This window comes from Pygocentrus nattereri, chromosome 22 (assembly GCF_015220715.1).
Source record: "Pygocentrus nattereri isolate fPygNat1 chromosome 22, fPygNat1.pri, whole genome shotgun sequence".
In the NCBI taxonomy this organism is placed as follows: domain Eukaryota; kingdom Metazoa; phylum Chordata; class Actinopteri; order Characiformes; family Serrasalmidae; genus Pygocentrus; species Pygocentrus nattereri.
In genome coordinates, this window is record NC_051232.1 from 4872292 (window position 1) to 5160649 (window position 288358).

Sequence of the window (288358 nt, forward strand, 5' to 3'; positions counted from 1 at the left end):
GTACAGATGGTTAGATGGACCATTATATGTTTCTATAGATGTTTTGTGGATGTACACCTTTGGATAGATGGTTGGATGTATGACAAATGATTGGATGGATGGATAGATAGATATTTGCATATATGGCTGGTGAACCACTAGATGTTTGTATAGATGATTGGATGGATATTTTGATAGAGAGTTACATACATGGTGCTTGCTGATATTAATTTCACATTTAGCGGTGATCTTGTATTTTGAACAGCCAAAACATAACATTAAACCTAATTTTTACCATAATCTCACTGAAAATAAACTGATATCAGGAATCATCTGGGGCAACTTACAAAAACTGCCTCATATTTAACATAAACTCAAGTAAGAGGGCAAAAAATGTCCTCATATCCATTTTTGACCCTCTTTGCCTCTTGTTATGCTTTGTTATATAATGAATGAGGGTAGTCTGTCAGTGTGCTGTGAGTTGTTTAAATACAGCTTTGAGTGAATGAATGCCTGATAGCCTCTCCCTGAGGGGTCTGTATGGCCTATGCTGGGAGCTGCAGCTAATCCTGCGCTATGCAGCTATAGATTACTGCATCTCTATGAGGAGCAGCAGATTAGGCCTGTAAGTGCCAAAGCTCCTGCCGGGGCTTTAAATAGAGACTCAACATTGTGCTGCAGCTGAAACCAACCAACCACACACACACACACACACACACACACAGCTGAGGACATTACAGCTTAGATACACGCTAATTCTGCCACCAATCATCTTCCACTATTTTGCAGGAAATGAAGCAGGAGATGGGAGTTTTTTGTCGTTCTCTTTCTGGGCAATGAAAAACACGGATACTTAGAACAGTGACATCTGCTTCTTTAGCACTGGAGCTAGGAGGCTAATGTAGTTAACAAGAAGAGGAAGTTTGAAGACCCCTCTTAGGACCCATTTTTGGACCCCAGAATGGAGCACAGAATGAAGCTCTTAGAAAAGTAACGTCCAGAATGAAGTTCTGATAAAATTAATATCCAGAATGAAGTTCTAATAAAATTAATATACAGAATAAAGTTCTAATAAAATTAATATCCAGAATGAAGTTCTAATAAATTAATATCCAGAATAAAGTTCTAATAAAATGAATATCCAGAATAAAGTTGTAATAAAATTTATATTCAGAATGAAGTTTTAATAAAATTAATATCCAGAATGAAGTAATAATAAAAATTAATATCTGGAATAACGTTGTAATAAAATTTGAATCCAGAATGAATTTATAATAAAATTAATATCCAGAATGAATTTATAATAAAATTAATATCAGAAAGAAGTTTGAATTAAATTTATATCCAGAATAAAGTTCTAATAAAATGAATATCCAGAATAAAGTTCTAATAAAACTAATATCCAGAATGAAGTTCTAATGACATTAATATACAGAATAAATCTTTATAAAATGAACAGCTAGGATAAATTTCTTATAAAATTAATATCCATAATATTTTTTATCCAAATTAACATCAAGAATGAAGTGCTAATAAAATTAATATCCAGAAGGAAATTCTAATAAAATGAATATTGAGACTGTCTCATATTTCAAAAGTGGTGCTCAAATCTCAACTCAGAAAACTTTAGAAAAATGATTGGAAATCGTTAAATTCAAAATTTCAATATTTTGGCATGGATAAACTGTATCATATCTAAAATATTGAATGAAGTATCTAAATGTACACTTTTCTATCTATATTAGCATATTTACAACAGCACTGTACATAAGTTACTGAACAAAACAACGAACATTATTAATACAGCCAAGTAAGAATTGATTCCAGATGTTTGAATTGTGGTGTATGTGGGAACCTGTTGGACGTCCACAGGAGGGGGGAGAAATAATCCAGTATGAATGTATGATTTTATCAAACTGTCTGTATTTGTTGCACCTAAAGTCTATAATCCTGATCAGAGTTCAGCTCTCAAAGACCATCTGGGGTTTAAAGCTACTGCTAAAGCCTCAGAACAATGTGTTACGACATACACAGCTTTATGTCCTAACTATGACAAGTCCAGGAGACTAACATAACAGAACTGACCAATACTTTTACTGAATTATTGATGACTTTCATTCCAAAATGCTCTGTATCCATTTGTTAGGAGTATTGTTTTTTAAAAGAATAACAGCTTATGTAACATGTAAAACTCATTTTCTGTAATAAAGGTGGTACTAATCATAATATAGCACTGATATTGGCTCAGTGTCAACACTGATATGATGCGTTTTGTCAAATGATGCATTTTGACACTTTCTTTTCACTGCTTGAAATTGGCAGCTGCCCTTTACAGCTTTTCATAATGAATAAATCAATAGAAATGACCTGAATTACTTCTTAATGTGCACAGGTATATAACTTTAATTGTTCAATTTCTGTACATTTTGTACAGTCGTATGTTCAGATAACAGGCTTTTTTGTTGATTTTCTAAGTGAAATTGTTTGAGTAATTTATTGTTTCGGACTTATTTACAAAGTAAAATGTTGGAGTGACTTTGCTTTAAAGAGTGATTATATTACAGAGTGATGTTGCACAGTGAGTGTTACACAGTGACTGCGGCAGGATGAATAAAAGTGATTGTTAATGAATGAGTGATGTTACAGCGGTTGTTGTAGAGTGACTGTGTTACAGTGGTTGTTAAAGAGTGATTGTGTTGTAGTGTGATTGTGTTACAGAGTGATCGTGGTACAGTGGTTGTTAAAGAGTGATTGTGTTACAATGGTTGTTAAAGAGTGATTGTGTTACAGAGTGATCATGTTACAGTAGTTGTAGTGTGATTGTGTTACAGAGAGATCGTGTTACAGTGGTTGTTGTAGTGCGGTTGTGTTACAGAGTGATCATGTTATATTGGCTGTTGTAGAGTGACTGTTGTAGTGTGATTGTGTTACCATCGTTTTTGTCGTGTAATTGTGTTACAGAGTGATTGTTTTACAAGTAATTTTGTTACAGGGTGCTTGTGTTGCAGTGATTATTATAGTGATTATTTTAGAGTTATTGTTACAGAGTGACTGTGTTACAGTAGTTGTTTAAGAGTGTGTTATCGAGTGATCGTGTTACAGTGGTTGTTGTAGTGCGGTTGTGTTACAGAGTGATCGTGTTACAGTGGTTGTTGTAGTGCGGTTGTGTTACAGAGTGATCATGTTACAGTGGTTGTTAAAGAGTGGTTGTGTTAAAGAGTGATCGTGTTACAGTGGTTGTTGTAGAGTGATTGTGTTACAGAGTGATCATGTTACAGTGGTTGTTGTAAAGTGATTGTGTTACAGAGTGATCATGTTATATTGGCTGTTGTAGAGCGACTGTGTTGTAGTGTGATTGTGTTACCATGGTTTTTGTCGTGTAATTGTGTTACAGAGTGACTGTTTTACAAGTAATTTTGTTACAGGGTGATTGTGTTGCAGTGATTATTATAGTGATATTGTTATCGAGTGATTGTGTTACAGTGGTTGTTAAAGAGTGGTTGTGTTACAGAGTGATCATGTTACAGTGGTTGTTGTAGAGTGATTGTGAGAGTGACTGTCACAGAGTAATTGTATTACAGAGTGATTGTTTTACAAAGTCATTTTGTTACAGGGTGATTGTTACAGAATGACTGTGTTACGGTGGTGGTTGTTAAAGAGTGATTGTGTCACAGTGATTATTATGGTCATAATGTTAGAATGATTGTTACAGTGATTGCTACTGTTACAGTGTGAATGTTACGGAGTGACTGTAACATTTATTATGTCACAGTGATTGTTACAGAGTGATTGTTTTGCAGGGCTAGAGATTGAGTAATCCAGCATAAGGTGACATGTCCTGGGTGGGACGGGCATGTGGTGCTAACCAAACGCTGATACAGCGATCATTCCTGTTCCTGCAGACAGACGTGCAGGCAGGTAGAAATAAAGAGAGCGAAGTGTTCCACCAGAGAGGAGTGGATGTCATGCTGTGTCCAGGAGATGAGATTTAATCCTATTTTAATCGTGGTGGGATTAAGGATACACAGCGGTTCCTAATCCGCCTAGATTACCCGTGCTGCTTCCCGAGGCGGGAGGGGGTTGTGTAATCAAGTGCACTTAAGGTGATTTACTTCCCAAGGTTTCATTCCCATCAAAGCCCCAGGGTGGATAGAGACGCGAAACTTAGTTAGAAACTAAAACGGTTGGGGGGTCGGGGGGGTTTCTGGGCGGGGTTTGTGCCTGTGCATTTAATTCCTGAGAAAAATAACCAGGAATATCAGGACCAACAAAATGACCCTGATTTTGTAAAAGCTTCATGTTACTAATTTTTATATACATACTTACATATACATGCAATCCATATGGAAGATAATTTGACTACATATACACTGGTCAGTCATAACATGATGACCACCTCCTCGTTTCTACGGTCACTGTCCATCTTATCAGCTCCACTTACTGTATAGCTGGTCTTTGTAGTTCTACAGTTACAGACTGTAGTCCATCTGTTTCTCTGATACTCTGTTACCCTGTTCTTCAGTGGTCACAGTGGACACAGTGTTTAAAAACTCCAGCAGCACTGCTGTGTCTGATCCACTCGTACCAGCACAACACACACTCACACACCACCACCACATCAGTGTGACTGCAGTGATGAGAATGATCCACCACCCAAACAGTACCTGCTCTGTGAGGGTCCATGGGGGTCCTGACCACTGAAGAACAGGGTAACAGAGTATCAGAGAAACAGATGGACTACAGTCTGTAACTGTAGAACTACAAAGACCAGCTATACAGTAAGTGGAGCTGATAAGATGGACAGTAAGTGTAGAAACGAGGAGGTGGTCATGATGTTACGCCTGATTGGTATAAATAAGCACAGTGTAATAAGAAGGCCTTGGCCTTCCGAGTCAGTGGCTGTATTGGCCACTGAATTCACCTTTGGTTGCACAGTAGCTGTCAGTTCACTCTGTGCAATGGCAGACTTCCATTCCCTGAGACACCTTTGAATAGACCTCGGTTCTTCCCTCCACTCATTTTCAATCTGCCTGAGGAGCGCCATCTACTGGCCTTTCCAAAGTTACACAAAAAAGGCACTTTCTAGCAAACTCCTCAAAATACTCTGCAGTCAGGCCAGTTACACTTACAATGAGTATTATATTAAGACTTTAATAATAAGGTAACATTAGCTAACCTTTATACTGGGTGTTTTTTTCTGACTTGCTGAAGTGACTGGGTTGGTCAGACAACTTTTCCTTAAAAAAAGTGATCTTGGCAGAAATCCTAGACCCCGAGGTCAGAGTTTTGTCTGTCATTTTTTAATCAAATGCACATCATAATAAAATACTGCCTCTTCCACAAACACAGATGTGGTATACGGAGTTGTATGGCTTTTAATTCAGGGTCCGTTATTTATCCTAATAGCAAAGCACTTGTAAAAGCACACTAAACGTACAGTAACTGCTTCTAATGGGTTGTTGGACAAATAATCAGAGGTGGATGAAGTCCACAAACCCTGTACTCCAGTTAAAGTAGAGGCACCCAAGGTAAAATATTCCTCCAGTAAAAGTAGAAGTTCCTCCCTTTAGACCTCCACTTGAGTAAAAGTACTAAAGTATTTACCTTCAAATGTATTTAAGTATAAAGTAAAAGTACTAAAAGAGTAATTCTGGCTCTGATGTCCTGTTATCATTTTTATAACCAGACTGGCTTCATGAACTCATTTCAGGTGAAAGTCCTCCAGCGTCTCTCTTGGTAAACCAGTCTTTTAATAGAACGTCATTAATTAGTGACGCTGACGTCTATTAAAATGATCAGAAGCACAAAACACTGAAGGTAAACAGTTTCCATCAGGGAGAACCGAGTGGCTCTGAAATCACTTTTTACACACAAGCAAAGTTTCAGTTTCAGATTTATTTACAACTTAGTTCCAAGTTTAAGTTGAATAAAAACTGGCTTTAAACTCAGGATCACAGATGAGCTCCTTTACTATGTTGATCTGTAGGCGTCTGTTCATAAACATAAACCAGCCCAAACTCATTTACTATAAAATGAACTGGTGTTTGTAGAAATTCAGAAAAAAGCCGCGTCAGTCTCGACTGCATATGTGGACATATTTCTATATTGAGCTCTATTTACACAAAGTTAGGTTAGTTCATCATTTATGTTGAACAGACTCTCCCAAAGTTTTACGCTGCTGCGCTGACGTTGAACCGCGTGCTGCACTGGGTCGGTATGACCAACAGGTCAAAACCAGCTCTAAACAAAGTGACCGCTGGGCCCTGATTGGTGCTCTGGCTTTGCGCTTCTTTCGTTTTGACATGTTACGTTTTTATACACACAGAAACCAAAAGGAGCGACAGATTTCTCAGAATGTAGGAGGAAAAAGTCGGATATTAGACTCTGAAATGTAGTGGAGTGAAAGGAGAAAGACTGAAGGAGAAACTTCAGTACAGATACACCAAAAATACTAAAGTACAGAAACTAATTACATTTACTCAGTTACTCAGTTACCACCACTGTCCACCACTGCAAATCAACAGAAGGTAGTGTCCACTGCTACAGCACACAGAGCTGATAAATATAGAGGGAAATGACAATAAGAAAAATTGAGATAAAGAAATTAAGTGACATGACAATGCGGACAGGGTTGGTCAGCACTAATGCATAGACCATATCTATCCATATACTGTTAGAAACATGGTTCTTCAAGGGTTCTTCGGTAAAGAAAACTCTTCTAAATAGAACCATGGACACTCAAAGAACAGAACCTTTTCCAAAAAGGTCCTATCTAGAACCAAAAAGGGTTCTGTTATGATATCAGCCATTTTCTGTATTAAAGAACCCTTGAAGAACCATTTGTTTGATGCAGTAAATCAGTGGCTTTAATGGAAAGCATTCCCAACATTTCTGAGATGAAAAATATTGTTAAGTAAAAAACAATCATAGTTCACATTTAATTCCTGCCGTCATCTCCAGCTCCTTCTGCGAGAGCTTCTCCACGATTCCGGCTCCAAAAGCATCGCCTAGAATGTTGACGGCTGTTCGGCACCGATCACTGTCGGAAAAGAGGGAGGAGCTTCTGTATTTGCACATGTCATGATGGTCTTTTTTAGAACAATGACTTTGTTAAGAGCAAGGTAGGTCACTAATGCTAGCCCCCTCAGTGGTCACCAACCTCATTTATTTTTTTTAAGTGTACCATAATGGAAACTAGAATGGCGAGAGTCGATAGTGATGAGTTTCAGAAATATTACTTGGTATAAAAGTCCCTAAGGCAATAACAGCTAGTTTTGTAGCTGACGCTGCTATTATTAACATGTATGCACCAACATCCCATTTACTGTCCACTCCATCACACATTAAGGTTATGCCCTTGCCCACTCTTCATTCAGGGGACAGTAGTTACATACATAAAAGTCACTTACAGCACCCAATCCACTATGAGGAGCAGGGTGACGTCGTTTATAGGAAGCCCCACGGCGGACAGGACGATGATCATGGAGACCATCCCGGCGTTGGGCACTCCTGCTGCTCCTGTACTGGCTGCTGTCGCTGTTATGCTGTGACACAGCAGCAGGACATATACAGATCACGTGTTAGGACCAGGGTTTGCACAGACTAGTCAAATAGTCGACTTTCCAGCTCAGTGATGTTTTAAGCTTGATGTCGACGAGTCCTGGATTGTGTAATCATTAAACACCAAACATGGACTCAAAGACGACAACAGGTGAGGAGCCTGGTGATTTCATGGCCCACATGACCAGTTTCCTGAAGGCTGGCGATGTGATCCAGGGCACATCGCGCTCTACTGACTTGTGGAGTTTGACTTCGCTCAAATATTTTCCTGCCAGTCTACAGTGCTTCAAACATCTCATACTGAATATCATTGTCTTCTGCTTCACGTCGTGCTCTACTGTAGAGTTGATGTGAAAATGCTCATTTATTTACTTCATCAGTCCACAGAACCCGTTTCCGAAAGTTTTATCTGGATATAGTGACCACTGGTGGCTCCGGGGCCCTTGCCAAGTTCAAAGGCAGCTGTCCTAGGCTCTGACAACAGCTGTCAAAACCGAGCATCACGAGTTGTGGACAGCCGGTGGCCACATGGCTACAGGGCTGGAGTCCCAAACACCGCACGCCCAGCCGCCAATGAGTTCACCACACGCGCTGGCTCACCTCGGCGGAGCCGGCTCCATAAGAAGCGACATCAGAAGATCAGCCGGTGAGTGGCTTCCATTCCAGCGGCGGTGCCTGAACTTATATCTCTTGTTTTCTTTTCTTTTATTCCCCCTCTCTCTCTCGACTTTCCTAAGGGACTAAACCTGCTGGGCTCCCTGGGCGACTTGCCTGAGACCTGAACCGTCGTTCCCTGCAGCGTTAAAGGGAGAGCCGACACACATTTAAAGTGACTGAATGCCCTTCTTGGAAAGATTTCAGTTTTAAGAACTTTAGATGTTGCCCCAAATAAGTTTCCTACTGATGATTCTTCCACGGAGATCGCGTTTTGTGAAAGCAGTGCTGCGCAGTGTAACCACCACTCATCTGGAGGAAGGTTTACCTGACAAGTCCTTTGTCATGTGGGGGTTTTGCTTTGCCTTTTTTGGCAAGGATATGAGCAGTTCTATGTAAGAGTTTCCAGATCCTGTCTTGTCTTCAACAGTTCCCCTTACCTGCCACTTTCTTCATATTTCGGACTGTGGAAATTGTATGCTTTAAGCGTTTCATACATTTTTATAGACTTGTCCTGCTTTGTAGGCATCATCTAGCTTACTTTTTAGATCCTTGGTCAGCTGCTTGGAGGAGCCCTTGGTTGCGGAGTGTTTAAACAAAGTGCGACGAGTCAGAGAATTTGTTATGCTGACAATTTCTAATACATAATGACCTGCCTAACCAGTACATCAGAGTCAATTAAGACCAAGCGAGTCAAATTTTGAGACTCAACCAACTTTTGCACATGCCACTATTACTACTGTATTAGTAACCATGTACTAACATTTGCAGGAAAACAAAATAATTAGCCAATGAGATGTTTTCACTTTACGGATTTGGTCTGGCACTGGATGGTGGTATTATACAGTCACCTCAGCTTATCTGTTAGATGTTACTGAGAAATCAAAAGTCATTTTACCATATAGTGGTGATCTGGCCAAAGTCAAGCGCATAGTTGTTGATCTGGGCGATAAAGACGGCGGCCACAGCCTCGTAGAGAGCAGCTCCATCCATGTTGATGGTGGCTCCGATGGGCAGCATGAAGCGAGTGATGCGCTTATCGATGCGATTGTTGTGCTCTGCACAGTGTAAAGTTACCGGTAGCGTAGCTGAGCTGAGGGACAGACATGAAGGAGAACATGATGGTACTGAGTTACTGTGAGGTATACACTGATCAGGCGTAACATCATGACCCCCTCTTTGTTTCTATGGTCATTGTCCATTTTATCAGCTCCTCTTACTGTATAGGTGATACTTTTTTTTTTATCCCACAAATGGGGAAATTCCACCTCTGCATTTAACCCATCTGTGAAGTGAAACACCACATACACTCTAGTGAATACACACACACACACACTAGGGGGCACTTGCCCAGAGCGGTGGGCAGCCCTATCCACGGCACCCAGGGAGCTGTTGGGGGTTAGGTGTCTTGCTCAAGGACACCTCAGTCATGGAGTGTCGGCACTGGGGATTGAACCGGCAACCTTCTGGCCACAGGGCCAGTTCCCTAACCTCCAGTCCATGACTGCACATATAGCTGCACTTTGTAGTTCTACATTTACAGACTGTAGTCCATCTGTTTCTCTGATACTCTGTTACCGCCTTTTACACTGTTCTTCAGTGGTCAGGGCCCCCATGGACCCTCACAGAGCAGGTACTATTTGGTTGGTGGATCATTCTCAGCACTGCAGTAACACTGACGTAGAGGTGGTGTGTTAGTGTTGCGCTGGTGCAAGTGGATCAGACACAGCAGTGCTGCTGGAGGTTTTAAACACCTCAGTGTCGCTGCTGGACTGAGAATAGTCCACCAACCAAAAATATCCAGCCAACAGCGTCCTGTGACCACTGATGAAGGACAAGAGACTTGGACTGAAGGATGACCAACACAAACTGTGCAGCAGCAGATGAGCTGTCATCTCTGACTTTGCATCTACAAGGTGGACTGACAAGGGAGGAGTGTCTAATAGAGCGGACACAGTGTTTAAACACTGCAGCAGCACTGCTGTGTCTGATCCACTCGCACCAGCACAACACACACTAACCCACAACCACTATGTCGGTGGTATTGCAGTGCTGAGAATGATCCACCACCCAAACAGTACCTGCTCTGTGAGGGTCCATGGGGGTCCTGACCACTGAAGAACAGGCTAACAGAGTATCAGAGAAACAGATGGACTACAGTCTGTAACTGTAGAACTACAGAGTGCAGCTATACAGTAAGTGGAGCTGATAAGATGGACAAAGAGCGTAGAAACAAGGAGGTGGTCATGATGTTACGCCTGATTGGTGTGTGTGTCACATGCAAGATGCAATAGTCAATGTAACTGGTCCACATCAATGTCAGCTAAAAGCATTTAAAATCAGTACCTGGATGAGATCATCAGTGCAGTCAGCAGAGCGTGAGCCATCCCCCAGGCAAACTTATACGGGTTCCTCCTGACCACCAGCACATACAGCAAAGGCAGCACCACCATGGAGTGAATCACCAAACTGCTTGAACAATCACAGACGTGTGAAACAGATCTACTACTACAATCATCAATCAAGGAGGTTGTTTCACTGTATTCAGAACTGACCAAGTCATTGCAGATAATTTTTTTTGAGTGATATGGTCTCAATCATAGCCTGAACCAAATTCACATTATTTAATCAAATTAAGGGAAAACTTGTACTGGAATGATAAAATGGCTAACCAGGACTAATAGAATCTAACCAGGACTTGTATTTTACATTTTTAATTTTGTTAAGGTAATTTTGTGACGGTCCCTAACTCGGAAATGAAGGCTGGAGCTTAATCTTTTCTTTGCCAAATAAAAGATGATAAAAGTCCAGTTTAGTAAGTGCTGTGATTGCAGCACACTGCTGTCTTATACAGTCCACAAATTGCGATTAATGCAGTACAAAAGAGCGGAATTGTGAATTTCGCACCATTTTACCACCCAAGACCATTTTGTCCGACGCCGCTTTTCTAAAATCTCACGTTAGTTAGAGGACGCCCTAAAATGTGCATATGGTTGAAGGTTTTTGTACTGACATTGATATCTGCTTACCTCAACAGCACACAGTTACTGCAACCATCACCGAGGGCTGTTACTGGAATGGAAGCTAATAGCCACAAGCTTAGCACAGTGCTAACCTTGGCTAAGTGACTACACTTACAATAAAACTGTAAATTTGAATTGCTTGCCAAACTATTCCTTTACTTTTCAGACGAAAGAAGAACTGATGTTAGATACTGTGGCTAAAACAGTCCTGGAACTTAAATGTGGGAAAGGTTTCCTTCAGAAAAAGCAAATAACTCACCCAACTAGCACTGTTAGCATATAGAGGCCCAGCTTTCTGAAGATGTTCCAGTCCTCAACCTCAATGATTTTTGATGCTATCAGAAATAAAATTCCGACTGGCATGTAGCTACAACAGAAACACAAGCATAAACATCTTTGCCTGAAGGCAACACTTCTAAATATCTTCAATTATTTTTTTTGTTTTTTTGGTTTTTGCACCAGAGCTACAAGACTAATGGAGCTGACAAGTAACGGACGCTTATACCAGCCAAACCATCCATAAAGACAGACTAAAGTACATCAATACAGCTAAAACAACAGTATTAGCAATTATCACCTGAATTATCTCTCACCTTTTGAACATTATTTGGCTACATTTGGCGTTAGAGGGAAAATTGTGTTTGTTAAATCCTTACAACATCATAATCTGCACAATCTTCATTGTAGCTTCATTTAAGGCTTTGAAGAGCTCTAGAAGCAGCCGTCCCTGCTTCCCAGTTTTAGCGATGGACAGACCAAAGAGAATGGAGAACACAATGATGCCCAGCACGTTAATGCTGTCCGAGTATGAGGCCACCAGTTTATAGTCCTTCATAGAGACCTACAAACATGAAGCATAAACCTTCATAAAATCCTTACATCCATGCTGTGCCTAATGAAAATCTGTAGCAGTTCATGACTTAATTTCACATTATTTTGTGTCTGAAAGCTCACACTGTACTTGTGTAGTTTATTTTGTATTTGTGGATGAAAGGCAAGACCAGGAAGACCAAAAAAAAATCTCAGATAGAGCTGCTTGCTTGCTAAACAGAATGGCAAAGCAAAACCCCCACATTACAGTAAAGGACCTGTGGGAAGTTTTAGCTGATGCAGGAGTGGTGGTGCACTGCTCTGGTGTGCAGTATTGCTTGCACAAACATGATCTGCATGGAAGATTCATCATAAGAAAATCTGTGACATCACCACAAAAGTTAATGTCTGAAGGACGTAGTATAACATCAGCCAGAGGCACCTTTGAAACAAGGGGTGAAGTAAACATGGAACTTTTCAGCCACAATCATCAATGGTATGTCTGGAGAACGGAAGGGGCAGCATTTGATGAAGGGAGCAGCGTGCCAACTGTGAAGCAGCGGGGTGGATCTATTAAGCTTTGGGGTCGTGTGGCATCCAGTGGCTTGGGAAACACTGCACAAATAGATAAATGAATGGAATCCACTAAGCATCAGAGCATTTTGGAAGCCAATGCGACACCTTCAAAGTAACTGAAGCTGAGAATATGCTTTTACAACAGGACACATCAGATCTGCCGGAGTCGTTAGCCACACTCTGTAAATGTTTACATTCCCTGTTTATGTACAAACGGATAGAACAAAACTAATTCCATTTACCTGCTTTTTTTTTTTATTTTTTCCCGAGTATAAAATCACCCATATGTCCGGCTGGACACTGAAGGACGACTGACTGCCGAGCCCTCCTGCTACCCACTTCAGACCAGCTGCCCACGCCCCAGCTACCACCACCTACCTTAGATGAGCTGCCCACCCTACGCTGATGTTCTCATAGACTCCTAGTTATTCCTAATATCAATATTACTGCTGTTAATATTAGTAGTATAATCACTTGTAGGTAGTTTGACCAGAGGAGGATGGGTCCCCCCTGGTGAGCCTGGTTCCTCCCAAGGTTTCTTCCTCAGCTCTTAGGGAGGTTCTCCTTGCCACTGTTGCCCCCGACTTGCCCACTGGGGGGTTTCTGTACATTCTTACAGTCCTGTTGAAACTTTGTCTTTTCTGAAATTCTGTAAAGCTGCTTTGTGACAACATCCGTTGTAAAAAGCGCTATACAAATAAATTTGATTTGATTTGATGATTTGACAGTGAGCAAAAACATACCTAACAATCCATGTACTGCTTCAAGAAATATGATCTTGAAATAGAACTACTTCTTTAAGCAGGACATAGAAAAAGAAAAGAAGCTTTTGGAATGGCCCTCGCAGTACCTCGAGATCTAAAACCGGCTGTGCATGCAAGAACACTGTTACACAAACTCAGTTACACAACAAAAAGTCCTAAATCTATTTTACCTAAACAGTGTTGTAAGTGTACTGCAGCAGCAATGCATATATTACAGTCATTATAGAAGCCCAGGTTAATATTCTAGCTGATAAGAATGAGCATATAAGAATTAACAACTCACATTCTGGGATGCGTTCACCGCTGGAAGGATGAGTGCTTCACGTTTTGACTTGTACTGTCGACACACATGAAACATCTGCTATATTACAATTATTTAGCTTATACAGTAGAAGGGGGGGAGGGGCACAAAGTAATGTGGGGGAAAATGTAGCATGGATATTTTATATAGTTGAACAAGTTCAAGTTCAACATGCTTCTTTTCCCCTTCATGTATTACTGCAGCAACGTCATCTGTGTATTTTGACAGCAGTCAGATAGACGATCTTTCACCCTGAAGACTTAGTATCAGTATCAGTGTTTTTACTACTAAGTTGTGTTTATTCACTGATCAGGATCAGTTTTTAAACACTGCGTCCACTCACTGTCCACTCTATTAGACACTCCTACCTCGTCAGTCCACCTTGTAGATGTAAAGTCAGAGACGACAGCTCATCTGCTGCTGCACAGTTTGTGTTGGCCACAGGACGCTGTTGGCTGGAAACTTTTGGTTCTCAGTCCAGCAGTGACACTGAGGTGTTTAAAAACTCCAGCAGCTCTGCTGTGTCTGATCCACTCAGACCAGCGCAACACACACTAACACCACCACCACGTCAGTGGTACTGCAGTGTTGAGAATGGCCCACCACCCAAACAGTACCTGCTCTGTGAGGGTCCATGGGGGTCCTGACCACTGAAGAACAGGCTAACAGAGTATCAGAGAAACAGATGGACTACAGTCTGTAACTGTAGAACTACAGAGTGCAGCTATACAGTAAGTGGAGCTGATAAGATGGACAAAGAGCGTAGAAACAAGGAGGTGGTCATGATGTTACGCCTGATTGGTGTGTGTGTCACATGCAAGATGCAATAGTCAATGTAACTGGTCCACATCAATGTTTTTCATTGTTTTACTAGACTTTTTAGCAAATGTTACAACCAGCCCCTCACTTTAAGCATGCCTATGGGACAAGTTGTAACATTTGCCTGTTGAGTAGAGTCATGTAGGTTGTTTGCTTAAAAGACTGTTAATGTTGCTCAAATATTTAAAATCATTTTCAGCAGAAATGCATTAGATTTTGCCACAGTCCAAAACAAAGCACAAATACATGACTGGCTGAATAATTGTATTCACTGTCCAATCATTAATTGTGGTCATACAGACAGTTGTATTATATTCTATGCATTTTGCTGAAATTGGCCCAGATCACAAAAAAAAACAATCTTTAAAAATGAACTCAAATACATTTTTTATACATTGCAAATTTGAACAGTCAGCAATACAGAACTAAAACCAGAATGCAAATAATAAGTAATCACACGGTGGCTGTACAAGGCATGAGATTATTAAGTGATATAATTTAACGGTCATATTCACCTGCTGAAAACAGGCCTGAACCAGATTATCTGGAAACATATTTCTGCCAGACGAAGCATAAAAACAGGTTCAAAAATGAAATATTTGTAAGGAATTAAACATTGAAAAAAGTGTTATATCACAGCTGTCCGAACAAAACCCATTTTTGTCGTTTTCAGTTTTTGACATAATTTGAAAATACCTGTTGCTCTTTACACTGTGAGTAAATTTCATGATGAATGGACCAAAAGAAATGACCCAAAATGACTTGGAAAGAAGTCTGGTTCCATTGACTTACATTAAAAGTAAAGCAGCTTTTTTCCTTCTCCTGTAAAGTTCCCGTTTTTGAGATACGAGGTTTTATTCCAACAACAGCGATATGTAGCTGTTGTCTTGCCTCTTGTAGCTGTGATTGGTCAAAAGTTAAGCTGATGTGATCACCTGATCAGGTCCAACATGGCATCCACTGTGGACACTTTGCCTGATGTTCCAGCCAAGTCCACATTGGTGGAGTGTGAGGGTTCTCCGGGTTTGATAGTCACCACTAGAACCACTCCTGAAACAGCGCGTTGGAAACGGGTCAGATTCAATGATAAACTAAGGGGAAAAAATTAAAGTGACAGAGTTTGCATTTCTCAGACTGGAATTCCCTGAAGCTAAGCAGCTGAAACAGTTCCCCCTCACCCCACTGTAGTCAAACGACCAACAAACGTTCAGCCTCCATAGATCTGCGAAATGTGTTGAGCTGCAGGTTATTCTGAGGGTCTGCAAAGTTACCCAATATAGTGGCCATGATGGTGGTGCTGAGGTAGTAGAGAACCGCTCTGAGACCGATTCTGCCCGAGGCTTCTGACTGTAAAGCTGCAACACCTACAACAACAACAACAGCACTTACACACATCTATAGCAACCACACAGTATTCAGCATTTAATAATATAATAATAATCATAATAAGTGACCCTTATTAGTCCCACAACAGGGGAATTTCACCTCCACATTTAACCCATCCGTTCAGTGAAACACCACATACACACTAGTGAAGACGCACACTAGGGGCAGTGAGCACACTTGCCCGGAGAGGTGGGCAGCCCTATCTGCAGTGCCTGGGGAGCAGTTGGGGGTTAGGTGTATTGCTCAAGGGCACCTCAGTCAAGCACTGTCAGCTCAGGGGATTGAAACAGAGACCTTCTGGTCGCAAGGCTGGTTTCCTAACCTCCAGCAATTAGCTGTTGTCATCACTGAAAAGATATGCTTTTAAAAGGCAAATGATGAACTCTCTGCTCCTCCAGGTGAGGATAAAGTCACCAAAAGTAGTACATGGTCAATGGTGCACCAGAACAACTACAATTGTGCGCCGATTGCTAGTTGTACAATAACCACTTTGTAACTACACTACTGAAGTAATGTTAACTAGCTAAGCACTGTTACGGTTCCATCCTGCTCAATAAAGAGAACCAAGCACTCTTACATGAAGACCAAGTGCATCAGAATGCAAGCTAATCTGTTCATTGCTATTTTTTGCTATTCAAATTATAAATAGGTGGAATACACATCGATCAGACCTAACATCATGACCACCTCCTTGTTTCTCCACTCACTGTCCACTTTATCAGCTCCACTTACTGTATAGCTGCACTCTGTAGTTCTACAGTTACAGACTGTAGTCCATCTGTTTCTCTGATACTCTGTTACCCTGTTCTTCAGTGGTCAGGACCCCCATGGACCCTCACAGAGCAGGTACTATTTGGGTGGTGGATCATTCTCAGCACTGCAGTAACACTGATGTGGTGGTGGTTGGTTGTGTGTGTTGTGCTGGTACGAGTGGATCAGACACATCAGTATTGCTGCTGAACTGAGAATAGTCCACCAACCAAAAATATCCAGCCAGCAGCTATTTGTGACCACTGATGAAGGACTAGAGGATGGTCTACACAAACTGTGCAGCAGCAGATGAGCTGTTGTCTCTGACTTTACATCTACAAGGTGGACCGACAAGGTAGGAGTGTCTAATAGAGTGGACAGTGAGTGGACCCAGTGTTTAAAAACTCCAGCAGCACTGCTGTGTCTGATCCACTCAGACCAGCGTAACACACACCAACACCACCACCACGTCAGTGTTACTGCAGTGCTGAGAATGACCCATCACCCAAAATGCACTTTTCTAGATATAAAATTGGATTTTTACATTGTAAACTAAGCAATAAACAGTCGCTCTCTTCAGGACTGGAGTTTGACCCTCCTGCTCTAGAGGCACTCCTCGTGACCATCTGGCACCGTTATAGGTTGTGTATAATGATTACTGCTTTAAATGGCACTACAGTGGAAAAATAATTAACTTAGTGTACTATGGACTTCCTCTGAGTAGAACTGTCTGATTCTGCAGTTCGTTGTTTTTTTCTCATCCCGAAAGTCTGATACATGATGAGAAATGACCTGAGACTCGTTCGGCTGACCTGTGATGATACTGGAGAAGACCAGAGGCAGAACGACCATCTTTAACATTTGCATCAGAATCTCTCCTGGAAAACTGAAATAATATCGGTCCAGTCTGGAAAGAGAGCCATATTCCCTCACCAGCACACCAACACCTACCCCTGCGGGGGGTAAAAACATGTGAAAGGGAAAATAAAGACTAAAAAGTTTTAAAAATGTGGAAAACATATTTTTAAAAACTGAAGGAAAAAAGATTTTTATAAAAATTGAAAGAGAAAGGATGAAAAATAAGACGAAAGAAAACATTTAATTTGTAAAAAGGAAAAACTCAAATTGTGAAGGAAACTATATTATAAAATTGAGCAACACAAATAGACAGAAAAAAAGAATAAACTGTAGAAGGCCAAGAGTGAGGGAGAGAGAGAAGTGGAAGAGTGTAAATGACGTTCTTACCCAGCAGAGCAGATAACATGGTGGTGAAGAGCAGGCCGTGCCTCTTTACACATGGCTTTAATCGCTGTTCCATTTTCAGACAATTTCTTCTGCTTTAAAGGAATTAAACCAGATTCCCATGACTTACCTGCCAGCGATGCATGTATGCTTTGTGTTATTTCTGTTTCTATCTCTCACCTTTCACTCTACTGTACTACTCCACAGGCGCTGCGATGAACTAATGAGGACTGCACTCTTCTGTCCGTCAATACTAGTCACTGGTGCTGGCTGAGGGGCGGGTCTAGGCAAATGAAAGGATTTATGTGAAGGGAGTTGTGTGTGGGGACATTTAGTGTGCTTCTCACACACACTGTCATACTCTCTCACGCTCACTATCAAACCTCTCACACACACTGTCATACTCTCTCACTATAAACCTCTCACACACACTGTCATACTCTCTCACACTCACTATCAAACCTCTCACACACACTGTCATACTCGCTCACGCTCAGTATCAAACCTCTCACACACACTGTCATACTCTCTCACGCTCACTATCAAACCTCTCACACACACTGTCATACTCTCTCACGCTCACTATCAAACCTCTCACACACACTGTCATACTCTCTCACGCTCACTATCAAACCTTTCACACACACTGTCATACTCTCTCACACTCACTATCAAACCTCTCACACACACTGTCATACTCTCTCACGCTCACTATCATACCTCTCACACACACTGTCATACTCTCTCACGCTCACTATCAAACCTCTCACACACTGTCATACTCTCTCACACTCACTATAAACCTCTCACACACACTGTCATACTCTCTCACACTCACTATCAAACCTCTCACACACACTGTCATACTCTCTCACGCTCACTATCAAACCTCTTACACACACTGTCATACTCTCTCACGCTCACTATCAAACCTCTCACACACACTGTCATACTCTCTCACACTCACTATCAAACCTCTCACACACACTGTCATACTCTCTCACGCTCACTATCAAACCTCTCTCACGCTCACTATCAAACCTCTCACACACACTGTCATACTCTCTCACGCTCACTATCAAAACCACTCACACACACTGTCATACTCTCTCACACTCACTATCAAACCTCTCACACACAGTCATACTCTCTCACACTCACTATCAAACCTCTAACACACTGTCATCCTCTCTCATGCTCACTATCAAACCTCTCGCACACACTGTCATACTCTCTCACGCTCACTATCAAACCTCTCACACACTCACTATCAAACCTCTCACACACACTGTCATACTCTCTCACACTCACTATTAAACCTCTCACACACACTGTCATACTCTCTCACGCTCACTATCAAACCTCTCACACACACTGTCATACTCTCTCACACTCACTATCAAACCTCTCACACACACTGTCATACTCTCTCACACTCACTATCAAACCTCTCACACACACTATCATACTCTCTCACGCTCACTATCAAACCTCTCACACACACTGTCATACTCTCTCACGCTCACTATCAAACCTCTCACACACACTGTCATACTCTCTCACGCTCACTATCAAACCTCTCACACACACTGTCATACTCTCTCACGCTCACTATCAAACCTCTTACACACACTGTCATACTCTCTCACGCTCACTATCAAACCTCTCACACACACTGTCATACTCTCTCACGCTCACTATCAAACCTCTCACACACACTGTCATACTCTCTCACGCTCACTATCAAACCTCTCACACACACTGTCATACTCTCTCACGCTCACTATCAAACCTTTCACACACACTGTCATACTCTCTCACACTCACTATCAAACCTCTCACACACACTGTCATACTCTCTCACGCTCACTATCAAACCTCTCACACACACTGTCATACTCTCTCACGCTCACTATCAAACCTCTCACACACACTGTCATACTCTCTCACGCTCACTATCAAACCTCTCACACACACTGTCATACTCTCTCACGCTCACTATCAAACCTCTCACACACACTGTCATACTCTCTCACACTCACTATCAAACCTCTCACACACACTGTCATACTCTCTCACGCTCACTATCAAACCTCTTACACACACTGTCATACTCTCTCACGCTCACTATCAAACCTCTCACACACACTGTCATACTCTCTCACACTCACTATCAAACCTCTCACACACACTGTCATACTCTCTCACGCTCACTATCAAACCTCTCTCACGCTCACTATCAAACCTCTCACACACACTGTCATACTCTCTCACGCTCACTATCAAACCTCTTACACACACTGTCATACTCTCTCACGCTCACTATCAAACCTCTCACACACACTGTCATACTCTCTCACACTCACTATCAAACCTCACACACACTGTCATACTCTCTCACGCTCACTATCAAACCTCTCTCACGCTCACTATCAAACCTCTTACACACACTGTCATACTCTCTCACGCTCACTATCAAAACCACTCACACACACTGTCATACTCTCTCACACTCACTATCAAACCTCTCACACACAGTCATACTCTCTCACACTCACTATCAAACCTCTAACACACTGTCATCCTCTCTCATGCTCACTATCAAACCTCTCGCACACTCACTATCAAACCTCTCACACACACTGTCATACTCTCTCACACTCACTATTAAACCTCTCACACACACTGTCATACTCTCTCACGCTCACTATCAAACCTCTCACACACACTGTCATACTCTCTCACGCTCAGTATCAAACCTCTTACACACTCTGTCATACTCTCTCACGCTCACTATCAAACCTCTCACACACTGTCATACTCTCTCACGCTCACTATCAAACCTCTTACACACTCTGTCATACTCTCTCACGCTCACTATCAAACCTCTCACACACACTGTCATACTCTCTCACGCTCACTATCAAACCTCTCACACACACTGTCATACTCTCTCACACTCACTATCAAACCTCTCACACACACTGTCATACTCTCTCACACTCACTATCAAACCTCTCACACACAGTCATACTCTCTCACGCTCACTATCAAACCTCTCACACACACTGTCATACTCTCTCACACTCACTATCAAACCTCTCACACACACTGTCATACTCTCTCACACTCACTATCAAACCTCTCACACACACTGTCATACTCTCTCACACTCACTATCAAACCTCTCACACACACTGTCATACTCTCTCACGCTCACTATCAAACCTCTCACACACACTGTCATACTCTCTCACGCTCACTATCAAACCTCTCACACACACTGTCATACTCTCTCACGCTCACTATCAAACCTCTCACACACACTGTCATACTCTCTCACACTCACTATCAAACCTCTCACACACACTGTCATACTCTCTCACACTCACTATCAAACCTCTCACACACACTGTCATACTCTCTCACACTCACTATCAAACCTTTCACACACAGTCATACTCTCTCACACTCACTATCAAACCTCTCACACACACTGTCATACTCTCTCACACTCACTATCAAACCTCTCACACACACTGTCATACTCTCTCACGCTCACTATCAAACCTCTCACACACACTGTCATACTCTCTCACGCTCACTATCAAACCTCTCACACACACTGTCATACTCTCTCACGCTCACTATCAAACCTCTCACACACACTGTCATACTCTCTCACGCTCACTATCAAACCTCTCAAACACACTGTCATACTCTCTCACGCTCAGTATCAAACCTCTTACACACACTGTCATACTCTCTCACGCTCACTATCAAACCTCTCACACACACTGTCATACTCTCTCACGCTCACTATCAAACCTCTCACACTCACTGTCATACTCTCTCACGCTCACTATCAAACCTCTTACACACACTGTCATACTCTCTCACGCTCACTATCAAACCTCTCACACACACTGTCATACTCTCTCACGCTCACTATCAAACCTCTCACACACACTGTCATACTCTCTCACACTCACTATCAAACCTCTCACACACACTATCATACTCTCTCACACTCACTATCAAACCTCTCACACACACTGTCATACTCTCTCACGCTCACTATCAAACTTCTCACACACATTGTCATACTCTCTCACACTCACTATCAAACCTCTCACACACTCACTATCAAACCTCTCACACACACTGTCATACTCTCTCACACTCACTATCAAACCTCTCACACACACTGTCATACTCTCTCACGCTCAGTATCAAACCTCTTACACACTCTGTCATACTCTCTCACGCTCACTATCAAACCTCTCACACACACTGTCATACTCTCTCACGCTCACTATCAAACCTCTCACACACACTGTCATACTCTCACACTCACTATCAAACCTCTCACACACACTGTCATACTCTCTCACACTCACTATCAAACCTCTCACACACACTGTCATACTCTCTCACACTCACTATCAAACCTTTCACACACAGTCATACTCTCTCACACTCACTATCAAACCTCTCACACACACTGTCATACTCTCTCACACTCACTATCAAACCTCTCACACACACTGTCATACTCTCTCACGCTCACTATCAAACCTCTCACACACACTGTCATACTCTCTCACGCTCACTATCAAACCTCTCACACACACTGTCATACTCTCTCACGCTCACTATCAAACCTCTCACACACACTGTCATACTCTCTCACACTCACTATCAAACCTCTCACACACACTGTCATACTCTCTCACGCTCACTATCAAACCTCTCACACACACTGTCATACTCTCTCACGCTCACTATCAAACCTCTTACACACACTGTCATACTCTCTCACGCTCACTATCAAACCTCTTACACACACTGTCATACTCTCTCACGCTCACTATCAAACCTCTCACACTCACTGTCATACTCTCTCACGCTCACTATCAAACCTCTTACACACACTGTCATACTCTCTCACGCTCACTATCAAACCTCTCACACACACTGTCATACTCTCTCACGCTCACTATCAAACCTCTCACACACACTGTCATACTCTCTCACACTCACTATCAAACCTCTCACACACACTGTCATACTCTCTCACGCTCACTATCAAACTTCTCACACACATTGTCATACTCTCTCACACTCACTATCAAACCTCTCACACACACTGTCATACTCTCTCACACTCACTATCAAACCTCTCACACACACTGTCATACTCTCTCACACTCACTATCAAACCTCTCACACACACTGTCATACTCTCTCACGCTCACTATCAAACCTCTCAAACACACTGTCATACTCTCTCACGCTCAGTATCAAACCTCTTACACACACCGTCATACTCTCTCACGCTCACTATCAAACCTCTTACACACACTGTCATACTCTCTCACGCTCACTATCAAACCTCTCACACACACTGTCATACTCTCTCATGCTCAGTATCAAACCTCTTACACACACTGCCATACTCTCTCACGCTCACTATCAAACCTCTTACACACACTGTCATACTCTCTCACGCTCACTATCAAACCTCTCACACACACTGTCATACTCTCTCACGCTCACTATCAAACCTCTTACACACACTGTCATACTCTCTCACGCTCACTATCAAACCTCTCACACACACTGTCATACTCTCTCACGCTCACTATCAAACCTCTCACACACACTGTCATACTCTCTCACGCTCACTATCAAACCTCTCACACACACTGTCATACTCTCTCACGCTCACTATCAAACCTCTCACACACACTGTCATACTCTCTCACACTCAGTATCAAACCTCTCACACACACTGTCATACTCTCTCACGCTCACTATCAAACCTCTCACACACACTGTCATACTCTCTCACACTCACTATAAACCTCTCACACACACTGTCATACTCTCTCACACTCACTATCAAACCTCACACACACTGTCATACTCTCTCATGCTCACTATCAAACCTCTCACACACACTGTCATACTCTCTCACGCTCACATTCAAACCTCTCACACACACTGTCATACTCTCTCACACTCACTATCAAACCTCTCACACACTCGTATGTCAATGCCTATACATAAATGATAGTTATTTTATTGTTTATTCACATCATGGAAGGGGCGAGTGCACCAGCTGTATTTTTGCTGAGAATCAGATTCAGTCAGGCAGGTTAAGATCGGTGTTTTGGTGTCTTTTCTTTGGCACCATCCTCAGTCCACCTTTGCTGTTGGTTGGGGCTTCCAAGTAAGTATTCATCCTCAAGCAATGTTTAGTTGAATTTTCTCTCACCCTGTGTATTATCAATTCCAAGCAATTGAAAGCCCACCTTACCATTGTTCTCGCTCTTTCTTTGTAAATACTATTCTTGTTTCATGCACATTTGCAACTGGTGTGGACGAAACCAGTCCTGCGTGTTCGTTGATGCAAAATAAATGAGACGAGTAGATCAGACTGAAGTGAAACAAACGGTTTTATTACAGAATTCTGGAGAGGTTACAAACAGAGAACATGCATCATGTATCTCCCAAGTAAGCTCTGACCCCTTCTCATCTGACTCCCTTTTTATAGTCGCATGACCGCTCCTTCCTTACCCCAGATATCAGTAGTGTGTGTGTTAGGCCATCTCACTAATCCACATCATAAAAGTTTAGGATGCGCTCAGACGTGAGTGCATCTGCAAGGTCAGCTTAAGGTATTCCCTGTGTTTACCAACTCCCCCCGTTTTCCAGACAATGGCTCTGCTTATCTGACCAGATGAACCACATGTGTGGTGTGCTAATCCCAGGGTCTACTACTATTAGCTTCGAGGTATTTCCTGTTATCTAACGTCCTTGTGTATTCCAACATTAGTCAGCACACAGCCTTATGTGCTGACTCTTAGCTCTTAGAATTGTACAATATAACCATTAAGCTTTCAATGCTAAACATAATACATCTTAAAAGAGTAATATGAACAATACTAAGGCTAATAATTCCACAATTCCCCCTTTTGACCTTTCACCCGAAAGGTCAACATTCAGACATAGCATCGTAACCTCTATCTGTTGAGTTCTGACCTGCGCAGTGAATGACAAATCAAATATCCATGCTGTGGAGCTGCCTAAGGTGTAGTCTAATTGTATTCCCCCATATCTACTAATACAACGGTCTTTGTTCGTAGTTGATCGTCTATACACCTCATATTCCCCCCTTCGTGGCTATACATGGCCTCAAAAAACAAAAGATGAACATGAGTGCGACAACACATATAACACATTACATTTGCTTAACAACTGGACATTGTCTGGAGTGTGAGAGTGAAAAAACCTGTCAGGCAGCCAACTTTCCTGAAATATCCATCAAAAAATTTGGACAGGAAAAATTCTCTCACGGTTCTCCTGCCACAAGCAACCTCCTTTATGGAACTCCAGTCCAACGTTAAAAGAAAAATTCAATATGTATGAAGGTGACTTAAGCAAATACATATGGAACCCCAAAAATAAACAAATTAAAATAATGTTCGTTAGCGGGCTAGTCGACCTATCGGACCCGATAACAAACCTAAAACCCATTCCCCTAACTCGTGAAAAGAAAATAAAACACATCTGAGGTCCCAACGTACTCAAGCAAAGACATATAAACACATCAATGTATCAGACTGAAACTCTTCCACATGTCGACTCCCCAAATGGTGTTGATGGTGTTGGGTGTAGACCTTCTTATTCAGAGTCTCTCAGTCCATTTTTATCGTCCATCCATGAAGGTGTGCACCCCTTCAACGCATCCCGATTTCCAAACACTAAACCTCCCCCCTTTCTTTCTAAAAGGGAAAGAAAACAACAGCGAGTCCTTGGGAAAAACAACAGACACATCATATGCGAATCACAACTCCATAAGATAATGCCAGATCCACTAAGAATGAATATAAAATGATTAACTATTCAAAAAGAATATTCTTCCACCAGTTCACCTTCTTCCACCTCATCCTCGTCTTCATCATTAATGTTAATGGGAGTGCTGCTACCCAATTTAAACCTGTCTGCTGACAGATTTTGGCAATGCGATTTTTCAAACTAGCATTCATTTTTTTCACAAATCCCTTGACTTTATGGATGGTAAACTGCTCCAAGACGTTGTCTAATCCCCAATTTTGCAAAATCATTCTTACTATCTTATCCACAAACTCTTTCCCATTTTCTAAGGAGATCTGGAAGTCCCTATCTACCTATGACTTCTTTACACAAAATTTAGGTACTGATAAAGCTACTACCACTAATAAATATCTTTTCCCTTCAACTGGTTTTATGATGCCAACAAAAATCCACAACAACTCATGCATAGGACCCCTTGGAGTCGGAATGTGACCAGGAGGAACTATCATACCCTTCCGAACATTATTTCTCCAACAGATTGTGCACCTACCTCTGACATAATCAATCTACTCAAGTAAGTATGGTGCCCAAAACCCATACGCCTTTGTGATTTTACTTCTAACTTCCCCTCTTGCAAGATAAGCTAACCCATGTGCTTCATCAGAGCATGCAACAGCTGGAGGTATCAATGATAGCTGAGATAGTTAGAGCTGAACCTGACTCAGCTATTGTTGTGATGATAGCTGATTTAGCAGAGACTGACTCTATTTGACCAAAGCCTGCTTCTTCTCCTTCTTCTTGTCATCCCCACCTGGTTGGCTATATGATCTGTATTCACACCTTTTGCCATACTTCCAAGGCCAACCACCTCTGCCAGTTTGCTCCTCACTGGTGGGGGCAACCTCTTCTGTATTTTGGCTCGTAAAATGGACTGTTCCATTTGATTCAAATCCGGATCATTTCCTGTAACATTTCTCCACACTTGAAGGGCTCTTGAAACATAAGCTCTCGGGTTTTCTTTCAGTCCGAGTGGCTCAATCAGAATATTATCAGGATGCGCATTTGTCGGAAATGTATCACTCAATGCTCTCTACATTCGTCCTCAAACTGCAGAAAACAGCTCTGGATCATTCTCAGCAGTCCCCACATATCAATTTAGTCCAGCTTTCTGTAGAATCTCGTCCATAGCTGGAACCCCTAGGAGATTAGCTAAAAGTCTCCTGATACCTCCTATGGCAGGCTGTGTTCCCACCATAAACTCTTCCGCACAACCTCAACCGGAGTAATTACATTTGACACCTTAGTTTGCTTTTTGTCTTTTTTAACAGTTCCCTTATTAACCCTTTTTGTTAATTACAAATTTCTTTATTCATCAATAAATGAACACACACTGAAGATTTATAAACAGTGCTAGCTAGAATTAAATGCCCTTACATCTAAATACTAATTTCTAAGTTTGTGAAAGAGTTTGTGGATAAAACAGTAGCCTCTTAGTCACCCACATATGTCTTCAATGGAGCTCAGTTTAGGTAATGCACTGGTTCTCTGCCCACAGTCATCTGGCTCTCTCCTGCTCATTCAAACAAAAGTGAATATGACACAACAAAGAGTTAATCGCAATCCATTCTTTTAACAATGCACACATTTATACACTTATCTGTCAGCACAGTGGTTATTTACTTCCTCAACTATTCTGTCCTTTCTTGGGAGCTCATCTCATTTATATATATTTTATCGACGTCTCTGAAAAGAGGTTCATAGATTTTACTGAACTCTTAGATGTCCACGATATAATCAAAAGTCCTCTTTTGTCTCCCAAAGAAGACTCATTGTTGTTTATAACCATATAAAGGTAAAACAAAACATAGGACTCCTCATCTATACGACTTTTCCTCCTCACATTAATAATATTCAAATTTTATAAACATTACTCACTTTAACTAGTGATTCTAAGTTTAATTGTCCTCCATATAAGAGACTCATAAATCTATTTATTTATTTATTTTAATTTTTCAGCAAAGTCCCCTACAAAGGCTCCTTAAGTTTTAACTATATAAAGCAAATATCATTCCTTGTCAATCCTCAACTCTCATAAAGTTACTCTATAGACACACAGCAGGTCAGAGAACATAAACGCTTCACCCCCAGAAAGAGAAGAGGGAGGGGTGGCGCTCAGACACACACACAGACCCAAATCTGCGCACACACGTCTTACTCAGAAAAGGAGGGGCTGACACACAGACGAAGTCCAGCTTCGTGTACACACACACACACACACACACAGAACGAGCTCAGCATTTTCCTTAAAGTCGACTCATTCATACATTACTATAGCATGCTTTTGCCACCATTCACTTTTCTTTATTAACTTTATCCACCAAATTCCCTGGGGCCGGGGTGTTCATCAAAAATTTTATCAAGCCAAATCCGACTATTTCTCAAAGCCAATTTTCACACAGTGGCTAATCTACAGATATCTTAACATTTAAGAAGCTATAGGCCTAGTACTTGTTCTACCCATGCCAAGGCGTTACTTATTAAGTGAGTACCATTATCTGAGTGAATTCTTTTGGGAAACACGTGTTGGGGAATCCAGTGATTGATCAACATTTTACAGACTGATTTGCTACCTTTCCTCATAGTGGGGAACGCTTCCACCCAATCCAAAAATACGTCCACGAACATTAACAGATACCTGTACTTCCTGACTGTCTGAATCATATCTGTATAATCTATCTGAATATGTTCCTCCAGGCCATTGGGCTTAGGGAATTTTCCTACCCCTGGTTTGCAAGTTTTTTGCCACATTATTTACATTACATACTTTACATTCTTTTACATGTGTGGCTATCATAGCGGTTAGAAATGGATGCCACCATCCTTTCAAGTTTTCCCTCATCTGTACCTTTCCTACTTGTGCCAACCCGTGAGCTTCTCCCAGCCCTGCTTTTACCAAAGTCCATTGGGACCTTCCCAGACTAATTCAATCTTTCTACCACCTTTATCCAGCCAAATAGTCTTTTCTTCTGGGCTAGCCTGGTCCTGCACTTGCCTGAGCTTTTCTCCTGTCGGAATTGGTTCCCATGGTTCTCCTTCCTTCAACACCATCTGCCAACTTCGTTCTTTTATAACCTGCTGCTTCCTTTGCTGCCTTGTCTGCTGCCTCATTACCTCTTTCCACCAATGAGTCCCCTTTCTGATGTCCCTTGCACTTTATGATGGCAACCTGTTTTGGTAGTTGTATCGCTTTCTCTAGTGCTAAGAACTCTTCCTTGTGTTTTACGGGTTTGCCCGCACTGGTGAGATAACCTGTCTCCTTTCATGGTGTAGTCTGGTCTAGCAAGGTCAGCCGCATGCACTAGTTCCTGCTTTAGTTCAATGAACGCCTGCTGTAGCTCAGGTGTCCATGTCAAAATGCCTGGCGTTAGGTTATCATAGGAGGGTGGGGATACTTGGGGATACTTACCATTCTATCCAGGTTGCCATTATATGTGCACTTCAACCTTCTGACCTTAGCTATTTCCTGTTCTGCATCTGATAACCTCTTCCTTGCTTTTCCCTTCTTAAACATTCCTGCCTTTTCATGTTCTGCCTTAGCCTCGTCTAATTCCTTTATTGCTCTAGCTGTAAAATCATTTAACGCCTGTCCCAAGGAAATCTGGTCATGGGGAGACAGTTCTTTATCCAACATCCATTTTCTCAACAGTTTCTCTGTTTCTGCCTTCACTTTTTCGGGTCTATCTCTAAGTCATAAACCGCTTTAGCCAAAATGATTATCTGTCTCTCCAATGTTTTCCATTGCCAATTCCCCACTCCAACTGTATTATCCAATTTTTTTCTAAATCTCTTTTACTGTATTCAGCCATGTTGATCAAAAACTGGTACTCACCAAGACGTCTTCGAAGTTTTACTTGCTCAACTCACAATGCTCAGTTGTCACCGTTAGGTTTGCTGCATGTGAAGAACTTCAAACTTATCACGAATGGGCGCTTTAGAGGACCACCCTCAGGGACTCCAACCCGGTACTTAAGAGGACCACCCTCAGGGACTCCAACCCGGTACTTTAGAGGACTCAAACCTCAAGGACTCCAACCTGATACTTTTAGAGGACTTGAACCTCAGGGTCTCCAACCTGGTACTTTAGAGGACTTGAACCTCAGGGACTCCAACCCTGTTTTAGGGAGAGCCAATCCCAGGGACTTTCAACCCAGTCCTTATCCCATTCACTCGTCAGATGACGGGAGGGGTTCACCAATTCCCGGCAAAAAACCACAGACCCAATACCTTATTAATCACTCAGTATATTTTTACTTTATGTTTGTTCCAATTCAGTCCTTTAAATTTAATCACCTGATCCAACCTCTTTTACCCATCCATAATTTAGCAGTTGTCAATATGCAGAATTTATTTAAATAGGTTTCTGCCAACCTGAGTAAATGGCGCGCCTGTGATGAGTAATGGAGGAGAAAGATCAAGCTTGTTTTTCCAATGGTCTCCTTTGCATCACGTCGGGGTCATCAAATTGTGGACGAAACCAGTCCTGCGTGTTCGTTGATGCAAAATAAATGAGACGAGTAGATCAGACTGAAGTGAAACAAACGGTTTTATTACAGAATTCTGGAGAGGTTACAAACAGAGAACATGCATCATGTATCTCCCAAGTAAGCTCTGACCCCTTCTCATCTGACTCCCTTTTTACAGTCGCATGACCGCTCCTTCCTTACCCCAGATATCAGTAGTGTGTGTGTTAGGCCATCTCACTAATCCACATCATAAAAGTTTAGGATGCGCTCAGACGTGAGTGCATCTGCAAGGTCAGCTTAAGGTATTCCCTGTGTTTACCAACTCCCCCCGTTTTCCAGACAATGGCTCTGCTTATCTGACCAGATGAACCACATGTGTGGTGTGCTAATCCCAGGGTCTACTACTATTAGCTTCGAGGTATTTCCTGTTATCTAACGTCCTTGTGTATTCCAACATTAGTCAGCACACAGCCTTATGTGCTGACTCTTAGCTCTTAGAATTGTACAATATAACCATTAAGCTTTCAATGCTAAACATAATACATCTTAAAAGAGTAATATGAACAATACTAAGGCTAATAATTCCACACTGGGAAGTAAAGAAAAACATTGACTGAAATTGCAACTACTGTTGTTTGTATCCTTCCCTTCCTTTTTCACGTTACCTCCTCTCTACGCCTAATTACATCTGAGGAATGGAACACTATGTGTACGTATGACAGTGCTGACCACTCAGATCGCTCTTTAAAATAAAACACTAACCAGAGTGTTTCATAATGCGGTCACATAAATAAACCCATATGAATAAGCATCATTCACTGCAGGAATTATCCCAAATTTTACTTGCTGACCTTACTTTGAGAGTCTTATACATTTAGCAAAGACTAGTCATTAGCAGTAACACTGGGGCACTAATGGACCTGCCTTTGCACTAAATTACATACCCATTACCCAGTTTGCAGTTGCCTTAACTCCCTGCCTGCTCCCTTTGCTTACAGTCCTCAGGCTAACGGCTCAGTCGCTGCAAGCCAACTAATAAAGATCATTTCATTGATTCAACAATTCAACAAATGTGCAACAATGCACGCGACTCTGTCAGCCAGTCTTTTAGGTATATAGACAGACGCTAAAGGTACTTTCAGCCTAAAAACAGCAAGTTTTTAAAGAAGAAGTAGTATATAGTTGCCAAGGGTGGTGAGTGATGCTAAACCCTTTATTTCAGAGCTGAGTGTAAAAATGAACTCGAGCTTGATGTTAATCAGCTCCCCCTACTGGTGTTTTCATAGCATTTGCTACGTGATGCTACACGACGCTTCCGGCCTTTACAGCATCCCCTCCCACACACATTTCAGCAGTAATATTTTACTATTAACTCAGTCTATTAACTCACTTTTAGTTTATGATCGCCAATCCCTATTGGATATTGGATCTGTAGCTGGAAATAGTGGGCAAGGAGACCATAACTGGAGCTCTCCCCGTGCCCCCTTTTAGGCAAGCATACCTGCTCACCTGCGGCGGGAACCAGGTGACTCCTCCCACGGAGGAGTCGGTTTAGACGGCGAGGAAAACGTGCGGGCCTGCTGGTGAAATTAAAAGTGCATGTAACAGCTAACCCTGGATCCCGGTCACATAATGTGGGAACGGACTGCGACTTTACGCACCACTCAACATCTAACTGGCACTTCCCTAGTCCTGCGTTTGTCTGGCTCAAATCCCTTGTGGACTCGGTAGTGGAACGGATTCCTGTTGTTTTTTCTCCCCGGCGTCGTGGGAGAGGGGTGAACCCGCAAAATGTTCGCCCCCTGGGCTGGGTACCCCGGGCGGCTGTCCCTCTGACCCTGACTCCCACAAGGACAGTGAAGAGTATCAGGCTTGATAAAATGTTATATATGATATTGATATGATATTGGGCTTTAATATACATCTAGCTGTTTGCTGTCTGAAAGTACTATCAGAAGGCTCCATATGTTTCAATAGAGCTCTGGCTGAAATAGGCTCTGTGTGTGTCGATGGAGCCTGAGCGAGGGGGCCCTAGTTTCAGGTCCGAGGAGAGAGTTGGGCCTCTCTGTCTTTCTAGAAGCTGAGGCCATAATAACAAAACCCAGATGTAAGCCATACCATAAGATCTTGTCACGTGCTAATGCATGGATTTTGCGTTATGTGTGTGCGTAAATTTTGCTTTAAAAAGCTGAAGCATCTTGGACTTTGGAGAGATTCCACATTGGCTACTGGGCCTCTGCAACAACGGCTTTTAGCGCTATCTTTAATTTGAAATAAAGTTGTTCATGTTTAAATCCAGATAGTGTCTACAGAGCTTTCGTCATCCCACCTGAGAATAAACAACAATAGCCCTCGTAAATGCCAGATCTGTCAGTAACAAGACCTTCATTGTTAATGACTTTTTTACCACACATACACTGCATTTGATGTGTGTAACTGAGACCTGGACCAATGCTGGTGAGCTGAGTGTTTTTAGTGACTTACTGCCTGGACGCAGGGGTGGCCTAGCAAGTATTTTTAGAGACAATCTCAGCTGTAGAAAGTTGTCAGCAGCGTCCTACTGTAGCTTTGAACTGCTGCTGTTTGAACTGGACTGTTCCCACTCAATTGCCTGCGCCATAATTTACCGCCCCCCGAAATACAACAAGGATTTTATAAATGACTTTTCGGACTTTCTGGCTGATTTTATGCTCAAGCATGACAGGGTTTTAATTATGGGAGATTTTAATATTCATGTGTGTTGTCCGGATAAGCCTTTGGCTAAAGAATTCCTGGATCTGGTGGACTCTTTTAATCTTGTACAGTCAGTAAGGGGCCCTACTCATGAACAGGGGCATACTCTTGATCTTGCCTTATCTTTTGGTGTCCCTGTTGACAATCTTGAACTGCATGATGCCGTGTTCTCAGATCACAATCCTATCATGTTTGAAACATCCTGGGTTAGTACTGTTGCTCCCTCTATAAGGGGTCGGTACACTCGTATGTTACATACGAATACTGCTGAACATTTTCTTGCTGCTTTTAATACTGTAGAATACTGTAATGCACCTTTTGAATGCTGTGATACCAATAACCTACTGGCAGCCTTCTAGTCTACCTGAGGTAATCTGTTAGACTCTATAGCTCCGTTTAAATTCATTCCTTCTAAGCCTAAAAACGAGCCATGGCTCAACACCACTACTCATGCGGTCAGGCAAGAATGTAGAAAAGCAGAACGGAAATGGAAAAAGGATAAGCTACAGGTATCCTATGAAGTACTTAAGGAAAGCTGGTGTAAGTACCAAAAGACAGTGAAAGCTGAAAAAGTCTCATATTTTTCCACCATTGTCAAGAAGAACAGCCTGAACATTAAAAACCCTGCATACCTCAAATCCTCTGTAAACATTTGGGAAACATTTTCACAGTTTTTCACTGAGAAAATCACAAACTTAAGATCTGCTATTAAATGTCCCTCCTTTGCTCCCCCTATCTTAGTGACTTGTCCTACTGTCTTTGAGCAGTTTGAGCCTATCACCTTCTTGGAATTGAAAGGAATTATTGGCCAATTGAAAACGACTTCCTGCCTTTTAGATGCTTTGGATTCTTGATTTTTTAAGGATGTCTTTGACACGATAGGGCCTGAGGTTGTAGCCATCATTAATAGTAGCCTAAGCACGGCAACAGTTCCCACCTATTTGAAAAGGGCATTGATCCATCCAATCATCAAAAAGTCTAGCAAACTGCCAAGGACAGCAGCTATGTTTGTTGCAAAATCTGCTTAGAGCAGAGTTGGAGCAGAGTTAACCCTTTCATCCACCTTCACTGTCCCTCTGATCTGCTCATTTCTAATCTAAATTGACATTGACAAATAGAGATTTTGTCGTCTACAGGTTGTCAAAGCTGAGAAGCACTTTTAACGTGTTTCTCTTGTTGATCTCATACAGTACAGACAGAAACCAGGCTTAGTCAGTCATGCTGCTATTTTTTGGATGGAACGTTTTATTTGCCTATAAGTTTTTTTTGTGTGAACCTAAAACCATGATACATGCCGACACGTGGGCACACTGTACCGCTGCATCCCTAATGTACAATATATGGCCAAAGGCAAAGGTATATGGATACCCCTCCTAAAGGCCTCAGCATACTTCTTGGGGAGACGATGTTCACCTGGCTTCAGCGAACAATAAGACGGAAGAACAATAATTGCGAAAAAAAACAAACAACCGCAGATGTAGCACAGAGGCTTAACTCGCCGTGTCGCATGTAAAAGTCTCCTTGCATTACTCAAGAGAGTTTGAAACTGCCTCTGGAAGCAGCATCACTGGGCACTTGGTTTTAAAAATGGTTTTAATGGCTGAGTACATCAAAACAGGTCTAAGATCCCTATGCTCAATGCCAAGTGTCGGCTGAAGCGGTGTAAAGCGCCGCCACTAGACGAAGAGGCATTGGAAACATTTAGTCTGTAGTGATGAATCAAGTGTTCCTTTTTGGCAGTCTGATTAACAAATCTGTGTTTTTCCTGATAACAGGAGGACACTACGTATTTGAATGCACAGTACCAAGAGTACAGTTTGGTGGAGGAGGGTTTGGGCTCAGGCCCTTTAGTTCCAGTGAAGGGTAATGTTAATGCTTGTGCTACTATTGCTGCCAGAGGCTGAATCCTTTGAATACAGTTAATATTTGCATTGTCAAAGAAGGCATTGGAAACAGAACACATGCTTACAAAAACATATCAAACTTTATTGTGTACAACACCACCATCCCAGTTAAAGATGGTAAACAGTTTGTCAAATACAATACTGTAAAAAGACGTATAATAATCAAACAAAATCACACCAACAACATCAACACACAAAAGTAGTTAGTACTATTTAAGAGAAAAAACCCTGTTTAGAAGTGTTAATAGTGCCAAATGAGGAATCTGATCTGTGGTTTCATATGTCAATCAGATTTCTTCATTCTGATTGGCTGTATAGTGAATAGAAGCTTCAAGTTCAGTCATTTACAGCAGCAGTAAAAAGTTTGGCCATGCCCACTCACAAGGTATAATTAGAAGTAGAAAAGTAAAGTTTGTGAGCAAACTGTAAATTGGCTTAGCGGAAATGGCTAAAAAAAAACAAAAAGCTAAAATAGATTGTTTTTCAACTGTATTGCTTATACTGCGTATATGTGTTTCTTGGTTATGTTAAGCTGAAATTGTTGTTCACATTGTTCGGTAGTGTAAAGTGGTTTTCCAGGTGGTTGCAAAGTAGTTGGTTTCAGTGATATTCTTGGTAATTTATGTGTTTCTGGGTTATTTTAAGCTGAAATTGTTGTTGACATTGTTCGGTAGTGTAAACTGGTTTTCCAGGTGGTTGCGATGTAGTTGGTTTCAGTGATATTCTGGCCAGTTGATAGGTTGTTGCTTAGCAGCTGCTATGGTATTGCAGTTGGTTGCTAGGGCGTTGATAGGTGGTACATCGTAGCTAAGTTGGTGTTAGGCCATGATGTTATCCCAGGTGATTCCTTAGATAGTGTGTTTGTAGTGTTGATGAGCGTTTGTAGTGCGTATTTAATTCATTATTGAATAGTACCTGTACTATTACTGTGTATAAGTGCGTCTGTGTATGTGTATGTAATGTGTAATAACTGTAACTGCTCTGTAATTACTTTACTGCATTAGTGCGTGTATATATATATATATATATATATATATATATATATCAGAATCTGTTGATCATGTCCATGAGGGTGAGTTGTCCAATGGAACATCATATCATAAGCATATCCTTTAGGCATAAGTCGTACAATCCTGCAAAGTTTGTAGGTTCTAGCTCAAATAATAACTTAATTATTCCAAATTTCCCCATGGCGAAATTAATTAAGTTTATCTATCTATGTAAGTGTAAAGACAACAAAATTAAGAAAAAACACATTAACGTCCTACATTCCTACACAAATTATGCATTTAAACATAAATGAGCAGATAACGTCTTTAAGATTATGAAACACACACATTCGAGCAGGTGGGCCCAACCTTTTAACTGCTACTGTAAACCGACAGCACAAATACGCCTTCGGTCACAACGTGAGAAATGAATATTCATCTGTATCGACACATCCTGGCCAACGAACGTGGGAATTAGCTTGTCCTGTAAGCCAAGTGCCGCTGGACGATTATGACCACAGAAGCATGAAGAGCCAGAGCGCAGGTGTTTAAACACGAGGAGCCGAAAAAGTTAAAAATAAAACGAAAAAACAAAAAGTGCCACAGTCACAAAATATATCAGTCGACTGTTTCGGCTTGCTTGATAAACCCTGCTGCGCTAATGTTACATCTTTTTGTTATAAGAACAAAACCTTGCATTAAAAAACAAAAGAAAAAAAAAAAAAAAAAAAAGAGTTACAAGGTTTTGGTCTGACAAAGTTTGCAGAAAATGAAGAAAATTTCAAATTAAAATGGCAAATTAAAGTCTAAATTGATCCTACAGTACAAACTACAGGACATTTCTGTAAAGCTAATTTCACAGAAATGTTGAAATTTTGAAAGAAACAACAGTTTCACCAACATTTAAGCTAATAATTTATGTCATCATCCTTTCTAATATGAGATCATAGAACGTCATAATTTTGGCGGGAAGTCATCGAAAAAGTACAAATCACTAAACTAAAGACATTCAAGAACAATGTAGTCGGGGAATCATCTGAACTATTAAGCCACAGTCACACTACAGACGCGTTTACAAGAGAGATCAGGAAATAACTCTTCTGTGTTGGTGCAGCTAAAAATAATAGTAGCTATACTGTCTGTACTTCTGCATTTGCTTGCCAGTACTTTCTAGCTACATGAGCTACATTATGCTATGCCATGTGGTTGCTAAGGTGTTGCTAGGCTGATTTCTGTGCTATTCCAGGTGGTTGCTAAGGTGTTGCATGGTCAAAGCTATGCTAGCTCAATGTGGTTTCTAAAGTTCTGCTAGGCCATCGCTGTGCTTAGCTGGTGGATGCTAAGGTTCTGCTATCATACCTGTATGATGGTGATGTAAGGGGAGTTTGGCTGACTGTGGTGTTGAGCTATTAAGCCACAGTCACACTAGAGACGTGTTTACAGATGTCTGTTTTGGTGCAGGATGCAATTTCGCCATGAATTTAGCAGCAATTGGGGCAGTCATGGGCTGGAGGTTAGGGAACCAGCCTCGTGACCGGAAGGTCGCCGGTTCGATCCCCAGAGCCGACAGCACATGACTGAGGTGTCCTTGAGCAAGACACCTAACCCCCAACTGCTCCCCGGGCGCTGCGAATTGGGCTGCCCACTGCTCCGGGCAAGTGTGATCACTGCCCCCTAGTGTGTGTGTGCTCACTAGAGTGTATGTGGTGTTTCACTTCACGGATGGGTTAAATGCAGAGGTGAAATTTCCCTGTTGTGGGACTAATAAGGGTCAATTAATCTTAATCTTAATGAATTCAGCTGTGGCTAGAAGGTGAAAATGAGGAAAGTGTCTGAACTGGTTGCTAGCCTAGCTAAGTCGCTACGTTAAGACAGACACACCATTTTAATCCAGAAAGACAGCACATTTATAATAAACTGTATTTACAGCATTTATATAAACTGTTATGCTAATAAGCTGCTAAAATGAACTCTTCCTCCATTTTGGATCTTCAGAGCTGTTACAGGATGTTTTGCAAGCAAAACTTCACCACTAGCATTAGCATTGTTTTGCTAGTATGACTGAGCCTTGTTCAAATGATTAACAGCTACAATGTTCTTGAGAAGCTCATTCCAGAACCTCAGTTCAGCTGTTGGGAAGGAAAGTTGTCGTCCCCGCTGTCGGCGCTCAAAACGTAGATTAACAGCTTAATGTAAATATATTCGACATGTCTGAGTTATTAATCGATAATTAAGACAGAAATACAGTTTTTATGAGCATTTCTCCCCCCAAAAAAACTGACCACACATCCCATGAGGTGCCATCGACACACAGCTTTTGAAGCACAACTGTATTTTAGCCTTCATACTACATGGCTCAGCAAAATGTTCTGTTATTACATTGTATTTGTAGCTAATGTTGTTTTGTGGTCACACACTGACTGTTTTGCTAAAGGTCTTAATTGCAAAAAATTTTCCTTTGGAAAAATGAATGGAGATTTGATGTTTTGAACGCTGCCAGCAGATGGCACACTTGACCTTCCCACTGGTTTTCCACCAGCCCAGCTGCTTCGTGGGTGCGTTTCTGGAATTTTGCCTTTATTTACATACGTCCAAGCAGCATTCAGTAACACCTGTGTGCATTAAAAGCAAAACTATGCAGGCTATGTGTTCAAAAACGTTTGGATTTAATTACGCTAATTAAATGAGCTAACTTAAGTGCAAAGTGCTCTCAGCTGGAGAAGGATACAAATTAGCATTGCATTCCAACGTATCTTTCAAATCCATTTAACATTCAAAGCAGAATTCGACCGACTGATATTCAGAACGGAGTCTGAACAGTTACATTGCGGTCAATTTAAAATCCATTTTGTCCATACTGATATACTTACCGTCGTTCACGACAAAAAAAAAAAAAAAAAAGAACATTATAATTCAACACTTTAGGAAAGTCGAATGTTATTCCAGTACGCATGCGGTGCCTTTATCTTCTCGACCGGAAACGAGGTGTGTTTCTACACAACTGATTTAATAGGCAATGTCTGACACCACCTAACTTCTGTTCACAAAAAAAGCAGTGCTTACAAATGACTTCATATGTACACTTCACATCTTGATGAAAGCGACGTCTCGAGAACTTCATAGAAAGAGAAGCAGAAGCATGATTGTTGTGAGAGACGGTGAGATGATGGGCCTGAAGCCCCGCTCTGAAACTGTATTAACAGCACCATGGATGAGTATATCTGCAGGACTCCCAGGTTAGCTATAGTATATATAGTATAGTATAATTTGAGTTAGCTGAACAGACTAATCCTGAGCAACTCCATGCTGGCTTAATCAGCACCACTTAGCATACTAACTTGGCTAGCACACGTCATAGTATTCATGAAGACCAGCAGGGCTTTGCTGCATTGTTGTTGTTGGAAGGCCTCTGTTGGCCCACCAGTTGAAGTGATTCCAGACCAGATCTTTAAAGGAACCGTTTAGCGTAACATCTAATTTACAGTTTCCCTCCTTACTGCAAATGCAGTTAGTCAGCCAAGACAAGTTTGCTTATGTGCTTTCTGGCTCAGTATGACATGTGGATATCTATAAAACTGGACAAAGTATGTCATCTAGCTAAAAATAATAGTAACTGTGCTGTCTGTACTTTTGCTAAGCTTGCCAGGACTTACGAGTTACATTATGCTATTCGATGTGGTTGCTAGGGTGTTGCTAGGCTGTTTTCTATGCTATTCCAGGTGGTTGCTAAGGTGTGGCTCGACCAGAGCTATGCCATCTCATGTGGTTTCTAAGGTTTTGCTAGGCCATTGCTGTTCTAAGCTTGTGTTTGCTAAGGTTCTGCTAGGCCATTGCTGTTCTAAGCTGGTGGTTGCTAAGGTTCTGCTAGGCCATTGCTGTTCTAAGCTTGTGTTTGCTATGGTTTTGCTAGGCCATTGCTGTTCTAAGCTGGTGGTTGCTAAGGTTCTTCTAGGCCATTGCTGTTCTAAGCTGGTGGTTGCTAAGGTTTTGCTAGGCCATTGCTGTTCTAAGCTGGTGGTTGCTAAGGTTTTGCTATCATACTTGTATGATGGTGATGTAAGGGGAGTTCGGCTGACTGCGGTGGCTTAATAGGTGTTAAGTGGAACGATTCAGTTTCAGGATGTTGAGCATTCCTCCATTCATTCCTATGGAAAAAACACTCAAACGATGTCTGAACACTGGAAGCCAAAACAGTTAAAAAGCACAAGCAACCTACTGAGGTAATGGAAACGTATTAGCATTGTAGAAAACCTTGATGAGTTGCTGAGTAATCTCAAACAGACCTGCTTTCTGACACTGTATGACGAGTTGATACATATCAAAGTGGACAAAAGTGAGTCATTTAGCTAAAAACAACAGCTTCATCTTGTCTGTACTTTTCCTATTACTTGTTAGCCACTTTAGCATCAGAGCTCCGGTGCTAAAATGAATGAGCAAACATGTCTTGTCTGTGCACATTTGAGTTACAGGGGGGGACTGTATAAATGAGATTTTTGTCAAATACTTCGAAAGAAGGCAGTTTTCTCGAGTTCTACAAAACATGGTGCGGCTCTTCATGGGGAATACTGTAACTACAGTGACATCCGGTGGACACTGGGTGTACTGCAGCCTTTCAACAAGTCTATATAACAAGAACACGAGACGACTATTTCTCTATCCAAGGCTCTGAGCCCAAATTTTAAAAAGTGACAAAATCTCCGGATATTCGCTGTCGTCATGGTAACACTTTTAACCATTTTAAGGGGGGGGGGGGACGATGAAAGTATGAAAATTGAGCTCCTCGTTGGTTGCTAGGATACCGAGATGAGGCTGTGTCAGCCGTGTTGCCAGGCGACGGGGAGTTGAGTGGGTTCAGCTCATCAGGTGAACAGACTGAAAGGATTTCAGATGGAATTCAGATGAGATTCAGGAAAAGAAAACAAATACGCTTTACTGTCATTTGGTAATAAAGCAGAAACAAAGGCTGTTTCTGTACTGTTTTCACAGGCCATCACTGACCTGTACTCACCATGTTTCGCATCTTACGTGTTGTTTTTCTAGCAAATTAGTTTAGTTAAAAAAGTTTAAGCCACACAAGCAATAATTCACACACACACACAGATCAGACAAATCGTTCTGACGTAAGTGGAGCTGATAAGATGGACAATGAGCAGGGAAACAAGAAGGGGGGTCATGACGTTACGCCTGATCTGTGTGTGTTTATTCTTTTAATATTGAGTATCCTCCACTCACTCCCATGAAAAAGTGTTTTTCTGTATGAACACTGCAAGTCAAACTGCTTAAATGCAGCACAAGCACAACCTGCTGGGTTATCGGCTCTTTGATTGTGCGATTGTGTTGCTCTTGGCTTTTTATCCCTCCATCACCCACCTCTTCATTTCTATTTGTTTTAGGATCTCAGGTAATGTAGGTGCGACGTCTGAGTCATGAGCCAAAGGCCCAATCCCATTTCACCCCTCGCCCCTACCCCTGAGCCCTTAGCCCTCTGTTCTGCACGTTCACATCTAAGGTCAGGGTGTCCCAGTTGTTGTTGAGATAGCGGGATAGGACGATGACATGACCCTCCAAATGGAGGTTTTTCAGAGACTCCAGACTGAGTGTTATGAGAAAAAAAGAAAAACCGGCAAGACGGCTGAACAAGAGACCAAAGAAACACAAAAATGTGAGAATTTTCTCTGTTAAAAAATTTATATAACCACTGTTTTATCTTAGTTTAATGTGGTTTCAGTGTATTTTGGTTGTTTTCTTCATAACAAGCATAAAAAATCACTGGTAGCATGCTAATATCTTGGTAGCTAGCTACCTAACCTTCCTGTTCCACCTGAAGCACCAGAATGTAAACACTGCACCATTTAAGGTGGAACGGGAAAATTTAAACAAGAATCTGGTGAATATCTGACTTCAGCTTCATATCACTGAAGAATTAGGGGGGGGGGGGGGGGGGGGGGGGATAGTAAATAATTGTCCCCTCTTTGAAGGCTTATGATCCCTAAATGTAACTAAAGTCCAGCAGTGAGGAGGTGAACTTTCCCCTCCTCTGCTGTCACTGCAGACGGGCAGGGTCGCCCACAGAGCGGCGCTAGTAGCTGTTAATGAAATGATGCTCTTTTTAATAGAGGGTCTCATTTCAGAGGGAAGATCTCAACCACTGCCCTGTAACTCAGTTCCATGGGGTCAGGGTGACACTCGAAAACAAGGAGTACGGGTAAAAAGAAGAAATGGGATTGAGCCAAAGTAATTACTATGAATTAAAAGCTATAATGAAACTCCACATCTCGTCAGTTCTTACCAGCTCTCTCTCACGGCCTCGATGTCGCTCAGCAGATTCTGAGCCAAACAAATCCCAAAAATCTGAAACCGGAAAGAAAAACATTTGCCTTTATATCCTTTACATTTTTGTCCATTTCTGACATCAAAACAAACAGAAATTCAGACTCAAACCTGTCGATAAAGAACACATGCGTAGTGAATTACACATCACAGTAAATAGTAATGCAAAGTAAACAGCGTAATCCAGTCACCTGCAGCAGTGCGATTCCTATGAAAATCCCGGCTACCACTGTAAGATGCTCCTGCAGCCACTTCTCAAACTGCGGCACACAGCCTTTAGTGTAAATGAACGTCTTCTGCTCCAACTCCTGCACGCAAAAACACAAACACACCAAGTAATCGGTCATCAAAGGCCTCTGGATCCTCCTAATGCTGACCATACACCAGAAGAACTTTGAGAAGACTCTGAAAGACGTGGGCTGGAGGTTAGGGATCTGGCCCTGTGACCGGAAGGTTGCCGGTTCGATCCCCAGAGCCGACAGCCCATGACTGAGGTGTCCTTGAGCAAGACACCTAACCCCCTCCTGCTCCCCGGGTGCCGTGGGTAGCGCTGCCCACCGCTCCGGGCAAGTGTTCTCACTGCCCCCTAGTGTGTGTGTATTCACTAGTGTGTATGTAGTGTTTCACTTCATGGATGGGTTAAATGCGGGGGTGGAATTTCCCCGGTTGTGGGACTTAAAAAAGTATCAAAGAAAAGACTTTCGAAAGACTAAAGACTGACACCCTCTCACATCTAAAGACAGAGCCACAGACTATGATTTTGCATTTTTGACTGGGGTCCCTTTGATCTTGCAGGGTCCCTGTTTGCAGGACTGCAACTAGAGCTCTGAGTTTATTTCCCCATCATGCACCTGGTGGAGGTTTACAAGCAGATAAACCCTTTCCTTCCACTATGTAGTGATACAGATGGGAAAATATGTTGACTGGACATGTAAAGATGTGGGGCTCAGCCCAGTTCACTCTAGTACTGTATACTCTGGCAGATCATCGCCCAGAATATTTTTAATTAACCCGTAAAATGTGCAGATCCTTTATTATTATTATTATTATTTACCATAAAGATTTACACATGCTCAAGGACGCTGTGCAGTCAAAGAGCATCAACACATTACACATCAACATAGTAAACAAGAGGACAATACAGCTGGTCTTCAACAGAGATTTAAATCAAGATAGAGAAGTTGCATCCCAAACAGACTGGGGGAGAGTATTCCGTAATTTGGGAACAAATACATAAATAATCGACCACCCATCAAAGTCAATTTAAACCTTGGAACATAGAGAACGCCTAGATTTTGTGATCTCAAAGATCAGGATGGGACATATACACTATATTTCCAAAAGTTTTCACTCACCCACCCAAATCATTGAATTCAGGTGTTCCAGTCACTTCCATGGCCACAGGTGTATAAAGCCGAGCCCCTCGGCCTGCAGACTGCTTCTACAGACATTAGTGAAAGAATGGGTCGCTCTCAGGAGCTCAGTGAATTCCAGCGTGGTACCGTGATCGGACGCCACCTGTGCAGCAAGTCCAGTCGTGAAATTTCCTCACTACTAAATATTCCACAGTCAACTGTCAGTGGGATTATAACAAAGTGGAAGTGATTGGGAACGACAGCAACTCAGCCAGGAAGTGGTCGGCCACGTAAAATGACAGTGGGGTCAGCGGATGCTGAGGGGCATAGTGCGCAGAGGTCGCCGACTTTCTGCAGAGTCAATCACTACAGACCTCCAAACTTCATGTGGCCTTCAGATCAGCTCAAGAACAGCGTAGAGAGCTTCATGGAATGGGTTTTCATGGCCGAGCAACTGCATCCAAGCCTTACATCACCAAGCGCAATGCAAAGCGTGGAATGCAGTGGTGTAAAGCGCCGCCACTGGACTCTAGAGCAGTGGAGACGAGTTCCCTGGAGTGACCAATCACACTTCTCCATCTGGAAATCCAATGGATGAGTCTGGGTTTGGCGGTTTGTCTTGCTTGTCTGACTGCAAAGTTTGGTGGAGGAGGGATCATGGTGTGGGGTTCTTTTTCAGGAGTTGGGCTCAGCCCCTTAGTTTCAGTGAAAGGAACTCTTAAAGCTTCAGCACCAAGAGATTTTGGACAATTTCACACTCCCAACTTTGTGGGAACAGTTTGGGGACGGCTCCTTCCTGCTCCAACATGACTGCACACCAGTGCACAAAGCAGGTCCATAAAGACGTGGATGAGCCAGTTTGGTGTGGAAGAACTTGACTGGCCTGCACAGAGTCCTGACCTCAACCCCTTAGAACACCTTTGGGATGAATTAGAGCGGAGACTGTGAGCCAGGCCTTCTCGTCCAACATCAGTGTCTGACCTCACAAATGTTCTTCTGGAAGAACGGTCAAAAATTCCCATAATCACACTCCTAACCCTTGTGGAAAGGCTTCCCAGAAGAGTTGAAGCTGTTATAGCTGCAAAGCGTCGGCCGACATCATATTAAACCCTATGGATTAAGAATGGGGGCGAATACTTTTGGCAATATAGTGTAAATGAAGAAGCTCTGCCAAGTACTGAGGAGCCAGACCATGCAATGTAATGGGCAATCAGGGTAGACTCTGAAGGACAGGGGTGATGTGGTCATCACATCCTAGCAGCGGCATTGGTCCCACTTAATATTAAGTGTCTCTAATAACTGTGTAGTTACACATGAATACCATATGCAACAACAGTGTAACTACTGATGATTTAGTCAGTGTTAAAGAGGTACAGCCTATGTAATGCTATGTTTGCTTAAGGTAATTACACAAGTGTATCTTCTGCAAGTGCGTTGCATTTCCCCCAAAGCAATGTCTATATTACCACTCTATTACACAGTACCTACATATTAACTACACAGGAACTGTCCCCTTACTTTAAAGTGTAACTTTAACACTGCACTACAGCAAAGTTCCTGTGTAGAGGACACACGTGTAATTAAATACGGTGGACTTCTGCAATCCATCTGTAACAGTGCCTCAGTCATTAATAGTTACATTGTTGTTGCATATGTTGTTCACATGTAACTACACAGTTATTACAGACACTCCATATAAAGTGGGACTGCAGCATTTTGAAGATACTGTAACCTAGTCAGGGTTTTGACAGAGAGGCCAGAGAAATGAACACTGCAGTAGTCCAGCCGTGATGTCACTAACACACGCACAAGTGTTTCTAGATCGGCTTGGCTGAGAAGCGGCCGGAGGTGAGAAACATTGCGAAGAATGAACAATGCTCATCAAAACATGCAGTGATTCAGCGTCGCTGACTGGGTGTTATGAACCACAGACACCATAAGAAATGTTTTAAATCCATCGATTCTTTAATAAAGCCATTCTTAAAGGCTTCGCTGTTACACTGCCTGGACATGAAACATTAAAACAGATACTTTACCTTTTTAAAGTTAACCTGATTCCTGTTTTAAAGAGGAGCAGATGTGCCTTCTTTTTCTAGAGATTTCAGGCTCTCACGCATGCATTTTCCTTGTTCTCTCGCGCACTCTCTCTCTCTCGCTCTCTCTCTCTCTCTCACTCGCACGCTCTCTCTCTCGCGCTCTCCCTCTCTCTCTCTCGCTCTCTTGCGCTCTCGCTCGCGCTCTCTCTCTCTCTCTCTCTCTCTCGTGCTCTCTCTCTCGTGCTCTCTCTCTCTCTCTCGCGTGCTCTCTCTCTCTCTCGCTCTCTCTCGCTCTCTCTCTCTCTCGCGCTCGCACGCTCTCTCTCTCGCGCTCTCCCTCTCTCTCTCTCGCTCTCTTGCGCTCTCGCTCGCGCTCTCTCTCTCTCGCTCGCGCGCTCGCTCTCTCTCTCTCTCGTGCTCTCTCTCTCTCTCTCTCTCTCTCTCGTGCTCTCTCTCTCTCTCTCTCTCGTGCTCTCTCTCTCTCTCGCGTGCTCTCTCTCTCTCTCTCTCTCGCTCTCTCTCTCTCTCTCTCGTGCTCTCTCTCTCTCTCTCTCTCGTGCTCTCTCTCTCTCTCGCGTGCTCTCTCTCTCTCTCGCGTGCTCTCTCTCTCTCTCTCTCTCGCGTGCTCTCTCTCTCTCTCGCTCGCACGCTCTCCCTCTCTCTCTCTCGCTCTCTTGCGCTCTCGCTCGCGCTCTCTCTCTCGCTCGCGCGCTCGCTCTCTCTCTCTCTCTCTCTCGTGCTCTCTCTCTCTCTCTCTCGTGCTCTCTCTCTCTCTCTCTCTCGTGCTCTCTCTCTCTCTCGCGTGCTCTCTCTCTCTCTCTCGCGTGCTCTCTCTCTCTCTCTCGCGTGCTCTCTCTCTCTCTCTCGCGTGCTCTCTCTCTCTCTCTCGCGTGCTCTCTCTCTCTCTCTCCCTCTCGCTCCCATTCGCCCCTGGCACATCACTATTTGCCTAGACATAAAACTTACAATAATATTAAACACGATTAATTTTGTCGTAGCGTCAAGATGAGAAAAAGCCTGATTTAGGAAGGCCATCCTGACCGCCCTCTAGCAAGCCTCATGATTTTATTCAGACGCTTCAAATTTGTCTCCGATAGTGAAATCGCTTGAAAAGTCGTTTGGTGTAAGGCCGGCATGGATTATGGGTCAACAACAAAAGCTCTAAATATCGAACACCTCTAGAGGGCGGCAGTGAGTAATGTGTGTTTACTTGAGCAAGAGTTCGTTGTGTTTTTCAATTCTCTTGCAGTTGAGGCAAAAAAACTGAGAAACAATAGCGATGCTCACATTACAAGCCTCGTTGCTCAAATCCGATCTCTCTGACTTGACGGTTCACACTCGTTTAGGGAAGTGACTCAAACTAACGAGCAGAACGAGCTTCGCTGAGAAGATCATTAACTCTGATCAGCTCTCAGCTTCATTATTAGAGCCAGACGGAGGAGAAAAAGGGGAGATGAGCTGCTTTTCCACCGTTTACAGGCTTGAACGCTGAACGACGGCACAGCGCAGTGGAATAAAAGCACACGAATTCCGATCTGAGCGTCACATTAAGGTCACATGGCCACGAATCGGATACGCATCCGATCTAGGACCACATATGACAGTGATTTGATAAGATCAGATTTGCGTTCACACAACCCTGAAAACCACTTGATCTGATTCACATTAGGGCAAAAAATCGGATTTGAGCCTGGTAATGTGAACGTAGCCATGGTTAATTTTTCATGACCATCCTTCATGCCTTGGAATTAAACAGGTTGTTTTTGTTTCTGTGTCTTTAAGACTGATGTATGTAAATGAGCTCTGTTTTGATTGGCTGTGCCTGTCTGACCTGAAACACTCCTTTATAACTTAAGTGTGAGTGTGGGGGGCCTACAGTGCTATAGGCTGGATAGACAGATTGGTTTAGGTCACATTAGGGCAAAAAATCGGATTTGTGCCACTTCAGCCTGGTAATGTGAACGCAGCCCATCAGACTTATAGAACTCTTTACTCTTCAAGGTGAGGATAAAATCCCCTCCCACTATTACATCACCGCTAATATCGCCAGAAAGGAAAACAGCACACGATGGCTACTTTGAAAAACTTGCTGACACTGTCCCTTTACTGACCAGTCAAAAATGAACAGATATGGTTTTGGGAAGATGATACAAGGCTATGTTGTGCTTGATTGGGCGATAAGGTCAGTGCAGATGGTCTAATATGGAAGATGTTTCCTAAATGTTTTAGTGTTTTTTTTAGCAGAACGATCTAGATGGAAGAACGACAGAAGACAAAGTAATATTTGATATATTTCTGTTGTACTCACAACTTTAGCTCTGATGTCATAACCACACTGAGTATTAATCACGTCCTCCTGCGGAGAAAGAGAGAAAAGTCAGAAAGAAACGCCAACACTATCAGAAAAGAACGACTTTAATGTCTGCTATAGGGCAGCACTGCTGTGTCTGATCCACTCAGACCAGCGCAACGCACACCAACACACCACCACCACCACCACGTCAGTGTTACTGCAGTGCTGAGAATGATCCACCACCCAAATAGTACCTGCTCTGCGAGGGTCCATGGGGGTCCTGTTTGGCTGTTTCTTTTGGTCCATTCATAATGTAATTTATGCGCAATGTAAAGGGCAAATTAAGCCCAACGCTGATCAGGATGATGAAGATAAAATAGTGGAATAAATCTGAATAAATCTTTTTTCTTTGAGGACCTCACATCACCCTGCATCTATTCGTCCACTAAAAACCTGTTTTATTGCTCAAGTACATTTCATGTAATAACTTTCAGTGAAGGAGCTTTAAGTGGTGGACATCTGGTTCCTATCACCACCACTGTGAACAACTTTGACCTTCTACAGAACAGAGCATTTCACCGAACCACTCTGAACCATTTGAATGGTTTTTAATTATGGCGAATTTTTAAAATTCCCCTTTTTCCCTCCTAATTTCCCCTCCTACATTTTAAACCTCTGGCCTCGTACGGGTTAATGTTCGGCCACATTCTGTTGCTATAAGTGAAAAACAACCTTGGGTGTTGCTTTAAGTGTTTGTCTTGAGTCTGTCACAGACAGGAAGCCGCTGCACCATCCTGTTTACAGTCTCGGGGTCTGTGGAGGGGTGGCGTTCTGAGGTGGGCATATAAGCGGTGGTAGTGTGTGGTGTCTGAACTCACAGCAGGGTCTTTTGTGCAGCAGGAAAACGGCACTCCACATTTCTCCCGGCTCAGGTTGGTTTCGGTGCAGTTGAAGTAGATGTTCAGATTCCAGTCCTCCGGCCCAAACGCTCCACAGCATTCCCACTGCACACACACACCCATCATGTCAGTACCTACATATAATACACACCAATCAGGCATAACAGCTGAGGTGTTTTTAAACAACCGAAAATATCCAGCCAGCAGCGTCCTGTGGGCAGCGTCCTGTGACCACTGATGAAGGACGACCAACACAAGCTGTGCAGCAGCAGATGAGCTGTCGTCTCTGACGTTACATCTAAAAGGTGGACCGACGAGGTAGGAGTGTCTAATAGAGTGGACAGTGAGTGGACACAGTGTTTAAAACCTCCAGCAGCACTGCTGTGTCTGATCCACTCGTACCAGCACAACATACTTTAACACGCCACCCCCACGTCAGTGTTACTGCAGCGCTGAGAATGACCCACCACCCAAACAGTACCTGCTCTGTGAGGGTCCATGCGGGTCCTGACCACTGAAGAACAGGGTAACAGAGTATCAGAGAAACAGATGGACCACAGTCTGTAACTGTAGAACTACAGAGTGCAGCTATACAGTAAGTGGAGCTGATAAGATGGACAGTGAGTGTAGAAACGAGGAGGTGGTCAGAACGTTACGCCTGATCGGTGTATAAAAATATTTCCACGTAATAATATTTTACTTATTCTTACGAATTCCTGCGTGAAGTCGATGAGGTTCTGCAGGTCGATGTCGTCCCTGTAGGCTCTGATGTTGTTGTTGATGAAGAATTTAAGCTGATCTTTGATCCAGTCTTTAAAGACGAATGCCAGAACTCCAGTGGTCAGCTCCAGGAAAAATATAATCCCCAGGAACACGGAAAACTGGACAGAGCGGGAAGAGGACAGAGGAAGACATTAGGTGTGAAGCTGTGATTTGTGTTTTATGGCACTATTGAGTACGCCGGTCATTTTTCTCCTAGTGTCCAAACTGTGGAACGGCTTCCAGAAGGATTCTGAGCGCAATTCATTCTCTATTGTGAGTCTCCTGTTACGGAGCAATGGGACGAATTTTAACCACTTAGTTACCCACATATGGAATATCAATGATCAACCTAATTCACAATTCATACATTTTATAACATAAAATATTAATAATTCACTTAACTGCATAAAAACTCATGACGGTCATGAATAACAACTAATTGTCTTCACCCTATTTTAAATTATTATCTTGCCAAAGCTGGAATACCATAGGAATGACCTAGCCACACCTTGGCAACCCTTTTTTATAATACGGCAACACTTTAGCAGCCACCTGGGATAACATAGTAACGATAGAACAACTCCTTTGCAACTATATGGAATTCTGCAGCAGTGGCCTACCAACAGCCTATCAACTACTTGGTAAAACACAGCACCACCTTAGCAACCACCTGAGACTTCACAGCAATAACCTGGCAACACTTTAGCAACTGCTTGGGATAACATAGCAATGACATGCCAACACCTTAGCTACCACCAAGAGTTTCATAGTGAAGATGTAGCAACCATTTCAGGTAACATAGTAATGGCACAGCAGCACCCTAGCAACCACTCACTTGTGATTCTGTAAAAATGGCCTAGCAACATCTTAGCAACCATGTGGCATAACTTACCAAACACTTTAGCAACCACCTGGGATTTCATAGCAATAACCTAGCAACCACTTAGGACAATATAGCAATGACATAGCAACACTTGAGCAACCACTTGACATTTCATGGCAGTGGCCTACCAACGTCTTAGCAATCACTTGCTACAACAAAGCAACCACCTGGGATATCACAGCAACAGCCTAGCGACATCTTTGCCACCAACATAGCAACACCCTAGCAACTACCTGGGATTTCATAGCAATGGCCTAGCATCACCTTAGCAATCACTTGGGATAACATGGCAAACAATATACCAACAGCTCAGCAACCATTTGGGATTCCACAGCAATGGCCTAGTGTTTGGTTCCTCTGTTCTGGGCTGCCTGTTTTAGTGGCCCCTAAACTAAAACGAACTTGTCAATGAACAAACTACTGCAAAGTATGTTAAAAAAAAAGGTCAAATAATTCCATTTGTCCAGACCTTTTATTGTCTATTATAAACTGGCCAGCAAAATAATATAAAATAAGCAGTGCATGACTAAGAGCTTCATAAACATAGTTTTATATCATTTAAATCCTTGAAATATTGATTTTTTTGCAATTCTCCATTTCAACTCTCAGCCCTGTCCGCTTGCAATTCCTTTGCACTCCACTAGGGGGACACACTCCACAGTTTCAATATCTTTGAAGCTACTGAAAACACAAGGATTTGTAGTTGTAGGTGATTGCACACTAAACGTAAACAGGGCTTTGTTTACTACATTCCATTTCTGATAATAAGTCCCTCTGAATCTTAGACACTGCAGCTTTAAACACTGATATTACTACAAAACCACACTAATAACTCATGAGTCTCCTGAGAGTTAAGGAGCTGCACTTCTCTGGCTTTGTGCTCGCTGACCGCCAGAAAACACGGCCCACCCTGATGACATCACTGACTGTAAGCAGATGTTAGTGAAAGTGAACGAAGCCACTGCATCTCTCTCTCTCTCTCTCTCTCTCTGTCTGTTTTCGGTGAGTGAGCGAGAGAGAGACTCTTTTATTCAACTTATGAGAGACTGAGAGAGAAAAACCAGAGAGTGGAAAAGTTCACAGTCCAGTCCGAACCTGATTCAACTCCTCTGGGCGGTGGATTTTGGCTTTAAAGGGGAATTCCACCACAGTGGCGGTAATAGGAACCAGACGTCCACCCCTAAGAGCTCCCTCACAAAAAGTTATTACGTGAACAGTTGTTAATACACCACCTGATGTCTGAGACACAGTTATATAATAGATTTGAGAAGATTTTGGCCTTTCATGGTCAAAGACACAAGCGAGTTCACTGGTGGTTTTGGATAGGAACCACTTCAGCAACCACCTGGGGTTTCACGGCAATAACCAACACCGTAGCAATCACTTTGGATAACATAGCAACGACATTCCAACACCTTAGCCACCACTTGAGATTCCATGGCAATGGCCTAGCAACATCTTAGTAATCACTTGGTATAACAAAGCAACATCTTAGCAACCACTTGGGATATCACCGCTATAACCTAGAAACACCCCAGCAACACCTTAGCAACCACTTGGGATATCATAGCTATAACCTAGAAACACCCCCGCAACACCTTAGCAACCACTTGGGATATCATAGCTATAACCTAGAAACACCCCAGCAACACATTAGCAACCACTTGGGATATCATAGATATAACCTAGAAACACCCCGGCAACACCTTAGCAACCACTTGGGATATCATAGATATAACCTAGAAACACCCCGGCAACACCTTAGCATCCACTTGGGATATCATAGCTATAACCTAGAAACACCCGAGCAACACCTTAGCAACCACTTGGGATATCACAGCTATAACCTAGAAACACCCCAGCAACACCTTAGCAACCACTTGGGATATCATAGCTATAACCTAGAAACACCCCGGCAACACCTTAGCAACCACTTGGGATATCATAGCTATAACCTAGAAACACCCCGGCAACACCTTAGCAACCACTTGGGATATCATAGCTATAACCTAGAAACACCCCAGCAACACCTTAGCAACCACTTGGGATATCATAGCTATAACCTAGAAACACCCCGGCAACACCTTAGCAACCACTTGGGATATCATAGCTATAACCTAGAAACACCCCAGCAACACCTTAGCAACCACTTGGAATTCCATAGCAATGACCTACCAACACCAGATCGGATACAGAATGTTAAAAAAATCATAATTGTAAAATTGGCTTGTTTCAGCATTTAGACAAAGTTTAAATGTAAGAACTGAACTTTAAATTATTATTTTAAATACTTAAAATGTTTAATGCAAGCAGTCATGACAAGCGTGAGTTTTCCAAAAATCAGACTCACAAACTTGAGCAGGAAGGAGTTTTCCCGCAGCGCTCCGATGCAGCCGGCAAAACCCAAAACAAACATCACCCCACCGACCACCAGGAACAACCACACCGGATCAAATCCCCCCAGATCAGTGATGGAGGAGATGTTAGAGAGAACTCCCTGAGAAAGAGACACAGAGAGAGAGAATGGAGAGAGAGAGAAAGAGAGTGAGATAGAAAGAGAGTGAGAGAGAAAGAGGGAGGAATAGTGCAAGTTACTGCATTGTACGTGGTAATTTCAAGTCACGTAAATGTACCATTTGTGAGTGATGGTGAGTGATGGTGAGCGAAAGTGAGTGATGTTTAGCGATGGTGAGCGAATGTGAGAGATGGATAGTGATGGTGAATGAAAGTGAGTGATGGTGAGCGATGGTGAGCGAAAGTGAGTGATGGTTAGCGATGGTGAGTGAATGTGAGAGATGGATAGCGATGGTGAGTGAAAGTGAGTGATGGTTAGAGATGGTGAGCGAAAGTGAGTGATGGTTAGCGATGGTGAGCGAATGTGAGAGATGGATAGTGATGGTGAGCGAAAGTGAGTGATGGTTAGCGATGGTGAGCGAAAGTGAGTGATGGTTAGTGATGGTGAGCGAAAGTGAGTGATGGTTAGTGATCGTTAGCGAAAGTGAGTGAATGTGAGAGATGGATAGCGATGGTGAGTGAAAGTGAGTGATGGTGAGCGAAAGTGAGTGATGGTTAGCGATGGTGAACGAATGTGAGAGATGGTTAGCGATGGTGAGCGAAAGTGAGAGAAGGATAGCGATGGTGAGCGAATGTGAGAGATGGTTAGCGATGGTGAACTAATGTGAGAGATGGATAGTGATGGTGAGCGAAAGTGAGAGATGGTTGGCGATGGTGAGCGAAAGTGAGTGATCGTTAGCGATGGTGAGCGAATGTGAGAGATGGTTAGCGATGGTGAGCGAAAGTGAGAGAAGGATAGCGATGGTGAGCGAATGTGAGAGATGGTTAGCGATGGTGAACAAATGTGAGAGATGGATAGTGATGGTGAGCGAAAGTGAGAGATGGTTGGCGATGGTGAGCGAAAGTGAGTGATCGTTAGCGATGGTGAGCGAATGTGAGAGATGGTTAGCGAAAGTGAGCGAAAGTGAGAGAAGGATAGCGATGGTGAGCGAATGTGAGAGATGGTTAGCGATGGTGAGCGAATGTGAGAGATGGTTAGCGATGGTGAACGAATGTGAGAGATGGTTAGCGATGGTGAGCGAAAGTGAGAGAAGGATAGCGATGGTGAGCGAATGTGAGAGATGGTTAGCGATGGTGAGCGAATGTGAGAGATGGTTAGCGATGGTGAGCGAAAGTGAGAGAAGGATAGCGATGGTGAGCGAATGTGAGAGATGGATAGCGATGTTGAGTGAAAGTAAGTGATGGTGAGCGAAAGTGAGTGATGGTGAGCGAAAGTGAGTGATGGTGAGCGAAAGTGAGTGATGGTGAGCGAAAGTGAGTGATGGTGAGTGACGGTGAGCGAATGTGAGAGATGGGTAGCGATGTTGAGCGAAAGTAAGTGATGGTTAGCGATAGTGAGCGAAAATGAGAGATGGTTGGCGATGGAGAGCGAATGTGAGAGACGGTGATTGATGCTGAGTGATGGTGAGCAATGGTGAGCGTGTTCACCCACCTTCTCGCTCCAGGCCCATAAAGCCACGGAGAGGAATGCCACCCCCAGCAGCTGAGGAGCAGAACACAATCAGATCAGCCCAGTTACATTTACAAACAGCAGCACCGACTCCGTCTTAACACCTAAACAGAGGCACTATCAGCTCATATAACACCACACAATCTTTCCCAATCTTTACCCAAACGATTTGCACTGTTTACCACGTAATCACTGTGTTATAATACTAAGGATGTACTCAAAATCAGAGTTTAAGAGGTTAAACATATTACTACTTCCACAACTACTACTACTAACTATTATTATTATTGTTGTTTTTGTTGAAAATGGCAGAGTAATTTAAAGCATTTTGGACTTTAAATTATTTACAACCATTTATTTTTGCAATTCATCTGATGTAAAACAGCACGTAAAGCACCACATTGTCAGCAGAATAAACACAAATCAACACAAAGGCAAGAAGAATATTTTTCAATTTTGAGTAAGAGATGATACGAAGAACAGAGCTTATTTCCAGATCTCCTCAAACAGATTTAACTCCCATAACAGCACACTTTACGTAGCGTAACGAAGTAGGTAACGGACGATAACTTCGAACAACACCAAGCTTCCTTGAGGAGAAGTCTGGAAATTCTCAAACAAACACAATGGAACATGCAGAATCCCTACTTACTGTATTAATGTGGTGTTTTTATTCTAATGTTAGTGTTTTTTTTCTGAGCACATAAAAGATTAGTACTGTATTACTCCTTTATTTAACCCCTTAAATGCCCGGGGTTAGGGTCCGGCCCACTTAGTACTTATCACTCACTTCTAAGCCTGAGATTTTAGGGGTTAATTACATTATATTAATTTCTATATTTTAATATATTAATTTTTTAAGCATCTATGAGTTTTTTTGTATCAAGTAACATAATAATAATAATAATAATAATGTTAACTATGTATTTATACATACTTAAAGGATAACTCCGTTAATTTTTTGTAAAGAAATCTGTGCCTTTACAATCAACCACTCCACACCAGACCACTCTCCACTCTGAATGACTCTTTAAATCCCAACAATAAAAAGAAAACAGGTGGAAATCCCCTTTCACTCCAGTGCTTGGACCCCTGCGAATCGCCGACAGGATTCAGCTCAGTAGTGTCACCGATCTGACAGATATCTGCGCTCAGAGCTCGAAGCCAACGGCGCTCCGGTCACTAAAACAGAAGTAATGGGACTGAAACGCGTGGCTAAAGTAGTGATTTAAATCCGGGGTTAAAACAGCCGCGGCTTGCCAGCCTAATGCTCGCCTTTTCCCCGTTCCACCTTAATAGCTGCAGCAGTTACATGCTGGCGCCTCAGACGCCACAATATAACAGCTGCACCATTTAAGGTGGAACGGAACATTTCGAACAAGAAGCCGTGTCCTCACCCAGAAGATGATGTTGAAGCCGAAGATGAAGTATTTGATGCAGCAGCCCACTTCGTGGACGTTGAAGTGTTTTCCCGACATAGCGTCGGTGTTATTGTCGGCGTTGTAAAGCGATTCTTCAGCCGCCGATTCGACTCGGAGCGCGGATCATCGCCTGCCCATCGCCGCCCTGAGCCTCGACATCCACACAGGCCCGGATCTCTCTGTACGTGCCGCCGAAGGTGATAAAACGCGCGGTTGGTGGAGGGGACGAAGCCCGGCGGCGGCTCAGGTCCGAATAACGGAGCGGCGCTCCCTGGAAAAACGGACTTTTGTGACGGCGGAGCCCACTTCCGGTCAATTTAATCTCCCAAACGCACTTTCTTCAAAATAAAAGTTGGGTTGGTTGTTTCAGGAGGCAGAAAACAGCGGTTAACGTTACTTAAAGCAAATCACTCGCCTTCACATTTCACGTTCATTTAACTCCACACAATAAGGATTATTATTATTATTGCTCTTTTGACTTGCTATTAGACAGTCTGTGATATTTATTTATTTATTATTATTATTTTTTATAATTTTTAAATTTATACCCTCACATCATTTTCTACAGAGTGTGGTGAAAGTTGATAAAAATGAGGATTAGCCAGCCGTTCCACATAAAAACCGTGTGGGTTCACCGGCGGTTTTGGATAGTAAATGAAATTTGTATTTGTGTTGAGGACACGGGGACGCCTGGTTCCTATCACCACCACTGTAAAGAAATCTAGAGTAGCTACAATCAACCATTTCACACCACCCCCCTTTGAATGACCCTGTTTACATGTCAAAGCCTAAACCGCGCGGAAACAATTCAGAGACGTCCAGAGACAGAAAGCACAAAGCTTGCGTAGGACTTTTAACATGCCACAGAGTGAAGCGGAAGTTGCGTGTGTTGCATGCAGACTTCCTCCGTTCGGTGTGGCGGTTGGACGAGGAGGAGAGCGCCGCTCCGTTTCTCTCATTTTCTCTCCTTTTTCCGCGCTTCGCTCCGTTTTTCTGCTCGGTGGTTTTGTGTTGGGCTTCTACTCTCTACTCCGGGCGGGTTTACGGGAGAATCCGAGCTGAGATGTCCGCGGAAGAGGCGGAGAAACCGGCGGTGCAAGAGCCGAGCAGCGCGGGGGACGAGGAGGAGGAATGGCTGTACGGAGGTCAGTTCGCTGTCTGATAATATACATAAATACGGCGATAGGAGGAGGAGCGGCTGTACGGAGGTCAGGTCGCTGTCTGATAATATACATAAATACGCCGATAGGAGGAGGAGCGGCTGTACGGAGGTCAGTTCGCTGTCTGATAATATACATAAATACGGCGATAGGAGGAGGAGCGGCCGTACGGAGGTCAGTTCGCTGTCTCATAATATACATAAATACGGCGATAGGAGGAGGAGCGGCCGTACGGAGGTCAGTTCGCTGTCTGATAATATACATAAATACGCCGATAGGAGGAGGAGCGGCCGTACGGAGGTCAGTTCGCTGTCTGATAATATACATAAATACGGCGATAGGAGGAGGAGCGGCTGTACGGAGGTCAGTTCGCTGTCTGATAATATACATAAATACGGCGATAGGAGGAGGAGCGGCTGTACGGAGGTCAGGTCGCTGTCTGATAATATACATAAATACGCCGATAGGAGGAGGAGCGGCCGTACGGAGGTCAGTTCGCTGTCTGATAATATACATAAATACGGCGATAGGAGGAGGAGCGGCTGTACGGAGGTCAGTTCGCTGTCTGATAATATACATAAATACGGCGATAGGAGGAGGAGCGGCTGTACGGAGGTCAGTTCGCTGTCTGATAATATACATAAATACGCCGATAGGAGGAGGAGCGGCTGTACGGAGGTCAGTTCGCTGTCTGATAATATACATAAATACGGCGATAGGAGGAGGAGCGGCTGTACGGAGGTCAGGTCGCTGTCTGATAATATACATAAATACGCCGATAGGAGGAGGAGCGGCCGTACGGAGGTCAGTTCGCTGTCTGATAATATACATAAATACGCAGATAGGAGGAGGAGCGGCCGTACGGAGGTCAGTTCGCTGTCTGATGATATACATAAATACGCCGATAGGAGGAGGAGCGGCCGTACGGAGGTCAGTTCGCTGTCTGATGATATACATAAATACGCCGATAGGAGGAGGAGCGGCCGTACGGAGGTCAGTTCGCTGTCTGATGATATACATAAATACGGCGATAGGAGGAGGAGCGGCCGTACGGAGGTCAGTTCGCTGTCTGATAATATACATAAATACGCCGATAGGAGGAGGAGCGGCCGTACGGAGGTCAGTTCGCTGTCTGATAATATACATAAATACGGCGATAGGAGGAGGGGCGGCCGTACGGAGGTCAGTTCGCTGTCTGATAATATACATAAATACGGCGATAGGAGGAGGAGCGGCTGTACGGAGGTCAGTTCGCTGTCTGATAATATACATAAATACGGCGATAGGAGGAGGAGCGGCTGTACGGAGGTCAGTTCGCTGTCTGATAATATACATAAATACCCCGATAGGAGGAGGGGCGGCTGTACGGAGGTCAGGTCGCTGTCTGATAATATACATAAATACCCCGATAGGAGGAGGAGCGGCTGTACGGAGGTCAGGTCGCTGTCTGATAATATACATAAATACCCCGATAGGAGGAGGGGCGGCTGTACGGAGGTCAGTTCGCTGTCTGATAATATACATAAATACCCCGATAGGAGGAGGAGCGGCTGTACGGAGGTCAGTTCGCTGTCTGATAATATACATAAATACCCCGATAGGAGGAGGAGCGGCCGTACGGAGGTCAGTTCGCTGTCTGATAATATACATAAATACGCCGATAGGAGGAGGAGCGGCCGTACGGAGGTCAGGTCGCTGTCTGATAATATACATAAATACGCCGATAGGAGGAGGAGCGGCCGTACGGAGGTCAGTTCGCTGTCTGATAATATACATAAATACGCAGATAGGAGGAGGAGCGGCCGTACGGAGGTCAGTTCGCTGTCTGATAATATACATAAATACGCCGATAGGAGGAGGAGCGGCCGTACGGAGGTCAGTTCGCTGTCTGATAATATACATAAATACGCCGATAGGAGGAGGAGCGGCCGTACGGAGGTCAGTTCGCTGTCTGATAATATACATAAATACGGCGATAGGAGGAGGAGCGGCCGTACGGAGGTCAGTTCGCTGTCTGATAATATACATAAATACGCCGATAGGAGGAGGAGCGGCCGTACGGAGGTCAGTTCGCTGTCTGATAATATACATAAATACGCCGATAGGAGGAGGAGCGGCCGTACGGAGGTCAGTTCGCTGTCTGATAATATACATAAATACGCAGATAGGAGGAGGAGCGGCCGTACGGAGGTCAGTTCGCTGTCTGATAATATACATAAATACGCCGATAGGAGGAGGAGCGGCCGTACGGAGGTCAGTTCGCTGTCTGATAATATACATAAATACGCCGATAGGAGGAGGAGCGGCCGTACGGAGGTCAGTTCGCTGTCTGATAATATACATAAATACGCCGATAGGAGGAGGAGCGGCCGTACGGAGGTCAGTTCGCTGTCTGATAATATACATAAATACGCCGATAGGAGGAGGAGCGGCCGTACGGAGGTCAGTTCGCTGTCTGATAATATACATAAATACGCCGATAGGAGGAGGAGCGGCCGTACGGAGGTCAGTTCGCTGTCTGATAATATACATAAATACGCCGATAGGAGGAGGAGCGGCTGTACGGAGGTCAGGTCGCTGTCTGATAATATACATAAATACCCCGATAGGAGGAGGGGCGGCTGTACGGAGGTCAGGTCGCTGTCTGATAATATACATAAATACCCCGATAGGAGGAGGAGCGGCCGTACGGAGGTCAGTTCGCTGTCTGATAATATACATAAATACGCCGATAGGAGGAGGAGCGGCCGTACGGAGGTCAGGTCGCTGTCTGATTATATACATAAATACGCCGATAGGAGGAGGGGCGGCCGTACGGAGGTCAGTTCGCTGTCTGATAATATACATAAATACGCCGATAGGAGGAGGAGCGGCCGTACGGAGGTCAGTTCGCTGTCTCATAATATACATAAATACGCCGATAGGAGGAGGAGCGGCTGTACGGAGGTCAGTTCGCTGTCTGATAATATACATAAATACGGCGATAGGAGGAGGAGCGGCTGTACGGCGGTCAGTTCGCTGTCTGATAATATACATAAATACGGCGATAGGAGGAGGAGCGGCTGTACGGAGGTCAGTTCGCTGTCTCATAATATACATAAATACGCCGATAGGAGGAGGAGCGGCTGTACGGAGGTCAGTTCGCTGTCTGATAATATACATAAATACGGCGAAAGGAGGAGGAGCGGCTGTACGGCGGTCAGTTCGCTGTCTGATAATATACATAAATACGGCGATAGGAGGAGGAGCGGCTGTACGGAGGTCAGTTCGCTGTCTGATAATATACATAAATACGGCGATAGGAGGAGGAGCGGCTGTACGGAGGTCAGTTCGCTGTCTGATAATATTCATAAATACGCCGATAGGAGGAGGAGCGGCTGTACGGAGGTCAGTTCGCTGTCTGATAATATACATAAATACCCCGATAGGAGGAGGAGCGGCTGTACGGCGGTCAGTTCGCTGTCTGATAATATACATAAATACCCCGATAGGAGGAGGAGCGGCTGTACGGAGGTCAGTTCGCTGTCTGATAATATACATAAATACGCGGATAGGAGGAGGAGCGGCTGTACGGAGGTCAGTTCGCTGTCTGATAATATACATAAATACGCGGATAGGAGGAGGAGCGGCTGTACGGAGGTCAGTTCGCTGTCTGATAATATACATAAATACGCCGATAGGAGGAGGAGCGGCTGTACGGAGGTCAGTTCGCTGTCTGATAATATACATAAATACGCCGATAGGAGGAGGAGCGGCTGTACGGAGGTCAGTTCGCTGTCTGATAATATACATAAATACCCCGATAGGAGGAGGAGCGGCTGTACGGAGGTCAGTTCGCTGTCTGATAATATACATAAATACGCCGATAGGAGGAGGAGCGGCTGTACGGAGGTCAGTTCGCTGTCTGATAATATACATAAATACGCCGATAGGAGGAGGAGCGGCTGTACGGAGGTCAGTTCGCTGTCTGATAATATACATAAATACCCCGATAGGAGGAGGAGCGGCTGTACGGAGGTCAGTTCGCTGTCTGATAATATACATAAATACCCCGATAGGAGGAGGAGCGGCTGTACGGAGGTCAGTTCGCTGTCTGATAATATACATAAATACGCCGATAGGAGGAGGAGCGGCTGTACGGAGTTCAGTTCAAAGTGTAAACAAAAGAAGTAAATATTTACATTTATACTGATTAACACTGCTTATTTTACCTGCTGGCTGTAACTGGATTGTTTCCTTTGAAATGTGAACAGGAACAAAATTCCAGAATCTGCTTTCTTTGTCATCACATTCCTATGAGTTCATGTGAATTTGTGCAAATGTAGTTTGAAGTGTTTTTCACGTGAACGATGGACAATTGAACGATCGAGAAGCGAAGAGTCTGATTTTTCTTTTAATTCTAGTGCAGACCCATAAATTAAGTTTTAAATTTTAAATTTGAATCCAAATCTCATTTACGCCCCTGTCAGACTGTAATTGTGCTGCCTGAACAGTGAACCAATAAAAACGAAAACACAGAATCAGATTTTTACCCCAATTTGTCCAAACCACATATTCATGCATTCACATTGAATTCGAATCAAATCTGATTTTTTTTTGTGTGTGAAACTGGAATTGGGTTGACTTTTATAAAGAACGGGCTCAGAATCCGGATTTTTAACTTCCAGTTCAGACCCATATATTAATGTGCGTCTTTCGTTTGTGATTTGAAATTTGATTCCAAATCTGGTTTATTTCCATTTCAGGTTTTGATCGTTGTGTGTGAACAGACACAGAATCCGATTTTTCTTTGCCCCTTGACCATTTAATTATGCAGAAATTTTGGGAGTTCTGCTTTAATCAGCGACTTGCCGGTTTACCTTTACATGCTTTCTGTGTTGTTTCTCTTTGTGCAGATGAAGGGGAAACCAAAGAAAATGAGGAGGAGGAGGAGGAGGCCAAACTGACAGCAGCCATCAGGTGAGCAAGTCACTTCTAATAAATATCACAACACATCAGGCATAATGAACGACCGGGCGAAGTAAAGGGGCTTTCATGGAAGAGCTTGGACTGTGTTTTAGTTCTGAAGGTTCGCGCTTGGTTACTGGCTGATCGTTCGCTGTGAGTGCGGGTGAACGCTGGCCAGTCGTGATTGAAAACCTCTGTTTGGGTGTCATGTCGTCTTATGTGGAATGTCTGGGCACTTAACAATGGCCAGTAACTAACACCAGAAGTAGGAGTGGGTGATGTGACAAACAAATGATCATACCAAAGAAAAATACCCTTAGGCCCAAATCCCAAATCCCATCTCACCCCTCGCCCAAACCACTGACCCTTAGCCCCCCCCCGAAAGCATATGATGCCCTAAATGTATCTAAAGCCCAGCAGTGAGGAGCTGAACTTTACCCCTCCTCTGCTGTCACTGCAGACGGGCAGGATTTCAACCACTACCACTACTAGGGGCAGTCGTGGGCTGGAGGTTAGGGAACCAGCCCTGTGACCGGAAGGTCGCCGGTTCGATCCAACTGCTCCCACATAGGGCTGCCCACCACTCACTGCCCCTTAGTGTGTGTGCTCACTGGTGTGTGTGTGATGAATGGGTTAATTGTGGAGGTCAGATTTCCCCACTGTGGGACTAATGAGGGTCTCTTAATCTTAATCTTACCCCTTGTAACGACCACTGGGTTAGGATTTCACTGGAAAACATGGGGTAGTGGTAAAAAGTAGAAAGTGAGTTGGGCTGTAGTGACACATGCATTCAATGTTTTTTAATTGAACTTGTGTTTTCTATGGGTTAAATTTATGGTTTATTTAATTTTACTATTTGTCTGTAAATAATTTATTGGCAGCCAGTATGTCGTACAACACTAGTCTTCCTCTTTATATTTGAAAAGGCAGATTTGGAAGCCTAAGTTGAGTCTAACTGCTCGGTCCAGTTCATGCTGTAACTGGTGTAGTTTGATTGTTTGGTTAAACTGATCTCCCTGCTTTTCTCCTCAGCGCCCCAGCTGCGCCTCCTGTTACTGAGGAGGTCCCCGCTGGCAATGGAGTGGCCACAAAGGTAAAAGCAGATCTAGTGTTACGATGAATTTAAGTCCTGTGCGATATATTGATTCCCTGATAATGTGGGTAAATACTGAGGGCTCACAGATTTATTGGTATCAGTGTAAGAAACAGGCACCTGTGCTTTTCAGCCAAGTTAAGGCAGGAAAACGTTTTTAAAATTTTTTTAGTTAAAATTAGTGAAGAGTTTAATGTGTCGTTACTCACTGGAAGCTGATTTAGAACTTTGGCAACCAAAGCTGTGACAGAGTTGAGTGCTGTGGCTCAGAATCTGCCAATAGGGAAACAGCACGGCTCAGAATCCAGAAATATGAGAGTGCTGTGGCTCGGAATCCACCAACAGTGAAATGGCTTCACTTGAAATCCACCAATATGGGAGCACTGTTGCTCCAAATCCACCAGTATGGGGACAGCATAGCTCAGGATCCACCTATAGGGGAACAGCATAGCTCAGGATCCACCTATAGGGGAACAGCATGGCGCAGGATCCCCCTGTAGGGGAACAGCACGGCGCAGGATCCCCCTGTAGAGGAACAGCACGGCGCAGGATCCCCCTGTAGGGGAACAGCACGGCGCAGGATCCCCCTGTAGGGGAACAGCACGGCGCAGGATCCCCCTGTAGGGGAACAGCACGGCGCAGGATCCCCCTGTAGGGGAACAGCACGGCGCAGGATCCCCCTGTAGGGGAACAGCACGGCGCAGGATCCCCCTGTAGGGGAACAGCACGGCGCAGGATCCCCCTGTAGGGGAACAGCACGGCGCAGGATCCCCCTGTAGGGGAACAGCACGGCGCAGGATCCCCCTGTAGGGGAACAGCACGGCGCAGGATCCCCCTGTAGGGGAACAGCACGGCGCAGGATCCCCCTGTAGGGGAACAGCACAGCGCAGGATCCCCCTGTAGGGGAACAGCACGGCGCAGGATCCACCTGTAGGGGAACAGCATGGCGCAGGATCCCCCTGTAGGGGAACAGCACGGCGCAGGATCCCCCTGTAGGGGAACAGCACGGCGCAGGATCCCCCTGTAGGGGAACAGCACGGCGCAGGATCCACCTGTAGGGGAACAGCACGGCGCAGGATCCCCCTGTAGGGGAACAGCACGGCGCAGGATCCCCCTGTAGGGGAACAGCATGGCGCAGGATCCACCTGTAGGGGAACAGCATGGCGCAGGATCCACCTGTAGGGGAACAGCATAGCGCAGGATCCCCCTGTAGGGGAACAGCATAGCGCAGGATCCACCTGTAGGGGAACAGCATGGCGCAGGATCCCCCTGTAGGGGAACAGCACAGCGCAGGATCCCCCTGTAGGGGAACAGCATGGCGCAGGATCCACCTGTAGGGGAACAGCATAGCGCAGGATCCCCCTGTAGGGGAACAGCACGGCGCAGGATCCACCTGTAGGGGAACAGCATGGCGCAGGATCCACCTGTAGGGGAACAGCACGGCGCAGGATCCACCTGTAGGGGAAGAGCACGGCGCAGGATCCACCTGTAGGGGAACAGCATGGCTTGGAATCCACCCGTAGGGAAGCAGTGCGACTCGGAATCAAACAATAGGCAAATGGTGTGGTTCGTAATCTGATAGTCAGGAATCGGGGGCGACTCCTAATCCACCAGTAGGGGGTCAGCGTTGAAAGCACAGATTAAGTGGGCGGAGCTGAATGTGGTCATTTTCCCGCTTTGCTTGCTGATGATAACGGTTGCCATGTAATCTGACTGCAGCGCGTGTAAACATGCATGATCTCACACAGTACGAGAGAATTTTACTGAGGTCTTATAGGGATCATCTCCCACAGTCTCTGATACAGTAAACTGCTGTTATTCCATAATTACGGAGGGCTTTACGCTCACACGGAATCCATCTGTTAAACAGATTCTTACTGCAGGCTTAGCTTCAGCACATCTAGGAAAACTGAAACACTGTTCCTGCAGAATGTGACGGCGCTGTGTTTTACAGGAAGATGCCCCTGGAGAGGATGAGGACAGCGAGAGCGACAGCGACGATGACGACGATGATGTCCGCGTTACCATCGGTGATATTAAGACGGGCGCGCCGCAGTACACGTGAGTGTGATGAGTTACTGCAGGGAGCCCTTCATAACAGGAGTCCTCATCTAGTTTGAGAGACCCGGGCTTGTTTTAACGGACCAGTATCAGCCACATTAGTCCTGACTCAGTTCGGATCGTTCGTTAAGCCGCTTTTACCACATCACCCATTAACAAATACATGTTTTTAGTGTGTCGCTCTTTACCTTCATTCCAGCTTCCCTTCTTCTCAGGAGACTCACTTTCAGTTCCTCAAAGAATCTGCAGACACACCTCCAGAGTTCAGTGTTAGAAGTTTTAGGTTGAGGATTTTCTGAAGTGGTCAAACACATTCTGTGGTTTTTGAGGCCTGGACTCTGGGGTGGCCAATAGGGGAAAGCTGGAAGTGCTGAGTTAAAACACTCCCGATTGGGAGGGGAGCTAAAAAATTGGATCAGGAAAACCCCACTGAGGAGAATTGGCCACCAGATAAATGACGTACCCTTCGCTTTGTTGAAGTCACATTGCTGTTTTTAATGATGTTGCTCTGCGTGAGTGTAATGTGATGTAAACTTGTGCCGTGCTGTGTTTTTCAGGACGTACGGGGCAACACCGGTTAATCTGAACATCAAGACTGGCACCAGCAGGCCTTATGGAGCAGGTACAGACAGCGACTCAGAGTCAGACTCTGTCATCATTAAATCATAGAGTTTAAAGTTTAGATGAATCATGTTGGCCGTGGGCTTTACGCGTAGATGAAATGCCAACGCTTTGATCAAATCCCCTTAATTAGATAAGGAATGTGATAGGAAAAGTGAATCTGTTTTCAAAAACTCTTTACATCCAAAGTTGTTAAATCGATACGCAGCTTTGTGGAAGTAAACTCTACACAAACGGCATGATATAAATCTGTAAATTAGACTGTTCAGGTCTGTTATAAAGCCCTGAAGATCTGCTTCGTTATGGAAGTTATGAGTGGATGTGTTGAGTACATTTGCATTGTTATTGTTGGGAATGCGTTAATTAGGATGTTAAGGATGTTGACGTATTTGTTGGTTGTGTGTTTGTGCGATTTAGTGGGAACAAAGGTGAAAGGTGTGGATCTGGACGCTCCGGGAAACATTAACGGCGTCCCTGTGCTGGAGGTGGACATGGAGTCCTTTGAGGAAAAACCCTGGAGAAAACCTGGTCAGTTTGTTTGTTTGTATTTATTTATTTATGAAATGTTCCTCACTTTTCACAAAACATTCTGTACCAGTTTGACGTCCACTTCCCAGTTTATAAGATCCATATGTGGTCCATGTATCGCAAGTTCACCCATTCAGCAGTGTAGCCCCGCCCACTCACACCGAGGTTATATGGAGTGTTTCAGCCCGGGCTGCTTTTGGAACGAGGCACGGCCAATCAGAGCAGAGCTCATTCAGTTTTAAGGACGCAGTAACAAAAGCAGCCTGTTTAGTTGTGAGGGATGAAGACAGGCTGGAAAAAAACGGTCACATAGAAACGAATGATGATATTTTAGATATAATAAAATACAAGAAATATGCAGGATATGGGTTCTTTAATCTCAGATCCAGCCCTGGTCATTACATGTGACTAGTATCTGACCTCAGTCAATCATTTAACCTTTATGTGAACTTGGAGTACATTGAGACCCACATTCAGAGTGCAGGCCAACTTTATACAAATACAAAAAAAAACAAAACACTGAAGAGTAAATATACAGTAGTGATAGTAAAAGTAATGATGGTATAGCAACGAAAATAAAATAGGCCAAAAAAAATTGTCTTATAAAAATAAGAATTAGCAAATATTAAGACAAATCAAGAAAGGTGAATAAGACTATTAAGCAGATTAGTAATAAAAAAACTCAGTAATAAGTTATAAGAGTAATAAGAGTAGGGCAAGAAGATAAAATACATATTACTAAAACAATAATGGGAATGATAAAGTAGTAAAATAATAAGTGAAATAAATGGCAATAAACATGAATCAACTGAAAAAAACTAAAGTGATATTTTATTTACAGCCTCACAAAAGTGAGTTCACCCCTCACATTTCAGCAAATATTTTATTCTATCTTTTCATGGGACGACTCTATAGAAACAAAACTTGGCTAAAAATGAAAGTGGTCAGTGTGCAGCTTGTATAGCAGTGCAGATTTACTGACCTCTGACAAGAACTCAACACACAGCCATTAATGTCTAAATAGCTGGCAGCACAAGTGAGTCCACCTCACAGTGAACAGGTCCAAATTGTGCCCAATTGTGTCACCGTCCCTTCCTGGTGTCATGTGACTCGTTAGAGTTGCAGGGTTCCAGGTGTGAATGGAGAGCAGGGCTGTTAAATTTGCCGTTTTGGGTACAATTCGCTCCTACTGGCCACTGGATATTCAACATGGCACTTCATGGTAAAGAATCTCTGATAATGTGAGAAATAGAATTGCTTTACACAAAGACGCCTAGGCTATAAGAAGATTGCCAGCACCCTGAGCTATAGCACGGTGGCCACGGTCATACAGCGGTTTTCCAGGACGGGTTCCACTCGAAACAGGCCTCGCCAGGGTCAACCAAAGAAGCTGAGTCCACATGTTCAGCGTCATGTCCAGAGGTTGGCTTCAAAAAATTGACACATGAGTGCTGCCAGGATTGCTGCAGAGGTTGAAGAAGTGGGAGGTCAGTCTGTTAGCGTTCAGACCGTACACTGACTACCTTAACTTATATCCAAGTTTCATTTCTATAGTCGTCCCATCAAAAGATAGAATAAAATATTTGCAGACATGTGAGGGGTGATCTATATATTGTGTGTGTGTGTGTGTGTGTGTGTGTGTGTGTGTGTATATATATAAAATAAAATGCTGCACTTCTTATTCACTACTCACTCTCTCCTGTTGGTGTTCAGGCGCTGACCTGTCAGACTACTTTAACTACGGCTTTAACGAGGAGACGTGGAAGGCCTACTGTGAAAAACAGAAGCGGCAGCGCATGGGCATCGACCTCAACATCAGCTCCACCACCAGCAAGATCTCCGTGAGACCTGCTGAACCTTCTGACTACTGACTAACCAGATGTTTCCTATTAGTGTGATCTATAGAAACAGCTACAAAAAAATACACCGATCAGGCGTAACATCATGACCACCTCCTCGTTTCTACGCTCACCGTCCATCTTATCAGCTCCACTTACTGTATAGCTGCACTCTGTAGTTCTACAGTTACAGACTGTAGTCCATCTGTTTCTCTGATACTCTGTTACCCTGTTCTTCAGTGGTCAGGACCCCCATGGACCCTCACAGAGCAGGTACTATTTCGTTGGCGGACTGTTGTCAGTCCAGCAGCGACACTGAGGTGTTTAAAACTCCAGCAGCACTACTGTGACTGATCCACTCAGACTCAGTGTTGCTGAGGGTCCATGGGGGTCCTGACCACTGTGCACCTGTGCACAAAGTGCACCTATACAGTAAGTGGAGCTGATAAAATGGACAGTGAGCACAGAAATGAGGATGTAATGTTATGCCTGATGTGTGTGTTCATAAGAACGTACACGGAGATTTGAACGCAATCAGCTTCGATCCGTCAAATCAAGGGCCCGCCTACTAGCGCCTCATTTGCATATCATTTACATGAAGCAGGCCCTAATTCATGCTGATATGTCAGTAGGGAGCCAATAAAACGACAGCATTCAGCAGCTCATTAATCGATGGCTGTGCTTGTAGGCGGCGCTTGAGGTGGACCAGGGAGCGCGCAGCGCCCTCTGCTGGCCAAACTCAGAAGTGTTAAAATGATGACAGCTGAAAAAAAAAACAGCTTTTTTCAGGTTGTTAAACTATTATGCTGTAAATTCCATGCAGTCCTACTAGAGGTTAGCTTGCTCATACAGATACGCCGAAGATGAAACTCACAAACAGCGAAATCATGGGTTAAGTTCACGTGCGCTCATTTTTGATGACCGCTTTGGTGAGAAAGGGACGTTATCTTGGATTTATGTGTTTTTTTTTATTCATGTACGTGTGTACAGTGTGTGTTTCTGTGTCTCTCAGGTTCAGCAGGGCAGGACAGGTAACGATAAAGAAGTCTCTGTTGCTGCTCACGTCACTAAACCTGACTTCACCTCCCCTCCCAGCATCTACAAGACCGCCCTCAACCCGGCCAGGTACGCCCACCCCCACCCACGGAACACGCGCCCCAACGGGTTCTCGCGGCCCGAGAACAGTGGCTCGGTTCTCCTGTAGGCGGACGGTTTAAGGAACAGTTTATCAGCGAATCAGATTGGCAGGGATTTACATCAGACATGGACAGAAGTACTGAAAACAAGTTGAGATCATTTATTTAAATCCAAGTTTGGAGTCTGTACACTTTTATAGCGCTGTCTGCAGAGCTGGGCGATACGTTAGTACCTCAAGAAGTCGTCATGATGCAAAATATGTAACGATGTTTCTTTTTCTTACATCCGCTTATTTGGAGCAGACAAAGTAGTGCGACGATTTAAAAACTGCCATCATGTAAAATGATCAGTACAGTGATCAGTACTTTCCGTTCCACACACTGCGCTGCACTAAATCCACTGACACAGGCCTGTTATCAGTGTTTCAGACGTGCAGGTGGGACTCTTCGCGCTGACGATGCCCAGAATACACTGTGATATAGTTCCTCACAGTAACGATGCTTAGATCCTGCTGTGATTCGGCTCCTTTCACCGCAGAAAACAAAAGAATAACGGTTCTATAGAGCACCAGAAAGGTTCTTCTGCTGTTATGATTTTAAGTGCGTATTTAACAGAGGAACCCCTTTTTGGTGCTTTATAGAACGCAGCACGTTTTCCTCAGTCTGAGGAACCAGGTCACTTTGCAAGGAGCCATTTAAGCATGAAATGGTTCTATGTAGAACCCATGGTTCTATATAGAACCATTCTCTTTACAAAAGAACCACACTCTTTTTTTTTTTTTAAGAGTGTGATGCTACTTCTACTGCCACCACTAGTACTACTACTACTAATAATAATAACAGTGAAAATGTTATTATTATTATTATTATTATTAATATTAATAATAATAAAAACATATCAACCATTTTTGGATGGTCAGTTATTTTGTTTTCTATGTTATTTTGTGTAGTCTTTTCCATTAAAAAGCTACACTATGCTTTATGTTCATTTTAGTGATGTCTTTATTTTAAGTACAAGGCAACAAACAAAGCCAAACCTTGTTTACGTGTGTTTTTAATAAAAAAAAAAAAAACACATGTAAACATCTCTTCATCTTTAGTTTTGATTTTTGGATGAACTGCCCCTTTAATGTCACTAACGGGTCCTCACAAGTGTGGTATTGTAAGTATGTATATGTGTGTGTGTGTGTGTGTGTTGTGAGAGAGGAGGCGGTAACTCTTCTCTGCCTGTCTCCCCTTACTCATGCCCTCATAGGATATCCCCTCCGCAGTGGGTGGGGCCAGCCATTCAAGACACGCCCTATTATACGTAAGTGGGTGTGGACACGGGCCTGGCCAAAGACTTCAATTAATCCACTGAAAGGTTTCTTTTACTTTTAAAGGGCCCAAATCATGGAAAACTGACCTTTTGTAGTTCTACAGTTACAGACTGTAGTCCATCTGTTTCTCTGCATACCTTTTACCCTCTTCTTCAGTGGTCAGGACCCCCATGGACCCTCACAGAGCAGGTACTATTTGGGTGGGGGATCATTCTCAGCACTGCAGTAACGCTGACAGTGTGTTAGTGTGTGTTGTGCTGGTCTGAGTGGATCAGACACAGCAGTGCTGCCGGAGTGTTTAAACACCTCAGTGTCACTGCTGGACTGAGAATAGTCCACCAACCAAAAATATCCAGCCAACAGCGTCCTGTGACCACTGATGAAGGACTAGAGGACGACTAACACAAACTGTGCAGCAGCAGATGAGCTGTCGTCTCTGACTTTACATCTACAAGGTGGACTGACAAGGTAAGGAGTGTCTAATAGAGTGGACAGTGAGTGGACACAGTGTTTAAACACTCCAGCAGCACTGCTGTGTCTGATCCACTCGCACCTGCGCAACACAGACTAACACACCACCACCACCACGTCAGTGTTACTGCAGTGCTGAGAATGATCCCCCACCCAAATAGTACCTGCTCTGTGAGGGTCCATGGGGGTCCTGACCACTGAAGAAGAGGGTAACAGAGTATCAGAGAAACAGATGGACTACAGTCTGAAACTGTAGAACTACAAAGACCAGCTATACAGTAAGTGGAGTTGATAAAGTGGACAGTGAGCGCAGAAACAATGAGGTGGTCATGATGTTATGACTGATCGGTGTGTATCCACCTATTCAGTCCATAGCAGTTCAACCACATTCACCTCTGCTTTGAGAATGAGGCGCAGTACAGTACAGCCAATCAGAACAGAGCTTGTTTACATATAGCCGTAAGCGAAGGTTTGGGCGCCTCGCGAACACATCCTCTGCACATAAACGCTCATTTTAATGCACGATTTCTGTTTATTTGGTCAGTTTAACAAATAAAGAAAACAAGAAAACGTCTGTGTGTTAAACTCGGCGTAAATAAACAGTAATTGTGCACTGAAGTGTGACGGATCAGCATAAAAACATGAACCTGTGACCTTCTTGACCCTCTACTGCACATATTATGAGAGCAATTAAAAAAACGTCCATCAAATGGTCCTTGGTTAATTTTTTTGGATTAAATTCAAGAACATTAAAAATAATAATAATAATAGTGTATGCAGGGATCCTTTTGGAGTATGTTGCCTTGAGGCAACACTGTGTGACATTGGGAAGAAACGACAGAGCCGTGGCCCCTGAAGTGGTCAGGCCTGGCCTGGCTGGCTGAATCCGTTCTACTGGCGCTCTGTGTTGCTTCTAGGCAACAAACATATTTCAGCAAATTCTCATAACAAAAAAAATGGATCCTCAGTGTTTAAAAAGAGGTTTAAAAGTGCCAAGTAAGAGAGAGTTTGACCGCATACCTGCTTTTTATTGACTCTCTCAAACTCTTCCCTTTATTGTTTACCCTAATATTGCCTATAAATGTGATTAATGTTATTGTAAAGTGAGTAAAGTGAGCTTGTTGCCCTGAGGCAACATCGTGCAATAGAGGGTTAAAGAAACGGTGACAAAAAAAGCCCTATTTATTTATTTATTTATTTATTTATTTATTTATTTAGGTGCATAACCTCGCATCCTAGTTGGACCTGAGGGACCAAAAAAATGAGAAAAACAGCAGGATATGGGCCCTTTAATGCTTTTTGTTTGTTCATGACTATTCGTCTAAAATCACAGATGGCGATTTTTATTATATTTTATTATTTATATTTTGATCTAAAGCTTTTTATTTTGTTTTGGTGCATAAATCTGATGTTTTTTCTACAAAATGTTTTATTTATTTATTGTTTTTATTTATTCATAATTTCTATAACACCTTTTTGGGTTCATTTTGATTTCTGTACGTTTGTGTGTGGATGTGTTTCGCTTTCTACTCGACAAGTAAACAAGTGATTCTGCGCGTTTTGTGTTTTGCAGGAAGTCCAGTGGGACCATCGACGTGATCGGTGGACAAACGGCCACCATCAGCCGAGTGGAAGGGCGACGCCGACACAACCTGGAGGGAAACAACATCCAGGTAAAACGAACACAAAGCTCGGTTTAGCATCTAAACTATCCAAACTGGCCCCTGCCGGTCATCAGACCACTAAAGAGCTGTATCTGGGGTTTTGCAGTGTTTGTGCAAAAGTTTGAGCGCCCCGGTCAAGAGATGGTCAGACCCATCTGTTTCTCTGATACTCTGTTACCCCCTTTTGCCCTGTTCTTTGGTGGTCAGGACCCCCATGGACCCTCACAGAGCAGGTACTATTTGGGTGGTGGGTCATTCTCAGCACTGGAGTGTTTAAACACTGTGTCCACTCAGTGTCCATTCTATTAGACACTCCTACCTCGTCAGTCCTTGTAGATGTGAAGTCAGAGACGACAGCTCATCTGCTGCTGCACAGTTTGTGTTGGTCATCCTCACAGTCGTTTGAGTGGGCGTGTCAGTAGTGTAAGCCCCGCCCCCTCGCTCTGATAGGCTGCTCTCAGGTGCGTCGTTCAGTCCCTGGCTGGTGTAGTTGAGTGGACACTCCGTGCAGCTCTGCAGCCTCTGTTTACAGTCGTTAATGATTCTGATTGATGCTGTGCTGATCGTTACACTGTTGCTATGACGATGATCGACTTCTCTCTCTCTCTCTCTCTCTGTCGTCCAGGTGATCTCAGAACACTCGTCTACAGAGGCTGAACCCATGCCCGCCAAAATGCCCGCCTTCTTCCCCCCGGGACCCCTGCCTCCAAACATGCCTCCCCCACCCTTCCTGCCCCCGCCGCCGGTCAGCCAGGCTCCGCCGCTCATCCCTCCGCCAAGTCAGTGTGTCTCTCTCTCTCTCTCTCTCTCTCTCTCTCTCTCTCTCTCTCTCTCTCTCTCTCTCTCTCTCTCTCTCTCTCTCTCTCTATCTACCTTTTTTCTTTTTTTTCTTTCTGTTCGTTTCCCGCTTTTCTCTCTTGCCCTCATTTTTTCTTCCATTTTTTTCCCCTCCTTTTCTCTCCCTCTCCCTCTCCCTCTCCCCCTCTCTCTCTCTCTCTCTCTCTCTCTCTCTCTCTCTCTCTCTCTCTCTCTCTCTCTCTCTCTCTCTCTCTCTCCCCCCCCTTTTCTCTATATCTGTCTCTCTCACATCTTACATACATCTGTTTCTGTGCTGATGGATATCTTTTGTTTATGACTGAGCTGATTGTGTTTCTCTGTGTCTGATGTTGTTCACAGGGCTGCCCATCACTGTTCCTCCTCCTGGTACGTTCTGTCGTCAGATAAACTCTTTATAGAAACTCTATACTCTGTGTAAAAATGATCAAAGATATAAAAGCTTTTTTAAATGTTTTGTGTTGCAGGTTTCCCTCCACCTCCTGGCGCTCCGCCCCCTTCCCTCATCCCAACCACAGACAAGTAAGATCACAGCCAATCAGCTTTCAGGTTCTCACTGTGTGGGAGGGGCCACCTTATTGAAGTCAGTTTGACTGTTTCAGTGGGATGCGTTGGGGAGATGAAAGGGCTAAAGGAGCTCAACAGTTACTGTTTTACTGATAACTGAACATTAAAACCTGCTATAATCTGAGCAGTTAGTCGGAGTGAAACTCCTGTACTGTTTACACAGTGCTGGGCAAAAGTTTGTGCACCCCTGGTGAAATCATTTTCACGTTTGTAAGTGTAAACGCGTCACTACACCCTCCACGGAGAGCACGCTCACGCACGTTAGTACCCAATCACTGTTAATTTCTACAAACATCACAAAGACAATAACAAACCATAAACTGGCCTGTGCAGAAGTTAAGTTTAGGGTTAATGTGCTACATTGTTGTATGTCATTGTTTTCCTTTTGGGCCACTTATGATGTAAAGGCCTGTGTACCAAAAACAGACGTAAGCTACGTTCACATTACAGGCCTCGTTGCTCAAATCCGATCTCTCTGACTCGATGGTTCAGACTCGTTTAGGTCAGTGACTCAAATCGGTTATTAATGTGATCCGGCCTGAACTGACCCTCATGAGCTCCTCCTGCTCAGTGACGTCACGTGACTGAATCACTGCATCATCAGCACAAACTAACGAGCAGAACGAGCTTCGCTGAGAAGATCATTAACTCTGATCAGCCCTCAGCTTCGTTATTAGAGCCAGACGGAGGAGAAAAAGGTGAGATGAGCTGCTTTTCCACCGTTTACAGGCTTTAACGTCTGTTCAGCGCTGTTGCCATGGTAACGCTGAGTGATGGTCACGCGCAGTGGAAAAAAAGCACAAAAGCAATTCAGGTCTCATGGCCACGAATCGGCTATGTATCCGATCTAGGACCACATATGAAAGTGGCTCAGGTCGGATTTGAAAAGATCAGATTTGAAAAATCGGATTTGAGCCTGGTAATGTGAACGTAGCCATGGTTAATTTTTCATGACCATCCTTCAAGCCTTGGAATTAAACAGGTTGTTTTTGTTTCTGTGTCTTTAAGACTGATGTATGTAAATGAGCTCTGTTTTGATTGGCTGTGCCTGTCTGACCTGAAACACTCCTTTATAACTTAAGTGTGAGTGTGGGGGGCCTATAGTGCTATAGGCTGGATAGACAGATTGGTTTAGGTTTATAGACGGTACATTTTTAAAACCTTTGCAGTGTTTACATCGAACTTAACAGCCTGTTTAATTCTTAGGGTTTGAAAATGGTCATAATCACCATTTATGGTACATAAAACTGAAAAATAAAATACGGGGAAAATGTAGCATATGGGCTCTTTAGAGGGGCTTTGTTTGAGCTCCAGAATAACGTAGTGCTCTCTTGGGCGGCTGTTACAGCAGGTTTCTGTGATTTTGATTTGACTTCACTGTTTCGTTCTGCAGCAGTGGGCACCCTGGAGGATATGACTGCCGTCCGGTCGCCCCGTACCCTTTCCCACCAGGTCAGTGCGAGACTTGATTCAGTACTCCTACAGTCAGGTCCAATCCCATTTACCCCTACCCCTTGTTTTTGAGTGTCACCCTAACCCCTTGTAACTCAGTGACACATGAAAAAGGGTAAAAAGAAAAAATAGTGGTTGAAATCTTGCCCTACGAGATGGGACAAACAAAAAAAACAAACAAACGCTTCATTAACGGCTACCAGCGCTGCTCTGTAGGCGACCCGGCCCGTCTTCAGTGACAGCAGAGGAGGGTAAAGTTCAGCTCCTCACTGCTGGGCTTTAGGTACTTTTAGGGATCATAAGCCTTCAAAGAGGGGCAATTATTTTTTTATCACCCCCCTAATTCTTCAGTGATATGAAGCTGAAGTCAGATATTCACCAGATTCTTGTTCGAATTTTCCCGTTCCACCTTAAATGAAGCAGCAGCGGCATTCTGGCGCTTCAGGCATCAGAACTGCTGGACTATTTAAGGTGGAACTGGAAAGTTTGCTAGCTAGCTACCAAGACATTAGCATGATATTAGTGTTTTTTTATGCTTGTTATGAACAAAACGACCAAAATACACTGAACCAGCATTAAACTAAGAGAAAACAGCGGTTATTGTGACTTCTTAACTGAGAAAATTCTCATAGTTATGGGTTTCTTTGGTCTCTTCATCCATCTTGCCAACTTTTCTTTTTTTCCCCTCATAACTCTCCTCAAAAACCTCCATTTGAAGGGCCATGTAGCCGTAACACTTCGCCCTACCCCTCTGTCTCAACAACAACTGGGACATCCTACCCCTAGACGTGAATGCTAAGTGGTAGGGGCAAGGGGGTGAGATGGGATTGGGCCTTTGAACAGCTCAGCTGGGTTTTGTCCAGCAGATGGTGCCTTGGGGTATTTATGGGTTTGGAATAGTTCTGCCGAGACGTTGTGCGTCCAGGTTCTGCATCTGCAGTTACGAGGCGAACATCTCTAATAAACACGAAGTCAATAGTCACCCAAACTTTTCATTAAAGTGGAACGGTCTGATTTAGGAGACAGTATGACGTACTGTGAGCTATGAAAACAGTCCTGGTAGCTTTTTCAGATAACAGTGGTAACACACACACACACACACACACACACACACACACACACACACACACACACACACACCTCTGGACACCACAGAATGTAAGAAGCCTGTGGTACATTTAGTGTCATACTCAGCTGAAGAGTGCCTGTGTGTTACTATGTTTTATTTAGTGTGGTTTCATTATGTTTTTATTTATGTATCTGTTTATATATTTATTTTGTTTTCAGGTGGTTACCCCCCACCCCTGCAGGGTCCTGTGAACAGCTGGTCCGGGATGATGGATAACTCTAAGCAGTGGGATTATTACCCCCGCCGAGAGAAGGAGAGAGACAAGGAGAGGGAGAGAGAGAGGCCGAGAGAGCGAGCCCACGACAGAGAGAGGGAGAGAGAGAGAGAGCGAGAGCACACCCCCAGTTCCATGGCATACAACAGGTCAGCTCTGAGCTCTAAAAACCGCAACGACATTTCAGAAACTTTTTCACTATTTCTACTTTTCAGTTTTTGACATAATTTGAAAATGCATGTTGTCTTTTACATTGTGTGTGAATTTCATGAATAACAAACCAAAAGAAATTGATCAAAATGATTTGGCAAAAATTCTGATTCCATTGACTTGCATTAAAAGTAAAGTAGGTTTTTTTTTTTTACTTCTCCTGTGAAGTTATCTGTGTGTGTGTGTGTGTGTGTAGCTGTAGCTGTTTTGAGCTTAAAGAAAACGTCTCAATAAGAACAACAAAGAGGCTTCTGAACTTTTTTCACTGTTCAGGCCGCGCAGTGTCCTCAAAACTAAGGCTACGTTCACATTACCAGGCTGAAGTGGCTCAAATCCGATTTTTTTGCTCTAATGTGAATCAGATCTGGTGTTTTCAGGGCTGTGTGAACGCAAATCTGATCTTTTCAAATCCGACCTGAGCCACTTTCATATGTGGTCCTAGATCGGGTACATAGCCGATTCGTGGCCATGAGACCTGAATTCGTGTGCTTTTATTCCACTGCGCGTGACCATCACTCAGCGTTACCATGGCAACAGCGCCGGACAGAAGTTAAAGCCTGTAAACGGTGGAAAAGCAGCTCATCTCACCTTTTCCTCCTTCGTCTCTCTCTCTAATAATGAAGCTGAGAGCTGATCAGAGTTAATGATCTTCTCAGCGAAGCTCGTTCTGCTTGTTACTTTGTGCTGATGATGCAGTGATTCAGTCACGTGACGTTACTGAGTAGGAGGAGCTCATGAGGGTCATTTCAGGAGCCGGTTCGTCACATTAATAACCGATTTGAGTAGCTTCCCTAAAGGAGCGTGAACCATCGAGTCAGAGAGATCGGATTTGGGCAAAAAATTTGAGCGGCGAGGTCGGTAGCGTGAACGTAGCTTTAGATTTGATATTTAAACATCTCACCAGATAAACATTTTGTCCACCCCTCCAGTGATGAAGAGCGCTACCGTTACCGTGACTACGGCGACCGAGGGTACGACAGGCACCGTGAGCGCTCGAGCCGAGAGAAGGAGGAGAGACACCGAGAGAGAAGACACCGAGAGAAGGAGGAGGGCCGGCACAAGTCGTCGCGCAGGTAACTTACAGGCTATCTAGAGAAGCGATTCAGAGATTGTATCTCTTTATAATGGAAAACTACATTTTCCTCGCCTTGTTATTTCAGCAGTTTTGCCCCCACTGACTTCAGAGCAGAGCTCATTTGCATATGTCAGTTTCAAAAGCACAGTAGCAGAAACAGCCTGTCTACGTGTAGAAATGAACTGGTTTTGGGACAAGAAGCCACTTAAATGTTAAGACTGGACCTTAAAGTTGGAAATAAAAATGAAACAGAAAGTAAATGTCCAAGAGTGAATCTAAGAGTGGGACGAAGATCTTTGTGCTTTTGTCTTCTCACACCATCTCAATCATCCCTTCTCTCTCCCTCCCTCTCTCAGCAGTAGCAGAAGGAGGCACGACAGCGAAGAAGGTGACGGCCATCGCAGACACAAACACAAGAAGTCCAAGAGGAGCAAAGAAGGCAAGGAGCCAAGCGAGGAGCGAGCAGCTGACCAGGAGAACCAAGAGGCCATGGAGTAACTGCCCTGACCGAGAGGTTATTTCACAAAGCAGGATTTACCGGGTTTACTGGAATAGCTGGATATCTTTAGCCGAAAGTGAGGACTGTCCAAAAGGAACGTCCCTTTACTCCCGTTGGATAGGCTTGAGTTCTGGTTTAAAGGGATGTTCCAGGACTCTCCAACCTAATCACCATCTGCTGAAGCTGGTTAGTTCCATTAGCGGCCGTTTTTTAGGCCTTTCGTTGTAATTAAAAAAGAACAGCCAGACAGAAAAGACAGTTGCTTCATTGACTGCCCATTGATTTCCATTAGAAGAGCGTTTCAAATCAAGGTGTTTAGTTCTTTTACTGTTAAATGTCGTAATTAATCACAAGCTACAGATGCAGCAGATGGAGATTAGGGCAAAAAAATACCGGAGGCCTCCGAGTTTTCTGGCTAATTTTCGATTCCAGCTTTGTGAAATATCCCAGGAGAAGCAGGAGTGGAGAACCATGGTGTAAATGCTGTCCTCCAAGCGCTGGGGGTCAGCAGGATCATGCTCGCAGTAACCTAACCAGATCATCTGTAGTGTCTCTGAATCGCAGCAGTTTTGTCATCTTTTTTGTTTTAGTTTTGTCCTTTTTTGTTTTTCTAAGTACCATGTAGATGTTGACTTGTTGGATTAAAAAAAAAAAGGCATTTGGTAATTTCGGTAACGGCTATTGTGTGGTTTTTATCCAGCAACATTCGGATCAGAACAAATTCCAAAGCATATTTGGACCTGGTTAGCCTTGCTTTTTCAGACAAGGTCATGATATAAAGGTACAAAAATATATAGCCCCAATGTGGTCGTCAGTCAAGACACTGGACCCACAAGGCTAATGTAGCTAGTAAGTAGTGTAAGCCGATCAGTTAGCATGGTGCTAAGTGCAGGCCTAAGTCATCACACACTTGCCTCAAACCGTGTGGAGTTCATTGATCTCTAATAGATCTAATGAACTTGATTGTGGTTTCTGACTAAGGCTCACTTCTCTATAAACATGAAACAAATATGCGTATCTAAACTCAGACGCTAACAAGCCGTCGTGAAGCCTGTGTGTCCACACTCAGGTAATCTTAATAGGTTTTAAGCCAAATTCAGCAACAAGACATGTTTGGGGTCTGAAGTTGGCTTCATTAGTACTGAACTGCTACAGTGCAAACGCAGCAAACGATAGGAGAAACCTTGTGGGCTGGAGCAGCGAGTACAGACCCCAGATAAACACCCCGAGATGCCACGTTGCCTGCTGTGGTGATGCGTCTGTACGTCCGCCATATTGCAGAGGTCAAGATCTGCTTGTGAACGAATTTACTTGTATTGAGAGGCGAAGAGTCTCAGGATTAAATCGGCCACTGTTTCCTTACTCATCCTCAGGCATGGATTAATCTAGTCTTCACAGATGGCTCTCGGTAGATTTCTTTAATAACCGGTTGTGCTAATTAGCCGTCCGGACCAGCAGGACGGTATTCGGTCTGCACCTGACGTTAAAATCCGAGTTTAGTGCCAGCAGAAACACAATCTCACACACCTCAGCAAATCCATCAACGTGTGAATCACTTCTCATCTTCACACGCAGAAATATTAGAAGATAACGTTGGCTTCCTGTTCACCATCCATCCATCCATCCATCCATCCATCCATCCATCTCCTAAGCCGCTTATCCCTCAGGGTCACGGGTGGGTGCTGGAGTCTATCCCAGCGGTCATCGGGTGGAAGGCAGGACACACTCTGGACAGGTTGCCAGTCCATCGCAGGGCAGTGTTCACCAGCATCTTATTTGAATTTTCCCATTCCACTTTAAATCTTGTTCCAGTTTTCCCCGCCGTTCCACCTTAAATGGTGCAGCGGTCGCTTTCTGGGGCCGTTTAAGGTGGAACGGGAGAATGCGAACGAGAAGCTGGCAAAGCTGACCTCAGGTTCATGCAAGAAGGTGCTAACGTTTATGATGAATATCTACACGGATTAAGGAATGATATAACTTGCCTCCGCAAACTGTCATTGTAATAAATAAGTACGAAGTTAAGATCCCCTGAATAGACCATCAAATGAAATAAGCTTAATATAAAACCAGAGGAAAAACAGTCACATCAACAGGTTCTCCGGGCCTCATTGACCACATGGCCGTATCTGCACGTAAACATCACACAAACATGAGTGTGGATCGCTGCGTTCCCTCCGTTATATAATCCTATTCTGCTTTCTGAGAGTAATATTCTTGAAACTGTGTAACTTTGGGAAGTATTTTTCTTAAACGGCCGCTCTGTAACGTGTGATGTTTATGTGCAGATATGGCCGTGTGGTCAATGAGGCCCAGAGAACCTGTTGATGTGACTGTTTTTCTGCTTTTAGTCTATTCGGGGGATCTTAACTTTTTATTTACTATCCAGAACCACCAGAGAACCCACACAAGTCTTCTGAGTTTTTAAATTGAGTGTTGATGATGCTAAAATCTGAAATAGTCCCCAAAGAAAACCTATTTGGCCTCACAACGCAGTGCATGTCCCTCCACCAGGAATATATTTTAAGCCATCTAATCAAGTCCGTTCGAGGTTAATGAGCAACAGGCAGTTTGAGGAGAGTGTGTGATGGTTTATGTACGCAGTTAGCACCATGCTAATTTGCTAACTGGTAAGCTTCCATTACCAGTTACCTCCATTAGCCCAGTTAGTCCGACCGTTCAGGGTCCGAGGCTGAAGCGCATTCATGGGTTTCTACACTGGATGTTTAACTCAAACCCTGATTTTACTGTTAAAACCGTAACAGAGCTCCAAGAACTGCTGTACATTCGGGGAAAGAGACGCATCTGCTGGTCGTGCTCAGGACATTATGAATAGGCATTTCTTCTTTCACATGGAAATTAATGGGTTAAAATGAATTTTAAGGGGATTATTAATTCTGTGAGAAACAGTCATTCAGAGGGGTTTGGTGTGAAATGGTTGACCCTTTACAGTGGTGGTGATGGGAACCAGGGATCACCATGGCTACAACACAGATATTGGCAATTTACTTACTATCCAAAACCAGCAGTGAACCTACACTACGCTTACTATCTGCTGCACAGTTTGTGCTGGTCATCCTCTAGTCCTTCATCAGTGGTCACAGGATGCTGCCCAGCTGGATATTTTTGGTTGGTGGACTATTCTCAGAGGGGGACAGTCGTGAGCTGGAGGTTGGGGAGCTGGGCCTGTGACCAGAAGGTTGCCGGTTCGATCCCGACAGTCCATGACTGAGGTGTCCTTGAGCAAGACACCTAACCCCCAACTGCTCCCCGGGCGCCGTGGATAGGGCTGCCCACCGCTCCGGGCAAGTGTGCTCACCGCCCCCTAGTGTGTATGTGGAAGTGTGTGAAGTGTGTTTCACTTCACGGACGGGTTAAATTGGGATTGAAAAAGTATCACTTCACTTCAGCAGCGACACTGAGGTGTTTAAAAACTCCAGCAGCACTGCCGTGTCTGATCCACTCGTACCAGCACAACACACTGCAGTGCTAAGAATGATCCACCACCCAAACAGTACCTGCTCTGTGAGGGCCCATGGGGGGGTCCTGCCCACTGAAGAACAGGGTAACAGAGTATCAGAGAAACAGATGGACTACAGTCTGTAACTGTAGAACTACAGAGTGCAGCTATACAGTAAGTGGAGCTGATAAAATATCAATGCTATGCCTGATGGGTGTTTAATATAATGAACAAGGTGAAAGTACTTGCCTCATTTCATGATCAGCTTCACACGTAGGCAGGTTTATGGGTATTTTATTACTGTACATACACAGTACTTAAATACTCTTTAAGGAAATAAAATTAAAAAAGAAGGATGGCCAGGTCCTGGGTACAGACGGACGCAAAGAAAGGTGGGTTCAGCATTTGAGACTTTACAACATAAGGAATATTTCTCACACACACGCCAACATGTACGGTCTTGATCCGGTGTTTTAGCGCCACGTGGTACACTTTTAAACCAGAACCCTGACTTAGCGGAACAAATGTGCTCAGCGTGAGGTAAACACTTAAAAGCCATCTTTCTCCAAGGGTTCTTTAGCAAAAGGGAATGGTTTCTGCAAAGAACCGTTCAAGCAAGATATGCTTCTAAATAAAACTCATGGTTCTACCATCCCCTTTACTAAAAAAACCCTTGAAGAACCACCGCTAATTTAGGCGTGTAGCTGAGGTGGCGTCAGTAGTTTTACCTCAACCAGTTAGCTCACATGCTAATTCACCCAACACATGTGCTGGACTCATTAACTCAGAGCGATGTGTTCTTTTAAAAGGATAACAGAGCAGTTTGCTTAGATTGTGCCTTCAGGCCAGAGGTGGTCATCAGCCAGGACATGTTTAGTTGTCTGAAGTTTGCTTCTCCGGTTTTAGCACTGGAGCTATGAGGCCAGCGGAGCTAACAAGTAGTGGAAGCGGTCAGGCGATTAGCTTGGCGCTAACCGCACGACTGAATCGCCACACTCTGGTTTTAAACCATGTTCAGTATCTCTATTAGACTGACGTGGTCTCTGACACCATACGACATACTTTTAGCTATAAACACAGACAAACGTATACTAGCATGGTTAAAAACCCTATCGAGTAAAGCTAGTATTGAATTTTGTCCATATTTCTTGCTACTGAAACACTGCAGTTCCCCTTTGGGATCAGTACAGTCTGTCTGTCTGTCTGTTATCTATAAAGAAAGACAGACAGACAGACAGAAAGACAGACAGACAGTGTATTATTGCATTTTAGGGTCACTGTTAATAAAAATAGTCTTTGCGAATAAAAGTTGTAATATTTCAAGAATAAAGTCGTAATATTTAGAGAAATAAAGTCGTAGAATTCCGACATTAAAGTGGCGTTAATGCCTGGAAAGGTCTCAATATTATGGCCAAAGGCTTGGCGAAGGGAAGCAGCGCCGCCTGGTGTTAAATGAGGGGCGGTGAGTTGATGGAGCTGCACTTTCATATCGACTCCTCCATAAAGAAACACTCAGCCTCCCCGTCTCTCCTGCTCATCAGCACCAGCCTGGTATTAGTGTGAGAACCGGCTGAAACGGCTGAGCAGGAAACTGTTTATCTAGAATAAAGAGCCAGACGGACTCGGAGGAACCTGACTGGCTGTCTGTGCTGAAGGATAATCTCAGGCAGGGTGGTCTACACGGCTGTCGGGGGCTTCATCTCCCCCCTTTCAAAGAGGGGATGAAGTTTCACAGACAGTGAGGATGAAGATCAAAATGAGACAGAGAGAGACGGGAGTGAGTGGAACTCACCGGCGCCAGGACAGCAACCGAGACCCCAACGTGTTATAGCAGCCCCCTACAGATAGCCCCCCTACAGATAGCCCCCTTTATCCTCCTAACATTACGACCTTTTTCTCAAAGTCTATTGTTTTTATTTTTATTAACAGTGGCCCTAAACCACCGCCGTAGTATTACACCGTGTCGGAAACCACACGATCAATCCTAGAAGACGTTACTTCATAATCTGACACGGTCCCAGGCCAACAGGTGCAGTTAGCACCAGGCTAACTGGTCAACTTCTAGTACTTGTTAGCTACACCAGCCTCGTATCTCCAGTGATAAAAACCCATTTCTGTTCTGGAGATGAAGGAATGTTTCTGAAGTATGAATCGATCTGATAACACTGGGCTTCTTCCGCCAACCGTTCTTAAGAAGAAATTTCTTCTTAACCCCACTCAGGCAGCTTTCAGGAACATTCTGTCATTCGCCGGTCTTTTGTCGGTCTTTTCTCATTTGGCATTTGTTCTTAAGCTGCTAAACAGACTTCGTAGACTTTTCAGGCAAGCAGACGGACTTTTTCTTAGGACCTTCCTCAAGAACAAATAACAAATTTAAGACACTGGTTAGTGAGGCCCGCTGCCTGTTTCGTTATAACGTTACACAGAACCTTAAAATGAGACTCAAATACGAACTCACGCTTCATAATTTTCAGAATGAATCCGTCCAAAAGATAGTAAGCTAGCTACTTTCGCAAGTGGCCTACGAGCTCTGGACGATTTAAAATTTGGTTCCCTCTTGAGTGACGGAAACTACGTCCAAGCGTTCCCTCCAGCCACGAAAAAAAATACAGATTTTTAATTATTAGGTAAACCTGTAATGACTGAAGATACATTTACCCTAATATCAGAGCTTGTGAACTGCCTGAACGTTAATTAGGCCAATCAGAAGCAACCAAACATCACAACCACGACTAACTGGTCTGGTGTGTTCAGGCTTCAAAACAACAAGCCTGGACTTCAATTTAGAGAAAACAACCCCAACTTACGTCACGGTGGCAATATCGATCAGAACGATCACATATCGTTCAGCCTGTACTGTACCAAACAGGCCGCAGGTCAGATATCATCGTATAGAAGTAATTCTTTTATTATTAAATCCTTTCTATGCGATGAAAGTAGAGACACACTAACAATAAGCTGTAAAGCATTTCTTAGCAACCCGTGCTCAGGTGAGGGATACAGTAGTTATGGGAAAAACACAGCTGGAGCACTTCTACACCAAACGGCGTTACTGCTGTATTGTTGAACAGCACAGTTTAAGGTGAACGTCTGATTTAATCATCTGGCTAACTGGTGCGCTTCCAGTACTGAATAGCTACATTAGCCTTGTAGCGCCAGCGCTAAAACGAAAGACGGAAACTTCAGACACCTGAACGTGGCTCAGATGATCGGCTACGTTTGACATAGATGAGGACATTAAGACTTTTTGCCAAGTTATAATTTTAAGGAGGACCGAATGAATAAACGCGGTCACACTTAGCCAAAAGAAAGAGACCAGGGTGAACAAGAACATCAACAAAAATCTTAAAATATATAAAACAAAGTGTAGAAATAAACCACATCTTCGCATTTCATCTCATTCTGTCTCCTCACACTAACACTAGACCCACAGACACAGTCGGAGGCAGGAAGGAAAACTGGTGTATCCGTTGGGAAAAAAATGAAGTCATCTTTGAAAAGTGACCGATCCGCTCGGCTCGCAAACCAAAATGACGGGTTTTTTCTCTCCATTCAAGGACGGACAAATACAACCACTCGCACACGAAATCAAGTCAGAAAACATCACCTGCTCGTTATTTACCACCAAGCAGCTAAACGAGGCTAAAAAATTACCATAAAAAAGGACGAAAAAACAAAAAAACAAAAACACAAAATCATTCTTGCGCTGCATTGCTGAAACCCAGCCGCGACTCCCAGGAAAGTCTTTCGAGTCTGAAACGTGTTCGTTTAAATCAGACTTGGATGAGATTTCAGCTCTTCGGGCCGGTGCAGCCAGTGTGATTGTCTCTCTCAGGGTTTGCTCTGTGGGCAGGTTTATCATGGGATGATGCTGCAATCCTTCGTTCTTCCGCTCATAAAAGGAATTCCACCAATTTTTTCACAACTTTCTGCATAACCCATTAGTGAAGACGTAAAAAGAGTCATCCAGAGCGGTTTGGTGTCAAATGCTCCGTTTTAGAGAAACTTTTCCGAGTCAGAATCGATCACAGTGGTGGTGATGGGAACCAGACGTCCGCCTCTAAAAGCTGCCTAACAGAAAGCTACCACATGAAATGGTTTTGATTAGTTATGAAAGCACAGCCTGATGACGGAGACACTGTTTCACAAAAGTTTCAAGAAGATTGTGGCTTAAAATATATTCCTGGTGGAGGGACATGCACTGCGTTGTGAGGCCAAATAGGTTTTCTTTGGGGACTATTTCACATTTTAGCATCATTCAATTTAATCACTCAATTTAAAAACTCAGAAGACTTGTGTGGGTTCTCTGGTGGTTCTGGACAGTAAATATCTATATCTGTGTCGTAGTCATGGTGACCCCCCGGGTCCCATCACCACCAGTGTAAAGACATCTGAACCATTTCACACCAAACTGCTCTGAATGACTCTGTTTACTTCTTTTAATGAATTAATTATGTAGAATATTTGAAAAATCGGTGGTTTTAAGGTCCAACATAAAGAAAAAGGCATGAAATTAATTTGACCTATTTTCCCCTCTTAGCCCAAATGTAGTCAATCAGCCAAGAAATGTCTGGTCATGCCTGGACATGTCTGGTCATGCCTGGACATACCTGGTCATGCCTGGACATGTCTGGAGACTTCAGGATTAAACTGCTACGAAGCTAAACACGCTACGGGCAGTGAGCTACTAGCAATCTGCAAACTGCACACAGATCAATTTCATTCCAAAAAACATTTGCTTATAAGGATTCGGACCCTTATCTATGAAAACGGACCAACATTCAAGTTGCCGCTACTACTGTTTTTAGCATGGCGCTAACCGCACAGATTGGTTTTACTGGCCTCAAAGTGTGTGGAGATGTTCAGTATCTCTAACAGACTTGATTATGTGGATTCTGACACTGTAAGACATGCTGTTCTCTATAAACACGGACTGATGTATGTTAGCATAGCTAAAAACATTAACAACCACCTGGAATCCTTTTACTCGTAGTCTGTGTAACAGTGAGTCATGCAGTGTCAAGAATCACTTAATTAAGTCTACATGAATTTAATGAACCCCACACGTGTTGGTTTAGTCAGAGAACTTGCAGAGGGGAGAATTCCCACTCTGCAATGTCTTCTGGGTTTTCTAAACGCTAGAGGGCGCTCCAGAGTGAGTCCAAAATGAATGGGTTGATATGTAGCATCTGAGCAAAACCATAGTTTAAAAATCCTTACAGTGCAACCATTTTCTGAACACTGAATATCATAAAACATTTTAACACGGCTGTTATATTTTTAAGAGCTTTTAAACTGGACGTCTCATGGCATCTGTGAGAGTGAACAGCCAATGAGCTGCTCCGCTCGCCAGTCAATCATCACTCTCTAGCAGTAAAGCCCGCCTCCTGCTGCCCAAAACTGTAGATAAAAGGAAATAGGTAAGTGAGTTTTCTTTGCTTTTTTAGTGAAATACATCCTTCGACTGCCTAAAATTAAAAAACGTTCTAGGCGAGTGATTAGAAACTATTTTAGCTTTTAATTTTTACATTTACATTTATGGCATTTGGCTGCCAAATAGCCGTTGAGTGCCATTTACTCCCATTCATTCGCTCCCGGGCGCCCTCTGCTGATTTTTATATAACAGGAGAAATAGGAAGTGGCCAGGCTCCTCATAAACCGGCTCTGGTTTGGTTAAGATGCTAAGCCTCGTAGCTCCGATGCTGAAGTAAAGAAGCTGTGTTCAGACTACATTTGTGCTAAGGGGGGTAAATCTGATTGTTTGCCAAACTATTCCTTTAAAAAGGCGGCTAGCAGACGAGCCTTGTGCTGTGGAATAACTCCGCTTGGTTGGCTCCTCGCTAGCTGCTCCACTGGTGTCCAAATGCAGCTTGTGGTCATCGTGCCGTTGTGAATGAAGGTGCAGGTCAGAAGGTCGGGGGGGGGGTCCAGTTTTGGGGGGTGTTGAGATGTATGTGTGTGGGCTCCTCAGAGCTTCATGTGAGCCACAGTTACAGTTTCTCAATGCATTTGAAAAACATAAACGTTGGTTCTGTGGTCCGTGAGGGTGCGTGGAGGTCGTAAACAACGCCCAGCTTTGTTCAGAGCACTGACCGTGTGATAAGTAGCATATATAATATATATAAGGAGGAGAGTCTGTAGTCCAGGTGAGGGGTAAGAGGGCACATGGAGACCGTGACAGTACCAGAGAAAGGCACCATAAGGCAGAGAAGAGCCGCTGCAGCTGCTAGTCTGGCCTGAAGATGGGGATTTTGGGTAGAAACTCTATTAAGATCACCTGCACACATAAGAAACAAGAGAGAACCAGTGAAAACAAGATACTGAGGTTACGATCCAAAGATCTCCGAGAACCACAGAAGCACTTTCCTCGTGGTATCCAGGTTCTGACACTTAATTGCAATGTAGGTAATTAATTTGATTCTTCAGCTTTTGAAGGATAATGTCCATAAAATGAGAGGAATCATAAATAAATAGGTCTAAAAGCTATAAAACTAAAAAGTGAAATATATTAGCAAACTAAAAAAAGACCAAAAAATTGAATAAATCATAAACAAACAGACGGACAAAAAACACTAAGCTACAATAAATACTGAACAGATCAGTTAGAAAAAAATTAATCGATAAAAAGACCATAAAACCAAAGCAATACTATATAAAAAATGTAGGCTGAAAAACGAAATGACTCCATAAAAACGATATAAAACGTGAATAAATAGGTTTAAATTCTAACAAAAAGCAAAAATGTAATTAATAATTTTTATTACATTTTATTACATTGTCGTTTTTGTTTTGTTAGAATTTAAACCTATATATATATATATATATATATATATATATATATATATATATATATATATATATATATATATATAAAATATAGCACATAAATATATATGCTATTTATTTTGTTATTAGTTATAAAATTTAAAAGAAATAGCATGAGTAGGTCAAAAAAACAGAACAAAAAAAACCTTAAAACTAAAAACATAATAAACTAGCTCACCAAAACAAAATAAAATAACTAAAAATGCAAAATAAATAAATAAATAAAAAATAATGATAAAAAAAAAGAAAAAAAAAAGAACTACACAGTAATTTCATGGATTAAAATAAATAAATAAATAAATAAATCCAGTGCGAAGAGTGGGTGTGTACTTACGTATTCCATCATGTTGTTGGTTTCACACTTCCTTTTGCTCAGCCTCCAATGCAAACACAGCTGAAAACAGAGACGGGTCAGCGAGGCTGAACACGACAGGGTGAGAAAGAAATGACTCGGCGCTGGACGCAAATCACGCAGCCACGCTTACCTTGTGATACAGTCGACTGTTCTCCCACTCCAGCAGCTTCTCTATGGATCTGCGCGTCTGAGAGACAAAGAGGGAGGAATGAACATGCGGACTCCGGACTGCCAGGTTATTAGATGCTCCCTACCTGGCATCCACACTCGCTGGCCACTTTATTAGAAACACCTCTATAGGTGTGCAATTAGACCCTGTACCCCGTTCATCACTGGAAAGGGACCAACACTGTCCAGATGATATTCGGGTGGTGGATCACTCTCAGCACAGCGGTGACTGTCGTCTTGCAGGGCCAAGCATCGTGTTACTGGGGACAGCTTTAACTTACAGAGATGGACGTGGTGGACGCTAAGAGAGCCTGGTCATTGTGTTAGTTTGTAATGAGGTATTTATAAATATATATATATATACACACCAATAAGGCATAACATTATGATCATATCTGGATCAGGACCTTCAGTACAGCACGTACCCGCTTCCAAGGAACACCATTTAAACTTAAGCTACTTAAAACATAGAGATAGAACTAAGGCCCAGTCCCATTTCTCCCCTCATCCCTACCACAGCGCCTTCGCGTCTATGGGTAGGGTGTCCTGATTGTTGCTGAAATAGAGTAGGACGAAGTTTTGGGGCTATGAGAAAAAAAGAAAAACCGGCCAGAGACCAAAGAAACACACAAATATAAGAATTTTCTGTTTAAAAATTACGATAACCTGTTTTATTTGAATTTAATGTTGTTTTAATGTATTTTGGTCGTTTTCTTCACAGCAAGCATGAAAAAAAAAATCGCTAATAGCGTGCTAATGTTTCGGAAGCTAGCTTGCTAACTTCCCCGTTCCACCTTAAATACACCAGCAATTCTGAAGCCTGAAGCACTAGACCGTAACTGCTGCACCATTTAAGGTGGAACCGGAAAATTCAAACGGGAATCTGGTGAGTATCTGACTTCAGCTTCACATCACTGAAGAATTAGGGGGGGTGATGATAAATAACTGCCCCCCGTCTTTGAAGGTGTGTGATGCCCTAAATGTAACTAAAGCCCAGCAGTGAGGAGCTGAACTTTCCCCTCCTCTGCTGTCCCTGCAGACGGGCAGGGTGGCCTACAGAGCAGTGCTGGTAGCTGTTAATGAAGTGATGCCGTTCCAAGGGGTTAGGGTGACACTCAAAAACAAGGGGTAGGGAGAGATTTCCACCACTCCAGCCGACCCTTGGCATTGCACATAGTGGTCTTAGGCTTGTGTCCAGCTACTGGGTCATCCTACAGAAATGTCTGTTTTTGTGGAGCGTTTACAGATATATTACACTTCAAAAACATGTTCCGGTTACAATTTACCTAAATTTTATTTTAACAATTAAAAATGTTAACGTTAGGTGAAAACCTAACCTTTCTGTCAATTTAACTGCAATAATCTATACATGACTATGGAATATATGGTTTAAATAACAAATAAATATTTAAAAATATTTAATGAAAGCTCCCCAGGAGTCGTGTCACTGGTGTCACTGCGTAACAAGAAATCTCTTATTTTGAAATGAAAGTCACACCGATGACATCACTCGGCTTCCTTTGCCCGGTTTTCTGAGGATCTGTGAAGAAAAGCTCACGGTGAGTCCACTGTGTGTCTTTCAGCTCTCACAGATTTTCTCATTCAGCTCCTGATCTCATATGAAGCTTTTAGCTGACGTCACTGGTGTGACCGACTTTATTCTGAGGTCACTGTGATAAAACAGAATCCAAACGGATTAAATTCCATATTTTAGTGGATGTTCCGTGATTGACATGTGGTCTGATGCCTCTGCAGCAGGTATTCTGTAAAATGCATTCTTCATTAAAACGTCTCTGGTGTTAGTTTTATTATGTGTGACACCGATGACTCGCGGTAACACCAGTGACTCCTATGGAGAGATGGAATATTAGCTGATATTGTATTCAGAGCCAGTTTGCCACTTGGTGGCTGAGCTGTTGTTGCTCCTAGTCACTTCCATTCTAAACTGACCAGCAAAGGTGGCATCAAATCACTGGGCTCTTCAGTACGACCCATTCGCCTGCCAGCGTTCGTCTATGGAGATTGTGTGAATACTGTGCCGGTCAGCGGGGTCACTCACCCGTTTGCTGAGGCAGATTACAGGCCACAGGCTGAACCCCAGCGTGCAGCAGCAGCACAGACAGCCGCACAGCAGCCACCGCACGTTTACAGGCAAAGTCTTCCTCAGGCAGCCGTTCACTCGGTTTATGCTGGCTTTAAACTCCTCTGGTGCTACCTGACCAGGAGAGCAGACACACACACACGTTAATCGTCCGGCTCAATAACCGGCGTGAACGAGGGGCTGATTCTGAGTCAGCATCACCAGGCCAGGAAAAAAATCAACACTCTGATCCACTGGTTTTTCAACCTGTCTGCATAATTGAGAGGCTAAGCTCATACAAACCGACCAGGCATAACATCATGACCTCCTCCTCGTTTCTACACTCACTGTCCAGTTTATCAGCTCCACTTACTGTATAGCTGCACTCTGTAGTTCTACAGTTACAGACTGTAGTCCATCTGTTTCTCTGATACTCTGTTACCCTGTTCTTCAGTGGTCAGGACACCCATGGACCCTCACAGAGTGTCCACTCTATTAGACACTCCTACCTGGTCAGTCCACCTTGTAGATGTAAAGTCAGAGACGACAGCTCATCTGCTGCTGCACAGTTGGTGTTGGTCATCCTCTAGTCCTTCATCAGTGGTCACAGGACGCTGTTGACTGGATGTTTTTGGTTGGTGGACTTTTCTCAGTCCAGCAGAGACACTGAGGTGTTTAAAAACTCCAGCAGCACTGCTGTGTCTGATCCACTCAGGCCAGCACAACACACACTAACACACCACCACTACGTCAGTGTCACTGCAGTGCTGAGAATGATCCACCACCCAAGTAGTACCTACTCTGTGAGGGTCCATGGGGATCCTGACCACTGAAGAACAGGGTAAAAGGGGGCTGAGAAAGTATCAGAGAAACAGATGGACTACAGTCTGTAACTGAGCGTAGAAACGAGGAGGTGGTCATGATGTGACGCCTGATCGATGTACATTGCTTTATATTTAATGTTGCAATATTGCCTTGAAACGTGACTAAAACGGTAAAGCGGTGGACTCACCTTTCCCGTAAGTGCTGAGGGAAATTCCGACTCAAATTTATTGCTGAGTCCAAACCTGGGGGTTGATGAAACACAAAGCGCAGTCAACACTTGACCTCCTTTTTATCAGCCTCACTCACTCATTTATCAGTCTTTTATCACGGTGTTGTGGTCTCACTACCTCTGCTACAGCTTTTTTCCTCACCACCTGCGTCACACACTTTCATATCACTGTTGTCAGAAGAAAACCTTGTATCTCCCAAACTGGTAACTTTACAGGAGGAGGAAAAAAACCTACTTTACTTTTACTGTAAGTCAATGGAACCAGACGTCTTTCCAAGCCGTTTTGGGCCGTTTCTTTTGGTCCATTCATCATGAAATTCACACACGATGTAAAGGAGAACAGGCATTTCAAGATCACGTCAAAAACCGAAAGACTTCCAAAAAGCTGCTCTAATAAAAGTGTTTTAGATCAAGAACGACTTGATCTTTAGCTAGTGATGTGATTTGAATGGAGGAAACATCATTTACAGCTTTAAAATCCAACACAGAACAGCATGAAACTGGCTCTGGCCACTGGCTCAAAACATAATTATAAAATCCTGCTTCATTAAAGATCTGCAGATCAACAGCTGATGACATCAGCTGGCATAATTAAATAATTAAGGTGTAAACGAAGTCATTCAGAGCGGTTTGGTGTGAAACGCTCCGTTCTAGAGCCAGAGCTGTTGAGAGGAACCAGGCATCCACCTCTAAAAGCTCCTTCACAGAATGCATTTACGTGAAATGGGTATGAATTCACTGCCTGATGTCTGAGACACGAGTTTTGAGCCTTAAATATTCGGTTGATCCATTTACTTTTAATCTGTTCGTGGTGGAGGGGCACACGCAAGGTGTTGTGAGGCAAAACGGTCCTTGAGAAAACCGTCATATTTCAGGTTTTCCACTATTTTTCCATCGTCAGCGTTCCATCTGAAAAAAATCTCACGTGAAGGTTCACGGGTGGGTTTGGCTAGTAAATAAAGTGGCCATATATGTTGTAGACATGGCGACCCCTGGTTCCCATCACCACCACTCAATCATTCAATAACGCAGATATTCCTGAAAGGGTAGAACTGCCTTCGGACCCCAGTGTTGACCCCTTTTTCAAACCGTTGGCTGAAACTGATAAACATTAACCAAGGAATCGGTAATAACTCATTATCCAAATCAAGATTTTACACAAAGTGGGTGTCAAAGCAGGATCGTCTTCATTAAATCGCTAATTTAAGCCAAAGCTTAACCCGGTCCCATAAGAGAAGACGCCGAGGGCGTTCCTACTAGGCATTCCTCAGTTTGGGCTTAAAGGATCATGTCAGTGAGGTGGAGAGTGGAGAGTAAAGGCTGGTAAGTCAGGCTTAAATGATCCAGCACACTATAGTAAGTACATTGCGACTGATATGCTTTCCTTCATTGCCGGTCTTAGATGGTCAGTATGGTGGCCAAACCATTTTTAGCCTGATAAAAAGAACCTTGCAGTTAATTCTGCTAGACTACAGTAAGCTCAACGGCCTTAAAACTAGCACTAAAACCTTAAAACCAGTTTTACTAGGCAAAACTAAGCCCATCCAGTCACCAGCCTGCAGCCACTGCCATTCCTAAGAGGTCACTAAGGTGCTGGGTGGATAAGGGTCTGACAGCATGACATGCACCGCCAGCCTATCGATGATGTCAGTGCCGCTCTGCCACGACTGGTCAGTTGATCAGTTTTATGGGGGGGGGGAGCAAAAAACGAACTGCTGGGCTACAGGAGTCACACTGAATGTATATTCAGAGGTTGGTTAGTGTAGTGGGTAACACCTCTGCCTTTCTACACTGTAGACTGGGGTTCAATCCCCACCTGGGTAAACACCCTACACTATACCAATAAGGGTCCTTGGGCAAGACTCCTAACACCACCTTCACCTGCCTGTGTGAACTGATCCAACTGTAAGTCGCTCTGGATAAGAGCGTCAGCCAAATGCCATAAATGTAAATGTATATTAACGTATCCATACTGATAATAAGGCTGTTAAATATGGAAACTTTCCAAACAAAACCTGCCATGACGATCAGACACGAATGTCGGGTTTATTCTCAGAAAAAAACCCAAAAGGCTACTGGAACTCAAGCCATGCTGAAGATGATCAGAACCAGTTATCAAAAAAATTGAATATGGATTAAAATAGAACTTATTAAGGATTCTAGGAGGTTGTGACGATGTACAGTCAACATTGTACCGATTACTTCAACGTCGTCACAGCCTCCTAGAAAGTTGTCAGACAACTGTCGTAACTTTCTGAGGAATTCCATTTCAACGCTGTGACATTGTAGAGAGCACCGAGCAGACGGCGCTGCGGGCACCGAAACAGGACGCTGTGTTTGCACAGCAACCTGATGGTTTTGCTTCCTAACAGGAATTGACTTGATGGTTGCCACTAAAGGCCATTAGGAAACGATCAAACGTATGTGGCATCAGTCCCAAAAAAACGGCTGACTAAACGATCAGAGTCCTTTACACTGTGATATCAACCCATCAGGAAATCAACCATCAGCGACTGCTGAAAACCACCAGGAACCAACAGACACTTTTAATGTCCACGTAACGCCACCCCAGCTGAGAGCGCATGTCCACGTAACGTCCCCGCGGCTGAGAGCCCAATGGGCGAGTGAGGTGGTGAGTGGACTTCACAAAGATCCAAAAAGCTAAAAAACTAACAGAAGAACTTTAATATCAATTCCACTAGGAAACACTAAGCTCAACAGTTCATCCACTCACCAGTCTTCTGCTTCATCAGCAACACTATGAGACTCCTACCATCCCTAACAGGTCACTGAGATGGTGAGTGGACTGTATGAAGATCTCAGAGGGTTAAAACTAACAGAATGACCTTAAACGTAGACTGTATGAAGATCCAAAACCAATTCTAGCACTAAAAACTATCAGAAGAACCTTAAAATCGATTCTGTTACAGAACAAAAGGCTCGACATTTTACCCACGTCCCAGTCGTCTACTTCAGATCAACCTTTTGGGACTCCTACCATCCCTAACAGGTCACTGAGGTGGTGAGTGGACTGTATGAAGACCCCAGAGGATTAAAACTAACAGATAGACCTTAAACTTGGACTGTATGAAGATCCAAAAGCCTTAAAACTAGCACTAAAACCAGTTTTACTAGACAAAACTAAGCCCATCCAGTCACCAACCTGCAGGTTCAGCACCAACATTATGGGACTCCTACCATCCATAACAGGTCACTAAGGTGCTGGGTGGACTGGATGTAGACCCTCAAGGCTTCAAACTAATAGAACGTCGTTAAAATCAATAATATTACATAAAAAATAAGCCAAATCGTCTCAGTAGCCTCTCTGCTGTCTGGCCTCCTGCCCTTCCTCAGGCGTCAGTGAGATGGAGAGTGGACTGTCTGGTAAAGGCTGGTAAGTCACCTTCTTATTCGCCCGCTTTTCTCCGTTCCACCTTAAATGGAGCAGCAGTCCCATTCTGGCACCTCATCATCATCCTTATCGGAACGTAACTGCTGCACCATTTAAGGTGGAACGGAAAAGCTCGAACAAGAAGCTGGCCGTTAAGATGGTCCAGTGGGCTGCTGGTAAGTGCGTTAAAGGTGGTCTTACACTGTGACCCGGCCCGATCCCCGAACCAGCACCGGCTCCGGGGCGTATCTGAGCAGCTGCTCCTCCGCGGCCCTCTGCTCGTCCTCCTCCTCTTCGTCCTCCTCCTCTTCCTCCTCGTAGATCTCATCAAAGTCCTCCATCATGACCCGCCTCGGCCTCCGGAGAGCCGGAGGAGACTCTCTACCCCGCTCAGGCTCCGGTACCGGCGCCGGTTTATCGATTATCGACGTTTTATTCCCGATTTCGTGATTATTATTGACGAGCCGAGCCACAACAACATCAACATCCGCCTCAGCTCTCGCCACTTATCGCGAGGTTTCGAGGCGAGAGCGTGACGTCGCAGCTTCTCGGGTCTGAACTTTATTTTTTTTATTTTATTATTATTATTATTTTTAATATTTATTAACTCCAAGTTACACAATGACTGGGCAAAATTATTATCATCAAAAATATGAAAAAAAATATTATATATATTTCCGCGTGCTTAAAGCGTTCGACGGCTTGGCGTTCTATCGTTCTGTTAAAGGGCAATTCCACCGATTTTTAAAATTCTTTAACTCTTTGTTCAATGAGCTGTTACCGACTCCTCTGCTAATGTTTGTTCGTTTCAGCCAATGGTTTAGGAAAAGGGGTCAACACCGGGCAGTTCTACCATTTCAGGAATATCTGGGAATCTGAATGGTTGAGCTGGGAACAGAGTCATTGGGAGTGGTTTGGTGTGAGGGGGCTGATTGTAGAGACTCTACAGTGGTGGTGATGGGAACCAGGGGTCACCATGTCTACAGCACAAACATAGGCATTTGATTTACTATCCAGAACCACTAGTGAATGAATATATGGAAGGAAGATGACGGTTAAACAGTGGAGAATCTAAAAAAAAGGTCTGTTTCGCCTCATAACGCCCTGTTTGTGCCCACCCTCCATGCAAGGATTTTAAGGCCAAATCTTCTTAAAACGTTTGTAAATCAGACATCAAGACCATTTCATGTAGTAACTTTCTGTGAGGGAGCTTTTGGAGGTGGACGTCTGGTTCCTATCACCACCACTGTGAACGGTTTTGCCTCGAGAACGGAGCGTTTCACACCAAATCACTCCGAATGACTTCGTTTACATCTTAACTATGTAATTATGCGGATATTTTCTAGACTTCGTCAGTTGTTGAGCTGCAGCACAGTGGATCTTTTAAGAGGCAGGGTTTTATAATCAGTCTTTGAGCCTGCAGGGTGAGTCCAGGCCTGTGGCCAGTTTCAAGCTCTTCTGGACCTTCCTATTCTTGGGTATCGCTGCCGTAAGCACTACCCTGACCAATCACAAGGCTCTTGCTCCAGTTTCAGAGTCAGAGAAACTGACTCTAAAGGTAACTCAGCAGAACCAAAAGCCAGCGAGCTAGACCACCTGTCTGTAGCGACCTGTGGCCCACTCATTCGTTTATCGACACGCCAACACTGTTTGTCCATCTGGTCCTTCATTTAAATATTGTTTTGTCCGTCCATCTTCACGTCTGTTTGTCCAGTTAGTGTCGGAATAAGCCGAGTAATGATTTGAGCACTGGACGAGCGACAGACACGCAGATAAACGTACCGAGATGCCACGTTGTCTGTTGTTCTCTACCTGAGGCGATACGGCTGTGCGTCCGCCATGTTGGGGAGGTCAAGATCCACTCACTTGTATTGAGAGACGATGCGTCTCAGGATTCATTCGGCCACAATTTCCTTATTACTAAACCGATTTTCACCAAATTTGTTTATTTATAATCATCAGACACACCTTAATCTAGGCTGCACGGATCTGCGCTCGGTAGCTTTTATTTCTTTATTAACCGATCGTGCTAATTAGCCGTCCGGACCAGGCCAGTTAAAACCTCATCGGCTTCCTAGTCGCCAGCTTCTTGCACCATTTAAGATGGAATGGGAAAATTCGCACAAGATGCTCGCTGATGCACTATTTAAGGTGGAACGGGTTGACAAATAAGTAGCTGACGTCTTTGTGTAAGAAGGTGCCAACGTCAATCCATCATGAATGTCTACACGGCTTAAGGAATGCTATAACTTACCCAGCTATGAAGCTTTAACCATCATTGTAAAGAAATAACCACATCAGGTCAAGACCCCCTGATAGACTGTTAAATGAAATAAGCTTAATATAAAACCAGAGGAAACACAGCCACATCAACAGGTTCCCTTATTTTTTATCAACGCTTTGCTGGATGTTTAATACAACACTCGAGTTTAGTTCCAGACAAACATTTTTAAGACGTCCTCTGTGCTCGCGGAGACTTTAATAGGAGACTTACTTTCAGGGGATCAGTTCAGTGCTAGCTCGCTAGGTAGACTGTTCACTGGTTGCATAATGAAAGGGAAAGCTCATCACACTCAACATGGTGTATGTTCGCCGAGAAAGTCCTGGCCTTCACGAGAAAGAGCCAATCAGCTTGGAGGGTCGGCGATATTGCGCTGCTAGCGGGAAAAGACACCCTGATTGTGGACATCTGGCCAGAACAAGCCGAAGACCGCCATGGCAGCAGGGAGAGAGGCGCTAATTGGTAAATAGTTGTTATTGTGTAGTTAAAAGATGTAGATATGGGTTACTTATGCACTGCTGTACTGGCTTGTGGGTAATTGGGGTAATGTTGGTAATTCCAGAGGTCCAGAAAGTAAAAATCCTTCCCAGGATTTTGTTCCAACAGGCTGGCTTCTCTAGTTAGATCACACTACCAGCAGAGCTGTCCAGCCTGTTGGAACAAAATCCTGGGAAGGATTTTTACTTTCTGGACCTGAATTTGACACCTCTGGAATTACCGTCAGGGTGAAGTGCTGAACAGCGGGTCTTCCCAACAGCACGGTTAATTAAAGCGCTACGTTTCCTGTGTCTTATTTTATGCCAACGCCACAATATGAGTATTCAACTGAAGCTTCGCATAGTAGATTCAGCAGCTTTTGTTTATTTTAACCATAAATATGCAAACATTTCACATTTATTACAGAGCAGTCTCGATATTTAGCCATTCAGCAGCAGCGTTTTCAGACTTCACTCCTCCCACGTATCTCCATATTTGTTTTTCTTCACTGCACAGAGAGAAGAACAAAGATCAAACTTCAGAAACCTAAAATCTGTTCTAAACGGTGTTCAGTACAACCTTATAACTTGACTTACACCGATTTAAAGTTAGACATACAGTGAAATGCAGAACTGATGGTGGCGATGAGGAAACTGATACCCGTGATGAATTCCAACAAATAAATGCCAATCACCACCGGAGAACCTACACGAGTCTTCTGAATTTTAAAGGGATTGTTGATGTTGGTAAAATAGTAGAAAATCTGAAAAAATAAGTTTTCTCTTGGGACTATTTTGCCTCACAACACCCTGCACATATCCCTCCTTCATGAATGGATATTTAAAACCAAATCTTCTTAAAACTTCTGTAAAAGTGTCTCAGACATCAGGCAGTGAATTCATTACCAGTGCATGTAGGAACTTTCTGTGAGGGAGCTTTTGGAGGTGGACGTCTGGTTCCTATCACCACCACTGTGAACAGCTCTGACTTGGTCAGTTCCTCTAGGAGTGTCTCACACCAAACTACTGTGACCGACTCTGTTTACATCTCAACCACTTATTTATGGAGGAATTACGAAATATCAGCTGCACATGTCTGGGGTGAAGTGGAGGGATTAGAGATTACCCTTTGACTGAGGATAGCTGTGCTGTGCTGAGTGTATATTCTGGCTGTCAGACTGGAACGAACTCTCAGAGCGACGCTGTTCCTCATTCAGCTCGGACTGACCAGAACCGAACCTGAACAACAACAAAGAACAACACGTTACCAGCTGTTGATCGGCTGATTATTGTCACAGGGCTGTACAACATGGGCAGACACTAGACTACATTCCCGATTTCCGCAAAATGCAAAAGTTTGGCCACCCCGGATGAAATTCCACGCTTTTGTTTAAGAAGTTTATTTAACTGCAGGAACTATTCATTTCGGTAGTGACAACTTTTACAGTTATAAACAGATTTTTTGACTTCGGGACACATTTACTTCAAAACAACGGGATCTAACTGCTTACCATGTGGCCATGAGAGACGGGGATGCAGTCTTACATCCTGCTCTAAAATGCAGGGGCGTGGCTAAAACAAGGCCCCGCCTACAGACTAAAACTCTGTTTGGGAAGTGACATGAACATGTGGGACAGAATTTTTTTTAAAATTAAACTCATGGTAAATCTAAGTCTTAAAACTTAATTTTAAAAGAGCTCAAAAGATCTTTAAAAAACCAAAAAATTTAAAGCCGCACTATGTAAGACGCTTCAGGGCCCAAATCTGATTTTTTTCCTCATATGTGACACAGAAGTGTGTCTGTGTGTCAGTGTGAACAGCACAAATGCACTGAATCTGACACTTTCAATTCCGATTTGAGATGCTTTCATATGTGGTACTGAAATCCAATCCGTAATTGACCTGCGGCAATGCGACTCAATCTGAACAGCCAGATCGGATTTCATGCGGTTTTTACGTCAATCCGGTTCGACATTCATTATAATTTTTGCGCTACTGAGACTCAAACATCTGAGGTGATATTTCTGTACAAAAATGAGAAGAGACTTACTGCAACCGCTTTGCGTTTGAAGAGGTTGCGAAAGAAATAGACGAATGCGGCCGCAGGAGAGCGAGGCTGCAGCGTCAAAGAACAGCCAAAAGCCTGAAAGTTTAAAGTTTACAGAATCCGAGGACACGAACCAAAGAAGTGACCACACCATTTTTACGGCTTGAACACATTCTGGGTGATGAGCCCAGCTGTCAGCCAACGAAGCTTCATGATGGCTCCTGTGATGCTGGCGAGGATGAAGCTGATCCTCCGGGAGCGACTGCCGTTTGTTGGCAGTTGTGATTGTTTACCTCTGGACGAACCACGTGAAGCATCGTCCTTTTAGAAGCTGATCTGTTCAGACTGATGTCGCATACAGACCACATTTAAAAGATAATGTGAACAGCTAAAACAAAGAAAAAAACGCATTTGGTGAGAAAATCAGATTTGGGCCACTTTTACCAAGAGCATGGAAATCTGTTCAAGTAGACCCCAAAAAAAAGTTATCAATGCTGAAAATGAGCATAATAGGTCCCCTTTAAACTGTTGGAAGAAAACCTCATATCTCTGTTTTTGCTGTTTTTGACATAATTCAAAAATACTTGTTGCCCTTTACATTGTATGTGAATCGCACGATGAATGGACTGAAAGAAATGACCTAAAATGACTTGGGAAAAAAGTGGTTCTGGTTCCACTGACTGTAAAGCTACCATTTTGGAGATACAAGGTTCTCCTTCCGACCACGCTCTTCACTCTGTTTGTGTATGTGTGCTCACGGTGGACGATGTCCTGCTCTCTGCCGGAGCGCTTCTCCTAACCGCGAATTCTCCAATCGCTTAAACTTCTCCTGGCAGGTCTTCATGTAGGAGAGCTTCCCTGCGAAGTAGCCACAAGCACCAGCGACTACACAGCGACACACACTTTCAGCACCAAACAAAGCACTAACATGATAATAAACACCACGACACTACAACTCACAGAGGACCTTCGGCACTGATCCAAACCGCGGCGACGCTGTCAGGGTTCCTGCAACGAACGAACGCACAACAGAATCCCGGTTTACATTTCTATTTGCGTTCCAGTGAACATAACGCAGCCGTTTGTTTGCTGAGAGATGATGTGAACAGTACATGGAGGAGAGCTGACCTCTGGAGACGAGGAACTGTGTGAGAGCCATGCTGGAGACGGAGATGGGCACCGCTGAGGGAGAGAGCGATTTCAGTCAGCTGTTCTTCTTAAATTCAGTTAAACAAACAAACATGTTTCTATAATAAAAACCTGTACACATGATAAACAGAACACAGATCTAACCAGAAAATGAATGTTTGTGAAGCTAATAAAGCTCCAAATGGTAAAGCAGTTGCAGAAACATGGTGACTAAGTTTATGGTATTCCAGGTGGTTGTTAGGTTGTCAGGTGTTGCGATGTGGTCACTATGGCAGCCACAGTGATTACTAAGGCAGTTGCTATGCAGTGGTGGACAGTAACAGAGTAAATGTAATTGGCTGCTGTACTTAAGTCGTTTTTTTCATGCATCTTTATGCAAAATTTTTCAAAGTCAAAACAAAATGGCGTGGCCATTGCTATACTATCCCAGGTGGTTGCTAATGTATTAATGTATTACCAGGCCATTGTTAAACTATCCCAGGTGGTTGCTAATGTATTACCAGGCCATTGCTATACTAATAATAATTAATAACAGTCCTACCCATATGCAAAGGAAGTATATATCAAAATGTGATTTTTAAATATGTAAATTATGACCATATATGCTTGGCACATACGTAGACATTAAAAATGTTGGCACTACTGCACGAGTAGTAAACTTTTATTAACTAAAACATCCGTAAAGAAATGGTGTAGAAACGCTACTACACATTAATTATTGTTTACATTTACTAATAAGCTTTAATGTTATTAACTCACATCTGTACCAGAAGCTCTCCTGATTACACTCCTTAAAAACCCTCCTCTCCTCCTCTGTGGGGATGTAGTCCATCCCCAGGGGACCCTAAACATGAGGACAGTAGACATTCCTGTGAGAAAACGACGCTGGAACCGGCTTTTTGTTCCATTTCTTTCCGTTCCACCTTAAATGGTGCAGACGTTGCAGCGCCAGAACGTCAACAGCTGCACCATTTAAGGTGGAACGGAAACTCTGACCCCCAGCCCACACTGACCTTCCCGCTAGCTGACGGTAGCTGCGCGGACGTGTGATCTGTCTGCTCTGCCGGGAGCGGGGTGGTCTCTCCGGGGTGGTCCGACCCTGTAAAGCCCGATAAAGACGAGCGGTCCATTTTCAAACCCTCGACTTTTTCCCTCAACGCCGAACGCCGCTTCTTTCTGCGGCGCTGTTCAAGGTGACAAGTGTGCGGCTTACTGCCACCCTGTGGTCGGACAGCGCTACGACAGGATGAAGTGCCTATTTTACACCACAAGGTGGCAGCAAAGCTAAGCTTAAAGGATCATAAGGGGTTCTCCGTGTCTCAGGCAGTGGGCCTGAAATTACACTGAATGAAAGATATAATTAGTAATTAGGACGATAAAATAATTAGCAGTCCTTACTATAAACGGTGTGGCTTTCCTACTCACCGACTATGTGATGATAATTAGATTTTTATGAATAAAAAAACACTAAGATTGTTCACATGTGACATCTTGTTGCCATGGTCAAATGCATCAAATGCATATGTGCTTATATAGTCACAAACAGAAATAATCCAAAGGTACTTCTGTAATTTCCCTTTGGGGTAAATTAAGTCTTATCGCACCTTATATTTTTATACAAACTGCTGTTATAATTTAATATTGTTTTTTTGTGACTAAATGTTAGACATGGTAATAAGAAATATGTAAGAACTAAGTCTGTACTAAGTACTGTATGTAGTAATTAGTATTAAGAAGGGTTCAGAATCCATAACGTATATTGCTGTTTGACCGAACCGTAACTTTACAGGAGAAGGACAAAACCTTCTTCACTTTCAATGCAAGTCAATGGAACCAGACGTGTGTTCGGGTAATTCTGGGCCGTTTCTTTTGCTCCATTCATCATGAAATTTTAATAGGATGTAAAGAGCAACGGGCCTTTTCGAATTATGGCAAAAACTGAAAATCATTCTATCTCATTATATCGACACCTAATGACATAATTAATGAGTTATTTAATAGCTGAAGTGAAAATGTTGCACAAGCTGCACATTTTTGGACATTTCTGTTGACCTAAACGTTTCAGTACACACAAAATATAAGAAACTTCCAAACAGCATAAGAAAAATGATGAGTGGACCCCAGAAGTAACATTATGGACATTGAAAAAGAGCACAATAGGTCACCTTTAACACGTCCTCTACGGAGAACACTCTTAAATATGGCATTTTGAGCTTGTTTTGACCTGTTGGACATATCGACCCAGTGCCACTGTTCATAAAAATAAAAATTGTGGAAAAAGGTCGTAATATTAGGAGGATAAAGTGGGCTATCTGTAGGGGGGCTATCTGTAGGGGGGGCTATCTGTAGGGGGCTGCTATAACACGTTGGGGTCTCGGTGGCTGTCCTGGCGCCGGAGTTCCACTCACTCCCGTCTCCACTAATAGCAACATTCCACTAATGTCAAGGCACAACTTTAAAATATTAGAAATAAATATAACATAAAATGTGCCGTTACTTTTGCACAGGCCACATTTTATTTTTTTTCCCCTAATATGTCAAATTCAGTAAATAAACAGTGACGGTGTGTAAAAAAAAGTATTTTCTCTGTAAAGGATGTTTTAACTTATTTTAAATCAACATTTGTGAGAAATTCAACACAATTTGACGGGGACGTCAAAACTTTTGCACACGAAATAGTGAACAGGTCTGGAACGAAGCGTTATCTCTTCACTGCAGTGTATGATAGTGCACTGTGTTTAATGGCCAGGGTCCGCCGGCGGGCCCGCAGTTTTCTTATGCACTTCTGTATAAGTCAAGGCAATGTAAAGACACGTTCGGTGAATTAAATTTGCTTCTCCAGTTTTACAGTGGTGCTAAGAAATTCTATAAAAATAAATGTGTGAACAAAATTTAGACCTTAATTGTCCCCAACTGCCGTTTTCAGCTGTGCCTTGTACTTCTGGATGAGACTTTTGTTGTACTTTATCTCTGCTGTCGGAACAAATCCTCGTATCTTTAAGGTAATTTTACAGAAGAAGGAAAAACGCTCTTAACTTTAAACGTAATTACATGGAGGAATATATTTTTACAAGTCATTTTGGGCAGTTTCTGATGGTCTGTTTATCATGAAATTTTGACACAACATAAAAGGAAACTGCCTTTTCCAAACTAGTCCGGAAAATGAAAAATGGAGATACGAGGTTTTGTCCCGATATGTATTGTCACGATTGGCCCCTCCCCGTCCATTCCATGTGCTTTTTGTTTTGATCCCAGTCCGGCCCCTTGTTTGGTTACTCTGCCCAATTTGTTCCCCATGTGTCTCCACCTGTGTCTTGTGATCCCTAGTTAGCCCTCATGTATTTAAGCCCTGTGTTTTCCCCTGTGTGTTTCCAGGTCTTTGTTTTCGTTAGATGTTTGGCTGGTGTTTGTTGTTTATGTTTGTTTGGCTTGTTCTGTACAATTTTGGATATTGGTGTTCTTAGTCATGTCTGTCCGTCCTACGCCTGGTATTGATTATTGGAACCTGGACTGGCTTAACCACGACCCTGGATTTGCCCATAATAAAAGTCGCTAATCTCAGCACATGCGTCAACCTCCTCGCTCCCCGGCGTTACATGCATGCAGTTAGCACACCGCAAATTGGTGTACATAAGCTTCCATTACTTATTACTAAATTTCCTTAGGGATCAATAAAGTATCTATCTATCTATCTATCTATCTATCTATCTATCTATCTATCTATCTATCTATCTATCTATCTATCTATCTATCTTCATACTGTAGCTCTAGTGCAAAACTAAGGAAGCAAACTTTAGACATCAAATATGTCTTGGCGGATTGGCCACATTTGGGAAAAGGTGGTAAATTGTGTAGATTAGATTTTTTGTGTATGTATAATGCTGTTTTATCACCTTCTGTTCGTGCAATAATGTCTTTCTGTTTCCTTGTGCAATAGTCAAAGTTGCTCTGTCTGATCAGTGAATCACCGACAAAGATTGAAGCACCATGTATTCCCTTCTGGATCTTCACCAACCTGAAGGCAATGTGATGGAAAGTCCTCAGGATGTCCACAATTTGTCAAACACGCAACCAGAACCGGCTCTAGATTTTCTGCACTTTGACACTTTGGCGCTTTTATTATGTAAAGTCAACAAAAGCTGCACCAAACTGGAACCCTTCAATACCATCTCGGTGGCTTGGACCCTCACACAGTATGGGTGACATTCTATGTTGAGTTATCCACAGTTCTCTTGGCCTCATATGCCCTGTTTCGATTGGTCAGGGCTGGTCGTGTGGCGCCGGTGTACGTGATCAACCTCTTCGCATCCGATTTGATCCAGATCACAGTTATGTTATGCATCGCAAAACATCGTGCTACCTGCTGGTGGCCTGGTCACTCTGGTACCGCTGCAGGCGAAACATCCACCATTCCCTGCTGGAGTCTGGAGGTGTGTGGGTGTCTGTAGGTGTCTTCCTTATCCTGCAGTCCCAGTTTGCTCATGATCAGGTCACCTTCTTCAAGAGCCCCAAGACTGGATCTAGTCTGGTGGCCGTGGCCTTGTGTAGATTCTTCTGCTGGCCACAGGCCATCCTGTTACTGCTGCCTGTTCCTCTGCTCCTCGGGATCCTGATGGGCACTTGGAGAGTCCTGCATTGCTCAGCATCTGTCTCTGCGAGAGAATGAAATAAGGTTCTTTTTTAGAATTCTAGAAGCTCCTTCATATAGTACACCAGGGTTCCCATGATGGCCGTATTACAGAAACATCCTAACTTTGAAATTTTATCTTTTTAATCACCTTGTTGATGATCGTGGTGAATAACGAGTAGATAGAGCTGAACTTATGTCTGTTTATTAGGAGGACTAATGTGGACTTTAATGCTAAAGTGTTTGGAAATGGAAACTGAAACTGTAGAGTGGCGGTGCTCTGATAAACAGCAGGTGGCGCTCTCACAATATTCATAATCTCCAGTTTATCACTCCTTACGTTTGTTTTGACCTTTTCTTTTACATCAGTAACAGTAGCTGTAACTTACATTTTTTACATTTTTTATTACATGTTTGCTTTTTAGTTGTGTGCAGATGATCGGTTGCTAGATAACAGATATGACAGTGACTTGTCGATTCGATCGAGTAGCTTAAGGTTTTCTAACTTCAGATAAGATGCTGTAAAATAAAATTCTTAAACTTTATCTTGACCTGTCAGATCTTAACGCAGGAGATAAAAACAAAGTTTCCGTAAAATGGTCCCTGGGAAATAATGAGAAGTGCTTGATGGAAGCCTTCTAGAACCATTCCTGATGACCTCTGCTGCAGAGCTCTCTTTTGAAGTGACATTCTCAGATCCAGCCCCTGTCCTGCACAGTGTAAAGTATCCCATGCCCCCAAGAAACCTCAGCAGACTTCTCGGGGAAGTATTGCATGACTTACGGGTTCTTTGCATGATGAAATGGTTCTTCTTACTTGGAGAGCCCTATTTCGCTCAGCGTCTGTCTCTGCAAGTGAACGTAATAAGTCTCCTTTTTTAGATTTCTAGTAGCTCTCTCATATAGTAGACCTGTGATGACCATATTACAGAAACATCCTAACTCTGAAATTTTATCTCTTTAATCACCATGACGATGATCGTGGTGAATAATGAGGAGCCAGAGCTGAACATGTGTCTGTTTATTAGGAGGAAAAATGTTCAACTAAAACATTTGGGAAGTGGAAACCGAAACCGTGAAGCGGCGATTTGCTCTGAAAGGGTATCAGGCCTGAAAATACACTCTAATATAGCACTTGTAACACTCAGGCAAGGCAATACCACATGTAAACATTACATCTACCACAGAAATTGTGTATATAATCCAGTACTTTCATCCATTAGTTTACCAACTCACTTTAAAAAGTAAAAAAAATGATTTTACGCGGGTCACAATTATTTGTAGTTTGCTAATATTTTACGAAAATATTTACTCAATATTTATTGTATAAGCCGGTTTGCACTTTCATTAATGTGTGTTTTGTGTCTGGATAGTATCTGGATCATGTGTGCCCGGATTCCGATTACACTAAAATGCATCCTCATTTTGACCAGATGAGATCTGTTTTTATTTTACCCATGTAAAAAACACGTCAATACATATGTCATTTCTGTTTCACTTCTGTTTACTCTTTTCCCCGTTATGAGTGGGCAAGCTCGGCCTGGACGCTCTCGTTGGCCTGGAGTGTGGGAAGCCTCGAAAGCATATACTGTTTACACTTGTGTTAATCATGATCAAGATCTTGTCTCTGGTGATTTAATCATAATCCTCTCACAGTGCATCCTGGGGGTGTTTACACCTGGCATTTAATGTTAATGCAAGGAGTAAACAGTCTCTATGGCTGCTTGGCCTATAGTGACTACTACAACTACCGCCACCTAGTGGTGAAGAAATATTGTAGTTATAAATAGTTTCATTCCAAAATCTTCTTAACAGCCAGTGCGCCAAAAGTATTAATACACACTATGAATAGATCCATTCATTTGGATTGAAGTCCCTGTAGCTACTGAAAAATAAGAATTTTATTTATGAGAAGGTCATATATATTTAGATGAACTAAACACAACATAAACAGTTCATGTTTATCGTGCCACATAATGTTCATTCATTAGTTAATGCTCAGTAATTTAATCTTATGGTTGTTATTATATGACTCATTAATTTGTTCGTGATTAGCGGCTCATTACTTTCTGATTAATTACTGCCTTAATTACTATCAAATCATGTGTCCTTACACCCCAACAGATGGTTCTTCAAAGGTCCTTCAGAAAAGCGAATGGTTCTATTCAAAACCATGAGTTCTGGAGAAAACCACTTTGTGCTTAAAGGGTTCTGGAGTGGTGAAATGGTTCTTCAGATCGATGGAGAATGTGTTATACATGGTTCTATATTTGAAAATGGTTCCATGTGACACCAAAAACAAGTTCTTCTGTTGCAACAAGCTTGATGTCATAACAATAGCAGAACATTGGAGAGTTCAAGCTTTTGCGCAATAGCAGAACCCTTTTTGTACATATTAGCAAAACCGTTTTGTGCTATATAGAACCATTAGTAACGCATTCTCCATCAATCTGAAGAACCATTTCATCATGCAATGAACCATTTGAGCATGCAAGTGACTCTATTTAGATCGCATAGTTCTAAATCAAACCATTCCTGTTACTAAAGGACCCTTGAAGAATCTTTTTTAAGACTCTACTATAAAGTACCATTTCCAGTTACTTTAAGCTCAATGAATTTGGTTTAACTCTTTCACAGCTGTTCTGCAAGGCTAATGAGGTTTTTCTTCAGCAAGGTTTGTCGCTCAGAGAAGGAACCCTTGGAAGTCTTTCATTGAGTAAAGTGTTGGATCAAGAACATCATCAATTCCAGTTAAGGAGCCTTTGTTTGATAGACACTGTACCGGTCTGTAGTGGTGAAGAATGAGCTGAGCCATAAGGCGAAACTCTCCGTTTACTGTTCGGTCTACATCCCGACCCTCACCTATGGTCATGAGCTGTGGGTAATGACCAAAAGAACGAGATCACGAATACAAGCTTTCTTCACAGGGTGGTGGGCTACACTCTATTCAATAGGGTGAGGAGCTCGATCATCCGGGAGGAGCTCAGAGTAGAGCCGCTACTCCTCTGCATTGAGAGGAGCCAGCTAAGGAAGTTGCGGGGGACAGGGTCACCTGGGATTCTCTGCTCTCCCAACTGCTACCGCAACCCTATCTGGACGAAGCGGTTAAGGACAGCGATGATGATGATGTTTGATAGTGCATGCGTTCTTAACCCCAGTCCTGGCCCAGTCCTATGCACATTTTTGTGCCGTGTCTCATCAAACACACTTGATTAACTTGTTAATTAATTAACACCAACAATGTCCAGGGCTCATCAGCAGGCCCAGAGGTTTATTGCACACTTCTACAACCTAAGAAGAACTGCCAGTTGCACTGAAGTCTTTGTAGTTACTGAATAATAGGCCTTCATGTGTGAAAAGCCAGGGATATTAAGGGTTAAGAAGTGCCTTGTTGGATGGCTCAGGCGTTTGCAGAATGGAAAACACAAAAATGAGCAGAGCAGAGAGTTGCCAGGACTGGGATGTGGACTCCTAGGGAGGACAGGTAAAAAGTCAAGCGTCATTTTGAAATTGACACTGAACCTGTGTTTGTATGTGCGTTTGAAAGATTCTTGTCCTGCTGGTTCTGGGGAACTACACGCTGCTGTTTCTGCCCAGCATTGTGGTGCTTCTGTACTACAACTCCCAGCCAAGAGGCAGATTCCCAGCTTCCAGCAAGTGGATCGAATACGACACCGCTGTGCTGATGGACGCTGTGGCCCTCGCTCTCCTCTACATCAGCCCTCTAGTGGACACCCTGCTCTACATCTTCCTTCGCCAGCGGAACTCCAGGGATGCCTTCAGCTGCCTGGCCAAGTCCTGCTCATGCATGTCTTGCATGATGTGATTACTAGACAATGAGAAATGAGTGCTAGAACTGTATTAGCCCTGTTATGATCACACCCCCTTCATGTTTGGGTGAAAAGGCACTAGGTGGCGACAAAGAGTGGGGTCTAATTGCAGAGGTACTCTGACCAGGCATAACATCATGACCACCTCATTGTTTCTATGCTCATTGTCCAGTTTATCAGCTCCACTTACTGTACAGCTGCACTTTGTAGTTCTACAGTTACAGACTGTAGTCCATCTGTTTCTCTGATACTCTGTTACCCTGTTCTTCAGTGGTCAGTGTCTAATAGAGTGGACAATGAGTGGACAGTGTTTAAAATCTCCAGCAACACTGCTGTGTCTGATCCGCTCAGACCAGCACAACACATACTTACACACCACCACCATGTCAGTGTTACTGCAGTGCTGAGAATGATCCACCACCCAAATAGCACCTGCTCTTTTTAATTAAACATAATTTATCCTTTCCACCCCATTACAATGTTGTCATTTCTCTCCATCTATTGTGTTGGAAGACCTTGGGGGCTCGTCCAGGATATAAATATGGGGACCTCATGCAAATGAAGTGAGAATCATAAATGCACCTTTTTCTGCCACCTACTGTACTAGAATAACACTACAGGGACCCGAACAAGATGAGGGGGCTCATGAAATTCTTTAAATGTAGTTAAATTCAAAGCCCTGACTTAATGTGCCATATCCAGCTAATTAATATCGGTTTACTATTGGATTGTTTTCAATTATTACTATAGTCCTTTTATATTTGCAGATGTTAGCTTTTGACCTCCATCCTTGACATTTCTCATATTTTCTTTATTTTCCTAAATACTATATATAAACCCTCTCTAAAACTGGTTCTGATTAAAACTTTTGGACTGTTAGTGAGTTTATGTTTAAACCAATAAAGATAATATCTAAGTTTTTTCTTTTCTTTTCTTTCTATCTATCTTTTTCTATTAATATCTAATGTTTCTAATTAAAGTGCATGTTCTAGGCCTCATATGTTCATGTCCTTGCTAATTCCATATGACAGATTGTTTGTTGTTTTTCATTAAACTTCCTGCACATTTAAATATTTACAATCTTATCCATTTAGGCAGCTGGTTTATGGAAAAAAGAAATGTTTACTGTCAACTAGTGTGACCGACGTGAGCAGTATGTGTGTGTGTGTCTGATGTTGGAGTGGTTGACGTTAAACGTTAATTGATGCGTTCACTCAGAGTCCTTATACAATGCACAGTGCCAACAGTAAAGTTTGGTGGAGGAGGGATAATGGGCCGAGGTGGTTTTTCAGGGTTTGGGCCTCTTAGTTCCAGTGAAGGGTGATGTTAATACTGCAGCACACGAAGACATATTATGAAATAATTCTACACTCCCAACTTTGTGGCCACAGTTTGGGAAAGAGCCTTACCTGCTCCAGCATGACTGAACCCCTGTGTACAAAGCGAGCTCCATAAAGACAGGGTGTGATGAGTTTGGTCTGGAGGAACTCCAGTGGCCTGAACAGAGTCCTGACCTCAACCCCACTGTTCACCTTTAGGATGAACTGGAACGTTGATTGTGAACCAGCACCTCAGTGTCTGACCTCACAAATGCTGCTCTCACTGAATGGGCCCAAATTCCCACAAACACACTCCGAAATCTTGTGGAAAGCTTCCCAGAAGTGTGGAGAATGTTGTAGCCATGAACAGGGAACCAACTCCATATTGATGCCCAAGATGTTGGGATGGTGTCCACATTCTTTTGGCCATATAGTATGTTTTTTTCCAAACAGGAAATGGAAACACCACTGAGGTTTCCATGGAAATACAATCAATACACTTTATTTTTTCCATATGTTTTAATGACCTGTACTGTAGTACGAGGACACTGTGTGTCATGTGATCAGGAGAACTGATCGGTGTCCTAGATTCACACACACACACACACACACACACACACACACACACACACACACACACACACACACACACATGCACACACACACACAGACACTCACACACACAGACACAAGGCTTTTTGTGAATTCAGTCTAGTTGGTTCTCAGGAGCTCGTACTAGTTTTACTACTCTAAAAAGTTTGAAAGTAATTATGTAACAAAACAACAATGCAATATCAGATGTTTGTGTGTTCAGTATTGTGTGTGCGGATGTATCTGTGTGTTTGCCCTGTGATGGACTGGTGATCCGTCCAGGTTGTGTCCTGAAAGCTGGAATAGGCAGTAAATTTGCAGAAACATCTCCAAAGTTCTGTCTCAGAAGCTGGTTGATCGTTTTCTGAAGCAACCAAACCCATTCAGAGTCCAAACCCAGGTCTGGACTCTGGGGTGGTCAGTCCATCGTTCAGCTTCTTTGTTTGATGTGTCCGTCTCCTTTTCTCAGTGAGGTTCTTCTTGATCAGCTACACATCCTTTCAGACCCATAGTGCTGAGTGGTCTTCTCACAGTGGAAGGATGGACAGAAACACCTGTGGATCTGAAGCAGCTTGATTTTCTCTCCTCAACGATAAAAGCTTTGAGTGCTGTTTGTCTGATGGGGGCAGCTTTGTTGTTGAGCAGGTCTTTCAGGTGGTTGTAAGGAGGCCCATTTTCTGTGCAGTTTGAATCAGTTTCTGAGATTTAGTTTTGGTGAATTCCTGCTTTTTCCTTAAGTGAGTGGAATATTTTATATCTAATATATATAAAATAAATCACTTGTACTCAGTAAATGGTGACAATGGAAGAAATGAAGGATGGCCTTTGATGTTTGAACAATACAGTTTATTAAACTCAGTGAATAAACAGTAAGTGTGCGTTATATTACAGATGTGTGTTCTCTGTCGATGTTTTGTTGAAAACATGGCATTTCACGAAACCGTTACTGTATATGATCAGATTGTCCAGGACATTTTCCTGGCTCCTTCTCTGTCCCCTTCTGTAGTAGCCGTTAATCAATGTACTTTTAACACATTTAGCTCCACCCCCTGCTCTTCACCACTGGTGTTGTCAGCACTAGTGAGGGGAAATCCTCACTGAGCAGCTATAAAACACACTCACACTCACACAAGCGAGTTCAGCGACACTTTCTGATTCACCTGACCAGGTGTGTGTCCACCCCGACAGGTGAGTGTGGACATATAATCCACCTCCACATAAGTGTGCATTATTGTACTTTAACTGGACGGTTTAAACTGAGAACAGGCACACACAGCTGGAGGAAGACTGAATATCACGGGATTCCATTCTCTCTCATTTTCGGGGACCCCCCACTTTTGGACGCAATTCAGTGACGTTCCCACCTGGCGTGGGTCAGCAGGAGTGGACACGGACCAGCCAATGAAGGTAAGCACTACCAGGCAACACATACCTAGCACACTCTGCTGAGCTTAAAAAGGAATTCTAGTGAATTTTTCCCAACTTTCTGCTTAATTAAATAGTTAAGATATGAGCAAAGTCACGCAGAGTGGTTTCATGTGAAAATCTAATTATCATCACTTTAGAAAGCTATTAAGAATGCTCTTTTTTCATGTATTACTGCTTTCATTTTTGGAGAAAGCTCTTTTTTATTGTATTATCACTTTTAATTTTTGGAGAAAGCTGTTTTTTGTTGTATTATCGCTTTATTTTTTGGAGAAAGCTCTTTTTTTATTGTATTATTGGTTTAATTTTTGGAGAAAGCTCTTTTTTGTTGTATTATTGCTTTAGTATTTGGAGAAAGATCTTTTTTGTTGTATTTTTGCTTTAGTTTTTGGAGAAAGCTCTTTTTTTATTGTATTATTGGTTTAATTTTTGGAGAAAGCTCTTTTTTTGTTGTATTATCACTTTTTTTTTGGAGAAAGCTCTTTTCTTTGCTGTATTATCACTTTAATTTTTGGAGAAAGCTCTTTTTTGTTGTATTATCACTTAAATTTTTGGAGAAAGCTCTTTTTTTATTGTATTATTGGTTTAATTTTTGGAGAAAGCTCTTTTTTGTTGTATTATCACTTAAATTTTTGGAGAATGCTCTTTTTTGTTGTATTATCACTTAAATTTTTGGAGAAAGCTTTTTTTTTGTTGTATTATCACTTAAATTTTTTGGAGAAATGTCTTTTTTGTTGTATTATTGCTTTAGTTTTTGGAGAAAGCTAATTTTTTGTTGTATTATTGCTTTAATTTTTGGAGAAAGCTCATTTTTTGTTGTATTATTGCTTTCATTTTTGGAGAAAGCTCTTTTTTGTTGTATTACTGCTTTCATTTTTGGAGAAAGCTCTTTTTTATTGTATTATCACTTTTCATTTTTGGAGAAAGCTGTTTTTTTGCTGTATTACCGCTTTAATTTTTGGAAAAAGCTCTTTTTTTATTGTATTATTGGTTTAATTTTTGGAGAAAGCTCTTTTTTGTTGTATTATCACTTTTAATTTTTGGAGAAATCTCTTTTTTTGTTGTATTATTGCTTTAATTTTTGGAGAAAGCTCTTTTTTGTTGTATTATCGCATAAATTTTTGGAGAAAGCTCATTTTTTGTTGTATTATTGCTTTAATTTTTGGAGAAAGCTGTTTTTTGTTGTATTATCGCTTACATTTTTGGAGAAAGCTGTTTTTTGTTGTATTATCGCTTTATTTTTTGGAGAAAGCTCTTTTTTAATTGTATTATTGGTTTAATTTTTGGAGAAAGCTCTTTTTTGTTGTATTTTTGCTTTATGTTTTGGAGAAAACTCTTTTTTTATTGTATTATTGGTTAAATTTTTGGAGAAAGCTCTTTTTTTGCTGTATTATCGCTTTATTTTTTGGAGAAAGCTCTTTTTGTTGTATTATTGCTTTAATTTTTGGAGGAAGCTCTTTTTTTTGCTGTATTATTGGTTTAGTTTTTGTAGAAAGCTTATTTTTTGCTGTATTATTGGTTTAGTTTTTGTAGAAAGCTTATTTTTTGCTGTATTATCGCTTTACTTTTTGGAGAAAGCTCTTTTTTATTGTATTATTGGTTTAGTTTTTGTAGAAAACTTATTTTTTGTTGTATTATTCCTTTATTTTTTTGAGAAAGCTTTTTTTATTGTATTATTGGTTTAATTTTTGGAGAAAGCTGAATTTTCTTGTATTATCACTTTAGTTGTTGTATTATAGCTTTATTTTGTTACATTATCATGTTACTCATTAGACAAAGCTGTTCTTTATTATAATTGTTAGAGTAAATGCTGAGAGGCCGTGCTCTTCCAGAATGAATACGGAAAAAGTCAGATGGAAAAATCCTGGCACTGACCACACGCTGTACTACAGACTGATCAATACTGAACCATGTGAGTGAGCAATAGAGCTGGTGGGCATGTGGGTTTTTCTGATCCATGTGCTGCTATTTCTGAGGTAAATTTAGGTGACTGTCGACAAAAGCTTTACTTTTGCTTAAGCCATTATTATAACTGCCATCCAGAAAGGGATATTTTAGAAAGAAAAAGTAATATTTTAAAGTTCTTCATTTGTCAGAAGAAGACAAACAGGAGAAAACTTGAGTTACTGAGAAAATGGGTCTCCTAACAACCACCTGGACGACCTAGAAGACACCAAAACTGCCCCATCAGATAAACAGCTCTTAAAGCTTTCATCTTTGAGAGAGAGGAGAAAATCAAGCTGCTTCAGATCTGAAAACATCCACAGGCGTTTCTGTCCATCCATTCATTGTGAGAAGATGACTCAGCGCTATGGGTCTGAAAGGATGTGTAGCTGTCAAGAAGAACCTCACTGAGAAAAGGAGACAAACAAGAACATCTACAGGAGTGGAGATATCTTTGGAAGTATGTTGCAGTAAAAGACATGACGCTCATGCACAGAACGTACTTAAACTTTCCAATAGGGCACGTAATCGGATACAGACGTTTACATGGCTATTAGTCTTCTATTTAATGGATTATTTACAGGATTACCCACCTCATTCAATTGGATAGAAATTGTATTCTGAATGGCCTCAATCGGACTAGACGATTCCAATTGCGGTGTTTCATGGACATATTCTATTCTAATTAAGCTATTAGTTCAATTATTAGTCTGTATGTAAACGTGGTTACTGAATGTGTTTGGGAAGAGAAGTGAGAAGCACCAAGTTCAGCTAACTTCTAAGACTGAGCTTTGGAGGTGCTGCAGATTTTTTCAGAAAGTCTGACAAAAGTGAAAACAGTTAAATATTCTTCTAGAGTGCTAAAACAAGCAAATGCTTTAATTAATTAAGCTATGGAGTGACTGACGTTTTGAGGGCTGGTCGTGCCTCCGCCTTCCAATTTAATGCCTCATTAATGCTTCCATTTCCTATAACAAAGTCTTTTTTATCCCACCACCACCCCATCTCCTCATTGTTCCTCAGTCCTATGTCAGTCCTACCTCAGTTCATATGGGGGGTTCGGCCTCCAATCTCTAAGTAGAAGCCTCCCAGGTCTCCAGCTTAAGCTCTCAGGGTTCCATCAATCAGTTTTCCAGTCCAAACTCACAAATTTTGGCTTTGGTTATAAAATGTTCTTTGGCTCTTTGGATCTTTGGATCTTTGTCTTACACTAATGACAACACTGCGAAAAGCTGTAATAGCTAATAAATCAGACCAGAGCGTGAGTTTAAGTGAAAGTGAACGTACATTGATGTGTTTGTGTTTGCAGAAGATGGCACCTCGACCAGACTTCGAGGAAAACTCACTGGGCCAGCAGACAGATGGACTCGATGGTACGTTCAATGTGCATATTGCTGCTGTCGGAACAATTTTTCATGCTTTTCTTTTTTCTTTTTTTTTTTACATAATTTGAAAACGCCTGTTACCCTTTACATTGTTTGTAAATTTCAGGATGAATGAACTAAAAGAAACGACCCAAAATCAGACAAAACTCTGATTCCATTGACTTACATTAGACGTGAAGTGTGATTTTTCCTTCTACTGTAAAGTTACCATTTTGGCAGTGATGGACAAAGTGCACAAACCATGTACTTGAGTTAAAGTCGAGACCCCCAAGGTGAAATATTACTCCAGTAAAAGTAGAAGTTCCTCCCTTTAGACCTCCACTTGAGTAAAAGTACTAAAGTATTTACCTTCAAATGTACTTAAGTATAAAGTAAAAGTACTAAAAGAGTAATTCTGGCTCTGATGTCCTGTTATCATTTTTATAACCAGACTGGCTTCATGAACTCATTTCAGGTGAAGATCCTCCAGCGTCTCTCTTGGTAAACCAGTCTTTTAATAGAACGTCATTAATTAGTGACGCTGACGTCTATTAAAATGATCAGAAGCACAAAACACTGAAGGTAAACAGTTTCCATCAGGGAGAACCGAGTGGCTCTGAAATCACTTTTTACACACAAGCAAAGTTTCAGTTTCAGATTTATTTACAACTTAGTTCCAAGTTTAAGTTGAATACAAACTGGCTTTAAACTCAGGATCACAGATGAGCTCCTTTACTATGTTGATCTGTAGGCGTCTGTTCATAAACATAAACCAGCCCAAACTCATTTACTATAAAATGAACTGGTGTTTGTAGAAATTCAGAAAAAAGCCGCGTCAGTCTCGACTGCATATGTGGACATATTTCTATATTGAGCTCTATTTACACAAAGTTAGGTTAGTTCATCATTTATGTTGAACAGACTCTCCCAAAGTTTTACGCTGCTGCGCTGACGTTGAACCGCGTGCTGCACTGGGTCGGTATGACCAACAGGTCAAAACCAGCTCTAAACAAAGTGACCGCTGGGCCCTGATTGGTGCTCTGGCTTTGCGCTTCTTTCGTTTTGACATGTTACGTTTTTATACACACAGAAACCAAAAGGAACGACAGATTTCTCAAAATGTAGCGGAGGGAAAGGAAAAAGTCGCCCAGAACGGAAAAACTTCAGTACAGATACACCAAAAATACTAAAGTACAGAAACTAATTACATTTACTCAGTTACTGTCCACCAGTGGTTTTTGGAGATACATGGTTTTGTTATGACAGTGATATGTAGGTTTCATTATGAATATCTAGCAATAAGAGCATCTTTATATATACATTATGCAATATCTAATATACCATTTGGATAAAGTTTTAAAGTTTTGACCAACACAGCTGGCTGGACATCCCATTGGGCATCAATACAGAGTTCACATAGCTTATTGTGACAGTGGAGGCTCTCAGCTCTTCACTATGCTGCTTACTGCTTGTGGCTTTATCCATAGTTCTCCCAATCCAACACATTCAGCTAACGGTACTGAAAGTATCACTTTAGAAGCCATGTAAAATCTGTATTTGAAGTAGAGGGCTGCAAGTGAGGATTCTAACAGAGTAACAGACAAACATGTTGCAGCTGGGCTTCAGCCTGCTCTACTGAAAATGGGTCGAAGAGTCAAACTAGGAAAATGTGTCAAATAGTGGCCATAAAAGTTTTATTATTAATATTATTGATAATTTTATGCAGTATTATTATACCTACATTGACTCTCTCTCTCTCTCTCTCTCTCTGTATCTCAGTTCAGAATCAGAAGACGGTCTGCATGGCTCCTGCTGTTTCTACTGTAGTTCTGATCCAGCCTGGACCTGAAAGGGAGGAGGACCCCTGGGACCTGCCAGAGCTTCAGGACACTGGGGTTAAATGGGCAGGTATTATAGATACCACTACAAACACACTACAGCACAAAAGAATGAGAAAGAACACTGCTTCTATAAAATTTTCAAAACATACTTTTAGTCTTGAATACATTTTTGAGTTGTCCATCCAGTTTAATGAAAGCAGTTTGTCCTAAAATATTCCATCGGTGCTGTACTCTTTACATCGTGTCCTAACAGCAAGTGAGTGCTCATCCGTAGCCTCAAAGCCTGCACCGGAAACGTGACACGTCGAAGTAAGGGTCAGGGGGAAAACTGAATACAAACCCAGCTACTTTGTGCAAAACGTTGTCAACTATAAAACTTCTCCAATTTAAACATTTCAGCAAGATATTTACAGACAGACATTCAGAGTCCTTTAAACTTCAGCAACACTTTAGCCTCAAAATCCTCATCAGCGACTCTGGCTCCGTTTGGGGCGAATCAGGCCTGAACGATCTCTCCACGGCTGCAGAGCTGCTGCGGCTCCACAGCAGATGTTTAGGTAAAATAACATCTGCTATGAAATCGTTCTAACAGTTTTCACAATAAATGGCCTTGAACACTGGAGTTAATGAATAACTGCTAACTCACCCTTTAACTCTGAAGACTGACGCACAGACCATCAGGCAGACAGCAACGCAGGTAACGAGAAGGCAAAGAGAGAGAAAGACGAACATCGATAATCTGGAGATTTGACTGGAGACTGACTTATTTGCATTTATAATCACTCCAGCTGGTTTCCTGATACGTTAAAACTCGCGAAGCTGAAGTCGAAAATGGAGAAAAGTCGAGCGTTGAGAGACATTTTACAAGAAACCTGGGGGAAAGATTCCTGACTGAGATGCGAGAAAAGCGGCTATAGCTGAGCTAAAGCTCAAAGCAAAGCAAAGTAAGAGTTTTCATTTATATTATATTTTTGCCCTGAACTAGTACATTAACACACACTGACACATGCTTACAGGCAAGATGGTAAAACGGACATAAAGTGTTGTGGCTCTCAAGGTGGTTTCATTTTTGTTGAAAGGGCAAAACGGCTCTTCTTAACATTCCGGTTGCGACCCCTGAGCTAAGCCTACTAGTAAGGGGTGATCGGCGAGTGACCGTTTGCTCGAACTGTCCACGGCTCAGGTAGGTTTGCACAGTCGCCAGTAACCCGGTTATGGTTTCGAGTTTTTTTGCCTGAAGCCTGTTGCGAAATTTTATAGCTGTTACATCTCATAATACTGTAGCGGCTACAGAATTTGCAGTTAGCTACAAAAAGTAGTGAGCTTCTTAACTACACCCCCCATTCCTGATAACGGGTGTGTTTTGGTTTTGTCATAATTGTGTCAGGACACAGCGGCTATTAAACATCGAACGCGTGAATAAAAAGACCCAAAAGTGGAGTGTGAAATACTCAGGCACGATGCTTTCCTGCAGCGGATCTATACGCACTGGATTCGGCGCAATTTATTGGAATTTCGCTGTTTTATTCCGCACAGTGAACAAAACCGTACAAACAGGCAGAAAGTCTTCAAGTGAGAAAAAAGACGTCGTCGCAAAACTTCGTTGGGCAAACAGTGACGTCTGGTGGGCTACTTTCCATTCTGGAAAAGCAAAAGGAGAACTAGGAGTTTCACGCCCTCATTCAGGAGCTGAAACTTGCTCTGAATGTTCATGCTGCTTTCCAGTTTGAGCTGCTTTTCACAGTTTTGCCAAAACGTTCCAGTTCAAATGTGTCAAAAACACTGCAAACCAGCCCACAGCCTCATTAAACACACCGTTCATCTCATCAGCTAATGAGCAAGGCCTTCATGAACTGAATTCAGAGATGAATAGTAGTTTTACTTTCGATACTTAAGTACATTTGAAAGTAAATACTTTAGTACTTTTACTCAAGTGGAGGTCTGAAGGGAGGAACTTCTACTTTTACTGGAGGAATATTTTATTTTTGCTTCTGCAGTGTATATAACTGTCCAATGTAATCATCCTTAACAAATGTTTGTAATACACTCATCTCTCTCTCTCTCTCTCTCTCTCTCTCAGATTTAGACACTAAAGGGAAGGTACTGAGGGTTTTCATTTCAGTCCTAAAGCTGGTGACGCTGTTGGGATTGCTGTATCTCTTTGTTTGCTCCCTTGACATCCTCAGCTCAGCGTTTCAGCTTGTAGGAGGTAAAAATCGCACAATAACTGGTCACTTTTTATGTATTCACACTCTACTCATGTTCTTTTACAGCTACTGTGCCAGCTTTAACTGAGAAAGGAAAACTTTAATGTCAGCATGAGTTGATGAAATATACATTCATGTTCTACAGTTTCTCATTAGGCTGAATGAATAACCGACTAAATGTAGGTATTGTGATATAAACCGAGTCCGTTCTACAGTTTCTCATTAGACTGAATGAATAACCGACTCTAAATGTAGGTATTGTGATATAAACCAAGTCTGTTCTACAGTTTCTCATTAGACTGAATGAATAACCGACTCTAAATGTAGGTATTGTGATATAAACTGAGTCTGTTCTACAGTTTCTCATTAGGCTGAATGAATAACCGACTCTAAATGTAGGTATTGTGATATAAACCGAGTCTGTTCTACAGTTTCTCGTTAGGCTGAATGAATAACCGACTCTAAATGTAGGTATTGTGATATAAACCGAGTCTTTTCTACAGTTTCTCATTAGGCTGAATGAATAACCGACTCTAAATGTTGGTATTGTGATATAAACAGAGTCTGTTCTACAGTTTCTCATTAGGCTGAATGAATAACCGACTCTAAATGTAGGTATTGTGATATAAACCGAGTCTTTTCTACAGTTTCTCATTAGGCTGAATGAATAACCGACTCTAAATGTAGGTATTGTGATATAAACCGAGTCTGTTCTACAGTTTCTCATTAGGCTGAATGAATAACCGACTCTAAATGTAGGTATTGTGATATAAACAGAGTCTGTTCTACAGTTTCTCATTAGGCTGAATGAATAACTGACTCTAAATGTAGGTATTGTGATATAAACCGAGTCTGTTCTACAGTTTCTCATTAGGCTGAATGAATAACCGACTCTAAATGTAGGTATTGTGATATAAACCGAGTCTGTTCTACAGTTTCTCATTAGACTGAATGAATAACCGGCTCTAAATGTAGGTATTGTGATATAAACCGAGTCTGTTCTACAGTTTCTCATTAGGCTGAATGAATAACTGACTCTAAATGTAGGTATTGTGATATAAACCGAGTCTTTTCTACACTTTCTCATTAGGCTGAATGAATAACTGACTCTAAATGTAGGTATTGTGATATAAACCGAGTCTGTTCTACACTTTCTCATTAGGCTGAATGAATAACTGACTCTAAATGTAGGTATTGTGATATAAACCGAGTCTTTTCTACAGTTTCTCATTAGGCTGAATGAATAACCGACTCTAAATGTAGGTATTGTGATATAAACCGAGTCTGTTCTACAGTTTCTCATTAGGCTGAATGAATAACCGACTCTAAATGTAGGTATTGTGATATAAACCGAGTCTGTTCTACAGTTTCTCATTAGGCTGAATGAATAACCGACTCTAAATGTAGGTATTGTGATATAAACCGAGTCCGTTCTACAGTTTCTCTTTAGGCTGAATGAATAACCGGCTCTAAATGTAGGTATTGTGATATAAACCGAGTCTGTTCTACAGTTTCTCGTTAGGCTGAATGAATAACCGACTCTAAATGTAGGTATTGTGATATAAACCGAGTCCGTTCTACAGTTTCTCGTTAGGCTGAATGAATAACCGGCTCTAAATGTAGGTATTGTGGTATAAACCGAGTCCGTTCAACAGTTTCTCGTTAGGCTGAATGAATAACCGGCTCTAAATGTAGGTATTGTGATATAAACTGAGTCCGTTCTACAGTTTCTCGTTAGGCTGAATGAATAACCGACTCTAAATGTAGGTATTGTGATATAAACCGAGTCCGTTCTACAGTTTCTCGTTAGGCTGAATGAATAACCGACTCTAAATGTAGGTATTGTGGTATAAACCGAGTCCGTTCAACAGTTTCTCGTTAGGCTGAATGAATAACCGACTCTAAATGTAGGTATTGTGATACAAACCGAGTCTGTTCTACAGTTTCTCATTAGGCTGAATGAATAACCGGCTCTAAATGTAGGTATTGTGATATAAACCGAGTCTGTTCTACAGTTTCTCATTAGGCTGAATGAATAACCGACTCTAAATGTAGGTATTGTGGTATAAACCGAGTCCGTTCAACAGTTTCTCGTTAGGCTGAATGAATAACCGACTCTAAATGTAGGTATTGTGATATAAACCGAGTCTGTTCTACAGTTTCTCGTTAGGCTGAATGAATAACCGACTCTAAATGTAGGTATTGTGATATAAACCGAGTCTGATCTACAGTTTCTCATTAGGCTGAATGAATAACCGACTCTAAATGTAGGTATTGTGATATAAACCGAGTCTGTTCTACAGTTTCTCATTAGACTGAATGAATAACCGGCTCTAAATGTAGGTATTGTGATATAAACCGAGTCCGTTCTACAGTTTCTCGTTAGGCTGAATGAATAACCGGCTCTAAATGTAGGTATTGTGATATAAACCGAGTCTGTTCTACAGTTTCTCATTAGGCTGAATGAATAACCGGCTCTAAATGTAGGTATTGTGATATAAACTGAGTCCGTTCTACAGTTTCTCATTAGGCTGAATGAATAACCGACTCTAAATGTAGGTATTGTGATATAAACCGAGTCCGTTCTACAGTTTCTCATTAGGCTGAATGAATAACCGACTCTAAATGTAGGTATTGTGATATAAACCGAGTCCGTTCTACAGTTTCTCATTAGGCTGAATGAATAACCGACTCTAAATGTAGGTATTGTGATATAAACTGAGTCCGTTCTACAGTTTCTCATTAGGCTGAATGAATAACCGACTCTAAATGTAGGTATTGTGATATAAACCGAGTCCGTTCTACAGTTTCTCATTAGGCTGAATGAATAACCGACTCTAAATGTAGGTATTGTGATATAAACCGAGTCCGTTCTACAGTTTCTCATTAGGCTGAATGAATCACCGACTCTAAATGTAGGTATTGTGATATAAACCGAGTCTGTTCTACAGTTTCTCATTAGGCTGAATGAATAACTGACTCTAAATGTAGGTATTGTGATATAAACCGAGTCCGTTCTACAGTTTCTCATTAGGCTGAATGAATAACTGACTCTAAATGTAGGTATTGTGATATAAACCGAGTCCGTTCTACAGTTTCTCATTAGGCTGAATGAATAACTGACTCTAAATGTAGGTATTGTGATATAAACCGAGTCTGTTCTACAGTTTCTCATTAGGCTGAATGAATAACTGACTCTAAATGTAGGTATTGTGATATAAACCGAGTCCGTTCTACAGTTTCTCATTAGGCTGAATGAATAACTGACTCTAAATGTAGGTATTGTGATATAAACCGAGTCCGTTCTACAGTTTCTCATTAGGCTGAATGAATAACTGACTCTAAATGTAGGTATTGTGATATAAACTGAGTCATGTTTTTTTTTTTTTTTTAAGGTAAGGCAGCTGGAGATATTTTCCAGGAGAATGACGTGTTATCTAACCCATTGGCTGGACTGGTCATTGGAGTTTTGGTCACTCTGCTGGTCCAAAGCTCCAGCACATCCTCTTCTATAGTGGTCAGCATGGTCTCCTCTGGATGTACGTATAAACCATATGAGAATAACAAAATGTTGACAACAAAATTTCCAATCTCAAAAACAGTAGCTTTACAGAACGTTGGGATTGTTTGACTAAAGACGTCATTTTTGGCCATTTATGATGGTTCACTTCTCATGAAATCTTTCTACAGTGTAAAGCACAGCTGGTATTTTTCAAACCGTCTTAGATATTAAATCATGATGAAAATGAAGATACAAAGTTTTTATCCCAAGTGCAACAATATGTGGTCAGATTTAAGCACATCAAATAAAAAATTTCAGCTTAAAATATTAGAATTTTAATTTAAGCTTCAAAGTTTCAAATGTGATAAATCAGGGGTGTAAATCTCTTTTTGATGCACTTTGATTCTCAGTCCATTGTGATATTTCAGATTTCACAATTCAAGTTGTTTTGATTAATCAGAAACAGATTCAGTGCCTTATGAAATCTTCAACGTCCGCAGGATTTGACTCAACTCCATTTGATTCTTTAGGAAACGAATCAGGGCTCCACAGAATCTTAAATGTCATTCTTTAGGGAACAATTCCATCCATAATGATGTTGAAATCTCAGATTCCACCACAGTTGGAAATATACACAAAACATTTTGGAATTTTTGCTTGGATTTGTAATTTTGTCCGGAAATTAGCACCTGTTTTATGTATCTATTAGAATGTTATTATAATAATGTTATTATTATAGATTATAATAGATCAAAGATGATATATTTTACTATTCTAAACTGCACGTTGCCACATTCAGACTGAGACTGTCATTTTTGTGAACTGATTCCAGTGATATTTTAAATGCGTCTGAAAATGACTACAGACATTATGGGTGATGATGATGATGATGATCACCTCTTCCTCCCACAGTGCTCCAGGTGCCCACAGCGGTCCCCATCATCATGGGCACCAACATTGGAACATCGGTCACGAACACAGTGGTGGCCATGACGCAGGCAGGAGACCGGAGCAAGTTCCGCAGGTCAGACCTCAAACTCACAGTGGACAGTCTTTATCCCGCTGCCCATATGGAGGAGAAATACATGGGCGTGTCTTGTTTTTAAATGTGATACATTAAAAATATTTTCCTTCATGACTGGTCACCGGCAATATTAGCATGTTTTGTGTTTTGGTTGGGCGGCTAAACCAGTAATTGACCAGTGCTAGACGTGGTCTGTGCTGTATTTTTAGCATGGTGCTAACAAAATACTGTAGTCTATCAATGTAAAAGTGTAGTCGACCAGCAGAGACATGACTGGCTTTGTTGTCAGCACTGCAGCTGGGTCGTTCTACAGAAACGTCCACTCTTCTTTCTCTCTATAGGAGTCACTGGTGTTACCGATCGTCATCGGTGTTACACATTAGAAAAGTAACACCAGAGACGTTTTTAATGAAGAATGCATTTTACAGAATACCTGCTGCAGAGCATCAAACCACATGTCAATCATTGAAAATCCACTAAAATATGCCATTTAATCCATTTGGATACTGTTTTATCACAGTGACCTCAGAATAAAGTCGGTCACACCAGTGACGTCAGCTAAAAGCTTCATATGAGATCATGAGCTGAATGAGGAAATCTCTGAGAACTGAAAGACGCAGTGGACTCACCATGAGCTTTTCTTCATAGGTCCTCAGAAAACGGGTAAAAGGAAGTCGAGCGACGTCAGTGGTGTGACTGTCATTTCAAAACAAGAGATTTTTTTGTTAGGCGGTAACACCAGTGACACGACTCCTGGGGGCAATTTTCATGATTTTGTAATATTTATTTGACTTTTGTTTTTTAAATGTCATTTAAATCACATATTTCACAGTCAAGTATTGGTTATTGCAGTTAAAATTGCAGAAAAACACGTTTTTTTTGTCTTAAAAATATGGCCTCGGCCTTCACACACGACTGTGGGGCTGAGCTCTTCTGTGGTGCTTGGAATTCTGTATGATTGATTTAAAAACCAATGTTGCTGAATTGGGACTCAGTCAGGTTCAATTGTTAAAATAACTAAGCGTAATACGTCTGCAAAGGCAGTAAATCATCATACACGTGCCTCAAACGACGCAGAGCTGTTCAGGAACCTCTAATAGACTCGATCATGGGGTTTCTGACACTGTACGACATGCTGTTATCAATAAGCATGGGCTAAAGTAGGCTAGCATAGCTAATAACAACAGCAGTCGCCTCGAAGCCTCAATTTTGCTCACACTTTTATAGAATAACACCTATACTGTGTCACACAGGATCAAACAGCACACGGTCCAGTCTATTAGCAATTACTACACAGCTCCACACAGTGTGGGATGATTTAGCCATGCAGTTAGCACCATGCTAACTGGCTAATTACTTTTTAGCTGCATTAGCCTTGTAGCCCCAGTGCTAAAACTAACCAAACGTGTCTTGACAGGGGGTCAAACTGTGTACCTTAGTTTTTATGCCAAACTATCAAGCTACACATTTATTCACAGAGTCCAACAGCAGGTGAACTACAGCTTATGGCAGGCCACATGTTTTAGCGTAACAGCCCTCCGGTTCTCACTTCAGGGCATTTGCCGGAGCCACGGTGCACGACTTCTTCAACTGGCTGTCCGTGTTGGTGCTGTTGCCATTGGAGGTTGCTACGGGATACCTGTACCGCCTCACCGAGGTCATAGTGAGAACCTTCAACATACAGACCGGAGAGAACGCCCCGGTACTGCTCAACGTCATCACTGACCCGCTCACGCACTCCATCATAGAGGTGGGTATGTGTGTATGTATAGCAACGAGTCGCATAGTTGCTAAATAATTGTGTAATTATGCCGGTGGCGTGTTGGTGTGTGTTGCGCTGGTCTGAGTGGATCAGACACAGCAGTGCTGCTGGAGTTTTTAAACATCTTAGTGTTGCTGCTGGACTGAGAATCGTCCACCAGCCAAAAACATCCAGCCAACAGTGTCCTGTGGCCACTGATGAAGGACTAGAGGATGACCAACACAAACTGTGCAGCAGCAGATGAGCTGTCGTCTCTGACTTTCCATCTACAAGGTGGAGTCAAAGAGTGTCTAATAGAGTGGACAGTGAGTGGACACAGTGTTTAAACACTCCAGCAGCACTGCTGTGTCTGATCCACTCAGACCAGCACAACACACACTAACACGAAAGCATTCATTAAAATGCTATTTTATAAAAGATTCCCAATGCAAAGTGTGTATGTTATGTGTCTCTGATGCAGTTGGATGAGTCAGTCATCAGCGGCATCGCTACTGGAGACCCAGAAGCCAAGAACAAAAGTCTCATCAGAACATGGTGTTCAACTTCAACAAACACGGTAACTGGAATAAACCTAAAGAAATTACATAACGTCCTGGTTAAACCGCTTTTAAACACAAGCTACCTCCTCAAACGCACATGTTGCTGATTGTGTTTGGAGTCCAATGTTTGCTTCCCTTGTTTTGCACTGAAGCTGTGAGGCTAATGTAGCTAACAGTTCATGGAAGCAGTTAGCATGGTGCTAACAGCAGGCCTAAATCATCTCACTCTCGCCTCAAACTGTGTGTTCTGAGTTGTTCAGTGACGTCTTATAGACCTGATTGTGTTTTCCGGCACTGCATGATCCACTGTTATCTGTATTATACTGTATGATACACCGGACACACCCAGATAACAAGAGGATAGCTGGCCACAGCAGGCCAACTGATGGCAGCCCACTTGTGGTAGAAGCACCATGTAGGTGTTTCTAATAAAGTGGCCAGTTAATAGTAGCGCAAAGTAGGTGTTTCTAATAAAGTGGCCACTTAATAGTAGCACAAAGTAGGTGTTTCTAATAAAGTGGCCAGTGAGTGGAAGCACAAAGTAGGTGTTTCTAATAAAGTGGCCAGTGAGCAGAAGCACAAGGTAGGTGTTTCTAATAAAGTGGCCAGTCAGTAGTAGCGCAAGGTAGGTGTTTCTAATAAAGTGGCCAGTCAGTAGTAGCACAAAGTAGGTGTTTCTAATAAAGTGGCCAGTGAGCAGAAGCACAAAGTAGGTGTTTCTAATAAAGTGGCCAGTGAGCAGAAGCACAAGGTAGGTGTTTCTAATAAAGTGGCCAGTGAGTAGAAGCACAAGGCAGGTGTTTCTAATAAAGTGGCCAGTCAGTAGAAGCACAAGATAAGTGGCCATGTTAAGCGGAGTATTAGGCACTTGTAGTCATTCTTTCTTTCTTTCTTTCTTTCTTTCTTTCTTTCTTTCTTCTTTGTAAATGAGTTTATTAAACAATTTTATAATAATGTCATGAATAAAGCTGGTTACACAGCTGTAACCAGTATAGCAACAACATTTTCAACAAGACCGTTTTAAATTAGGCCCAGTCTTTTTTTTTTCTCTCTGTTTTTTGTGATGCTCGTCTTCTTTTATTTTCCAAAATAAAAGTCTGTGTGCATTTAAAATCTGTTTGAGGAGATTAATAATTAGTTAGGTCTTGTATCTGGGTGGTTTTAGGGTGGTCCACCAGTGGCGTAAACCAGTGGACCAATACATGCATGCTATCTGGATAAGCCTTCGAGATGGATTGAACGCTGCTAAAGGCTTGAAGCTTCCTTTACTTGTTAGCTGCACTAGCTTCGAAGCTTCAGAGAAAAACTGAGAAAACAAACTTCAGACACCAAATATTTTGACAGATAGTGAGGTTTACACTTAAGGTGGGAAGTAAGAAGGGATGGGATACATTTTTAATTAAACTTTAAACGAATTAAACTTCATTTTTAATCACTTTAAACGAATAAATCTCTGGTTTTTCTAACTGTGTCACGTCACTTTCCAGACTCTACAGAACGTGACAGTGGTAAACTGCACCAGCGCCCCCTGTTGGGAGTTGAAGAACGTGTCCGAAACAATCAACATCCATAAATGTGAGTCTGGCTGCTCATGTATTATGGCTGAAATGACTATATGCTCATATAGCTGACACCAGTAAAGCCAAGAGGTGTAGATTTTGAGACCGCTGTCTTCTTTCCTCCTCTCTCTGTGGATCCAGGTCATCATATCTTTGTGAACGCGAACCTGCCGGACATAGCGGTGGGGCTAATCCTGCTTGCCCTGTCCCTGTTTGTGCTGTGTGCCTGCCTCATCTGCATCGTCAAACTCCTCAACTCCATGTTGAAGGGTCAGGTGGCTGCTGTCATCAAGAAGATCATCAACACAGGTCAGATTCTAACAAAGGCATTGGAAATGAGCGTAGCGTGACTTTGGAAATGGAAGAAGTGTTGCCATGGAGACGAGAATCATGTAACCATGGAAATAGAGCATAACCATTAGAAATGCGTGTACCTTTACGATTGGAAATAAGTGTTACATTACTGTAGAAATCAATGCAGCATAACCATGTTAACGGGTGCAGTGTAACTATAGAAATCAGTGTAGTGTAACTATGGAATGAGTGTTGCATTACTATAGAAATCAGTGTAGTGTAACTATGGAATAAGTGTTGCATTACTATAGAAATCAGTGTATTGTAACCGTTAAAATTTGGTGCTCTGTAACTCTGGAAATTGGTGCGGTGGCATCATGGAAATGGGTGTAATGTAACCATAGAAATGGGTGTAGTGTTACAGTGGACATGGGTGTAGCATAGCCATAGAACCGAACGTATTGTACCCATGAAATTGGGTGTAGCATAACCATGCAAATAAGTCACCATGAAGTAAAAGTAAAGTAAAAGTAAATTAACCATGAAACCGGGTGTAGTTTTACCTTGGCAAGACAGCCAGTATATCCATGTGTAGTCTGACTATGAAAATGGGTGTAGCATTACTATGGAAATGGTTGTACTGCAGATATGAGGAACGGTTATAGGTCATATAGCTTTATCCACGTTTGTAATTATGCTAACGTAACGACAGGAATACAGTTCTATTTCTAACATCTAGAGTGGAAAGGCACTGTTCACAGTTTTACCCACAACCCCTTGGACACTTCAACAAATTGGCTTGTGTTTGTAATATAACCATTAACTGATACCAAACTCGTTAAAATGTCATTTGCTTTCGGATGCAGATTTTCCCTTTCCACTTGGATTTGTGACCGGATACCTGGCCATCATGGTGGGAGCAGCAATGACCTTCATTGTCCAGAGCAGCTCAGTCTTCACCTCAGCTATTACACCTCTAGTAGGTCAGTGTCGCAAAGACATAAACATGCCCATATGTTCATTCTTACATACAAATACACTTACACTCACTGGTCACTTTATCAGAAAGCCCCGATTTATAGCTCCTCTATACAGATGGACAATTACAAACTGTAGAGTTTTACTGCTTTAACACCAACATTTCTGCTTAGGTACAACACTTGCAAGTGTTTTTGCACCCACTGTGAATTTTCCACGTATTTCTTGATCTTGTAGGTGTAAATACGTTAACGCAGCCCCTACACAGACACACTTCTGCACTTCGGAAAGAAACAAAAGATTAAATTTGGTCAGTGCAAACGTTATGGCACATTTTATATTTTATGTAATATTTGTCTACTAATTTTTTAACCTCATAAATGTCCAGGGTCCATTGGCCAGCCCAGAGTTTTATTACACACACCGATCAGTCATAACATCAGGACCTCCTCCTCGTTTCTGCGCTCACTGTCCATCTTATCAGCTCCATTTACTGTATAGCTGGTCTTTGTAGTTCTACAGTTACAGACTGTAGTCCATCTGTTTCTCTGATACTCTGTTACCCTGTTCTTCAGTGGTCAGGACCCCCAGGGACCCTCACAGAGCAGGTACTATTTGGGTGGTGGGTCATTCTCAGCACTGCAGCAACACTGATGTGGTGGTGGGTGTGTTAGTGTGTGTTGCGCTGGTCTGAGTGGATCAGACACAGCAGAGCTGCTGGAGTTTTTAAGCACTGTGTCCACTCACTGGCCACTCTATTAGACACTCCTACCTTGTCAGTCCACCTCGTAGATGTGAAGTCAGAGACGTCAGCTCATCTGCTGCTGCACAGTTTGTGTTGGTCATCCTCTAGTCCATCATCAGTGGTCACAGGACGCTGTTGGACTATTCTCAGTCCAGCAGGGAGGTGTTTAAAAACTCCAGCAGCACTGCTGTGTCTGATCCACTCAGACCAGCACAACACACACTAACACACCCCCACCACCACGTCAGTGTTACTGCAGTGCTGAGAATGACCCACCACCCAAATAGTACCTGCTCTGTGAGGGTCCATGGGGGTCCTGACCACTGAAGAACAGTGTAACAGAGTATCAGAGAAACAGATGGACTACAGTCTGTAACTGTAGAACTACAGAGTGCAGCTATACAGTAAGTGGAGCTGATAAGATGGACAGTGAGCGCTGAAACGAGGAGGTGGTCATGATGTTATGCCTGATCGGTGTAAATAACCAATTTAAATAAGAATATTTTAAATAGTTTGCATTGAAGTTCCTGTAGTTACTGAAAAACAAACCTTAGTGTGTAAAACGTCTGGGATTTTAAAGGGTTAAACTCAGCAAATAAATAGAAATTGTGCACCAAACTTTTTACCGAAAAATACCGAATTTCAATTATTTTATTTAAGCTGGTTAATTGTAGAGGATATTATTTGGGTGCTCAAACTTTTGCAAATGACTTTATTTTTATTACTATTATCTTATCTGTTTCATAGTTGATAGGCAGTTGACAGAGATACCTTTGGAACAGAACATGTGGTTTATTGGTTTTGCAGTGTTTGATAAAGTTAATGAGGCATAAAGCCTATTAGGCTAACTGTATTAACTTATATCCAAATATCTTACATTTCCATAAGCTTAGAGTTCAGATCATAATATAAAACAGGTAAATTGGAGAGTTAAAATCTCTTAAAAAGTTTTTGTTTTAAAATATAAACAGACAAATAGGCCGTTTTTATGTTCTTTACATTTTTGTGAAAGTTAAATATTTGCAAGTTATGACTTAAGTGTTTAATAGTTAAAACCCCTAAATTTAAAACCAGCTAATTTTAATATTTTAGGTATATTACATTGGATACAGTTACTTCAAACCACTTAAAAGCCTTTTAAGTTGATTCAAACACGTCATTTAAAAGTAGTTGGATTTCTAAGACATATTATAGTCACGTAGAAGTGATTTTAATTTAAATTTACCTGTTATGATCACTTAATGTTTTAAGTTCATTTGACCATAAGTTACTTAAGAATGTTTTAAGTTGATCCGAACATTATAGTCACTTAAAGTTGTTTTAAATTTGATTTGAACATGCTATAATCATTGAATGGTGTTTTTAGTAGATATGAACTAAATTTAAAACCAGCTAATTTTACTATTTTAGCTGTATTAATTTGGATACAGTTATTTCAAACCACTTAAGTTGATTCAAACACACATGATTTAAAAGTATTTGAATTTTTAGGACATATAGTCACTTAGAAGTGGTTTTATTAAAATGGACATGTTATAGTCACTTAGTGTTTTAAGTTCATTTGACCATGAATCACTTAAGAATGTTTAAAGTTAATCTGAACTTTATCATTGTTTAAGTATGCTTTTTAAGTTGATTATAGCATATTATAGTCTCTTAAAGATTTTGCTTAAGTTGATGTGAACTTTATAGTCACTTAAAGGAGTTTTGAAGTTGATTTAAAGGTGCTATAGTCACTTAATGGTGTTTAAAGGAGATATGAACATATTAAAGTTACTTGAAAGTTTTTAATTACGTTTTTAAGTTAAAAGTAATTTAAAAGAACTGAAATTAGACATAAAGTGTTTGCATTGAGCTCGTATACTACTTTTAGACATGCTAATGTAGGAAATCTTTTGATCTTTTGTTTTTTTTATTTCAGTATTACAAAAATGTATAAGGTATTATATATTATGCGTATGTGCAGGTATTGGGGTCATAAGCATTGAAAGAGCTTATCCGCTCTCTCTGGGCTCTAACATTGGAACGACCACCACAGCCATACTGGCGGCTCTGGCCAGTCCAGGAGAAACACTGACCAATTCACTGCAGGTGAGACGTACAGACACATTGAGACTCCCACTATGTGGTTTCCAACACCACCAGAAACCAACAAAACCTTTTAATGGTTTCTGTGATTTTTTTATTTCAGCAGGCTAAACCTGGACTCAAGTATGTTTACATGGCTAAAATTGCTAGTATAAGTCATCTTAAGGCCCATATTTTCTCTGTGCTTTTGTGCATTTTTAAAGATTAAGGTAAAGCTTTACACCCATCAGGCGTAACATCTTGACCACCTCCTTGTTTCTGCGCTCACTGCCCATCTTATCAGCTCCACTTACTGTATAGCTGCACTCTGTAGTTCTACAGTTACAGACTGTAGTCCACCTTGTAGATGTAAAGTCAGAGACGACAGCTCATCTGCTGCTGCACAGTTTGTGTTGGTCGTCCTCTAGTCCTTCATCAGTGGTCACAGGACGCTGCCCACAGGACACTGCTGGCTAGATATTTTTGGTTGGTGGACTATTCTCAGCCCAGCAGTGACACTGAGGTGTTTAAAAACTCCAGCAGCACTGCTGTGTCTGATCCACTCAGACCAGCACAACACACACTGACACACCACCACCACGTCAGTGTCACTGCAGTGCTGAGAATGGTCCTGTATAGCACCTGCTCTGTGAGGGTCCATGGGGGTCCTGACCACTGAAGAACAGGGTAACAGAGCATCAGAGAAACAGATGGACTACAGTCTGTAACTGTAGAACTAGTGCAGCTATACAGTAAGTGGAGCTGATAAGATGGACAATTGGCTGCTTTTGGAGTAAAGGGCGGGGGGTAAAACTAAAACTGAATGAATTTGATTTGACGTTGTTTTAAATGACTAGTTTGATGCTTTTCATGATTTTTTGCTGTCTTTGTTCTCTCCAGATCGCTCTGGTTCATCTGTTCTTCAACGTGTCGGGCATCGTGCTGTGGTATGTGCTGCCGTTCATGCGAGTCCCCATCATGCTGGCCAAAGCGCTGGGCAACGTCACGGCTCGTTACCGCTGGTTCGCCATCTTCTACATCATCTTCTGCTTTTTCTTCATCCCTCTGCTGGTGTTCGGCCTGTCACTGGCCGGCCTGCCCGCGCTGCTGGGCGTCCTCGTGCCGGTGGCGCTGTTGCTGCTATTTGTGATCATCATTAACTTGATGCAGTCGCGCTGGCCTCAGCACCTTCCCAACCGTCTCCAGAGCTGGGACTTCCTCCCACTTTGGGCTCATTCCCTGGAGCCCTGGGACAGGATGGTTACCGCGGCAACTGCCCGCTGCTGCTGCTGCTGCAAGTGCTGCCAAGTCATCGCCCCCGGCGACGAGGAGGCGGGGCCAGTGGAGAAGAAGGACGGCGTGGAAATGTGCAACACTCCAGTTTTAGCCAATGGCGGCGAAGGGAAAGAGAGAGCCCCGCCCACTCCAGTGATCCTTAAAGTGACAGCGTTATAGACTCTGTATAAGCATGCATTTACAATATAGTTATTACACATTTATAACACATCCATATCAACCTCAAAAAATGATGAAGGAGGAGCTGGAGAGTGTCAGTGGACTCCAGAACGAGAGCGAAAATGCAATGTTTATGAATGTTATTTTGTAATTTATATATATATTTTTTCTTTTTTTTACCTTATTCTTGTTCTTACATTGCACAGTTTTGCCATTTACCCCAAATGTAGTTGTTCAGCCAAAGCAAGACGTCTGCTTCTTTAGTTTTACCACTGGAGATACAAGTGTGAGCGTCACTATTGCTGCTACTGATTTTAGCTAAGAAGTAATAGAGGCTTATTCCCCACCAGTTAACATGGCGTTTTGAGTTGAGTGTGTTGTAATTTATGTATACTATAAAGCTTCCATCAGTTGTTAGCTACATTAGCCTCATAGTTCCAGTGTTACAACTAGAGAAGTAAACTTCAGACACCATTTGACTGTATTTAGGCTATTGGGGAAACTGTGTAAAAGTGCTTTAAATTTAACGGTGTAAAGGTAATGTTGCTAATGAATATTCGATACGTATGCTAATTGGTGCCTACTAGCACGCATTAGCAACATTAGCACATGAACGTACATACTTACACACATGACTTGTACACCGCCATGATTTAAAGGGAGAGGTTTTGTAGTGTTATTGTACTATGGCTGGAGAATTTTAACGTTACATCAGAAAGACGCTAATTTATAGATGAAAAGCTACACTTTTTACATCCTCAAGCAATGTGCATTTCTTCTCTTTTCACCTAAAGACATTTTCTTTGTTGTGTTATCGTATTTAATTCACTTTCACCACTATGGCCTCGATCACACACATCCACACATTTTTTAAAAGCATTCTAGCCCTGTAGGGGGCGATAGCACCTCATGAAATTTGATGCAAATCTCAGCAAGAAGAACACTGCAAGCACTCTGCGCAAAATACAGAGCTACAGCCACAGATCTGTAGTTGTGACAGCAGCAAGTTACAACCTCGGTAGACCATCACACAGAGAGTCTGATTACTGCCAGAAAATAAAAGCTCAAAAAGGTTCTGAGTTCTTCTAGCTTTTCGCTCCATTTGAATTATGGAGGTAGGACTTTTTTCTCTCAACGATCATCAAGCCACAAATATATTTCAAATTACTGAAGTATTTCTGATTCATGCAGTTGAGGTGATGCATCAAGTGATGCCTTCACATTGTGGTTTAATGAAAAAAGCAATGCTAAGTTGGTAATAGACATGCTATCAATCACCCCTAAACCTCTGAGCAATAAATGAAAATGGCAAGAAGCATGAAGCAAAGCGTTTTCAAAAACCTCAGTTTCAGTGAACAGCGTGAGCAGATAAAAAATAAAAAAGAGATTACAGGTGTGGACGGGGCCTTATAGATTGTTATAATAGCGCATATGTTGGATTCAAAAGTGTGATAGCAGGAAATCTGTGTTGCTCATTAAATTTTGTTTCTTTTAAAGAGTGTACTACAATCAAACACTGAGTGGTGCAAAAGACACCTGTCTCTTTATAATTTATAGTTTTTTATGGTCATGTGTGAAAGCCTATATAATAATTGTGTGTTTAATGACACTTAATGACTTAGTTATTTAAGAACACTGTGAAAAAATTGGTACTAAGAATTAAACTTTCCTACTTATTATTAAATAAGCGTCTGTGCTTTCTTAACATTTTGAGCATTGGTATTATTCAATTCCGATTACTTTGATTTTACATATTCACTTAAGATATTCCACATGGTATGCAGAAACCTTTCATTACATCATAAGTAAGTTAGGACTGAACTGATTTTTGTACTGTATTTTTCGTGGCCTTATGGTGCCCTTACAGAAGATTAAGAAGCGTTTGTAACTTTAATGTACTTTCATTCAGTTGTGCTTGATGACCTCTATTTGTCAATTAGTTTAGAAACTAATTTTGTTTTCATTCTAGTAAAGGATTGTGGGACTTTATCCACCATGAATATTTGCATGTTGGAAAATATGTATGAAAACGAGCCCATTATCCCTCCTCCACCAAACTTTACTGTTGGCGTTATGCATTCCAGTAGGTGGCGTTCTCCATCATCTGCCAAACCCAGATTCGTCCATCAGACTGCCAGGCAGTGAAGCATGATTATCAATCTAGAGAACATGTTTTCAGTGCTCCACAGTCCAATGGTGGCTTTATACACAACTCTAACCGACGCTTAGCATTGCTCACATGTTGAAGTCCGAGTCGAGTCCAAGTCGAAGTCCGAGTCATTGGTGTTTAAGTCAAAGTCAAGTTGCAAGTTGTTCATGCTTTTCTTGAGTCGAGTCTCAAGTCATCAAATTTGTGACTCGAGGACCCACAAATTGTGATATCCACTGTATTATCTTAATTACATTGTTTCAATACTGAAGACGGGCCGGGTCGCCTACAGAGCAGTGCTTGTAGCTGTTAATGAAGTGATGCTCTTTTTCTTTTTTTTTTTTTAATTTGAGGGTCCCATTTTGTAGGGCAAGATTTCAACCACTACCCCTTATAACTCAGTTCCAAAGGGGTTAGGTTGACACTCGAAAACAAGGGGTAGGGGTAAAAAGAAGAAATGGGATTGGGCCTTTGTGACTTGCTCCCACCTTTGGCGCATAGTGATCTTAGACTTCTTTGCAGCTGCTCGGCTATGGAAACCCATTTTCTGAAGCTCCCAATACACAGTTCCTGTGCTAACATTGCTTCCAGAGCGAGTTTGGAACTCAACAGAGGAGAGATGATTTTTCATCACTTCCGTTTCACTATTATAGCACTTGCAGTTGACTGGGGAAGAAATAGCAGGACACAAACTGACTTGTGGCAAAGGTGGTGTCTTACGACAGGGCCACGTATAAAGTCACTGAGCTCTTAGGGCGACCTCTACTTCTGCCTGTCTTTCTCTATGAAGACTGATTGGGTTGATTTCATACACCTGTCAACGGGTGTCAATGGGTACTGAAACCCCTGAATTCTTCTTATTATTAGGGTGTCCACATACTTTTGGCCATGTAGTGTATATGGCATTCTTAAATAGGCCTCTGCCTTACAAGTTCCATTACTTGGAAACAGTGTTATGAATAGAATCAACATTTAGTTCAAGACATCTTGGGTCGCACAATGCTGTCTATTTCATTATGAGTACTGACATAAGCTGTTCATGTATACTGAGCTATTGTTTTATAACGTTATTCAATGCTTATGTATGTGTCATACAGTCTATATGTAGGTTGCATTCAAATAAAGCATCATATGAAGGCAGAAGTCTCTGAACTGGTCAATTATGCAATAATTGTGAGAAAGCAAATGTGTAATGAATCCATCAGTGAACATATCTGTTTAAATGTAACAGGGAGTTACTCCGTATAAGCTGACATGTCCCAGTGTTAGGTTCCCGGGTGGTGTCGCGAGGCCACCATAGATGCATCTGCAAAACCAATAAAGCAATTCAGAAGCTCATCAGCATGCTGTGAAAACATTTCGGGCTGCACTTCAAACTCGCTGACCGCAGAAACACTCCTATTCTCAGTATCAGTGGGGTGCGTTAGGTCATTGCCATTGACTAGCACATTGATTACCAATCACATGTTCAACTGCCAACCCAAACATGTGATCTTCTTTAGGGTGGGTGGGAGGCTTGAGGGGGCAGGATCAATGTTTTCTGTATTTATGTTGTTCCGTATCTTTTGAAAGGCATATACATTCCCTGTACAGTCGTGTGCAAAAGTTTTAGGTCAAATGCTGAGAACCCACTCCTGCACATATTGATGCACGACTGCTGTTTATCTGCTACACCTTTAAGATTAGAACCTAGGATTAGCATTAGGATTAAAACCTGATGGTTTCGCTTTCTAATGGGAATCAGCTTATTGGTTGCCATTAGAGAACACTCATTTTTTGTAGAACACATTTAGATCCCATTATGAACCTATCAAATGCATTCCCAAAACACCTGTTAAACCATTAGAATCCATTACATTGTGATATCAACCTTTTAATAATGTATTTTTTTTTCATCAGAGAGGATGGAAACAAAATGAAATGTAAAAAAGTGGCTTGTACAAACATTATAGCACATTTAATACTTCATGTTTCGGAAATTCTTGTGTTAAAAAATTGCAAAAAAAAGGCCATTTTTAGCCAACAAAACAAAATTTGACCCGGGGTGCCCAAACTTTTGCACATGGCGACACATCCTACATTTTATTCACCAGGTGCTCATGTCTTAATAAAAAAAGTGGACTACTTGTAGATTTGTGGTCAGATCACCTCTAATCATGGTCGAGGTAATAAACTGTGCAGCTTGTTAAAGCAATTTTGAGGGCTGTAAATCTCTCATAATCTCATGACCATTCGATTCAGTTATGATTTTTTTGGAGATGATTCAGTATGTTATGATATCCCAGGTTTTACTTTTCCATCTGATTCAACCACAAATAAATGCTTAAGTGCTCTGCGATCAAGTTCATGTACTGCACTGTGCATGTTTTTGGATTTGGAGACCTCTCTGGTGGAAAAGTGTAACTGCATGCAAGAACATTTTGTAATGTGGGTTTTTCTTTGGACCCCTTCCCCGAGTGGATGAATCTGACGATTGATAGAGATTTCAAAGAGAATTCAGTCAGAGCTGGGTCTGACTGCTCAGACTGCTATCTGAACACACAACAGTGGAACTGTTTAAGGATGAAATGCATTGTCAAAATCTCAAATTTCACCATGATTTAATTTGATTTATTTACAATTATGTAAGAATATTTACAGGTTACTCACTGGGCCAGTGGGGTCACTGCCAAGGAGTCTCTGACTACCAGGAGCCTCAGACCATACAGCTTTAAGCAGCCCAAAGACTGGGGATGTAAAAATGAATGAATGAAGAGTTTCATGCATTATCAAATTCGTCTCATTATAAAAATGATAAGAAATTGAAATCATGAAGTAAGCAATTAGCTATTACATATTAATTGAGCAGAAATAGCTTTGCTTATATTCATTTTATTTTAGAGATTTAACGTCTCTAAAGGCATAATTTACGAAACAGTTCCCCACAATTCAGTTTGATTTGAGTATTTTTGGTAAATATAGAATTATTTATCAAATAGACTAGACACTAACATAGCTTGCAGTACTAAGCTCTTTTGACAGTTTAATGAAACTCAACAATACAGTGATAATGACAGATGAAATCAGTCTTATCGTTATTGTCAAATCTTTGTCAAAATTTGTTTAGAAACAAAATGGTTAAATTCTAAATAAAAACTGTCCAGTCAGGATTGTTTGCCCCATGGTATGTAGCTAGAGATAGCCAAGCGAACTGTCCCATTGGTTAGACTTCAGGAGTTCAACTGAAGGCCTTACATGTTACATTAACTACCAAGATAATAAAAGAATTAACCAACCACCTTTACTTTTGGGTTCAGTTTCATGATAAAAAAGATTACTCTATTTCAGAGGTTACTAATATGCAGACAGCGGTCCGAGTGCGGACCCAGCCACTGTCCTATGCAGACCTGGACCTACCATCAATGTATAACTATGGATAATCATTTAATTTCGACTGGGTGGTCCTATTTTAATCGGCGTAACTTTTCTAGCCTGTACTCACAGACCAATCACATGCGTTGTAAATATCACATGTGATGCAACTCAGCCAATCAGATCTGCGCATTACGAGGAGCACCGTGACTCGAGTGAGTGATGCACACACAGGGGACGGATGAGGAGAGAAACAGCAGTCAGAGAAGAAAGTGAGTGAAGTTATTTTACATGACGTGCTCTAAAAAGAGAAAACTGACAATAAATGTACTTGAAATATGACCAAACTGGACTTGATGGATGATTTGACATTCAGTTGTTGACTGTAAAAGATACTCATATACCTACTAGGCTACTTCAGTGAACAGTATATGGCACTGAATTATAATGCAAGTTAGACATCATGATGTTCCAGGCCTTTGCTTGAGGAACTTTTCTCTAACTGGACCTTAAATAAAAAACCCTGCACTAGTTCTTCTGGAAGTTCTAGACAATGTCACTGATTGTGAACAAGAGCCATAATCTAGCCAGGTTTCTAACCAGATTGTGGTTAATAGAAAACAGTGGAAGCAGCTCTATACCAGAACACTTCACTGAAAGAGTCACTGTAAAACTGATACACATAAGCTCAAATATATGTTAACATGGTCACACTTTATTTGGATGGTCCCCTGTAGATGCTCTATAGCTACTTAACAAACTTTCTGGTGGTCCTCAGTTGATTATCAACATTATGGTTAAGGTTAGGGTTGGGAGTAGATGTAGGGTTTGCCTTGACGTTAAGGTGAGGGTTAGGTTTAGGGTCAGGGATAGATTTAATAAACTCTTTCACACTGAACTTAGTTGAAGGTTATTGAAAGGCAGACGGAGCGTTTACAAAGCATCTATAATGAACCATCGAAGTTACACTCAACTTCCAGTTCAGTGGCATTTAATGACCATTCAGCTGAATGTAAGTTAAATATATACTGAGCACAAAGAATCTACAGTGGGCCGTCTAAATAGAGTGTCACTGTTTATTGTAAAACGTAAGCCAGCCTTAACTTAGCACTAACATAGTATTAGAAATCGCTCAGGGACTCTAGTAGAAATCAGCATCATGATAGAGGCCCAAAGTGACATTTGTGGCCCAAAGTGAAGGCCTAGCTCGATTAGTCACTGTGCGTTTTGTATGATTCCACACTAAAAATGCACTGGACACGAAGAAAACAGGCTGTCTGGCTTAAACTGAACCAATCCAGTTAATAATTGTGCTCTGCTGCCCTTCCTGTTGGTCTTTATCAGTCATGCATGCCTTGCTATTCTGTACAAGTCCAGCATCGATCATCCATGCAATCTTTACAACCACAGTAGAGTACATGGACTTGGATGAGGCCCAGTTATCCGTTATCACCCTGTTTATGACACCCCGCTTATTAAAATACATACTGTACAGGAAGGGGGGGGGGATGGTGGCGGTCAGAAAAAGTGAGAAAGACTACAGGATTAGTGATAACAGATGAAAGGAGCACAAAAAAGCTACATTCTGAACAAAAGGGCAGGAAAAAAGGGCAGCCAAAAGCGTCTTGCTGACTAATTAATAATTACTATATCTTTACGATGGTCTTCTTTATCTCTGGTTAAAATGTGCCATAGCTGTGATTACATAACGATTTTACCCTCTGGAACAGACCGTCAATGGTATAGTAGTCAATTAATGCTTATCATGTGCTAATATCACAGCTATTAACTGCATACAGGGCAGGCTAGGTTGGAGTGATTAACTGCAAGCTGTAAAATTGTTTACGGATAAGGAACTACCAAAAAGCCTAAACAGTAGGATTTGATACCTTAATTAAACTGGCTTAAAAAGCCTTACTTACTTACTGTTTTTGTTTCCTTCTTATTAGAGTTCTACTACAGCTTTCAAGCTAGAACCATAAACCTGAGTAGGTTGCTTGTGCTTTTTTGACAGATTTGGTGAATGTACAGAGTTTGTTTAAACACACAAATAAATAATTGGGGGAAGGCCCAACGTCCACTCATATAATATATAGGGTTAATACTTCTTATTCCTCTTCACTCAGCCAAACTCATCTTATGTCACCACAAGTATGACAACAGCTCTTAGTAACCACCTGGGTAACCCTGCAATGACTTAGCTATACCTTAGCAACCACCTAGGATAGCACAGCCACTGCTTATCTACAACTTAGCAACTGTCACGATTGGCCCCTCCCAGTCCTGACCATGTGCTTTTGTTTACATTTTCATCCATGTGCGTTTGTTTTGATTCAGTCCAGCCCCCTTGAGGGAACACGAGCGTCTCGTCGGTCCCGTAGGAAGGCGAAGGACCATCACGCCTTCGGTTTGGACGACGAGAACTCAGGTGAGCGCCTTGGGTCTGCCCATCTTGAGCAACGCTGCAGGGAGGAGCGACCTGCAGCACAAGACGTGGTCAGACAGAAGGAACCTGCAGAAAACCCATACTATGGTACTCGGCTCGTTCGCAAGCGCCACTGCGAGCTGCCCATAGCTCGAGTGAGCCTTGGGAGCGGCCGAGTGGGTTCTGTTTCTGTTTGTTCCTCTGGGTTGGAGCAGCTGTCCCAAGCCTCCGGACCCCGCCGCCAGTCGCTGCCCCCGTGGACGTCACCGCAGGCCCGCCTGCCCCCGTGGACATCGTTGCAAGCTCGCCTGCCTCCGTGGACATTGGAGTTCCTTTGTTCCCACCTGTCCCACCTTTGCCTGGGTCTGTGGCTCCCCGTGGGCCTCCTGTTCCTCCTGTGTCTGCTTCTCTGTCCTGAGTTATTCTGTCCCTTCGTTTTTGCCCTCCTCTGTTCCTGGTGTGGTTTTGTTCCCTTCTGTTGTGTCTGTGTCTGTTCCCCTTCCTGTTGTGGTTCCTGTTCCCTTTTGTTTCTGTCCCAGTTTCTGTCTGTGTGTCAGTTTCTGTGCCTGTGTCCGTCTTGGTCCCTGTTCCCCTCTCATTTGCATGGTCTGTCTTGCGTTCCTGTTTTCCTTGTCCTGTTGCGCCTCCAGTCGTCTCTTGTTTGCCGTCGTTTTGTGTTGTGCCTCCTCGTCCTCCCTCTGTGTTTCGTGCTCGTTCTGTTCGTGTTTCGTCTGTTCCTGTATCTGGTACTGTGTCTCCCGTTTCTGTGTCTGTTCCTGCTCCGGTTGCTGTTCCGTGTTCTCCATCTGTGTCTGCTCCTGTTCTGCGTTCTTGTGTCTCTGTTCCTGTTTCGGCTTCTGTTCCTGTGCCTGTTCCCGTTTCTACCCCTGCTTCCGTGCCCATTCCTGCTTCTGTGGCTTTGGCTTCCACCCCCGTTCCTGCTCCTGTTGCTTCTGCTTCTGTGCCCGTTGTTCCTGTCCCTGCTTGTGTGTCTGTGCATGTTCCGTCCTCCGTTCCGTGTGTCCCAGCTCCTGTCCCTGTTCGGTCCTGTCCTTGGTGTCTATTTGGTTTTGTTCTGAAAAAAATTAAAAATCAGATCTAAAACATGGGGCAGGTGCACTGCTGCGAGTCACTCTATAGAGCCTGAATTGATCATCTGAGGCGTAACAAGCATAAATACCTCTAGATGACTCATTGGACTCATTTTCAAATTTAATATCAGATTTTAAGAAAACAGAGATGCTTGCTGGTCATCACTCACGGTGATAGAGGTTTTTACGGCTTGCATTTTTCTGACTCGTACTTTACCTGCTTGTGTTTTCACACCTCACACTTTGATCTTACCCGCTTTGATTATCAGTTCAGGCTCATGTCCTGTTGATAGAGTCCTGCGTGTGGTAACACTGAGGTTAGGGTTCGGGCACAGAAAGGCTGGCCAACTCAGTACTACTGTATCCTCATTGACACAGAACTGCAGAGTACAGTGAAAAGCTGGTCAGATAACATAACATCATGACCACCTCCTTGTTTCTGCGCTCACTGTCCATCTTATCAGCTCCACTTACTGTATAGCTGCACTCTGTAGTTCTACAGTTACAGACTGTAGTCCATCTGTTTCTCTGATACTCCGTTACCCTGTTCTTCAGTGGTCAGGACCCCCATGGACCCTCACAGAGCAGGTACTATTTGGGTGGTGGATCATTCTCAGCACTGCAGTAACACTGATGTGGTGGTGGTGTGTAACTGTGTTGTGCTGGTCTGAGTGGATCAGACATAGCAGTGCTGTTGGAGTGTTTAAATATCTCAGTGTCACTGCTGGATAGCCCACCAACCAAAAACATCCAGCCAACAGTGTCCTATGACAACTGATGAAGGACTAGAGGACGACCAACACAAGCTGTGCAGCAGCAGATGAGCTGTCGTCTCTGACTTTACATCTACAAGGTGGACCGATGAGGTAGGAGTGTCTAATAGAGTGGACAGTGAGTGGACACAGTGCTTAAACACTCCAGCAGCTCTGCTGTCACTGATCCACTCAGACCAGCACAACACACACTAACACACCACCACCATGTCAGTGTTACTGCAGTGCTGAGAATGACCCACCACCCAAACAGTACCTGCTCCAACAGTACCCTGCACCCATGGGGGTCCTGACCACTGAAGAACAGGGTAACAGAGTATCAGAGAAACTGATGGACTACAGTCTGTAACTGTAGAACTACAAAGACCAGCTATACAGTAAGTGAAGCTGATAAGATGGAGAAATGGTGTGAAAAATTAATTAATTGTACTTATTGGCTGTTTTGGCTGGAAATCAAATAAATTAACTTCAATAAATCCTTGACTTTTACACAGTATTGAATGTGTAAGTATGACTCGCCTACGCAGTGTATTATAGCACAAACTTCATCTTCCGCTGTGTTGTGTAAAGTGGACAAAGCCTAAAGCCCTTGTCCTTTTATCTACTCTTATCTGCCTCTCTTCTTTCATCTCACATCCGCAGTCTTAGTCACTGATGACGCTTTGTTCACCTGATATCTGTTCCAGATGTTTTGAAACCTGTGAGGAAGCTCCTCCTTTGACCCCTGTCCATTTTACCTTACATTACTTTTAATATTCGTTGGTAACAAAGACTTCTTAGCTTCCTTTGTGTTTCAAGGTCCATGATCATAGGTCAATGGAATTCGTCCTGAAAGTTTTACACTGAGGCTACATTAATTGCACAGAAGCCTTAGCGACTAATCAGAGGCATGCCTAGCAATATCTGTTCAAGATGTACCTCAACCAATGGGCGCGGGCCCCAAGTGGGCCACGTAATACTGCTAGAGGGGCCGCTGGCATTCAATTTTTATTACATTTTGGTTTTTTAAAGCGAAATGTCATGAGACTGTGTGGTGTGCACCGCCGCGAGAGCCGACAGGGAGTTGGGGCCCGAGCTTCCGGACGAGGCCTGGCGAGGACACATAGGTCCCAGGCTCCGACTCGTCGTTATTGAATTCAGAACCATTAGCCTACTGTGTTCTGCACTGTGGAATTAGACCTCTGCATTCAACACATCTGTGCAGTAAAATCCCCAAATACATGCACACTAGTGAACACACTTGGGGGCAGTGAGCACACTTGCCCGGAGCAGTGGGCAGCCCTATCCACAGCAAGCAATTGGGGGTTAGGTGCCTTCCTTAAGGGCACTTTAGTCATGGACTGTCAGCCAAGTGGATCGAACCAGCATCACAGGGCTGGTTCCCTGACCTCCAGCCCACGACTGCCCCAAACCAAAACCCCTCTGTAGTCAGCAGTTACTGCCCACATGTAGCTTGTCCAGATCAAACATGAGGCAAATGAATGTGGCCTCACTGTGAGACCGAAGGCGCCGTCCTAGGAGGCGGGGCTCGGGAGTCACAGCCCCCCGACCTTCACTTGCGGTATTCCTCTCCACTCCGTCCTCGTTGGGCTTCGTCCCGCTCAGAGCTCGGGCCCCACCTTCCTGCTGGCCCGGGGCCCGGCAGACGGGCTCATGCCACAAGTGTTTATACATTTGACCAAAACAACTTATTTTTAATTTAAATCTCAATGCTGTATTAATTATTTGCAAAATAAAATAAAAAATATCTAAATATTAAGGCCAAGTTCAGAGATTTGCCTCTTTGCAAAATGCATCACTAACACTAGATATGATGTTAGCTATGTCTATTTTTCCTATTTTTGATTGTACAGAATTCGTCCATCATGAATAACTGGCTACAATCAGAGAATTCCTGGACTTGTTGGTGTTTATTGTGTTGGGTGTTTATACAGTAAAGTGAATTTCGATACGGTGCCTCAATTTTCTTGCATTTAAAAATAACTGAGCCTGGTTAAATCTTCTCATGGGCCGTAAAAGCTTTTGTGGTCAGTTGTGTGGTCCATGAGCTGCAAAAGGTTCAGAACCCCAGATCTAATGAACTGGCAAATATGGTGTGGGGAGCTGTTGGCCTGCTGGCAAAGCTCGCTCTCTTCTACCGTCTAGCAGGCATTCTCAGAGCTTTTTTTCGTAAAAAAAATGGAGCGAAAACATTTTGTAAAAATACAGAGATGTGCTGTTCTCTTAATGACGGTGACGTTGAATATTTGATATATTTTTTTCAATATTTAATAAAATCACACAAAAAAAGTCCTTTTCCTCACGGCTTTCCTCGAAAAACGAAACAAAACAAAGAAACAAACAGAAAATGGAAAAGTCCGTAAAAAAGCAGTACATAGACGGATGGTTAGTAACCTGTAATAATCCAGCACCGTGCTAATCGCTGCCTGGTCTTTTTGAACAGCTGGTTCTTGTTTCCACAAACCTTTGATCTTTCGGTACCGTACAGTTTGACTGTATGGAGCCCAGGCTTGAGCCCAGGCCAATGTAACAAAGGTTAACGTGACAGAATTAATGCTAATAAATGCTAATAAACACTAATAAATAAGTGGCCTATCACACGCAGGCCTACTTTCATTTGCTATCTCAACATGAATTAAACGATTGGGCTGTTAATCAGTTCCATCAGAGAGATAAAGCCATTATTGGCGTTGGATAAACAAAGAATATGCACATCAAATTTTAAACTATCATCTACTGCAAAGGTACTATCTACGTAAAAATGATTAACTATGCTACAGCTAGCTTTAAAAAGCAATTAACACTTGATTTTTCCTAGGCAATAGACCTCTTACAGTACAATGGCCTGACCGCGATGAACTTCAGAGTTGGACTGCTGTTGGACTGTAGCCTTTTAGGCCAAAGATTATTCAGTTGATTTAGTTTAAATTGCCTTACGGACTTGATAACAAGCTGAATCAGGTGTACTAGTGCGGGAAAAGCACTACTAAATGTACTGTTCGTTTTAAGATATTGAGTTTTTCGTATGTCGTTTTTTTGGTTTCCATGCTGAAGAAAAAGACCACCATGAACTCCATGCTGGTCTAAGCTGGTTTAAGCCAGTTTATGCTGTTCTGGTTCTGGTTCTGCTGCTTAACCAGCATGGTGATACCTACTGACCATCATACCAGCGTCCAAAACACAGCATATCGCCACTGCCTATAGACAAACAAGTGTTTCTAAAATAAGTTTACAGGCCATCCATCCATCCATCCATCCATCCATTATCTTCCGCTTGTCCGGGGTTCGGGTCGCGCGAAGTTTACAGGCAAAGGTAAAAAATCTTTCCTGTCTATGTAAGTTAGTGTAAAGAGATTTTATTCCATGCAATTTTGGAGCATTTCTATTGGTCCAATCATCAGGAAATGTGTATGGAAAGGCCACTTGTTGTGCTCAAATGATGTAGAAAGGTAAAAACCGATGCAGCTTTGCGTTCATGATTATCCACTCGACTGTATTATGCTGATTATTACGCCCATTTTCAACGGGCAGCTGGTCTCAGTTCAAGATTCCTTGAATATTATTCCTTGTCTATTAAAGCCGACGCCCACCTTGTTTGTTTTAAATGGTTCAGCACAGTTACAGTTCTCCTGTACAACATCCGAGGATCCGACCCTTCCTCACCCGAGAGGCCTCCCAGGTGCTAGTGCAGTCTCTGGTCATCTCAAGGCTTGACTACTGCAACTCGCTCTTGGCTGGTCTTCCCATGCAGGCCATCAAGCCTTTCACACCAAACCAGTTTGAATAACTCTGTTTACATTTAAACCACTGAATTATGCAGAAATAAAAAAAAACAGTGAAATTCTGTTTTAACTCACTTTAGATATCCACGAATATCAATGGAAACAAGAATATTACTGCAGTAGTGGCCAATGCTTGTGCTATAGTAGCGTATTATTAAGCAACAGCACCATCTGGTGGCGCCAGAAAGGTTTACAGTCTGGACACTGTAGCATTCAAGCTACAGAAAGGGAAATAGCTAGATAAATGTATGGCGCCCTACGGAGCCCCGCTGGTGACATCCTGTATAAACAAAAATAATGTGTGGCCACGACTTAGTAAGGTGTGGGAATTAGATGATTAAGTCACGGCCACAACTTAGTAAAGCATGGGACTAACTAAGTCATGGCCACGCATTAGGATCTTGCTCCCACGCGTTAAAAAGTCATGGCCATGTTATTTTTATTCATACAGGATGTCACCAGCGGGGCTCCATGGAGTCCTGATGTGATATGGTGATCATTTTTAATAAGGTGTCGCCACAAATTTCTACACTGTGTCCATTACTATATTATACTGATTATTATTATACTGATTATACTACCATATTAATATAGTAGCAAACCCACTAGTGGCCGTGGAGGCGCCAGTACAATATACCACATATACATATACACTATATTTCCAAAAGTATTCAGTCATCCGCCTTCACTCGCATAAGAACTAGAGTGACATCCCAGCCTTAATCCATAGGGTTTAATATGATGTCGGCCCACCCTTTGCAGCTATAACAGCTTCAGCTCTTCTGGGAAGGCTTTCCACAAGGGTTAGGAGTGTTTATGGGAATTTTTGACCGTTCTTCCAGAAGCACATTTGTGAGGTCAGACACTGATGTTGGACGAGAAGGCCTGGCTCACAGTCTCCGCTCTAATTCATCCCAAAGGGGTTCTATCAGGTTGAGGTCAGGACTCTGTGCAGGCCAGTCAAGTTCTTCCACACCAAACTGGCTCATCCGTGTCTTTATGGACCTGCTTTGTGCACTGGTGCGCGGTCATGTTGGAGCAGGAAGGGGCCGTCCCCAAACTGTTCCCACAAAGTTGGGAGCATGAAATTGTCCAAAATCTCTTGGTGCTGAAGCTTTAAGAGTTCCTTTCACTGGAACTAAGGGGCCGAGCCCAACTCCCGAAAAACACCCCCACACCATGATCCCCCCTCCACCAAACTTTTTACGTGGCCGACCACTTCGTGGCTGAGTTGCTGTCGTTCCCAATCCCTTCCACTTTGTTATAATCCCACTGACAGGTGAGTGTGGAATATTTAGTAGTGAGGAAATGTAACGACTGGACTTGCTGCACAGGTGGTGTCTGATCATGGTACCATGCTGGAACTCACTGAGCTCCTGAGAGCGACCCATTCTTTCACTAATGTCTGTAGAAGCAGTCTGCAGGCCTAGGGGCTCGGCTTTATACACCTGTGGCCGTGGTATTGACTGGAACACCTGAACTCAGTGATTTGGATGGGTGAGTGAAAACTTATAGTGTACATCCAACTAGACTGAGGCCAATCAATGAACAATGCGAATCGCACGCCACTTCTCTGAGTCCTCCTCTTTACCGCGAGGGTCTGACAGTCACTCGGCTTGTTTGTCGTGTGACCCGCCTGCGGCGTTTTCTCACGCTGAGCTTCACCAAATCTCGCGATATGTCCAGACTCGGCTCTTTGCCTTCGCCACCTCTCGCGTGTTTTGAGAACTTTCCCACGCCTGCTGCTGCCCTCCCTCCTTCTCCTCATCTTTCTTCCCTCCTTCTCACTCCTCCTCCTCACACCTCATAAACCGGCTCTTCTCACCCTCCTCTTCCCTTCATACCCCCCGTTTTTTTCCTCCGTTCCCACTCTGTTGTTCTGCGGTCTGTAAATGGGAAGGGGGGAAGTCTCGCGATACTTGGACTTTATTAGAGAGTTTGTGGAAGATGGCGCCTGTTGTGACAGGGTAAGCGATGAAATTAACAACGATGGAAGGAAAAATGGCTCGAAAGTTTGGCTTTACGCGCTCTAGTTCTGTTGAGAGGACTTGATAATCCCCACCCCTGTCGCCTAAAGTGTAGAATCTCCCCCCGAGCCGGAGATATTAGCGCTTTTTGTGCGGTTTAGCCCCGTTCTTTTATTCAGTTAGCCAGCGTTAGCCAACTTTTAGCACACACTCGCACTAAAACCGCGAGCTTTGGCTAAAACGAGCGCGTCGCGGTGAATATAACGGTCGTTTTTCGTGTCTGCGAGCTTCGTAAATGTTTTACGCGCGTCTGAAATGAGAGTCTAAGTTGGCCGCGAGTGTTTTTTTTTACACGCTGTTCGGTGTCAGTAGCGTCAGCTTCTGAGTCGCCAGTGTCCTGTTCCAATTGTCCCGTTCCACCTTAAATGGTGCAGCAGTTACGTTGTGGCGCTGGAGGCTCCGGGATGTAACCGATGCGCTATTTAAGGTGGAACGGCACAATTCGGAGAAGAAACCAACTTTCAGCCTCGTTTGTTTTCAGCAGAGATAAACTCGAGTTCAGCCTTGTTTACAACTCGTGGAAGATCCCAGCAGCCTTTAAAACTCAGTTTAGCTGTTGGGGAAGCCTCGTCGTGGGTTTTGTTCACAGTGAATATTTGAGAAAAAAAAGATTGGCTTTATTTGTTTACCGTTTTCTGTGTTTTAGTCCGAGTTGACAAAGTTTCAGACTTGAAGGGCAACTCCACATACTTTTCAAAATTTCCTGACGTCTTAAATGGTTGATTGTAGAGTCAGATTTCCTTACAGTGGGGGTGATGGAAACCAGGGGTCGCCATGACTACAGCACAAATACAGACGTTGTGGTTGGTATCCAGCACCACCAGTGGACCTACACGTGTCTGGGGTTTTTGTATGGAAAGTCTATGGTAAAATAGTGGATAATCTGATATATACGTTCATATAAAATTGGGGGACTATTTTGCCTCACAGCACCCTGTGTGTTATGTATGAATCCGACGTGAATGGAGTTTGAAGCCAGAGTCTCAAAACTATCCTAAAACATTGTCTCAGACATCAGGCAGTGAATTCGTGACCATTTCATGTAATCATTTGATCTCTGAGGGAGATTTTAGAGGTGGATGTCCGGTTCCTATCACCACCACTGAGAACAGTCCGACTGGAGCGGCGCATTTTACGGCAAACCACTCTGAACGACTTGCATCTTAAGGATTTAATTATGTCTAAATTTTGAAAAATCGGTGGTGTTCACCTTTACGTTGTGTTTGTGCATTTTGCAGGAAATTCGGCGAGCTTCCTCAGCCAAAGCGTCTCACCAGGTAACTGCTGGGCTTCTTTTCTCCCTCTCTCTCTCTCTCTCTCTCTCTCTCTCTCTCTCTCTCTCTCTCTCTCTCTCTCTCTCTCCACATTAACATGCATGATGCGCTTGGTCCTGTTGACCTACACTATACCAATAAGGGTCCTTGGGCAAGACTCCTAACACCACCTTGGCCTACCTGTGTAAAACGATCAAATTGTAAGTCGCTCTGGATAAGAGCATCAGCCAAATGCTGTAAATGTAAATGTAAATGACTTTCCTGCTTTGTATGATCTTCATTCTTCTTTTCTCTTCAGGGAGGCGATGCGTAACTACTTGAAAGAGAGAGGAGATCAGACGGTGCTCATACTGCATGCAAAAGTCGCACAGAAGTCATACGGCAATGAAAAGAGGTGAGAATTAACTGGGAGAGCCTATAAGTTGGAGCGCTCGGTCTTTCAGGCCTGTGTTTTGTGGTTCTATGAGACATGGTGTCCTATCTGTAGCATCACTGATGTGTTTTATTCGTTCGCGCCCCAGACGAACTGTACAGACTAACGTGGGGTAAAATGGCCGCGTGGGTGTTTCATGTGGACTGTGCTTTTGGTCACCAGCAGCACTGCTGTGTCTGATCCGCTCAGACCAGCACAACACATACTAACACATCACCACCACCACGTCAGTGTTACTGCAGTGCTGAGAATGACCCACCACCCAAACAGTACCAGCTCTGTGAGGGTCCATGGGGGTCCTGATCCCTGAAGAACAGGGTAACAGAGTATCAGAGAAACAGATGGACTACAGTCTGTAACTGTAGAACTACAGAGTGCAGCTGTACAGTAAGTGGAGCTGATAAGATGGACAGTGAGTGGTCATGAGGTTGTGCCTGATCAGTGTGTGTATATTAACTGTATGAATGCGCGCGTCTCGTTACTAAAATAGTTACTTATGATGATTTTACAACTTGTCACTCAGTGTCCAGTGTAAAACGCGTCCTTTCAGTCACTGTGCACCTAAATTGCAAAACGGCCTGTTTTAACCTTTTTATTCTCCAGGGAATATTTAGGTTTTTCCATCTGAATTTACTGCTGAAAGCAGTTTGCATCATTTTCTAAAAGTAATGTTTCCAGAGCAGATCACTGAAGAGACGCCGTCTGTTTATAGTTTACAGCCCAGATTTGGGGAAAAACGGTCGACTTTCAGTAGAAAAACAAACTGAGTTCAGCTTCTTTTATTATAAGGGTTTAAAATGACATCACCGTCTATTAGACTGGAGAGAAGAGCTACAGCCTCACACGACGCCCAGCTTCTGAACGGAGCTTATTGAATATGAACGTTATGAAGTGCGTTTTGGAGCCACCGGTGGTCTTGAGGAGTCAAAGAGGTTAAACGCTTTGATCCTTATTCTTATACTGAAAGTAGTTCTTGAGGCACAGCCAATCAGAACGGAGCTTATTTACATCAGGTGTCGACCTGAGGAGGATGGGTTCCCCTTTTGAGCTTTGGGGTCTCAAGGTTTTTTCCTCGTGCTCTTAGGGAGTTTTTCCTTGCTGCTGTTGCCATTGGCAACGCTCATGGGGGCCAGACCTGGATTTTTCTGTACAGCCAGACTTTGACTTGACTTAAAGGCTCAGTAAGAGACAGAGAGGTTGGAAAATGGCCATGCAAAAACGAATTATGACGCTTTTGGTACATAAAACCACACACACTGTGGGCCTGTAAACATGGTGCACACTGATTTGTTTGCGTCCAGGTTCTTCTGCCCGCCGCCGTGCGTGTACCTGATGGGCTGTGGCTGGAAGAAGAAGAAGGAGCAGATGGAGCGGGAGGGCTGTTCAGAGCAGGAAGCTCAGCCCTGCGCCTTCATCGGCATCGGAAACAGCGAGCAAGAGATGCAGCAGCTCAACCTGGAAGGGAAGGTAAATCGGAAACACGCACCTTTTACCCCAAACGTGGTTAACCAGCCAAGACGTTTGGTGTCCGACGTTTGCTTCTGTAGTTGGAGCACTGGATCTACGATGCAAGTGTGGCTAACAAGCACTGGAAGATCTGAGGTGCTGTTAATTTAAAAATAAGAGGTGCGGTTGTTTGTGCTTCAGACGTTGCTTACAGATAACAGGATGTTAGAGTGTCAGAAACCACACTTTGAGATGACTTAAGAGGAATTCCACTCATTTTGCCCAACTTCTGCGTAACTCGGTGGTTGTAAACAGATTAGTTCAGTCTGGTTTGGTGTGAAGTGGTGGATTTCTAGAGACTCGGATTTCTTGACAGTGGTGGTGATGAGAACCGGGGTCACCATGACTACAACACTAATATAGCCACATTACTTCCAATCCCAAACCACCAGTGAACCGTTATATAAAATATAAATAAATAAATGAAAAAATAAAGTTACTGTTAAATTTAAGCCAAAGTCTTCTCAAAGCCGTCATCAAACACCACGTCAGGCAGTGAATTCATAACCATTTCATGTAAGGGAGCTTTAAGGTAGACGTCTGGTTCCTATCACCATCACTGTGAAGCATTCTGATGCAGCATTTCTTACAAACCCACTCTGAACGACTTTATTCACATCTCAACCGTTTGATTGTGCGGAGGTATTGAGAAATCGATGGAATTTGCCTTTAACAGCTCTACTTCAAACGATCATCGAACAGTTTAATTAAATTTGTCACTTGTCTTTTCTGAGTCTCTTGTTTCTCCTCTCCCTGCAGAACTTCTGCACGGCGAAAACGTTGTACATATCGGACTCGGATAAGCGGAAGCACTTCATGCTGTCCGTGAAGATGTTCTACGGGAACAGCGCAGAGATCGGAGTCTTCCTCAGCAAGCGCATCAAGGTCATCTCCAAACCCTCCAAAAAGAAGCAGTCCCTGAAGAACGCCGACCGTGAGTGAACTAAATCTGCTTACTGCACGTCTCAACCAATCAGCTCGCGTGGCTGGAACTAACTGTTGAATAATAAGTGATGTGGGTAGTTTTTAACCTGCGTGATGCTCTGTGTGTACGGACGAGGTTTGAGGCAGTTTCGTCGGAGTTTGTGATCCAGAACTTACATCAGTCTCTCTCTCTCTCTCTCTCTCTCTCTCTCTCTCTCTCTCTCTCTCTCTCTCTCTCTCTCAGTGTGTATAGCGTCGGGGACTAAAGTGGCTCTCTTTAACCGGTTGCGCTCTCAGACGGTCAGTACACGGTATCTCCACGTGGAGGGAGGAAACTTCCATGCCAGCTCGCAGCAGTGGGGAGCTTTTTACATACATCTGCGTGAGTAACACGTGTAGTACTGAGTTGCGAAAGTCAATTATTTGATTTTTCAGTCAAAACAGCCATTAAAGTTACTCTTTTTTTAGGAAATATTTCTCAGGAGACGTAAGATATAATAAAACATATCATTTGCTTCCATAATAACGATTACAAGCTATAGAGAAAATGGCACTCCTAGCAACCACCTGGAAGACTTGGTAGACACCAAAACTGAGAAAATCAAGCTCCGATTTTGGTTCAGATCTGAAAACATCCACAGGTGTTTCTGTCCATCCTTCCACTGTGAGAAGACCACTCAGTGCTGTGGGTCTGAAATCTTAAGAACTTTATCTTGTGATGACAACATTATAGGCTGAGGGGAAAATGTTAATTAATTAGCATCGCTTAAAACGAAAACCTTTTTTTGTTCTCTCTAGTGGACGATGATGAATCGGAGGGGGAGGAGTTCACGGTGAGGGACGGCTACATTCACTACGGTCAGACCGTCAAACTGGTGTGTTCAGTCACGGGCATGGCTCTGCCACGACTGGTGAGTCTGTTCACTTTTCAGATTAAACAAATGTAGATACTGAGTACTGCATAGTAGAACCTGCAGGAGTTATAGAGAAATTAATGTGGAGTAAGTTACACCGATCAGTCATAACATCATGACCACCTTGTTTCTCCACTCACTGTCCATCTTATCAGCTCCACTTACTGTATAGCTGGTCTTTGTAGTTCTACAGTTACAGACTGTAGTCCATCTGTTTCTCTGATACTCTGTTACCCTGTTCTTCAGTGGTCAGGACCCCCATGGACCCTCACAGAGCAGGTACTATTTGGGTGGTGGATCATTCTCAGTACTGCAGTAACACTGACGTGGTGGTGGTGTGTTAGTGTGTGTTGTGCTGGTGCGAGTGGATCAGACACAGCAGTGCTGCTGGAGTTTTTAAACACTCCGTCCACTCACTGTCCACTCTAGACACTCCTACTTCGTCGGTCCACCTTGTAGATGTAAAGTCAGAGACGACAGCTCATCTGCTGCTGCACAGTTTGTGTTGGTCATCCTCTAGTCCTTCATCGCTGCCCACAGGACGCTGCCCACAGGACGCTGCCCACAGGACGCTGCCCACAGGACGCTGCCCACAGGACGCTGCCCACAGGACGCTGCCCACAGGACGCTGCCCACAGGACGCTGCCAGCTGGATATTTCTAGTTCTCAGTCCAGCAGCGACACAGATGTTTAAACACTCCAGCAGCACTGCTGTGTCTGATCCCCTCGTACCAGCAAAACACACACCAACACACCACCACCACGTCTGTGTTACTGCAGTGCTGAGAATGACCCACCACCCAAATAGTACCTGCTCTGTGAGGCTCCATGGGGGTCCTGACCACTGAAGAACAGGGTAACAGAGTATCAGAGAAACAGATGGACTACAGTCTGTAACTGTAGAACTAGTGCAGCTATACAGTAAGTGGAGCTGATAAGATGGACAGTGAGCGTAGAAACGAGGAGGTGGTCATGATGTTACGCCTGATCGGTGTATTTGTGCTTGCTGTTTCATGTTTATTTTCATGTATACTAATAATGTATAGTAGTTATTGGATATTCAATAGAATATATTGGATAACTTGCTCTAGTTAATGACTTTTTTTGCGGTTTGTAGGTAATCCGTAAGGTGGATAAGCAGACGGCTCTGATGGACGCAGATGATCCTGTGTCTCAGCTTCATAAGTGTGCGTTTTATCTGAAGGATACGGAGCGCATGTACCTGTGTCTGTCTCAGGAACGCATCATTCAGTTTCAGGTCAGTCTCACTCACTCATGTTTCGCATGGTAGGTGGGTAAAGTGGGCTGAGATTGAAGTGCCACATGTTGATGAGCCTTTCTTGTTTAGACATTCGTGGAATATCAGAAGTGTATTGCAGGAGGAATAAAGAATGTGCGGTGGGAAATGGAAAACCTGGGGTGGAGTGATTTACGGAAAGCTTTGACTGAGGAACAGAAATAGAAAACAGGGAGTTGAGCAGTGAAGCAGAATGATTACAGAGCCCTTTGACTGGGAAAGAAGAGAGAACTAGGACTCGCTGCACAGTCCGCTGTAAGCCTCGCGTTTTGAAGTACAGACTGAGCCATGAAACTGCTGCAATATCAAGTTCAGCTCGGGTTTATTTTTTTGACAGATCAATATTAATGTTGTTTTGTTCCAGCCAATCTGTAAAGCATCTTGCAGCCCATTTTGTTTGAATGATATTGGGTATTTCTGGCTGATTCCAGGCTGTTCACATTTACAACATTTGGCTGACGCTCTTACTCAGAGCGACTTACAATTGGATCACTTTACACAGGAAGGTGAAGGCGGTGTTAGGAGTCTTGCCCAAGGACTCTTATTGGTATAGTGTAGGGTGTTTATCCAGGTGGGGTTTGAACCCCAGTCTACAGTGTAGAAGGCAAAGATGTTACCCACTACACTAACCAACCACTGTTTAGCTGTTTCTTCTGTAATAGCTGCCAACTGAAAAGCTGCTCAGTGGTCATAACAGTTTGGGAATTTAGTGTTTCATCTTCACAGGTCAACCAAATCGACTGTCGGTCAAATGTGATCTTGAAAGTGTCCGTATCTGTTTGTGGCATAGTAAGGAGTTAAACCGTTGAAATGGCTTGAGCGTCTCCTACAGCTGTCATAGTCGTTGCTTAGGAACAGCATCTCAGCAGAGTGATGCAGTGTTTGAGAAAAGCCTGTGTCCTTATGGTGAAATAAGGTGGTTAGAATGCTTCTCAACCAATCAGCTTGCGTGGCTGGAATTGACTGTTGTATATACCACAGTAACTAGTTTGAATCATGCTGTCCCACAGGGGCGTCAGACTGGGTTCCTTCCAGCCCGCAGCTCTACAGAGCAACGCGTTTTTCACTCTAGTTGAATCTTGTTTAATGTGTGAGCGATGAGCTGTGGAGGAACGTTTCTGCTGTTACTGGACCCGGTGAGCCTCTGTTTGCTCTGGCCGGGTCAGTAAGACGATGTTTTCTGTGTTTGAAACGCACACAGGCCACTCCCTGCCCCAAAGAGACGAACAAAGAGATGATCAATGACGGAGCATCGTGGACCATAATCAGCACAGATAAAGCGGAGTATACTTTCTATGAGGGAATGGGCCCCGTCACACTACCTGTCACACCCGTGCCTGTTGTGGAGAGCCTACAGGTGATATGCACACAAGCAGATATGCACTGAACCTCTTCATATCGCTGTCATTAGAAGAAAACCTCAAATCTCCATTTTTGACGTTTTTCAGTTTTTGACATAATTTGAAAAATACCTGCGCTTCTGTATTTTTTTTTTGTTTAAATTTCATGATGAATGGACCAAAAACAGTGACCCCAAAAATCTCTGGCTCCATTGACTTACATTAAAAGTAAAGTAGGTTTTTTCCTTTTCCTGTATATTTACCACAAGGTTATGTTAGATGAGCATGTTTTCTTTGTCTGTGAAGACCACCCATACCCCCCCCCCCCCAACAAGATAGTTCAACCAAAAGCTCAACTTTGGGCCACTGATTTTATCCCCTTGTTGGTCTGTCACCGCTCACTGGCCCTTAGACTTTTCAGGTGTTTAAACCTCCTTTGGACCAAAAGATTCAATATGTGCTTTTAACAAACACTTTATATAAGCCAAAGGTGTTCTTCCCAAAGGTGTTCTTCCCAAAGGTGTTCTTCCCAAAGGTGTTCTTCCCAAAGCTCACACAGTCTGGGCCAGATGAACGCATGAATCGTAATCGCACATTTCCAGCAGTTTCTGTTCGACAAAGTCACAATAAAAATAGCATTTGCTCTTTAATGGACTAGACCACCATTTCAAGTAGTAAATACAGAGTCGTTTATAAACAGTGTTTCATTTGGAGGCAGAGGCAGTACCTGACCAGCTGCCACGTTCGTTTTTTGTTTATGACCAGATAAAAAAAAAAGAACTTTCTCCTAAGTGACCAACTGAAAGACGTTCAAGTGTGGTGAGCTAGAACAACTGAGGATGCTAGGGCTGGAAAATCTGTGCTAATGTCTGTCTTTATTTACTTATTTATTATTTTTCATTCACACTTTCTTTAAATATTTAACCTCTTATTCTCTGGGGTATATTTTGGTTTATCCATCTGACTTTACCTGAGCAAATCGTAAGGAAAATTATTCAGTAACTGCATGAAATAAATGGGCATTTTTATTTTATGTATTTATTTTTTTGATAAAAGCCCCTCAAATGAACAGAAAGTGTTTTATGATCTCCACACATCACTATATGCTTACGATTTACTGCTAAAGTCCAAAAATCTCAGACACACTTTGTGTTATTCTATAAAAGTGATGTTTCCAGATCAGATCACTGAAGAGACGCCGTCTGTTTATAGTTTAGAGCCCAGATTTGGGGAAAAACGGGTCGACTTTCAGTAGAAAAACAAAGTTCAGCTTCTTCAATTATAAGGGTTTAAAATGACATCACCGTCTATTAGACTGGAGAGAAGAGCTACAGCCTCACACGACGCCCAGCTTCTGAACGGAGCTTATGGAATAGGAACGTTATGAAGATCATGACTAAGTGCGGTTTGGAACCACCGCTGGTTCCAAGGAGTTGAAGAGGTTAAACAAGGCAGTGATTGATCTGCTCACTGATTGATGAACTAAAACGATTGACAGTTGTGATTATATCAGGCTAATCAGTGGTGGTTCTCGTTGTGTTTTGTAGCTGAACGGAGGGGGTGATGTGGCCATGCTGGAGCTGACCGGGCAGAACTTCACTCCTAGCCTCAGAGTATGGTTTGGAGACGTGGAGGCGGACACCATGTACAGGTGAGCCAGTCACACGGCTCATTACTGCTGGTCACCTGATGTTGCTGTATGATGCGATTGTGTGGTTCAAGGTCCATTTTCAAGGCCAGCTGTTGTTCAGCTTGGAACAGTTGCTGTTTCAGTATTTTAAATCCACTCTGCCCTTTACTCTTTAGACGAGGAGGGAGAAGTCTAGCCATTCACTCTTTCGCTCTCAGCTGCTTGAACCAGCGGGGTAGTTAGTCAACTCCAATTAACTGAAACTAATGTACTAAATAAACTACATATGCAGCGCATTTGAGATATAACTGAACAAACCACTTTATATATATTTCAGTTGAATTTTATTTTCCCTCATTGTGATTTGGAGTAAAAGCTTGATTTCATTGTCCCATGGTCACTGCTGTGGGGATTTCGATGTGTGTTTGGGGTCATTATCTTGCTGAAAGGTCCATCCACAGATTTGGGGTTACAGTCCTGATACTTGGTCGAATTCATTTAGCCCTTGGACCACTACAAGCACGTGTGCTTCTTGCCAAATTTTCAGAAGTTCCATGCTTTTCAAACATGATGTCATATTCCATGTTAGGACCAGATGGAGCCACACTTCTTTGAAAAATGTAGTTCAGAATTCTTATTTTTAATCCACCTTTCACTGACCTTTACAGCTATATGGGTTTTCTGGTAAGTGACCCTAACCGCAGTGTTTCGTTTCCACTTTAAAGTAAAATGGACTTTCTTGTGGGTTTTTGTTAAAAGGGAAGCCGTTTCTCCAAACATTTAAGGATCATGGGATGCCAGTAATTCTTGAGTTGGCTTTATATTCCGTTGTGTATCTGTGTGTCCGGGATAGTGTTCTGATGCCTGATGGAAACAAAGGGTTTATTCTGGTGTAATATGCAAATATGTATATGTGCAGTATCTGAACGACGACCAGCTTTGCTTCAGAAACGGTCACAGAGTGAATTCGAAGAAAACTCATTTACATACATTTGCTTATTCAGCCTGCAGCGGTGTAGCCCCGCCCCTTATGTTAAAGTTATAAGGGGTGTTTCTGCCTGGACTGCTGTTTCAATGAGGCCCGACCCCAAGCAGAGCTCATGCCGAGCTTAAAGGGACAGTAATTAAAGATGCCGGTTTATTTCTAAGGGACAAAGAGAGGTCATAAAACAGGTTATGGGAATTTTTAAATGTTAAAGTGGTTTCAAAAAATAAACTACAGTAAAATGTCGGAAATTTAATACAATAATGAATCTGTGATCCGTGTAGGTGCGGAGAGAGCGTTCTGTGCGTGGTTCCGGATATCTCGGCGTTCCGTGAGGGCTGGCGTTGGGTCCGGCAGCCGGTGCAGGTTCCGGTCACTCTGGTGCGAAACGATGGTATCATTTACTCCACCGCACTCACCTTCACTTACACGCCCGAGCCGGGGCCCCGCCCACACTGCAGCGCCGCGGGGGCCATCCTGAGGGGCAACAGCACCTCCTCAATCTCTCCATCCTCCTCCTCCTCGTCATCTTCCTCATCTTCCTCAGCGTCCAGCCTCCTCCTACAGTCCAGAGTGGACGGCCCGGCCGGTTACCAGGCGGCCGGTGGCGTGTCTTCGTCATCCTCTTCCTCCTCGGCCATGTCCGTGTCCTAACCTGTGCGAGTGGAAAACGCCACGTTTTGGATCCTCCGATGAAAAACTTGTAGGAAAAGGACAACCGTGAGAAAAAGGAGGGGAAAAAACCGAAACAAAAACAAAAACTCAAGACCTGAATCGGCTCTTAAATCTCTTCCTCGTCTTCGAAACCAGCAGGGCTCCTTCTGTGAATCCTCAGCAGCGCAGCGGCCAAAACGCGACGGATACAGAATTACCCGCCGCCTTTTTCCTCTGTAAGTACGGCTGCGGCTCCGTTTTCTATCAAAAGGGCTCGATGCTCTGGTGCGCCAGGCATGGAAGAGAAGCTATCATAGTAATATAGTTTTCAAGGACCAAGGAATATTATTATTATTGTTATTATTATTGTTATTATTTTTATTGATATATAATTTTATAAGCTTTAGCTAAGGTACATTTTTCACCTTTTTTTGGTTTTATAACATATAGTAAACTTTTGTTACCAAATAGTTTTGTATATTTCTTGTGAGCGTATTTTGTGCTCAGAAGTAAAAGGTCCAGGCCTTTTGTTTTTTTTTTTTTTTTTTTTTAACGCTTGAACTCTGTCATAGCTGCCTTTTAATCCTCCAGGCAACTGCCTTAAATCTTCTGGACTTGTACCAGACTCTGTTTGTTTGTTTATGGGTTTTGTTTTTGTTTTTTTTTGTAATCCTGTTTTTATGTCTTGTATATTTGTCCTTTTTTTGTTTTTTTCCAAATGGAAGTGTAATATTGTGTGGTTATTCTTTGGGGTTTGGGGAGATGGTGGCTTTTCCTGTCTTTGTCATATGAAGTCTTTAACACAAAAGCTTTAACTGACACCTGTTTTGCCTAATGAGTGACCTTCTAACTGGTCCAAAACTGCCACCATCACTCTGTCCATCTTTTTATTATTTTATTTTTTTTTTTAATTTAAGAAACAGACTGCAAAGTTTGATCTTGCCAATATAACAGTACCAGAAACGCACTTGGACTGACTTCCCCCAAAAGTGATCCCAAGTTTATCTAGTCAAAATGACTACAAATCCTGATGCTGACAGTGGTTATCATTTGCTTTCAGAAATATTTGTCATATAAATGCTGCCATAATGCAGTACACATGCCTTGAAGCTGCAGGACACAGTTCTCCAAAGATTTTCACTTTTTTTTTTTTTCTTCTTCTCTTTAAAAGTCCCCCTCTTTCTCCTCGAAATGTAGTCAATTGGCCACGACACATTTATTGTCTGACGTTTGTTTTTTTTTTTGTTTTCTTTCCCTTCAGTTTTTGCGTGAGGTTAATGTTGCTATCAACAGATCAGTTACGGATGGGCAGTATAGCAAAAGTAAATCATTGACTTATCAACTTTGGAGCCTTGAGTAACGGCTGATACCGATACTCAGAACTTGGTACCTACTAACCTGCCAACGTTGAAAACGTCAAGTCTCCCAAACGCGTCATTGAATCCGTGAGTGTCTGACGATGATGACGTTGAAACAGTATCGGCCGATACCGACACTGAAACCTTGTATCAGCCGAGACCTATTTTGAATTGTTTTGGTTTTCCCCAGATTTCTCCCCAGTTTAGTCTTCTCCAGTTCCACCCACTAGTCAACCAATCACACGATACCACCAACACGAGGCTTCCTCCGAGACAGGAAGCCAGACGCTGCATCTTTTCAAACTGCCGCTCACGCAGTGTCATTGGGCAGCCGAACGCGCTCGGAGGAAAGCGCCAACCGCCAGATCTGTTACGTCAGCTAACATCGCGTTGAGTGATGGGGGGGCGAAGGGGGGGCCCCATCTGCCCACCCAGAGAGAGCGAGGCCAGTGCTCTCTAGGACTCCTGGCCGCGGACGGCTGTGGCATCACCAGGGATTGAAGTCGCGATCTCCCGATGGGGACGACAGTTGTGACACTCGGGAGCCCCACCCTCCTTGACTTTTCAACTACTTTACAGTGAGCTGTTGTTAGTTAAAGCACTTAAGTTGAGCATCTGAACGTACGTTACATTAGCCATGTTGTTCCAGTGCAAAATGACAGAAGCAAAGTTCAGACAACAAGTCTTAATTTGAAGATGTTCGGGAAGCTTAGAGCTGCTCTGGCCCTGAAGGCCATCGATACCCCTCTGCCAGTCCACCCGTTTGTCTAAAACAGAGACCTAAAGAACTGAAAACAGCAGCTGTAAACCACTGCAATGGAAAAGTGGTAAATGTTAGATATAAACACTACAGTTTTGTTTTTTTTCCCCAGAGGGAAAACTACAATCCCTGGACTTGGAGTTAAAAAGTAGGAAAGCAGAAAATTGCCAACAAGAATATAAAGTAGTGCAAGGCTTGTATTTGCGAAATATTTTGGAGCTTCTGTGACCATCATTGCGCATGGCAGGGGTGGAAAAATATTGATGCATCATGATATTTTGGATGTGAGAATAGTATCGCTACACAGAAACCCAAGTTTGGATATATATTATTTAAATATTGCTTTTTGTAAGTATGTGTTGCGCCCATGGTTTAGAATAATAGGTCGCCAAAATGCAGTTCCGTCTTCATCCACACGGTGCCACCGTTTCTTTCTGTGGAGATTCGGTCAGTTATGAGTAGATAGATAGTGTAGCGTATAACGCGGTCACCCTGCACACAGGAGGACCTCAAGTATATGTACTTTAAGTTTAGCCATCTCGACTGAATCTCTTAATGCCTCAAGTATGGTGATAATATCGGGCCTTTAACGATTCTCACCCTTGATAAACAGGAGATGTGGCAAACACGGTTAACGGATTTGGCTTTTTATCGCTTAGAAATACTCTTAAGATGTAGACGACGGGGGTTGTGTTGAAACCGGTGTTTGACATCTACTGCTTGGTCTATCATTCAACATTTGTCCTTTTTTTTATTTTTAAAACTGTTTTTGTTTGTATGGTTTTGACCCAACTACATATGCATTGTCCTGTGTTTTTTTTTTTTTTTTTTTTTTTTTTTTTTTTTTTTTTTTCTTTCTTTTGGTTTGTGAAATTGTAGGCTGGTTTGGTTTGATATCTGTAATTATGCTTTATCTGTATGAATTATGTGCTAGATGCTTCCACCAAGACACGAGTCACATATGCCTTCCAGCACCTCCAGCTTGGACGCAAATTGTTCTGACGTGGTTGAGGGGTTCTTCTGTGCCTCTCCTCCTCCTCCTTCTCTGAAGAATCTGAATCCTGTGTCCAACCAACGCACTGATCGGTTCACATGGTTCATGTATTTGCCTGGATTCACCTAAGAGTAGTTCTCTGATTTAATGAAATGCACCCCGTTTTTCCTTTCTTAGTCCAAATGTCCAAATTTCCCAAAATTCGTTTTGCGCTGGAGCTACGAAGCTAAGAAATCATGGAAGCTTACATACTCAAAGCATTGGTCAGTGATCTCTGATGGACCTGATTGTGGTTTCTGACACCTGTCGTCTATAAACAATAGAGAGTGCAGACAGTTCATTGATGGTATTGGTCATTTTTATTGATATCGCTGCGTCCTACAGTGCCAGAAACCACATGTTGAAGTCTACTAGAGATTCCAGAAGAAACTCCACACGCGTTGAGCTAGAAAATAGGTGGAAAAACATGGAGAGTTAAAGGCAGTATTGTTAGCAACAAGCAACAAACAATGTATTTACTTTCTCACAGCTTTATGAACTTTATGGCCAGTGGTATAGATTTCACCTGTTATTACATTTGCATGTTGATTAGCTTAAGATCAGGGTCATTCATCTGTAGTGAACTGGTTCTTTACTACGGTTGATGGTGTTAGCAGCCATGCCAATCCCACCTTCGTCTAAAAGAGTTTCTTTAGGGGGCAGTCGTGGGCTGGAGGTGAGGGAACCATCCCCGTGACTGGAAGGTTAACGGTTCAATCCCCTTGGCTGACAGTCCATGACTGAGGTGCCCTTGAGCAAGACACCTAACCCCAACTGCTCCCCGGGCACTGTGGATAGGGCTGCCCACCGCTCCGGGCAAGTGTGCTCACTGCCCCCCCCCACTGAGTGTGTTCACTAGTGTGTATGTGGGTGTTTAACTGCACGGATGGGTTAAACGGAGGTCTAATTCCTCTGCGTGGCTAATGGTTCTGAATTCAGTTCAATCGGACTGTTCTGACCTTCCGAGTACGAATTCCCAGCTAAAGGAGTGGTGTTTTGGGATTTTTCCCAGTTGAAGGTGGGACATTCGTCAAACGCAGGATGAGGCAGTGCCAATTGTTTGTTACCACGTTAGCCTCGTAGCTCTGGCCTAAAACTAAGGAAGCGAATTTCAGACTCCAAACATGTCTCGACTGATTTTCCCACCACAATCCCAAGTGTGGTCGACGTTGGTTTGGTTTCTTTTCCTGAAACCGCCGCTTTAAGTTCACCCTCAGCCGCTGAAGAACAGTTTGCGCCGGCTGAAGCGAAGCGAACCCTTTGTGCCTATAAGGAAACCGAACCACAACGACTCCACTGCTGTGTCAAACTTTGAGGTCAACGTTTGAAGGTCAGGACCTTTTCAAGGACATTTTCAGTGTTATTTTCCTCCAGCTGTGTTTTTAAAATAGTCTTCCGGAGTATTCTACAGAGGCCTTCGCTCGAGTCTGATGTCAAAGGCTGTAACTGTGCTAATATCTCGCTTCTGTTCTCTTAAAACAAGCTAGTTGCCTTTTCATCTGTGCCACTTTACCTGCTTTAAGAAGCAAAAAAAGGAGTGTATCAATGAACTGTTATTGTCTGTCTGTTGAAAAAGAGGGAATAGTTGCAAAAAAAATAGTTTTTTTTTTTAAATGCCTAGTTTAGTGTGTGTTTGTTTTTTTTTTGGCCAAACCCTTGCCACCTAATTTGGGGCCCATGTGTGTCAAACGTCTCAGAACTGATGTTTTTTGGCGCTTCTTATCTCCTAATGAGCACATCACATGGACAGAGTGCAGGAATCATTCAACCACACGTGCTAATGCGGTCAGTGAAAGCTGGGTTAGCGTGACTTGCGATTTGAGTAACGTTAACGTGACTTCACTTCCGCTAACTGTTGGCCATCTTGGTAGGATTGAGATGACCAGGCTCATTTGTGGCGACGAGGTTCCTGTCATCATTAGCCTGCGTTCTTATGACCCTAACGATGAACGGAAGCCAGTCGCCAACACTTCGCGTGGCGAATTAGCGACTGCTCACTTTCTTTCGTAGGTGGTGAAATTAGCACGATTCAGGTGGCGTCACGCTACTTCCTTTCCCTCCAGTGTCGGCATGTGTGGTAACGTTGCTAGTAGTGAATAGAAGCCAGGAGTCACCAGTTCACATGATGCCACTGGGATGATGTTTGTCAGGGACTCTTCGTTTATTTGGTTGTTGGCCACGTTAGCATGACTGACGGGACGATGCCAGCTTTCATGCATTGCGAGCTTCCATGCTAGCGTTCCTAAGGAAGAATAGAAGCTAGTAGTCGCCAGTTAGCCATTGGAGTGATGCCAATTGGTGACCCTTCACTTTCGTAGTTGATGAACATGGTTCCAGATGCCATTCCATGTAGCTTCCCTGCATTGTTGGCATGCGTTGTAATGGTGCTGACAGTGAGCGGAAGCTGCTAATCTATGTAAATATGCTTATTGGTGATTCAGAATTAGCCAGATTAGCATGATTCATTGACTGTTAGCTCACTTGCTAATGTTAAGCTAACATGTAGTCAGTGTTATTATCGGTACCCCTCCCCTTTCATTCATTATAGGTGATACTAGCTTTATTAGAAAGACATTGTGGTGATTGATGACCACTGGCTTCTAGTAAATGTTGGCTTACATGCTAATGTTCCTCGAGGTCATGTTTATAGACGATTGCCTTCATTCACAGGTAGCGAGGTTAGCATGATTGAGTGATTCCTTTAAGCAGAGCTGTTTGATGGATATGGGCTCTGGCTTCCAGTCGGGACGATATTGGTGCTGTCTAACACTTCATGGGCCAGTGTATCTGTTGCTTTGGGAATGGATCACTAAAATACTGTAATAGATGCAACGAATGTCTCAACTTGCTTTCATGCTGTTGACGGTTCCTTGTGTTTTCTAAGAGAATAGCAGTCTGAGCTCTTAGACAATTTGTTCATCCACAGATGCTCTTTCTTAGCTTCTGTTGTTTCACACTGGTTAAAAACAAACTCAGTTAAAAACTAAACTACATTTAGAGTCGGTTATTCATTCAGCCTAATGAGAAACTGTAGAACAGACTCGGTTTATATCACAATACCTACATTTAGAGCCGGTTATTCATTCAGCCTAATGAGAAACTGTAGAACGGACTCGGTTTATATCACAATACCTACATTTAGAGTCGGTTATTCATTCAGCCTAATGAGAAACTGTAGAACAGACTCGGTTTATATCACAATACCTACATTTAGAGCCGGTTATTCATTCAGTCTAATGAGAAACTGTAGAACAGACTCTGTTTATATCACAATACCTACATTTAGAGTCGGTTATTCATTCAGCCTAATGAGAAACTGTAGAACGGACTCGGTTTATATCACAATACCTACATTTAGAGTCGGTTATTCATTCAGCCTAATGAGAAACTGTAGAACAGACTCGGTTTATATCACAATACCTACATTTAGAGTCGGTTATTCATTCAGTCTAATGAGAAACTGTAGAACAGACTCGGTTTATATCACAATACCTACATTTAGAGCCGGTTATTCATTCAGCCTAATGAGAAACTGTAGACCAAGCTCAGCAGAAGCTGTTAGCCCTGCGCTCTATTGCTGATATATTAAGAGCAGGCGGCATGGCCGGTTAGGTCAGTTGGTTAGAGCGTGGTGCTAATAACGCCAAGGTCGCGGGTTCGATCCCCGTACGGGCCAGTGGGAATTTTTAGGAATTTACCATGTTAATAAAAAGAAATGCAGATTCCAAAGGTTGAGTCTGTACATTTGTGTTTGTAAGAAGAAGGTAAGATATTTTATGAATTCATTTTGTAATTGTTAGAATTTTTCTTCTTCTATTGTTTTTCTCCTAAATTATCATGCAGACCAAACATGAAATACAACCAATATGTAGTTGTCTTTCCCACTTAGGTGAGCGAGTGAGCCCAGCCTTATTGGCCTGTTGGTCGCGCTGTAGTTATTATATAAGTGTTATACATTTTGGGCCAAAATTCCTGAGCTTTATGCCATAGAGACAAGTTTCTTTTTCCCTTGGCTACAAAGTGTAAGCTCTGCAAAAAACAAAGAGCCATGTAGCTCCCTCTTGTGTTTTTTTTTTTTTTTTTTTTTTTCCGCAGAGTTGTCCGTTTTGTCCCTTGTCTGTACAAAACATTGCCTAAAAAAAACATGAACCGAGGCTTAAGAGTTTTGCTGTGATTGCATTACTTAGTAAAAACAAAAAAAAAGAGAAAGCATCGCAACCACAGCAGTAGCTTTGAGTAAGCTTGAGGCTTTTGTTTAACAAGAAGCAATTTATAAGCTGTAAATATTACATCTACAGCAAAAACTAGAAAACTGTTCAAAGAACTAGCAGACCACACCAAGAACTGCTGAACCGTACCAAAAACTAGCAGACCACACTCAGAACTTCCAAACCGTACCAAAAACTAGCAGACCACACCAAGAGCTTCTGAACCGTACCAAAAACTAGCAGACCACACCAAGAGCTTCCGAACCGTACCAAAAACTAGCAGACCACACCAAGAGCTGCCGAACCGTACCACAAACTAGCAGACCACACCAAGAGCTTCCAAACCGTACCAAAAACTAGCAGACCACACCAAGAGCTTCCGAACCGTACCAAAAACTAGCAGACCACACCAAGAGCTGCCGAACCGTACCACAAACTAGCAGACCACACCAAGAGCTTCCGAACCGTACCAAAAACTAGCAGACCACACCAAGAGCTTCCGAACCGTACCAAAAACTAGCAGACCACACCAAGAGCTTCCGAACCGTACCAAAAACTAGCAGACCACACCAAGAGCTTCCGAACCGTACCAAAAACTAGCAGACCACACCAAGAGCTTCCGAACCGTACCAAAAACTAGCAGACCACACCAAGAGCTTCCGAACCGTACCAAAAACTAGCAGACCACAACAAGAGCTTCCGAACCGTACCAAAAACTAGCAGACCAGCTTCTACGTATTATTAGCTTCCATGCCAGTGTTCCTAATGCTGAATGGAACCAGTCACAAAAGCTACTAAGGTCCATTTGATTACTGATTAGGAATATTTATTCAAAATCTCTCACACCACACAAAAAGTAGCAGACCACACCAGAGGGGTACCAAAGTGCACAAAACCTGCAAAACGTCACTAAATACTATCAAACCTCACAAACTTTAATGAAACGCCAACATCTAGCAAACCACAGCAGAAACTGCCAAACCATACCAATATCTACAAAAGCATTTCAAAACCTACCAAACCACACAAACAACCTACAAAACTTCAAACAATATCAAAACAAAATCTCACCAGAAACTAGAAAATCACCATGAGTGAAGCAAACAGTGTCAAAAACCAAACCGTCACACCAAGTCCTGCCAAACTACCAAAAGAACCCTAAAACACTAAACTTTTATATCGAATGTTGTGGAATTGTGTGACTGAAGTGTCCAGGCACCACCCCAAAATCGTGGTGGAGTAAAACACATGCACAGCTTTAACTAAAAACCACCTTGACCACTCATTATGAAACTTTGCAGGCGTGTACCCTAGAGGAGTCAAGCGCAGTGCTTCAGTTCTGACGCAGCTGGAGCACTAGTGGGCGCTATAACATGCAGCAAAATGTTACGTGACAAAAGATTGTCTGAAATTGTGTGTCCTGCTGCTGTTTGATGCCCTGGCTCAGGTTCAGTGAGCCTACCATCATATGGAAATGAGCGTGGCTGCCATCAGCCAATCAGATTTCAGCAGGAATTACACAGGCTTTGCTAATCATCACAGAGCTCGATCTGTATCTCCAGGTAAGGAGACACTACTAAAGTTAGAAGTTTAGCAGCTGTCTGCCGCTGTGGGGGGCTATGCATGTTTACAAACACTAAAACAAGCAAATTTCTCATGCATCTTTAACATATGAGGGTCATTCTACAGAAAGGTCAGTTTTTGTGTCCCTACTGTTTACAGATATATTACAATTCAAAAACATGTTACTTTTCCAATTTATTTAAATTTAAAAATAAAACTGTCATTTTAACAATTAAACCTTCTTGAGTCTCAATTTAGCAATATTGGTTTTTAAATCTATCCTATAGAATTCCAAGCACCAAAGAAGAGCTCGTCCTCACAGTCGCGTGTGAAGGCTGAAGCCTTGTCTTGAAGAAAAAACACATTTTTCTGCAATTTTAACCACAATAATCTATACATGAATTAAATGAAACAAAAGCCAAATAAATATGGTATAATATATAATAAAAGTAGATGTCCCCAGGAGTCGTGTCACTGGCGTCACTGCGTAAGAAAAAATCTCTTATTTTGAAATGTCACACCGATGATGTCACTCGACCTCCTTTGACCTGTTTTCTGAGGATCTGTGAAGAAAAGCTCGTGGTGAGTTCACTGCGTCTTTCAGCTCTCAGAGATTTTCTCATTCAGCTCCTGATTTCATATGAAGCTTTTAGCTGACGTCACTGGTGCGACCCACTTTATTCTGAGGTAATTGTGAAAAAGTAGAATCCAAATGGATTAAATTGCATGTTTTAGTGGAGATTCCAAGACAGATGATGTGGTTTGATGCTCAGTAGAAGGTATTTTTGTAAAATGTGTTGTTCATTAAAAATGCCTCTGGTGTTACCTTCATTATGTGTGACACCAATGAGGATCGGTAACACCAGTGACTCCTGTGGACGGATAGAAAAGTGGACATTTCTGTAGAACGACCCAGCTTCAAAAAAAAAAAAAAAAAAAAAAAAAAAAAAAAAAAATATATATATATATATATATATATATATATATATATATATATATATATATATATATATATATATATATATATGTATGTATATGTGTGTGTGTGTGTGTGTATATATGTATATGTGTATATATATATATATATATATATATATATATATATATATATATATATATATATATATATATATATGTGTATATATATATGTGTATATATATATGTGTATATATATATGTGTATATATATGTATATATATATATATATATATATATATATATGTGTGTGTGTGTGTGTGTGTGTGTGTGTGTGTGTGTGTGTATATATATAGCAGCTCAATTCCAAGCCTGTTGTTGCACGCACAAACCAAAAATAAATACATTTTACTTCAACGTTTAAAAGTAATCTGCAGCCAAATTGACAGTCAGGTTATGAAGTTGTTTACACTCAGTTTTATAGACTTAGGAGGCAAATTTAACATATTATAAAACTACCATTACCAGCAAATAGTCTAAAAAATGGTTTGAAGGTTACCAAATTAGTTGGTCAATAAGTAAAACAAAAACATTTTTTCCAAATACTGCAGAATATTTAGTTTTACTGCAGCATTTCTAATTTATTTGCTGCCTCATTAGCAGATTGGTTGATCTAGCTAAGAACATTAGGGTCATTCTACAGAAACGTCCACTTTTCTGTCTCTCCACTGTATTTACACTATTAACACTGTTTCCACAAGTTTTCACTCACCATAATCATTGAATTCAGGTGTTCCAGTCACTTCTGTGGCCACGGGTGTATAAAGCCGAGCCCCTAGGCCTGCAGACTGCTTCTACAGACATTAGTGAAAGAATGGGTCGCTCTCAGGAGCTCAGTGAATTCCAGCGTGGTACCGTGATCGGACGCCACCTGTGCAGCAAGTCCAGTCGTGAAATTTCCTCACTACTAAATATTCCACAGTCAACTGTCAGTGGGATTATAACAAAGTGGAAGCGATTGGGAACGACAGCAACTCAGCCATGAAGTGTACGGCCACGTAAAATGACAGAACGGTCAGCGGATGCTGAGGGGCATAGTGCGCAGAGGTCACCAACTTTCTGCAGAGTCAATCACTACAGACCTCCAAACTTCATGTGGCCTTCAGAACAGCTCAAGAACAGCGTAGAGAGCTTCATGGAATGGGATTCCATGGCCGAGCAGCTGCATCCAAGCCTTACATCACCAAGTGCAATGCAAAGCGTGGAATGCAGTGGTGTAAAGCGCCGCCACTGGACACTAGAGCAGTGGAGACATGTTCTCTGGAGTGACCAATCACACTTCTCTGTCTGGAAATCTGATGGATGAGTCTGGGTTTGGTGGTTGCCAGGAGACGGTACTTGTCTGACTGCATTGTGTCGAGTGTAAAGTTTGGTGGAGGGGGGATCATGGTGTGGGGTTGTTTTTCAGGAGTTGGGCTCGGCCCCTTAGTTCCAGTGAAAGGAACTCTTAAAGCTTCAGCACCAAGAGATTTTGGACAATTTTATCATTCCCAACTTTGTGGGAACAGTTTGGGGACGGCCCCTTCCTGCTTCAACATGACTGCACACCAGTGCACAAAGCAGGTCCATAAAGACACGGATGAGCCAGTTTGTTGTGGAAGAACTTGACTGGCCTGCACAGAGTCCTGACCTCAACCCCATAGAACACCTTTGGGATGAATTAGAGCGGAGACTGTGAGCCAGGCCTTCTCGTCCAACATCAGCGTCTGACCTCACAAATGTGCTTCTGGAAGAACGGCCAAAAATTCCCATAAACACTCCTAACCCTTGTGGAAAGCCTTCCCAGAAGAGCTGAAGCTGTTATAGCTGCAAAGGGTGGGCCGACATCATATTAAACCCAATGGGTTAAGAATGGGATGTCACTCAGCACTGCTGTGTCTGATCCAGCACAACACACACTAACACACAACCACATCAGTGTTACTGCAGTGCTGAGAATGATCCACCACCCAAACAGTACCTTCTCTGTGAGGGTCCATGGGGGTCCTGACCACTGAAGAACAGGGTAACAGAGTATCAGAGAAACAGATGGACTACAGTCTGTAACTGTAGAACTACAAAGACCAGCTATACAGTAAGTGGAGCTGATAAAGTGGACAGTGACCGTAGAAACGAGGAGGATGTTATGCCTGACTGGTGTAAATGAAATGTGTATCAGAACAACAGTAATTCTGTTCTTCATTCCAATTAAATATTAAAGCAGTTGTGGGTTAAAATGGAAGAAAAAACATTTTATTAAAACTTTCATTATTTCTTTAATATAACGGCTTTCTGGTAGCTGTAGTTAAATACTGCCCCGCCCCCCAACTTACGTCATTATAACACTTAACCAGCATTTCAGGCAGAATCAGAACACACAGATTAAGAGAAACAGGACTGATTGGCTGAAAGCGAGGTGGGTGGAGCCGCTGGTCAGCTGGTGCTGAGTGTCCGTGCCCTCTAGACAGCTGACGGTCAGAATAAACAAACACTCAGACTCCATCAGCAACATCAAAGACGGACACCTCTCAGGTCATTGTGCTCAGAGGGCCAATGGTCAACATTCAAACCCAGTGTTGTGGTTGTAGGTCAGATGAGGTGCTGGAGGCGTAACTCAAAACTCTCTCTCTCTCTCTCTCTTATTTATTTATATATATATATATATAAATAAATAATATATATATATATATTAAATGTATGATGCGTATGGGACATTAATATTACACATACATCTTTACATTGGTATAATACATAGGGAACATATTACACTACACGTATTTGCATGTATGTAATAAATATGGGGACCTTGAGTCCTGACACTGCATAAAACACTGTGTGTGTGTGTGTCTTAGGCACGCAGCTGGTCATTGCTGGTTGATTTATTCTAACAGGTTTAAAACGGCTCTGCTTTATCGAGGAAGCCTTCCAACGCACTACAGTCTTCTTTACTTGGGTCCCCGCGGACGCAGAGGGGGCGGCACGGTTATCTTTAGCCCTTGTTCTCACACACACACACACACTCAGCGTCCACTGCAGTTTACACTCACAGCCATGAGGAAGCAGATGGACGCTGGAGCTCAGGCACAGAGATCTGAAGGGAAATCACTTTTCACTGCAAACTCCTGAGCAACGCCTGGAGGTGTTTACTTCACCCCTCACTGGGCAGTAAACAGCAGGAATACTGGACGTTCTGCTCCCAGCCTGTTACCAACTTTTCCTAACACTTCAGCGAGAGTGGAGATTTATGGAGTTTTGCTCTGGATGAACATTTTTACCCGATTCTGAAAATCCTTTTTCAACTTTGACAAATTTACGCCAAATCTTTTTGTTTTTCTTTTGAAGATGCAACCTGATTCCAGTGCTTGGTGGATTACGTTAGACCATTTAGTACCAACACATTTTGCTCTGGAAGGTTATTTTTGGTAAAAAATTCATTTATCAATTATTTTGCCAAAACTTAAATTTTTTTTAAACGATTTTATTTTCACTGGATTAGGTTTTTTTCTGTTTGGATCACTTAGATGTAAATTTTTGTAAATTTTTTGTTAACAAACAGGACCGGACAGTTGCAAAGTTTGTTCTGGACGAAAATTTTTAGGTGAGGAAACCAAACTTTCTTCTGTTCACAACTTTTAAAAGCTCTTTTCTGTGGCTCTTGAGTACAATGCATGATGGATAAAATTGAAATTTTGTTTTGGAAGTACGTTTTGGTGAGTACTCGGGCATTCCTGGCTTCCTCATGATTTTTACTTTTTTTTTTTGTGGAAATTCACATTTTTTTTATGGATTATTTTTGTCTATTTTCTATTTTCCTGCTCTCAAATCATTATTTGCATTTATTTAAAAATTCAATTTACATTCTACAACAGAATTATATAAAATTTTGCAATAACACGAGATCAGGATTTTTTTTCTCTGGGAAAATAATTTTAGTTGAGGAGTAAAATAAATTCTATTGTTTTGTTTTTTTTTTTTCAAATTGTACTTTACACATTTCCCTGAAGCTTTTTGGGTGCTAACAGCAAACCCTCCCTCCCCTCACCAACCTCCAATTATAGCTTGGCACCAATCAGCGCTTTAAAAGCATCACAAAGTAGCTTTGGTGTAAATCAGCAACTAAACAATAAAGAATTGAAAGGTGTGATAAACTGCAGCAAAAGTCCTTATAAAAGTTTAAAAAGACCAGAATGAAATAAAAATTTAATAAAACAAATCCAGGAACACTTAAAATGGGTTCATGAAACTGTATTTTAATTAAAAGCAAATGTTTTTACCCAGATGCAAAAACCATTAGAGTAACCAAATTGTAAACATTACAATTTTTTGTGTCTTTTTGTAAATAATACAGCAGTACACTCTGCACTTAACGTACATTAAACTCAGTACATTCATTCAAACGTAAGATCATGTGGTAAATAAATGTTGAAGTTAAATAAGTGTTAAATTTTCTACGGTCGAATTTCAAGCTGTTCTAAATTTCTAAACCGCTGTTTCCTGTTCTTGCGGTTGAACAGCCACCTGGACTCAAATTTGTTTTTTTTACAAAGGCATTTGATCGTCTTCACAATTACTGTAAAACAAGTCCTCCCTGCGTTTACAGCTGTATGCAAACGTTTGGGCAGCCAAATGACAGTTTTGTTAGTATTTTAAGTTAAAAGAAGTGAACAATTTTTTATTTGATCTGTTTCGTTTTCTTTTGATTCTAAATAAATATTGATGATTTCTTGTATAACTATGTTTTGTCACCTGTCTTTAAAGCACATGAAAAGTGCAATATAAATAAAGAAATATTATTGTTGTTATAATTATTATCATTTGTTATGATTATTTAATATAAGAGACCCTTATTAGTCCCACAATGGGGAAATTTCACCTCCGCATTTAACCCATCTGGGCAGTGAAACACCACACACACACTAGGGGGCAGTGAGCACACTTGCCCAGAGCGGTGGGCAGCCCTATCCGCAGCGCCCAGGGAGCAGTTGGGGGTTAGGTGTCTTGCTCAAGGACACCTCAGTCATGGACTGTCGGCCCTGGGGATCGAACCGGTGGCCTTCCGGTCACGAGGCTGGATCCCTAACCTCCAGCCCACGACTGCCCCATTTTTGTTATTATTATTATTAACAACAACAAACTTTTCTGCCAAGTGTAATAACAATTTTCTTCAAATGTTACTTTGGATGCGATTAATCGAACAAATAGTGATGGTACTCTTGCGTGGTTATGTAACGTATATAACTTACAGCTTGAAAACACTTTTTGTAATAATTTTTTATTCTTGTTTTTGGAATTTTCACCCACTTATTCTTACAGAACGCTTCTAGTTCTGTGACAGTTTTGCATACACAGCATGTTTAAGATCTACCCACAGATTTTCAATGACGTTCATTTCAGGTTATTCTAGAAGCTCCAGATTGTCTTGAAGTAGTTCACGGTGAATTTTAAGGTATGTTTTGGATCGTTGTCCTGATGTAGAAGCCTTTTGACTGGCTGTGTCATGCTTGCTTCCAAAATGTGTTGATATTTAGTGGAACTCATTCCTCCATCTGCGCGTGCGGTCTTTCCTGAGCCACTGTCTGCCACACAACCCCAAAGTATACTCAATCTATCCCCATGCTAAACAGTCGACACGGTGTTTCTTTCATCAGATGCTGTTGCTTTTTTTTCCTCTTTATCATACCTTTTCTTACTGTGATCGCATGTCATGAATATCTGAATAGTGACACTTGGAATGACTATCTTCTACAACAGAGGTGTAAATGGTGCGCAGATCAGGCTTAAGATCAAGGTCCCTGATACTGGTCCAAAGAAAATATGCCTTTCAGATAAGACTATCATGTTCCTAACATGTACAAATGTTTTCTGGCTCACAGACTCACCCGGGACTCACCATGCTGGTCTTTTGTGCCACGGTTTTGCTGGCACTGTTTGGACCAATGAGAGGCGACTATTCCAGTGATGAGCCGCAGCCTGTTGGGATAAAGAAGGAACCGAGTCAAGCTACAATAGGCAAGAGTCTCCAACACTAGCAAGAATAACACAAAACTGCATAGGAAATTATGTAATGTTAGCAAAAGGCACCGAGAAGTGTTTTCATGACGCTTTATTACAATAGTGGAACCTATTTTTGATGCTATATAGAACCATTTGTGCATGGCAAGTTCTCCATAATGGAGAAGAACCACTCAACCATGCAAAGAGCCATTAAAATTGAACCTACACTGCTTTGAATTGTCATAGTTTTATATGTAGCTATTGCCTTTACAGATAGAACCCTTGAAGGACCCCTCTTTGTTTAGGAAGTACTTATGGATTGCTACCAAAGTGGTCTATACTGCTCTAAAAAGCTTCTATGGCTTGGAACAATAGCAGAACCTGTTCTCGTAGGTTCTATAGCAAAGAGGCCTTGGTACAGTATCATCACCATTTTATGAAGGTTTAGTGACAAGAGCAGAATCCTTTTGGCTTGTTACAAACCCATTTACAATAGGTTCTCCTTCATGGAGAAAACCAAGTAAACAACCATTCAAATGAGCTTAAAATGGTTTCAAATGGTTCTTTAAAGCTGCCTTGGTTCTATTCATAACCACTGCCTTTACTACAGAACCCTTGAAAAACCTTTTGAGGAGGTTAGTAAAAAGGGTCCCATGCAGTTCATTGAAAAGGCCCAATGCTTTTAAAAGGTTCTTGAATTAATTTTAAATGGGTCTAAAAAACAACGGTTCTAGATGGTCCACATTTTGGGGGCCCCTGAGGACCACGGCTTTAGAGGAAACAGGTTCTGCTTTATGGAGAAAAGGCATTTAAGCTTTCAGATGATTCTTTGGGTTTTCTTGGTTCTCTACATAACCATTATGTTTACTAATGAACCCTTGAGGAACCTTGCTTCAGCATTTTTCAACACGTTGATGTTTGAAGCTTAAAAAGCAGGGGCAGTCGTGGGCTGGAGGTTAGGGAACCAGCCCTGTGACTGGAAGGTCGCCGGTTCAATCCCCTTGGCTGACAGTCCATGACTGAAGTGCCCTTGAGCAAGGCACCTAACCCCCAATTGCTCCCTGGGCTCTGTAGATAGGGCTGCCCACTGCTCACTGCCCCCTAGTGTGTGTGTGTGTGTGTGTGTGTGTGTGTGTGTGTGTGTGTGTGTGTGTGTGTGTGTGTGTGTGTGTGTGTTTCACTACACAGATGGGTTAAATGCGGAGGTCTAATTTCACAGTGACTAATGGTTGTAAATTCTAATTCTAAAGCAATAGTTTGGTGCAGTGCTTTCCTTGTCCAAAGCTATGAGGCTAATAGTCCTAAAAACTAAGGGGAAATTATCCCCCCTCAGTTACCATGCCTAAATCATGAGCTGGAGGTGTTCAGTCACCATTAGTAGACCTTTAATAGAAGTTTATGTGGTTTCTGACACTGTGTACCTCTCTGTTTTTATATATATATATATATATATATAAATATGACTAAACTTTGTTAGAATTGCTAAAAACAGAGGTTTAGTCCATGTTTATAGATAACAGTGTGTCATAGTGTCAGAAACCATGTAATCAAGTCTATTAGAGATCGCTGAACATCTCTACAAGGTTTGAGTTGGGTATGTGCAGTTAGCACAGTGCTAATTCTGTGACTAATATTTTCCATTACTTGTTAGCTACATTAGCCTCATAGCTGCAGTCCAACACTAAAGAGCCAAAGTTCAGACACCAACCATGTCCTGCTGATCCACTACATTTGGAGGTAGGGTGGTCGTGGTGATGGGCGGATCATTTTAAGCTGTGTTAGCAACTTTGGCAGTTCAATGACCCCTGTGTGTGACCTTTGACCCCAGATGCGTGCCTGCAGGTGACTCCTCCGTGTGTGACGGAGGCGGACCGCTTCAGCCTGGAGGCTCTGTGCCACATCCACCGTGAGATGGACGATGACCAGGATGGAGGGATCGAGGTGGAGGAGAGTGTGGAGGTAACCAAAGGAGAGAGAGAGATACTACATAGCTTTGCAGTCTCCGTAGACAAGCACTGGCAGTAGAATGGCCTGTGATGAAGAGCTCAGTGATTTTAAACACGGCACTGTCATAGGAGGGTGAGTCAGTTTTTGATATGTCTGCCCTGCTACAGCTGCCCTAGACAAATGTAAGTTCTGTGATTGTGAAATGGAAGTGCCAAGAAACAACAGCTCAGCGATGGAGCGGTAGACCACACAAACGCATGGGGTGGAGCCTGAGCATTGAAGTGCATGACATGTACATATTGACTGTCATCTTTTAATAACATAACAAAACTGAGCTGAACCTGATATTGGGTCAGTTTTATGGCTCAGTCTGATATAGTCCAACTCTGAAGATCAGACACATTTGGCGAATGGTGTTGGGTTCCAGGTTGTTTAGCTGTTCTTCTGTCACAGCTGCCGACTGAAAAGCTGCTCAGTGGTGACGACAGTTTGGGAATTTAGTGTAAGGAGCTGGAGAACGAACTGCCGGCTGAGCAGCGAGTGGGCGGAGCTCGTTACTCTGACGTAGCGACAAGCTTCCTCGTTAAGGAGCTGTAATTAGGAGGGAGGAACTGAACATTAAAACATATTAAACGCCGCGTGTCACATCACAGCTGTGATGATCCATGGCCACCAAATCACAGCCGTGATGTTATTTTGTGATAACACTCCATCTCATGCTCTATTGCTTAATTGTTTTTACGATGTTAGTAGTAGTTGCTTTAGTTTGTAGTGAAAGATATAACAGACAAAAGGCTAATAAACATCGGCTGAGATTCATTTAAATAAGTGTATATATTATATAGTTAAAATTCATATTTGGAAAAAAAGAAATGACACACTCCAGGAATTTCAACCGGCCCCCCTTGGCGAAGATCACCTGTCTAGTGTCTCCATGTTATTTGGGTTTGAGACACCCACTGTAAAGTATGAAGTAGCAGTCTAGCGTGAACTCCACACATGAACCGACAAACCAGAACAAATTTTTCATAATCCTAAACCCCGTTGGAGCTGGAATACTTCCATCCTGGAAGTGAATCCAAATCTACAGTATCTGTTTTTCTTTCCAAGTCTGCTGAGGGATAGTTCCAGAGTGAATTACCTTCTGTAACTGGCTGAACTCCGAGCTCTCCCAGAACAGCAGTCCTGTTCAAATCAACATCCCAGTGATGTTAACAAAACGGGCTAATAGAAAACGCTGCCTCCACTTTTCCTTTTTCCGTTTTTTTTGTGACCTGAAGGCTAACAGCAAAATTGGAGCGTTCGTTAATCCACATCTTAATGACAAAACTACTTAAAAGCCACTTTTCCTTGTTGCACCGCGTTGTTCCTGCAGGAATGTAATTTCACTCCGCTGTGTACTTGTGCATAGACGGAATGACAGTAAAAGCCTCTTGACTTGACTTGATAATGTTGGTGATGGCTGAATTTCAAAGGGAAGGAAAATGTATCTTGAATATCTCAAGTTTCTCTCAGGTTGCAGAGTATTTTCTGTCCTGTTGGGGCATTTTCTAAGTTTCACGTTCATCATTCGCCAAAAAACATAGCTATGATTATGCAGCGTGGTTTTGGATTGCCGCTGATAACAGGCATCCAGTGTCACCTTTTGGGGTTCAAAGTTGCCAGCAACTGTTGATGTGAATGTCCATACTTGAGGTCATTTTGGGGAAAGTTCACAGATCCCGTACAAAACAGCTGGTCAAACCATGCTCAGATTACATTACCGGATTTCCTCTGCTAAAACTAGCCCTATAGGAGCTGCTAATCCAGCTCCAATAGGGCTTTACAAACATTTGGATATAGAGATTTATGCTGAAATGCTTTTAAATTAGTTTCTAAAGTCCTAAAGACCAGGAGCTGGATTAGTTTTACCTGATGAGGTGCCATAATTTGAGTGATTATCAACAAGATTTAAGATTTTAAGTTAAAATCACTCTAGAAAGCCATTAAGTACAAAGATCTCAGGTGGTTCCTCTTGAAGCTGCTCAGGAGACAAATTGAGTGTGAAAACTGCATCAGGGTAAAGAGGACATACTGAAGAATCTAAACCACTTCATCACAGGTTTTGGACTTGGTTTTGGTCGCCTCCTGTGTGTTGTTTCGTAGTTCTGATGTCTTCACTGTTGTTCTAACAGCCTCGTGTTCCCATTAGTGGACGTGGATAGTGGACTTACGGAGCTTGGTTCTTGGTCAGCATGAAAGTGGATGCTGTGTATCTGGGTGGGATTGGGTTTCTCGCACTGGTCGCTATAGCAACAGGTGAGGGGGGCTGAGATGAAGGACATGCCGGAGGCCATCACATGGAGGGTCCCGTTACAGGACACATTCCAAGACACATGAGTGTCCACAGTCTTTCACAGCCAGTCAGTCATGCTCTATCTCTGTTTTTCTGACTCACCGTGAAACCGATTCACTCTCGCAAAAACACAAACACCATCTTTCTCCGAAAAACACGCAGAAGACCAGTCATTTCTTCAGGCGTTGGTACTCAAATAGTGAAATCACTGGCTGTTTGTTTAAATCCTTGCATGAAGGTTGAACACTGCAGGAAATTCAGACATACAGTTGGTTAACTTTTCTAAATTCCTACATAATTCAGTGGTTGAGATGTAAACAGAGTCATTCAGAGTGGTTTGGTGTGAAATGGTTGATTGTAGAGACTCTTTACAGTGGTGGTGGTAGGAACCAGGGGTCGCCGTGACTACAACACAAATATAGTCATTTTATTTACGATTATTTATTTCATTTTACTAAAAGACTCGCAATGACTACCGATACCAAAGATTGCTGCAGTAACAACCTTTACACTAGATGTTGGAACATTGCTGTGAGGATCTGATTGAGCATTAGCGAGGTCAGGTACTAATGTTGGATGATCAGTTCTGGATCACTCCAACTCATCCCAAAGGTACTGGGTGGAGCTCCACAGCTCAATTTAACTGCTCTGCAGCCCAAGGCTGGTGGTCTTTATATCCCTCTAGCCCATGCTTGGCATTGGGCATGGTGACCTTAGTCTCATTCTATTGGTCAGTGTTTTTCAACAAGCAGAACGTGGCAGAATTCACTCATTAGAAGGACTGTCTGGATACTTTTGGACACAATACAGTTCCCTCCACAAATATTGGCATCCCTGGTAATCATGAGCAAAATTATCAATAAAACATGGTCTTAATTATCTCTTTTGATCATTCATTCAAAATATTAGGGAAAAATTGACCTTTATTTAAGGTATAATGACAAAGAAAAAACGAAATCTGGTCTATAAATATTTATAAATTGTTTTCATCTAGAAATTCTTAAGAATGAAATCTACCTGAAATATATTCTCATTCATATGTTATGTTTTAAAGTTCACCTGAGTGATAAAGAACACTTAAATGGTCAGCCATGAAATCCTGATTCACTGGGGAATACATATAAGGTGAAACACAGGCCAAGTTCCCTGAGTCATTCATCACATTGAGGAAGACCAGAGAAAACAGCATTGATATACAGCTGCGCAAATCAGATAATGGCTACGAGGAAATGCTGAACAGTTGAAAATGCCCATCTCCACCATCAGGGCAATAATTAAGAAGTTTAATACAGCTGGAGATGTTAAGAATCTGCTGGGACGAGGACGAATGTCTATACTGACCCCATGCACAGTGAGGAGCATAGTTCAATTGGACAAAGAATCTCCAGGTGAGGAACTGCAGACATTAGTTAGGTCTTGGGGTCACAATGTCTCCCAAACCACAATCAATCGCCACCCACATAACCACCAAGTTTTTGGAGGGGTTGCCAGAAGAAGGCATCTGCTATCAAGGACCAGCAAACTCAAACACCTACAGTTTGCCAAACATTACTGGACACAAAGATAGATATGCAGAAAAGTATCTCATCCCCAGTGTGGAGTGTGGTGGTACATCTGTGATCGGTGATCTGTGGGGCTGTTTTTCCTCCTGTCCTCTTCCAGGACTGTTTATTTGGATACATGACATGACAGACTCCATCAAGAACCAGCAGAAATAAAATCAAAGCCTGACTGCTTCAGCCAGGAAGCTTGAACTGGGCCAAATTTTGGATCTTCCAGCAGGACAATGATCCAAAACACACCTCAAAATCAACACAAAAGTGGTTCACAGACCACAGAATGAAGGTTTTGCCTTGTCCACCCCAGTCATCTGACCTAAACCCCATAGACAACCTGTGGGATGAGCTGAAGAGGAGAGTCCACAGTGTGGACTTTGGAATCTGAAGGATCTGGAGGGGTTCTGTATGGAGGAACGGTCTGACATCCTTTGTCATGTGTTCTCCAGCCTCTAAGCCTTAAAGGAGAAGACTCAGAGCGGTTATCTTTGCAAAGGAAGGCTGTATAAAGTATTAAATGAAGGGGTGCCAGTAACTGTGGCACACACAGATGAAAAATATGAATCTTTTGAAAAGATTTTCTTTTTTCCAGTCATCGTACAACAAAAAGGCCAGATTTTTGTTAATATTATGAATGAAAGATCAGCAATAAAGAATGTTTGTTATATTCATATACTATATGCTCATGTTTTACCAGGGGTGGCAAAGTTTGTGGAGGGCACTGTAGCTGTTTATGTTGTAGGATTTGTAGTGATGTGTGAGTTGTACTCTCTCCTGTGCCCGTAGTTCATTATAGAGGACATGCAGCAACAGCAGCAGACCAATAAGCACAGTAAACTGCATCAAGAAGACCAGCACATCACAGTGGAGGAGCTGTGGCGAAGCTGGAAGTCCTCAGAAGGTACATGTTTGTGTTGTACTGGAGGCCTATAGCATGGAAAACTGGATATCATGGCCACTTTATCAGAAACTCTTTGTACCTCCACTCCCTGGTCACTTTATTAGAAACACCTGTCTTGTACTTCCACTCACTGGCCACTTTATTAGAAACACCTGTCTTGTACTTCCACTCCCTGGCCACTTTATTAGAAACACCTACCTTCTACTTCCTCTAATTGACTAGCATGGATAACAAAAAAGTAAGGAATAATAGGGAATCTCTCTCTCTCTCTCTCTCTCAGTCCATAACTGGACTCAGGAGGACGTGCTGTGCTGGCTGCGGGAGTTTGTGGAGCTGCCGCAGTACGAGAAAAGCTTCAAAGAGCTCCATGTCAATGGAAACACCCTGCCCAGGTGAGAGAAACCAACCAGGAGCCTGCATCTGCAAAATCTGTATCGATCAGGTGATGTCAGGGCCGCACCCAGGGAATGGTTTCAGTAGAGAAAATGCTCTTAATCCAGATCAATCACAGTGTGATTAACCCTAAACTGATCATCGTGACTTGCTTTGAGTGGATACCAGACATAGTGGTGTTGAGAATTCCTCACTGAGTTCTTTGAGACCTGTTCCACCATCAGAGTTTTAAAGGAAATACCTGTTTGACAGTAATTTGGACAACTTAAAGCCCACCTACATAGGCACTTCATAACAAATACTTGTATAATGTATGTTTTAGGAAGTCCCTATGTAGGTGGTAGGTATGTGTTCAGTGGTATTACATGAATATAATCAGCTCATATCACTATTAGAACGATGTTTTATGAAAGAAATGACATTGTATTGGCATAAGGGGCCTTAAACTTAAGTAACAAACATTTCTACCATTTTTAACAATGTTATGAAGCATTGTTGCCAAGTAACGACATGTATAAGTCAGAGGCTAAGCCAATAACACCATGTATACATTTATATTTCGATGCCTTCAAACTAATTAGTTTTTCTCATATGTATGAAAATACATAAGAAAATACTTTACTTGTGTCCAAGTAAAATACTGTTGGTACTCCAGTATTTCTACTTGAGTACTTTAGATATAAGTACATATAAATACATAAATATTATGCTATATATATATATATATATATATATATATATATATATATATATATATATATATAGATCATTTGAATCATTCTTGCTACTTTACAATGCACCATTAGTTGTTCAGATGTGAAGCTAGTCTCTTTAATAGAATTGTACTTTTGTAAACCTAGAAATATGCATATAGAAATATATAGAAATAACATACAAGCACAATTCCAAAAGAGTTGGGACAGTGTGTGAGATGCTTACGATTAGTACATTTGGTTTGACCTGTCTTAAATTGAAAACAGAACAAAAACACCCTTATTTGATGTTTTACCTTATGAAGGAAAGTTTTTGTGAATATCTGCTCATTCCAGATTTGCCCGTAACACATTCCCAAATGTGGGTCTGGAAAACACAACATCCATTATTCCATAAACGATCTGAAAGGTCAACTCAGCAGACCACCATACATGTTCCCACTTAGCATAGACTACATTATTCTACATACATTAGTCTATTTCAGATGAGCTTGAGCCCAGAGAAGTTGGCAGCATTTCTGGACATTAACCTCCGGAGCCCATGTGGTGATGTCCACCACAGAAACATGTTGGTTTTTAATGCATTTTGCTGATTCCTTTTTGTTGAAGACGTCTCAACCCGTCCTTGCTCACAGAGGCCCCGGCCTTTCCTGGGTGCTCCTTTTATACCCAAGCACAATAACATCACCTCTTTTAAACTGTTTTCTGAACATTTCCCAGCATTACTAGTCTTTGGAATGTGTCGCAGGCATTCATTTCTGATTTAGCTTATATTTCCAAAAGTCGATGAAGTCGATAAAACATTAAATATCATTTCTTTGCATTGTTTTTATTTAAATAGAGGTCAAAGTAGATATACAGTAGGTTTATAAATCGCTGCTTTCTGTTTATATTAGCTTTTCACATGCTGTCCCGATATTTTGGAAGTTGGGTTTGTATTTATGGAATGGTGTTCTTAACCAGGCGTCTTCATTGTAATAGTCAATGGTTAATACAAAGCCATTCACACCACAAGTCGTTTTACGATTATAGGCGTAAGCACTTTGTAGATATTCAGGTTTTGCTTTATGAACATGTTATTCAGTGCTTATTCATGTGTCATAACATCACTGTGTGTAGCCAGATCTTCCGTAGAACTCATAAGTTTGTGACTGCGAATTAGCTGGGAGTGATGCTGCAAACAGTAAAATAAAATTTAAATTAAATGATGTCAATAAAATAATGCATTATAAGTACATTATGCAGTGCTTATGCATGTAATATGTCCTTATGTATGTCCCCAGTCTTTTCTCAGATGCAAAAGTATGAGGAAAAGAAACACAATTTGCACTGCACAGTGCCCCCCAAAAGTATTTGGACAGAATTGCCATGATAGGTTTATGATGTGTTGGGCAACAAAAAGTTCAATTAAGTGTCAGCTAATGAAACGGACTTTTCCAGGACTGTCATTTTCTTCTTTAAAGGATATTTTTAAAGCTGGCTGGTGAGTTTCAGATGATAATTTGCCTCCAAATTATCTTGGTACACTTTTGAGCTCATGATCCCATCAATGAACCCAAGCTCATTCCACCTTTGACTGCTTTACAGTAGCCTTAGTGCAGCCTGGTTGGAGTCCATCAGTCTGATGTGCTAAAAGTATTTTTGGTAACACTTTCTATGAATGTCACATTTGTAAGCATCTATAAGCACATAACATGTTATAATGCGTCCATAAGATGTTATAAACATGGTTATAAATATTTAGAAAAATGAATTAGACTTAATTACACTTTCTAGCCCTGTTTATTATACATTTCTAGCCCTGTTTATTATACATTGCGAATTTTTAATATAATGTATTATAAGTAGTGTTAATAACATGTTATTTGGTCAGTGCCAAAGAAGTCCCAGATTGGAGAGCGTAAATGCCCCAAACAGGCCGTCCAGCCTAGAATCACTGCTACACTGAGCTTTTCTTACCCAGCGCCTCACTTTAAATGTTAGACTACATTACATCACAGCAAACCAAGTACCCATCAGCCCCTCCCCTGAGCCCCCTCTGACATCACAATGAGCGTGAAGTCGCTGTGGAGTGAAGGTCTGGAGAGGGAGAGGTGAGATAGTCGAGCACTGTAACTGTAATTTGTTCCCTCCCTGGTTCTAACATTAAACACTAGAACCCTTCACTCTGTAACCCTACACTACACTACAGTGCAGTGATGCTGATTTCTGCTGCCGTTCTATTGGATATGCAGTGTTAAGTCAGTGCCAGGCTAACGGTGGTGCACATTAACAGTGGTGAACATTGACTTCCCCACATTGGGTGAAACACTGACGGCAGCTCTAGTGTAAACTCTGACATCTGAAGCCTGTAATGAGCTTTATTGTGTTTTAGTGTTTCAGTAAATCCTTCAGTAAACACTTCAACTTGAAGCCTCAGTCTTAACCCTGGAGGCTTTAGTCCAGTACACTTCACTTTACTTATAGCGGCGAAATACAGCTTATGAGCTCTTATAATGTGTTATGAACAGTGCTTATAATGCATCATCTTAACAATTCATAATACATAAGCATGGCTATAACATGTAATGCGTTTTTATAAATATTTATAGCCATGTTTATTATTCCTTATGAATGTGTTATAACATGTTATGAATGGGTTTATAGATGTTTACAAACATGACATTCATAGAAAGTGTTGCTGTGTTTTTCTCTAAAATGAATGTCGGTTTGTTAAACACTTCATGAAATAACCTGAAGAACTTCGGTAAAGTTCATTAAAGTGTCCAGGTACTTCTGTACATGCCTTATAAACTCACCATGAATCACACAAAGGCTACGTACTCAACTGTCACCCTCTTCTTTGCACTGACAGCTTCTGCTGACCAATCGAAATGTACAGAATGACTAGGCTCATCAGGTCAAATTCTCTCGCACCCAGGATTGCGTCCAACGAGCCGTCGTTTATGAGCACCTACCTGAAGATCCAGGACCAGCAGCATAAGCACAAGCTGAAGCTCAAGGCTTTGGATGTTGTGCTGTTTGGACCACCCACCAGTACGTACCTACACGAACCAGCCCAATTCGAGAGCTGTTCCATCAAGGGGTCTTTGGTTAAAACCTGAAAATACTGACATTCAGCTAGTTATGGATGAGTTAACCCCTCAAAATACCAGCCTTGTTGCACACTAAGGCTTATTATTCAGTATCTACAGGGACTTCAGTGCAAACTGGTTGAACTATTATTAGGTTTTAGAGGTGTGTAAAAACTGGCCATGTAAGGATTTAAAGTGTCCTCCTCAGACTTGATACTGGATAATGATTTGTTATGAAATACACTGATCAGGCACAACATCATGACCACCTCCTCGTTTCTACACTGTCCACTTTATCAGCTCCACTTACTGTATAGCTGCACTCTGTAGTTCTACAGTTACAGACTGTAGTCCATCTGTTTCTCTGATACTCCGTTACCCTGTTCTTCAGTGGTCAGGACCTCCATCGACCCTCACAGAGCAGGTACTGTTTGGATGGTGGGTCATTCTCAGCACTGCAGTAACATTGACATGGTGGTGGTGTGTTGTGCTGGTATGAGTGGATCAGACACAGCAGTGCTGCTGTGAGTGAGCTAGAATACCTGGGATAAAAATATCAAGTACACTGGACGTTCAGAATGAGGAGGTTATAGAAGTCACAGCCGCCTGCAGGTCCTGACCATTTAAGATATCTTGCCCACGTTGTTAGAAAAAGAGATATAGGACCCTGAGAAAGAGTTCACTGTTTTTGATTCATTGTTGGTAGAGAATTTTGGTGGAATCTAATTTCAGTTCCTAAATTTCTCCAAAACATCAAGCCAATTGGTTCTTTCTACAATCCAGCTGTTCTGAAGGAACACTAGGTGTTCTCTTTGGGTGTTTATAGAACGTGAAGCAGTACAAGATCACCCTTCAGTGACACGACTGAAGGTAAGAGCAGACAGCTTGGCCTCTAAGAGCCTTGGCTATTTTAATGTCACTGGTAAATATAGCTCGTCATATTTAAGGCACTACTTTGACAACCTGTCCAGTTAATCTCAGCCTACTGACCAGCAGTCCCTCTTTTAAGCACGTAGCTCAGGCACATTTAGGTCAGTTCTAATCACCAAACCGTTCATAAGCAAAAAGAATAATTTGGACAAAATTTTGCACCTGACTTTAAGTGTAGTAGATCAGCCGAGACGTGTTTGGCGTGTCAAGTTTGCTTCTAGCACTGGCTGCAATGCTAAGGTAGCTAATGCATAATATAGCTTATATTCCACCAATTAGCATCATGCTAACTGCAAATCTTCACTTCAAACGGTCTCTGTAGTAATCTCTCATTAACTCCTGGGTCTCGATGAGTTCAGCGTGCTCTGACTGGTCACCTCACCCACTTGGTTCTGATTGGTCACCTCACCCACTTGGTTCTGATTGGTCTCCTCACCCACTTTGTTCTCGTTGGTCACCTCACCCACTTTTGGTTACTTCACCTTCTTTGCTCTGATTGGTCAACTCACACTTTTTGTTCTGATTGGTCACCTCATCCACTTTTGTTCTGATTGGTCACATCATCCACTTTGTTCTGATTGGTCACCTCACCCACTTGGTTCTGATTGGTCACCTCACCCCATTTGTTCTGATTGGTTATCTCACCCACTTTTGGTTACTTCACCTACTTTGCTCTGATTGGTCAACTCACACTTTTTGTTGTGATTGGTCACGTCACCACTTTGTTCTGATTGGTCACCTCACCCACTTTTGGCTACCTCACCTACTTTGCTTTGATTGGTCACCTCACCCCTTTTGTTCTGATTGGTCACCTCATCCACTTTGTTCTGATTGGTCACCTCATCCGCTTTGTTCTGATTGGTCACCTCATCCACTTTGTTCTGATTGGTCACCTCATCCGCTTTGTTCTGATTGGTCACCTCACCCCTTTTGTTCTGATTGGTCACCTCATCCACTTTTGTTCTGATTGGTTACCTCACCCACTTGGTTCTGATTGGTCTCCTCACCCCTTTTGTTCTGATTGGTTACCTCACCCACTTGTTTCTGATTGGTCTCCTCACCCCTTTTGTTCTGATTGGTTACCTCACCCACTTTTGATTACTTCACCTACTTTGCTCTGATTGGTCAACTCACACTTTTTGTTGTGATTGGTCACGTCACCTCTTTGTTCTGATTGGTCTCCTCACCCCTTTTGTTCTGATTGGTTACCTCACCCACTTTTGATTACTTCACCTACTTTGCTCTGATTGGTCAACTCACACTTTTTGTTGTGATTGGTCACGTCACCTCTTTGTTCTGATTGGTCACCTCACCCACTTTTGCTTACCTCAACTACTTTGCTCTGATTGGTCACCTCACCCCTTTTGTTCTGATTGGTCACCTCACCCCTTTTGATCTGACTGGTCAAAAGCCAGAGTGGTTCCACTCCTACATGTTCAGCCCCTGTCTAGCAGTCTACAGACAGACCCTAGCAGGCCTGACAAAAGACTGTCAAAGGGTCTTCAGTGGAATACGAGGCCACAGCCGGGCAGTTCTCAGATTTTTCTGCTCTACGTTTTTTTAAGCTTATTATATTTCTTGTTTTTTAATGAGAAAGAAACAATTGAAACCAACAGGAACGTCATTTTCTGAATGCGGGGTTTCAAAGTTGCCATAGCAACCAACTAAACTACATAGCAATAAGTTAATTCAACTATAAATTGCCATTTACGTGTACAAAATCAAAAACATTCCCTTAACTTAAAATTGCTGAGCAATATGTGGGACATACCGAGTTTTATGTACAACAGACTTAATTTATTGGCGTTAAAACAAAATGCAGGATTACAGTGTAGCTACTGGGTGTGGTGTGAGGCAGTGTTGAGCTTGTCGGTAGGCTGCAACAAGGATGGTGTTACAGGATTGCATCATCGTGTAACAAGGGGAAAAGGGCTGGAATTCCAACGTTCCAGGCAGCTGAGAAAAGTGGTTTCTATTGGAGTCATTAGAGTTTCTCCCTCTGCCATGCACTCGGGCTTTGTAACTCTGCAGACTGTTTACATGCACAATAAGCTACATCACACTAAAAGAACGCAAAAGAAAACAGAAAAGAGTATTGGCTCCCCTTTAAGGCGTCGCCATGTGAAAGCTAGATAATGTTTACAGTAAGTGGACACTGCAAGGTCGACAACCCCACCTGTATATTGTCGCTGTCCAATAAAAAATATGTATATCCATTTTTTGGGGATTTTTACCTCTCTGTATCATTTGAGCTCTGCTGCTGCTCTTTACATTGTGTGAAAATGTCATGGTGATCGGACCAATAGAAATGCTCCAAATCGGCTTAGGATAAAATCTCTTTCCATTAACTTACATTGAAAGTAAAGAGAGTTTTTGCCCTCTCCTGTAAAGTTACTCTTTTGGAGATACTTGTCTTTCTTAGGACAGCGTATGTTATGTAAAGCCCGCTTCATTGTGCTGTTGTGTTTTGTTCAACATGAGTAGCATAGCAGGCTGGACCAAAGGATACACAACGTCCAAACTATTTTGGAATTCAGGTTGTAGGTAGCAGCATAGAAACCACATATCGTCGCTGTCCAAAGGAAGACAAGTATCTCCAAAATGGTAACTTTACAGGAGAGGGCAAAAACGTTCTTTACTCTTAATGTAAGTCAATGTAAAGAGATTTTATTCCAAGTGATTTTAGAGCATTTCTATTGGTCCATCCATCATGAAATTCTCACACAACATAAAGGACAGCTGGTGTGTTGAAATGATATAGAAAAATAAAAATCGACAAAAATGGAGATACATGTTTTTCGTTGGACAGTGAGTCGATTTGTCCATTACTTGCAGGAATGGGGAAACTATAAGCAGTTCCCTTAAATCAGGTCACATGTGAAACATGTGTTGACCTCCAGTATTGTAGCTGAGAACCAATGGACAGCATAAAGGGATATTTGCAAAGCTTTCTTCCTGATCTGTTTGTCGTCCAGGGCCACCACACAACTGGATGAAGGACCTTCTGCTGATTGTTTCCGTGGTGATGGGGGTTGGCGGCTGCCTGTTTGCCCAGGCGCAGAACAAAGCATCCAAAGAGCACATCTCCAAGATGATGAAGGATCTGGAGAGCCTTCAGAGAGCGGAGCAGAGCCTGAGAGACCTGCAGGAACAGTGAGGAACATCTCTCTTTCTCCATCCTTACACTATGAAGGGCCTCAGAGTTCACAGAACATCAAGGAGGGATTTCCACCTGGTTAATTTCTGCATCATTAACTGGTTAAGATGTAAACGGAGTCATTCGTGGCTTGGTGTGAAGCGCTTCTAAAGAAACTTACCAAGTCAGAATTGTTCACAGTGGTGGTGATAGGAACCAGGCGTCCACCTTTAAACGCTTCCTCACAGAAAGCTGTGGCATCAAGTGATTATAATTACACTGTCTGATGTCTGAGACACTGTTTTACGATTGTTTAATACGATTTTGGCCTTCATAGTCACCCCTAGTGGAGGGATAGATAACATGCAGGACGCCGTGAGGCAAAATAGTCCTTATTATTAGAAAAGCTATTATTTTATTTTCCAATATTTTGCCATCATCAATATTCCATATAAAACTCAGAAGACTCGTGTAGGTTCTCTGGTGGTTCTGGATAGTAAATAAAACGATTATATCTGTGTTGTAGTCATGGCGACCCCTGGTTCCTACCACCACCACTATAAAGAGATCTGAGACTCTACAATCAACCATTTCAGACTAAAACCACTCTGAATGACTCAGAGTGATCAGGAACATCCCAGTCTGATCTAAAAGAACTAGGCATATTTGATTGACTCATCAGCTCAGACGTCCCCCCTGAAAATATTTTGCCATTTGTCTGTTGGTGGTCAATGGTAACAGTGTGCTGAAATCCAAAAGAAAGGAATGGCCTATATTTTGCATGTAAGAGCAACTGAAAATACTGAACTAAGCACGAAACACGGATGATTTCACATAAGCAGTGGAGCAAAATAAAGATTAAATGATTTAATGAAGCTTTCTGAAGTAATGTAACGCGACAGACTGAGTCAAAAAGGGAAAGAGAGGCTTTGCTGTTTCAATCGAGATCCAGAGTCGTAGTCAAGGCAACAGTTGAATCCAAAAAAGACAAACATACCAATCGGTTAAACAGCCTGAAAAGGGTTGGGCAACGAAACAGAATCACCGACTCTAAAAGCCCGGCCTGTATACTAACACTAGCTATAAGCAACAGGTGAAACCAATCAGCATTCAGGAAACTGTGAGCGATGACTGGAGCGTTTGGAAGGGTCAGGAATCACATGATCCCCCAGAGGGTTCTGGGAGATGGAGTCCAAGGAGGCCTCGGAGTCGGAGGGATGAGGGACAAGAAACTTCTGGGTAACCTCAGCAGATCGGGCGATCAGTTTGGATTATAAGTCAGTGTTAAAACGAGTCATGTCAGTTCAGAGCATGTCGCACTATGACTACTAAAAATGTGACTTTATTAAAGCGTGTTTTAATGCATTACTTACGTCGCCTCTTAAACTGCTCGAGACCACCGGTGGTTCCAAAATGCACTTCGTCATGTTCTTCATAGCATTCATATTCCATAAGCTCCATTCAGAAGCTGGGCGTCGTGTGAGGCTGTAGCTCTTCTCTAATAGACGGTGGTCATTTTAAACCCTTATAATAAAAGAAGCTGAACTCAGTTTGTTTTTCTACTGAAAGTCGACCCGTTTTTCCCCAAATCTGGGCTCTAAACTATAAACAGACGGCGTCTCTTCAGTGATCTGCTCTGGAAACATCACTTTTAGAAAACAACACAAAGAGCGTCAGAGATTTTTGGCTTTCAGCAGTAAATCGTAAGCATGTAGTGATGTGTGGAGATCATAAAACACATGTTCTGTTAATTTGAAGGAAACAAAAAAAAATAAGTAAATAAATAAAACAGAAATTTGCTGCAAGACTGCAACGGATGTTTAGTGGTGGTTGGTTAGTGTAGTGGTTAACACCTCTGCCTTCTACGCTGTAGACTGGGGTTCAATCCCAGGGCAAGCACCCTACACTATACCATTAAGAGTCCTTGGGCAAGACTCCTAACACCACCTTGGCCTCCCTGTGTAAAATGATCAAATTGTAAGTCGCTCTGGATAAGAGCGTCAGCCAAATGCTGTAAATGTTTAGATGTTTTGTTTACTGTCCAAAACCAGCAGTGAACCTACGTTTCTTCTTCAATGTTGATGATGGTTTACTTTGGGGACTATTTTGCCTCTGCCTGTATCCCATGACCATGAATGGAATGAAGTCTAAGGCCAAAATCTTCTCGAACCATCGTAAAACAGTGTCTCAGACATCAAGCGGTGAAGTCATAGCCAGTTTCATGTGATAACTTTGTGAGGGAGCTTTTAGAGGTGGATGTCTGGTTCCTAAGTTTCTCCAGAACGGAGCGTTTCACACCAAACCACCAGTAGTGAGTTGTGCACTGCAAGGCTGTCTGATCTACCAAAGTACAAATACTAGATGAGACTCATTATTGGCGGATACTCAATGTTAAAGCAGTCAGATCAGAATCAGGGGCATAAAAACTGGACCTTACTTTCAACACACTTCTGCTCAGGCTGGAGCGAGCTCAGGAGGAGAAGCGCACCGTGGCTGTGGAGAAGCAGTTCTTGGAGGCGAAGATGAAGGACGAGATTGAGGGAGCTAAGGAGGAAGCGAACCGGCTTCACAAACTCCGGAAGGGAGCCGTCAGCGAACTAAGCCGCCTCCGCTATGCCGAGGAGGAACTCGAACAGGTCAGCACGGGTGTTTGTCTCTACAAACCTCAGTAAAACCTTTGTAAAACTTCACAAACCCACAGAAACAAGCGAAGGTCTTCTGCCGACGTATAACGTTAGAATGCCAAATGTCGAATAGGTCTAAAACTTGAAGTATGAAAATTCAGTCTCCACATTTTGTTCTAGATATTCTAGTTACCTCTGACAGTCTAAGGTTATTTGCAGCTGTTGAACCCCTAGAAACTGCCAGCTGAAAAAGTGTGTGGAGTTCTAATCTAATCTAAACCCTCAATTCATCCCACACTTGAGTTTGTGAATAGAAGAGATGTTTTGTTAGGATTTGAGTTTGATGTACAGTCACTGTCGTGTGTACAGTCTTGTTTTGCCATTGTTTTGATATTTTAGGCCTTTTTTTAACGTCAGAAGTTGCAAAATTAAAAATCTCTGGATACAATTGGATCTATTATGTTATTACATTGTACTTATACTGTAATAAGTATGTAATGGAACTTGAATATAAACTGAAAAGTTTTGAGTAACTTGTTATATTAGTTCATGTTAAAAACAAGTTATGACATAATAAAAGCAAGTTTTGTAATGATATATTTGTAGTACTTTGACTAGCAAAATTTAGTCAGCATTTTTTGAATATGATGTATTTTGGATATTAATTCACTCTAAGGTCATTCTCAATGCTTCAGCGTTCGCTGTTATGGTGGAATCATCTACATCTCTGTGATTGAATATGTCTTAATATCTACAGCTGTTTATATGTACATGACAAAATTATTTCAAGCTTTTCAACATTGAACCCCATTTCCAAAAAAAGTTGGGAACGAAATTAAAAACAAAATGCAATGATATGCAAATCATTTAAAGCCTATATGTATTTGACAATAGCATGAAGACAGCATATCAAATGTTGAAACTGAGAAATTTGATTGCCTTTTGAAAAATGCCACCCGTTTTGAATTTGATGGCAGCAACATGTTCCAAAAAAGTTGGGACGGGGCAACAAAAGGCTAGTAAAGTTGTGTAATGCTAAAAAAAAAAAATCTGGTGGTTGATTGGCAACAGGTCAGTAACATGATTGGGTATAAAAGAGCTTTTCAGAGGGGCGGAGTCTTTCAGAAGTAAAGATGAGGACGGGTTAGTAAGTATAGCTCAGATTTCATCATCTACAGTCCAGAACATCAGTAAAAAATTTAGACAATCTGCATGTAAGGAACAAGACTGAAAGCCAGTATTGGCCTGCAATGATCTTCAGGCCTTCAGAGAGCAACACATTAAAAACAGACATCACAGCATGAGCTCAGAAACACCTCTGAAAACTACTGTCACATTATGAAATGAAAAATACGACAAAAGAGACCCCGAAATGTTGAGCAGCCCAAATCCTGTATCAATCAAGAATGAGAAAACTACAGTAACTGGCCTCCTCAGTTCCCAAACACGAAGGCCCAATCCCATTTCTTCTTGTTTTCAAGTGTCACCCTAACCTCTTGGAACTGAGTTTCAAGGGGTAGTGGTCTCACGAAATGAGACCCTCAAATAAAAAGAACAGTAGGTCATTACCAGCTACTAGCGCTGCTCTGTAGGCGACCCGGCTCGTGTTCAGTGACAGCAGAGGAGGGTAAAGTTCAGCTCCTCACTGCTGGGCTTTAGTCACATTTAGGGCATCACACGCCTTCAAAGAGGGGGGCAATTATTTATTATCGCCCAATGCTAATTCGTCAGTGATATGAAGCTTCTTGTTCAAATTTTCCTGTTCCACCTTAAATGGTGACTGTTTAAGAATGGGAAATGGGAAATTTAGCTAGCTAGCTACTGAGACATTAGCATGCTATTAGCGATTTTTTTATGCTTGTTATGAAGAAAACGACTAAAATACACTGAAACAACATTAAAGTAAGATAATACGTAATTTTTTAATGGAGAAAATTCTCACATTTGTGGGTTTGGTCGCTCCTGCAGCCATCTTACTGGTGGTTGGTTAGTGTAGTGGGTAACACCTGGGTAACCACCCTACACTATACCAATAAGAGTCCTTGGGCAAGACTCCTAACACCGCCTTTGCCTACCTGTGTAAAAAATGATCAAATCGTAAGTTGCTCTGGATAAGACTGTCAGCCAAATGCTGTAAATGTTTTTCTTTTTTTTTCTCATATCACTCCGTTTGGAGTGAGTCTCTGAAAACCCTCTGTTTGGAGGGTCATGTAGTCCCAACACGCCCTACCGCTCTAGCTCAACTAAAAACTGGGACACCCTACCTCTAGAAGTGAACACGCAAAACAGAGGGTTGAGGGCTCAGTGGTAGGGGCGAGGGGTGAAATGGGATTGGGCCACCACTGAGAGGAAGTGAAACATCACAGCACCATCCCAACTTTCTGAGACGTGTTGCTGCCATCAAATTCAAAATGTACATATATTTTTTCAGAAAACAGTCAAATTTCTCATGTTTAGCATTTGATGTGTTGTCGTTGTACTATTTTTTAACAGTTTAAATGATTTGATGAATTTTGCACAGCGTCCCAACTTTGTTGGAAATGGGTTTGTAGAAAAACAACAATAACTCTAGATTTCTAAGGGTTGGTACCACTGAATTGTTGCAGATGTTTACATTCATGTTTACATATGTGTATATGAACAATACTTGGGAATTCATGTCTTCATTATTACCTTCCGTATTAGATTGTAGCGATGAAGGGTGAGACGGGTATCATCTGTCTAATGAGTGTCTGATGTGGGTTGGCTCAGGTTCGGGGAGCGCTGAAGAAGGCCGAGCAGGACATGCAGGCCAGCTGGTCCGTGCCGGAGTCTCTACAGCTGTGGCTGCAGCTCACCCATGAGGTGGAAGTGCAGTATTACAACGTGAAGAAGCAGAGTGCTGAACAGCAGCTGGCCACCGCCAAGGACGAGGTACCAAAATGCCGGGTTTTTAGCGTTTAGGGTTGTTTTGCTTGCTGCTCAGCATTTATCTGTAATTGGTCTCATCCATAATTTTGCCACTGGGCAGTTTTGCTTTATTCTCATGGCTGTAAGGCTGGGCTGGGATAATGTGGGTCATTTTCAGTCAGGGGTACAAATACAGTCTGACAAGCTGGGGGGAAGAGAGGCCATAGCGTCCACACAGTGCTAGGACCTCAAGATGACGTCATCACACTTTTTTCCCCCCAACATTGATATTGAAACCTGTAGTATATAAACTGTTGTGGTAATACTTTCAAATGAATGTTACGTTTGTAAGCATCTATAAGCACATTTATAACATGTTATAGTGCGTTCATATGGCACTACAGACATGGTTATAAATATTTATAAAAATAAGTTACACTGATTTACACTTTATAGCCATGGTTATTATACATTATGAATTGTTAATATAATGCATTATAAGTAGTGTTAATATGTTATACTGTCAGTGCCAAAGAAGTCAGTCCCAGCTTGGAGTGCATTAAGACAGATTGTTACCATTGTTGCTGTTAGGGTTTCAGTCCTGTATATTCAGATGCTCCAAACAGTGGATATGCAGTGTTAAGTCAGTGCCAGGCTAACGGTGGTGCACATTAACAGTGGTGAACATTGACTTTCCCACATTGGGTGAAACACTGACGGCAGCTCTGACATTTGAAGCCTGTAATGAGCTTTATTGTGTTTTAGTGTTTCAGTAATATATAATAATAATATAGTAATATAGTATAAAATTGTAATATATATATACATATAGTGATTTTCTGGATGTTGGTGTGTTTGTTTACCCATTTCCAAGCCTCTCCTCGAGGAAGCCCAGTATTATATGTGGTTAAAAAGCAGCTCCTGGTTTGACCGATCAGTGCTTCAGTAAATTGAGCTCATGATGTCATTGATTATATTAACGAGTCTCTGTGGCGGCTGTGAAGGAGTCCAGGAAAAATATGGACCCAAGAAATTCTTGTTACTGTTTATTGTTTTTATGTTTATTTGAATTATGAATACGACTTTATTCTAATGTATATTGTAATAAACTCACTGCACATAAGGTCACTGCTTTCGCACAGTACTGTATTAATGGACGTATTAATATTATTTAGCTTTGGAATTAAATATTTCCACCTGAATTCCCACTCCAGATAGAGAATGGCCATGATAGTTGTGTAACGTCGATACTAATAAAAGGTTTTAAAAGGCTTTACTGAGCGTGGTCTGCTTATTGGTCAAAGCAAATCTGTGAAGTCTGAACACGCCATCAGTTTCATGGCCACCAATGTTTAAATAGCGACATTTGGCAGTCGTGGGCTGGAGGTTAGGGATCTGGCCCTGTGACCAGGTGGTCGCTGGTTCAATCCCCAGTGTCGACAGTCCATGACTGAGGTGTCCTTGAGCAAGACACCTAACCCCCAACTGCTCCCCGGGCGCTGTGGATAGGGCTGCCCACCGCTCCGGGCAAGTGTGCTCACTGCCCCCTAGTGTATGTGTGTTTGCGCTCACTAGTGTGTGTATGTGGTGTTTCACTTCACGGATGGGTTAAATGCGGAGGTGAAATTTCCCCGTTTGAGGGATTAAAAGGTGTCTCTTGATCTTAATCTCTTAAATGCTAATATGCCGACCACGTCTCAGTAGTTACGGTGCCTATGCTCCTATAATCCTAAGATAAACTTGTTCTGCAGCTTAATGAGCTCTTTGTGCTTACATGTGCTTGCGTCTCAAGGCTGAGAAGATCAAGAAGAAGAGGAGCTCAGTTCTGGGCACCCTGCACGTCGTACACAGTTCCTCTTTGGATCAGGTGGACCACAAGATCTTAGAGGCCAAGTAAGGAGGAGAGAATGGGTCTGTTTTGTGTTGATGAAAGTAGTTTTCCCCAAAAGAGAAAATCAGATAAAGACAAGAAAACTAAGGTAAAAAGCTCAGAATAGGGAATGTACCCCCCCAAAAACATGCTTAAATAGGCCAATAATTAAGATAAGTTTAAACAGGTGAATGCAGGGAATAATCATTGAGGCAACAGTGGCCTCTGGAGGTGAGGAGGGGTATCTCCAGACACTGATATGAGGCTGACATAGATGGGTTTCTGTGCCACGTCATGACAGAGATGTGCGTGAAACTAGGGGGCAGCAAACAGCAGAAAGTGGCACTCTTTATGGCAGAAAGCAGCACTACGCGCCATATAAAGCTACAGTGGCGCAAGGAGTTATAGTGCAGTAAACTGCACCGACCGCAGAAAAGAAGGTTGGAGAAAGTTTAATATCCCAAGAGGACCAGATCCCTTTGCCAAACACCGCAGAAAATGATGGATCCTGGCCATCACAAGGGCAAATTGGGGTCCCGAAGGCACAAAAGTCTGTACAGCGTCCTTTTAATTTTCGAACATCATGGTTTTTTGATAGAGCGATTGGCTGTCAACACATCTGAAGTGCAGTGTTTTTACTGGCCCTTACATTTTTTTCAATTTCCATTTGCTAACATTAGCTAGTGAGGTCTTGGTCTTGTTCAGTAGGTCATAGCCTCACTAACTGGCCCACAAAATCATGACCACCATGCTCATGATATTGGCAAATAAGGAGAGAATAGACAGGCATAACAAACAACTAAACCAGGTAAAATTCATAGGACATGTCAGCAAGCTTTACAGGTTTCCGTGATTTGGGTAGTTCCTGTTAGCTGGACTTTTAGTGCACAGCAAACACGGTGGGCGTTTATCACAGAGACCTGATGACTAGCTGATACTGACAGTTGATAGATTGATAACTATTATTATTATTATTATTATTTTTACACACAAGAAATGTCTGAAAATATATTTGAAGCATTATTTCAGCCATGAAAAACCTTAAAATATGTTTTTTCTCCCTCACAATTTTGTTTTCAACAACATGTATTATGTTACACCTGCTTTGACCAATAGGGGGCAGCATTTTCCCCCTCCCCTTCATTCACACACTTCATTCACCAGGTAAAAAAGAAAAAAATACTGGGGTGCTAACTGACAAGTAGCAATCCATACTAACCTGGTCCTCAAAAGATTAAGTGGGATAAAAAAAGGTGCCCCCTGCTGGTCGAAGTTGGTGTAAGATGATGAAAGTAGTGGACAAAGATCACGAGGAAGAAAGAAAGTTTCTGTGAAATGTCACCTTTGTAAGCATCTATAAACACATTTATGACGTGTTATTATGCATTCATAAGGAATTATAAAATGGCTATAAATATTTATAAAAATGAATTACACTGAATCACACTTTATAGCCATGTTTATTATACATTATGAATTGCTAATATAGTGCACTATAAGTAGCGTTAATAACATGTTATACTGTCAGTGTCAAAGAAGTCAGCCAATGTTTTATTTCTCAGCAGTGGTGCTGTTAATGCTGCATTTTCGGGGCTTCAGTCCTGAATATTCAGATGCTCCAGACAGGCCGTCCAGCCTAGGATTACTGCTACAGTGAGCTTTTAACCAAGTACCCATCAGCCCCTCCCCGAACCCCTCTGACATCACACTGAGAGTGAAGACATTAAACACTAGAACCCTTCACTCTGTAACCCTACACTACACTACAGTACAGTGATGCTGATTTCTGCTGCTGTTCTTTTGGATATGCAGTGTTAAGTCAGTGCCAGGCTAACGGTGGTGCACATTAACAGTGGTGTACATTGACTTTCCTACATTGGGTGAAACACTGACGGCAGCTCTAGTTTAAACTCTGACATTTGAAGCCTGTAATGAGCTTTATTGTGTTTTAGTGTTTCTGTAAATCCTTCAGTAAACACTTCAACTTGAAGCCTCAGTCTTAACCCTGGAGGAGGCTTTAGTCCAGTACACTTCACTTTACTTAGAGTGGACAAACATGACTTATGAGTTATTATAATATATAAACACTGCTTATAAAGCATCATGTTAACAATTCATAATGCATAATAAGCATGGCTAGAACGTGTAACGCATTTGTATAAGTATTTATAGCCATGTTTGATGCCCTATGAATGCATTATGACATGTTATGAATGTGTTTATAGATGCCTACAAACATGACATTCATAGAACGTGTTACCAAAAGTTTTTTTAAACAATGATACAATAATTAAACACAATGAAACATTGCAAATAATTATACAGTGACAGCTCATGCAGAGAGGCAACAAACAATGTGCATACAATAATGATGGTATTACTTGGACATTAACTATTAAACGGTGCAAATAGACATTAAATAATAAAGTGCAATAGATAGAAACTTGCAAATGGCTTGTTGAAGTGCAAGTCCAATAAATGAAAGCATTTCAAAACGCCTTTAACATGAACATTCTTAATGTAACTGATAACAGGAATGCACTGGCGGAGGTGACCTCATGTTTGCAGGAGCGCCTTCACAGGTGGCAGCAAATCGAGCGGTTGTGCGAATTTCCTATTATGAGGAATGCGGGACTGCCGAGCCTCACGGCTACCCTGTACCCAGATCCTAACTGGATGCTTCTGCCCAGAGCCGCCATGTCCTCCTACCAGATACCTGCAGGCGTGGAAGACATGGAGGAAAGCATGCCCTCCGTCATGCCACAGATTCCTGGTGCGTTTCTGATGCGTTCCTTTTTGCGATTGTGGTCACTGTATTTCAGTTGTAGACTAATAAATATGTGTTTTGTCTACAGTCACTGTTACTCCAATCAAGCTGTCCCCTCGAGCACTGGTCCGCTCCCGTCGAACCAGCCATATTGTCCAGCAGCCTGTGATTCTGTCACCTGATCCTGACCTGCTGATCCCAATCCGGGGACCAATTCCACGATACGGAGAGGAAGAAGGGGAACACATCATCTTCCCTACTCTTATGAAACAGTAAATCATGATTTTATTGGATAGTCAATAGTGCTCTTCATTGGTAGCTGCAGTTGTTTGCAGTGACAGCAGGGGTATAGGCTGTTCTGTTCCAGAAATTCTGGAGTTGACTCCCATTGCAACTTCATTGGAAACGATCAGGTTGATTCCAAGAGTCAGTTTTGCACACAAACTTTCTCAATTCATCCATATTCTGTCTTTACATGAGCACGTTTACATGGGAATATTAAAGTGAATAGACAGAGTGGTTAAGTATGGCCACAGTAGCCAGAAAGACTGATATAGGAATTTACCTGAACAAGATCTATTACAATTCCAGGGAAATTCCTGGGAGGGCTCTTGTGAACAGAAGTTGATACATTATGAGGAAAAGAATGACATGTTGATTACAATCAACAAAGTGAAATGTTTCTCCTACACTTGTTTTTACATTACTGAGATGAACATGTAAACATCACGGTGTGGAATTGACTAAAACCATTTTGGATTGCTTAGAATCTGAAAAGTTTTTGGGGTCGACTTCCAGCCATAACTAGAGGCTTACGTTGAACACAGAGGTAGAGAGACTGTGCAGTTGTCAAGGTATTATGAAAGTCTGTAATTTTGGCTAAATACTTTCATTACATAAAGCATCTAATGATGGTATTTAAAACATTGACAAATCATGATTTTAATATATTGCTGTTTTTGAATGGGTTGTTACAATTGTTCTCTATTTTGTCTCCATGTGTATAAATAGGGAATGCCTGGAGACGTCTTCAGACACTGACACTATTGGATCCACCATTGGCAGAATCTCTGCAGGCACTGACTTGGATCCTACCCGAAGACTATACCGCAAAGACATAGACCGTTTCTCTGGTCGCATCACGCGTAAGGTCTCTTTTGAGGAACAGGAGGAAACTCCGTCACGCAAGACATCACGAGAGGAACTTGCAGACTCTCTGAGGGTCAGCCCCAGAAAAGTTTTCCATGAAGTACTTGATGAAACCCCAGTCACAAAGACATCAAGAGAGGAACTGGATGCACCTATAGAAGGTCTGACAAGTTCTATGCGTACCGAAGAACCTGATTCTAGGAAGATATCAAAGAGTTTTCCAATTGATAACGCTGATTTTTCTCCAAGACCATCAGCTCGAGACAAGTCAGAATCTTTAGTGGAACTGTATTCTGGAATGAGACACAAGGATGAAACTGACCTAAATGTGGGAAGTCAAAGATGCATGATGTTTAGGGAGACGAAGGATCTCTCAGTAGACACTCTCTCCAAAATGGTGCCAGGAGATGAACGTGATCCTGATGTCCAAAGTGGAAATGCAGGCCCAGATGTCGATGCTGAGATGGACACTACTCCAAAGATGATGCTTAGTGAGAACACTGATGTTTCAAGGGAATCCCTAGCAGGAAAACTATCAAAGGACATGTCATTAGAAGGTGCATCTAGAAAACTCTCAAGAGATGAGTTTGATGTGGATGTGCAAATGAAGCTTTTTAGAGAGAACAAGAAGTTACCCAGGGAGGAATCTGACACTGGACAGCTCTTTAGAGGCGCTTCTGTGGATAGTGCTTCTCGGAACAAGATGCGAGGGAAATTGGACAAGTCACTGGAGAGCAGGAGAGGAATGTCCTTAAGAGAGAGAAGGGGAGATAACACTTGGAAGCTTTCTAGAGAAGAACGTGATGTTGCCCCAGAGAGACGACGATTCTTCCAGGATATGAGGTTGGACAATACTGCAGACACAATCACAGATAAAATCCAGAGAGGTATCTTGGAGTTGCCTTTGGACACTGCCAGACGCAAGATATCCAGAGAAGAGTTTGTGGTTTCAGAGCCAGGCTCCTTAAGCCAGCCTGACCTTACTGTAAGCTCCCTGATGCTCTGGGCTCCACCACAAGAGCCACTTAGCCATTTAGTGTATGATGGCATTCTAGAGAAGTCTTATAAGAACCCTCTAAATGCACCTGGCCCTGCAGAGCTCAGTCATGCTACCTCACTGCCCTCAATGTCCACCTCCTCCCAAAGCCTTGCAAGTAGTGAGGGTTCTGGCAGCAAGTCTTCTTGTTCTGAAAATGCTTCACTGCCAGAGTCCCGCAGTGGAGACAAATGTAAGAAATCTTCCAAGCTCAAGAACCTATTCAAGAAAAAGAAGGAAAAGGCGAAAGAAAAAGACGTACCTGGAGATCGTACACAAGGGGGCTTGCAGAAATTATGACTGCCTGGAAGCAATTACAATGAGAACTCCATATACCATATAGGCACTGCTTATATTAATGGGGTCAGAGTAACTTAGGAAATTCAGAGCATGCTTTTCAATGCATTAGTGGCATCTTGATCTAGATGGTAGTGAGACAAACTGGGTTTTGTTTCTTGCAGGATTTTGCCTCTATGCTTGTTAATAGGCTGGGTTTGAGGGGTTTTTATCACATATGAGATCCAAACTGATGTGCATCATATTAAGATGCATTCCTCATCATTAGTTTCTTTAGGGATGCTACATCATAACAGTGCTGTTACATCCGGTCAAAATGGGATCTCAGTAGATTAAAAGTAATTTATAGTAGGTAGTTAGTAGTTGCTCTAACACTTTATTTCAAAGCTGCCTACATAAGGACTTCATAACACATTCATAGTCATCGAATAACATATCATAAACAATACTCAAACAGCTACAGTTAATTTGTAATTGCATGATAAGATTTTTTAAAATAAATAAAATTGCTTTTACATGAAGGACGTTGAATTAAAGTGATAGTTCTTTGTTTAATTTCATCCATTCCCCAGTAATGGAACTTCTATTTAGTGCTTAAATAAGAGCACCATATATCAGTTCTATGGGAGATTTGGATGCCCTTGAATTGATCATTTTCAAATATAAAAAAAAAAAAGGAAAATTACTTGGGAAGTCCGCTTCATAACAATGTCATTAGTGGAACAACAAACACTTGGCTTAGTTAAAGATTCCTTATGTCAGCACAATGTAATTCACTTCGTATAACTTCTCATGTGATTCTATATGTTGCTCATAAATACTTAATTACTGCTTTACAAATGTGTTATTCAGTGTTTTAGCATTTGTTATGAAGTCGTAGGTAGGATTCAAATAATGTGTAGTCTAGTAATCATTATTGAATGTAAAAATCTTGAAAGCATTTTAAAAGTGTCTTAAGTCAAGAAATATCTGTATGTGCTAATATGAATGATATTTGATCTTGATTATGTTTCTGTTTTGTTTTGTTGTTTTGTTCCATCAGTGAGATGCAACATGGCAAGGCCAGCTTAGGTATTTACTTTGAAAGAAAAAGTCAAGTCTTAAAACCAGTTTGAAAGTCCTTGCTACATGGAACAGCCTTGAGTGAAATGTCTAGTGTCTGGTCAGAGTATGTGTCAGATAAATTTGCAGTTTCAAGATTTTTTTTTTCCAATATGTGAATTAATTTATTTAAGTACTAATTGAAGCATATGCACTGATTTGAAAGGGTAGAATGTGAGTGTTGTCTGTCCTGTCTCTAAGATTCATTCAGTTTAACTTCATAGTTTCTGCTAATCTTGAACTGAATTCTTTTCCTGTATATTTTTAATGCACTGTTCAAAGACACTTTTCATCTTTTGAGCCAACAAAAACAACTTGCAACTGGCTAGGTTTACCTTTAACTATATATTTGTGTTTATTTCTGTTTAACTGGTAGCTTGTTTACCTGTTTTATTATAATTAACAAACTCAAATTGTGTTGTGAGGTGTGATGTAGAGCTCCGGCAGTTTGAGCTTCTGTTTATTCATCTGATGATATTATTTATTGATCTTAAAACTTACACTTCACTCAATTGTCCTAAGTATGAAAAAAATAAAATCCTAAAGATTGCGATTTATTTTTGCTGGCTGATTGAGACTTCTTTCTTTTTCTTTGTCCAGTCTCACAATTTGCAAATTTATCAGTGACCACTAGACATAAAGAGGGCTCCTCTGGAACTTTTGGCAGTCTGAAGAGTGTTTTAAAAGATTTAAAAGGTGAACAGAAAAGAAAGTTATAAAATAACTGGTCTCAAAAATCATGATTAAACAGAGGTAAAGGGAACCATAGTTGAAACACACTGCAACGTAGGGGGCCTTGACACAGGATGCAAGTACGAGTTGCATTTATTTGAGATCCAACAGTACAGTGGCAGAGGTTAGATAAATCCACCTAATAAATAAATCCATGGTGAGACAAAACAAAGTAAAACAGAACTAAACCAGAAACAAAACCAACAAACAGACAAACTAACAACAGCAACAGGGTATATAGACAATGCAAGATAAAGGAGCTGAGCAAACACAGAAAAAGAGTATCACCTGAGACCAATGAGAGGGCGGGGCTAGGAGACAAGGAACAGGTGAAGACAGGACAGGAGAGGAGCCAACAAGACAACAAAAGCACATGTCACAAGAAAACAAAGGCACATGGCAGATACCAAACACACAGCACTAGGAAACCAAGAAAAAGTCAAAAACAGATCAGGACAAAGAGTGAATGGATGTTACATGCACCAGCTGGATTGACCAGTACTAAACCAAACATTATGGCCTTAAAATGAAGACAGAACTGAACCAGAGCTTTTTCAACTAAGACCCAATATCAACAAACAACAACAACAAAAACAAAAAAACAGTTCATTATGAGGTTGGTTTGCATTTGAAGAAAACCCAAGGATGCCTTCAGCCTACAAGATGTTTTGGTACATTACAACATTAGGAACTTCAAGGAACTAGGAACAGGCAGTTCATTTGCTTTGTGCATGAAGTCACTTTGCAGGAGTGAGTCTACCCACTGGTGTAAACACTGATGATATCACCCAAATTCATACTGTCAAATTCAAGAGCAGTTTCAGGATACTGGGACAAAGTCAGGGTCCTTTGACTGCCAATCCAATCACCAAATCCAAACAAGAAACTCTCATGAAAAGGACTGGACCCCAGAGGGCTATACATTTACAACATTGTTTATAAGCCATGGAGGAATTTGGGTAGGACTGGGACTGGTCTCGGTACAAGACACCTTTAGCTCTGCAAGGACATCTGGTGAGAATAAACTGGAATAGAATAGTGTGATTGGATACAAAGGCTCTCAGTGATCGAAAGTCTCAGACTAGAAAGTCTGTCCTTCGCGCAAGTCTCATAGTAAGTGGCATCAGCTGTAGCTATGTACAGTATACTTTGCTAGTTTGCTAGAACCTTTCATAGGTATCTTTCATTCAATTCATAAATTCCCGCATCACCATCAGTGGATCACCCATCACCATCAATGGCTCTGTGGTTCCCATTGTGTCCATTGTTGAGTGATGTAAGTTCCTGGACACCGCCATATCCAGGGATCTGAAGACAACTCGAGACAACTCAAGCAATTCAACTTGCTGCAGAGTCTGATGATCCAGTTCTACAAAGTGATCATCGAGTCTATACTCGCAGCATCCATAACCATCTGGTTTGGTTCCTCCTTCTCACCAGACTGAGCCAAACTCCAATGCAAAATCAGGATAGTGGAGAGGATCATTGAGGATGTCATCTGCCAGCACTTCAAGACATCTACAACAGCAGGGAGACAAAGCATGCTGGCAAAATAACAGCTGACCATCTCAACCTGGGCATCAACTTTTCCAGACACTTCTGGTAGAAGATTCAGGGCCAAAACCAGCACAACCAGACATGCCAACAGCTTTTTCCCCCTGTGCTGTAGTGGTCATAAACCACAGTGGACCCCTCGCACTTAAATTTACACTGAACCAACAAACCTTCCTTACAGGATTACAGTAAAAGATTCGCATCATAAATTGACTACAGTCCAAGGTGACATATTTTGGTGTTGTGTGAGATGTCATGTACTGTCAGCTTAGGCGACCTTTGGGTTGCTAGGCTGGTTCCTTAACCTCCAGCCTACGACTGCCCGACGACTGTAGTTCCTCACCTGAATCTAACCCTTGCGGAACAATAATGGCCAGACTGCTCAGTGATTTACACTCTCTGTACTGGAGTGTTGCAGCATTGCACAGGTTAGTGTTTTCATTGTCCTAATAAACTTGACAAAGACTTGGGCACTCCCCATGCTTGAACCCTAGAAGCTGAAGCTCTACACCTGTATCTCTCTGAGTTGTCCAGTGTCCAGTGTCCAATGTCCAGTAATCAATCCTAGAATGCTAGAAATAAAGCCAGTTAGCGATGTGCTCAGAACACTTACAAAGTGATTGAAGGGGACCATAGTTGTATGGGGAGAGTGCCAAGTAGATATGAGTATCATCTGCATCTGTGGTCAGATATCCCATAGTATAAATGTATAAACATGTATAAATTAAATAAGAGTGGCCCAAAAATTGGGCCCTGGTGGACACCACAGGTCACTGCCATTCTCTCAGAAACATTATTTTCCACAAAGTAGTCCCTTTCTGGCAGGTATGATCTGAACCACTTTAGGAAAGTGAGAGGCCAACCCAGTTCTCAAGTTAATTCAATTTGAATTCTATGGTAAATGGTATCAAAGGCAGCTCAGAGATAAAGAAATAGTAGATGAAAAACATGTGTTTCCAGAGTCTGTATTGAAATTAATGTAATTAATAACCTCAATTAGAGCCATCTCAGTACTATGACTAGATAAAAAACCTGAATGAAATTTGTCTAGACAGGTATTTAATGGCAGAAAGTCAGTATTTAGGATTTTTAATCCTTTTCTTAAAGCAGATTTGTCTGGTGTTGAAGTTTAGTGATGTCCACAAAACACAGTAATGATCTGACAAAGCGATATCCTTAACAGTAGGTGATAGGTTGAGACAACCACAAACATCTGCCATCATCATTGTCATTAATTCCCCATATGGCCAACAGAGGTCTCTCCTGAGTACTAGCCCTGCTTCCAGGATCAAGCCACCTGCACCCCATTACTTTTCTAATTAGCTTCACCTTTAAATACTCTCCAAATTTAGCCAGTCCTTTTGAGTCTGACTATGGAGAATTTTTTTTTTGTTTGAATTAGTCTTATGATTTTTGGACTAGATTTTTTTTACTGTTTGTAATAACCCTTTAATTGGATCCCTCACAACTCTCTGAGTCTACATTGTCATAGTCACTGTAGCAGGATGGACCATTACTTGAAAATGGTGTGACCTCTTCCCTTGCAGTGAAGGAGGGGGTGGGTGAAGCTCCTGCTGACAAGAAGAAAGCAAAGCTGCTGGTCTGTTGGGGACCTTGTCTCTTTCCTTGAGGTGCTACAGTTGCTGAGGGAGGTCTGTTTAATAATTAATCAATTTGGTTCAATTTCAGCATGACCAGTTTAAATAACTCTATGATTGGTGATTGTGATGGGCAGGAGACTTGTTGAGTCCTTGAGGCAGTTGGAGGAGGAGAAAAAGGGCTAATTTTTCCAGCTTCTCCATAATGGTAGGAGGTTCAGATGGGGTGTGAAACAATTCAACATCATGGCTCTTATCCAATAAGTGCTAAGTACTTAGTAATTATGGTTTCTTAGGGGGCAGTCGTGGGCTGGAGGTTAGGGAGCTGGCCTGTGACCAGAAGGTTGCCGATTCGATCCCCAGGGCCGACAGTCCATGACTGAGGTGTCCTTGAGTAAGACACCTAACCCCCAACTGCTCCCCTGGCGCCGTGGATAGGGCTGCCCACCGCTCCGGGCAAGTGTGCTCACTGCCCCCTAGTGTGTGTGTTCACTAGTGTGTATGTGGTGTTTCACTTCACGGATGGGTTAAATGCGGAGGTGGAATTTCCCCGGTTGTGGGATCAAAAAAAGTATCACTTAACTTATTTTAGAATAACTAATCACAAACTACTGATCAATTCAATAAAAATTGCTCAATAGCTGAGTCTTACAAGGTTTCTGCTGAACTACTAACTGATGTAGTCTATTCCAACACTTCTAACAGTAGTGAAATACATACATACATTACATGTCTATGATAAAATGGATTACATCTTCCACATCTTTCTATTCACAGAAAAAGGTATCCCCAGAGAAGGCAGGGTTGTCACACCACACACGGTAACTCATGACTAATGAACTAGGATTTAATGATGATCAGGAACAGCATTATAAAGTGATATATATTAGAAATAAATACTCTTAAAGAAATGATGTACTGTAGTACAAAAAATATTATTATGTTGTATATTGAGTTGTTATTATTATTATATATTATATTGTTTATTGAGTTTTTTTATTTGTGAACAGTCCAAATGTGAAAACATCCCTGAGTTAGTTAGTTAAATCATTAAAAATAATGCACCAAAACAAAATGAAATCAATATTTGTCATTACAACTGAAGGAGAAATTCTGAGTGCTCACACTGATCACAGTATGTTCTGCTAGAACATTAATTAGGCGTTTCTGTTTCATATCTAAGGCACAAAGTTTTACTGCCTATTAGCTTAGCTCACATTAGCTAAATTAACTACCTATTACCTATTACTGCACTCATAATAGCGCATCAGCTGCAGCTTTAGGTTTGCTAAAGCAATAATATGTGCTTATAATTCTGAAACAACACACAGGCGTTGTACAAGAAGGCTGAATCTACTTGGCTCTACATTAGTGCTGCAGTCTGAATAAAACCTTGAATCTGAATCAAAAGTCTCATATTAGTGGTCTACCATGAGTTTGATTCACTCTTCACACATCAGGAAATGCAGAAATTCAGAACTAAAATATGAACACAATCATCAAACTAATCCACTGAGAACAGAGTTATCTGCTCTCGTTTACCAGCCCTTGCAAAAACCTCATGGGCACTTAACAGAAACACCAAAGCTATCATAATAAGAGCGCTGTGCAACTCTAAGTTTATTTAATTCAATATAATTCTAAAATGTTTAGTATTTTAAGTATCAGGCTCTCTATGTGCTCCTGTTCTCCTACCAAAAAAGGAGTGGTGAGACCAAGACAAGATTTTTCAGCCTTTAAAATAAAAATGCTTCGTTCCTGATTGGTTACTTATTAACTACGAAACAGTATCATAGTGTTGCAGACTACAATGTTTCAAATAAATTTATTCTTTCTCAGCCAAAGAGGAGCACTGAAGAGACCACTGTGCTCAATTTAATTTTGTTCTTCATATTTACAGAAACACAAGTCTTTTAACAATAAGTAAAGTCATCCTGCTAAGTTTTATTCCAAAATAAAGAATTACATTATACAAAATACAGTTTATTTCAAACAGGTGTTAACAGTTCAATAGTCAGGTGATGTGAATCTAGGAAGCTGTCTGTAATTTACTTTTAAAAGAAACAAAAAATGTGGTGTTACAGGAGGAATGTCACACCAACAATGATCCTTCATATTTAGGAAACTTTACTTCATTGCATTGTAATTCTCTAACTAAACACCAGCTACTTTTTTCCCATCCTACATAGTTTATGTCTAAAGCTCTTGTGGTCATTGTGGCCCGATTATGAACCACATTACTAAGAATTATACCGAGAAACCACACACGGGAAAGTTGTTTCTTGCAGCAATTCAACAGGATCCAGTTTACCTAATAGTAGTGTTGATAAGAAAAACAGAACAAAGAGAAAACAAACATTTACCAAATTCAACCCAAATATTATGTAACTAGTCAACATGTACAGTTCAATACAAAAGTTGTTTATTGTATTTTGCGTGGACAAACTGTGTGAAAAGAAGTAAACATAAGAACTGCAGCAAACTATTTAAAAAGTCTGCATGTCTTAATGCACAATTAACATATATATGATTAACTTGAACAAGCAAAAAAGTAACTGTGGCATGTGCCAAAATTTGGACAGCCTACTGAATTAGTACAATCTTTGTCGCCAGAAGCAGCGAGAAGTCTTTCTATTATTGTTTTAGGAATTTTCAACCACTCTTCATATGTTCCTTGGCAGTCTTGCATGCATAGCATGTTTAAGATCTACTGACAGATTTTCAATGGTGTTCAAGTTAGTGGAGTGTGAGGGTCATTCTGAAAGCTACAGCTTGCGCAAAAAGTTGCTCATGATGGATTTTAATGTATGTTTTGGATCATTATCCCGTTGCACAACCCAGACTCTTTGGAACTGTAGTTTCCTGACTGCGTCACATTTTTCCTGATATTTTGTGGAAGCCATTCTCCCATCTACCAATGCAATGTTCCCTGTGACAGTGGCTGCCACACAGCCCTAAAGCATCATAGATACCCATAATACATCCATAGTAGACCGTTTTAATGGTCAAGATTAACAGTCAAGGTGTTCTTTTCAACAAATGTGTCATTTATTTTAACCAAACATCCTTTTGCTTTTCACACCAAAGAGTTCCGTTTGTACGTCATCATTCCAAAGCACTTGTATCTAATCACTTACCTTAATGTTGTTGTTTCACATTTTAGATGCTGACTCTTATGGTGATTTTGCAGGTAACGTTACCTTTAAATGACCTTTCCATGACGAATGAAAGCAGTACACACAATTCTTAATGTCCATTATTGACCCAGCCTAACAAATCAATTGATGAATTAATTCAGTCTGAGATTTTATTACTAGAAGAGTGTCCAAACTTTTGCATATGCCACAGTAGTTATTTTTTCCACTTTTAAAATTTAATCCAATAAAGAAACTGTGTGGAAACATTTGCAGAAAAAGATTGTTTTAACTGTTTGCTGCCCAAGTTTCTTTTCACGTAAATATGTACTTTGGGCAGTGGTGTAAATACACTGCGTTATGTAGAGAAAAGGACTATGTCAAATTACAAGTGACGTTTTTAAAGCTCCAAAGTCTCCAGTGTTTTTCTTCTGGTATTTTAGAGCTGAAAGAGAAGCAGATTGTCTCTTTTGCACATCAGTGTTCGTAACTCTCGGACTATGAATCTAATTCCTGTCCTGCTTCTCATTTACCACCTGTTCCAAGTCTACGGGCAGCTTCTCTCCAGCTCCTCTGTGTACATTCTGCTGCTCTTCCTCTCTGGACTGCAGGGACCCCGTTTTCTGGACTGCACCTGTGGACAGCAATGGACCCCAGTAGAGAACAGGAAACTCAGTGATTTATACTCTGTGCTGAAGTCTTACAGCATTGCACAGATTAGCATTTTTGGGATCATTTCACTTGAATCCTACTACATAACACTGACGTAACTATGCCATAAACATTCCATAGCAGATATATGACATAACACATAAGAGTGACCATTACTGGTAATCATCATGACAGATGCCATAATGTTTGTCACCATCTATGACCATCGATCACCACGGTATTTGGTCAAACTGGTTGTAGTGTCATCAGAGATGCTCAGACCATCCACTACATTGTCACAGTGTGATTGCATGCTTTATTTTATGTGAGGAAGATTCACTAATTTTTCTCCATTTCTCTAATTTTAATCCTTTTTTTTATAGGACTTTTGTAGAAAAAGTTTCAAAGTGCTGTACAATATACAAAATTCAAAAAGCAGCGCACATGAACACGTACTGAAACCTACACTGAAACCTATTTTGAGAATTATTGTAAGCAAGACAGTAAAAATAAGTCCTTAATCATTTTTTTTAAGTCTGGAACAAAGTCAGAGTGATGCTAATGCGAGATCATATTCCACAATTTTGTTGCGTAAGCTGCAAAAGCTCAGTCCCCCATTTGACTTTAATTTGGTTTGAGGACAGTACAGTTCTCCCTGTAATAAGAGGGCGTATGATTCATGACAACATATGACATCTGTTTCTGGCAAGGGTTCAAGCAGCGAAGTGAAGTGAAAGTTTATTTATATAGCGCTTTTTACAAATAACAAATTATTGCAAAACAATAACACAAGAGCAAAAGGAACAGAAAGATTTTTAAAAAGTTATATGTTAAATAATTAGTTAGAACATGGAATATAGTGAAAAGGAAAAACAGAAACCTGTCATTGGAAATGACCTAATTGGATTAACCAATGGTAATTGATGACTACTCTTAGAGGACTAGTCCAGTAACAATCAGAGGAGCACCTAATCAAGGCAGATGAAGCAATAGCATCAAACCGCAAAGGATGGACCGTTGTTCAGCTTGGCAAAGTCAGAACAGACAGTAACTGCAGTGTAAAATTTTAAGAGTACAGCAGAGACTCCAGCAGGCTGGGCTATTAAGGAAGAGCCAAAGAGCAACAAAGACATGAGAGCTTCCTGAGATGTCAGTGCCCCTCCACTGCACCTCCAACTTGAATGAATGCATGACAGCACCAACATTTTCGGTTTATATACTGCTTTATGTTGGTGAACCCTCAATGAACAGGAAGAGCTAATTACCTAATTAAAGATGTAGCTTTTATGCATTGTGTAGAGACAGAGACGTTTCTTAATTTGGGAATATTGCTAAGATGGCGTAAAAAGCTATTCAATTAATATTGGTTATGTGTGCATTGAAGAACAGATCGGGATCAAGATTTTTTACAGATGTACCTAATGAAACTGAGACGATATTAAGATTCACCATTAACTTAGATTAATTTAGTCTGTTTCTAGTAGCTTTTGGACCAAGAAGAAGAAGAGCCTCTGTTATGTATGAGTTGAGTAGGAGGACGTTAGTCTGACATCCGGTCTTTTATATCTTTTACAGAAGTTTATCTTCTGGTTTCGCCAATACATACAATTGTGTGTCATCAGGGTAGCTGTGAAAATGTATACCAGTTTTACTGGTAACAGTACCCAGAGGTAGCATTTATAATACAAACTGTAGCGGTCTTAAAACAGAGCCTTGCGGAACACCATATTATACCTTTGTATGAACAAATGATTTACCGTTTACATTTACAAACTGAAATGATCAGTCAGGTAAGATCTCAACCAGGGACAAGCTATTCCTCTTTGGGAAGATTTGAGATTGGTCTATACTTCATCAGGATTAGGTTTCTTAATCAGATTCCGATTACTGCTAGTTTTAAGAGTTTGTGGTATATAGCCAAAGGACAATAGTTGAGTTTATTTTTGATAAGGGCTTAGTTATGTTTGTCAATTTATTTGCGGAAACTTGTAGGAATCGGATCGGAAGTAAAGTGTTGACCTGTTTTCCTAGTGGTTGTTTTCCTGGTGGACCTATAATTAGAAGTATACTTCCTAAGCCCTCTACACAATGAATTATCAGTGCATTTCTACATGTTTTTATTGTTTCCATACCTTTACATGAAGATTGGAAAATTGAGACTACTTTTCAATGATAGACTGTTGTCAGGCTGTAGCCTGTATTTGTATCTGTTCTGTGACTTTTGCTTGTTATAAAAGCTGTTCTTTTAACTCCCCCCACTGTGCTACTGCAATGCCAGCAGTAAGATAAGTTGACAAATCTCCAAATGTAATATTGGAACTATAACTCATTTTCGGATGCTGTTGATCAAACATTGATGTTATACCAAGAAACTACAGATCTACAAATAAATAACCACTGGAGTCCGTCTGTTTAAAAAACGTGATTTTTATTTTATAGTCTCCACACTTTAAACAGACTGCTGTTCTCTTTGGGTAATGAAGTCACTCACCTGATGTGTTTCTAGTGAAGGAATAACCCCTTGTCTTGAAGATCAGGAAGATAGACATGCAGATTATCAGCATCAGGAACAGCATCACAAACAGCACCAGCAGCTTTATGTTGATGATTGTAGATGATAGAGAATCTGAAACACATACAGGATTAAAGGAGTTCAGAGAAATAGGGTTGGAAAGTATTTGCCAACATCAGTTTCCAAAAAGGAGGGGAAGATGAAGTATTTTACAGTATTTAATAACATACAGATGTTTTTCATAGCACTTCTGTCACGTAGCAAAGTTGTTCAGTGTTGTTTTTGGTGCAAAACGGTGAGCAAAATGTGTCTTTCTGCTGAAAACAACTGGAAACAGTAAAGTCTATTATGTGCTGTCTATGGAACTGAATCATAGCATTTCAGCTGGATAGATACAATGAGGGGCAACAGATCTGTCTAATGATAATGTACACAGTTCAATACAGTGATTTGTAAGTCCATTTTAAGTTATATTTTAATGACAACAGTACAAAGACTGTTTTAATCAGCTTCATTGTTTTTTAAACCTACTTTCTCTAATGAATGCCTGCAACGAAGTCCATAAAAAATTCAGACTCAGAACTTTGTCAAATGTTCAAAACACATTTTAAACAAGTGATGCAATCATGGTCGCCTATAAAATGAGCATCTGGAAAGGCGGTTTATGAGCAAGGATAGGTCGTGGCCCTGCCAGAGTTCCTCAGCTAGTAATCCAACAGTTTAAAAACAACATTCTTCAGTGATTGCAAGGATTTTAGTCCTTTCATCCTATGTGGAGTATAATATCATAAGATTCAGGGAATCCAGAGAAATCTCAGCAGCATATTGCTGCTGGTGGAAGAAAACCTTTTATCTCCATTTTTGTCGTTTTTAAGTTTTTGACATAATTGGAAAATGCCCGTTGCTCTTAATATTGTGTGTAAATTTCATGAAGAATGGGCCAAAGGAAACAGCCTAAAATTACCTGGGAAAATGTCTGGTTCCATTGACTTACATTAAAAGTAAAGCAGGTATTTTCCTTCTCCTGTAAAGTTACTATTTTGGAGATACGAGGTTTTCTTCAGACAACAGCGATAGGCTGCCTTTTAGACGTAGTATTCATCAGGCACTTCCCTGCTTATTTTAATATGACAACAGTAGGCAATATTACAACAGCATGTCTGCATAATCAGAGTATATGGATGCTCGACTGGCCTGCCTGTCTCCTATTAAAAACATCTGGCACATTTGTAACAAGTGTGACTCTGTAACGAGCTGGGACTGCTCTGGTCCCAGGTTTTTGGAACATGTTGCAGGCTTCAAATGGGAATGAGTGAATATTTACAAAAACAGTGAAGTTCATAACAGAAAACATCAAATATCATTTTAGTACTGTCTTCAATTTAATACAGTCAGAGAGATCGTACTGATCATTACTCTGTGTTTTTATTAGCATTTTATATACTGTCCCAACATTTTTCCTACTGAGGTTTGAAGATCAAAGGCATCTTCACAGAAAGCACCCAGAACAGATATCATCAACTGATCAATTTCATCAAAGTATACATTTTGGAATTGTGTGGTGGACCTCACTGTTCGCCCACAGACACCATCAACAAAGAATATGGTGTTCAGTTTGGGCCAAACATTTTAAATGGAATGAGATCATACTAGAAACCTTTTGATCTTACATGTGCATTTGTTTTGGTTTCCTAATCCGGCCCCTTGTTTGGGTTACTCCACCCCTGATTGTCTCCACCTGTTCCTCGTTTACCCTTATGTATTTAAGCCCTGTGTTTTCCCCTGTCTGGTTACTGGTCTTTGTTTCAATGTACTTGAGTGAATTGTTTGAATGGCTTTATGAACCTGGACCGTCTTGACCATGACCCTGGATTTGCCCTTAATAAAAGTCGCTTATCTCAGCGTATGCGTCTGCCTCCTCACTCCACGTTACACACTGTAAACTTACAAAACTTGTTCTGTACCTTTACTACTTATTTCAACTAACAATTTGTCTGTCCCTTAGCCACGCCCATCGCACCAACCTTGGAAACTCCCCCAACATGTCAGAATGTCTGTCTGCTCCCATTTAGGTTAAGAATACAGTTCATTTGTTAGATCAAGCAATAAGTTTGACTTTTTTTCATTATTTGAATTTGTAAATAAATTTTTATATTAATATTTTAGCTTGTGGATTTTATTGTTTTATTTCATGCTTTTGGCAAAAAATGAGCTCAGTTAAGGACACCTGTTTCTCACGTTTGCTATTCATTTGCAGTTAATAGTCAGTTGGATATATGAGCTGGATTGACTGTATAACAACCACTGTGCATGAAAATGTTCTTCTCTGAACTGCTCAAACGTGACTTTGCTGATCCATCCAAAGCTCTAAAGTTACTGTTGATTTGCTGCTGTGCAGATTCAGCTGAGATTAACTTGGGCCCTGCGTTATCCATGCAGTCATTTTATTAAATACACAGAATAAGTAAGCAAATGCAGCTCTAGTCTAGTAGAATTTGACTTTCTCTTTGCTGTAATTTGTTTGTTTGAGTGATTTAACAACATTTATGTACACAAATATGGATCAAGATTCTTTTTTTTTTTGATTTCAGAAAAGATTCTGGACTATTAAACATGTTCTGGACATTATTACGGACATTATTATGATAGCAGAGAAAGAGGCATTGGGTGGCACCACGATTCCTGTAAATGTGCAAAAACAAAATAATAATAATAAATAAATAATTCACTTGGTCCAACAACTCCTTCCCCACAGCCCTGACTTACCTGAGCAGATCACGCTAACTCTGTGCCGAGGATATGAAATAAGGCCAATGCTGCATTCCCTCAGTGCAGTTTCAGAACCTACACACTCAGGCAAGGGATCCCATTCGGGCAGGTTTTTCTCAGGCTCTCTGTTCTTGTCTGCAGCAGCAGAGCCACAGCCCAGCTGTCTGCACACTAGATCTGTTTTATTCATGGACCAGTACAATCCATTTACTTTCCTCCACTCTCCACTATAAAACATCTCCACTGTTCCAGCACAGCGACTGCCCCCCTCCACCAGCCTCACATCATCGGGTCCTGGACAGAGAAAAGAGAAAATGCTCACTGCATTAACTGCCATTCACAAATCAGACGTTTATTATTAAGACCACTTTCCCTCGGATTCACTATAAACTGTAAATGTTACCTGAACAGGTGAGTCCCACAGCTTTGCTGCCTGTGCAGGTGTTCTCCTCTCTGGCTGAGGTGCTACAGTTAAGGAGATGGTTCTCTGTGCCTTTACACAGGAACTCTTTGGTCCCAAATGGGAGTTTCCCTTCTCCAAAGAGCGCCCCCTGTAGACTTAGAGGAGTGCCACAGTCCAGCTCCCTACAGACCACCTCTGCATCCTGCCAATCAAAGCCAGTCTCACATACTGTGGTCCAGGACTGATGGGACTTTACCTCCACTCTCCCAGAGCAGAGTCCAGCTCCATCCACAAGCCTCACAGAGTCTGAGAAAATACAGGTGAGTACAGAGTGAGTTATAGTAATTTCTTAATTAAACAATTTTCACTATTAAAGTAAGACCAGAATTGGCTATGGGATGGACTGGTTCACAGTCTTCTGTCCAGGGTTCCACTAAACATAATCCGAAAACATCACCCGAACACCCATCAGCAACGAGCCTTGGTGAGGACGGCAGGGAGAGAGCCGCGAGTGTGGAGGGGGCGGAGCGCGAAGCCCGAGTCCCCCCGACGGACGCGAGTCACGGGAGTGATGGTGGGAGGAGGAGAACGATGATGACGATGCCGGCAACGAGCGAGTCCTGAGCTCCGCTGCCTGGGCCCTGTCCCCAGTTACGCAGCGAGGCCACTTCACTACACCTCACGTTTGACCCAGGTGGCTGAGCTGCCAGCTGGGGGCGGTAACAAGGAGGCGAGGCAGTGAGCTCTCGTTCCCTCTCGGCTTGGGTGCTCCTTTTAAAAAGAGCTGAGAGGGAACAGAGAGAGAGGCACAAGCAGCAGTAGCAACAAGAGACTGAAGAGCTAAAAACCCTGAGTAAGAGACTGAAAAGTCTAGCTTGTGTCAGCCCCTGAAAAGTGGCCAGCTTAGCGTAGCGTTGATAGTGTTTGGTTTATTTTTTATTGTTTGTTTGGGCTCAAAATTAAAGCATTGGCTGCTGCAAATCTGAACCCTGCCTCCAGCATCCTCCTTGTCCCCGGGGTAGCCCATGCTGTGCTACAGTGGTGCCAAAACCCAGGAGGAAGATGCCGACACACAGAGGGGGTCTCCGTGTCAGAGGAGAAGGCCGTCAATACCCTGGTCCACCTGCACCTGGCTGGCTGGCAGGAGCTGCAGGCTATCTTCCAGGATTCTGAAAAGCACTGCAAGCAGTTTGAGGAGCAGCAGGTGGCAACCCATCAGATGGTCAGGAGCCTGCTGGTGGAGTGGCAAACCTCGGTGTGTGTGGGGGCAGGAGCCCCGCTTTTACCACTTCTCCAGCCTCCAGTCCCAGCTCCCAGGAGGACTGGAGCCTTTTTTCCCCCTCCCATTCCTGTTCTGAGGGCGCTCCAAGTACACCTCCTTTCCCTTCCTGTCCCCGCTCTGAGGAGGTTCGGTGCGCCGCTTCCTCCCATCCCTGTTCCCAGGGTGCCTGGAGCTCAGCTTCCCTCCACTCCTCTCCCTGCTACGAGGGCACTCGGACCTCACTTTCTCTCCTCCCCCATCCCGGCCACCGGAGAACCTGCAGAGGCCCCGCCGAGGGGGGGGTGGGGGTTCCCGGCCTGAGTTGTGTGTTGGGGGTATGTAGCATATGCCCGCCCCCCAGGCCCCAATGATGACAGCTGTGAGAGCCAGCAGGAAGGCAACGCCCGAACACCCAGCGGAGATGAGCCTCAGCGATGAGCCTCAGCGAGGACGGCAAGGAGGGAGCCACAAGTGTGGAGGTGGCAGAGCGCAAAGCCAGAGCTCCCTCGATGGACGCGAGTCACGGGAGTGATGGCGGGAGGAGGAGGAGGACGACGACGATGGTGCCGGCAACGAGCGAGTCCCCAGTTTTGGTTGTTTTGTGTTTTTTTGGATGAAAGTAAAGAAACATGGCTGCTGCAATCCTGAACCTTGCCTCCAGTGTCCTCCTTGAGCCCGGGGTAGCACATGAGGTGCTACACTAGCGTTCAAATGTAGGATTGCAATGCATCGCAAATCCTTCAGGATGTTTGCTCTGGACGTGTCAAGGGTTAAAATGTTAAAGTTAAAACATAAACAAACCATGGAGCCATCAGAAAATAGCTGCTTCACTGATGGAGTTACCAAAAAACGATAAAATTCTCAGGACAACATTGTTTTCATCAGGTTGCTAACGGTACAAAAGGAAGGTTCAAGCAGAAGTTAGGACACTGTTGGGCTCCATCCTAAAACGAGGACAGTGTTTACCAATTGTTGGTAAGTTAGGTTGTTTCTATGATTTATTTTTTGGAATGAGATTATAAAGTTAGGAACAGCTATTCTGAATTCAGTCTATCCTGACATGGTCATGACGACTAAACAGATTAGAGTTCAGCTTTAGGATGTTTCTGTAATACGGCCCCATTTTCAGTTCAGTCTTTAATTAATAGCACAACAGAGTCTAGAAATGTTACTCACACGTTCTTCATTCCATTTGCTGAATTACCTGAACACGTGGATACTACATCAGAGGAGGGTCCAGAATAGTTGGAAATTCTGCATTCACTCACTGCAGACTCAGATCCATCACAGAAAGTGAAAACACCCTGTTTATTCTCATCTCCCTCAGGCTCTCTCTGTTTAGCAGCAACAGCAGAGCCACAGTCCAGCTGTCTGCAGACCACAGCGGACTTTCTCCTGCTCCATCCAAGTTCTCTTACACTCCTCCAGTCTCCATAATGAAACACCTCCACTGTTCCAGCACACCGGCTGCTCCCATTCACCAGTCTCACCTCTTCAGGACAGAGAGAGGATAAAAAGTCAATCAGGCCATCGTGTGTACATTTAAACCTTCTAAATCCATCTAGATTACTGACATCCTCACGATTACTTCATTATTTTAGTCTCACTTTTTTTAAGTAGTCAGTGGATGAACAATTTAATGAGTAACTGACATCTAAACAATGTACTAAAAACAGTAGAAACAAATCAGTGGTAATAAAGTGACAGTGGGCAGTGGTCATAAAGTACACTGTGCATTATTGCAAAACACAATACAAGGACATCAGCAATAAATGTGTTTGTTCACATGTTCAGCACCCAGAGATAGTATCAGTCTGAAGGTGAGGAGCTTTCCAGAGAGTTTGTGTGGGATGACCATGCTGAATGCACCATTCTAACATAGCTGTCCTTGCTCTCTAGGTGTGTGAGGGCTGTATGAATGGCAGTACAGACTGCGTCATCAATGGACCAGTTCCAAGGACGGGGGAGTAGCTATGTAGAGCACTTCTTTTTGTAGCTACTGCAAATTTTTGTACACAATTGTTTGGTTTGTGTTCGGTTTTCTTGACTTTTGTTGGGAAAAACCTGGATTCACTGCCTTTACTTAGTCTAAATTGTTGTGGATATCACGCCTTTGCTGTGTAAGTTGAATTGTTGGATACACTTAACCTTACTTGTTGGAGATATTTTGTATATTTGCAGCTTTTCAGTGGTACATGATTAAATGCAGTGTCTTGTTCACAATTTCAGTTGGGCTTGTTTGGTGTAAAGTAGTTAAAAAGAAGTCACTACTTTGTCTGGAAAGTACCTAAATTGTAGCTAGCTACAAATTTTGGGAAAGTAGCTACAAAGTAGCTAGATACTAATTTTTCAGTAGCTATCCCAACCCTGACTGGTTCTGACAGTACGCAAACTGGAGAGGGTCCAAGGTGTCCAGAATGGTCTCCTGGATGTGAAACATGACTACCCTTTCATCATGATTGGAGCAAGTGCATGAGACAATAGACATTTACGCAGGCAATAGCCATACTCAGCTCCAGCCATACTCAGTCTTTATATGTACTTTCTTACAGATGACTTGGCCAGTAACCTGGATTGGCAGTATGAAATATAGCTTTATCTATATCTTTAAAATCACTGTTAAATATGATTCCTTTCAGCAGATATTTGTTAAATTTCCAGTAAGGTCAAATTTCTGGAGCATAATTTACCCTCTTTTAAACATGGAACTATCAGTTTATGATCGGATAAAGAAGCATGATGGTGAAACGCCTCTTTAACAAACTGTAAAACAAAAGTCGAGATAAAGATAAAAATCAATTCTTGATTTAGAGATCCAGATACTTTTAAACCATGGTAAGTATCTCATATTGGGATTGATGTAATGCCACGTGTCCATGATCAAAATTAAGTGACCCTTATTAGCCCCAAAATGGGGAAATTTCACCTCCACATTTAACCCATCCATGCACTGAAACACCACATACACACTAGGGGGCAGTGACCACACTTGCCCAGAGTGGTGGGCAGCCCTGTCTGCAGTGGCCAGGGAGCAGTTGGGGATTAGGCACCTCACTCAAGGGCAGCTCAGTTACGTACTGTCGGCTGAGGGGATTGAACCAGCAACCTTCCAGTCACAGGGCTGGTTCCCTAACCTGAAGCCCATGATCGCCCCTTATTGGGAGAGTTGTGAAAGGCCCAGTTGGAAACCTGTTGATGGAGTCATTTGGTACCACATTAATGTCACCTTTGTAGCCACATTTGCAAGGTTGTCCATCACCAGCACTCTGACATTTTCACTATCCATCTCTTTTGCACCGTGTAGCTTTAAGCACCATTTTTGGCCGTATTTCTGTAAATCAGCTATGCAACCTTTATGCTTCTTGTTCTCTGCCTCTCCTTCTGTGCGAGCTTTTCTTTTGGTGGTTAACTTCCAGTGTCAGCTGTTTCACAGTGGGGGAAATGCTTCTCAGGACTTCAGAGTTGACTTTAGGAGATTTTTCAATGCATTTGATCTTCCTGACAGTTGCTTCATGTTTGACTGTGAAAAGAATGTGAAAATGCTGGTGGGAGTTCTTCTCGAGTTTCAGTGTGGAGAGGTCAGAGTACACGGGTTGTTTCAGTCTGACTTGCTGCTTTGAGAGTTTTTCTTGCAATCTCCTCTTGGTCATCAGAGGCTCAGTTTACCTCAACTTGAAACATTTACACTTGTTGTTAAAAGCAAAAATTAGACTGCTTAGCCACTAAACCTCAGGCAGATAAAAGGGCTTCTTATGAAGCCTGAAGTTTTAAAACATTTCTGCATTAAACACTGCCATGTATTAACATCCTAAAAAATTGACAGTATGCGTCCATGTAAACAGCGTCTTTAAACGTGTCTCAGCCAATCAGATTTCAGAACTGAACTACCAACAAGCACTGGCTGCAGACTGTGGGAGTTGGACGTTGTGGACACAGTGGGTCACAACTCTAGGGGGCGTTTCACCATGAAGTTATTGACATGGAATCAAAGACTAATGTAATGTAAATCAGCCCCGCTTTAGCCACTTCTTATTTTTCCTATGACCTTTTTTGGTGCTGTTGTTCTCGGGTGCACAGAATTCCAAAACGTATTTCATGTATTGTGTAATTCCTACCTGAGCAGGTGAGTCCCACAGCTTTGCCACGTGTGCAGGTGTTCTTCTGTCTGTCTGAGGAGCTACAGTTGAGGAGATGGTTCTCTTTGCCTTTACACTGGAACTCCTTGGTCCCAAATGGGAGTTTCCCTTCTCCAAAGAGCGCCCCCTGTAGAGCTAGTGGAGGTCCACAGTCCAGCTCCCTACAGACCACCTCTGCATCCTGCCAGTCAAAGTCAGTCTCACATACTGTGGTCCAGGACTGATGGGCCATCACCTCCAGTCTCCCAGAGCAGCGTCCAGCTCCATCCACAAGCCTCACAGAGTCTGAGGACATACAGGTCAGTCCAGAGTAAACCTCCCTCATTTCTACACTCTTTGTCTATCTGACCATTTTATCAGCTCTACTTACCAAATTGCATATTTGTCTACTTTTTATTTCTACAGTTACAAATTGCAGTCCATCTGCTTCTCTGCATACTTTGTTAGCCTCTTTTACCCTGTTCTTCAATGGTCAGTCCCCCAGCGGGACCACCTCAGAGCAGGTATTATTTGGGTCTTTGGCATTCCTTCTGACCATTGAGAAACAGAGTGACGGAGAAACAGATGGCGTGGATGACCGCAGATTAAGGTTGGCTTTACACGTCCTGCAATTCACTTGAAACTTGCCTAAACCAGTTGCAAGCATCTCTCAGGCTTTGTGAAACAAGAAACAACAAATCAAAGGAGCTGATGCATCACACGATCACGTCAAAAGACGTCGACCCATCGATTTCTTCAGATCACTGGCCATTTTTCATATATTGTAGAAATACATATGATAAATACATTTAGAATGTTTTTTCCATGTAGGTTTATTCAGACATTATATGAAATATTTAGTAAAAAAAAAAAACAGAAGATGCTTTCTAGGCCAGCTTATTACTCCATTAACTCAAGGTGTACCTAATAAAGTGGCTGGTGAGTGTAAACTAATGAACAGGTAGCTAAAGCTTGGCAATGACAGCTGGAAAAAAAATCCGAAGATGATAAAAATGTTGCAAGTACTGTGTACTCTAAAACTTTATTTTGTGTAACTATTAAGTTGCACTGAAAATGTGCTGCAGGTGACTCACAACATGAACCTGTTCAATTAAAATTTCGGAGGTAAAATTCAACTGTTCACGTTCGAATGGGATGTGTAAGAATTTTCAATTTTAGAATTGTTTTTTGGCTGAAACTTGGATGATTTAAGGTTATAGTGATCAGTGCAACAGCTCCAGAGTCTCCCCCCAAAAAAATGAATATTCGGGACAGCCATAAAATGACACTGTGCAAAACCAACCTAAGGCTTTGATCACATACCTGTTCAACCATGTTTAAAATGATGCAACACAATTCCAAATAAAACTATAAACAGATTAACAAATAATTAGACAGACTCACCCAAACATGCAGATACTGCATGAGGGAGGGATCCAATAACTCCCATAAATCTGCATTCACTCAGCGCAGACTCGGATCCTTTACAGTCAACAAAAAAACCATGTTCCTCTCTCTCAAACTGTCTCTGTGTAGCTGTAACAGCAGAGCCACAGTCCAGCTGTCTGCACACCACAGCAGCGTCTCTCCTGGTCCATCCATCTCCACTCACTGTCCTCCAGTGTCCATTATAAAACACCTCCACTGCTCCATCACAGCGACCGCTCCCACCCACCAGTCTCACATCATCAGGTTCTGCACAGAGAGGAGAGAAGGTTACATTTGTAAAATGAAGATATGAATGAACTTAATGTTGGGGGAAGGACCACGCCCCGAAACTCTTCCTACTCATTCTCCTCTATCTTCAGTTTCTTGTGAGGATAACACTGCACCACGGCCCCCCAAACTCCTCCCACTCTTCCACGCTTGCTCTGTTACTGAGTGATGGAGTGGGGAGGGGGGCTCCCGCCTCCTCAAACACAACAAAAGCCACCCTGGACTCCCGCCTAAGCTCCTCAGAATCCCCCTCCTCTGTCTCCAGCTCAGTTTGGAATGACCTTACAGGGTTTCTAGCACATGCACGTTCTATATCTAAGCTATCCAGACAGTAATGTGGATGTGAACAATGATATTCGGTCTTTAAACGGTCTACTCCGCTGCGTGGAGGGTGTCCCACGTGTTTTCTGGAAAAGATGGCGATAAGTACTCATTTTCGGCTTGTTCCACTCTGCGTCCCGTTTCACAGAATGCCACCCAAACTCTTTTTCCCCTGGACATTGGAGGCTGGTATCTAGCCAAAGTCAGTCTCGATGACTGCAGCCATGGATTGCTCATGTTGTTTCATCGTCCTGTGATCTGTGTCTTACTGCGTGTTTTTCCACGCCAGCCAGGCTAACACTGCCTTCCTGATAGAGGTGGCCGAAGAAAGCAAGCAAAATTTATTTATACAGCGCTTTTTACAACAGGTCACAAAGCAGCTTTACAGAACAATCAGTATTACAGAGAGAAAAGAAAAGAAGATCCGGGTCCGAGTCCCCATGAGCATCGCCAGCGGCGACGGTGGCAAGGAAAAACTCCCTAAAAGAGGAAGAAACCTTGAGAGGAACCAAGACTCAGAAGGGGAACCCGTCCTTCTCTGGTGGACACTGGATAGCAAACATTATTAGTATGAAGTTTTATAGTAAAGTGGGAAAGAGAAGATCTGAGGGTGAGGACTGCACAGCGCTGTACAGCAAGAAGCTCAGCGGTGGTCAAACCGGTCCAGAAGGCTGGTGAGCAGCGGCACCAATCAAGGCAGAAGAGGCAACAGCAACAGGCGCACAGGGTGGGCAGCTGATCAGCTCGGCAGAGAAAGGAGAAGAAAGACGTGGTCAGTTCTGTAAAGAGTGGCTGACCACAGATTACAGTAAAACAGAGCAGCAGAGACTCCAGCAGGTCTAGACCTGACAGGGAGGACTAGTCACCAAAGGCTTGACTGTACAAGTAAGTTTTTAGCCTAGACTTAAAGATTGAGGCTGAGTCTGATTCCCGAACATTAACAGGAAGATTATTCCAGAGCTGGGGGGCTTTGTATGAGAAGCTCTCCCCCCTGATGGAGCTTTATTAGTTCTAGGTACCAGTAGTAAGCAGCACCTTATGATCTAAGTAGGCATGATGGTTCATAGTAAGAGAGAAGCTCACTCAGGTACTGAGGGGCGAGTCAGTTTAGAGCTTTATAGGTCAGTAATAGAATTTTATAATCAGTGTGAAATTTAACTGGTCAAGGTCCGTGCTCATCAGCGTGGCTCCGATCCTGACTCTGTCGGGAATAACGCTGCTGACTCTGCCGCCAGGCGTGGCGCGCTCCATGGGCCCCCTTGCACGTTTCTTGACTCCTCCTCTTTCTCCTGTGCTGCTCTTACTGTTGATTGCCTCCCTGGCCTAGATCTGGTTGATATCCAGTCTTCTGCCTCGCCTTCGGATATGCAGCATTGGCTCTCATGTGGTTATGACTCTACTGTTGTGCCGTTCCGTGACGGTAAGGGCCGTCTGTGTCTCCCCACCCATTGTGTTCCTTTTCTCGTTCCCGATTTTCATGGTATTTCTCATCGGGAGCGAAGAGGGGTGACGCATGACATGTCAGAATTGTTTTGCATTCATAATTTGAATTCGGCTATAGACCGCATTCTAGACCGATGCCTAGTTTGTGTACAGAACAATCCAAAGCCTAAAGGCCCTCACCAGGTTCTTCCCAAACCTGAGACGCCGTTCCAGGAATGGCAAATAGATTTCACACACATGACAACTGTAGGGCCCCACAAGTATCTACTGGTAAAGATTTATAAATTCTCCAGATGGACTGAGGCCTTCCCGTGTAATGAGGAGAACGCAAACACGGTAGTGACAAAACTATGTCAGGAAATCATACCACGATATGGCGTCCCTCTAGGTATTGACTCCGACAAAGGTACATCTTTCACTTCAAAGGTCACACAAGCGCTTGCTAAACAGCTAAGCATAGACTGGGCTTTTCACATTCCCTATCACCCCCAATCCTCCGGAATGGTAGAAAGGGTGAATCGCACTAAAAAGGGGCGGCTAAGAAAAGCCATGCAGACTCAAAACACAACCAACTGGGTGAAAGTCCTACCTGTGGTCTTAGCTGAACTGCGCATGACGCGAACAGACACCTTAGGTGGATTATCGCCATACGAGATTGTCATGGGACGACCATTTCCTGTCCCATGGCGACAGGTAACGGCTCTGGGGGGACTGGCGGACCTTGAGGTACGTCGCAGTGAGTACACAGCGGGCCTGTTGTCAGTCTTGAATGAGTACTGGGAGAGGGTCAATCAAAACATCACTGACCCTCCCAAGACCCCCACGTATCTGTATAAGCCCGGGGACCAAATCATGGTTAAAAAGTTCGAACGAAGTTTTTCTGATCCTCCTTTTTCAGAGCCCACAACTGTACTCGCTGTTACGCGTACTGGTGTCTTAACTGACCTTTTTCCACAGTGGATCCACGCCTCCCGTTGTGTTAAAGCTCCTGAATTATAACCCACTCTGCCTATTATTAATCTCTCTTTTGTTTTGCAGAAGCATGATGCTGCTGATAATGCTCTTTCTCTGCTCGGAAGGTATCTCGCCATGAAAGCTCCTATTGTATGTGTATGTGTGCTGTTGCTACTGTTGTGTATGGGACCGTGTCTTTTCAGGTGCCTCATGGATCGAGTGTACGCTCTGGCCTCCTCGCTCATCCCCCACCGGTCCGACTACGTCTTTATGGCACAGACCGTGCGACAGCCCGTCTACGCGTCATTGGAACCATCTTATGATGATGCTGTTTCTGTTCCTGTGTAGGAGCCTTTTTCTCTGTTCTCTCTGATGTGCGTATTGCTTATAACCCGTCTTCAACGAGTTATAAAAGAGGGGAATGAAAGGGTTAATGTTGCTTTGGCCTGTCTCTTCCCCGGTGACTAACATGTATTAATAAAATCAGACTCTGCTGAGGGTGCAAGGGTGTCTACCCTTTGTGCATCCTTACAGGCTGTTAATAACTATTGTTCCTCTTTCATTCTGCAAACCACTTGCACTTTTGACTTACTGGATTTTGATGTTGAACTGAGCACATCCAGAGATGGAGAAAAACAACTCCATGTATGGACCAGCAGGTTACGACATATGTTAGAATGTGGTCGGGCCCTTCCTGGCTGCCTGCGTGCACGTGGGACGGGCTCTCTGTGTTTATAAAGAGGGGACTGCCCCTTCTTCTGTGTTCATTATTGCATCGAGAGCTCTCTCTGTCTTGGGACTTAGTAGGATTGCCGAGCAGGTTTATCGCTTCATTCTCTGGTTTCTGAGGGAGAACACTGTTCTAGGAGACCCTTCCTAACAACTGGTAACCAGTGCAGGGTTGATAAAACTGGGCTAATATGGTCCCTTACTTAAGAGAAGTACGCAAGTAGAAGTAAAAAGAAGATACTCCTAAACCTACTAAAGTAAAGAACTAAACTAAAAGTAATGCTTTAAAAGTTAAAAATAAAGTATAGTACTGTTTTAAATAGGGGCGCCGTGGGAAGCCTCACAGCAGAAGGGCCTGGGTTCGATTCCCCGGCCGGGCGACCAGGGTCCTTTCTGTGTGGATTTCCTCCCAAAGACATGCAGTCAGGCTGATTGGACATGCTGAATTGCCCCTATATCTGTCTGTCTGTCTGCCCTGACCTGTCCAGTGTGTATCCTGCCTTCCCCCCAGTGACTGCTGAGATAGGCTCCAGCTCCACCCGTGACCCAGAAAGAAAAGTGGTTTAGAAGCTGTGTGTTTTAAACAGGACGTCTTCTGTATTGAGGAACTGTTAGAGGAACACCTGCACAAAATTGAGTGTAAGTTATTTAATGGTTTACAGATGTTTGATTTCCTTTAGAAGAAGATGGATGTTTGTTGGGCTCTTGACTAGAAAACAAGTCTTTTGAGCAGATGTGGAGCAGCACGTCTCCAATGTGTGAGAGAGATGGAAGTGAGCAGGAAACTGAACCCAGCAGAGAGGAGAAATATCTGCTGCTCCACTCCCCTCACATTATCCTGTGGAAACCGTGTGGTAGTAATGAAGTGAACCTTCAGATGTCCGGAAAACCCCATCATCACCCTGTTGAAGAGCTAATAAACAAGATATTATGGCTGAGAGGACTTCTAATAGTGTTGGTCCAGCCTCATTGGTTGGGGGGATTTGCTACCAGGAGAAACTTCTGAAGAGCTCCAGCAGCTTCAAATACATTGCCATCCATGCCGAAATACCTCCCAAACACTACACTGTATTTCAGCGTATGTTGCCAGATTAACGGAATATCTTTTAAAATGTATGGGATAATATTACACATAGAAATCTATGAAAATATATGTAAATTTATCTGTGAAACATAGTTGAAAATGCATAAAAACAGCCCAAATATTTTGTCTAACGCACTTTACTGTTTGGATGTCCTTTCAAAATGAATTTGTATTCCAGTATCTTAATATTCATGATTAATATCTTCATTTTAATTATCATTATTAACTGAACCTTTACTGTGGCAAAGTCGAGCATTGTAGGTACTGATACACTGTAAATGCAGTTTTTTTACATGTATTACAGTTTGACTTATCACATATGCACACAGTCCAGTGCAGAACACAGAGGCCAGTCCCATTTATTCAGTTTGTGTATATTTAGTTATATTTTTAACCTTTATTAAAATGTGCAATTGAAAAATATAGCAACAAATTTACATGTGAGACATCAGGCTATGACCGTAATGGATACTTCATTTTCAGAGAAATAATATTTAATATACACTCACCGGCCACTTTATTGTTCAGTTGCTTGTTAACGCAAATAGCTAATCAGCCAATCACACGGCCGCAATTCAGTGCATTTAGGCATGTAGAGGTGGTCAAGACGACTTGCTGAAGTGCAGACCGAGCATCAGAACGGGGAAGAAAGGGGATTTAAGGGACTTTGAACGTGGCGTGGTTGTTGGTGCCAGAGTGGCTGGTCTGAGTATTTCAGAAACTGCTGATCTACTGGGATTTTCACACACAACCATCTCCAGGGTTTACAGAGAACGGTCCAAAAAAGAGGAAATATCCAGTGAGCGGTCAGTTGTGTGGACGGAAATGCCTTGTTGATGTGAGAGGTCAGAGGAGAACGGGCAGACTGGTTCCAGATGATAGAAAGGCAACAGGAACTCAAATAACCACCAAAATCTCTGAGGAACGTTTCCAACACCTTGTTGAAAGTCTGACATGAAGAATTAAAGCAGTTGTGAAGGAAAAAAGGGGTCCAACCTTTTACTAGCAATATTAATAAATAAATAAACTGTACCTAATAAAGTGGCCGGTGGGTGTATTTTGTAGGAATATTGTAGAATTTTTTTGGCCATTTTTTATATATTGCGACAATATATATGATAAATTCATTTGGAGAATATCTTTTTCCATGTGGGTTTATTCAGCGAATATGTGTAAATCATTCTTTGTAACTAAGACAGAATTCATAAACTCAGCTTTCATGTAGTTTTCATTTCTATGTAGCATTTTTCCCCAAATCTGGGCTATAAACTATAAACAGACGGCGTCTCTTCGGTGATCAGCTCTGTAAAAATGACTTAGTACTATGTGTAGATCATCCAACACATTTTCTATTAATATGCGAGGAACTTTTACAAAAAAAACGATTTGGTCACGTAAATCCAGATGGCCACACCAAAAAATAGCCTGGAGATTAAGAGGTTAGACTTTTAGATATAGGTGTGGTGAGTTGACAGGGGCTGTTATACTGTCAGAAATGAAGGTTCTGTTCAGGCACATTTTTTGTTCATCAAGGTCCAAACAATATAAATGTTCCCTCAAAGGTGCAATTATGGTTTCAAGGTCCAGTTGTGCACCTTAACTGTGGTTTTCCAGATGAAAAGTTTGTATTTGTACCTTTTCATAACCGAATGCTCTAAAAACAGAAGAGTAGAATAAAAGCCTGGAGGCGAGGCGGGGTGTGTGGAGTCAGTCCAGCTTAGAACACATCATTTCAGTGGATGATGGTTCAGTTACGGTCCCTAAGGTACTAAGATGTACCCTTGAGGGTCCCACCCCAGTGATAGTTTAGTACCCTTATTTCCTGAGAGTGTACAGGACTACAGTCTACAGGACTATTGATCATGATGCACATTAATATGAGAATTGACACATTTCTACTTCAAATAGTTAAAAAATCAATGTTTATAAGATCATTTCGCTGTGAGAAACTACACACTAATAAATTCATCTGCAATGATGACAGAAAGGGCAAGGAATACTATCCACCGCTCGTTTTCGTGATTATAACTTCAGGTCGACAGCTAACCGTCCATGAAGTGTCACCCAGAATCCTGCCAAAAGCTCTTCTAGAGCACCATTGACCACAGACGTGAGATAGATGATCAATACCTGCTTATTTCAGCACAACCGACATGGTCAGCCAGCTTACATCAGTCTGTGATTACAGCTAAAGTCTCTCCTGTAAGTGAAAGCCAGCCCTACCTGCTGTGGAGCAGATGATCATCAGTATCACAGCAGTTAACGCGGCTGCTGGAGGCTGGAACTCCATCGTCTGTGATCCTCTTGTGTGTCCTCTTCACTGAGTGAGTGTTTGCAGTGCCCCTCTTTGTCTGTGTTTCTTTAGTTTTTTTTATTGTTGCTCTCATGTCTGCAGTAGACCCTTCCCAGTGGTGGAGTTAGTTCAACTTGAGTGAGCCTATAAGAAATGAGGGCGGTGGAATGTGGAGCTCCAGCTCTAATGCTGCCGTCTAGTGGTGCTAAAACTGCGAAACTCCAAGGCCCAGACCCATTTCTGATTTATTATCCTGTAATGGAGAAAAAAGGGGGGGGGGGGTGGTAGAAGAGATAGCAAGGATTCCTGGCTTCTTTGGAGGCACACAGACAGGAAGGGTAGAAGACGTATTTAATGATAGGTCACCCACTTATCTCTTTAACAGACTACAGACGGGTGACCCTGCAGGCACAGCAGAGGAGGGTACAGTTCGGCTCCTCCCTGCTGGGCTTTGGTAACATTTAGGGCCTCATGTGCCTACAAAGAGGGGGCTGTGGCAGTTATTTATTATGGCCCAGCCCTAATTCTTCAGTGATTTGTAGCTGAAGGCAGCTATTCACCAGCTTCTTGTTCAAAGTTTCCCGTTCCACCTTAAATAGACTAGCAGTTCTAATGAGTGTAACTGCTGCACCATTTAAGGTGGAACGGATACTTTAGCCAGCTAGCTACCGAGAGATCAGCATGCTACTAATGATTTTGATGCTTGTTGTGCAGAAAAGGACCATCATGTATTGAATGTAAACTACAGTAAACTACAGTAAACGAAGATAATACGGTGGTTATTGTTGTGTTTACCAGAGAAAATACTCACATTTGTGGGGTTTTTTGGTCGCCGGTGCAGTCAGCTTGTCAGCATTGCTTTTTTTCTCTTAAAAAAAAAAGGACCATGTAGCCCTAACACTTCACCCTACCCCGCTGTCTCAACAAAAAACAGGACACGCTACTCCTACACTGTTAGAAATTAAGGAACCATGCAGGTACATGATTCGCTCATCAAGGTACAAACAGTGCAAACGTTCCGTCAAAGGTACAACAGCGGTTTTAAGGTCCAGTTGTGCACCTTAAATAAGTTTTTCCCAGTGGAAAACTTTTTATAAACTAAAATTTTAAAATGGAGCCATTTAATAAAAAGCCTGGAGGCGAGGCAGGGTGTGTGGAGTCAGTACAGCTTAGAAAATGTCATTATGGTACAGTTATGTTCCCTGACTAAAGGTGCTGAGATGCACCCCTGAGGGTCCCACCACAGTGACAAGAAGGGTACTGCTCCAGTGACAGTGTCGGACCTTTTCTTCTGAGAGTATAGACGCCAGTGAGCTGAGGAAGGGCTAAGAGGTAGGGGCGGTGAAATGGGATTGTGCCGCATTTAGTCGAAATTTACAACTGGGTTTAAATTGGATTCTCGATGATACACGAGTTTGTGCAGAGTGAAAATCTTGCAGTGAACTTTAAAAGTATAGGTCCGTGTGCTTTTTAACCCAGGAAAGGAAAAGCAGGGTGCGTTTTCCAGATATCATTTCCCGTGGATAGAGTGTATTCACATAAGGTGACAGCTCCAGGCAGTTAGACAGTTGTTTATCATTAGCATTCGTGCCACAACTGCATACCTAAAACAATTAAAAGCAGGGTGAACAAGCCAGCATAAGAGCAGTTTTAGCAGATTTGGGATTTTTTTGAAGTCACAATAGTGTTTTGTTCAGCTTAAAATAAGGGGAAACAGGGCTACATGGTGATGTGTGTTGCGCTGGTCTGAGTGGATCAGACACAGCAGTGCTGCTGGAGTTTTTAAACACCTCAGTGTTGCTGCTGGACTGAGAATTGTCCACCAACCAAAAACATCCAGCCAACAGCGTCCTGTGACCGCCGATGAAGGACTAGAGGACGACCAACACAAACTGTGCAGCAGCAGATGAGCTGTCGTCCCTGACTTTACATCTACAAGGTGGACTGACGAGGTAGGAGTGTCTAATAGAGTGGACAGTGAGTGGACACAGTGTTTAAAAACTCCAGCAGCACTGCTGTGTCTGATCCACTCAGACCAGCGCAGCACACACTAACACACCACCACCACGTCAGTGTTACTGCAGTGCTGAGAATGACCCACCACCCGAATTGTACCTGCTCTGTGAGGGTCCATGGGGTCCTGACCACTGAAGAACAGGGTAAAAGGGAGCTAGTGATGTCTGTAGAGAAGCAGTTTATGAAAAGACTTTCATAAAAACCACATTTGGTATCACTGTTTTTAATTCTTTGAATAAAGCTTTTAGTGGGGTAAAATCTATGAATTAGCCTGTAAGACAATTCTCTCGCTTTATTGCTCAAGGAATACTTTACGGGTCAAATTTTCCTCCAGGATATTGTGGAATAAACAGAACATTTGAAGGAAATGAAGAACTTTAATCACTTTGGAAGCCAAAAAAGGGTCACAAGGGTTAAAAACACTTAAAAGAGTAGAGATATGGGTGCAAAATTTAAAAGAAAATGAGACGTTTATTATTCAATAACATCTCAACACTCCCACAGTCAATAAGACAAAATGCTGGCACCATCCTCAATGGATACTGGCCCCTCCCAGTCGTCCATGTGTTTGTGTTTACCTTCTGGTCTTGTCCATGTGCTTCCTTGTTTTGATTCTTCCCTGTCCTGCCCCCTTGTTTCCACACCCTGCCCTTGATTGTTCTCACCTGTGTCTTGTTAACCTTCGTTGTTCCTGTATTTAAGCCCTGTGTTTTCCCCTGCTAGTTGGCTGGTCTTTGTATTGTGTTGTTTGGTGTTGTTTGGTGTGTTTAGTCTGTTGTGTGTTTAGTCTGTGTTTCTTTTTGTCATGTCTGTCCCTTGATCTCTCTGTGTTGGCTCTTTGACCCTGGACTACTTAGACCCTGAGTTTGGATTTGCCCCTTGCTTCTCTCAGCATGTGCATCCACCTCATCATCGCTCCCCAGCGTTACAATAACAAAACACCCCCCACAATTAGCTACATATGAAATATTTTGGAAAACCTTATAGATCCATCAACCTATAAACCTATAAATACCCCCCCCCCCCCCCCCCGAGGAAAGGACTACATTAAGGGGAGGGGTCCTAATACTACACACCACATGTGAACACACAACACACCCTGACACCCTGACACACATGGAACTACAGGGTCCGCATGCCACCAACATAGGCCCACGACTTCTATCCAGCACAGAAAAAAAAAACATAATTAACAGAATGTGTGTGTGTATGTGTGTGTGTGTGTGTGTGTGTGTGTGTGTGTGGTGTGGTGTGCCACTTGTTTGTTGGAAAGAGGGACAACACCAGCCCCCCACCATAAATAATTTACTAAAGCCAAAGTGCCCTTGCTGAGCTGCCCGCTGATCCAGAGGAGAGCCAGACTGAGGAGAAAGATTTACATTTACATTTACATCATTTACCGGACGCTCTTATCCAGATTGACTTACAAGAAGAGCTTTGTCTGTCTAGAGAAAGTATCTTTGCTAGTTGCCAATAGGTTAGAGAGAAAGACGGCCCTGAGCTCAGATACTGCTAGAAACACAGAGTCACTGTAGATACTGAGAGAAAACAGAGTTAAACACAGAACTCTGTGCCATTCAATTCAGTGCAATACACAGTGCAATACAATAAAATATAAGTGCAGCTTATAATTACACATACGTATAAATACATAGCTTATAAATACAATACAGTAAACTACAACAGTGGTTTAACACAGTGCATTCAACAATAAACTACAAAACAATAAAATATGCAAATGTGTAATACAATAAAATATGATTCAAGTGCAGCACAATATATTGCGAACAATACTTCGGTGCTCATTTAAGTGCTGTGTAAAGAGATGTGTCTTCAGTCTGCGTTTGAAGACAGCAAGTGACTCTGCTGTTCGGACAGCCAGTGGGAGTTCATTCCACCACCTGGGTATCAGTACAGAGAACCTTCTCCACGCGTCTTCCACGTGCCTTGAAGGATGGCAGGTCAAGCCAAGCTGTATTCGAAGGGCCCGTGGTCCAGTTCGAGATTTCACCATTGACATCACATCGGTAGGGGCTGGTCCATTTTTGGCTTTCTGGCCAGGATTAGGAACTACTGAAAGCCACAGGAAGCCAGTAAAGGGAGCGCAGCAGTGGGGCGATATAGGAGAGGTTCTCAGTATAGTGCCACTCGGAAAGAACAACCTGCATAACATAAATCAACACGCATATTAGTGTAAACATTGTATTCTTTACATAATCAACTCTTCTCCAAAAGTTGGAGTTTGGAGTTTCTCCAAAGTCAACCTCAGGGTGCCTGTCCCTCAGACGGCAACATAACCCCATCAATCAAGTTCATCACACGGGTGTCGGGACCAACAGTTCTCCACGCCAAAGGTCCAAACATGTGAGGTTTCATAATTATTCTAAATTATAATTTTTTTCTGAACATAATCTAATCAATTTCATGAAGACCAACAAAATAAACGAGTTTTCTGCCAAAGGTAAAAGAAAAGGAAACGGAAAGACAGGCGGTCACTGAGTTCTTGTGGAAGGAAGGAAAGGGCCTTCTTCTTTATCGAGCTTCAGGCGGCAAGATTGTTTCCGGAACAATGCAAGCGCAATGCAAAGATCATCACAAAACCTCCTTTTTTATATCCTGTTTGGGGTGATGAAGTAATCACCCCTCCCTTTTATGTAATTCTATATCATCTTAGTCCCCTTTATGCCCTTATTCTGCATTTTCTTTGGAAACCTTTGTTTCCAAGCATACTTTATTTCTTTTAAACTTTCCTAGCTTGGCTGTACCAAGCCGTTCCATCCTCTCGCGGCTGGCAGTTTCACTCTTGCTTTATTAATTATATATTATTAGCTTCCAAACCTGGTTTCTACAGGTTCTTATCAGCTTACTTTGCTCTTCCAGGGTCAGCTCACCCTCATCTTTTACTGTGTCAGCAACGCTCGCTGGCATATGGACGCTTCTAAAGCTTCAGGTATTCTTCAATGTCCAACTCCCTTATACAAGCAAATCAAGGCTTGTCCTTGAATCAACTGTATTCTGTAGGATTATAACTCAGTTTAGTAATTTAAGGTGATTTAGTGATTTCAGTAAAACCTCAACACTGGTCAGGACCATCCATCCATCCATCCATCCATCCATCCATCCTCAACCGCTTATGCGAGTCCGGGTCGCAGGGGCAGCATCCTAAGCAAAGAGGCCCAGGCCTCCCTCTCCCCCATCACCTCCTCCAGCTCTTCCAGAGGGATACCGAGGCGTTCCCAAGACAGTCGAGAGATATAATCCCTCCAACGTGTCCCAGGTCTTCCCCGGGGTCTCCTCCCCGTCAGACATGTCTGGAACATCTCCCTAGGGAGGTGTCCAGAGGCCATCCTTAGCTATTGCCCGAACCACCTCAACTGGCTTCTCTCAACGTGGAGGAGCAGCAGCTCCACTCCGAGCCTCTCATCCTATCCCTGACGGAGAGCCCGGTGACCCTGCAGAGAAAGCTCATTACGGCCGCTTGTGTCCATGATCTCGTTCTTTCGGTCCCTACCCAAAGTTCGTGACCATCGGTGAGAGTCGGAACATAGACTGACCGGTAAACTGACAGCTTCAGTTTAGGGTATAGGGTCCACATTACTGCAGATTGCTGCTCTCCATATCTTGTCTTGTGTAACTGAATCCATCAACCTCATCTTTAAGTTTTATATCTGCACTATTTGGATAAATCGTCACAAAATTCTTTAGAAAAGAAACCGTCTTAAACACACATATTTTGTGCCAAACACTTCTGTTCTACTTCTTGGGGCAGTCGTGGGCTGGTGTTTAGGGAACTGGCCCTGTGACTGAAAGGTCGCTGGTTCGATCCCTAGCACCGAAAATGCATGACTGAGATGCCCTTGAGCAAGACATCTAACCCCCAGCTGCTCCCTGGGAGCTGTGGATAGGGCTGCTCACCACTCTGGGCAAGTGTGCTCACTGCCCCCTAGTGTGTGTGTGCTCACTAGTGTGTATGTGGTGTTTCACTTCATGGATGGGTTAAATGCGGAGGTGAAATTTCCCTGTTGTGGGACTAATAAGGGGCTCTTAAATTTAACTATAGAACTACCAATAATATATACCTATATACCTGTGACGAGTTCAACATGCTGCAGGTAGAATATGAGCTGGTACGAAGAAAAGAGAGCACATCACGCCAGTTTGGGTGGGTGCTTGTGCTGGAGCCTATCCCAGCGGTCACTGGGCAGAGGGCAGGATACATCCTGGACAGGTCGCCTTTTCATCGCAGCTCTTTGAAGCTAATTATTGACATTCTTTTTAGTTTTACTAAGCCTTGGAAAAAAATCAAGTCTCTCTCTCTTTCTCTCTCCAAATTGTTTTTGGAACTGTAATGCTAAGATGCTTCTCCCTTCATTTTAACCCAGGTGCCTCAGAAAGCCTGTCAACCGCACTGTAATGTCCAGTCATGCCTTGTCCTTGTCTTTCTTTGTTTCCTTCTTTTCATCTGCTGTGCTTGTGTTATTGTGTTAGCTCCTTCCCTGCTCTGCCAGGCCTTCTGCCACTGACACTGTCCTCAGTTGTCTCAGTTATTTGTACATACACTCCTTGTTTCTTGTCTTTGCTCGGCATTAAATGTGCGGGTATGTTGCAGATTGTTTCTAAGTCAGAACCAGTAGCTCTGGTGCAATGTTATTGTTGCAGCTTTGCTCTTCAGTGCTGTTCCGTTTCTTGTTTTCTTTTCCTGTATATTTCTCCTGCCTTTGCCAAGCACTCCAATAAATCCAACTCACACTCACATCCTCCTTCATCTCCTGCTCGCCCAATGTTACAGATACTCCCAAAGAAATTGTTATTCATGAATTAATTATATCTACCTTGAATATGTGGACATCTTGACATGTAAAGAAAGCAGTTCCACTACAATAAGAAGCGAAACCAAAGAAACAGATCATCCTTGATGTTGAACAGAAATCCTTTGGGTGTGCTGGGGGACAGACTGATAGCTATTCATGAGATTAGGTTGGCCTCCTGAATCGAGGGAGTAAGAGCTCCTGGATGAAACCCAAGTCCAGTTTTCTTGTGGATGGCTTTATCCTGAATGAATAATCATATATAACATAAAACAAGGCACGTTTACATGCTTCTACGCACTGGTCAGTCTCTCCGTTACATAATCCGCAGCTCCTTGTAAAACAAAAAGTCTTATAATAATATAATAATCCGTAATGGATTTTCAAGGATGTCTCAAAAAAGCTACAATTCTACTGAGAGGCCTCAACGACTTGATCTTTACATTTTTATATGAACTGCAGCTGATATCTCACTCCTTATAAGCTCATCTTCACATACATGTGGTGGGTTAGTGTTGTGGATAACTGCTCTGCTTTCTACACTACAGACTGGGGTTCAATGCCCCACCTGGGTAAACACCCTACACTATACCAATAAGAGACCTTGGGCAAGACTCCTAACACCCCCTTCTCCTACCTCTGTAGAAATGAAATTGTGTGTGGGACACGTGGGAAAAGAAAGCTTCATTGCTCTAATGGGTCAAACGTAGCATCGTCATCATACAAGTGGGTCTCTTGAAATTAAATTATGGTTACATTACATTTTTATACCAAAGAATAAAGAGAGAGAGAGAAAGGTTGTCATCATGTACACCCCTAACACTGAGTGAAGCAATCTTTGAAATACTACAATAAAAATCTACTTCACTTTCTCTGAATGCTATAACGTGCAATGCATTTTTATAAATATTTACAGCCATGTTTATAATGCCTTATGAATTAGTTTTAACGTGTCCTTATTTTTTTCATTTTGAAAAACGAAATTATTTCCAGTGGAACATCTCTTTTCTGGACAGCCATTATAAAAATGACCGTGTTTTATCCTTTGGTCATTAAATACTTTGATACTTAGGCACCCTTTGCCTATACTTTCAACTTTCACACTCCAATTCGGTCAAATGGTGGTTCATTGCATATTCACTTAATTTACTGTCCACAAAGTAAAGTGGCATTTAAAATTTACAGCAACAAATGCTTAAGAAAAAACAAATACTTTAAAAAGACGCCCAAAGTGTCTCACTGTCAAAGCACTTAATGACCACAGCGATAAAGGGAGGTCGTTTTTTTTTTGTCTATCCAGGAATTAGGCATTTTACTAAAAACACTGTCCTTTACTGTCCTTTTTAAAAATAAAAATGGATGACTTTTATTTTGAAAAATGCATCTCAGTAAAAGGACATAGTATTAATATAATGTAAAATATAATGTATACTTTATAAATGTTGATTTCCATATTCATGGATGTGTTCTGGAATGTTTATGTGAGATGTTTGAGTGAAGGCATCGGCTCCTCTGAAGTTCACTGTCTTCCTCTCTTCATGTACAACTTGACCTTAGCTGTTTTCCCGCCTGCCGGTCTTCTGCGGTATGCTCTTCAGCAAAGCGGATTCTCCTTCGCTCCAACACCAAAGCACTTCCAGGAGCTTTCCATACTTTATCCCAGGAGAAAAGCATTGAGAACTGCATGATGACAGGGCGAGGCTGACCTGAGGTTTGCCCATTCTGTGGATTCAGTTAGTGGAGAATTCCAGGTTGGCTCGTCTTCTGGAAGGAGAGATTGTAGAATGTTGAATGCCGTGGTCCTGAGATTTCCCTTCCAGATTCTTTGAGGTGTGTCACTTGCACACACTGCTTTTTAGCTTGTTCGCAAAAGCTCAGAGGCAAACTGACCCTCTCCTCCTTTTACGAGCTCTTGTTCTCAGCGGTCATCACTCTCCTTCCTAGAGATTTGAACTTTTTACATTCAAGTCTATAATTTTAGAGACACTCCTTATTGAAACTGCACCTTTAGCAGTCTTGATGTTCCACAGTAGTAAAGCAACCAGAAGGGCGGTTAGTGGCTGGAGCACATTTTCAATCAACACTTTCTCTGGGAAGGTTTCTTGGAAGCTGGGCTTTGAATCAATGTTTCAGGAAAGGCGGAGAGCGTAAGTTGTTTCCTGAGATAAAAACGCTCCCTGCTGTTCCTCAGGTTTCTTTTTTTTTCCACTTGCTTAGTTTCTAAAGAACTTGCTTTATGTTGATAACCGTTCAGTTAGCCAGCAAGTAAACTGCACTCTCAGACGCCATGAAGGCCAGCTGGTGTGTTGAAATGATGTAGGAAAATAGAAAAATCAATAAAAATAGAGATCCATAATTCTCCTTGGACTCTAGTAGCTGTGTGATTTGTGTTATGTGGGTCATTCCTCGTGTAATGGGTCAGAATGAGTCAGATGCGTGTGGATTTTAGGAGGCTTTACTAGTTTGAGGGAGTTCCGAATTTGTCACAAAACAGGTCAAGGTCAGGTCAGAAACCAGAAAATCACAGTCATGTCAACGTCCAAGGGATCAGGCAGAAAGGCAGAGTTGAAATAAACAGGCAAAAGGGCAAAAAACAAGGAAACATAGCTCATGTGTCAGAAGCGAGACCCTGCAATTTTTTATATGCGAATGAAGGATACTGTACTGCTGCAAGCTGAGGATCAGCACGCAAGTTCCAAGTGCAGCTTTGTGAGCACACCCAGTTTCGGAGCTCCTCGAACAGGAATTTTACTCAGGGAGGGAAAAAAGGGAAAACAGGCCTGACGATGATGGAGAGAAAATCAAAGGGGAAAAAAGATAACTACTCCATCATTGTTGGCCATGGGGAGCGGGGAAAAATATAATTGTCATTTGCAATTCTCACGTTCGTCACTAGAGGTCAGCCTCACCTGAGTATTGACACCCTGACCTCGCTCATGTGCAGCTCATTAACCTCCCTTTATAAGGAGCTTCTCTCACACTGGATCACTGTGAAGTCAGTTCATCTGCGTACCAAGCCTTGTTTGTTCTGCTCTGTTGGATTTTTTGGATTGTCTGGACCCTTTTCTGAACTCTTTGAGCTCCCATTGGTACCTTTGCTGTGTTGCGATCTATTCTGGGGTTTTTTTGCACTATTTTGACAGTCTCTGATTTTTGACACTGTGTTCTGAGTGAACAGGAATGACCCATCCGGAGAGTCTTTATTACAATCATTACAATCATCATTTATAAAATTGCGCTGGTTTATTCCCAACAGCATTCTGACTTGTGATTAGGCAAATATTTCAAGCCTGGTAGACCAGCTGGGATATCTATTTAAATGTTTAACTAGCATTTCATCATGAATTAAATAAAATAAGTGTTTTCGGTTGAATTTTTATGGCCTACTTCAGTGTATTTTGCTGCGTGACCCGCATGACGCACAGAAAAAACCTCTAAACACAGTGGTGCTTCAGTGTGGTGTCTGGGACGTCCTGCTGCTTCACGTGAGCATTCCTGCTGAAAGCACTGACCACTTCTCTCGGGTCCTGAAATGAAAGATTTTCTGTATCACTTGTGTATGTGTGAATCGGGCCTAAGTTGTGAGAATCTGCGTGTTGTTCACGTGATTGGTTCGCAACTCTTTAGAGTGACTTCATTTGAGTTCTTTTACTGTTATCCTTTCATATTGTTTATATGGTTTAGTGATGGTTCTACTTTATTTTGGCTGTTCATTTATTTGCAAGATTTCTCTTCATGTGTGCTTCGGCCTGCTCCCACCTGCAGTGGGCTGGTTTTCCTGCCCACTCCCGCATACAATGCTGAAAATGAGATATTGTGGCATGTGTAGTGCAGACATCTACTAAAAATATCGAGGCTCAGTCTGCCTAGACAGCAGCATCTAAAGGCCAAGAAATAAAAGGTTAGGTGGCGATTTGTAACGTGGGATTTAGGGTGGAAAGAAAGGAAGACTAGTAATTATCGGTCTTTTCCAGATTACACTCTAGGCAGTGTAGTAGATACTGTAGTTTAGACAGAATAGCCCTCTTCCCCACTCCATCACTCAGTAACAGAGCAATCCTGGAAGAGTGGGAAGGTGGGTGGGTGGGTGAGTGGGTGGGATTCAATGTTTTCGTCGCAGGAAAGTGAAGGGAGAAAAGAGAATTTATTGAGTGCAGGGTGAGTAGGAAGAGTTTGGGCAGTGGTCTCTGTGCCAAAATGAAATTCTAAATTTCATTCATAACTCCAAATCGTCTTCATTTACAAGTCTTAGGCTTTAGATTTACTGCAGAACTTACAGTGCACACCCTGAAAACACCAAACACATGACACACATTTTAATAATGAACTCACTCTGTTCATATATTAGTCCTCCCTCTTAAAATGACCCTTTACAATGTTTAACCCATCAGCTCCCAGGGGGCATGGCATTTTACAGCAGGAAGAATGTGGTGGTCTGATTTGAGGTGAAACTCCATGCAATGAGGACCTTTCTCTCCTCTCTGTGCAGAACCTGATGATCTGAGACTGGTGGGTGGGAACAGTTGGAGCAGTGGAGGTGTTTTATAATGGAGAGTGGAGGAGAATGAATGGAGATGGATGGACCAGGAGCGATGCTGCTGTGGTGACTGTGGCTCTGCTGTTACAGCTACACAGAGACAGTCTGAGAGAGAGGAACATGTTTTTTTGTTGGCTGTAAAGGATCCGAGTCTGCGCTGAGTGAATGCAGTTTTATGGGATTTATTGGATCCTTCGGCACGTTCAGGTAATTCAGCAAATGGAAAAAAAGAAATAACGTTTCCAGCAGGAATCTGTTGTTATTAACTCGGAGGTGTAATGCGCTCAAGGAGACAGACAGAAATCACTGTTTGCGAACAGACCTGAAAATATGGGCTTTTATTTGAAATGTTTTGTATATTTTGAATCAGCTTTGCCGACAACATTGGTGGATTGTACTCATTGAAATGTCAGTCATTTAAGATGAGTCCATCTGTCTGGCTTTTGTCTAATTAAGAGTCTCTCTACTCTTCGAGTGGGTGGCATCAGTAAGGATGAATTTGGAGCTAATTATTCGTTGATCTATTTTTAGTTTTATTCTGAAAAGGGGTTAAAGTATTCAGAGAAGCAGATGGACTGCAGTTGGTAACTGTAGAAATAAAAAGTACACAAATATGCAATTTGGTAAGTAGAGCTGATAAAATGGTCAGATAGACAAAGAGTGTACTGACCTGTATGTCCTCAGACTCTGGGAGGCTTGTGGATGGAGCTGGACTCTGCTCTGGGAGACTGCAGGTGAAGTTCCATCAGTCCTGGACCACAGTATGTGAGGCTGACTTTGACTGGCAGGATGCAGAGGTGGTCCTCAATACAATTCTGTCTGACGTCTACAGACAATTCCTTGGACTTCATGGCTTGATTTGTGCTCTGACATGTACAACCCTAATTCCAATTAAGTTGGGACGTTGTGTAAAACATAAATAAAAACAGAATATGATGATTTGCAAATCCTTTTCAGCTTATATTCAATTGAACACACTACAAAGACAAGATATTTAATGTTCAAACAGATAAACTTTATTGTTTCTTGCAAATATTCACTCATTTTGAATTTGATGCCTGCAACACGTTCCAAAGAAGTTGGGACAGGGGCGCGTTTACCACTGTGTTACATCACCTTTCCTTTTAACAACACTCAATAAGTGTTTGGGAACTGAGGACACTAATTGTTGAAGCTTTGTAGGTGGAATTCTTTCTCATTCTTGCTTGATGTACAACGTCAGTTGTTCAGCAGTCCGGGGTCTCCGTTGTCGTAATTTTTGCTTCATAATGCGCCACACATTTTCAATGGGAGACGGTCTGGACTGCAGGCAGGTCAGTCTAGTACCTGCACTCTTTTACTACGAAGCCACGCTGTTGTAACACGTGCAGAATGTGGCTTGGCATCGTCTTGCTGGAATAAGCAGGACGTCCCTGAAAAAGACGCTGCTTGGATGGCAGCAGATGTTGCTCCAAAACCTGCATGTACCTTTCAATGGTGCCTTCACAGATGTGCAGGTTACCCCTGCCATGGGCACTAACACACCCCACACCATCAGAGATGCTGGCTTTTGAACTTTGCGCTGATAACAGATAATAGCGACGAACTGTGTTCACTGACAGTGGTTTTCTGAAGTGTCCTGAGCCCATGTGGGAATATCCGTTACAGAATGATGTGGATTTTTAATGCAGTGCCGCCTGAGGGATCGAAGGTCACGGGCATTCAATGTTGGTTTTCTGCCTTGCCGCTTACTTGCAGAGATTTCTCCAGATTCTCTGAATCTTTTGATGATATTATGGACTGTAGATGATGAAATCCCTAAATTCCTTGCAGTTGCACATTGAGAAACGTTGTTCTTAAACTGTTGGACTATTTGCTCACGCAGTTGTTCACAAAGTGGTGAACCTCGCCCATCCTTGCTTGTGAACGACTGAGCCTTTCAGGGATGCTCCCTTTATACCCAATCATGACCCTCACCTGTTTCCAGTTAACCTGTTCACCTGTGGAAAGTTCCAAACAGGTGCTTTTTGAGCATTCCTCAACTTTCCCAGTCTTTTGTTGCCCCGTCCCAACTTCTTTGGAACGTGTTGCAGGCATCAAATTCAAAATGAGTGAATATTTGCAAAAAACAATAAAGTTTATCCGTTTTAACATTAAATATCTTGTCTTTGTAGTGTATTAAACTGAATATAGGTTGAAAGGATTTGCAAATCATCGTATTCTGTTTTTATTTATGTTTTACACAACGTCCCAACTTCATTGGAATTGGGGTTGTACATGGGACCATATATAGACAGGTGAGTGCCTTTCCAAATCGTGTCCAATCATCTGGATTTACCAGAGATGGACTCCAATCAAGTTGTCAAAACAACTGAAGGAGGATCAGTGGAAACAGGACTCACCTGAGCTCAGTTTTGAGAGTCATGGCAAAGGCTGTGAATACTTATGTACATGTGATGTTTTTTGGTTTCTTTGTTTTTTATTTTTAATAAATTTGCAAAACATTCAAACAAACTTTTTTCACTTTGTCATTATAGGGTTGTGTGTAGAATTTTGAGGGAAAAGATGAATTCAATCCATTTTGGAATAAGGCTGTACCATAAACAATCTGTGGACTAAGTGAAGCGCTGTGAATACTTTCCAGATGTACTCTATATATACATCCATATAAAGATACATATACATTTATGTGTGTGTGTATGGCGCTGCAGTGCTGTTGTTGGAAGAAAATCTTTTTTTTCTCAGTTTTTGACATAATTTGAAAATACTTGGTACCCTTTACATTGTATGTAAACTGTATGATGAATGCACTAAAAGAAATGACCCAAAATGACTGAAAAAAAATCTGGTTCCATTGACTTACATTAAAAGTCAAGTAAACTTCTTTATTTTTTTAAGCTTTTTTATTTTTATATTGTTGGATGCTCTTAAAAATCATCACCCACTTTCATAGAGACTCTTGAATCTGGCCTGGCTTGGGAACAGACTCTTCAGATTCTTCAGGGTAAGAGCACCTGTTGGGCATTGTCTCGCTTTGGCACAACCCCTGTTCGGAGTAGTTCCCCTGCTGCATGAGAAGGTTTCACGTGCGACACAGAAATCAGATATAATCCGTACACTTAAACATGCACAACCCCTCTTACAGAACATCAGATCTCTGAAGTGTAGACAGTGAAAGATGATGGAGCTCCAGCCTCCAGCAGCCTTGCTAACCGCTGTGATACTGATGCTCATTTGCTCCACTGCAGGTAGGACTCAGGCAGCAGTGCTGGACTGACTGGTTTTAACTTCTACTAGACTATTTGTACTCTTATCGCAGCCTGATGTAAGGTGTAATGGCTCTCAGTAGACTTGCACTGAACATGCTTTGAGTATTTTAATAGCATGTCTGTCATAATTCTTACAGGATTGTGAATGAAACGTACAGACTGCCAATCTGACCTCCGCATGTCAGCTCGGCTGTTATAATTCAGATAATTATTTGGCTGGAAATGGAATTATAATCATTCTTGTGACTTTCATGACATAAACAAGAGGTGAATTTATGAGTTTCTTGCAGTTTTTGAGCTGGGCAACTGAACCGTGGGAAATGATCTTATAACAGGAAATGTTTCGGCCACATACAATCAGATAGACGAACCTCAGATGGGAGATAAAGCAAAAGAAGGCCAGTGAAAAACAGATGAAAATAATATCCTTATTTATCACTTTTTATTAACGTTATGTTAAAACGGTCGAAGGTTGCTGTTTTATAACTTCTTAAAAGTCTATTCACATTTAGGTACCGTTCAAATGCTGAAGGGTGTGATGACCGAAAGTCCTGTAGAGGGGTTAAATAAATATTCTTGTGTATTCTAGTGAAGCATTACACCTAAAAAGGGGCTTTATGGTGACAAGTCTGGCCCAGAATGAAGCCTGAGTAGGTCCTGAGCTAGTCAACTTGGTTCTTTCTTTGGTTTAAGATGTGTTTACGAACAACTGCTGCAGATTGACATGCAGGATTACATGCAGTAGTGATGTGCCACTGCTGTATAAAAGGTCACCTTATTTTTGCAGTGTGAGAAAGATCAGATAATGAGACATGTAAGAGTTACACACAGTGTAAGAGGCTGCGTTTGAAGGCCGATTGCATAACAGTGGTGCAACTAGGCTGTCCTATTTCCAAGGCACCTTCATAGAGCAATGATATAAAGATACCTGTCCCTAATTTCATGATGAATGCACTAAAAGAAATGACCTAAAATGACTCTAAATTCTGGTTCTATAGACAAGAGCTATATGTAAAAGATATGCAAATATGAATAGTACAATGATACTAGGACATAAAGTACGATAACAGTGCTGGTGCGGGAGCGAAGGATTCTGTAACACCTACCAGATGGTAGGAGGGAAAAGATCCATGGTTAGGAATGAGAAACGTCCTTGTTGATGTGCCTCACTCTGCCCAGGCTGCGCTTAAGGTAAATGTTCTTAATGGGGGGGGTAACTGGGCACCTGTGATGCTTTGGGCAGTTTTCACTTTGCGATCAGATGCAGAGCAGTTGCTGTACCACGCTGATCTCAGTGGTACAGTGGTAAAAGTCCACCAGTATCCCAGGTCAGTGTAACAGGGCGGAGGTCATTCAGAGCTGAAGCAGTGGAATACTTTGGCACTTGCTCGATGGTGGCGGTCTTGAAGAGAGTTGTGACAACTGCATGGGCCAGCAACGAATCAAACATGTCTTGGAAGATGCCAGCCAGCTGCTGAGCACAGGCTCATCAGGTGGTGAGTCTGTTTTTAAGAAGACCACCTTATTTCCCCTGTAGAAGGGAACATAGAAGTGATTGAGCTGATCGGAGAGTGAGGTACAGTTGGTAGGGGGCACAGTACTGGGTGGTTTAAAGTCAGTAATTGACTGTATGCTTTGCCACATATACTGGTGGAAAGGGGGTAAAGGGCTCTACCATAGTTTAGCCTTTGAGATGCCTCTTCTGAGGTTGGCTCTGGCTGAGCTGTAAGCTTTCTGGTCAACATAGCAGGAGGCAAAGGCATGAAAAAAAGGTGGTCAGACTGGCCCAGATGGGAGAGGGATGTGGCTTGTAGGCCTTAGCCACACTGGTGTAAATGTGATCGAAAGTGTTTTGTCCCCTTGTGGTGCAGGAGACATTCTGGGGAAACTTTGGAAGTACAGATCTCAAATTGTTGTGAGACAAAAAATAGACAACAAAGACTCAGTCTGGGTGCACACTTTGCAGTTTGCTAATAGCAGCACAAAGATCTTTCATAGCCGCTTTAGCATCTAGGGGGACATAAACTGCAACAGCAACAATGCAGGTAAACTTGTGGAAAATAGAAGGGTCTGCACTTAAATCAGGGACTCCAGATCAACAGAGCAGACTGCAAACACCACCACTGTGGTTCCTACCCAAAGCTGTAGTAGACCTATCACTATCAGCTATGAAGAGAGTGTGCCTCTCTAGTTCCACCATGGTGTTAGAAACATTGCTGCTTGAAAAGCCTGAAAGAGTCCATAAGCCTGTGCTGTGTGAGGTCTTTAATCCACCCAGTGACAGAGACCATGCAGTGGTGAGGATGATGCTAGGTAGCACTGACCGGTGTGGATTTAGCCTTACCTCTGCACACAGACCTCCGTGCTTACCCTGTCTTTCCTTATGCTCTCAATGCCAGTGCCAGGCTCATCCGGTTGGGATGAATGGTTCACTTGGTCCTGGAGTAGCTGGTTGAAGTTGAATAGATGATGTGCAGTCATGATTAATATCAAGCAGTGTCTGTGTGTCTTATCCAGAGTTTGCATGATTGAGTTGAATAAAAATGCAGGAGATTGTTAGGTAAATAAATATTATCGCTAAATCTGGTGAGCCTCGCCATGCACACATGTGACCATATTGGTCCAATTAGTCTCGTTAGTGGATTTATTACAATTTAGACCAAATTAAGGGCGAAAGTCTTATAACATTTCTGGCCGCTGTTAAATTATTAGGAAATCGTGACAACATTGCGTTATACAAACCCGTAACACTGATTTAATACCAACATTTAAAGCTTTATCCATCAACAGCATTACACACACATACAACCTAAATTCACACAATTTATGTCTAAAAAATGAATGTGTACACACACACACACACACACACACACACACAGTGACCGGCCACTTCGAGTGGATCAGACATGGCAGTGCTGCTGCAGTTTTTTAACAGTGTGTCCACTCACTGTCCACTCTATTAGACACTTGTATATCTCTACTGAGGTGCTGAAAAACTCCAGCAGCATTTCTGTGTCTGATCTGCTTCTACCATTGCAACTCACGCTAACATGCCACTGGTGCAGCCTAAAAGAATCTCAGGAAGGAGGTCCAGTTCATAAATGCAGTACTTGTGTATATTTTTCGTTATTTTATTTACCCAAGGCATATTTAAGTTGTTAGAAGGAAATGTACACAATTTTTAGAATATTTAGTTGTTTCATATATTTTTATAGCATTTATATTATTTTGTTAATAAGTATTGTTTACAAAGGGGTCAGAGGTAGCTGGAGAGTTGGTAAGGGGGGGTGGGGTTAAGAGTGTGAATCAGTCAGTGTGTGTGAGTGTCGGAGAGAGGGAGAGAAGAGAGCAAAGAGTTCTGGGAAAAAAAATTGTAGATGGCTTCATGTAAAAAACAACTCCAACACTGAACCTGGGAAAATAAAGTCGCAAGTGGAACAAAGCAATAATCCAAATAATAAGTGGTCTGTGGGGGTCCTGTGAGGGTTCTGATCATTGAAGAACAGAATGAAAGGGTATGCAAACAAAGTGAAACAGATGGGCTACAGCCTGAAACTGTACAGCTACTAAGTGCATCTATATGATATGTGGAGCTTCTAAAATGGACAGTGACTATAGGCACACAAAGGTTTACCTACTGTATGTACAAACGCCACTGTCTATAAACTGCATTACAGACTAAAGGCAATAAATGTATAGATTTCATTGAAGTGTGAAGTAAAACTGATGGCTCCTGACTGTGTTATGTAACTACCATCCCAATTCCAAAAAAAGTTGGAATGCTATGTAAAATGTAAATCATTGTAAATAAAGACAGAATGCAATGGTTTGCAAATCTCATAGACCCATATTTTATTCCCAGTACAGCATAGAACACACATCAGATGTTGAAAGTGAAACATTTTACCATTTCATGAAAAATATTAACTCATTTAAAACTTGATGGCAGCAATGCATCTCAAAAAAGTTGGGACAGGGACAACAAAAGGCTGAAAAGTAAGTGGTACTGATAAATGAGCGATTTGCAACTACCTCTGGAAAAGCACTATCAATGCTGAACAGTATATAGAGGTTTTAGAACTACAAATGCTCCCATCTATACAACATTTTTTCCAGGGAAGGCCTTGCATATTTCAGCAAGACAATGCTAAACCGCATATTCCATCCATCACAACAGCATGGCTGCACAGAAGAAGAGTCCGGGTGATGAACTGGCCACCTGTAGTCCAAACCTTCCATCTACAGAAAACATCTGGTGCATCATGAAACTAAAAATCTGGCAAAGACCCAGGACTGTTGAGCAGCTGGAATCCTACATCAGACAGGAATGGGACAAGATTCCTCTCCCAAAACGTCCCAGACAATTACAGAGTGTTGTTAAAAGAAGAGGGGATGATACACGGTGGTAGACATGGCCCTGTCCCAACTTTTTTGAGATCCATTGCTGCCATCAAGTTCTAAATGAGTTTTGAACATCTGATGTGCTCTAAGTTCTATTGTGAATAAAATATGGGCCTATTAGATTTGCAAACCATGGCTTTCTGTTTTTTTTTTTTACATTTATTTACATTTTACACGGTGTCCCAATGTTTTGGGATTGGGGTTGTATAATCAAGGCAATTATTGTATTAAAAAACCAATAATAAAAATGTCTGATTGGTTCATTTCCCTCTCCAGTCCTTCCAGATCCCGATGATGTGAGACTGGTGAATGGAAGCCGTTGCTGTGCTGGAACAGTGGAGGTGTTTCGTGGTGGGGAGTGGAGGAGAGTGGATGCAGATGAATGGTCTATGAAACGGGCTGATATAGTGTGCAGACAGTTGGACTGTGGCTCTGCGGTTACAACTACTCTAAGAGGGTCTGGGAGCGATGAGATGGAATGGGTTGTTTCGATTAAATGTAATGGATGTGAGTCTGCACTGAGGGACTGCACAATTTGGGATGAATTTCAAAGCCAAGTCTATCTTATATGCTCAGGTAATTCAGCAAAAATCAATATGATAAAATGACAAGAGTGACACTTGTAGCAGGACTAAAGTAAACAACAACAAAAAAAAGTGTTTCTTCACACTATGTGTGAAATAGTGTCCGTTAATACATCAGTAATTTAAAATGTAATCTTACAACATTTAAGACATTTAAGACATTTTCACATTTCACCATTGCCCTGCATGTTCTCAGACTCTGTGAGGCTTGTGGATGGAGTTGGACGCTACTCTGGGAGAGTGGAGGTGAAGTCCCATCAGTCCTGGACCACAGTATGTGAGGCTGATTTTGACTGGAAGGATGCAGAGGTAGTCTGTAGAGAGCTGGGCTGTGATACTCCACTAACTCTACAGGGGGCGCTCTATGGAGAAGGGAAACTCCCATTTGGGACCAAAAAGTTCCAGTGTAAAGGCACAGAGAACCATCTCCTTAACTGTAACACTTCAGACAGAGAGGAGAACACCTGCACACGTGGCAAAGCTGTGGAACTCACCTGTTCAGGTAGGAGTTACACAACCTATTGAATCAAAGGAAAATGGTTTGCTTTCCTCTGTAAATAATAGCTGATACAGTGAGTATCTGTATCTCTACTCTGTCCAGAACCTGATGACGTGAGACTGGTGGATAGGAGCAGTCGCTGTGCTGGGACAGTGGAGATATTTTACAGTGGAAAGTGGAGGAAAGTAATAGAAGATGGATGGTCCTTGAGAGAGGCAGCTGTGGTCTGCAGACAGCTGAACTGTGGCTCTGCTGCTGCTGTTGGGGCAGCACTGAGAGAAGCTGAGAGAGAAGAGATTGCATGGGTTATTCAGACTGACTGTACCGGATCTGAGTCTGCACTAAGGGAATGCAAAATTTATTATTTTGAAGATATCAAGTTCTTTGCTGATGTGTTTTGTTCAGGTAATTAAAGAAAACATTAAGTATAAGGCTTATAATCTGCTTTTATAGCATTCCAAAAAAAATTAATTTTATTTTAAACAGCCATTCAACCTGGTCCATCTATTCAGCTTATGTTCAATTCAGTGTCTTTCTGCTCTTAGAGTGTAGTTACATTAAGCTGCTTTAGACTGGTAAAGATCATTTCTAAGGGAGGTTGTATTCAAATGTTACGGAAAGTTCACCTTTACTAATGAAATCAACAGCATTTATACCACTTACTCTTTCAAACAAGAGTGCTAAGTGTAGTGGGACATTGGACAATCCCAAAAAGACTATTTTATGGCTCTGCTGAGCTTCTTTATCATTCACTAAGCACGTTTTTGTATGTTCTCAGACTCTGTAAGGCTTGTGGATGGAGCTGGACTCTGCTCTGGGAGAGTGGAGGTGAAGTCCCATCAGTCCTGGACCACAGTATGTGAGGCTGACTTTGACTGGCAGGATGCAGAGGTGGTCTGTAAGGAGCTGGGCTGTGATTCTCCGCTAACTCTGCAGGGGGCGCTCTTTGGAGGAGGGAAACTCCCTTTTGGGACCAAAAAGTTCCAATGTAAAGGTACAGAGAATCGTCTCCTTACCTGTCGCACCTCAGCCAGAGAGGAGCACACCTGTACATTTGGCAAAGCTCTTGGACTCATCTGTTCAGGTAGGACTTAACATAGAAACAAGGCCTTAAAGGCTTAGATTTGAAGAGTTTTCTCTGTAAATGGCAGCTAATTCACTGATCACCTTTCTTTCCTTCCTGTGAAGAACCTGATGCTGTGAGGCTTTTAGGTGAGAGCAGTCGATGTGCTGGGACAGTGGAGATGTTTCATTATGGGAAATGGAGGAAAGTGGGAAAAGATTTCTGGTCAATTGCAGCAGCTGCTGTGGTGTGTAGACAGCTGGGCTGTGGTTCTGCTGTTGCATCTACAGTAAGAGCACCTGAGAGGAATGAGACCGAATTGGGTGTTGCAACTGACTGTATGGATTCTAAATCAGAACGGTGGAAATGTAAAATCTTCAGTAATTCTTCTCTAAGGACTGATGCTGGAGTGATCTGTTCAGGTAATTCAGTGCATGAACGTAAGTCTAATCCCCAGGGCTCTAGGAAAAAGTAAGACTGGACCTAAAGTCAAATAAAAAATTATGTTCTGAATAATTTACCAGATTTTCAAATACATATTCACAGGTCTCCTGGAGAAGCCCAACATCTCTTCCTCTACACCCGGAAGGTTGTCCAGGGGCTGTAACTTCACCATCACCTGCTCCATTCAGCCACAGTACCCAGGAGGCTCCTTTTACCTGACACTGCCCTGGAACAACAGAAGCCACACCAAGACAGCTGTCAATCACTCAGCCTCCTTCCTTTTTTCTGCTACAGATGATTCCTTCCAGGGGAACTACAGCTGTGTTTATGAGAACGAAGTGACCTTTCAGAATGTAAACTTTGTAGTTGAAGATCAATGGAATTTTGATGATTGGTTTCCTGGGCCTTTCATCCATAATTTCTCCTCTGAGAGTGAGCCTCTCTTCCTCTCTGTCACAGGTAATCTGCTCTTTAAAAGTTCAGTTCATGTGTTTTGTTTATGTTGACCTGTTTTATGATTTCTTTTTTACGGATCTGATCTAAGAAGAAGATATTTGAATTATAAAATCAATACAACTTTAGAGTTGGCCAGCATTGATCAAGTCCCTACAGCCCTTACTCCTAAAGTGGGGTTCTTTTTGCTGTACCTCACATCCATTGGAGGGAAACAATGCTTGCCTTACACACCTCCTTGATGAATTCCTTATCATTATTGCCACTTCTTTCCTTTCCACATTTGGCCTCTCTGCTCTATATTCTGTGCTTTGCTGCTTCAGCATTCTTTTCTCCCTGGAGAAGACTGTAGACTCCTCCACTTTGCTCAACTTCCTTGGCATATTTTTGGACTCCATTTCCAAGCTTCTCTTCCACAGACAAACCTTAACTGCCTCACCATATTCCTGTCAAGTTTTGACATTGCCCTGGAAGTACTAAGCAACAACTCTTCTCCCTCCAAGACCATCTCAACTATGAAATTTGCATCATCCCTCAGGGATGATCTTTTGTCCCCAATCTCCTCACCTTTGCTGCACCATACTGTTTTCTTTCTACAGACAATGCTTGCCATTGAGAACAATTCTGGCTCTGTCTGCTTTGTCATTGGAATGTTTTTTATTTTTTTAAAAGGGAAGCCATCCCAATAACCTGCAGCATTTATTGACATTGTTCTCTCCACCATTTTTGGTGGTTTTATGGTAACCTTTTTATAACTTCTGCCTGCAGACAATAAGTGCAGGATACTGCTCTACTGTCATCTGTGGCCATCTCCACTACACTAGCACCTTCCAACTTATGCTGTCATGAAATGGAGTTATGGAATAATTGAAATTTGAGAAAGGACCATGATGATGCCACAGCGTCAACGCCCATGCCAAACGCACATTCTGCATGACATTATCCTATCGACAGCCTTTCCAAGCAGCAAGACAACCCACCATTTACATTTATACATTCTTAGCCAGAGTGTCTTACAAAAATGCTTTGTTGTCTACTCAGAGAACGTATCCTAGCCAGTGCAAATATGTTAGAGTACAAAGTACCCTTAAGCTTAGATACTGCTAGAGAGAAAAGCCAGCACTGGTACTGGTACAGAATTAAATACAGTATGCAAGTGCAATACAATACATTTCAGCATGTACCAAAATTAGTGCTCACTTAAGTGCTGTACAAAGAGATTGGTCTTCAGTCTCAATTTGAAGACTGCAAGAGAGTCTGCTGTTGGGACAACCAGTGGAAGCTCAGTCCACCACCTGGCTGGTAGGACAGGGAAGATCCTTGATGCTTGTCTTCCGTGCATCGTGAAGGATAGCAGGTCAAGCTAAGCTGTACTTAAAGCTCAACAGGCTCAAGGTACAGTTCAACTTGTCATTAGGTAGGGAGGTGCTGGTTCATTTTTTTTTATTTGTTTAAAATATTATGTGGTCAGCTACAGGAAGCCAGTGAAGAGTATGCAGTGTTGAAGTGACATGAATGAACTTAAAGACAAGCCATGTTGCTGCCTTCTGGATAAGTGGCAGGGTCCTGATTGCCCGAATAGGAAGACCAGCCAAGAACAAGATCAAGGAGACTGAACTAGCAGCTGGGTGGCCTCCCAGATGGAAACTCGAGTATCAAAAGGTGGAAAGGAAAATATTAGTTGGATGTCATCAGCATAGAAATGGCGAGAGAAGCAATGAGAGGATTTTACCATAAGAATGAGTGTAGAGTGAAAAGAGACGACCCCAGCACAGAGTCTTGTGAGACACCCGTGTAGAGCCGGCATGGAGTAGATGTGGACCCTCTCCATGTTACCTGATAAGAGCAGCCTCCACATAAAACTCAAACCACTTGAGATTCTAGATTCCAAGGTTGGTGAAGACAGACAGGAGGATCATGTGGTTGACTGTGTCAAAGGCAGCTCCTGTCTGTTTCCTCCTTCATGCTTACTTCTTTTTTTCCTCCTTCCTCATGCTGATTCCCCATTCTTCTTTCTAGCACATAGTCAGGGACATTCCAGACGGTCCCAAATCATGCCTTGGATCTGCTCATAGGATGCAATATCTTCTTGTGTCAAGCCTTTTTGCCATCAGTTTGAAATGTCAGTTTATCTGTGGTCACATAACTAAATCATTGTGTGTAAGCTGGCTGTTTGAGCTTTGGCTAAGAAATAGTTATACAGTTCTATTATCTACATTGTTCACTGCCCTTGAACTATTCACAGTATATTGAAATATTGAAATATTTCCTTTCCTACAGGGCATTCCATAATATGTATTATGTACTTTAGTGATGTTGCAATACACAATTACTTGACCTTCTGAACTTATCCTTTCTTATAGTAAACTTCCATCATCCCCCCTTGTTCTTTTCCCCACTCTTCATCCTCTTCTTTCTACATTCCCTTCTCTATTTCCTTTAATTATCCCTTTTTCATCCCTCATCCCTCCCTCTTCCTTCATCTCCCTACTTGCCCCTCTCTTCATCACACTAAGTTCATCATTGAAGCCTCAAGCCTGTCACAGCAGTCATTTGGTGGAAGGCAGGAAACACCCTGGACAGGTCACCAGTCCATAAGCCAAGAACAGTAGATTTATTGTTCAGCCCTGCCTTCAGCTATAGATTGTCTCCACCCATGTGTAGTGCTGCCTGAACCAGGAATCACATTATTACTTTCTCCAGCATCATAAACCCCCTCCTGCTTTCTGGAATTCTCATTCATCCACTGACGTCTCTTCTTTCCAAACCCACAAGTTACCCCATGGCCACTCGCAACACCACAGCAGGGGAAGAGCCCCCCACCTCACCTGATTTTGCCGTTGTCCTCGCACTCTCCATTCTACACCTCATCCACAGACATAGTGCTCTTTATTATTCATCTCAATACCCTAAATGCAACCCCATCAGCCACACCACAGCAGCTCTCCTCCACTTCCCATGCAGTCTCATTTCATCTGTCCAAGTCTCTGAATGACCCACTCCTTCACATCTAATCCTCTGCAACATCTTGGCTGAGCTCAACTACCTCTCTCTTTAATGACTCCCACAGCTTCTCCCCAGGTCACCACTGGCTCTCACTGCAGAGGAACCCCCTTCTGTATGCCCCTGTATCCCTCTCAGATCATAACTGAACAACCATTCTTTTGTCTGCCAATAGGACACTGCATGCCAAATTACCTCCCACAGTGACCAGAGCATCATCCAGCTCCCATATGAAGCTACCTTTGAGCAGCCATCCCTGCATCATGTCCTTTCCATTCAAGAAGTTGTATTCTGAATACTCTCATCTAACCCTTGGCTTACCACATTAATGATTAAAGATTTGTTTCTCACACTCCTGGGAGTTTTTCCTTGCCACAGTCACCCTTGGCTTGCTCATCAGGGGTTAAGTCCTAGATATCTGTTAAGCAGTTTGAAACCATGTTGCTGCAAGTCTATTAAAGCAAATTAAATTAATCTAAAATCAAAAGTCTAAACTCTGGTACACAACACTTCAATATCCAAGTGCTCTACCATCTGACCAACTCTTCATTCTGATACATACATCTGCTACAGTTTTCACCACTTCAGAATCAACTTGCAGCCCAGGGACTTCTGGACTGCTACCTCTCTCGTCATTTAAGGTCCCTCAAGTATACTTCCCTATACTTCATTCACCTCACTCAGTCCAAGACCTGAACAGTTCTGAAATCCATTGCAGAGTCCCTTGCAGGTTTGGCCTTCTAGCTCCAAGTTGTCCAGAACTCCACCCAAAATCTCAATCAGTCTTCCCTTATACTTCCACCATATGCTGAAGGCATGTTTCTTCTGACCCACTTTATATATCTGAAACTGCTTCTGTTGTTTTCATACTTCCATACTGGTTCCACACTTCCCTATGCCAAATTTTTAGCTAAGCAGATATTCTCCAAGATATTTTTTGAGCTAACCCTAATTAAATGGTGTTGCAACTTTCACCTCTTGCCAATGACTTCTGGATCAGACCATCCGACCTGTGTGGCTGATCTTCCCAAGTAACCTTGACTGTATTTGTACACAAATCTGAGATCTTTGACAAGCTAAGGAGAAGCATGCATGAATTTAACCTGGAGTTCTTGAAGATCCAACGTCCAGCCTACTCAGTAGAAGCCACTCAGAACTCCAGCCCAAGCTCAGAGTTCTCCCTTCCTTGTCTCAAGCTTAGTTTGGGGAGTGGTCTGCTTGGAATCATAAAATATTTAAGAGCAGGATCATAGCCAAAACCCATTCTCCTTTTCGTCCCATGCCCTATAAATCCTCTTCTCTCCCTTCAGTTACCCAAAGCAGCCCTTCCACCAACCTATCACCTCACTTTCTGCCACTCCTGCTCTCACTTGCTGAGTGATGTGAGGGTCTGGCTTCCCATGCTTAGCAGAAGCCTCCCAGAACTCCAGCCCAGGCATATTAGAATTCCTCCTCCCTACCTCAAACTCCAAAAATTGTAACTTCATATATCTCTTGCACATTATGCATTGGCAAAATATTACCATAGAGTTATATTGATCTTACTATATCTCTAAGTCCATTCTTTTCTGTTTATGTGTTTGTATGTGGTTCAGGTTTTCCCTCTTCTGCATTCATCACCAGAATGATGCTGGTGCCATTTCTTATGCTGATGACCTGCTTGACTATCTTCCTGACCTTCAGAAAGTTTGGCCATTTCTTCATTAGAGACACATTAGGTTAGTGACACATCAATCATCATAACACAACATAAAATAACCACTCACTACATTAAAGACACCTACTTGTAGCTACATGAATTATTCATGTTATCAGCTTAGAGTTTATCAGCTTACAGTTGTAGTCCATCGGTTAGCTTCCTTTGACCCCGTATCTTACTGAGGTGAATCAATGAGCACCCTGGTCATTATTGCTGTACACTTGTGTCTACAGGTCAACGACAGGCAGCAGCAGCTGCAGTCCAGTGTGAGAACATAGAGCTGGTCTTCCTGCAGTCCAAAGCTGAAGAGCAGCAGAATGTGGAGGGAGGCGATGCAGAGGAGCTACTCACAGACCTGGAGAAGGAGGATGAGGAGGAGCAGGACAGGAAATAGGTTCATAGTGAGAACGTCAGTGAAAATGTGGCAGAGAAAAGAAGCAGGCTGAGCATTAGCACTTGTGTAATGCAGACAGAAATTAGGCTTGGCTTGTATTTATCTATATTTCTTATATGTCTTTATGATGCTGTAGTAAAAGTAGAATCCGTTTTGTTTTCTTTCTGAATCAGAGTCTGATTTCTTAATGCAGTACATGTTTAATCCTATGAACTTGGCAGTAACAAAATTGATATGTTGTTGTTTGGAAATTTTATGTTCACCAATTTAGGCTCTTTGTGAATGAACACATTAGAAATATTTTTATTGTGTGCTTGTTCTTTGAGCTTTCCTGCTAAATAGTGTTGCACGGCAGTTTAAAATAAAGCTTGTCATGGTAAATTATGGGTGTGATAACTGCACTGTTTATAGATGTGTAGATTGCAGATCAAAATCAACACAATGGAATGTAGCAGTTTTTCTAATAATGAGGCTAGTGGAATAAGCCACTGCTCATGCCTGGATGTTTTAGAATAAGCTCTTAATTAACTTCCCTCCAGACTTCAGAGCTTGATCAGTGGGACAAACTAAACCCTTTAAGCAACTAAACAAATTCAACCAATGTTCATGTTTAAAGCAGTTGTAGATTCAGAGTCTGAGCAAAATCCAACCAGCAAGCTTCACAATCAAGATCACAGCAGGACTTGACAGAAAGATGAAATCTTACTCTGTGTGGCATGCGCCCGTCCCCCGGGCCCTGATGGTGACAGCCTCCAAGACTTGCGGCCAGCCGCTGAGGGAGTCCCTACCCACAGGAGGGCTTGGTTTTCCTGCCCTCCCGCCCGGCGCTCTTACTTCTTACTTTGCCACAAACAGAAAACAGACACTTTCAAGATCGCATTTGACCGACAGCCAATTTGGGGAGATGAAACTCAATTCCCAATCTGTTGTCACCACTAAGCTTGGGTCCGGTGCCACCAATCGGAATCGCTGGATGAGGCCACAAATTTGGCAGAGGTGCACATAGCGGCATATTCAGGGGCAGGAACCCCCACCCAGCCAATACCTCTCTCTCCTTCTCTCTCTCTCCCAATTGCTGCTCCCAGAAAGAAGGGAACTTTAGCCCCAAAACTCTCACTCTTCCCACTCTCACCCTCCCTGCAACCCTCTCCTTTCTACCTCCTGCACCCTCAGCAACAGCTGAGCCCACAAGAGTGTGAGAGGTCTTGCAAGCCTCCATGGGGATTTCTCGTTTTGAATTATTGTATGGGAGAAGACCCAGGGGCGTCCGAGACATCGTTAAAGAGTACTGGGCGGAGAGGCCTTCAAGTCCAGTACATTCTTGATCTGAGAATAAAACTCCAAGCCCTGGGGCACTTAACTCAAGAACGTCAGAGCCTACAACAGGAGCGCAGGTTTTCACAAGGAGACAAAGTTCTTGCTTTACTCCCCACATCAAGCTCCAAATTGCTCGCCAAGTGGCAAGGACCCTTTGAGGTCACATGGTGAGAGAAGTTGACTATGAGGTCAGATGGACAGACAGAGGTGGGACACTTCAGGTATACCACCTCAATCACCTTAAACCCTGGAGGGAGGCGGTCCTTGTTTCTCTGGCAATGGTGGTTCCCAAGAGAGCTGAGTTGGGGCCAGAGGTCCCAACTAAACTTAATCACACTCTGTTCCCCTGTGGCAGAGGTGGCAAAGTTACAAATGGAGTTTTCAGATGTTTTCACCTCTGCCTGGCCATACTGACCTCATAGAGCACCACATTGAAACTCCTCCTGGTGTGGTTGTGGAATGCCTGAGCACAAAAAAAGGTGGTTCAGCATGAAATGAAATCTATGCTTCATATGGGGTTAATCGAAGAGTCCCACAGTGATTGAAGCAGCCCCGTGGTGCTTGTCCCCAAGCCCAATGGGACTGTTCATTTCTGGGTGGACTACAGAGAAGTCAACAAAGTGTCTATATTCGATGCCTATCCAATGCCACTGCTGGATCGGTTAAGTTCTGCTCTTTTTTACTCTACACTGTATTTGACCAAGGGCTACTGGCAGATCCCCTTGACTCCAGTATCCTGAGAAAAAATGACTTTCTCCATGGTGTTTGGGTTACACCAATTTGTCAGCCTCCCTTCTGGGTTGTTTGAGGCACTGGCCACGTTTCAGTGACTCATAGATAGAATTCTCCAGCCCCACTGTGCTTGTACTATGCAGTGGGCATGTGCAGCTTTTGAGGGTGGTGGAACGGGTGGAAATACAGCGTCTGGGCTTCCACTTGGGTCACGGACAGGTACATCCCCAAATTGAAAAAGATGGTGGCAATTGCGATCTGTCCGAGATCCAAGATCAAAAAGGAGGTGAGACGGTTCCTATAATAATAATAAATAATAAAAATATAAAAATATAATAATAATAAAATAATGGTTTACTTGAAAAGTGTCTATGTAACACATTCATAACACTTCATAACATGTTCATAAATATTTAAATTAACATTAATAAAGCAGATATGTTTTGCATGACATTAATATGGACTGTACTGTTACAGAGAGACAGTTTTCAAAATAAAAGTGCTCATTTTTTAATGTGAAAAATGATATTGCTTACAGGAAAGCACCCTAATTTCTGGACAGCCAGAATAAACATGACCTTGCTTTATTAAAGGGAGAAAATGAACTTATTCTCCAGGGTATATTTTGGATTGTCCATCTGAAGTTACATGACCAAATCCATCCATCCATCCATCCATCCATCCATCCATCCATCCATCCATCCATCCATTATCTTCCACTTCTGCAGCATCCTAAGCAATGAGGCCCAGACCTCCATTTCTCTAGCCAATTCCACCAGCTCTCCAAGGGGGATTCCGAGGCGCTCCCAGGCCAGCTGGGCGATATAGTCACGTCAGCGTGTCCAGGGTCTTCCCCGGGGTCTCCTCCTGGGTGGACTTGCCTGTGACACCTGCGTCCAGGAGGCATCCTAACCAGATGCCCGAACCATGACCAAATCATAAGGCAAGATATTCAGCATTCACAAATTATTCACAGTAAACAGAAACTCTGTGGTCTCGAGGGGTTGAAGAGGCCACCTTAAAGTTTTTCAGAAGCCTTGTGGCCTGTGCAGTGTGACCGTGCCCTGTGGTCATTAAGTGTAGTGACTAATGACTGTGAAGTGTATCTTTATCCCACTGAAGTCAGCCCGTGCGTTTACACGCATCACCAGCAATGATTTTCCGCTATGACGTAACACACTTTCACACCTGTGTAGGAAAGCAGATAAGATCTTCACACATACTGAAGAAGCGCACATGCAAGCATGTTCACGCGCTCACATGTCTCCTGCAGTCACGCAGACACACTCGTCTCATGCAGACTTACGGAGACACTGGATTGTAGATGATGGAGCTCCAGCCTCCAGCAGCCACGCTAACTGCTGTGATACTGACGATGATCTACTCCACCGCAGGTAGGACAACAGCGCTTCGACATACAGCAGAAGCTCTCGCTGTCGTAGCTCACTCACACCCACACTGACTGACGAGTCCGGTGAGAGAGATCGCTTCAGACAGAGGTGGTCTGCTGTCTAGAAGCTCTGGAGGTTGGTGCACTGGAAAATCAGATGAAGCTCCACCGGGCACGATGCCCGAGTTGCTAAGTCGAACTGCTTTTAGGGTGGTTTCAGATCAAAATCAGCCTGATTTGTTAACTTTGGTGTGTTTTGAATGTCTTAACAGGGAATTCCACCAATTTGCATAATCCTAGTATTTCTTTAATGTTTACTGTAGAGGAAGTTAAGCAAATTGCATTCCTTTACACTGGTGCTAATAGGAAGAAGGGCTTGGCGTGTCCACAACACAGATATAGATATTTTATTTACCACGACTGAACCTACATGTGTCTTTTGAGTTTTAAATGGAATGTTGATGATGATAAAACTGTGGAAAATCTGGAAAAGCAAAAATGTCTGTTTTTCTGGGAACTGTTTGGCTCCATAATGCCTTGCAAGTTTCCCTCCACCATGGTTAGAGTTGTAGGTCCAAATCATCTCAAAACCATCCTGAAACAATGTTTGTCACTACGTAGCATATTTATAACTGTTTCATGTAGTGACTTTCTGTGAGGGAGCTTTCAGAGGTGGATGTCTGGTTCCTACCACCACCACTGTGAAGACGTCTAACTGGTCTGGAATGGAGCATTTCAAATAAAACCCCTCTGAAAGACTTCACATCTTTGCCATTTAGTAATGCAGGCATTTCATAAACCAGGAGAATTCTCGTTTAACACAATGAGTAATGAAACATCCATCGGTGTGACTTCTTTTTAATGATTCCAAACTTCTTGTCATGCTACACTTTTTAGAAAGGCTTGCTTGCTTCCTGTCTGTGGGTGGAAGTTGCTCTTATCTGCTGATCTATGACCAGCTGCTTTCCTCTAATTCCTGCTCTAATATGGCCAGAGGCTGAAAGAAATGCTCTGACAAACAGGTCTTAAATGATAGAATTGGTAATAAATAAATGTATATTTATGTATTTTATGTAAATATACATTTACATATATTAATGTAAATGTGTATTTCAAATTCACATCCATGAAAAACATCTGAAATATACAATATGACATACGAAATACTGCTTGTTTTCAATAGACCTCTGTAATCAGAAACATGCCCAAATCACACATTTCAGGTTTAAGCTCTTTACCTCTATGGGGAAAAAGCAAGATAGTTTTCCAAAACCAAACCCCAATTCCAAAAAAAATTTGGACACCATGCAAAATGTAAATAAAAACAAAACGCAATGATGTTCAAACCATTTAAAGCCTATATTCAATACTACAAAGACAACAATTGCTGAAACCGAGAAATTGTATTGTTTTTGGAAAAATATGTGTCAATTTTTAAATCTAATGCCAACAAAACGCTCCAAAACTTTGGAATGGGGGCAACAAAAGGTAAGTTGTTTAATTCTAAAAAAAAAAAATCCTAGTGGTCAATCAGCAACATGTCAGTAACATGATTGGATATAAAAGAGCATCTCAGAGAGGCGGAGTCTTTCAGAAGTAAAGATGAAGAGGGTTCACCACTCTGTGAAAGACTGCACAATCAAATATTTCTCAACATAAATAGTAAAGAACTTTCATTTTTCATCGTCTACTGTACATAATATCATTTAAAGATTCTGAAAATTTGGAGACAGGGACGTGGCCAAACATCAGTATTTGTGCTGGCCGTGATCTTTGGGCTCTCAGGTGGCACTGCAATTAAAAATGGACATGATTCTGTAGTGTAAATCACTCCACGAGCTCAGAAACACTTCTGAAGAACACTGTCTGTGAACACAGTTTGTCACTGCAACCACAAATGCTAATTAAAACTCTTAAATGCAAAGAAGAAACCATATATATATATACAGGATCCAGAAATGCTGCCACCTTCTCTGGGCTCGAGCTCATGAATAGACTGAGGGGAAGTGGAAAAGTGACCTGTGGTCCAACAAATCAACATTTGAAATTCTTTATGGAAATCATGATAAGATGTCATCTGGATGGCAGCACGTTATTCAAAAACCTGCATATATTCAATATATGCAGGTTATATGTTATATATAGGTTCATATATGTTCAGCATCAATGGTGCCTTGACACATGTGCAAGTCACCCATGCCATGTGCACTAATGTGCCTCCGTACAATCACAAGAGGGACCACAACAAGCCGGGTTAGTCCTTCTCCTCTTTAGGTCAGGGGACGTGGTGTCCACGATTTCCAAAAAGAATGTAACTGACCTGTTGCTAATTAATCTAATTAGTTGAGCCTTTTTAAAGCATAATTTTACCAGTCTTTTGGTGTCCCTGTCCCAACTTTTTTTAAACGTGTTGCTCTGATCAACTTCAACAATGGGCATATATTTTTCAAAAAGCAGAAAATAAAAACTCAGTTTCAACCTTCGATATGTTACCTGTGTACTATTTTCAAATAAATTTAGGACTTTATTTGTGATTTGCAGACTATTGTATTTTACTTTGTTTTGCACAGCATCCCAACTTGTTGGAAATGGGGTTGTAGAGATCTAGCTAACTCACAGTGAGTGGCTTAGCAGCTTGACTAGTTAGGTATCAATTATTACCTTGCTTCAGGCCTCATTGTCTAACATGCTAATTTATCTTTGGTCTTCTTAAATGAACTCACTGAGTGAAATTTTCAATAATAAATAAATAATGAGTGGTGGCTGGGATAGTGTTGTGGTAAACACCTTTTCTTTCTATGCTGTTGACTGCGGTTCAATCCCCCTTCAGGGTAAGCACCCTACACTACACCAGTAAGAGTCCTTGGGCAAGACTCCTAACACCACCCTGGCCTACCTGTGTAAAGTGATCGAATTGTAAGTCGCCTCTGCCAGATGCTCTAAATGTAATGAAGACCGAGTTAGGAGCCACTGTAGAAACAATGCCACCAAGGCTTAAGGAAGCTAGAAAAACGAACAGCTTTATTATAAATTTTGGAGTGTCTTGGCTGCTTTGCTTTGCTGCATTGCTGTGGCTGCAACGTGTGCTGCCACAAACGTGTGAAGTTAATTTTTCTCCTAGAGCCAGAGTCTCTACTATGAGCATAACAATAGAATGACACCTGACTTCAGAGGTCAATGGAGACAGCACGACTCCTTTCCATTGGCTGAACGAGCAGTAGGCTGGACTGATGTGTTCAACACAAGATAGATGTTGTTTCGTGCACTCTGGAAAAACTAAAGGTTTGGACTGGTTTCCAGGCACCAGTGCTTGGACTCTGACAGGCTGGAATTAGCTTTGTACAATGACATTTGGCCTTTCAGTTTGCATTCTACAACCCTCACTGTAAATTCATTTCCAAACTAAAGTGTTACAGCAGTGCCATGTCCAGCAGAACCCTGACAATTGCATATGTGGTCAACCGTCAAGGTGTTGCAGTGGTCTCTCTACAATCCCCAAAGGGAATACAACCTGTTGATATATAAACTCAGTTGTGGTCACTGAACCAGTAGGTTAAGTGAAAACCCTTAGTGAAGCAGTTCATATCATCTCTTTATTCTCACTCCAGCAAACTTTCTTTTTCTCTTGGGGTTCATGTTTAAACGGCTAACCTCAACTAATCTACTACAGCCCTCTGATGATAGTGGATCGATTTCGAGTGACCAATTAAAGAATAGGAAGTGGGCAGGCTCCCTTTAAACTGGCTCTGATTTTATCACATTTTTCTTCCCGCTGGAAGACTATTAAACTAAGATCTCCAGCTTAATGGACTGACTAAAGGCTTTATTAGCACTTAGCAAAATGTGTTTGGCATTAATGCTTAAAAAAAAAGTTCACCGACTTCAAGAACTGCTTAATGACTTCTGTTATGAACCTGTTTGGAGTATGCAGGTTTTATTTAGTACTTGGAAAAGCATTGAAATGATCTTCGGTAATAATCCACTGTACAGCCTAGATTAGAAAGAGGTGGTTGAAAAATCGGTTGGGCATTTTTATCATTATTTGTAATTAATAACAATACATTTGATATCAGAACTGAACCGAGACTGAACACTGTCTTCCTCTGAGTCTCTTCTTGTCTGTTTAGAGATGGCTGGGGTCAGACTGGTGGAAGGCAATCAGGAGTGCTCTGGAACACCAGAGGTCCTTTATCAGGGAGAATGGAGGAGAGTGGACAGTAGAACTTTTAACTACAGAAACGCAAAGGTGGTGTGCAGAGAGCTCGACTGTGGGAATGCGGTCAACGTTACTTTTAGAGGTGATTTTAGAAACTGGGAGGAGAATGAAACTGTCATTATGATCACATGTACCGGCAAAGAGCCAGCTGTATCGCAGTGTGAACAAAAGAATATATGGAATAAATTTAACCTCAGTACAGATGTCATCTGCTCAGGTGAGAGTTTAAACTTTTAGCTGATGTGCCAGTTTTGTAGCATTTATTAATATTTTAGTCTTTTTCACTCTGGACTGACCTGTATGTTCTCAGACTCTGTGAGGCTAGTGGATGGAGCTGGACTCTGCTCTGGGAGACTGGAGGTGAAGTCCCATCAGTCCTGGACCACAGTATGTGAGGCTGGCTTTGACTGGCAGGATGCAGAGGTGGTCTGTAGGGAGCTGGGCTGTGGGACTCCACTAACTCTACAGGGGGCGCTCTTTGGAGAAGGGAAACTTCCATTTGGGACCAAAAAGTTCCAGTGTAAAGGCACAGAGAACCATCTCCTCACCTGTAGCACCTCAGACAGTGAAGAGTACACCTGTCCATGGAGCAATGCTGTGGGACTCACCTGTTCAGGTAGGAATTACACAACATACTGAATCATTAAAATGTTTAAATCTGAGCTATAACCAAGTGTATGCAAAAGTTTGGGCACCACCGGCACTCCTTTATGAAAGTAAAAAGAAGTAAACACCTTTGCAGCACACTTTTAAAAACTGCAGAGTTTCAGCAAATGTCAATCCGCATAAGTTAAATTAAAAATGAAGGTAGCAAATGAGGCATGTGCAAAAGTATGGACTTCTTAGTAGTTGGTAATTAGTAACCACTTTTGACAGATATTATAGCTTGCGAATACTTTTTTTAGTAAGTCTTTATATGCTTGCTTCTTGTAAAAGTCAGACTGTTTTCAACTTCAGTTTCTTGACTGGCTGTGTCAAATTAGCTTCCAGGATCTGAGATATCCATTCCATCCCTTCTGGAATCTGTTCTTCCATCTGTCCATGGAATGTTCCCTGTGCCACTGGCAGCCAAACAACCTCAAAGCGTAATAGATCATTCTGAACAGTTGACAAGGTGTTCCTTTCATCAAATGCTGTAATTGATTTAGTTGTATTCAATTTAAGCGAATACCTTGAATGAACGATTCTTTGGATCAGAGTATTTTTTTGGAAGTTACTCTTTTTTTTTTCAAATTGAACTGACAAACCATTTTTACAGTGTGCATTGTAAGATGTTCCATCACCTCGTTTGTCAGCTGTATTTTCGAGGAGTTGAATACACAGGCAAGCCTCTTTAGTCACTGCTTGTTCTTGGGGTCTTTTACCTTCCGTTTTGCCTTCAGTGAGTGAAATTCTTACTCAACTGAATTGGGTTCATGTGATTAACTTGGCCATTGAAGAACATTTCGCTTGCTTTAAAACAAGTGTTGAGTTGCTTTGGCTGTGTGCTTTAGGGTATTGTCCATCAGCAGTGTAAAGTTTCATCTAGTAAGACTATGATTGGAAGCATTTTTGTGCTGTTTGGCTTGCTGCACGCTCAGAAATTGACATACTGATATACCACATCATCTCTCGGCTGTACAGATTCTCTTACACTGACCTTCTCGCAAGATGAATCCACTCAACATAGCCAATCTCATCAAACACAATCCCACAATTACATGCAGGCCATCAGGTGTAATACCCACCCTCATCACTAGAGGTCAGCCTCACCTGAGTACTGACTTGCTTTCTAGTAACACGCAACCTCTCTCACCTGCAGCTCATTAACCACCCTTTATAAGGACCTTCACTAATGCTTGATCTCTGTGAAGTGTTGTTGGGTCATCTGTGATCTTTTCTGTTTCTGTTTCACCTTTTGGACTGTCTCTGACTGACTCCGTTTTTTGTGATTTTTATACTGTGCTATTGGGTAAACAGGAATTATGGGTTCCAATACATCTGGAGATTCTTCCTTACACAGGCCTACAGATCCCCTCAGACATCAAACAATACAATGGTGCAACATGCTTCAATAAAAGAATGTTCTTATATGCAGCAAGGTAGAGTATAACTCTTGGACACTGCAAAGGTGAACACATGCATCCATACAAACACATGAGTCTTCTCAGCTTTAGGCAGATGAAAGTGTTCTTTTCTCTACTCTTTCAACATTCAAGACGGAGGGTTCCATTTGTCCAGGAGACGGCTATTGAAATCAACAAACCGCAGTGAGGACAGGCTGCTGAGGTGGTGATAATTCCTGGCTTATCTGTCTGCATCACTCAGGCATTTGTCAATACAAGTATCTGAGAAGTTGTAACCTGGTTGTCTCATTGTAATCTTCCAGTTGATGTATTTCTGTTCCTTCCCTTCATGATTGCCCCAGACATGTAACTAGATCTCTTTCTTCCCTAAAAGAATGCAATCATTTCTTACTTTAACCATAAACATGCTGGTCTAGCAGTTTCATCAGACTGCACAACAGCCAAGTTTCATCAGACTCTATCACCAGGTCACTGTAAGAACAAGGCTTCTGACCAAGCTGGCTCTTCTGTGCTGTAGCTTAGCTGTGGACCACCTGCCTATCATGACTCTCAGAGCATGAGTTGTCTGCTGGGTGGGACAGCTTACATTTCTGTAGTTTTAGGGAAAGTTTGCAATGCACCTTTCATGCATGTAAAGTCATTGAGGAACCCTGAACATGAAATGTATGAGGTAATGCTTTAGCACTGATTTCACTGTACTGAGGCTACTAGCAACCAGTCTTATTTTGAAAATCTGTTGTCAGAACTTGGGTATTCAACTCTGCAGCCAATCCAGGTTAATGCCACTTGCAGTTTCCAGTCCTTGCTTTATAGATTTGTCATTTTCTATATTAGTGATATTCACATTAAATCTTCTTGTCTTGCGGAATATTTCACAGGATGTCTCTTTTGCGAAGGGTACTGGAGGGCAAGTTGTTTGTAAAGGTTGAAAAATGTTTCATCTAATCACTTTTACCTTCCTATGTTACCCACAGGGTATGAGCATAAATGCAGACAAGGTGCAGGTTGTGTTAAAGTTACATCAACTCAGGACCACCAGGGAGCTACAGTGATTTCTGGGTTTGACCGGCTTCTAACAGGGGTTTCATAAAGTTCTTCTTTTCCAAGACATTAATACCAGCTGAAAGAAACTATGATATAGGAAACCAAGAGTTCCTTCCTATTAATCAATCCCTGGAAGAGTGCAGATGTTGATTGGAGGGGGCTTGCTATCTGTTTGTGGTGTACAGGGACCATTATAATCTTAAATGCACCTGCCAGGCACAATGTCTCACTCTATGCATCCAATCACTAACCTGCTTGGTTACTCCCATCTCCTGGAACATCCATTAGCAGAGAGAGCAAACTGTTGCTGGAACCCCCAAGTCATCTGATAAGCCCACTCAGAAAAATACCAGAGGCCTTCAGGGGTAGACTAGGGTTAGACTAATCCTTCCCCAGCCCTTGAACACCCAGGCATAATCTTCCTTGTGTCACATTACTGGTTGACAGGACTTCCCATAGTAACCACTAAGTCTTAGTGTATATCCCAATTACCCTGGTCTCACTTATTGGAGGACTTCTCCATGATAATGGCACTTTACTGTAAGTGATGGACCAGTTCTCTAAAGCCTGCTGTCTCATCCAACTTCTGGGTCTCCAGATGATATTTGGCCTACTGAGGTAGGAATCAGCCCATGTACAGGACAGAGCCATCAAGAGACAGAAAGCAAATGTCAATGACCAATTCAGGGAGTCACCTGAATACAGGCCGGGAGAGAGAGTTTGGCTGTCCACATGTGGCAAGAAATTCAGTCCATGATTCATTGGATTTTCCAAGATCTTAAACTGTGTCAACAGGTTGACAAATTGACTTCAACTTCCCCTCAATTCCACATCTGACCCTCCTTTCGTCCTCCTCACCCTGCATCCTACAGTCACCCAGTATCCTACTGAACCCCTGAACCCACCACTTCCTGTCTTCATGGTGGATGGAGCTCATGCATTCACTGTGAGGGCCCTTCTGGATTTTCACAGAAGACGGGATCAGTTCCAGGACTTGGTGGATTGGGAAGGATATGGTCTGGAGGAGAGATCTTGGTTCCCCGAGGCTGTATTTGGGCTGTATTTTCTCTGTGAGTCATCCCTAATGCAGGTCTTTCTTTCTTCTCTATACAGACCCTAATGATGTGAGACTGGTGGATGGAGGCAGCCGCTGTGCTGGAACAGTGGAGATATTTCATGGTGGAGAGTGGAGAAAAGTGAAAAAAGTTTACTGGGACATGAAACAGGCTACTGTGGTGTGCAAACAGCTGGACTGTGGCTCTGTTGTTACAGCTACAGGAAGAGAATCTGGGACAGATGAATCTGAATGGAGTGTTGAAATTCACTGCCAGTTATCTGAGCGTGCAGTGAGGGAGTGCTTAATTTGGAATGATTTTCGAAGCAACATCTATGCAACAGTTGCGTGTTCAGGTAATTCAGCAAATAGGAGATTAATAAAGTATCTTGCAATGCAGCAAATGTACAATCTAATAGACACAAAATCTATCTAGGAATAAAGTAAGAGGACTTTTGACCCAAGAAGATGGACAGCAGATACTATTTCTAAACAGACGAAAAATACCTTTTGATACTCCTATGGTTTTAAAGCTTGTCTTTTACTGCAATTAATATAGTTCCTTTAAAAATGTCCAACTCCAGTGTTATGGGCGACAGCACTGCAGACAATTCAACTAAGTTTAATTCTGAATAAATTTTAGTCTATAAAGTTCAGAGTGATATTTTACAACACAATATCGTTCCAGTCCATATATATTTATATATGTGTTCTCAGACTCTGTGAGGCTTGTAGATGGTCCTGGACTCTGCTCTGGGAGACTGGAGGTGAAGTCCCATCAGTCCTGGACCACAGTATGTGAGGCTGATTTTGACTGGAAGGATGCAGAGGTGGTCTGTAGGGAGCTGGACTGTGGGACTCCGCTAACTCTACAGGGGGCGCTCTTTGGAGGAGGGAAACTTCCATTTGGAACCAAAAAGTTTCAATGTAATGCCACAGAGGACCGTCTCCTCGCTTGTAGCGTGTCAGACTCAGAGGAGCACACCTACACACACGACAAAGCTGTGGAACTCACCTGTTCAGGTAGAAGACACACAACATGTTTATTACAGATTTCACCGAACTTTTTCCACAACAGAGCCGGGGGAAATATGGGACTGAAGTGTTGCAGTCTAGTGCAATGATATCTTTTGTTTCTCCACAGGGCCTCACTATGTGAGTCTGGTGGATGAAAGCAGTCACTGTGCTGGGACAGTGATGCTTTTTAGCAGGGAATGGAAGAAAGTGGAAGCAGATAGATGGTCCATGAGAGAGGCTGCTGTGGTGTGCAGGCAGCTGGACTGTGGCTCTGCTGTTGCAGCTACACAGAGAGAGTCTAAGAGAAATGGGACTGAATTGAATTCTGTGGCTGATTGTGAAGGTTCTGAGTTTGAACTGAGAAAATGTTCAATACACTGTGGTTCCTCAGTTGGGTTCGCTGCTGGAGTGATCTGTTCAGGTATGCATGAAAATTATATATCGCTCCAGATCTCTGGGCAAAAGTGTGATTGGAATCTCAAAAATCTTTTTTCCCCACATTTTTTAAATATTTACAGGCCTGCTGGTGCAGCCCAGGATCTCTTTCTCATCTCCCACAAGAGTGTCCAGGGGTCGCCAGGGTCCAGAGGTGTTCCAGGGCCACAGCTTCACCATCACCTGCTTCACTCATCCACAGTACCCAGGAGGCTCCTTCCACCTCAAACTGCCCCAGAACAACAGAAGCCACACCCAGACAGCTGTCAATCACTCAGCCTCCTTCCTCTTTCCTGCTGCAGATGATTCCCACCAGGGGAACTACAGCTGTGTCTATGAGAACCAAGTGACCTTTCAGAATGAAAAGTTTAAAGTTGAGGGTAATGATGATTGGTCTCCTGGTCCTTTCATCTATAATTTCTCCTCTGCGAGTGAGCCTCTGTCCCTCACTGTCACAGGTAACTTGCTTTTTAAAATTAATGGATTTATGTCAGGTTTCATGCTTTTTAGTGCAAAAGGTTGTTTTTCCTGTTGCAGACTTAAAAACAGTTTGTAGATATTTGGATTCTTACAACCCCATTTCCAAAAAACAAAATGCATTAATGTGCAGATCATTTAAACCCCATATTTCATTGCAAATAGTACAAAAACAACATATCCAATGTTGAAACTATGAAATTTTATTTTTGAATTTGAATTTTGAATTTGATGCCAACAACATGTTCCAAAAAAGCTGGGACGGGGCAACAAAAGGCTAGTAAAGTTGTGTAATACTAATAAAAACACCTGGTGGTTGATTGGCAACAGGTCAGTAACATGATGGTGTATAAAAAGAGCATCCAAGAGAGGCACAGTCTTTCAGAAATAAAGATGAGGAGGGGTTCACCACATCACAGAAATAGTTTTTGTCTTTTTAAGACATTTAAAGTATTTTTCCTCCAAAAGTCCTTATAGCAGATAAGCAATGATCTGGTAATAAACTGGTAAATAATTCATAATCTGGTAAAATTCCATGTGTCCATTAAAGCCATAGACCCATAAGCACCAGCGACCCATTAGAGTTGTGAAAGTCTGGACATCAAATAGAGCAATAATTCAAGAATAACATTTTTCAATGTACAATGGCAAAGAACATTTGCTTTTCATCATCTACAGAACATAATCACATTAACAGATTCAGGAGAAGGCCAACAAACAGTATTGGCTGCCCATCATGTTTGGGCTCTCAGGCAGCACTGCATTAAAAACAGACATGATTCTGTAGTGGAAATCACTGCATCTGCTCAAATACACTTCTAACAATGACTGTCTGTGAAAATAGTTCATTGCTGCGTCCACAAATGCAAGTTAGAACTCCAAAACATAAAGAAGAAACCAAACATAAACAGGATCCAGAAACACTGCCACCTTCTCTGGGCCGGAGCTCATTTAAAATGGACTGAGGGGAAGTGGAAAAGTGTCCTGTGGTCCGACGAATCAAGATTTGAAATTCTTTTTAGAAATCATGGACACGGTGTAAAGACCACTCAACTTATCATAATTTGCATATTTTTGCATTCTATTTTTAGTTAAATTTTGGACAACCTCACAACTTTTTTGGAAATGGGATTATAAACACACAGCACTCTTTCTCTGATTTGGAGACAACATATTGCCAAAAAATAAACATATCATCCTATTGAGCTTATTTGACTAATGTTTATCCATGTTTTAGATTCTCCACTGCCTGCCTTCGTCACCAGAATGCTGTTGGTGCCAATTCTGATGCTGATAACCTGCTTGTCTATCTTCCTGACCTTCAAGAAGTGGAGTCATTTGTTCATTAGAAACACACGTGAGTTAACACTAATTAATATTTTTGAATTATTACTTTTGTCCAGTAATCTTCAGGAGTAAGTATATATATAATGCAGACAGTGGTGGACAGTAACTGAGTAAATGTAATTGGTTTCTGCACTTTAGTATTTTTGGTGTATCTGTACTGAAGTTTCTCCGTTCTGGGGACTTTTTCCTTTCACTCCACTACATTTCAGAGTCTAATATCCGACTTTTTCCTCCTACATTTTGAGAAATCTGTGGTTCCTTTTGGTTTCTGTGTGTATAAAAACGTAACATGTCAAAACGAAAGAAGCGCAAAGCCAGAGCACCAATCAGGGCCCAGCGGTCACTTTGTTCAGAGCTGGTTTTGACCTGTTGGTCATACCGACCCAGTGCAGCACGCGGTTCAACGTCAGCGCAGCAGCGTAAAACTTTGGGAGAGTCTGTTCAACATAAATGATGAACTAACCTAACTTTGTGTAAATAGAGCACAATATAGAAATATGTCCACATATGCAGTCGAGACTGACGCGGCTTTTTTCTGAATTTCTACAAACACCATTTCATTTTATAGTAAATGAGTTTGGGCTGGTTTATGTTTATGAACAGAGGCCTACAGATCAACATAGTAAAGGAGCTCATCTGTGATCCTGAGTTTAAAGCCAGTTTTTATTCAACTTAAACTTGGAACTAAGTTGTAAATAAATCTGAAACTGAAACTTTGCTTGTGTGTAAAAAGTGATTTCAGAGCCACTCGGTTCTCCCTGATGGATCCATCACTAAAATAAATAAATAAATAAATAAATAAATAATATATATATATATATATACAGGCAAAGTATTCTGGTCATTATTGTGGTACCCTGGTTTACAGGTCAGCAGGGGGCAGCAGCAGCTACAGTTCATGAGAACATAGAGATGGTCTCCCTGCAGTCCAGAGCTGAGGAGAAGCAGAATGTAGACAGAGGAGCTGGAGAGGAGCTGCTCACGGACCTGGAGCAGGAGGAGGAGGAGCAGAACAGGAATTAGGTTCATAGTGACAGATTTAGGGAGTGTGCAGTGGGGAAAAGAGACAATCTGCTTTTCTTTTAGCCTAGAAAATACCAGAAGAAGAACACAGCACCTTTTGGAGCTTTGCAATCTCAGAAATTGTGTAATATGTCTTTGAAACAGTCCCTCAGGATGAGAACAGAGTTGTCAAGGTGTGTAAGCACCATTTCTACAATATGAATGTGTGGCGATCGTGTGACAGAAGCTTTTTCGTTTCTTTGTCCCTTTATAAATGTAATCAATTATACGAAATGCTTTAGCTCAACTTTTGTGTGTTTCTGTTATGAGCACAGTCTCTCGTTGACACGCAGAATTATTTCCATTTGTTTGTTTTCTCTGTGTCAGTTTTGAAGAAAATTTTGCCACATCTTTATTATTCAATAAAATCAGCCTGACTTTGGTTGTTGTTCTGCTTGTATTTGTGTATAAGTGAGAAGACGATGCTCAGAACAATGTAAAATCACTGCTGTCTCTTCAGCGCCCCCTCTGGTGGTGAGAGAGTGTAGCTTTAGGACAACACATTTGATCATTATTGCAGTAAAACATCTTTAGTTGCTATATGTCGTTTACTTGATTAACACCTGTTTCCCTTTTTTAAACTCAAAATGTTACTTCATAACTATAAGGAGGCAGTCATGGACTGGAGGTTAACCAACCCGCCTTGTGACCCAAAGGTCGCTGGGTTGATCCCCTGATATGACAGTATGTGACTGAAGTGCCCTTGAACAAAGTACTGAACCCCCAAAAGCTCCCTGAGGGCCATGGTCAGGGTTGCCTGCTGCTCTGGGTAAGTGTGCTCCCTGCCCCCTAGTGTGTGTGTTCACTAGTGTGTATGTGGTGTTTCACTGCACGGATGGGATTTTGAGGGGTTCATGGGCTGGAGCTTAGGGAACCACCCTTGTTGTCCGTAAATTTGCCGGTTCGATTCTCTCAGCCAACAATCCATGATTGAAGTGCCCTTGAGCAAGGCACCGAACCCTCAAATGCTCCCTGAGGGCCATGGATAGGGCTGCCCACCGCTCTGGGTAAGTGTGCTCACTGCCCTCTGGTGTGTGTGTTCACTAGTGTGTATGTGGTGTTTCCCTGCACGAATGGGATTTCCCCGTTAGGTTCAGCTTTTGGTGTGGAACCTTTACTCGCAACCTCATCTTGAGCTTCTTCCTCAGGCAGGGAAAGGGTAGATTCATCGTTTTCAGAGGCAACTGGGAGACTTTTGACTATCACACTTTCAACTGCTTCTGTGAAAGTATTCCAAGTAGTTGCTAAAGTGTTGCTTAGTGATTGCTATGGTATCCCAGGTGGTTGCTAGTGTGTTGGATTTTTGAAAGGAAATGCAGAGTGACTGCAGCATAAGTACTTCCCAGAAGGTTGCTATGGTGTTCCAAGTGGTTATAAGGTGTTGCTCGATAGTTGCAATGGTATCTCAGGTGTTTCCTAGAGCATTGCTATGTGGTTGTTATGGTATCCCGGGTGGTTGCTTGGGTGTTGCTAATCAGTTGCTATGGTATTCCAAATGGCTGATGAAGTGTTACTATGAGGTTACTAAGGTACTTCAGGTGGTTCCTGAGGTCTTGCTAGGTGGTTGATATGCTATCCTAGGCATTTGCCAGGGTTTTGATAGGTTGTTTCTATGGTATTCCAAATAGTAGCTTAAGTGTTGCTATGGTTCCCCAGCTGGTTGCCAGGGTGTTACTGTGTGGCTCTTGTTTATTTTTTCCCAATATGTTTAAGGCAATACCCCCAATTTTTTCTGCATATTTAATGTCCTTAATAATGGTTTGTAATTCAGAGTGGTTTGATGTAAAATGCTCTGTTCTACCGTTCACTGTATTTTTAATACCCATTCATGGTGGAGGGATATATGCAGGGTGTTGAGAGGCAAAATATTACCCAAAGAAAACTTGTTAGTTCAGATTTCCCACCATTTGACCATTACCGCTATTCCTTATAAAGCTCAGAAGACACACATAGATATACTGGTGGTTTTGGAAAGTAAATAAATTGTCCATTTTTGTGTTGTACATGTGGTGATCTTCGGTTCCTATCACCACCACTGTACAGAAAATCTGCGTTGAAAATCTGTGTTGATCGCTACAAATGAGTTATTTCACATCAAATCACTCTGAACGATATATCTTAACCACTGAATTATAGAGAATTTTTGTGGAATCAATCAGTGGAATTCCCTTTAACAACATGGAAACAGCTGAGACGTCCAAACTTATATCCGAACACTTTAACTATGCACTGAAATCATAGAACTCAAAGAACTTCCATATCATCTACAGAAACAGAGCTCCCTCTAGTGGACAGATTTGTCCTCATGTGCTTGTGAGGAAGCAGCAGCCCTTGCCTGCTGATCAGATTAGCAGCTGACCTTTTTACAGGACTTTAGGAAGTAGCCTTAATCACCAAGGCAATAGGTGACCAGTGTCCTGCTACATTAGAGATGCATATAGATCAGCAGATAAGAGCAACTTCCACCCACAGACAGGAAGCGGGAGAGTTTTTGTAGCTTAACAGCAAGTTTTCAGTACAAAATCCAGTTAATGAGTTAATGGGGGCAAGTTAGACTGATGCATTTATATTACTTTTTTGTGTTGAAACACACCAAAGTTAACAAATCAGTCTGCTTTGAATCTGAAACAACCCTAAAAGCCATTCAACTCAGCCGTTTCTGCTCCTTTCCACAAAAGTGTGAACATTTCTTATGCAATAGTGGAATATCACTGCTTCCCAGAAGGTTGCTATGGTATCCCAAATGGTTGCTAAGGTGTTGTTAGATGGTTACGAAGGTATCTCAGCTGGTTGTTATGGTATTCCATGTGGTTGTTAGGGTTTTACTCTATGGTTGCAGTGATTGTTTGGGTCTTGCTAGGTATTCAATGTGGTTGCTGTAATGTTGCTAGGTGGTTACTATGATATCCCAAGTGGTTGATAGTGTTGCTAATCAATTGCTATGGTATTCCATGTGGTTGCTAAGGTGTTATTATGTAGTTGCTCTGGTATCTCAGGTGGTTGCTAGAATGTTGCCAAGTGGTTGCTATGATATCCCAGGGGGTTGCTGTGATATCCCATGTGATTACATGATTTTTCTAAATGGTTGCTATGGTAGTTTTAGAAATTGTGTATATGTTGCTAGGTGGTTGCTAAAGTGTTGCTAGACGGTTGCTTCGAAGCGTTTACTCTCTCAGATGGTTGCATGGTGGGGTTGCAGTGGTGTTTCATGTGATTGCTAGTTTGTTGCCAAGTGGTGGTATTCTGGGGTAATTGTTGGTGTGTTGCAAGGTGGTTGCTATGGTAAATTCAGACTAGATAAATGAGCATAAACATCATAAGTTGACCTCAGAAAAAAATACAAAATACAAGAAAAATGTAGAATAAGTTTTTCTTAGTAAAAAGTCAGAGCAAATGTTTACAGGCAGATATTTCAACAAACTGCGTTCAGATAAAGCCGAGATGCAGGAAACAGAATAAAACATAAATAAATAATTGAACACAGTCTTGTTGTTTTGATGAAAAAGGATTACCACCCATTTTTCAAAATTCCTGTGTAACACAGTTACGATGATGACTGCAAAGCTGTTCATGAGTTTTCTGAGCACTTCCCATCGATTGGCTCACTCCTGCATAAATTAGGGTGAATTGAACATTATTTCGGAAGTCCTTCCTTGGAAGATTATGCGTACGTGACGGACTTGTGGACAGTGCTTGTTTGGCAGCTGGGGCTTATTCACTCAATCTGCTTTCGTTTTGATGTCCTCCCTTATTCTAATGAATCAGCCCTCCAGACTTCTCACAGCTTTGATTGAGAGCCAGTGCAAAGATAGGCAGCCAGTGGCTGAATCTCAAATGACTCCCTACTCCCCAAGTAGTGCATTGTGTAGGACACAAAATAATGGATTCTAGGGAGCTATAAGGAGCTATTTGAGATTCAGCCAGTGTTCTCAATGGGTTCTGCCAACTTTGCCAACCGAGTCAGAGCACATGAACATGTGCCTGATGGATATGGAGTGGACAGTCGACCATGATGTCATTCCCGACCTCCAGCTGGTTCCAACTTTCACTCATCAAGGCTTCAAAGGTAAGATAAATAGTTTATTAATATTTTTCCTTCTCCCAGTGGCAGCGTGCTTAATCGTTTAAGATGCCGGACTGTTTGAAGTGAAATTGAAAAAGCACTCATCCGGTTTTCTGGTGCCAAAGGTTCTGGTACATTTTGCAGTGGAACAAAACATCCTAAATATGCGATATTCTTGAAATAAATGAGAAAGCATCTTTAAAATATCTATAAAAAATAAAGTGACCTAGGGTGAGGAGAGACTGACACAAAATAGTTAACCCTTCTATGTTTTTATATCTGAGTTGATATTTTAATAAAAGTGAGAAAATCCAAGGGTTTTTTTCTCATGAACTTTCAGAAAGGCCAACCATGATTTTAGATATGACTCAGTCATAGTTAATCAGATTGACATCTTTTTTTAGAAAACCTCTTTCCTCTGGAAACACATCAACCAAAATGATGCATTGAATAGAAAAAAGAATTCAAATGAGTTTTTCTTTGAACTTCTAGGGTGGCAGTTCTCAACCCCATCCTCAGGGCCTCTTTGATGGTCCACATTTTCACTCCAACTCAACTCTTGACATTCAGTTCAACTCTCTAAGGATAGAGCAAACATTTGGACTGTCTGGGGGGGCCTGAGGACCAGTTTGAGAACCACTAGTAGAAGTATATGAAATAATGAGGGCAGTGGTCCAGCCAATCGTATGGCAGCAGCACAGTGCATCAAGTCATGCAAACATTGGTCAAGAGCTTCAGTTCATGTTCTCATCAAGCATCAGAATAGGGGAAAATGGCTTCAACCAAGACATGGTTTTTGGGGCCAGACTAAGTGGTTTGGGTATTTCATACTGATGATCTTCTGGGATTGTGATGCTCAGCAGTCTCCAGAGTTTACGGAGTGATGGTTCTGTGGGCTGAAGTGCCTTGTTTATGAGACAAGTCAATGGAAAAGGACTTCTTCAAGCTGATGAGAAGACTGCAGTAGCTCAAATATCCACTCTTTACAACAGTAGTGATCATCTCTGAACATGTCGAACTTTGAGGTGGATGGGCTACAACAGCAGAAGACCACATTGGGTTCTATTCATGACAGCTGAGAAGGAATCTGGGGCTACAGTGAGCAGAGGCTTACCCTCACTGGACAGATGAAGGTTTGGAGAATGTCACCTGGTCTGATGAATCCACTAGACCTGTTGGCTCACTAACACTAGACAGTTAGATACCAGCAAAACCTCACAGTGTACAGTGTAACGTCACTACCAGTGTATTGTTGCTGACCATGTGATATGGTCATCTCAAGTCATCTCAAACTGGTTCCACGTGTATGACCATGAGTTCACTGTACTCCTGTACTTCATTTCGATGTGTCGTGAGTTTGGTTGGAGCTGAGGTGTAGGCCATTTGGTGGGCCCTAATGACCGAGTTGGAAAGCACTGCAATAGTCTAGAGATTCGTGGCAGGACAAGAAATTTGCAGCATGAATGTCCTCACCACAAAATTTAAGCTGCACTGAAATGGAATAGAAATAAATAATAACAAAAAGATCTGAATGCGTTTATGTATTTATTTATTCTTAATACATTTAATAGTGCACTTTGTGATTAATCTGTACAGAAATAATATTAATAATAAAAAAGATAAAACATTCTTTTCATTTCTGTAACTTAAAAGGGGTAACATTTACAATAAAATAAGATACATAAAAAAGGAACAATATATCTGTGCTTTAAATACACAAAGCTTTAAATTAACTTTCATTGTCATGCGTTATCTTAATGTACACACACGCGTTTACAGCACAGGACTATGTTAGCTGGACATTATTTATTTATTTATTTTTTAATGCGAAGTACGCTGCGTTTGGAAAGCATCCGGAAGCAGGAGCGCCGATTCGGGATCAGCTTTGAACGGCGTCAGCGCTCTTACTCTGAGGTCAGTGTATGAGCATGAAGGAAAGCGTTTTGGAAGTTATCGTTTTAAGAGTTTTACTTCATTTCTGGTTAACACTGTCAAACAGGGAAACACAAACCAGTTTCCATCCCATGAAGGAATACATTAGCAAACAATCTTCTTCTCTTACCCCAGAATTTGTGTCTGAAGTTTCCGTGGTTTTGCACTGCAGCTATGATGCCAAAGAGCAAACAAGTAATGGAGGCTAATACGACACCAATTAGCACGAATTCGCTGTCTTATGCAGTGCAACATCGGATTTCTCAGCCTTGTCAGCTTGACAGGCTTGTCCTTTTAACGACTTTATCCAGCAGACATGATATTCAGCTCCCTAACAGTACTATTAGCTATTCTTCTCAATTAGGCCAGTTAGCGTTCCCGAAAGGTCCTCCCACCTTCTAGATGCATCATCCGAAAGGTGGGTTTTCCCATCATTAAACCAGAAAATCTCAATCTCGATCCAAATCCAAATGTCCGGTTGATCGTGGCCACTATTTTTAGCTTTATGGTTCACTTTTTAGCTACATTAGCATTATGCAAAACACCTAACCTACCTCGGCTGATCGACTACTTCTGGGGTAAGAGTGAAAACTTATATAGCTAAATATTCCTTTGAACTCGAACATCTTCTCCCGTCGGTTACATTAGGACAGCAAAAAGGGCCCTTTCTGTTTTCTCTCAGACTTTAACCTGTTCCCTCTTAGTTCCTCTGTCATTTATTCCTCCTCTCCACGTAGTGTATTGTCAAAGAGATGTGGTCAGGACCATCTGAAAGCTCAGCGTATGTGTCCTTTCGGCCACGCTTTGGTCCATAACTACGTTGGTCTCCGTTCTAGGCAACTGCTGTAAGCCTACTTTTTGCTTGTGGCCTACAAACACTAATCCTCCTTCTTTTCCCGTTCGTATTCCTCGCTCAAGGTGTTCCAGCCACCGCCTTCCATTTCTCACACCTGTTTCTTTCTTCTGTGCATTTATGTAGAAACCGCCATACACTTATTCATCCGTCCTTCCATCCGTTCGTGAGCAGATATGGTGAAAGAGCTGTAAATACCCATGCAGACACAGACATAACTGGCTAATAACAATACACACATTCAAACTCAACAGGCTCACTCTTTCTCTCACACAAACACATTGGTATATGCGTACATACTATTTAGCAGTAGGGTGCCAGTGCATGGAATACATCACATTTGTCCACGATATCCAGACAACTTGTATGTATGCGTGTGTGTGTGTGTGTATATATATATATATATATATATATATATATATATATAAATAAATAAACACACACATACACACACACACACACACACACACATACAGTGGGGTCCAAAAGGTCTGAGACCAGTAAAAATGCCATCTTTTGCATTCTTTTACAACTTTTGAAACTTTTACATGAATTTCAGAAAGCACGAGTTTGCTTATATAAAATATATAAATCTTATATAAAATCTTCCTGAGTTTGCTTGTTTTTCTATTGTTGTCCCAAATTTTCCCGACTTGCCTGGGTAGCCCACTAGCAAGGGCACTCTTCACTGCAGTAGGAAAATTTGACTGGGCCATTAATCGGGACAGTTATTGTCCTCTGTAGTGGAGTTTAACCTGGCCACAAGCCCGGTTGATATTTGCTGTGTTAATGAAGTCTGGCTAGGCTATGAACCAGGACACTGTTCGCCATCGTACAGGAGTTTGACTGGGCCCTGAGCCGGAACACTTTTCTCCATGACAGCGAAATTTGACTAGGCCGTGAACCGGGACAAATTTTAGGGGAGTCTGACTGGGCCTTGAGCCAGGACACTGGAATTTGACAAGACTGTAAGACGGAACACTTTTCACTGCAGTAGTGTAAATTTACTAGGCCACAAGCTAAGACATATTTCAGTGCAGTAGCTGAGTCTGACTGGGCTGTGAGCCGGGACACCTTTCATCGGGGTACTAGAATTTGATGAGGCCCCAAGTCGGGACACTTTTCACTGCAATAGTGGAACTTGACTAGGCCACGGGCTGGGGACTTAAGATAAGTTAATTAAGAAAGGATATTCAAGATTTGTTGATCATTATACAAATTTAAGCAATTTTGTGACATCGATAACGTTAAGGCATTTACACAGAAAGTTCAGCTTTTATTTTAATTTCCATTGAAGCATGTGTTCAGACTCTCAAGCGCAGTCTTGGGCACAGAGGTAATGCCATGCAGTGGGAATGCCAGCTAGAGTAAAAGCAGTACAAACCAAGAAATACCAAGAAATTCTGAAATTCATTTTAGTATTCTATTGATATTCTAATAGTATATATTTTGATGGTATTATTATTTGTAATAACTTTCAGAAGATTGCAAAATAGGAGTATTAAGACTAGTGATTTTAGACTTCTGGACCCCACCGTATCTCTCTCTCTCTATTTCTTACTCACACACACACACACACACACACACCCACTCTCACTCACTCATATCTTCTTGCTTCTCAGAAGCAGTAGCACCCCCAAGTTCAAGTCCCTCTCTGTGAAACCATTGTAAGTAAGGTCACTGGTCCATGACAACATTGATAATGATGCCATATTAGCAGGCGTGTCCTTTACTAGCTTTTGCTGAATCAGCGTGCAGTCGCTGTCTGCTTTATCTTCATCATCTTCCTCTCCCTTCTCACATTAGAGTCCTCCAAAAGGAATAACATGACGTTCCAAGTGTGCATGCTCATTTGTCCAGTGGGCATGTGAAAGAGTCTCGTATTCGCACCAGTTCAGAGACGCACAGGTGGCCATACAGCTTGTTGTACCACTCTGGGCAGCGGCCCCTGGAGGAAAGAGAAAGAGCAAGAAATAAGTATCATTTTGTGTCTATTCAAATCTCGATTCCAAAACATCAGAACAGCATATGAAATGCAAATAAAGGCAACACCATTAAAACCAGCCTACTTCTGTGATGGGCTCAAGGATTAGGATACTTTGACAAGCTTCGACAAACCACTCAATAAACATTACTCATCTCTGTATCCCCAACTGCAAGACACGATGGCGATTGTCAACAACAACTAGAAACGCTGCCTACTTCTCTGGGCTCAACCTTGTCTGAGTATGTGTATAGTGGTCCGATGAGTCAACCATTCAGGTCATTAATGGAAATAATGGACGTTGTGTTCTCTGGGCTGAAGAAGAAAAGGTCCATCCAGATTGTTACCAGTATACAGTTCAAAATCCAAAGTCTGTCATGGTATGCTAGGTGTGTTAGTGACTAACCTGCACATCTGTAATGGCACCATTAACACTGAACACCTTTTGGAGCAACATGTGCTGCCTTTTGAATGCTGTCTTTTTCAGAGGTTTTCAGGCTGATTTTAACATAGCAACTCCAAGCCACATCCTGCCTGCATTATAACAGCATGACTCCATAATCAGAGTGACACGTGTAGTCCAGACCATTTTACTCTTGAAAACAAGTTAATTGTGAGCTATGACAATAAAGACCCCGTACTGTTGTGAATCTGCTCTCTGTTTTCAGTCGCCAAAAACAGTTTTAAACATGCTCCTGTCCCAACTTTTTTGGAACATGTTGCAGGCATCAAGTTCCGAATGAGCGCATATTTATTGTATTATGATTTTTTTCATTGGGTATTACCTGCAGTCTGCTCTGGAGAGGTATGTGAGGCGGCTCTTATTGGTCCCACAGGGTTCGATGTAGTAGCGGGATGTTAGCAGATTGGCACGCACGCCCAGCACCGCTGCAGCCTCGTGATCCACTGACACACCCACCAGCGCACACGCACCTTTAGAAAGGTCCGTCACCCACGACCTGCAACAGACACAACCCTTACAGCTTAGAGGTACTGCTGACTGCAACGAAAGCATGTTGTAGCTGTAATCAGAACCACCCGATTCCCCCCATTCAGATTCATCAACTCAAACAAAGTCTGTGAAGAAGGCCATGGCAAAGTATGTCTTCAATGTCAAATATTTCTGGAATTGAAAAGATGTATAATCCAAAATACTTGCTTGCCTGTTTTAGCTGCCAGTGTGATTTAATATAAAACATTAGACATGAATGGCTAAAGACCAAAGTTTGAACACCTCCAGTCAAATCCCGTTTTCTAATTGAAAGAACGCTAAAACAACCTCAACAGAGAACACTCTGTTGGCATCTTGTCTATTTATTTGTAGCTTTAAACATAAAAGCAAATGTGCCATAAATTTTACACATTTAAAATTGTTCCCAACATGTTAAGTTCAGCAAATAAACAGTCGTTGTGTATTAAAATTTGCAGACGTCTCTTCTTTGTAGCGAATGTGTGGACACTCATACTTTAACACATGGCTGAATGTTACCTTTAGCCACCACTAGATGGCAGTGTAGCTGTACTAATTGTACCAGACAACTGTCATGACCCCAGTGTGTGTATGTGCATATTAATTATTTCATTAAATCTATGTTGCATTATCACTAGCCACCACTAGATGGCTCTATAGCTGGAATGATTGCGCTAGACAACTGTTAGGACTATACAATTGTAGAAATCTTGTTCGCAGTGTTGGTGATAGGAACTAGACATCGGAAGAGCGTCACATCAGGCACACGATGGCTAGTAAGACCACTTTACTGGCTGTTTGTCTCACCTGAGCACCACGTAGTCTGTGGGTGGGTGTGGAGCCATGTTGTTTCGGACGTACTGGTAAACCTCAGAGGAACTGTCCAGCGTCTCCACCACCCTGCTCTCTAACAGGTCCTCATCCCAGCGGCCCTGCTCGCGGAGGATCCGCTGCAGGACATCTTCCGGTGGCGCCGCCACCTCCACGCACACCTTCCACTGCCGCAGAGTCCGGCCATCATTAACCTGTGAGGAACACCACCACCAACAGATTCAGTACAGCCTAGAACGCTAATGCAACGTCACTGGACAGCTCAACACGCTTGGAGGAGAACACTAACTGCTAATCTTGATGCATCAGCTAACAGATGTCCACCATGGCTAGCATCATGCTGAGTGGTAGGGGAGAGGGAGGACCATCCTACCCACCCAGAAAGAGTGAGGGCAGTTATATTCTCCTGGACACCTGATTACGGATGGCTGTGGCATCACGTGCCTTTGTTATCGGTGAGTTCTAAGGGTTAAGAAAGAACCACAAATAAGAAACCAACTTATTGGTGTACCTTTCTGCAGGCCAGTTCAGGAGTGCCGCAGCTGTCGTATCCTCGGAACCTGTCCTTGGCTTCTTTGAGCAGCGTCTCCATGCTCTCCTTAATTAAGCTTCTGTAGCTATCCAGCAGCTCGTCCATCCGCACTGGACTCAGGGCCTGGTCTACATATGAGTTCCTGCAACAGGACATCTCCTCCGGTACCTGGCAGAGAAAGAGAGATAAAGATATTATTATTAATAATAATTATAGTTTGAATTGACTGTGTGACTAGTGCTATAATAGTCTGGTTAATGAATTAGCATGATAAAACTCACTATTATGACTGGATCTCAGAGATAATGCACAGTTGGTGTCTTTATATTCTGCAAGCTTTATATTCCAGCAAGCTGACTGGTTCTTTTCTTGAAGGGCAGGACTTTCTGCACAAACGTTCTACGTTACGATCGTTCCTATTTAGATTTTAACCAGTGCCCTTCC

General features: G+C 42.3%; 11 protein-coding genes, 1 long non-coding RNA gene and 1 other non-coding gene across 24 annotated transcripts in view; 7 read left to right on the forward strand and 6 right to left on the reverse strand.

Moving 5' to 3' along the window:
• Positions 1-6436: 6436 nt before the first annotated feature.
• LOC108441322 (excitatory amino acid transporter 3-like) lies at positions 6437-18203 on the reverse strand. Its single transcript, XM_017720797.2, has 13 exons — positions 18045-18203; positions 17868-17959; positions 17435-17575; positions 15758-15850; positions 15422-15536; positions 15002-15044; positions 13650-13703; positions 11873-12057; positions 11476-11583; positions 10540-10662; positions 9092-9286; positions 7389-7523; positions 6437-7018 (listed from the first exon to the last, which is right to left on the reverse strand). Exons 2-13 carry the CDS (start codon positions 17938-17940, stop codon positions 6904-6906), a joined length of 1380 nt encoding a protein of 459 aa, XP_017576286.1. The 5' UTR covers positions 17941-17959; positions 18045-18203; the 3' UTR covers positions 6437-6903.
• A 20301-nt stretch (positions 18204-38504) lies between these two features.
• tspan5b (tetraspanin 5b) lies at positions 38505-56179 on the reverse strand. Its single transcript, XM_017720798.2, has 9 exons — positions 55835-56179; positions 54420-54470; positions 52764-52910; positions 49479-49649; positions 48748-48873; positions 47885-47932; positions 42377-42493; positions 42145-42206; positions 38505-40727 (listed from the first exon to the last, which is right to left on the reverse strand). Exons 1-9 carry the CDS (start codon positions 55913-55915, stop codon positions 40715-40717), a joined length of 816 nt encoding a protein of 271 aa, XP_017576287.1. The 5' UTR covers positions 55916-56179; the 3' UTR covers positions 38505-40714.
• A 560-nt stretch (positions 56180-56739) lies between these two features.
• Positions 56740-79347, forward strand: fip1l1b (FIP1 like 1b (S. cerevisiae)). 6 transcript variants are annotated; one of them, XM_037532694.1, is made up of 17 exons: positions 56740-57003; positions 61914-61977; positions 62998-63058; positions 65013-65119; positions 65677-65741; positions 66158-66268; positions 67982-68109; positions 69119-69231; positions 70498-70551; positions 72606-72705; positions 73322-73475; positions 73873-73899; positions 73998-74052; positions 75494-75549; positions 76837-77041; positions 78032-78175; positions 78537-79347. In XM_037532694.1, the coding sequence occupies exons 1-17, from the start codon at positions 56922-56924 to the stop codon at positions 78673-78675; spliced, it is 1665 nt and encodes a 554-aa protein (XP_037388591.1). In that variant the 5' UTR covers positions 56740-56921; the 3' UTR covers positions 78676-79347. The 6 variants fall into 6 exon arrangements, with proteins under 6 accessions (XP_037388591.1, XP_037388589.1, XP_037388590.1 ...); XM_037532692.1 differs by having other exon boundaries at positions 56741-57003; positions 75491-75549; XM_037532693.1 differs by having other exon boundaries at positions 56741-57003; positions 78534-79347.
• Positions 79348-87676: 8329 nt separating this feature from the next.
• chic2 (cysteine-rich hydrophobic domain 2) lies at positions 87677-96506 on the reverse strand. The gene is made up of 6 exons (XM_017720799.2): positions 96208-96506; positions 92574-92628; positions 91541-91696; positions 89444-89500; positions 89293-89352; positions 87677-88410 (listed from the first exon to the last, which is right to left on the reverse strand). The coding sequence occupies exons 1-6, from the start codon at positions 96348-96350 to the stop codon at positions 88360-88362; spliced, it is 522 nt and encodes a 173-aa protein (XP_017576288.1). The 5' UTR covers positions 96351-96506; the 3' UTR covers positions 87677-88359.
• Positions 96507-99127: 2621 nt separating this feature from the next.
• LOC108441334 (OCIA domain-containing protein 1) lies at positions 99128-103168 on the reverse strand. Its single transcript, XM_017720813.1, has 7 exons — positions 102973-103168; positions 102719-102803; positions 101939-101992; positions 101771-101818; positions 101569-101695; positions 99890-100002; positions 99128-99272 (listed from the first exon to the last, which is right to left on the reverse strand). The coding sequence occupies exons 1-7, from the start codon at positions 103087-103089 to the stop codon at positions 99235-99237; spliced, it is 582 nt and encodes a 193-aa protein (XP_017576302.1). The 5' UTR covers positions 103090-103168; the 3' UTR covers positions 99128-99234.
• A 10292-nt stretch (positions 103169-113460) lies between these two features.
• slc34a2a (solute carrier family 34 member 2a) lies at positions 113461-136695 on the forward strand. 3 transcript variants are annotated; one of them, XM_037532698.1, is made up of 14 exons: positions 113468-113513; positions 113592-113732; positions 117004-117067; positions 118838-118966; positions 120980-121108; positions 124502-124645; positions 125521-125632; positions 127187-127382; positions 127855-127950; positions 129421-129508; positions 129634-129801; positions 130653-130769; positions 133476-133600; positions 134477-136695. In XM_037532698.1, the coding sequence occupies exons 2-14, from the start codon at positions 113727-113729 to the stop codon at positions 135029-135031; spliced, it is 1929 nt and encodes a 642-aa protein (XP_037388595.1). In that variant the 5' UTR covers positions 113468-113513; positions 113592-113726; the 3' UTR covers positions 135032-136695. The 3 variants fall into 3 exon arrangements, with proteins under 3 accessions (XP_037388594.1, XP_017576296.2, XP_037388595.1); XM_037532697.1 differs by having other exon boundaries at positions 113461-113732; XM_017720807.2 differs by having other exon boundaries at positions 113461-113732; positions 117007-117067.
• A 13854-nt stretch (positions 136696-150549) lies between these two features.
• Positions 150550-161600, forward strand: rbpja (recombination signal binding protein for immunoglobulin kappa J region a). The gene is made up of 11 exons (XM_017720814.2): positions 150550-150569; positions 151868-151906; positions 152202-152297; positions 153638-153803; positions 154602-154776; positions 155011-155148; positions 155565-155677; positions 156798-156938; positions 158179-158334; positions 159865-159968; positions 161217-161600. Exons 1-11 carry the CDS (start codon positions 150550-150552, stop codon positions 161584-161586), a joined length of 1518 nt encoding a protein of 505 aa, XP_017576303.1. The 3' UTR covers positions 161587-161600.
• Positions 161601-161800: 200 nt separating this feature from the next.
• On the forward strand, positions 161801-206731 carry stim2a (tromal interaction molecule 2a). 3 transcript variants are annotated; one of them, XM_037532683.1, is made up of 14 exons: positions 174511-174884; positions 175019-175060; positions 177336-177471; positions 179285-179415; positions 184081-184195; positions 184476-184587; positions 188222-188337; positions 192281-192458; positions 194900-195077; positions 197817-197978; positions 199747-199847; positions 202359-202597; positions 202680-202863; positions 203603-205076. In XM_037532683.1, exons 3-14 carry the CDS (start codon positions 177354-177356, stop codon positions 205074-205076), a joined length of 3108 nt encoding a protein of 1035 aa, XP_037388580.1. In that variant the 5' UTR covers positions 174511-174884; positions 175019-175060; positions 177336-177353. The 3 variants fall into 3 exon arrangements, with proteins under 3 accessions (XP_037388581.1, XP_037388580.1, XP_037388582.1); XM_037532684.1 differs by lacking the exons at positions 174511-174884; positions 175019-175060 and adding an exon at positions 161801-161822; XM_037532685.1 differs by having other exon boundaries at positions 174511-175060; positions 203603-206731.
• On the forward strand, positions 168340-168413 carry trnai-aau. The gene has a single exon. It is a non-coding gene; the product is annotated as a tRNA-Ile (tRNA).
• A 5251-nt stretch (positions 206732-211982) lies between the features above and the next one.
• On the reverse strand, positions 211983-233531 carry LOC108441325 (CD5 antigen-like). The gene is made up of 8 exons (XM_017720801.2): positions 233374-233531; positions 226308-226598; positions 224904-225209; positions 221993-222280; positions 219528-219833; positions 219122-219418; positions 216335-216469; positions 211983-213826 (listed from the first exon to the last, which is right to left on the reverse strand). Exons 1-8 carry the CDS (start codon positions 233438-233440, stop codon positions 213699-213701), a joined length of 1818 nt encoding a protein of 605 aa, XP_017576290.1. The 5' UTR covers positions 233441-233531; the 3' UTR covers positions 211983-213698.
• A 10154-nt stretch (positions 233532-243685) lies between these two features.
• LOC108441331 (scavenger receptor cysteine-rich type 1 protein M130-like) lies at positions 243686-276912 on the forward strand. Its single transcript, XM_037533117.1, has 19 exons — positions 243686-243752; positions 244757-245011; positions 252730-253029; positions 253234-253539; positions 253639-253941; positions 254315-254620; positions 254725-255039; positions 255146-255502; positions 260095-260217; positions 260432-260586; positions 261678-261787; positions 263838-264035; positions 268523-268863; positions 272471-272767; positions 273129-273434; positions 273556-273849; positions 273947-274321; positions 275578-275697; positions 276556-276912. The coding sequence occupies exons 3-19, from the start codon at positions 252843-252845 to the stop codon at positions 276708-276710; spliced, it is 4248 nt and encodes a 1415-aa protein (XP_037389014.1). The 5' UTR covers positions 243686-243752; positions 244757-245011; positions 252730-252842; the 3' UTR covers positions 276711-276912.
• LOC119262085 lies at positions 270123-270763 on the forward strand. The gene is made up of 2 exons (XR_005129407.1): positions 270123-270328; positions 270446-270763. It is a non-coding gene; the product is annotated as an uncharacterized LOC119262085 (long non-coding RNA).
• A 7313-nt stretch (positions 276913-284225) lies between the features above and the next one.
• Positions 284226-288358, reverse strand: part of dlc1 (DLC1 Rho GTPase activating protein) — a 178613-nt gene continuing 174480 nt past the window's right edge. For all 3 annotated transcript variants that reach the window (XM_017720802.2, XM_017720803.2, XM_017720804.2), the window contains 4 exons: positions 287894-288082; positions 287359-287576; positions 286367-286540; positions 284226-285545 (listed from right to left, as the gene is read on the reverse strand). In XM_017720802.2, coding sequence (XP_017576291.1) covers positions 285446-285545; positions 286367-286540; positions 287359-287576; positions 287894-288082 — 681 coding nt within the window. In that variant the 3' untranslated portion in view covers positions 284226-285445. The remainder of the gene's footprint in view (positions 285546-286366; positions 286541-287358; positions 287577-287893; positions 288083-288358) is intronic.

What these genes read in the sequence shown, in the direction of transcription:
- chic2 (XM_017720799.2), bottom strand. Translation starts at nt 96,350, where the DNA reads ATGATGGAGGACTTTGATGAGATCTACGAGGAGGAAGAGGAGGAGGAC. An exon ending in ACAGTCGACTGTATCACAAG is followed by an intron (nt 89,353 to 89,443) that starts GTAAGCGTGGCT and finishes CTCTGTTTTCAG; the next exon opens with CTGTGTTTGCATTGGAGGCT. An exon ending in CCAACAACATGATGGAATAC is followed by an intron (nt 88,411 to 89,292) that starts GTAAGTACACAC and finishes TTATGTGTGCAG; the next exon opens with GTGATCTTAATAGAGTTTCT.
- rbpja (XM_017720814.2), top strand. Translation starts at nt 150,550, where the DNA reads ATGGCGCCTGTTGTGACAGG. An exon ending in TCATACGGCAATGAAAAGAG is followed by an intron (nt 152,298 to 153,637) that starts GTGAGAATTAAC and finishes GTTTGCGTCCAG; the next exon opens with GTTCTTCTGCCCGCCGCCGT. An exon ending in AACGCATCATTCAGTTTCAG is followed by an intron (nt 156,939 to 158,178) that starts GTCAGTCTCACT and finishes AAACGCACACAG; the next exon opens with GCCACTCCCTGCCCCAAAGA.
- LOC108441322 (XM_017720797.2), bottom strand. Translation starts at nt 17,940, where the DNA reads ATGGAACAGCGATTAAAGCCATGTGTAAAGAGGCACGGCCTGCTCTTC. An exon ending in CATCATGGCCACTATATTGG is followed by an intron (nt 15,537 to 15,757) that starts GTAACTTTGCAG and finishes GCGCTGTTTCAG; the next exon opens with GAGTGGTTCTAGTGGTGACT. An exon ending in GCCATGTTGGACCTGATCAG is followed by an intron (nt 15,045 to 15,421) that starts GTGATCACATCA and finishes TTCGTCTGGCAG; the next exon opens with AAATATGTTTCCAGATAATC.
- LOC108441334 (XM_017720813.1), bottom strand. Translation starts at nt 103,089, where the DNA reads ATGGACCGCTCGTCTTTATCGGGCTTTACAGGGTCGGACCACCCCGGA. An exon ending in TACCGTCAGCTAGCGGGAAG is followed by an intron (nt 102,804 to 102,972) that starts GTCAGTGTGGGC and finishes CCTCATGTTTAG; the next exon opens with GGTCCCCTGGGGATGGACTA. An exon ending in GGAGAGCTTCTGGTACAGAT is followed by an intron (nt 101,993 to 102,718) that starts GTGAGTTAATAA and finishes TCTCTCCCTCAG; the next exon opens with CGGTGCCCATCTCCGTCTCC.
- slc34a2a (XM_037532697.1), top strand. An exon ending in TCACGCACTCCATCATAGAG is followed by an intron (nt 127,383 to 127,854) that starts GTGGGTATGTGT and finishes TCTCTGATGCAG; the next exon opens with TTGGATGAGTCAGTCATCAG. An exon ending in GTTCAACTTCAACAAACACG is followed by an intron (nt 127,951 to 129,420) that starts GTAACTGGAATA and finishes GTCACTTTCCAG; the next exon opens with ACTCTACAGAACGTGACAGT.
- tspan5b (XM_017720798.2), bottom strand. Translation starts at nt 55,915, where the DNA reads ATGTCGGGAAAACACTTCAACGTCCACGAAGTGGGCTGCTGCATCAAA. An exon ending in GCTTCAACATCATCTTCTGG is followed by an intron (nt 54,471 to 55,834) that starts GTGAGGACACGG and finishes TCTGCTCCTCAG; the next exon opens with CTGCTGGGGGTGGCATTCCT. An exon ending in TAGGAATCGCACTGCTGCAG is followed by an intron (nt 42,207 to 42,376) that starts GTGACTGGATTA and finishes TTCCGGTTTCAG; the next exon opens with ATTTTTGGGATTTGTTTGGC.
- LOC108441331 (XM_037533117.1), top strand. Translation starts at nt 252,843, where the DNA reads ATGAAACGGGCTGATATAGTGTGCAGACAGTTGGACTGTGGCTCTGCG. An exon ending in AGGTAATTCAGTGCATGAAC is followed by an intron (nt 255,040 to 255,145) that starts GTAAGTCTAATC and finishes ACATATTCACAG; the next exon opens with GTCTCCTGGAGAAGCCCAAC. An exon ending in CTTCATTAGAGACACATTAG is followed by an intron (nt 260,218 to 260,431) that starts GTTAGTGACACA and finishes TTGTGTCTACAG; the next exon opens with GTCAACGACAGGCAGCAGCA.
- stim2a (XM_037532684.1), top strand. Translation starts at nt 177,354, where the DNA reads ATGCTGGTCTTTTGTGCCACGGTTTTGCTGGCACTGTTTGGACCAATG. An exon ending in GCTGTTTGGACCACCCACCA is followed by an intron (nt 188,338 to 192,280) that starts GTACGTACCTAC and finishes TTTGTCGTCCAG; the next exon opens with GGCCACCACACAACTGGATG. An exon ending in CTGAGAGACCTGCAGGAACA is followed by an intron (nt 192,459 to 194,899) that starts GTGAGGAACATC and finishes ACTTCTGCTCAG; the next exon opens with GCTGGAGCGAGCTCAGGAGG.
- LOC108441325 (XM_017720801.2), bottom strand. Translation starts at nt 233,440, where the DNA reads ATGGAGTTCCAGCCTCCAGCAGCCGCGTTAACTGCTGTGATACTGATG. An exon ending in TGCAGTATCTGCATGTTTGG is followed by an intron (nt 225,210 to 226,307) that starts GTGAGTCTGTCT and finishes GTATGTCCTCAG; the next exon opens with ACTCTGTGAGGCTTGTGGAT. An exon ending in AGTTAGCGTGATCTGCTCAG is followed by an intron (nt 216,470 to 219,121) that starts GTAAGTCAGGGC and finishes TATGTGTTTCAG; the next exon opens with ATTCTCTATCATCTACAATC.
- fip1l1b (XM_037532691.1), top strand. Translation starts at nt 56,922, where the DNA reads ATGTCCGCGGAAGAGGCGGAGAAACCGGCGGTGCAAGAGCCGAGCAGC. An exon ending in CAAGACACGCCCTATTATAC is followed by an intron (nt 70,552 to 72,605) that starts GTAAGTGGGTGT and finishes TGTGTTTTGCAG; the next exon opens with GAAGTCCAGTGGGACCATCG. An exon ending in GCCGCTCATCCCTCCGCCAA is followed by an intron (nt 73,476 to 73,872) that starts GTCAGTGTGTCT and finishes TGTTGTTCACAG; the next exon opens with GGCTGCCCATCACTGTTCCT.